Source organism: Candoia aspera, chromosome 13 (genome assembly GCF_035149785.1).
Source record: "Candoia aspera isolate rCanAsp1 chromosome 13, rCanAsp1.hap2, whole genome shotgun sequence".
Taxonomy (NCBI): domain Eukaryota; kingdom Metazoa; phylum Chordata; class Lepidosauria; order Squamata; family Boidae; genus Candoia; species Candoia aspera.
In genome coordinates, this window is record NC_086165.1 from 3996107 (window position 1) to 4284464 (window position 288358).

The window sequence follows — 288358 nt, forward strand, 5'->3', positions numbered from 1 at the left end:
GACAGGAGGCTAGCAGCATCTGCAAATTGTAGAGTTTATATACCAGGAACATCTGCATGGTCTGTGGAATTTTTCCTGACATACGGCATGCAGCAGAGAACACAGGGACGGGACAGTTCAATGCCTCCCTGGAGTCATCTGCGGATGCACCAAGAAGCAGGGATTTACTTTGTCGTTCTCAGGTGAGACTTCAGTCACCAGGTTTATTGAAGAGTCATCTGTTCTCACTTCTGGTTTTCATTTCAGGCCTCTAAACCAGTGCTTTTTAAAATTGGCAACTTTAAGATGTGTGGACTTCAACTCCCAGAATTCCCTATGGCTGGGTGGGGAATTCTGGGAGTTGAAGTCCACACATCTTAAAGTTTCCAGGTTTGAAAAATTCTGCTCTAAACTCTTCTACAGCCCATGGATGCAAGCCGGAGATTTAGGCAAGAGAAAGAATAGAAAATGCCCATCAGAGCTGAGCCTTGGGGAACCAAGAAGTAAAAATCAGTAATGTCTATTTTTGCCCAGAACCTCATGTGACTCCCACAAAACATTTTGAATGTAGACCCAAGAAACCTCCAAAATTTGTGTCTAAATACCATTTTTGCTGTGTCAGAAGGGGGAAATAATAACCTACATGGCTGGACCCTATCCATGTGGTTAATATTGTAGATAAATTAAATCTCTGTGTTTCAAGACTTCCAAATAGTGGGTCAAGAAGGCAAGGGGGTGTGGCCAATTCAGAAAATAGGAGAGTTAAGAGTAAAAAAAGAAGGCACGCCTGTCTTCTCTTTGACCACACTTTTGGGGGAGGGGGTAAACCCCCTTCTCTGAGAGTCATCTCATTTAGAAATCACTACTAGATCCAGCTTTTTTCTGAAACTATGTACAATGCTCCAATGCCCCAGTGAGGAATAGGGGCTGCACATGAAGACTTGTGAAAATTACAGAGAACCCCCTCCAAGCTTCAGATTATGGCTTTACTGGCTCATTGCAAGACAAATCTTGCAATGAGCCAGTAAAGGGTTCTGGAGACTTGATTTTACCTTCAGGAGGTTCACTATATAGATTCCACCGCTGTTTTCATTTGGGCAACTGCACCAATTGCAGGGCGATGTTGTTTTGCTGAGTGGCCATTTCCCCCTTAGAGCTGGAATGCACAGAAAACCTTGACTGCTTTTTTTTGGCCTCACAATCTGTTGATGGCAATTTGTGCAAATGGACGTGACTCCTGTGAACCCTTCAGATATCAGTCCTGGAGCCCGGTGTTTGATTTCACACGCTGCAGATGTTCTCTACCCGGGCCCTACCCTTCTGCTTGCAAAATAGAAGTCCATCATGAAATCTGAATTTCAAGTATCTAGAACTCCCAGGCTGGTTTTGGAGAACTTGCTTACAACATCATTTGTGTTCATGAGGTGCAGAGATGGTTCTGCTGACTGGCTGAATTAGAATTCTAACTAAACTGGTGGCTTGTTTTAATATGGCAATGATGGGGGCTACCTGTAGGATCTGATAGACCAGGGTTTCTCAACTAGGGTTCTATAGAACCCTAGGGTTCTGCAAGAGATCCCTAGGGGTTCCCTGGGAGATCACGATTTATTTAAAAAATTATTTCAAATTCGGGCAACTTCAGGTTAAAGAGGTAAGTTTCATTCTTTATTTTTAGTTGAAGAAAAGTGTTAATGAATATATATATATATACAGGCCTACCCATGAAATGAATATAACAATTTTGTACCTTCTGGCCTATATTTGAGCCTGAATGTGCAAGGGTTCTCCAAGGCCTGGAAAATATTTCAAGGGTTCCTCCAGGGTCAAAGGTTGAGAAAGGCTGTGCTAGACCTTTGAATAGTCACCTTCAGTTCCAGAGTATCCATGCACCAAAACAGAACATGTTTTAGATGGAAACAGAGGATCTAAAACCTCACTGCCGCATTGGGAGAGACCTAGTGAGTAGATGTGGGACAATCACAATAATGGCCATGTCTGCATTTGAGAAGAAAGATGCACAGAAACTACATTTGCTAAGAACACTTCTGGGGTGTGGTATGCTTAGGTGCAGAATATTAATCTTGCAGGTTGCAACATCAAGATCCTCAGGATCTTAAGTCTGGAGAAAAACATCTTTAGAAAAAGGTATCTGCTCAGTTATGGAACAGATGCTTAATGTTAGTACTGAAGGGAGATCTTTCCTTCTTTCCATACAGGATTTGCTTCTCCCTTTTCTATCCTCTTTCCTAGCTTCCTTCCTCCCTCCCTCCCTCTAGATTTGGTCTCCTTAGTTATTGGCACTGGATTTATTTATGTGCTGATATTAATCAGTTTTGTGGCTTGGATGGCATTTTTAGTGCGGTGTATACAAAGGACGCCATCAGCATTAAGCACTTATTCTTTCTCTATGAATAAGTGCGCCATTGATGCCAGGCGTGGGTGTATGGATGGCCAACTCTATCTTTGAATGAAATACCCTCCTTATGTCCCACCCCCCCAGCTACGCTTTCTCAGGTCTGAATGGGGTATGCGTTTGTGCAAAATCTTTCAACGATGGAAATAGGGTTTTTGGATTAAAGTGAGCCACTTGGAAGCAAAAAGACAGAATTCAGGGTGGTGGTGTGGGAACCACTAGCTTCTTTTGAAAATCTCATCTTCTGCCAAGATCTTTTCATTCATTTGGTTTAGCTTTCTCTTGCATTCTCCAGTCTCAGCATATCAGTATAGAAAATATAACTCAAAATAGCCCCATCAGATGAGAGGAGGCAAAACGGAGAGTGTTAATGCTGGCTGCCAAGTGCAAATTTGATTTTTTTAAGGACTTTAAAAAAATATTTGACCACAAAGCTTTAGAGCCTCAAGCACAGGGATGGCAAGTGGAAGTGGAAAATTCCACCATATGGAATTCTGCAGAACTCTTTGACCATTGATGCTTTTCCATTAAAGATAAACAGGTTCTCTATATTGAAGAGGGACAGACAACCCAGAAGTGTGGATACTGAACCTGGGTCCACACAGTAGTGGGGTTATTTGGAGCAAAGGCTAGAAAAGTCTCTATCTAGCCATCATCTACCCATTTATTGTCTACCAGCTATCCAGCTATCATCTACCATGGCTGGCTGGGGAATTATGGGAGTTGAAGTCCACACCTCTTCAAGTTCCCGTGGTTGAGAAACACTGCTCTAGACCAAGCTGGTATCCTCCACAAATGTTCAGATCACAATTCCCAGTTGCACCAAGGAATTCCAGGAGTGTGATTCCCACACTTCTGGAGGGCACCATCTTGGTCTAGGGGTCAAGATGGCAGATCACGGCCTGCACCAGCCTGCCTTTGGCACATGCCCCCCCCCAAGCCATGAGAATCAACACCAGTTTCATTGCCTGCCTGTGGCCTCAGAAGTGCTGTGGCAATGGTGCATTGTGCTCTTGAGTGGACTGTAGCCTGGGTCTGCTGGTGGTTTCCATAGCAATCAGGTGGCAAGGTGAAGACTTTGCCTTCTGCAGCCTTCCTCCAAGGCCCACTCCGGGCAACGTTGCATGTAAAGTTATTTTCTGACCTAATTCTCCGTTAGCCCCCATGCCTACACTTTCTTGTGCTGCCTTTCCTGCTGTTGCCATAGAAACTCCTCCACAGCCATTCTTGTCCAACCATAACTAGGAATGGCACCAGCTGTCTCCCCCTCAGAGAACGGCATACGGACACAATTTGGGCCGAACTGGGCCATGTGCTTCTTTCTCATCTCGATGTCTCTCAAAATGCTGAATGGAATATTATTCTAAGCAGAAGGAAGGGGAGAAGGAGGGAGGCAACAAATTAAATTAACCATGGGCTGGTTCATCTCTTCTTTGACCTCTCTTTTTACTCAAATCCTCACCTTCTCCTGGGTGTGAATTTCATCCCATTAGGGACCAGCTCATTTGCAGTCCAATGGAGAGCCCGAGAACCGAACAAGATAGCACAAAATTAAAGCACGCTCAGGGAGAGAGAAAGAAAGAAGCAGTGATTCCTTTCACAGCCCATCTTAAGCTCCTCCAGTCCTTGGGGGTTTCTTTTCAGAAAGGGCATGAAGCGATGGAGGGCTGAGCCATGATTATTGCATAAGCCACACTTGGCTGGCTATGTCAAAGCCAAACAACCCAGCTATGGCTTAATGTGATGTGTGAACTCAGTTTCAGTAAACCTTGAACTTCTTCTAAATTAGGCAACATTTTCTTCTCTTTCAGCTCTGCCACACCCCAAGAATACATGCACAATTCGCATACAAGAGTATGTTCCTCCCTTCGCTTTACCCAAAATATTTCCTTTTCAAGAACTTGAAACCAAGTCCTCCACTTCTCAGGTACAATAAGCTGCCTTCAGAGCAATGGAGGCACTGTTTTTCACATCAAAGAAACAGACTAGATTATTTTTCTCAGCAAATGTGTCTGTGACAAGGGACTTCTGGGAAAGAAATGGCAGACTGAAAACCGCTCCACTAAAAGTGGAGCTGACTACTGTGGTGGAACAAAGAGCTGGCAAGTAGACCGGCTCTTCGTAAATCCTCTCCAGACAAGAAGAAGACTTGAGATTGCCCACAAGTGCTGAATACAGTTGCTCCTTGTGAAGAGACAACAAGACAGCAGTCTCTGATGGGTTTAGAGCTCTAGGGGATGAGGGAATTGACAACTTTTTGCTCAAATCATGGTTGGTGCCTTTGAAAGGACATGGGTTCACATACTTCCTTTTCTAATCCCTTTCAGAAATTACTTGTTAACTGCTTTTCAGCTGTTAGGAACCTTTGGATCAACAAGACTGAAAACACCAGGTGAGTTTCCTTCAATCCTTAGCAAAAGAAGTTTTAAATACAAGTTTAAGGACTTAAATTGTTTTCTTCTGGAATAAACAGCAAAAGGGTGATTAAAACTCTGATTTTAGAAAGTTGCAAATGGACAAAGGGTCCAGATAAATTTGAAATAAGATTTTGGAATTAATTATAAAGAATCCTTCCCATGGGAAAGTGCTTTTGTTTTGAATTCTTTAAAAAAATCATAGGATGGAACTTTGAAGGTTAGACACTAGAGGGAACCAGAAGGAACTAAAGATTACAATTAGAGGAGGAGAACATTTAAATTTGACTTACTAATATAGAATGGAGCAAAATATTTTATCAAAATAGTTTTGAACAATGGACCCAGAAGTTAATTTTAAGAGTGCCTGCCTCTGTAGATAGACTGTGTTTAAAAGATGTTATGGAACAAGAACAAGTTTTACTGGACAAGACTGAGACTGAACTGAAAGTGGATTTAAAATGACAAGCTACAGGAATGACATGGAAAAAGATGCTACATTGGATATACAAATGAAACCAAATGATGTCTTAATAATTAAAAGGGATGTACAAATAACAAACCAAGAGAGTGATCTGGTTAATCTTCCTATATTGGATTTGCAAAAGAGGCTTGTTAAAGCTTTGAAGAATTTTGTGAGAAGGGACAAAGAAAAAATGAAAAGAAATCAAGTTTGAGGACATTATTTGAAGGCACTAAAGATCAAGATAGTTAAAAGTAAAAGGAGGGAATATAAAGTTGGTTTATTTGATCAAGGTTAAAATGGTTATGTTGTTATCTCTGGTAACCCTTAATGGACTTTTGTTGATTAGGACTGAAATGACAAGGTTTTTGAGGATTTGTTTATAGATAAGAGATGGGATATGGGAAGAAGAGGTCATTTGTGTGTTTTTTTAAGAGAAGGTGATAAGTTACTAAAATTATTTATAGTTGTGATGAAGGGGGAAGTCATTTATTCATATATTTCTTTTCTCGTTCTTCACCATGTTCTTGTTCTTTCTTTTCTCATTTTTCTTCTGCACCTTCTATTTTTTTTTTTGTAGTTCGTATTAGTTTTTATCATTATAGCTGTAATGCTTAATAAAATTACTATAAAAAAAACAAATGTGTCTGCGACAAGGATTAGAGGGAGCTTGCCATGTCTTCAAAAGGAAAACGGCTCGAGTTATTGAACAATGGCTGGTGTTTCTAGCTGCTGGGAGCCCACATCTCTTGATTGGCAAGCACCCTGACATCACCATGGGATGGTTATTCAGAGCCAATTGGATTAAGAAGCAGGAAGGCCAAATGAAAGCCAGAGATGGTGAGGGCAAAGCTGTGAGATGAATGAAGAGAACAACATGAGCAAGGACAAAAATAAATGCAGTAAGCTGAAGCAGCAGCCTGAAAAATGAGAAAGCATTCGATATTGTTGGAATCATGCAACTCATTTGCCCATGACATAATAAAGCAACGTATAACCGTGCGTTATGGGTGGTCAATCAAACACCAGAAGAGTGAGGAACGGCTCTTTTCTTCTCCTCCTTATGCTGATGATGAAACTGAGGAGATGCCTCACGTTTTCAGATGAAATGGACCACTGATGGTGGAGATCTCCAGCTTATATGGAAGTATTGTCACCTGCTGTCAGCCCTTCCATGTAAACCAGACAGGAAACATGATGAGATGAGCTAATTCTACTTTTTTGTAAGGCTACATTAACAGAAACTTGCAAATCTGAAAGTACAAATCTCCCACCCTCCCTATTTACGGCCTGAGTAATTAGAGTGGGACCTTCCTAAGTTTCTTTCCCTGCCCATTACTCTGTTGTGGGCTCCTTTCTCTTTATCTGATCGTTCCCTAGGCAGCATCTCTTCCCTCTGTTCTCCAAGGTCACCCTCACATTCCACAACACCTTCTTGTCCTCTGGCCATTATTTTAATACAAACAGCCCTCTAATTTGAATAATTTTTAAATTTCCTATTTCCTTGTCAGCCCCGCTAGGTAGACCAGACCAAGAATCAACTCCACCGGAAGGCTAAGACTACCTTGATTGAGAGTGGCTATAATAAGAGAATTTTGCAAGTCAGATTGTGCTGTGCCTCCTCCCCTTCTTATACCCATGTGAATTAGGGAGGTGTCTATCTGAGCCGCTTATGCATACTTTCTGCTTGTATTGGAGATAAGCCATGTTTTCTCCTCATCGCTTTAGTAATGGATCTGGCCTTTCTCTGTCAAGGTCATCTTTCTTACTTTCTACATTCCCCTCCTTTGCTTTTACCTGACTGTATTGGACAGTTTGTATTGGAAAGAGCCAGTTCAGTTGGAACCAGTTTGGACAAGTCCCTGCAGTTTTCTTGGCAAGGTTGTTCAGAAGTGGTTTGCCATTGCCTTCTTCCTAGGGCTGGGAGAGAGTGACTGGCCCAAGGTCACCCAGCTGGCTTCGTGCCCAAGGCGGGACTAGAACTCACAGCCTCCTGATTTCTCGCTTGATGCCTTCACCACAATGCCCAGCCGGCTCTCAAGTTGTTCTATACAGTATTTCAAAAACAGGAATGGCATTTGTGTGGCTGTTATTACTGCTGCTAATCTATTATGTTGATATTATCAGTCTTAAAAAAAAAGTTCAAAAAGCAAGCAAGTATAAAAACAAAATACCAGAGTGTCTTTTTCTATCACTCTGCCACAGGGCATAGTTGATGTCGGAACCCTTTTGGTCGCTTCTCCTGCATTATGAATGGAATCTCTTTAATTGCATTGTCTTTGGACCCATTATGGAGAAGTAACACCAACAAACTCACAAAATATACAGTGCCCAGAAGCGACAATGCTTTTTTTTATTTTTTATGAGTTCAGGTTATTTATTAAGCCATCCTCGGGTTAAAAGGAAACAATTGTTGCAAGTAAGGAACATCTCCTTGGGCCTCGAGAGAGTAAAATTCAAATTAATTATGGGCAAAGATACAAGTGTCTATTTCAACTTCTGCCTATCTGCCAGTTTCATTGAATGCAATAGTCAGAAAGGAAGAATTTTAGCTTTAGCTGTAAAGGATTTAGGTGATAGGGCACCCAAATCAGGGTTGTGGGCAAAGAAAGATGCTCCGAAGCCATTGGTCTTACTTCCTTATCTGAAAGTGACTTTGTCCAGAGAGGCAAATGCTGGAAATTGAGTTTGGTAGGCAGTCACAAGTCTGGTACAACAGGACTGAACATTTCCCAACTGGCCCTATCTATGACTTCTTTCAGGATTGTGCAATGATTGCACCAAGGGAATCCTTCTCTTGGCTAAAAGACTTAGATAAAGACTTAGCTCTAAAAATACAATCAATGCCTTGCAAAGAATGCACCTCATTTTAAAGGATTGCACTAATCCATAGTACCGTTCATTTAGTTTTGGTTTAGCAAATTAAGTGAACCTAGCACTGGGTTTTAGAAACCATGTTTTTTTTTTTTAGCTCTAGCATCTTTTGCAAACTCAGCCAATTGTTCAAAACAACACGATAGCTTGGCTTGATATACAACCAGATTGCAGGTTTTGTGCTTTATCAGTATGATTTGAGGTTCAGAATCACTGGAAATTATATTTCAATGTCATTCTTCATCAATCAAATCTCAGCCCAAGTCTTATATCCAGTTCTGAGCTTCACGTTTTAAGAAGGGTTCAAATGAAACTGAAACAAGTTCTGAAGAAGAACTTTAGGATTATAGTAGAATCTCAGTCCCATGGAAACAGATTGAAGGAGCTGGGCGTGCTTAGCCTTGAGAAAACAAGACCATTGTTTATTTGTGTGTGTGTAATATGATAGCGTTTTTCGAATATGCAAATGGTTGACAGACAGAGGAAGGCCATGACTTGTTCTCCATCATCTCCAGAGCTCATGACCCCAAATGAATGTTTTAAGTACCAGAAGGAAGAACCAGTTTGACTGTTAGGAAAGACTTCAGTTTGACAGTAGAGCCAACGATCTAGAGATGTCCATCAAAAGTGTGCAGACAGAAGCTGGGGAGCCATCTGTCACTGTGGTCTTAATGTGGATTCTTGCACTGATGGGATTGGACTCAGTAGCTTTACTACCACCTTCCAACATTGGGATTCTGTGATGAACTACCAATCTGGCACTGTGGACTGAGTAGGTAGACTAACGTTTGCCCATTATGAAAAACTCAAGTCTCCTTCAAGTTAAACTCAACCCCTGCTCCCTTCTTGGACAACACCCAGGCTTGGGTTTTCTTGCCAACAATGCAGAAGTGGTATGCTATTGTCTTCTGGCATTACGCTTATGGACTTCCCAGTCTAGCCTCTCCATTAAAATGATCAAGGTGACATAATGCACACACAAGTGTATACACGTGACAGTATTGATTGGATGCCAGTAGGAAGGGAGATTTTGATGCAGAAGGTGGGGGGAGCCCTTCTCTCTACCCTTCCCCCTAATTCTCAACTCACTGGATGAGAAAGAGAGAAGCAGCAGCAATTACTTTCTGAGATCCTAGACATGGGCAGATTCTGCGTTTACTGTAGGCTGCCGGATGCCAATCTCTATTTTATTGCAGTGACTGAAACGAGTCTTTAGCTTTCTCCAGTAGATAACCAACGTGGCAGTCCTGCTGGCTGGTGGTAGTAAAAAAAAAAAAAGTAGAAGTAACCTTTTTGCTACTAGCGACAACCCAGGACAAGTTTTCGACTCCTATAGTAGCTTTCCTGGCAGTAACAACGCAAATGGAGAGATATAAATTTCATTAGCAGCAGAGAAAATGGGATGAGGTGTTCTGGGGGACATTTCACTTAATGGTCCATGGGCCATCCCCTCCTCGTGATGGCTTTATTCTAGACTGCTCGTTTTACATTGTAAACTTTATGGCTGTTTTTATGTTTTCATTTGTATACTGTTTACTGGATTCTGAGGCTAAAAAAAATGTTTCCCCGTTTCATTTGCTCCCTGACCAATGGTAACAGGCAAAGAAACAATAACAGTGGGTTGTAATTTAATGTGTGCTTTTGGGAGGAGATGGGATGCACATTAATCATTCTGTAGATAATCCAGAAAAGGAGGTAGTAGCCAAACCAATCCCCACACCCCCAAATAAGAGGTTGTCTACACTGCATCTGTCTGCAATGCTAATCCTTTCATAATGGCATCATGGTGGGTGATATCTGGCCTTCCAGATGTTGCTAAGTTATCACTCCCAGCAGTCCAGTTAGCATCGCCTTTATGAAGGGATGCTGGGAATTGTGGTTTAGCAGCATCTGAAAGGTCACCCCAACAAGGTTGAATGGGTACTTAGAGAACAGACATGCAGACAGTCAATACACTGGCTTCCAATTTACTGCCGTACAGATGAATTGGGCAGCAACTTTCCTCTTGCCTCACATCCTTTCCCACCCCATCAAATGGGGCCACATGATAAAAGGCCTTTAAGAAAAGGGAAAAAAATAACGTTAGGCTACATCAATAGAAACATAGCTTTCCAACCATTAGAGTAACAATTCTATGCTATTCTTGGTTGATCAGTCCTCACCTGGTGCACTACATCCTGTTCCATGCATCACAACTGAAGGTGGATTCAGACCAAATGAAACGGATTGCAAGAAAGGCAGTAAGAATGATCAGGCAGGTTGGAAAGTCTTACTGTGTGGCTAAAGATTGAAGAAAGAAGACTGAAGATGAATAAGAAGATGGTGGGCTGTTTTCTATCACCGCAGATGCAGAAAAATGGATAAAAGTTACAGTGAGACAGATTCCAATTGAATATTAGAAAAGAATCCTACAGTAAGAGCTGGTTGACAATGGACCCAATGGCCCAGCGAGGTGGTGGGTTCTACATCACTAGACATGTTTGGGTAGAGTCTGGACAGCCACTTCCTGTTGAAATGTGGATTCCTGCAGTGAGCAGAAGGTTGGATCTGATGGCCCAAATGTCCCCTTCTGGCTATACCCCTCTATAATATCACGGCTTCCTCTGATGTGCTCATCCCTAGAATCTTTCTAAATTGCTTTGGGAACGTCAGCATGTTGTGGGCGAAAACCTCTATGCTGGCAATTACACACATTTTGCAGCTGAGTCAGAATCCAGGAGTAGCATCCTCGGTAGCATATTTAATTATGCCTTTTGTCTTGCATGATTTGTTCAGCCACAATCGGGGGGGGGGGGGATCGTAGCCTACTAGTGGCTTATTTGGGTCTGGAGCTTTGCAATAAAATAAAAGGCAAAATTAATCATCATCAATTAAGAGGCTGCCCAGAGAGGTCAATTTCCCAACTGCTTAGGAGAAGGGGCACATCAAGTCCTACTTCTTCTGGAAAATGGAAGCACTGGCAGAAAACTCCCATCGGCTTTATCCTCAGTGTTTGCATGTTGTATAATTCCTAATACGTACCTAGGGCGAAAAGTGCATTGTAGTGCTAAGCCTGAATGCTTACCACATACTAATTTCCCTAAGTGAGAAATTATAGTGGGTGGATTGTAATGATCATGAATGCTGTAGGAATAAGTCAAAGTCCTTAACAAAATGTTCACTGAGTTCCTGCATGGCATGAAGATGTCCAAAAGAGGTCTATCTCCCGTGGGGTACTTCTTGAGGGGTGGATGGGCAAGCTCTGTTGGAGGGTGTGGGGAAACCAAAACAGCTTATTGCCCATTGTTTTCCCCCAACTATGGCAGAAGATAAAGAACTCCTTCTGACACTGGGTTCTCCCATTATGTAAAGCCATGTTTTACCATGTTTTAAAGAACAGTAAACTGTGCTAACCCTTTTTCTTTCAACGGAATGCCTGCTATCATCTCAGCTGCCTTGAGCAAAGCCTTCTTAATCTAAGATGAGTGAGCTGTTCATCATTCCAGCATTTTCTAAGGCCTGTGTTCAAATCTTCTAAATGTAAGGGTGGTTGAGATAATTCCCATCAAGGTACAAAAGATGTGATGTTTCCTGTTTTCCTTCTACAGATTTCCCCCCAAATTCAAACTTCCAGGATCTGCTTCAGCCCACCATCGCTCAACAGTCGCCTGGTGCCTGGTGGTCCACCAGAGGAGACGATCTTTCAGCTCTGGTTAGGGGCAGAAAAGGAGCCCTCAGTCATCCCAACAGAACCCTTTGAAGTTCTGGGTGATGAACAACATGAGATGTTGTGTCTAAGACACCTCGTTTCTTATTTTTGCTTTGATTGGATAAAGCGTAATCAATTGGCAGGTTGTCCATCTTTTTGTTCATGGGATGAGCTGACAGCGAGTCAAACAAGATGCCTGCTTTCCACTTCTCCTTCACTGCCACCTGCCATCCTCCATTTGAGACTGTGAAAAATGCCAACAAATAACTGATGCCTTCCGGGACCGGAGTACAGCCATTGTACTTACTCCAGAGCAGTGGGTGGTATGCTTTGCAATTCCCCCACCCCCGCCCCCTTCTCCTAGAAGGAATGAAAGAAAATGAGGATTTATTCAGTGCAAAATTGTTTGGCCGTTGTTGGTAAGATGGATGAGCTGTGAAAATGGAAGGTAAGTGTTCTAACAAAAGGGGATGGCTGGTTATCAAGATATTTTGGACGACTTTCGGTACACAAAAAGCTGCCACCTTGCTTTATTTTGAGCCATTTTATTTACTCAAACATTCTCCGTGCGGTGCATTAAAAATGACACCAATACGGGAATGCAGGCTTTTGCAGATTAAAATCTTTTTGCAAGTACAATTTTATGCATGCCGACTCGAAAGTGAATCCTGCTGTGTTTGGGAAGCTGATTCCCTTTGGATCATCATCAACGGAAAAGAGCTTAAGATTTTAAAAATCAAAGTGTGGACTAAAGCAAAACTGAGTGTTGCCTACCCAGCCAGAGTGTGTTGAGAACCTTCCCCAGTTTGGTGTCCTCCAAATGGGTTGCGGTTGCCATTCCCAAAATTTCTACAGAGCACGTTGGCCATGAATGTAATCCAAAAACTCTGGAGGGCAACAATATTCATTAAACTCAAGTAATATGGAGATTTAGTGCTGCTGGCTCTCCCAGGTTTCAGATCCTCCTGGAGACTGGATCTTCCAGCAAACACCTTGCAGCTTTTCACCCACAAAGTATGGAAATGAAGCTTTTTCAGATGAACCCTGGATGTGCTGTCCATTGAATGTTGGCAGGTTTCTCCACAGCGCTTCCCATCTTCTGTTGGCAAGAGACTCAGACTTGAAGGTAGTCACTAAGCTCCACTGTAGGAGCTTCTCTCAGCCATCATCAAAAAACAAACCCACTTATTAAGACATTATCATTGATAGAAATATGTAAAAATGATGAGCAGAGAAATTATCTTGCATTTTTCCTACCCATTCTCATTCAAACTGATGAAAGAGAAGTTGCCTTTGAAATGTCCTTCAAAAGAGAAAAGAATATTGGAGAAAATGTCATGGGTGGAATAGGGCATCCTTGTGCTCACTTAGCAATAAGGTGGCCAAGGGGTGTGTTATGATGATCTTGCCTTTCAATGTAGCATCATCTCTGCAAACATTTGCAGTCATCCTGATTTCCCATGCTTCTATGAAGTTCCAAAGGGAAAGATCAAGAGGAAACTTCTCCCCTTGAATGCTTTTCTTAGGGGCAGAAGTCTATTTTGGGGGAAATGACTCTGTTGTGGAGTGTCCTTTCACTTCTTTATAGATTAGGTGGCCAAGAGGTGTCCATGAATGTCCAGCTCTTCATTATATCATCTCCTCCCCGTTGGTCTGCAGCAGGCTGGCTTCCTATACTTCCACTGAACTACAAGAGAATCCATCTTGGGGAATCTCCTCTTGGGGTATACTCAGCACGGTGCCACTGTCACCACTAAGGAAGAGTCCTGCCCTCGAGGAATTGTGGCAAAATGTCTCTTTCTTATGGAAGGATTGAGAGAAATCACCTTCTCATTTCCTTGGCCCACAAAAGAGTTGCAGAATTTTGAAAGACTGGCTGTGCCCAGAGCCAGGAAATTATGCCTCTACTTTCACCTGTGTGATCTCTGCCTTGCTATCACATTCTTTCAGCAAGCTCCCCCAAGTTTCTGGGTTAGCCTTGCCCCTAAAATAGGACCATGCATATAAGTGAGTAGAGTACAGTTCTGCTGACCCTAGAAAGAGGCATCAAGGTCAACTACAAAGCATTAGCAAGAAAAGGCCCATGGAGATGGCCTTCTTGTAGTTTCCTGAGCTAGACTAAGCCATTTGGCTTTCCCAGTGTTGAGGTGGGTGACAGCACCATTAGCACTTTTCCTGTGATTTGAGAATTCTTGCTGTCACCACCACTTTTTTCCAAGGTTACTTGGGAGAAGCCACCCTGGGCTAAATGAGAGTACTCCTGTTAGTGAAAATGTTAAGGGATGTATTGCTAATTAGGCGTCATGAATTACAACAAGCTATTGCAGATTGAAGCTGAGGCTGAACGGAACCTGTTGAAAGCTTTTGCAAACAGATGCAGAGTCAGCCTGGTGGAGAGAGGATATTTCGGATTCGTCGAGAGATTTAGATGAAAGGAAAGCTTTCTGATCCTGCTGGGAAAGCTTTCTGATCTGGATGCCTACCCTGTAGATAGGCATCAACCAGGCTTTAGTTCAAAAGCTCGGCTATTCCTTTCCTTTAAAATGCATTTTTATATATGCATATGATGTATATCTAATAGGTCTCCTGCATCACTTATCCCCTTCTTTTAAGGAGGGACACAGACCCAGTTTCCACCAGCAGCTAGGGATGGGAGACATCTTTTCATTTAAATATGAACCTATTTCCCCCATCTTTTTTTGAACGGATACTTGAGTTGCGTTTCATGTAGCATTCAAAACCCATCTATATCACCCAGCAGCATCTCAGGCTGCAGTTTGGATTTTTTTCAGCCTCTCTTGGGAATACCAAAAATTGAACCTTGCGGGCAGCACTATCTAACGTCGAAACAGGCGCATGGACCTGTATCATAGCACATTGGTTGAAGTTTCTGTTCTTGCCCACAGGTTGGAGGTCTTTTCTTACTGAGGACAATTACAAATCAGTATGGTTCAGGACAATCTTACAAAAACTTCAAAATCTTGGCTATTCCAGGGAGGCATTCCTAATGATGGGCTATCAGTGTGCACTCAGCAGATATAAACAACATGTCCAAGACCTGGAAGCCCAACAGGACCAGTCTGCTCTCCCTAAGAATATTTTTCTGAGCAGTCAAGCCCCTTTTTACCAACCAGCAAGACACTTACACCACATAACAGTTTCCAAATTATGAAGAGCACTAACTTTAGCACACTTCAATGCTCTCCCCACAGCAGTTTTGGGGAGCCGGTACAAAAAAGTCCCCTTGAGCCCATATGGACAAGAGGCTGTTGAAACTACAGCTCATGTCCTGCTATAATGTACCCTCTATAACAACCTTTCTCAACCTTCTGACCTTGGAGGAACCCTCAAAATATTTTCCAGGCCTTGGGGAACCCCTTCACATTCGGGGCTCAAAGATAGGCCAGAAGTTACAAAATTATTATGTGCTTCATGGGTAGGCCTGGATATATACATGAACAGTGCTCTTAAACTAAAAATAAAGAATGAAACTTACCTCTTTAATGTGAAGTTGCCTGAATTTGAAATAATGTTTTAAATAAATCTTGATCTCCCAGGGAACCCCTCGGGACCTCTTGCAAAACCCGAGGATACCACGGAACCCTGGTTGGGAAACCCTGGTCTATCAGGACTCAAGGATCCGCCTTATAACTCTTTACCTGGTAAAATAGCCAGGAAATTCTGATCTTTTTATGTACAGTTGTTTGTTTATTTTTATTTTATTTATTTAATTTGTCCCTGCCCATCTCCTCCCATTGGGGGACTCTGGGCGGTTTACAATAATTAATTAAAACAACAACCATACAATAAATAAAATATAGAAATATAAAATTACTCTAATAAATAAATATAAATAAAAGTAAAAAAGTAAAAACGTCCAAGTGGCAGGAGAATCTAAAACAGTCCAAGTGTGGGAGGAGCAGTCTATAGCAGCCATCCCCATGCAGCTGCCTATAAAATCAGGCGGACTTTGATCATCCACTGACAAACCCACCACTATTGTAATATTTTATCTTGGTTTGTTTTTACTTTATTTTTAATGTGTTTTGGTTTGCAATTCTGGTCGGTGACCACAGTTACATCTACAGGATATCTACATCTACATCTACTTTATTATTATTATTTATTTATTCAAGAGATATATATGGCCACCTGGAGTCACTCACGGTGACTCCAGGAGGCTTACAAAAATATCTGTTTCTATATAACTACATCCACATCCTCATCTATATCCCTTGGAACTTTTACAGGTAAAGCATTTTTGTTCTCGGGGATGTTTTTCACATTCTTTAGCTCTTCATAAAGTACAAAACAATATTAGGGAAACTCATTTTGCTGCCCTAGTCTACAGCACTGGATCACCCCATTTCTCATTAGAAGGAATGATTGAAGACATCCACTCTACTGTCTTCTGTTTCATAACTTGACTCATCCTTTTGGGGAGACCATAGAACATGTCACGTCCAATCAAAACATGTCAGCATGATTTCCCCATAACCAACCCCAGACTCTTTCCTGCCCAGAGATTAATCTGATGAAATAAGACCAACCCAAAATGAAAATGGCGGGGGAGGAGCAATCAGACAACTCACAAGCTGGAGAAGGAGGCGAAATTTGTTCTTAGGAAACCAGCACAGATGCTCAGCTTTGTGGATTGCCTCCCTTCCCCCAACAGATGAAGACTTTTTAACGTTCTTCTTGTTGCTAGCCTGTATCTTTCATTCCTAGAGGGATGAAGGAGATGCATTTTTAAAAATGTGGTCGAGCTCTTCTTTTCTTCCATTATTTAGCCATTAAATTCTTGCTTGTTTGGGAACTCATTCATCATGACCATATTTGGTTTTGTAACTTCCATTTATCTGAGAATGTTGACATCTTTTCCTTCCCCTTAAGAAGAGAAGAGGCAGAATTCTATCAAACTAGACCACTAAGAATTTTAGCTCTGTGTTAATGAACCTAATTTCCCCCAACTCAGTCTCCTCTGGATGTATTGGATTACAACATCCAGCATTCCCAGCCAGCACCCAAATATCATTGTGTTTACATTTTACCTACACACATGTACACACACAGTGGGGGTTGTGCAATACTCTAGGCTAGGCTACAGCCATTTTCTTAGATTAGCAAGTGATATAAACCAGGACATTATATTAAGCCATATACTGTATATTTCTTTATTGAGTGAAGCCATGTGTGAACACAGCAATTGTGTCTTGTGGACACAGATTTAAGATTGTGTGTGTGTGGGGGAGGATGGATGTATGGGTGTGGGTGTATTTCTGCAGTAAAACAATCTTTATTCCATATGGAAACACCTTGGAATAAGTATGGCTATTCCAAATGTTCCCCCATCAATTAAGAGTTAAAAATTAATTAGCTGTCTGACTAGCTCTGGTGTCATAGTTCAAATCTCATCTTATCTTTGCCTACCTAAAATCTCAGCTCCAAGCCTGCCAATGGAGCAAAACAAGAAAATGCTGCATCAAATACTGGGAACAAATTCAAGTGGAACATGGCATCTGCTGGATTGGACTATCAAGTCAGTTTTTAAAATGGCCTTGCATGTCCTCTTCTTCCTTTCTGATCTTCAGGAGATGTTTGAAGGCATGTTCTTTCCTCTGGCCTTCAGCAATATGCAGCCAGCATCAGCGTGCCAAATTCTGCTGTGGTGTGCAGCAAATAATTACACAGAAATGTCTGCCAATTCACACCCCAATGCTGTGTTTTCAGACAAAGGCACAAGGGAGGGTACATCTATGACCCAGCTGCCTTCTTTGGAATTATTTTAAAAACCTTTGCTTTCTTTCCCCTTCATAAATTAGCTTACATCTTGGAATCCTCATGTGAGTTTGGCAGTATATGCTTGGCCCTCCAGAGGGATCTCCAGAGCTAAAGAAAGGCAGCTTTTAGCAGATATATATATATATAATAGGTATGGAGCAAGCAGATAAACAGATAAGGCTGAGGAATTAACAGCAAAGCTTATGGTGACTTAAGATGTATGTGAGCTGTCCTAATTCTTTGAGGAAGCCTACTTCCTCATAAGGGAAAAAAAAAAAAAAGATAGGGGTGCATGACCGGAATAACCAGCACAAACAGAGCTGGTTTGTGTAGTTTGTAGGGCTGTGCAAACGATTCTGCTGGCTGTTTTGGAAAGCCACCAGAGTACTGGTCTGGACTCACTGCAGCGAATGTGGAAGCGCTGTCTCCTTGCAACACGCTTGGCACAGCTGCTTCACGAGTTTCTCCTTCTGTTGCCTGAACGTGCCTGTCCGCTGGGATGGTGCAGGGTATGTGGCATGCCTTAGCATGAGTGTGCTAAGCAGAGGCAGAGGACCATTCAAAGCTCTAAGAATTCAGCAAGCATAGCTGATACTCCCAACTGTATCTTTGCAGGCCAAAGGTTAAGTCCAAGCTTCCATATAGAAGCTGCATTATGTAGCAACCATCTCCCTTGCCATTGAAGGGTAACTTTCCTCTGCTCGCCATGAATTCTCACAAACATTTGAAGGACCGCCCCTCTCTGATAGTCGCTGCAGAGTGGGTGTGTCCCAAGTCCTCCTGATTAAATGATGCCACCTCTCAGGGCCTAGGAAACACACCTTCTCTCTCACAACTCCTCCCAGGGATCTGTATGGCTCCCATCCTGATGATGCAGATCATGCAACCAGTCGACTCATTTCCTCTTCACACCTTCAGACCTTCTTCTTCTTCTTCAGGACAGCAGAATAGAAGGTAGAGAAGGCCAGACTGGGGCCTTTGGGAAGGAGCCAAGCATGAGCAGCTCACCCCTAATTTGAACCATTCAAACATTTGGGTGAACATGGGAATATGGATTCTGTTTCTTGCTTCGGGCAACAATTTGTTAAAGTCTTATGCTGGCCAGATCCTGCATCTGAGGGACTTCTGAGTCCTGGTGGTTCTCTAAATACAGGTTGAGTAGATCTGTCAGGTGGCACGTGCTAGAGGTGGTCACTTCTATGGCTGGGTGAACTTCTGGATTTCCTTCTCCCCCTCCAACTCAAAGTTGCATATGGAGTCTTGGGTTGGGTTCCTAGGACATTTCCTAAGTTCTCACCAACTCTTAAGTAACAGAAGGGAAGAAACAGTGAACAGCAGAGATTAGTTTTATGAACTGTATTGAATAAGCCAAGATACATATGAAATTCATCCAGTGCCATTGGTCTGTAGTCAAGACAGCCTTCAGATCAGAAAGCAACTGGTTGGCCCTGAGAAAGGGATTCCCCAAAGAGGTGGGCTGTATGCTGAGGACTAGATTAATTTGCTTGACCAACCTTGAATTTCATCAAAAGCAGAATTGTTATTGCCCCTCCCCCCCAAGGGAATTTAGCTTCTCAGCCCAGATGAAAGATCTCAGGGAACCACAAAGAAGCAAAATTTTATTTATGTGATGAAAGGGTCTCATGGGAAGAGGGGTGGGGGAGGATCTGCCACAGATCACTAACTTGCTGCTCAATTTTCAGTTTGAGTGAAATGTCAAGGTGTATTTGGAAGGTTTCCGTGCAGTGACGCATTTTAAAGGCAGCCGATGCTCCTGAGGGAGGTCCAGAACCAGATCTTATTCCTGCAGCAAGGAAAAAAAAATCACGACAAAGAAGTGATTATATTAAGGGGGGGGGCACTTTTTATTCTCTGCAGAGGGTTCAGCAGTGATTTCCCTGGAGGGACTGGGACTGAAACCCTAACCCTAACCATTGGCTTTTTGGGGGGGGATGGGGAAGATGTTCAAAATAGGTGCCTTAAGCCATCTATTCTGAAGTTTAGTTTATTAAAGAGGAAAACCTCATTCTGCTAATGGGCTGTTGGTTGGCAGGCACACTTGGGGCAGCAGGTTCTTAAGGACTGTCCAAACAGTGCTGGGGAGAACAGAGGTAGTCCACGGACTACCCCAAAATATGGACATAAAGTCCCAAGTTGAGATTGATTGCTGGTGGTTTCATGGACATCCTCATGTAGTTTTCTTGCAACAATACAGAAGTGGTTTGCCTTCCCAGTCTAACCTACAACACCAGAATGTCCCTGTGGTCTCCTTGGTTCTAATCAGGTCTTACTTGGCTTAGCTTTTGAGATCAGCCTGGGGTAACTAGATGCTGCCACCTAGCTGGGCATTTAAAGCCACAATCCATCTTGATTCACTCCACGCATTTGACAAACTAAAGGGTGGGATTCACAAGTTCATCTCCAACCTCTCTATAAAATCAAAAGGATTCTGGTAGCCCCATTTCTGACTAACTGGCTCATGAAAGGCTATGCTTTTAAATAAAATGTGTTAGAAAAGGGGCTACCAGATTCCTCCTGATCTTTGGTTTCCATGGAGGAGCATAGCTCTCCTCCTAGAGTCTCTCTGTCTGAAGTTCTTGTCAGGCATCACAAAAACGCTACATGAAGATAGCAAAAAAGCACATTGTCTTCCCTCTCCACTGTATACCACTGCAATCACCATTTGGGTGAACACTATTGCAATCACTCTTGGTTGAGGGGGGACAGATCAACTGTGATTGCAGGAGCTCGACTCCACCAACAGCGTGCACTCTGATCTTCTCAAGAGCTGGACCACAGCAGCTTCCCTAAGCAGATGCTTCTCCAAATGCACTGGACCACCACTGCTATCACCTGCAGCCAATGCGGTCAACTGGGATGAATGTGCTGTAAATTTTAAGCTATTCCAATCACATCTGGAGGGTGCTTGGTGGGAACCACTGCTTTGAACTTGATAGGCATGGATGGGTCCTCTGACAAGGTTGCCACAATGACTCCCTCTGTATGTTTGTGTGTGAGAAAAAGCAATTTCACAATGTGCAGGAGAGCAAGGACCAGCTGTAATATAAAATTGGTGGGGCAATTTGGGGAACACTTATCAAGTTGCATACGTAGGGTCGAAATGGTCAAGAGAGCATGACTGATGGATGGTGCAGCAAAGACACCAGCGGCAAATGCCAGCTCGGGAGAAAGTTCCTCCAGACCTCCAAGGTTGTGTGTGTTCAGTGTGCAAATAATATTAAGAAGCTGAATTTACTTTGTTTGTCAAGGTAGGAAAAAAAACACCCCTTTATATTCTATTAATCAAGGCATCCTTAGATCAAGTAGTCATTTTTTACACAATGTGTTGAGAGGACCACATAAGAAAAAGGATTTATTAAAAGCGGCCAAGTTTGGCTCTTATGACTGAGTTGAAATGAATTTACTGTGAGAGCAGGGAGCTTTCAGAACTGATTACCCTTTTTTATCAGATGCTAGAGTGGGACCAGGGATGGAGAGCTGGAGAAATTTCATAGGGAATGTTTGCCCTTCACCTTATACACCAACCTTTCCCAACCTTTAGACCCTGGAGGAATCCTTGAAATATTTTTTAGGCCTCGGGGAAGCCCTGCACATTCAGGCTCCAATATAGGCCAGAGGTTACAAAATGATTACATTCGTTTCAGGGGTAGGCCTTCATATATGCATGAACAGAGTTCTTAAACTAAAAATAAAGAATGAAACTTACCTCTTTAATGTGAAGTTGCTGAATTTGAAATATTCTTTTAAATAAATTGTGATCTCCCAGGGGACCCCTCGTGACCTCTTGTGGAACCGGAGGGTGCCACAGAACCCTGGCTGAGAAACCCTGTTTTAGACATAGTTTTCTCCACCCTGAAACAGACCTTTGAATATATGGCAGACAAAACTGGGAATCTTTCTTTCCACTTTTAAAATGCAAGAAAACACAGTAGTTTGACTTTAATCCCTCACCAACTCAACTGAGTTTTTTTCTAAAAAATACATTCCTATTTGGCCGCCTCTTATGCTTGCAGGTGTGCCCAAGAGGTAATGGAGATTGTTAATCCCCAAACCCAAGGAGGAGGAGGAAGTGGAAATCAGGTGACCCACGTGACATCCCACAAGCACAATAGAGATGCGTTTACTAGAAAGACCCCCTTTTTATGCTTATGAGACAATGCTGAGTTGACCCCTGATAATTCCAACACAGACACCCTTTTGCCACAGGGGGAAAGAGATTTTTCAAGAAACTGCATCACAGATTTGGCCACAGCATTGTTGCACTTTTCCATAATTTTTATGCTGGGATTGTGTTGGAAGCCGCATCATCTCTTTGGATCCATGAGTTGTGTTGACCACTAGGGCCAATGGTCAGAGGTACTGTAGATGAGCGGAATGGTCTTTGCATGCTGTCCTGTGTCTGTCTCTCACTTTGCTGATGGTTGTCTCTGGAATTCTCCCCTCCCCTCCCCTCCCTTCCCACCTCTCTCTCTCATGCTTCTTCCCTTCAAGATGTAGTTCAGATACATCTTCTATCCCTGCATGGCTCCTAATCAATCAACTTTTGACTTCAAACCCAAAGAACGTCCTGTTAGCAATCACCGAGAGCTGGGTCCAGCCCATACAGACATCTAGAATAACCATATTATGATCATTTTAATCCTTTGTAATGGGTTGTTCTGCTGCTGCTTAATTATCTGGTATTTTTTTCAGCACACAGCTTATGCCCCAGAGCGCCTCCTGTATTAAGGGTTCCTGCTGAATCCGAATCTTTAACAGACAGCAGTTCAAATCCAAAAATGAACTGGGATTTGTAGAGACTGTAGGATTAATTCAGCAAAGGGAACAGTTACAGGCTTAGAAATTCAGGTGCTCTTTCCATGGCTGAAGAGCAAGATCTCAAGAAGGCTCTCTGATCTGCCTTTCTAACAAGTTCATTATTTCTTTTATTTTAAAAAAAGACTGTTGGGGCAGGGGAGCAAATCTTAAAGAGGTTTATTACATGAAGTTTCTCTCAGCAGACTCTTCAAGCAGATTGAAATATATTTCTCCATTGCACAATTCTGTCAGAAAGGCTCCTGTTCTCACTTCCTCCAAAAGGTGGAATAAATCCCACGTTTACCTACCGAGACGTGACTTCTGAAGACTATAATGGCACTTTTTAAAATATAAGACCCGCTGAACATTCTATACTAACCATGTAAAATAACAGATTGGCAAAGATTCCGTAACAGGAAGAGTTATTGACACAACACTGGTGAGTGAATTATCAAACACTTGAGTTGGGTGGATGTTGAGGGAAAAAGGACACCAAAGATTATAGCCTCTTCCTCCCCAGAAAACAACAATAATTTTAAAGAAGTTAAAGAAGAAAGAGCCCAGCATTACAATCAAATATCCTAGCCACTTACAATAACAGAATAAAGGTATGGGAAAAAAGTGTGAGTGGCAATAACATTAATATCCTAATTTTTCTTTGGGTTGAGCAAGAAGGAGGAGAAGAAGAAGGAGAAGGGGTGGTGGAGGAGGAGGAGAAGGAGAAGGGGTGGTGGTGGTGGAGGAGAAGGAGAAGAAGAAGGAGAAGGGGTGGTGGAGGAGGAGGAGAAGGAGAAGGAGAAGGAGAAGGGGTGATGGTGGAGGAGGAGAAGGAGGAGAAGGAGGAGAAGAAGAAGGAGAAGGGGTGGTGGAGGAGGAGGAGAAGGAGAAGGAGAAGAAGGAGAAGGGGTGGTGGTGGTGGAGGAGAAGGAGAAGAAGAAGGAGAAGGGGTGGTGGAGGAGGAGGAGAAGGAGAAGGAGGAGAAGGAGGAGAAGAAGAAGGAAAAGGGGTGGTGGAGGAGGAGGAGAAGGAGGAGGAGGAGAAGGAGAAGGGGTGGTGGTGGAGGAGGAGAAGGAGAAGGAGAAGGGGTGGTGGAGGAGGAGGAGAAGGAGAAGGAGAAGGAGAAGGGGTGGTGGTGGTGGAGGAGAAGGAGATGGAGGAGAAGAAGAAGGAGAAGGAGAAGGAGAAAGGGTGGTGGTGGAGGAGGAGAAGGAGAAGGAGGAGAAGGAGAAGGAGAAGGGGGGTGGTGGTGGATGAGAAGGAGAAGGAGGAGAAGGAGGAGAAGAAGAAGGAGAAGGGGTGGTGGAGGAGGAGGAGAAGGAGAAGGGGTGGTGGTGGTGGAGGAGAAGGAGAAGGGTGGTGGAGGAGGAGGAGGAGGAGAAGGGGTGGTGGTGGAGGAGAAGGAGAAGGAGAAGGGGTGGTGGTGGAGGAGAAGGAGAAGGAGAAGGGGTGGTGGTGGTGGAGGAGAAGGAGAAGGGGTGGTGGAGGAGGAGGAGAAGGAGAAGGGGTGGTGGTGGTGGAGGAGAAGGAGAAGGGTGGTGGAGGAGGAGGAGGAGGAGAAGGGGTGGTGGTGGAGGAGAAGGAGAAGGAGAAGGGGTGGTGGTGGAGGAGAAGGAGAAGGAGAAGGGGTGGTGGAGGAGGAGGAGAAGGAGAAGAAGGAGAAGGAGAGGTGGTGGTGGATGAGAAGGAGAAGGAGAAGGGGTGGTGGTGGAGGAGAAGGAGAAGGAGAAGGGGTGGTGGAGGAGGAGGAGGAGGAGAAGGGGTGGTGGTGGAGGAGAAGGAGAAGGAGAAGGGGTGGTGGTGGAGGAGAAGGAGAAGGAGAAGGGGTGGTGGAGGAGGAGGAGAAGGAGAAGAAGGAGAAGGAGAGGTGGTGGTGGATGAGAAGGAGAGGAGGAGAAGGAGGAGAAGAAGAAGGAGAAGGGTGGTGGAGGAGGAGGAGAAGGAGAAGGGGTGGTGGTGGTGGAGGAGAAGGAGAAGAAGAAGGAGAGGGGTGGTGGAGGAGGAGGAGAAGGAGAAGGAGAAGGAGAAGGGGTGATGGTGGAGGAGGAGAAGGAGAAGGAGAAGGGGTGGTGAGGAGGAGGAGAAGGAGGAGGAGGAGAAGGAGAAGGGGTGGTGGTGGAGGAGGAGAAGGAGAAGGAGAGGGGTGGTGGAGGAGGAGGAGAAGGAGAAGGGGTGGTGGTGGTGGAGGAGAAGGAGAAGGGGTGGTGGAGGAGGAGGAGGAGGAGAAGGGGGTGGTGGTGGAGGAGAAGGAGAAGGAGAAGGGGTGGTGGTGGAGGAGAAGGAGAAGGAGAAGGGGTGGTGGAGGAGGAGGAGAAGGAGAAGAAGGAGAAGGAGAGGTGGTGGTGGATGAGAAGGAGAAGGAGGAGAAGGAGGAGAAGAAGAAGGAGAAGGGGTGGTGGAGGAGGAGGAGAAGGAGAAGGGGTGGTGGTGGTGGAGGAGAAGGAGAAGAAGAAGGAGAAGGGGTGGTGGAGGAGGAGGAGAAGGAGAAGGAGAAGGAGAAGGGGTGATGGTGGAGGAGGAGAAGGAGAAGGAGAAGGGGTGGTGAAGGAGGAGGAGAAGGAGGAGGAGGAGAAGGAGAAGGGGTGGTGGTGGAGGAGGAGAAGGAGAAGGAGAAGGGGTGGTGGAGGTGGAGGAGAAGGAGAAGGAGAAGGAGAAGGGGTGGTGGTGGTGGAGGAGAAGGAGATGGAGGAGAAGAAGAAGGAGAAGGAGAAGGAGAAGGGTGGTGGTGGAGGAGGAGAGGAGAAGGAGGAGAAGGAGAAGGAGAAGGGGGTGGTGGTGGATGAGAAGGAGAAGGAGGAGAAGGAGGAGAAGAAGAAGGAGAAGGGGTGGTGGAGGAGGAGGAGAAGGAGAAGGGGTGGTGGTGGTGGAGGAGAAGGAGAAGGGGTGGTGGAGGAGGAGGAGGAGGAGAAGGGGTGGTGGTGGAGGAGAAGGAGAAGGTGAAGGGGTGGTGGTGGAGGAGAAGGAGAAGGAGAAGGGGTGGTGGAGGAGGAGGAGAAGGAGAAGAAGGAGAAGGAGAGGTGGTGGTGGATGAGAAGGAGAAGGAGGAGAAGGAGGAGAAGAAGAAGGAGAAGGGGTGGTGGAGGAGGAGGAGAAGGAGAAGGGGTGGTGGTGGTGGAGGAGAAGGAGAAGAAGAAGGAGAAGGGGTGGTGGAGGAGGAGGAGAAGGAGAAGGAGAAGGAGAAGGGGTGATGGTGGAGGAGGAGAAGGAGAAGGAGAAGGGGTGGTGAAGGAGGAGGAGAAGGAGGAGGAGGAGAAGGAGAAGGGGTGGTGGTGGAGGAGGAGAAGGAGAAGGAGGAGAAGGAGAAGGAGAAGGAGAGGGGTGGTGGTGGAGGAGAAGGAGAAGGAGAAGGAGAAGGGGTGGTGGAGGAGGAGGAGAAGGAGAAGGAGAAGGAGAAGGGGTGGTGGTGGTGGAGGAGAAGGAGATGGAGGAGAAGAAGAAGGAGAAGGAGAAGGAGAAAGGGTGGTGGTGGAGGAGGAGAAGGAGAAGGAGGAGAAGGAGAAGGAGAAGGGGGGGTGGTGGTGGATGAGAAGGAGAAGGAGGAGAAGGAGGAGAAGAAGAAGGAGAAGGGGTGGTGGAGGAGGAGGAGAAGGAGAAGGGGTGGTGGTGGTGGAGGAGAAGGAGAAGGGGTGGTGGAGGAGGAGGAGGAGGAGAAGGGGTGGTGGTGGAGGAGAAGGAGAAGGAGAAGGGGTGGTGGTGGAGGAGAAGGAGAAGGAGAAGGAGAAGGGGTGGTGGAGGAGGAGGAGAAGGAGAAGAAGGAGAAGGAGAAGGAGAAGGGGTGGTGGTGGTGGATGAGAAGGAGAAGGAGGAGAAGGAGGAGAAGAAGAAGGAGAAGGGGTGGTGGAGGAGGAGGAGAAGGAGAAGGGGTGGTGGTGGTGGAGGAGAAGGAGAAGAAGAAGGAGAAGGGGTGGTGGAGGAGGAGGAGAAGGAGAAGGAGAAGGGGTGATGGTGGAGGAGGAGAAGGAGAAGGGGTGGTGGTGGAGGAGAAGGAGAAGGAGAAGAAGGAGAAGGAGAAGGGGTGGTGGTGGTGGAGGAGAAGGAGGAGAAGGAGGAGAAGAAGAAGGAGAAGGGGTGGTGGAGGAGGAGGAGAAGGAGAAGAAGGAGAAGGGGTGGTGGTGGTGGAGGAGAAGGAGAAGAAGAAGGAGAAGGGGTGGTGGAGGAGGAGGAGAAGGAGAAGGAGGAGAAGGAGAAGGAGAAGAAGGAGAAGGGGTGGTGGTGGTGGAGGAGGAGGAGGAGAAGGGGTGGTGGAGGAGAAGGAGAAGGAGAAGGAGGAGAAGGAGAAGGGGTGGTGGTGGTGGAGAAGGAGAAGGAGAAGGGGTGGTGGAGGAGGAGGAGGAGGAGGAGGAGAAGGAGAAGGGGTGGTGGTGGAGGAGGAGAAGGAGAAGGAGGAGAAGGAGAAGGGGTGGTGGTGGAGGAGAAGGAGAAGGAGAAGGGGTGGTGGAGGAGGAGGAGAAGGAGAAGGAGAAGGAGAAGGGGTGGTGGTGGTGGAGGAGAAGGAGATGGAGGAGAAGAAGAAGGAGAAGGAGAAGGAGAAGGAGAAAGGGTGGTGGTGGAGGAGAAGGAGAAGGAGAAGAAGGAGAAGGAGAAGGAGAAGGGGTGGTGGTGGTGGATGAGAAGGAGAAGGAGAAGGAGGAGAAGGAGGAGAAGAAGAAGGAGAAGGGGTGGTGGTGGTGGATGAGAAGGAGAAGGAGAAGGAGAAGGAGGAGAAGGAGAAGGAGAAGAAGAAGGAGAAGGAGAAGGGGTGGTGGTGGAGGAGAAGGAGAAGGAGACATAACAACAGAGTTAATTAAGCTGATCTGCCCAAATATTTTCTGAGATTAAAAAAATAAAAATAAAATCAACTGGTTTGCATTCAGCAGAGATTAAGCTTCTAATCTGGGTGCATCTTGTTGGACATCAACATTGGACTGCAAAGTCCAAGAGCTCTGATTGGCTACTGTGAGATGCTGCACATAATCTTACTTGTGGTAAGGCTGCTATGCAAGATCTAGCTCAAGAGATATATTTTCATAGGCATGACACATGCTGGCATACTCTTACCCAAACCCTATGGCGCTGGCATTCTTAATTTCCACCCAGTCCTCCCCTCTAGAACCTTGCCGGCTGGTTTGCAGGAAATCTAAAAGGCCCTCGGGGTGTAGTTAACAGAAAAATATAACTCAGGCAGAGCTCTTGAGAGCCTAGTCTTTTCTATTCCTTTGCCCTGCCCATTTTTTGCCATCTTGCTGAGCTGATGGCACTCCAGGGAACAGCCACTGAAGCTACATCTTGCTGTGCTCATGCTCCCTGCCACTGCTGAGATTCCAAAAGGGAATTTGTGGATTGAAGATCCCTGGGTCAGGTTCTTTTTCCCAAAATAAGATTTTCTTTTTTTGCATGGTGAGAACATCTACCTTTTCTAAACCTAGAAATAGTATACAGTACAGCAGACTTGGGAATAAATCAAGATGGTTTTGCTTCTCTCCCCCCTTTCTAATTTTTAAAAAAATTCTTTCTCATTTCTTCATGGAGGGGAACATTGAAATGCAGAATCTGTTCATTCTGAGCGAGTGAGGGATGATCCAAGCCTGCTAAGCCTTTTTAAGGAAGAGGTCCTAGTGATCTATCTGCTGGAAGATACATCTGGGTAAACTTTAGGAGTGTTAAGTTTGCTTTGCTGTCTCTGGAGATGGTCAGGAGCTGGGCCGATGAAGCATCTTAATCTGCCTCTAGAGATATTTCTTTACATAGAGCAGGAAGTGTAGACCCATTGACTGGCAACACTTGGCTAGTTTCAAGTCATTTCTCCAGTTCTGTTTGGAGATTCTAGGACTTCAATCAAGATAATCTTCCTTACTCTCTACAGGAGATCAGTCCCAAAGTAGAGATCCAATTATTGGCAGATATTTCTCCCTGTGTCCCAGTAAGGCTTCCTCAGAGCAACAGTTCAGAAGAGTTGGGGTGGGGGGATTCCCTTGCAGTATTTAGACTGTGTGGAATTTGAATTCTGTGGAGTTGGGTGGTGATGGCGGCTTCTCAGGAAGTATCAGTTGATTGGTGGTTGGGAAGAGTGCCAGCTCTATTTTGATTGGCTGGCCTCATCAGTCCATTGTGTATTGTTTGAATCAGGCACTTGACTGGGTGGTATCTAGTTCCATTGATTAGTTGATGGCTCCTTTGAGTGCCATCAAGTTTTTTGCAGACACTTTGTCTTGTGTTCCACTGAGACCTTTTTCTCTTTGAAAACCTGAAGAGAACTAGAGGGACCAGCAGTCTATGCTGCTGTAAAACAAGTTGCCTCAGATGGAAAAGAGTGCATAGGATTTCTGCAATCGGTTACTACTGCTTAGCAGATGCTGAGGACTGTCACTGACCTGATATGTGATCCCACCAAGCTGGCCCTAGGGAAGCGGAAGTTACAGTAATCCAGAATAAGCCATGATGTCAGGCTCAAAAAAACACAAGGAAAGCCCAAACCAAGTCCTCTTTGATGCAATTATCTGGTGGGAGTACTGTCGGAAGGTTGGAGTGGAAGTTTGATGCTGTCCTGCATCAGAAGTGGAGTATGGGCCATAAATTTGAGAGATTGTGTGGAGGCTGGAATAAGAATGGAAGAAAGAGCAGGCATAACTAGTCAAGAGATAGAAGGGGAGTCCATCGGCAGCTCATCTCATAAATGGTCACTCAGCCCAGGTGATGCTTGGGACAACCATTCCAGATTCTTCAAAGAGACTCTGCCTTAATTAACTCACTATAAATGAGGCTGGGAAAATCCTCTTACAGCTTCCAAGATTCTGTATTTACTCCAGATTAGGACTAAAGATACATTACTGAAATATGTATAATTCTTACTCCGCTGTGTGGATTTGACAAAAACAAATATAAGTCAGTCCTAGAGAGGTAGCCCAAAGGGCCATAAGTAGATAGGAGAAGAGGACATATTCCAAAGGCTGTATAGGTTAAGCTTCATCCATGAACTAACTGGCCAGTTCTGAGTCCTTGGAGAGGCGAGGATCAGCCTTTAACCCATCTGGTAGAATGCCCAGGTAGGGGACAAGGCCCAAATACTGAGCTGGATCATCTAATGAGATGTTCCTCCTGAGCTCCTGAAACTGGCCAGAGATTTCAGAAATATTAGGGGATGCTGGTCCATCCATCCCTGCTCTAGATAGCAAAATGTTTTCAGATGGCCCTGGTTGAGGGGGTTCTGGGCAAGATCTCCTCTATGGAGCTCCACACATTCCCCTGGATGCTTCACTTGAAGTTAAACTTTCCTTGGGCCAACTTTCTGTCCACTTGATAAAGAATTTAGGTGCACAGCACAGCAAGTTTCAGTCCTGCCAGCATCTTCATTTATCCAACAGGCCTCTTGGATCAATCTGGGATAAAGAAGCCATTGGACATTTCTTGGAAAGCCACCTGCAATATTGAATTCTAGGAATCCCAGATTCCAGGGCCCTGGACCTGTGCCTGGCAGTTAGGTTCTATGGTGCCATTGTCTGCCAAGCTTGTAGCTGACATCGGGTACTGCTTTAAGATCTTTCCTGGTTCCCTATCACCCTGTTGTTCCATCCTATTTCTTGAACTGTCTCCCTGGTTGACTGTGGATACTTAAATGGGCTGTGAAGACCCTTTTGTGTTCAATTAACCACCGGCATGTTGGCCAGCAGGAGACAATCTAAATATTTTTCCAAGCAACAATGCAACCGGGTTGTTGTTGTTGTTATTCCCTATGCTACTGATGCTTTAATATTGATTGGATGCCCAGGTGTCGGGAGCAGCTGGCTGATACCAAAATTACCACTTGGGTTCCTTCCTTCCTTCCTTCCTTCCTTCCTTCCTTCCTTCCTTCCTTCCTTCCTTCCTTCCTTCCTTCCTTCCTTCCCAGTCAGGAAGTTGGGAGCAATTTCCCTCTGCTTTCTCCAGCCCTTTTCCCTTGCATATCATGTTCCATGCTGACACGAACATTTATAAACCAGCACTCTGCTTGGTGTTATTAATGATGGGATTCTTTAAAGAGGGAATTAATTATCCACCTGCCTCCAGATTGGTTTTCACAGCTTTTTAGAAAGGAAAAATAAGAAGATGGCAAAACTGCGTCAAGAAAATCCTCACCTCCCACCGTGAAAACATCCAAGGGAGCTGCTGATAAGTGAAGCCACCTGCAGCAGGACCATGAATCCTGGTAGAGTTGCTTTGGCTTGGCTACATGACCCTGTTACAAACTCCTCTGGAGCGTATCATGCCATGTATGTAGGCCCATTGCAAAAATGAAATGAAGGAGACTCTTTCTCATAAGGATTGTCTCCAGAAAGCAGACAGAAGGTTATCTTGACAACTTTTCTGCATTTCTGCTATCGTAACCAGGACATTTCACTGCACCCTGAAGCCTTCTGCAAACCCAGAATAACCTGATAGAAAGGGAGGGCATCTTTTAAAGACCTTATTCTACCTGTTTTAATTCTCAGAGAAGTTCATCATGACAAATAGTTTTTGGCTTTCCCCAAACGGAGATATCGATAGAATAACCGAGTATCATCTCAGCTTTAAAAATGAAGACAGAAGGCCCATTCTTCTCAACTGCCTCTAAATGATTCTCCTGATATCTAGAGCACACCCCATTACATTTGTCCTGGATACAATAGCTAATGTAGAGATTAGCCTATAGCAATCTTTGAAACCCTAGCAATAATTGCTTTCATTTTAAGTGCCTGCTGTTAGATCTTCCAGGAGCTGACAGTGGTTGTCAAACCATCAAAGACTAATTCCTGTATGTATGTATGTAAATGTGTGTATGTGTGTGTGTGAGACAGAGAGAGTGTATATACATATATATATACACATATACATATAGTGTGTGTGTGTGTGTGTATGTTTGGGTGTGTGTATATATACTGTATATGTATACAGTGTGTCTGTGTGTCTCTCTGTGTGTGTATATGTATATATATTGGGTATGTGTGTGTGTATACAATGTGTCTGTGCATACATATATATTATGTATTATCATATTGCCACTGAATTTTATCACCAATAAGATTTCCCTGTTGGCTTGCTTGCTTATGTCCTATCAAGTCGTTGTTGCAGCAACCCCAAAGATAGATTTTCCCCATGATGTTCTGTCCCCAACCTGGTCCTTCGGGTCTTCCAATGAAGATGTCCCTATCTAAGCAAAAACTGGATGATTCTATCTGACAAAGCAAGGAAGAAGGAATACCTTGGAAGAGCAGATCCATTTATTAAGGCCTTTTTACAGGGCCTTAATGCAAGCAAACTATTGTTTTATTTGTTGCGTCTCATTTCCAGTGTGCTTTACAATCTGTATTCCTTAAGCTGTTATCAGCAAGGGCCGTTTCATTTAATATAAAGTGTTGGATGCTATTTTAGGCAACCCAAAAACAAACATTCATAAGATATAATAACAGCTAACGAGCACGCACTTCAGCACCCTGTGAGGCAACTGGAATTCCTCGTTTCTCTAACAAAGTTAACTAGGCCTGGATTGAATGTTGTTCTGAAGCGGTTTGGGGCTGAAATATTTCCTCACCGGTCTTTAATGTTTGTCTATTAAAAGTATATTTGCTGCTGCTGATTCCTAATCGTTGGGGCCTTTGTTGTTAAGGTTTTTTTCTCCTCCTTTCTCCATCCTAGAGGGAGCCTAACCAATCGGGGGTCAGGTAGCACATGGAGCGAAGCCGTCATGGATGATCAGATAATCACGCTGACGGCAAGGAAGCCGAAAAACAGCGGGGGAGTTCTCAGGCTCTTTCACATGGGGGTTCCTGTCCTATGGGATCCATCACTGTCACCACTCTGCTGCCACATTTTGGGTATTTGAGTCACATCAATAATGGCAAAGCATGGGTTCTGTTAGCGACAAAACTCGAAACAAATTAGACTCCAACAGTCCTTGAGCTTTAGAAATAGAAAAAGACTTTATTTCGCTCTCTCTCTGAGCTGCTACGGTTTGCAAAGCGTGGTGGACTTTCCAGGAGCATGATGCAACGTGTCCAAAAGAAAAGCCACCCCATACAATATTTCAAGTTTATTTTTATGCATCTTCCTGTCCCGTCGCTCCTCTTTATCCGTTTCCCCATTGGCTGGGTACTCTCAGACTTACAATCTTCCGGCCGCCTTTGTTTTAAACCATTATCGCATTAGGTGATGTGTTTAGCCGTTGCCCTGATAAGTTTGGCCATTACCAGGTGACGAGTTGAGCCATTGCCCTGATAAGTGATGAGTTTAGCCCTTATCATTGGATGGGTTTTCCCCACTATCTCCTCCTGACTTGGTGTTGGTTTAAGTATCTAACATGGCGTCGCTTTTGCTCACTAGCTTGAACTTACTGACACATTGAAATCTTTACCTCTCACAATTCCACCAAGGTCCCACCTACCATGGGGTGGGATAGTGCATGGAAGGAGTCAGTCTGAAAAATCAGGGGGGACAACTTATTCCCTGGCTGGCCGAAAACAAAATCCAGATTGCGACCAGGTTATCTGGGTCAGAAACCAATCTGAAATCCAGGTCAAAGCCACTAAGGAGAAACAAGATGCAGAAATCTCTAAACCTGTGTTAGCTAAACCGAGGGAGCCTACAACTCCCCTTGGCCTTGGAGTAGCACGTCAGAAGCTGTGCCCCAAAACCAGAGATTGGCAGGACCAGAAGCAAATCACCACTTCAATTTAATTTCTTGGAAATACATAATCCTGTGATTAACAGTGTTCAGCTACGGCAGGTCCCCATTGCCTTTGCTACCGAAAGGCCACCCTAAAAACTGGTCATGACTTACAAGCAGAATATTTCTTCTCCAGCATTCCTGCCCCTGCTTTTTGCAACCTCCCTTGCTTTCTCTTTTTTTTTGGAAGGATGGGGAGAAACGCTTGGAACACAGTACATGAAAATAAAACAACCACTCTAATTTTAATGAAGCATTGAAAATGTATGTGCCTTTCACTCTTACAGATGTAACACACCTTCTGCTGACATGTACCAGGGTTTAATGCTATGCTTCTGTAGCTACCCTGGAAAGTAAGAAGGCTGTTCCTCTTTCCCCCCACCCCCCCAGGCAGCACACATGGGGCTAGATTAAAAGGCTGGGTTTTGTGTTTGTTTACTTGAGCAGAAATGATTCCTCCAACATTGTTCTTGCCTCACTTAAGGAACATTTCATTTGCAAAGCAATTACTGGAGCACTGGGGTAGGAAGTGCACAGAGGTACGGCTCTGCACTGAAGTCATGTGAAAACAGAAAAGATTCCCTGCTGAAATGAAACAGCATCTGGCCCTGACTTTTGATCAACCAGTCTAGTGTTTCTCAGTCTTGGCAACTTGAAGGTGGGTGGACTTCAACTCCCAGAATTCCCCAGCCAGCCAGCTGAAACTTAAGGCTTTCTTCCAGTGACTTGGGGTTTTTGTCACCTGATAATGGCAATCAGTTGATACTCTCCAATCTACGTCCCATATGAAAGGGAGGGAGAAAGTTTGCATTGCAGACCTGTGGCATTTGTGTAAGACATGCTTCATTTTCCAGACTGACATTTCAGTGGTTGGACTCCAGGGAAGTCCTCCAGAGCAGGCCTGCACAACCAAAATATTATCGAATAACACGTGGCTTTTACTTTCTGCAATTCTGGTGCATTTCACCCATGCTGAGATCCTCAGATAAACTCTAGCCATTACCTTCCATGGAGAAGTGACTTCCTAGGCATTACTTCCCATTGAGAAGACATCCCACCAGCCATATTTTGGTTGAATAACCGTTTACCAACGTAATAAAGGAAAGCCAGCTAGAAGCCAAAACAACTGTTGACAAAGCAAGTTTCTAATTAACGAAAATCACAAGGCCAGGTTTATCTTAAAGCCAGTTCAGATGTGCAACCTTTGTCATGAAGGGTCTTCTCCTAGCCATGTATATATTTTGGATGCAGACGAAGGGAAACATATCCAAAGAAATTTCCTATTAAAACTTTTCTTTGTCTGGAAATAAATATCTCTAGCACTGTAAAATTACCTGATGTCTTAAACTCATACCCAACAGGGGGTTAGGGTGTGGGGGCACTTTCTGTTATGTATATTCTGCTATGGAATAGTCCTTCTTAGGAATGGACTCTAGGTGGCCTCTCAGAAGCTGAGCCTTTCAACATGCTTGGACATTTCCCTAGTGCTGATGTTCCCCACATTCTAGTCATGTTCTCATCCTATGAGACAACTGAAAGCTTCCAGCTAAGATCGTTGAAGTCCAGACTGAAGAGAATAGACATAGAAACATTTGGAAAGCTGCAGATTTATGTAAACGCTACAGTGTTAGAGTGAGCAGTGGTATGACTAAGGCAACCTCTTGCATTCAAGGAAATTGGGGGTTAGGAAATCTCCTGGAGAGGCGAGCTGAAGAGTTCCTAACAAGGGACTGTGAAAGCTGAGTCACGCTGGCACTGGATCATATACCTTCAATGGTGCTTGGCTATTTATTCCTCACAGTCTTTTGGGATAATTTATGTGGCCTTTTTTGTTCCTTTGATCTCACTTATGCTTGTGCCTATGTCTTCCCCACTCCGTGATTGCAGAGTGGGTTCACTGCTTTGGCGTCTACCAATGAACAGAAAGACCCATGGGATGCTAATGGAGCTCTGATTGCAATCAGCAGGTGAAAAATACACCAGAGCAAAGCTGTCTCTCCCCAATTAATTCAGTTGCCAGAAGGGGTAGTTCTAACTCAGCTGTAGAGGGATGGGAGGGATGCAGAGATTCAGTGCAGAGATTCATGCTTAGCATTCACATTAGCATTGAAGGTTCTCAAAGGGGCTGAGGAGCAGGTTAAAGCTACATACTTACGGGTGGGATCGGGGGAGCTGCCTAGGGTCAGGTCACCCTGTTCCTTCCTCTGACTAATCTTGGCTTTTTGTCATCTCTAAAGACCAGGGATGTTCCACTGAGTCAAACCAAGCCACTGTCATCCCTGCCTGGAAGGAACTTCTACACCATTTCAGATGGTTTTCTGAGCCCCCTGGAGATGTCAGAGAGTAAACGTGGAGCCTTCTACCACATAAAACAAGTCTTTCACACTGAACCTTTTCTGACCATACAATTTCCTTCTCAACTAAGGATGGGCAACCTGTCACCCACAGGTAACAGGTGACCCTGGCCTAATTTTATGAAGACTTTAGCCTAATTTCAACCCCTTAACGCAAAGGATAGAGATTATAATCTATCCCTTCCTGCAGCTTGAGGATTGGGAGACAGGGAAGATGTTTGCTGGCAGGAAAAAGTGGTGGGGATATCAGACAACGGCTGTGTTCATACAACCTGAACTGGAACATGAACAGTTCCATTAAAGACTGAACAGATGCATTTGCTCAACATGCGTCTCTGCTTAGTTGATATTAGCTTCATTAGGTTTTGGGGGGTGCTTAGAACATTGTGCAACCCCACCTTGTATGATTAGTTTCTGGCCGAGTGCACTGGGCAAATACAGAAGATGGCTTAATTCCAGAAGTAGATTGAGCATGTTGTGTGAAGGCAGCCAGCAGGTGCATTTTTGGCCCTGTGCTCACCCACTCCTTGTTTAAGTCCCTCTCACCACGCAGATTCCCCTTGAGGTAATGCAGCCCTTGAGATAGAGTGTGTGTCATAACCTAAGCAGACATTGTGCATTTCGCTGCCATGAAACTCTATACCAGGCATAGACAATTTATGAGTCAAGGCCCACGTTCAGCTTCAGCGTCATTTCAAAAGCCCTCTGTGGGTAATCAGTTCAGACTTCTGGCAAAAGTTAGATGCTTCTCACCTGGCAGAATGGGGAGAAAGAGGAGAGAAGGAGGTGTTGTGTCCTGACATTAGCCCAGATCATACGTCTGGCTGTCTCTGCAGACCCAGAGGGCCAACCCTGCACACCTCAGCCAGCTTGGCTCCTGTCCCTTTGTTACTCTTTGCACACAGAACATTAAAATGGAATGAGGACATACCTCGAATGAATGTTAATGAGATAAATACCTTTTCTCCCAGTGCTGGGCTTTTCTGTGTTCTCATGCATAATGCCTTCGATCTCCTTTTACAAGCAAAGATGTCGTTTAATTAACTCATGGGCTGCTCATTTCATTTCAGATGGCAGAAGGAGGGGGGCACACAGCAGGGCTGGCTGAGGAAACAGTGGGAAGAACAATGCGTCCTTGATGCAGTGCTGTTGTGATGGTGGCACCATTGCAGGAGCAGAAGCAAAACAAAAAGCTACGTGCAGAAGGGGTGACGGAGTGTGGGGAAAGTGCCAGGAAGAATGATTGGAAATGAAACATTCGGGAGGGCTAGATCCAAGCGTGTGGTTTATTGAAAAGTGGTTGTGAAGGATGCCATGTGCAATCCAAAGGGATCCAACTCATTGTTCAGGACAACGGTTTTCCTGAAGGTTGAACAGCCAAGCCTGCAAGCTGTTCAAAGTTCTCTAGATCTTCAGGACACTTCTTGGAGATGATGTAGGCTACTTCTCAAAGAACAAGTTCTGTGATTGAAAAGAGTGGGCAGCTTTCCAATTGAACATAGTTGGGTTTGGCCTGCAACTTTCACTGCTTGGTTTCGGAACACGTCTTGAAGCCAGCAATATAAATTCTCTTGAGCTGCTGGCCATGTTTGAATTCCAAGTCTTTGGTGCTGATTTACTTGTTCTTTCTGAGCTTCAGTGCTGTGCCATCATTCTTACTCACTGTTGATGGGGAACTCCAAGGCAGAATAGCTGATATTGATCAAAGAGATAAATTCAGGAGAAAACATGGGACTGGTCTTAAAGAAAGTTACTTGGATATGTCAAGGATGTTCCCTGGCCTTTATTGGTCTTTATAGCCTTTTAGGTTAGAATGAGAGATGAAGCATGGGGCTTTAGACAGATACCTGCATACAACTGAGTTACTAAGCAAGATAATGAAATCTACAAGGCAACCATCCACACGGTGTAAAAGTTTATCTCCTTTTTGATAGGTACCTTAAGCCAAGAAAGGGGAAGGTAGTTCTTAAGGATGCAAAAACAAAACAACACACACACACACAAGAACACCCAACCAACATAATGCCCAGGGACTGTAAAAGCTTCTGCTTTTTAATGTCTCACACCTGATCTTGTCCTCAGCAGCATATTACTATTCCAGGTCAATTCTACTCTGTCTCTTTAATGGCAGATATTCTTGGCAATTAATGGTTAACTAGCCAGAGCAGGGTGTCCCTGAAGAGACTTGGTTAATTTTGCATTGCCATGGTGGCACCTGGATGCTACCAACCTGAGGACATAAGATGGAGATAACAAGTCTGTGTTTATTTAACCCTCAGAAATAAAAAAGGCAAAGGGGTTTACTCAAAGGTAGCTAGGAAGAAAAAAAAGACAGCCTGGAAACATCAGGAAAAGAAAGGGGGTAAAAATGGGGAAGGGTATTTTGAACAAAAAAAAGTAAAGTGTGGAGATGAAAGTATTTTGTTCTGAACTGTAGTCAAAACAACAGCATTCAATACGCATCTTTAATTTATTTCTATACCACAGAATCAAATAACTCCTTACTTATAATAAGAGCTTGGCTGGGGAATTCTGGGAGTTGAATTCCACTCATCTGAAAGCTGCCAAGGTTGAGAAACGCTGGGTTAATTAAGATAATGGACAGGTTCAAGTCCATCTGCATCTACAGAAGCAGTTTGAGTGATTTTGGGCTCAGTCATTCTTTCTCAGCCCAATTTACCTCATGGGGTAATTGGGATGAGGAAAAAATGGAGTGCAATGTAAACCACCTTGAAATCCAGGAGGAAAGGTCAGATGGATCTCTAACAAATAATTTGAAAACAAGTCCATGTAGTCCAGAACTCCTCAGGTAGGAAGTAAGGGAGGATCCAGAAACTTCCCTACTGATCCCTAATCTTAAGAACTGTTGCACTAATTGTCCCTGACAACATTTCAGGATAAACCAAGAAGCGGAAATGTGAAGGCAGAACTGCAGGAAGCACTCCAGGGATGATCAGCTGGGGAGCCTTGAGGGAAATCAGTGTGAAACAACAGAATCTTTATCTTTTGCATGGAAGGAAGCATAACAGCTGTAGCCAGTACAGCCGGAAAGGGGGAAAAACTTGATTATCAGGGGTCCAGCTGAGTTGGACCTAAATCGAGGTTCATCAAAGGAGAAGGCTTGCACCTCAGGAAAGGGGCCTCTTTCAGCTTTTCAACCTTGACAGGGTGATCACAGGGACCTGATAAATGGAGTTATGGATAACAGGAGCTGCAGGGCATTATCTCCTGCCTCCCAAATCCCTCTCTTGGTATCTGCTGGTCTCTGAGGACTCTCGCTGCTTCTGAGGAGCAGAAGAAGGTTTGAATGCTGTACCAAGGAAACCTCCCCAGATAGTCTCAGCCAGGTACTGTTTATTTACTCAATGATTCGCCATCTCCTTTTGTGTCAAGATTAAAAAGCAATGGTGAGGTGTTAAGGGCCGATAGACATCCATATTAATTGGCATGAATCCAGATAATTGTTGTGCTGCGATAGAAAGATATTGATTTTTGTTGTCGATTTACACGTGCCACCTACCGGCCAATGTCCTTGGAGATTGCATTTGCTGCTGAAATTTGCAGAACCTTATGTAGGATCACATGCTCATCAAGTCCCATCCCCTTAATTTTTGTTCTGAGGTGCTGCTGCGTAGCTGGACTGATTTTTATGGGATAACAAGGAATTCAGTATAGAGAAATTCCCTTTTTCCCCCAAAGGAAGGACATTTTAATATACAATTTGTGTTTCTACCTGCACTCCCCACAAAATAAATCCTCTGGCACTTTTGTTTCACCTGGGGAGCTGCTGTTTTGGTAGCAACACCTTCATCCCACCTCCACTTTCCCATTGCAGTCATTTTCCAACAATAATGATGGATGATCCCATCCCAAAATGACGTGGTAGCAGTCTACAAGTGACAGTAGGACATGTATGGGACATATCCCACTTGTATGTTTCTATCAGAACTACCAGGTTCACCATTATGGGTAAAATTTCTGTGCTGGACTGTTTCTGTTTTCCTAGAGCAGAGTTTCTTAACCTCAGCAACTTTAAGAATTTGGGAGTTGAAGTCCTCTGACCTCTGACCTACCCCAGCAAGAAATGTCTTACTGCTGGATGTAGAGCAACAATAATGGGAGACCACATCAAGCCGCAAATCAAGAATTGCACTGCTGTGTGCAAGTGTTCCCTAGCAACCACAGCGATGATGTTATGCATGCTTTCTTAGTTCTAGAAGTTTCTCATGAGGGGTGGTTGCTGTGCATTGTTACATCTGTAGGCCTACGGTTTGCTTTTCTGCAAGATCAGGAGCCTGGTTTGCTTAACACCAGTTCCTTTCAGTCAAATCCTCTAGATCTGATCTGTTGGTATTGTACTTTATTGATTCTTTTCAGCTTGTTTCTGTTAACACCTATGCCATCACTGAAGGCAAGTGAGGGAAGGGTAACAGAAGAAGTTAACACCTGATTGGCCAATCCATTTTCATTTTGCTGGCATGTCTATGCATTTCGGAGAAGACACTCCAGCTGAAATCTCCTTGTGAGTGTCATCATAGACTCATAGGATTGAGGTCTTCTAGTCCAACCCTATGCCCAAGGCAGGAGTCCTCATATCATCTCAGACAAACGGTTGTCCAATCTATTCTTGAAAACCTCCAGTGATGGAGCACCCACAAAGATGGGAGGCAAGCTGTCCCACTGCTTAATAGCTCTCACTGTCAGGAAATTCCTCCTTATTTCCAGGTTGGATCTCCCTCTGACAAGCTTCCACCCATTGCTTCTTGTCCTGCCCTCAGGTGCTACGGAGAATAAATCGATGCCTCTTCCCTGTCAAGAAGATCAAAACATCTTGTGTGTTTTGCCTTCATTGTTAAGAATCTAACTCTACCATCAAAGAGTTCAACTCACCTGTCTTAAAGCTGCTAAGGTTGAGAAACCCTGCTCTAGACAGATAGAAAGTGAGCCCCAGTAGAATATACACTGCAAGAAAGGAAGATTCTTCTATCCAAAGGAAAGGTGTGTATATGATGGGGAATCATCAACCTTGGTTGATCAGTGGCTGAGGAAATGAGGACTATGCCTAAGACTTGACCAAGGAAGGGTAGAGGAATATTCCGGTTTAGCAGACATACCTTCTTTGCTATTAACCCACAGCCTTGAGGTTGCCTGCAGTCAGATATGATGATGGCCACCAAATTGGGTGGCTTTACAAGGGAACTGGACAAAATCAGGGAAAATTGACCTATCAGTCATTAGTATCATTCATGGCTGTTTCCTGACTCCTGGATCACAGAGACATATCTCAAATACCAACTGGAAGAGAGGAATCACCTTTTTGGTCCAGGTTTGAGAATTTCCTGGTTGGCCAAAGATGCTGTGACCCAGAACGTTGATCTAGATCTGGTCTTAGGGTTCTTCTTCTGTTTTTTATGAAGGTATCAGAGGTTGCTCATTCACAGTCTACCTTAAATGAAGAATGTCTTGGCCTGAGTCTGGGACAGACCTAGACAAGTGAGGTTGCTTAATGCATACATTAACAGGCAGCTGCCTCAGTTAGAGCCAAAAAGAAGCTTTCAGTGGTCCAAATTACTCCTGTCTCTTTGAGTGCCGTCTTGCTCCTTACAGCCTTTCTCTGCTCATAGTTGTTTTTATCAGGGCACATTTTTAGGGCTGAATGGAAGATGCTTCCTTATTCCTGTCCTATTCAGGGATCTTCCTCCTTTACCAGCAGACCTAAAAAAGCCTGTACACCCCTACATTTTCTGACCATGGCATTTTGTTCTTGTGATTGGCCAGGCCATGATAGATGATGTCCCCAGGGGATCTGGACCAGATAAAGGTAATCTCTGGATTTCACAGAAGCTTAAGTCATCTTGACCTTCAGACATTGGCAGGGTATTCAGAAGACATGTGGGAGTTTGCCAGTTGGTGAAGGATGAATTTCTTTCATCCCACTGTTGAAGTTGGGGGTTAGAGTTCTACAGTGGTCCATCTAGGGTAGCGCAGGTTCAGACAGAATGAAAGCCCTCCACAATCTGTGCAGATCTTTCAAGAAAATTAGCTGGTTGACGGCCGTAGAAGTGGAGAGTGAGACAGAGGTAAAAATACTACAAGGTACCTTCTTTTTGAAGAAGCCCATTGGAGATGTTTTATGAGGACTCTGTAATATTATTGTAATGAGGTTTTATTTTTTGTAATCTATTGTAAATGGTTTATTATAGTGTTTCTTTATTAAAACAAGCTTTGGTGTGTTTGTTATTACCTATTGTCTGTACTCTATAATGGGTTACGATCCTTGGTTTTTTAAAATGAGTTTTGTGTTTTAGAAAACAATCCTATTTAGGAACGGCTGTAAAATTAAAAATCATTTTGAGCTGTTTTCTCTGGTTTTCAGTGAAAAGAACTGGCCATTTCTTTGTTATTTCTGAAGCCAGTTTGGTCTAGTGCTTAAGGTGCAAGGCTAGAAACCAGGAGTCTGTGAGTTCTAGTCCTGCCTTAGGCACGAAAGCCAGCTGGGTGACCTTGGGCCAGTCCCTCTCTCAGCCCAAGAGCCAATCAGGCGTGGTACGAAAGTTCTAGTCCCGCCTTAGGCACAAAAGCCAGGTGGGAGACTTGGGGCCAGTCACTCCCTCTCAGCCCAACTCACCTCACAGGGTTGTTGTTGTGGGGAAAATAAGAGGAGGAAGGAGTATTAGATATGTTTGCTTCCTTATTTATAAAAATAATAAAGGCGGGATAAAAATAAAAAAATAAATTTTAGGGACTAATATTCCTGATACATTTATCAGGGACTCTCAATAATTCCTTTGGATGACTGTCAACTTCATCCACTCCCTGACGTCTTTTGATCTTTTAAAACATGTTAGCAATGAGTTGTTTTAGCACAATCAGCGCCCACCTTTGATGTAAAAAAGACCCTTTTATCTCTTCTTCCTTTACATAGTCTATGGGCTTTTTACAGAATGCATTGCAGCACTTCCTTTTGTGAGGGAAAAGGGGCAGGAGAAAATTAGCTGGTAATAGAAATCGGATAGATTGGCGGCCTTACAAGCCTAATTAATAAATAAATAAAACTAAAAAAAAAATTTTTAGGTGACTCCCACGATATATTTCAAAGGGCAGGTAAAGTTGAATTCCATTTGCTTCATTTAAAACAAACTTTACAATGCTTTGACAGTGTCCTGACTCCCAGGAAACACTCTGAGACAGGGAACTATTCTCTAATGTTTATTTGCTAATACATAACAGTAATCCTAACAAACTGAACAAGCGTGGGAAAAACCCAGCCATATAAACCCCGCAGGTTAAGGCGGTCCCAATCTGTCTCTCTTTGAATGGCTGACCAATTCCTCAGTGCTACGCATGCGCTTGACAGTCTGGAAGGGAGCCCCCTGCTGGCCATCCTTACTCATGACAGACAGATTGAATTTAGGCAGACTTTGATTGCCCACTGATGATCCCACCGTTAATACTAACGTGTTTTGTTTTGTTTTATTTTAATGCATTTTTATCTGTATTTGTATAAATTTGTATTTTCTTTGTAATTCTGGTCTGTGACTGTGATAAAAGACTGATTGATTGACAGATTGAATTGTTTGGGCAATTGGAACGCCAAACTCTTGATTCAGAGGGGTGCTTTGATTTCATTGCCTTTGAACTGAAGCCTCCAGCTGAGCATGTGCACTAGTCCTGGTACTGGTCACAACTTTAATTTTGAACCTTCTTGACTTCACAGTCCCAGCAAATGAAGGAGGAAGGCCAGATTTCCTCTGAAACCTGAGCATGTCCAATCCAACATTCTTTATACTTCCACAAAAACACACATACTGTATATACTGTATCTTTCCGCCAACAACACTTTGCTCATTCAGAAAAGGCAATTTTTTTGTGGGGGGCGGTGTTATTAGTGAAGCCAATTCAGCAGCCTGCTAGAACCACTGAAACGGAGCAGAGCTTAACACAGCTTAAAAGCTGGGAGAGAAAAAGAAAATTATCTTAAATAGCTTCAGTGAGCATGCCAGAGAAATACAGGTTATGGATCTTACACACTCAGCCCTCCCAAGCATAAAGAATCACATGCTTAGACAGATTAGGTTAAGATAATTTCTTACTGACTTTATTGTTGCTTCTGTTACATCCATCTTGGTGGAAAAAGATGAATTTCCTTTGTTCTTCTTTTCGTACTAATTACATAGTTTGCCCTAAACTCTCAGCCCTACAGCTGCCAAGAGCTGCGTGGAAGAAAGGGGCAGAATCCCTCATCAGGGCCCAAGCACATGGCCCTGATGAAGGGAGCAGCATCCATGCTGCCTCCCCACCGTGGAGAAGAGGGGAAAGAGAGGAAGTGGGAGTGGCAACAAACAGCTTCCTCAGAGTTGCATTGTGGGGCAACTTAATTTACATGCTAATTCACATGCAAAATGAGGCATGCTGGATTTGCCAAGACTTCCAACAATTAGGAGCTGCATGGTCCTGTGGCTTTTCTTTTCTATTTTCTTGGCACACTAATTGATGCTTTCCCTCTATTTGTTCATCCCTTTGGAGACCCCGTGATTGTTTCCTAACAGAGGGAGACGGTCCCCTGCTGTCATGGGTTAGTTTATGAGGTTGAAGTTTACCTTAATTTGCAATAATGCAGGTAGGAATGTCCACAAGGTGCGGCCAAAAATGTCAAGAGGGTGACCGCAATAGTACAATCAAAGCTCGGCTTGATGTTTGCATGCATCTCACATACAGCACGATGCACATAAAAGCAGGTGGTGCTTTGATCACACCACTGAGCCGCCATCTTGACTTTTTTGATCATCCCCTGCAGAGACTCCTGAGTGTGCGGAAATAAAAGCAGCGATGGGACCAAATGAGGCCCAGAGAGTATGGTGAGGTGCTGGAGATCTAATGTGGAGGATGGAGGAACAGGATAAGCCTTGTTAAGAAAGCCATCTTCAAATATGGGAAGGGTCCTCCCTTGGAAGGAATTTGTTCTTGGTTGCTCCAGAAAATAGGACCCAGGCTGACAGGCTCAAATAACCAGAAATGTCACCTCGCTATGAAGAACGTTATGATGGTGCAAACGGTTTAGCCTCAAGACAGATTGCTAGAGTTTTCTAAAAGGCTGGAGGGTTCCAGCAAGGGAAATGAGCTCGATCAGCCTTTCTCAATCACAGCAACTCTGAGATGTGTGGACTTCAGCTCCCAGAATTCCCCAGCCATCTTGACTGTTGGGACGGCTGCCCCCTTCCCACGGATGCTCCTAAGCCAGGAATTGTGGCATCTAAACGTCTTGAGCAAGAAGGGTTCATGGGCCAAAGATGACATGTGATTTGCTTGGGGCTTAGCGTGGTGTGTGCAACCAGCTCATTTGGTTCCTAAGCCATGTTTTATGACTTGGCATGCCTGATCGCAGCTACAATACTTCAACAGTCATAGCTCAGAGAACCAGGCTTTAGCATAATATGTGAACCTAGCTAACATAATCGCTTGCAGCTTAACATTAGTGGTGATTAAACAAGGATATCCCAATAGATTAAGTTGCCTCTTACAACCAGGGTGGGGACCCTGTGCCCCTCCATATCTAATCTCTATCATACCTGACTCCAGTGGCTTATTCTTATCATCTCTGGTTGCCTTTTAGCTTGTTGCGTTGCATTCCCAGTCATCAGAGAGAAAATAGGATTTTCTACAAGGCTAGCCAATCCACTTAAACCTGACATGACGTCTTCTCCTTGGAGAAATGCATGAAGCCCTTTTGCTAATCCTTTGCCCCCGGCCCTTGGTGGTTTCCATTTCAGTTGATCCTGCCCTGTGTGACCAAGTGTGCAAGACAGAGTGGGTTACACTTCCTTCAAAATAATTCTAATATGGCTGAAAGTCTCCATATATTTAATCCCATTGTGCTCAGTGGAGGAGGAAATGGGAAGGGGATGAAAACCAGCAATGTTACAGTATGTTTCAGTTTCAAGCAGAAGCAGCTATAAACCAACTAATTAGCCATTTGACTTCTTCCCTAACCTTGCACAACTCCTACACACACGTTACACCATTTCGACTCTGCCAATTAGGACAGCCACCACGGGAAGCAGAAGGTGGAACTGGTACCCTATTTGCAGCAGGCTTACAAGCGTCAATAGCGTTGAACATCGAAGGATAGTACGTGCTGTTCTTTCCTCTCTGTCCCTAGATGTTAGACATAACTGGTTTTCCTAACATTCCCAATATTCTGGTTGAGCATTAGAAGGCTTTAGAATGGTAAGAACAGATCCAGAGGTATGTTCAAATGGAAGTAGATAATCGTCTATCAGGGATGCTTTCATCTAGATTCTAGCCAGAGGTTGGATTCTATGATCTCTATTGCTCTGTCCAACTCTGTTCCAGAGTGTGCTGCAGGAGTCACCTTAAGACACAAGATAGTGGAGGATGGGGCTTCAGCTGGCTGGTGGGACTGCCATTGTGACTTTTTGGACACCTCCCTGCAGTTACCCCAATTTCTGCTCCCCTCCACCCCTTCTTGCTGCATTTGACACTTCTCAACCCAGCGAGAATAAGTTGTTAACTGAGGACGTAGGACAGTGGTCTTAAAAATCACAAGAAGGCAGATTCTGGTTGAATGTCAGAAGAATGCTGGTAATGGTCAGAGCAGTGGACTGAGTGAAGCAGAGGCTGGGTAGACATTTGTGAGGGGTGTTTTAATACGAATTCCTGCACTAAGGGAGCAGGCTGTCGGATGTCATGGCCAAAATAGCCACTTCCCACTCTAAGATTCTATGGTTCTATAATTTTTACCATTTCTGTGGTACTGTATGTGGCTCCACAAAGTCAGCGATATCAACAGCAAATCAGTTCTAATCCAGTTCAAACAGCTAAACACTCTAGTTCCTTGTTCCCTTGGGAAAACAAGGACTTTCCCTTCCTTCCTTTGCTTCTGTGATGGCTAAGTCAGGCATTCAAGTTCTCACTCTGCATTCATTTTCTTCTTGAAGAGACTAATAGGCCCCTTGCCTCTCAGGTCTACTGTAACTGGTCCAGCTCAGAGGAAAAAATCCTTGACCATTGCATGGCACATTTCTCTGTGTTGTCAAATGACTGTGTTGTCAAATGACAACCAACCACCAGTTAGGAACTGGGAAAAGGATGGTCATCCAGATATTGTTTGACCCACAACTCCCAGCAACATCTGGAGGGCTAAAATGTTCCATTCCTAGCAGGGAGAAAGGTTCTCCAAGGATCTATTGCCTAAACAGCCCACACTGAAGTATTCAGACTATCATTATTAAGGCACCCCAAAAGTGAAATCAGGACTGGCAATTTACACAGGATGGGAAAGGGTGACCCACAATCTTCCTATTAAACAATGACAAGCCATGGATCTGTTGCCATGGAGTCTCAGCTTGGTCATCTGCCAAGGTGCTTCTACTGTATAATGGCAGGTTCCTTGGTCCCCATGAGGTATTTTTCTCTCCCCTGCCCAGCCTGGCTGTCACCCCCCCTTCCTGAAGTTTCTCGGCTGGCAGCATGACACATCTGTGCAGTGCACTCCTCTGGCATCCCCCTTTCCCCCAATTTGTTAAACCTTGGATTTAACATTGAAGGCGACTTATTGTTCTCTTTCAAGTTGACACAATCGTTCTGCTTCTCCGCTAGGCTGCTCTGACTCATCCTGTTTGCATATAAAGCAGGGAGTGAGAAAGAGAGACCAGCAGGAAAGAAAGGAAAAGGGGTGGGGGGGATGGAAGCAGGAGTTAACTTGCTTTAAACCAGATCCATGCGAGTAGCAAACGAAGGAGGAGGAGGAGGAGGAGGAGGAGGAGGGAAGGGAAGGAAGAGGAGAAGGGGAAGGGGAAGGGGAAAGAGGAGGAGGAGAAGGAGAAGGAGATACCCATTGTTTTTCAGAGTTCCCTTTAACACAGGAGCAAAGCCAGAACAGATGTATTTAGGTTGGACTCCATGCCTTGAAGACAAGCTCTCCTGGTATCAGTCTAGACCAGTGTTTCTCAACCTCAGCAACATTAAGATGGGAGGACTTCAACTCCCAGAATTCCCCAGCCAGCATGCTGGCTGGGGAATTCTGGGAGTTGAAGTCCACACATCTTCAAGTTGCCAAGGTTGAGAAACACTGGTCTATATTGATCAGCTGGTGAAGAACCACCACACAAGATCTGTTTCTACATTAGTCCACCTTGGAATTGTGATGCTTTGATTTTCAGTTCTTCTCTACTAGTTGTTAGGCCCCTAGCAACAGAGCATGACCAGAGAAGCAAGATCCACCCAGAGTTTCATTAATCGGGCTTAATGTCAAGAAAAACGGGGTTAGAATCTTGGAGACCGAATCAGCAAAACTCCTCCCCTAATTTCTGGGTGAATGCATTCAGGTGGGGTCTTTGAATCTATTTTTCCAAGAATGTGAAACAGAAGGACTAACTGCCCTTTTCCCAGATAAGCCTGCTCTCCATTAACAATGTTTTGAAATATCTCCTTTTCTTTCTCAGCCTCAGCAAATCCTCTCACTGTGCCCTATGTCTCATTTGCAGACCTGGTGAAAATACCAGGTTTGGTCTACAACTCTCCTGATGCCTTATTATTTGTTGTTCTAGAAAGTGAGTGGAGCTAGGATGACGTTAAGCAAATATGATTCTGGCTGGGGAATTCTGGGAGTTGAAATCCACACATCTTAAAGTTGCCAAGGTTGAGAAACATTGATCTACACTGTTTGATGCTCTGTGGGAACGACCATGGAAAATAGGAGGGAGAGCCGCAGACAGGACGACTGGTGTGTAAAAGATGCCTCAGCCCACAGACAGAGGGAGGGAGTGGGGAGCATTTCAGAAGGGACCCTCACTCATTTTCCAGAGAGTAAAAGGAAAGGAGGGGAGGGGAGAAAGACTTTCAGTCTTGCAAGATTCTGCTTTATTGTTTATTCGTTCAGTCGCTTCCGACTCTTTGTGACTTCATGGACCAGCCCATGCCAGAGCTTCCTGTCGGTCGTCAACACTCCCAGCTCCCCCAGGGACGAGTCCGTCACCTCTAGAATATCTTCCATCCACCTTGCCCTTGGTTGGCCCCTCTTCCTTTTGCCCTCCACTCTCCCTAGCATCAGCATCTTCTCCAGGGTGTCCTGTCTTCTCATTATGTGGCCAAAGTATTTCAGTTTTGCCTTTAATACCATTCCCTCAAGTGAGCAGTCTGGCTTTATTTCCTGGAGGATGGACTGGTTGGATCTTCTTGCAGTCCAAGGCACTCTCAGAATTTTCCTCCAACACCACAGTTCAAAAGCATCGATCTTCCTTCGCTCAGCCTTCCTTATGGTCCAGCTCTCGCAACCATATGTTACTACAGGGAACACCATTGCTTTAACTATGCGGACCTTTGTTGTCAGTGTGATGTCTCTGCTCTTAACTATTTTATCGAGATTTGTCATTGCTCTTCTCCCAAGGATTAAGCATCTTCTGATTTCCTGACTGCAGTCAGCATCTGCAGTAATCTTTGCACCTAGGAATACAAAGTCTTTCACTGCTTCTACGTTTTCTCCCTCTGTTTGCCAGTTATCAATCAAGCTGGTTGCCATAATCTTGGTTTTTTTGAGGTTGAGCTAGTACTCCTGGTTATATTTCTGCCTGGACTACCTTGCTGGGCTAACATTAGTTAAAGTACTCCAGATTTGTGCAAAGATTGTTAAATCACCTACTGTCTGATCTATGAATCAGGGAGAGATGCAGAATCTTCGTCTCCAACAGGAGGGAGCCTTGCTACCAAACTGATTTGGAATCCTCTGATTTGATTTGATTTTGTTTGGCAAATGACAAATCCCACGGGTTATTTTAAGTCAATACACACGGAGAGACTCCACTCTTCTGCGTAACAGCACAATTCATTACTTCTTCCTTTATTGCAATGATATCCCAGCTTTCCAGCAGTACATAAAGCATGAGGCAACACAAAATCACAAGGGTAAAAAAGCAATCACTGTTTCTTTATGCTGAGTGGTTGCGACAAATGAAAGAAATGCACAGAGACATAAGGAAAAAATAAGAAGGTGCTGAAGAGGTGACTTTGGATTCTCCCTCTGTTGAGTAGAACAGTTTTCTCCAGCTGTGTCCTTCCAGGAATGCAAGGGTTATCACTCTTCAAATTTCCCACCCATTCTCCTGCAGTTTGCAGAAGGAAGAATATTGATGGATGTTGTCAGCAGTGGACTACTAGCACCAGTCTAAGCCTGAACCAAGGACCAGGAATCAAGAAGCAAGCTGATAGGACTGATCATAATCCAGAACATCAGTGAAAGAGAGAGGGAGACGAAGACTTCTGGTCCCCATTCACTCCAAAATATGCGGTGTTTACACACAAGCTGAGTGGTTATACTCTGGGCATGCAATGCAAGTTGAACGAAAATGCATCGGAGTACCAGTCCATGTCGCTACACCAGCCTCTCTCAATCTTTTGACCCTGGAGAAACCCTTGAAATATTTTCCAGGCCTTGGGGAACCCCTGCCCATTCAGGCTCAAACATAGGCCAGAAATTGCAAAATTATTCTATTTGTTTCATGGGTAGGCCTGTCTAGATGCATTCACAGTGTGCTTCAACTAAAAATAAAGAATGAAACTTACCTCTTTAAGGTGAAGTTGCTGAATTTGAAATAATTTTTTAAGTAAATCGTGATCTCCCAGGGAACCCCTAGAGACCTCTCACAGAACCCTGGTTGAGAAACCCTGCGCTGGCTTGGAAGAGCAGCAGTGAATCAAGATCATCAGATTACCCTGAGCTTCTTATATTTTCAGATGCATCCACTCAGGAATGAAATGCCTTTTATTTAGGTCAAACTCTTGGAGATGGTGCTGAACTAATGAATTATTTCACCTCTCTCGGCGTTTTGCTTCCCATTGATGAAAAGATGGGCAGTTGTTAAAAAGGCAGGGCTGTGGTAGCACTTAATTATGGGATTCTCCCCAGAGACAATGCCCATCCTTGATGGTGTTTAGGTGGGCAGTCCACACACTTTTTAAAAAGTCCATAGTCTTGCTGCCCCTTGCTTCCATCAATCATATCTACATCAACAGTCTTATTCTACCTAGCTTTTCATGATTTTTGAAGTGGATCATGGATGTCCTTGTTTTATTTTTGCTGCAATTGTAAGTTCTCATGTTGTTGTTTTGTAAAGTGCTCTGGATTCTTTCATAGGTTTAAAAAGCAAGATAAATGCTTTCGTATATGTATGGAATGCATACATGTATGCATGGACGGATAGATTGTATGCAATCAAGTTGGTGTCAACTTTACGGACCACATAGGTAGACCTTCTCCAGGACAGTCTGTCTCCAACCTGGTCCTTCAGGTCTTCCAACAGGGCATCCATCACTTTCGTAACAGAGTCCATCCATCACTCGACCTCTTCTTCTCTTTCCTTCCACCTTTCCCAGGTGGATCTTCACACTGATGGATTGATCGATTAGGTTGGTGTCAACTCTTAATGACCACATAGCTAGACCTTCTCCAGAATGATCTGTCCCCAATCTGGCCCTTCAGGTCTCCCAGTGGAGAAGCTGTCACCACTGTAACCAAGTCCTTTCACCTTGCTGCTGGTCACTCTTCTTCCCTTTCCTTCCACCTTTCTGACCTCAAGGAAGCTAGATCCACATACATAGTTTTGGCATCCATATGAATGTAAAGTGTGTGTGTGTATGTATGTATAGAGGCATTGTATGCAGGGATAGCTATCTCTATCTCTGTATTTATATGAAAAGAAGCTACACAGGGCAATAAACAAGCATTTCCATTTTTCTTTCCCTCCTCCAGCAATTCCCTGGGACTCCAGAGATGCTGGCTGATGGTTGTGCTCTTTGAAAAGAAGTAAAGACATAAGGTGTGAATGGTTAAAATATGAAAGGCCAGGGCTAAACAATAGAAGATTAAATGACATGCCACTTTCATACATTATTTAACTGTGCATCATTTTCCCCCTTGAGCAATAGCACTGTTTGCCATCAGTTTTGGGTTGGCCAAGAAGACTGCAGATCAACAGGAAAGAGAGATGCCACATGGGATGTCACTCTTCCATCCTGGTGCATGCAGCTGCATTTCACTGTTGGACAATCTCGACAGCAGAAACAACCTGGAGCGTTAACCTGTCCCTTTACCTTTGCTTGTCAAACCTTGTGAATTTTCCAGGACACTTAATGCTTTGAAATGATGGCAGCAGTGGCCTTCAGAGACGAAGCTAGGAACCAATGTTGGCTTATTGTCATTCAAACGCATCCATGTACCCTTTGCATGCCTTCCCTAGAAAGGGGGAGTACTAACAAAACCAATTTGGTTCAGCTGGTGTTTGCATCTTTTTTTTCTTGAAGAAGAGTAAAGGTGGACAATCATTTCTATGCATCTCCTCCAGAATTATCATCTACTTTCCAGAATAACAAGAATAATATTAATACAATAGCACATGAATGGTCTTCTTCTTTCCTTTCCCTATTCACCGATAGTTTCTGAAGCTCAGCTGACAATCTTGTCCACGCGGACCTGGAATGGAAGAAAGTTGGTTGCATTCTATGGAACTTATTTCCAAGAAATTTGGGGGTGGCTAAGAAGGGCATGTAATATTTGGGTGGATGTCAAGAGCCACAGGAAGGCTATAAAACAAGCAGAGCCATGCTGAACCCACAGACAACTCAGGAATTTCATTCTTGTTCAGGTGCATTTTCTGTTTTAACAATGTTAACCCTAGTTTAAGACTCAAGTTGTCGTCAAGACAAGTTTAACTCCTGGTTGCTTCATGGATGTGTCCACACAGTTTCCTCAACAGTACAGAACCAGTCTGCTGTTGCCTTCCATTTTTTTTCAGCTTTCCAATCTAGCCTTCAGCTCTGAGATTCCCTGGAAGCTGCCTGTCCAAATAGTGACTTGACTTGACCTTGCTTAGCTTCAGAGCCAGCATCAGGCAGCTGCTGCTACCCGCTGAGCCAGTTTTGAATTTATACTTTTTTTTGTGTCCTCTTTCTCAGAGCAGGAAGAAAATGTGGTCATGTTGGGTAGCTCCAACCAGAAGCCAGTTCTGGTGGGAGGGATTAGATGTAGCATTACACAACTACCATGGAATCAGGATTCAGAAATGGTTCCATCCGTTTGTTGGCCCCATACTTTTCCACTGGAAAAACCAGTGCTTTCTAACACAGTGAATTCCAATGAGTTTTCAGGAACCTGGAAACTCACAGGACGTCAAAGACATCCTTCCTCTGAACTGCTCCCTTCAGAAGAAGCTACTGCTCAGCTCCTTTCCAAAACCGAAAACCACGGTTGAAATTAGCTAATTGACCTTGGATGTCTTTGGATATTTGCTCTGATGGCTAAAGACGCTCTTGTTAGCATCTGCACTTTGATAACGTTGACATCACCTTAATTGGCCCAGTTCGCCGAGAGTTTGACCAGTTCATTAAAAATCAAACTGAATTATTGGACTAATTGAATTGGCCCTGGGAAGGCAAATGAGTGTCTGTGTTACCTACTCTGTTCTGCCTGGAGCGGTGTAGTTCTTTCTGAACGATGCTTAACCTCTGCTAAGAGTACCTGCAAGCTGACAGCAGATGCCAGTGTTTCTGATCACATAAAGGGCAAAGGAATGGGGAAATACCTTTCCACTTCCTATAGGAAGGCTGTGCAAAAGTTCAGCATTGAGAGGGCAGGAATCAGGCAAATGCAGAGTTGCAAATATGTGGACATCAGCTATTTTTGACTTACGGTGTAAATCCTGTCCTTAATAAAGTCTGGTTTTACATCTGATGGGGGGGGGGGCAATATTCTTTGCTTAGAGTTTTTGATCCTCATCCTGCAGAAGGCTGGTGAAGGGGTGTCAGCCTGGCTACATTGGGATCTGAATGGGTTAATGCTGCAAGCTGAACATAAGGGGGTTTCCAGGTCTGGCCCAACTCTACTTGCTAAGGAGAAGGAGAAGGCCCAGCTGAAGCAACTCAGTCTGTGTATTTTAGAACCAGATAGATTAATTTTGTTCCTTTTTCCACTGATGGGAAAAGAACTGTGGACAGAAAAGATAATAACGATATCTTCTATCCCTAAACTTCCAAGATGGGCCTGGAGAGATCCCACTTTTCTAAGACAACTTGCTTAATTTGGTGCCCACTTAATAAACTGGAAGTACCATTCCCATCAGCTTGAACAAGCATGCCCAATAAACATGATGGTGGAGGATGGTGGGATCCATGGTCCTGCACATTTGGAGGCTCCTGGGTAGGGTGATCTGATTAACATTTAATGAAGCACCTCATTGTGTTGAGTGGGGATGGACTGGTTTGGATTGGCTTGGTTGGCTTGCCTTGGGTTGGGTTAGACACAACCACGACTACCAGCTCCCCTCCCCACCTTGAAGGAGTGAAACAAATATCTGAATCAAGATCTTCAAAATACCAAGGCTCCTGAACTCAAATAGCCTCCTCAGCGGCTTGCTTAGGCATTTGCAGATGCTGGCTCACAAGCGATCTTAAATCAGCACTTGTATTTTTAAACAGGAATTAGGAAGCAGCCAACCACAAAGCTGACTCATGCCATCCTCCATTTTATTAACTGTGTATTCTCACTATAAGCAGAAAATCTATCCCGTGTTATCAAAAATAAGATGACCAGCATTTGACATCATTACCGGTCAGCATCTATCATACTCCTATACACAGATTGTCTGAATCCTCCTTAGGTGGGCAGGACCTGTGGTCTGTCCCCAGGGCTGCTCAGATAAACTTGGCTCAAGCAGGTTGGTTGTTCTTGGGCTGGGCCTGACAATGACCTCACTAACTTGGAGGATGGATGATGATGTCACTGATGGCATGGATGGCATGGCACCAAGAGCCACTGTGCCCCCGAGCCTCCATCAATCTCTACCCCCCTCTCTGCTGTAATGGGTAGGGCAGGACTATTTTTTTAATAGTAGTTTTATTAAAGGTTGTAATTACAACCGTAAAAACGGAAACAAACTGAAAAAAAAATAGAAGAATAAAAAGAAAGAGTAGAAGATGCAGAAATTGTCTATACTTGTGATGAAGGTGAGAAGTCACTTCTTTATATATTTCTTTTCTTTTTTTCTTTAGTATATTCTTATTTTTTCCCCTTTCTTTTCTATTTGTCTTTCTATTCTCTCTCTCTCTCTTTTTCTTTTCTAGGACACAGCTAATTGTGAGGGTGGAGAAGACTATATACATTTTTATCAGCCTTATTTGACCACCACTTTAGTGAAGCATCATGTCTAATATTCTGTTGCATTCCCTTTCATCACCTTGTTTTTCATTTTTATCTTTATTTATCTTTGTTTTAATTGGCTTTCATATAATGTTTTAACTGTTGGTTTTTACTGTACCCCACCCAGAGTCACCTTGTGTGAGCGGGGCAGCCCTATAAATTTGATAAATAAAATGAAATAAAAAAGGAGGAGAATTTATTTTGCCCATGCGTGTTTTGAAAGAAAAAAAGAATGAAAACAATTTCCTTTCCCCACCCTAAATGGGTTTCCTTTCATTTTCTTTCAAGGTCACAACCCAGGAAGGTTATTTCAGCAGCCCCCTCCCTCCAAAGTAGCATTGGAGCACCTGAAAGGGTAAAAAAAAAAATCATTATAGCAAAATATAGTCAAAAACAAAAACAAAAACAGGAGGAGAATATGGCATAGGACTTGCTAGCCTCCAGGCATTCTCTCTGACTTTGGAATAGAATAATAAAACTCAATTCCAAGGGAGGACATGAAAAAGCTGACTCTTTAAAACTCACTGGAGTGTTCCAGCATTTCTTAAAATACCTCAAGAAAGTTCACAAGGAGCTTTCTAAAAAAAATTAATTTGCAGGAAAAGTCTGAGATTCCACCTCCCCCCCACCCTTCATTGTAACGTTCTAAATCTTGATACATTGCATTATTTCAATGCAGATTTCAATGCAATAATATTCATGGGATTAAAAATTCTGAACATTCTATTATTTAGAAAGCTTGAAGTGGTGAAGATACAAAAAGGAAAGTAAAAATTCGATTGGTATTAACTGGATGCCAACATTACAGACATAAATTGTTTGACTCTTTGACCAAAGTTAAGTAGAACATACAAAAAAATAATGGAATACCTATAGTGGAAGATTGGATCGTAAAATTAACTGAACTTGCAAATATGTTGAAGTTGACCAGTCTGGTCAGAGAAAAAATAACAAAGATTGCTTTGAAACACTGGAAACCTTATATGGACTTTTTGTTGAAAGAAGAAAAGAACAAATTGATGATTTGGGGATTTGGGGATTAAAAAGGGTCAAAGAGGTTGGGGAAAAGAATAAGATGACAGAAAGAAGGGCAGAAGGCATAACTATATGTTTTTTTTTTCCTTTTCCTTCCTTTCCCCCCGACCCCCCCTTTTTCTTACTTTTTAAAATTTGTATACTTTTACTGGATTGAAAAAATCACTTGGTGGTGAATTCACCAATGGTTGGTGAAATTGAAAGAACCTGCTGAGACGGCCAAAACAGCTTCTTTGATTAGAGAAAGGTCAATATTGACATTCACCAGTGACTGGAAAGCCCTTATGGAGTTTTTGCATAAAAAGAAAATGATTTTGTGACTTACGGTTTTGACGGTTAGAAAGAATAGGTTTACCAAAAGAAGGGAACCGTGATGTAATCTTAGAGAGAGAGATTTGATTAGGATTGTATGTAGAACTGCCAAGAGGAAGATCACAAGCCACTTTTTAATGTTTCTTTTCATGTTCTCTGTTCTTTTCTTTTTCTTTTTTCTATCTCCTTTTTTGTTTTTTCTTTTCTCTTTTTCTTTTTCACATTTAGTTTGCTATACTTTTTTCTTTTCTTTGAATGTATTTCTTATTGTGTACGTAAAATCTTTTAATAAAAACTATTTTTTAAAAAAAAATATCATATACAGGAGTCCTCGACTTACAACCATTTGTTTAGTGACCATTTGAAGTTACAACAGTGCTGGAAAAAGTGGCTTACGACTGATACTCATACTTATGACTGCGGCAGCATCCCTGCGGTCACGTGATCAAAATTCAGGTGCTTGGCAACTGGCATGTATTTACAACAGTTGCAGTGTCCTGGGGGGTCACACGATCGCCATTTATGACCTTCCCAACTGGCTTTCAACAAGCAAAGTCAATGAGGGAAGCTGGATTCACTTAATGACCATGTGATTCACTTAGCAACCATGGTGATTTGCTTAACAACCACAGCACAAAAGGTCGTAAAATCAGGCATGACTCACTTAATGACTGCCTTGCTTAGCTTTGTTCCCAATTGTGGTTGTAAGTCGAGGAATATATATATATATATAATATATCCCCTGCAATTCACATTAAAGTATGAAAAGTTTGAGATTTGACCATGCCCCATTCCAGCACTGGATGGGCAACATATGCCAATGTGTTACAACTTTATTTGAAAAAAGAACGTATGCATACAAGCGTAGCAGCTGTACGTGACCTGCAAAAGGGCAAATGTTGGGGTATAGAGCTAGTCCGCTCTCTTTTTCCAGCCCTGCAGAAGTTGTCACCTGGTGAGACAGATGTGGCTGTAGGAGACAGATTCCTCCTTCTACCTTTTTTAAATATTTGGCAGGTCTCCAGGTGGAGAGAATGAATAATAGGTGTCTCTCCGTGGTGGCAGGCAAGTAAATCACAGCATCGAAGAAGGGATCATTTAAGCTATCGAGTCTAACCTCCCTGTTCAGGAGAGGAATCCAAACTAAATCCGCCTTTGCAGGTAGCATTATTCCGGCTCACTCTTTGCTGTTTCTCATTACTGCAGACAGATCACAGACAACAGATGTTGTATTAAACACGCACAGAACCTTGGATGTTTGGCCTCAAAGAAACTATTGGAAAAGCCAGATCTAGCCATTAAGGGCGAAGGAGGTGACTCCACCAATGGCCCAAGATTTCTAGTGGGTCACTCATCCAAGGAGTAGCTGCAGCTGACCCCCCGTAATGGTCTGTGGGAATGGCCTTGGGAGACAGGAGGAAGAGACGTAGCCTGGTCAACCATCACACAGAAGGTATCTCAGCCCCCAGAAGGAGAGGGGGTGTGGGAAGCATTTCAGAAGGGACCCTCCTTAGTTTTCTGGAGAGTAAAAGGAGAGGAGGGGAGAAATACTTTCAGTCTTGCAAGGTTCTGTTAATGTAACCTTACTACAAAGATAGAGTTAGTACTCATAGTTATTCTTCTTCTCTGGACTACCTCGAAGGGCTAACCCTCTGCTTAGCTTCATCCAAGCAACTGCGACTGCAACTCCCAGAATTCTCAGCCAACAGACACAATAGCTAGGGCAGTGTGTCTCAACCTTTGGAACTTTAGGATGTGTGGACCAGCATGGCTGGCTGGGGAATTCTGGGAGTTGAAGTCCACATATCTAAAAGTTCCCAAGGTTGAGAAACACCGAGCTAGGGCATTCTGGGAGTTAGAGATTCAGGGGAGCTGGCAGCACATTCAAGACTAACTAAGGGTATTTGGGAATAAGGTTGGGTTGCTTCGTCTTGAAAACTCTACCAGATGTTGGGCCAATGTGGGAGATATGGTTTCCAGACATTACAGGGCACCAGGCAAAGGGGGGCTGGATAAGGGGATCCTACCCTGCCATTTCTTTGCAAGAGTTTATGTCCATATACCTGCAAAATGCTTAGAAGGTTGACCTGCAAGATGATGAGAACGGTGGCTGTTTGGGCTCAGCACTAAACTCATAAAATACATTTACAAACTAGACTAGCCCTTCTCTTGGTGATGGCCTGGATCTTTTCTCTTGCTCTGTGAAGTCATCCCCCCTGAAAGTTTTCCCACTCCCATACACAGTAATCAGGGTGGGCCCTTGGTCCTCTCTCCCAGGCTGAAGAAAAATCCAAACACCCGTTAATTAGCATAAAAGGCCCCATAATAATCCAGTCTGCTGTACTTTAGGCCGCCTTCTCGCAAGCTACAAAGAAGATCATTATCTTCCCAAGTGCTCCCTCTCAGAGGGACTGAAACAGGCAATTAAGAATAATCTAAACAGGAGTAGCCAGTCAACCCCACAGACAAGAGGCACGAATTGTGAGGTGCGGCTGGGAACAGCGGGGATTTGCAAGGAGAAACAAGGCTAGGAAGAGACCACGCTGGAGAGAATGAGTTCCGTGCTGGAACCCATCTTGCAATTTCTCAGACATTTTCTTTGGCCGCAAAATGGTTTTCTTGTTTATTCACGGGCTGCTTGAGAATTTCTTTCAGATTTCTCATGGTGGTGTTTGAAGCTGACTTGGTGAAGAATATCCCTTTTAGTGGTCCTTTGCTCCAGTTGGAAAAAGGTCTCCTTGGAAGAACAGATAGATAAATAATATGGGGAAAATGAATAATCCTGTGAACACCCACGATCTTCTGCTCGTATAACAGGCACGGGAGAATTTAGGCTTGTGAACCGAATGCAAACTCTGTTCAGCTCCATTTGTATATCCCAGCAATTTCACAATCCGGTTTCTTCCACATGTGTTTTTGGATCTCGGAGGTTGCGAAATTGTTAGCTGGGAATTCTGGGAAAGGAAGTTCAACCTACACGGAAGATACTAGATTGGGGAAGGCTAATATATTGAAATGGGTGAGGGGAATCACAGAAAAAAGTATTTTGGCATTTTCCAAATCACATATTTTTACACATATATTTTGTAGTCTGCACACTTCAGGCAGGCAAACTTTTAACAGCAAAATGCTGTATTTTTGTGACTGGTTTTTCTCCCTAACATGTGCACTTTGGGGCACATTAAATTCTAAAGGGGGTTGCCAAATTCTGAAAAGTACACATTTCAGCGGGCCTGTATTTGAGCTCCTCTTGTTTATTCAGGAGACTCAGAATAGGTTCAGTCATACAGACACAAAAATCTAATGCAATCAGATACAATCTCTGATCTCCTATGATGAAGGGGATGGAGGGAAAGAAGAGATTTCTCCAGGTTGCAACCTTGCAAGCTTATTTACAAATAAACCCGCTCTTCTCAAATGTGCAAAATGGAATCAAATGTATGTTTGCTTCAGCACAGCTTTACATTTGGAATTGCACCTGCATGAACTCATGAAATTCACCACCTCATAATGGCACTAAATCACAGGGTTTCAGCAAAAGAAGAGGCAACACGTCAAAAGCTCTTGGACTTAAAAGCAAGAAGAGTGGAAATCATTTTTATGCCAAAGCTTTTACTCCTGAGATCTGTTCTTCCTGAATACTGTTGTTGTTGTTGTTGTTTATTTGTTCAGTCACTTCCGACTCTTCGTGACTTCATGGACCAGCCCACGCCAGAGCTTCCTGTCAGTCGTCAACATCCCCAGCTCCCCCAGGGACGAGTCCGTCACCTCTAGAATATCATCCATCCACCTTGCCCTTGGTCGGCCCCTCTTCCTTTTGCCCTCCACTCTCCCCAGCATCAGCATCTTCTCCAGGGTGTCCTGTCTTCTCATTGTGTGGCCAAAGTATTTCAGTTTTGCCTTTCATATCATTCCCTCAAGCGAGCAGTCTGGCTTTATTTCCTGGAGGGTGGACTGGTTTGATCTTCTTGCAGTCCAAGGCACTCTCAGAATTTTCCTCCAACACCACAGTTCCAAAGCATCGATCTTCCTTCTCTCAGCCTTCCTTATGGTCCAGCTCTCGCAGCCATATGTTACTACGGGGAACACCATTGCTTTAACAATTCCTGAATACTGAGCCTCCTGATTCTGGCCAAGGTTGGAAGGCAGAGTCTACTCTCAGCAACTCAGTTTCCAGATGGAGATCAAGAATATCTCTTCTCCCTGCCTTCTCAAGAAGAGGGCATCTAAGCATTCTAAAAATTTTGGTAAATACCCTGCAGCCCTCAAAAGAGGGATAGGAAACAACTTTATTTCTTTAAAAAATTGAGTATTTTTATTAATCCATTTTCAGACAGACATACCTAAAATAAAAATGAACAACTCACCATACACAAAAAAAGGAAAAACAATTAAACAAGTAAACACATAAAAAACTCAACCTAAAAGAACTACAGCATAGCCCAAGTTCATGCAGCTTTATACGTCTTTAAAGGGGAAACTAAACTTTCAGTGTTGACCAAGCCTGTCCAATAATTTTTATCCAAAGGGAGAGAGAATGTGGCATTTTCTGATTACCAGAAAATATAACTTTCTCATAAATTGCTAAATAGCACATTTCGGAAATATCTGGAATTCTAGCATTTTTCCATCTCCCAGGGATTCTTCTTCTTGCTATTGTTAGAACACAGAAAGCCCATCTTTGTTCTGAAAGGAAATTAATTTCTGTTGATGGCCCTTGGAGGTCATTTGCAAAGAGAAAAGAAGACCATGTCCATGTTTATTTGCATCTCACCATCCTTCCATTTCCCTCCCTCCCTGCCCATATTTGCCACTCTGAAAAAAGCTGAGTTGGAAGCAAGAGAAAAAATTAGATAGTGAAAGATATGCTTTCTTTCTTACACACACACACAGATGCAAACACCCACCCAACCATCTTATAATTAAATACGGAGGCTCACATTCCCCCACCCCCATGGGAATTTCACAGGCTTTTTTTTTTTTTGGCAAAGATTTTGTTTGGTCTCAAAAAGCAGCCTTTTTTTCTCTGCTGCACAAGTTTCAATATGCCTTCGTGGCATCTAGAATCCCTTCAAAATACCTTGAACTAAGAATTATTTAAGTCACCTTACAGTACTAAAAGTGGACGACTAAATTGGGAAAAGATTTTTGGGGGTGACAGCTTGCATGCCTCTGTTGAGGATCTTATTTCCCACTATGTCTTAAGGAGCACCCAAGCAGCTTATCTGCCAGTGTCTGATACATACCGATAAATTTATTTAATAATTATTTAATAATTTATTTAATTGTTTAACTATTTAGGAATATTGTTTTTATTGTATTTTAATCCTTATTTATTCCAGTTTCACTGTAAACTGCCCAGAGTTGCTCTTTGAGTGAGATGGGCGGTGACAACATTTGAAATATAAATAAATAAAATAAAAACTAGTTATGTTTAGCTTAATGAAGAGAAGACTGAGGGGAGACATGATGGTGGTCTTCCCATACTTGAAGGGCTGCCACAGAGAAGAGGGCATCAACTTATTCTCCATGGCACCTGAGGGTGGGACAAGAAGCCGTGGGTGGAAGCTCGTCAGAGCAAAATCAAACCTGGACACAAGGAGGAATTTCCTGACAGTGAGAGCTGTTAAGCAGTGGGACAGCTGGCCTCCCGGAGTAGTGGATGCTCCATCGCTGGAGGTTTTCAAGAAAAGATTGGACAACCGTCTGTCTGAGATGGTATGAGGACTCCTGCCAAAGTTGGACTAGAAGACCTCAATCCTATGAGTCTATGATGACACTCACAAGGAGATTTCAGCTGGAGTGTCTTCTCCGAAATGCATAGACATGCCAGCAAAATGAAAATGGATTGGCCAATCAGGTGTTAGCGTCTTCTTCCGTTACCCTTCCCTCACGTGCCTTCAGTGATGGCATAGGTGTTAACAGAAACAAGCTGAAAAGAATCAATAAAGTACAATACCAACAGATCCCGGAGTGGTGGGTGCTCCATTGCTGGAGGTTTTCAAGAAAAGATTGGACAACCGTCTGTCTGAGATGGTATGAGGACTCCTGCCTTGGGCAGGGGTTGGGCTAGAAGACCTCCAAGGTCCCTTCCAACCCTATGAGTCTATGATTTGTGCCTTGCAGGTGGGAAAAGAGGTGGACAAAACTGAGACAGCTGTCCACTCCCTGGTTTGAATGCAGCTGCTGCCCCTCGAGATTCCTTCTGTAACTCCGGGAGGCCAGAAGAATTAATTTTCAATGGAAAGCTCATCATCCCAGACGGAGTCAATGGAAGAGAAGAAAATCTTATTGGAAGCTTCAAAAAGTAATTTGTTTTGGCACTTTCTTATAAGTATGAATTGATTTTTGCTGGGCTGTGTCAGGCGGAATTATGAATGGGAAAATGCGAGGCTGGGTCTCTCTGAAGCAAGGAAGCTTCCCTGAAGAATGGGAGAGGATGGGCAGGAGATGTAAATCATCTCCCATATGGATGCTGGCCTTGCTTTAATTCTACTCTGTACTAAGATGGGATTTCACAGATGCCCCAGGATTCTACCCAAGCTGTGTTTTACACACAGGAATCCATGGGCACATATAACAAAAGTCAAGGTACTGGATGCAATGAGGTGATGGAAGCCCCACACTTTTTTATTATTGTTATACACACCATATCTGTAAAAGAGGGGCAGGGCTTTCATTGTGTGGGTATAGACACCATCTTCCCTTTTTTTTGACCCTCCCATGGACACCCTTGCTTTTGAGTTAGGGTTGCATCACGCAATACACTATGCGATGTTAAGCTTAAACTTTGAGCAGCATCTGGCCCTGACCGTCGATCAACTACTCCACTGTTCCTCAACCTTGGCAACTTTAAGATGGGTGGACTTCAACTCCCAGAATTTCAGGAGTTGATGGGTGGACTTCAACTCCCAGAATTCTGGGAGTTGAAGTCCACGCATCTTAAAGTTGCCCAATCTGAGAAACACTGATGTAGACTATAGTAACAACATCTTGAAAACTTGATAGTGTTCCCCCCTCCCCTTCCTAGCAAGAAGAGTTAAGGCAGAGCTGATTTAAGTTTCTTTCTGATGTTTTCATCCTGTCTGCAGCTTAAACAATGTTTTGCTAACTGCCACATGCCTTCTCCAAAGTCATCTCTGTGGGTCTCTACAGCAGGGTTGTGGGAAAAGGGCTTAGAGGCCCCTTGAGGGAATCAGTGAGGCTCGAGATGCTGCATCTTGAGTATGCCCCATTACACCATGGTTATGCAAATCATGGATTGGTGCAGTGTGTGAACAAAGTCTAAGTAGATGAGATTCATTTTTAAAAAACGCTTTCTTGTTATACTTTGATATCTGATTCACCCACACATGAAACCACTGTTGCTTTATCAGTTAATTTTTTTTTCTTATAGCAGGACAATCATAGCTCAGCCTTAATGCCAAAGATAAAGCATTCTTTTATCTCCTCCAAGTTTTTCACATACATGGATTGACTTGCAGCATCCAGGGACGAAACAAGGATGTTCATGAGCATATTTTCTTTCAGAAATGCTTTTTGAAGCTTCAATGAAGAATGACTAAACGGGTTTGGAAAACTGAATGGGGAAAGTTCAAAATAAAACCCACCAGCTTTCCTCTTTCCTGTCTGGCACTTCAAATCTAGATTTCATAAAACCAGCCAGGCTCCTGCCGTTCTGGGTGGTTGGCTGTCAGCCTTCACACCCAGCCAGGGCAGGAAGAGATGACAACTGGAGAAGAGCATAAAGGAATGTCAAAACTAAGTGACCCAACTGATTCTTGGAATTTCTTAGGGATGGCTGAAAGAAAATAGAATGTGAGCTTTACCAATTGTGACAGAGAAGGAAAGGAAAGGAAAGGAAAGGAAAGGAAAGGAAAGGAAAGGAAAGGAAAGGAAAGGAAGGAGAAAGGGAGGGAGGGAGAGAGACAGAGAAGAAAGGGAGGGAGGGAGGGAGGGAAAGACAGAGAGAGAGAGGGAGAAAGAAAGAAAGAAAGAAAGAAAGAAAGAAAGAAAGAAAGGACAGAAGGAAGATTGCATTTCTGTCAAAGGGAGAAGAACAGAACAGGGCTTATAACAACCCATTAATAAAGGTAATATTGGCAACTGGGCCAGGCAGGATGAAACAATCTTGCGGTGAAGTCCACCATGGATTTGCCTAAGTGGCAAAGTGGTGGGGACGTTGACTAAGAATAAATATGGGTGGGTTAGTGGCCCCTGCTGCTCAAAACTTTAAATCATTCTCCCTTCTGGATCCTGGTGGACAGATTATAAGAGACTGAAGGCTTCCAGCTGTCTCTGATGTCAATTAGAAGGGAGGAAATGGAAGGTTTGGGTGGAAGTGTGTCCTGGAGAGAAGCTTTGGATCTCCATGCAAGTGCATCCTCCAGTAGTTGGGATGGCCGACTTAGATAATGGTAGCCTTCTTCATTCAAAGACATCAAAGAAGGCTGGAGATAATAGTAGAGGAATAGTATGGAGTGGCTAGGACGTTTGGCTAGAAGAATAAGCTCTAAAAGTTAACTTATGTTGTATTCCTCAATAAATCAAATCTTGCCAGATACTCTTAAAGTCAAGTCTATCTTCTAAAAGAGGGACATTGGTGGGCAGGAGGGTAAAAAACTCAAGATAGTGGCCAGTGCTGCATGGTTGAAGCCCCTCCCTTTTTTTCTGTGCATGGCAGGGGCCCCTGTTCTAAATGATGTTCTGGTGAAGCTACTTCTAAGGAGTACCAACCCGTATCCAAGCTGGACCATTCTCCTATCAACAGCAACCCATCCCACCTTATTCAATGTAGAGCCATGCCAACATCAGTTGAACAATAAATGTGATCTTTATTCTTGCTTCTAAACTTTACAGCAGTGTTTCTCAACCTTGGCAGCTTTCAGGTGTGTGGACTCCAACTCCCAGAATTCCCCAGCCAGCCAGCTGGCTGGGGAATTCTGGGAGTTGGAGTCCACACACCTGAAAGCTGCCAAGGTTGAGAAACACTGCTTTACAGCATCAACTGAGCCTATCAGTTATAGTCTCCCTTCTTTCTGCTAAGTCACATTGCAGTACCAAAAGTGGACTACTAAATGGGGAAAAGATTTGGGGGCGACATCTTACATGCCTCTATAGAGGATCTTATTTCCCACTACATCTTAAGGAGCACCCAAGCTGCTTGCCAATATCTGATACATGCCAATATTATCATTCTAGTGAGAACAAGGTTGTTAACCATGGTCAGTCAAATAAGCCATTATTGGGTAGGTCTGAACCAACAACCTTAGACTGCAAACTATATGATAGAGTTTGTGTTGATTGATTATGTGCTATCAAGTCAGTGTCAACTCTTGGTGACCACTTAGGTATTCTCCAGGAGGATCTGTCCCCAACCTGGTCCTTTGGATCTTCTAGTGGAGCACCCATCACCACTATACCTGAGTCCATCCACCTTGCTGCTGCTTGTCCTCTTCTTCTCTTTCCTTCCACCTTTCCCAGCAGGGTGGACTTTTCCAGAGAGCTGGGTCTTCTCATAACGTGTCCAAGATATGATCATTAGGGTTGGCATTGCCCTAGGCCAAAATCAAATCACATGGTTTATGGGGTTATGTGTGAATGTGGCCACTATATCAACATATAGATGGTAGGAGAAGGTTGAAATGAATTTGCTGCAAACTCAGAGTCTCTTTTAGGTTTCAGCAGGGAAAGCAGCATGGAATTCAAGACTTCTTAAGATCTACTGAATATATGGATGACTTTCCCGATCAATACTGATTTGCATTTTGATGAACTTTGTGGATTCCTAGAATGTATGAAGATGCAAAGATTGACCCAGTTGCTTGAGATGATGTAGAACTATTTAGTTACCATTAAAGGTGAAAATAAAAATGCTGAAAAATCAATAGAGCCAGCCTCTTCGTTGGAGAACTGGTTGAACAATGATTTTTTAAAAATCCAGAGACAAAATTAAGATACCGACAGGGACTAGAAGTAGTCACATGGCTGCAGAACTCACTGGATGGCTTGGATTGGGCTGCTCTCAGGTTGTTCTGAGAGTTAAATGGGGGTTGATCTCTAGGTATGTGGCTTTGAGTTCCTCAAGGAAAGGTCAATAAACATGATCTAAATGAAGAATAAGTAAGGAGAATAACTCCAGACGCAGAGCCATTGCTGGTTTGTTGGCAGCTTCAGTTCTCCAACCATTCCTTCTCCATCTTCATCTCTTCCCCTCCTGTTCTGCTGCTTCCCTGGCTATCCATCCCCTCCTGAACCCAGCCAAATGAGATTGCCTTTCCACTTTATTTTTATTTTGTACCTGATGGCCTGTGACACTCGCCTGCCCCATAAACCTCCTAGAATAAACCTCAGTCATGCAGCACAGACTTCCTTCTCATCATATTAAGGGCTATTTATGGCCACAACATCAGCCTTTGTTGCTATTTCAGCTCCTTTTCTGCTGGGCCCCTAAAATATGAGCTGGCATAATCTGTCTGCCCCTTCTCCTGACTATTTTGTTACAGCCAACCCTTTTCATTTGGCATTTGAAGGATAGCAGGATGCACTCTCCCCCCCCACCCCCCCGCCCCTGTCCATGCCTGTCAACTCTGCTTTGTCTGATGGCTTCCCCCCAAATTATATTTAGAGCCAAGTCGGGGGAGAGGGGGAGCAACAAGGCCATCAGCTTTTCCAGCCAAGTAAAATGTAGCAAAACACCTCTAGGGCCAGTATTTACATCAATATGAACACATGGATATAAATGCACGTTTCTGATGCAGCATAATATTTGCCTGTTTTGGAGGTGGTGGTGGGGAACCATCTCTTCCCTGCTTCCAAAGCATCATCCTTGATCTTTTAGCCCAGGCTGAAACTCAAAAGTCACCACATCCCTTTTGGAGCTGAACCAGATGGCCCTCCTCAAGGCATGGGGGACAGAGGACCCATTTCTGCAAATCTGGGGGAAGATGGACTATCCAGAAGTTTCCTCCCTCCCCTCTGAAAAGCCCACGCAGAAAAGGGAGGGGTCTGGGGGAACCATCAGCAGCCAGTCATACTATTTGGAAATTCATTCTGGACAGCAGTTAAGAAAGACAATCGGATGTTCAGGGATAACCTGGAGAGAGGGTAGGGTTGGATGACCTCAAAATGCCCCTTTTATGGAGTGGCGGACCCCTTCTGTTGGTCTAGGCTGCTGCTCAGTGAATGCCCCATTCTTTAGCCATATTGAGCTGCAGACAAATTTTCCATGAAATTGGGAAGCTGGTTATGACAGAAGGCTTTTTAAAGACGGGACGCTTTTTTCCCTGAATTGTGGTGATATGGAAACCAGGTAAAGTCCTTTGCCTTCTACGATAACAGCTCTGTATTTTAGCTAGAGTTGCAACATTTGGGCTTAAACAAAAAACCAGTAATTGTTTCAGCTATTCCTAGTTTTAAAAAACAGAAAGAAAAGAGCAACGGATGGATTTATTGAAAATCATCAATGTATATTTATATTTGAATAAGAATGTGCTCTGAGAGACAGAGTTGATTACATAATTTGCAGAGTAATTTTGTTTCTGAACACAGAAAACATTCAGGTGCCTTCAACTAGCTTTTCTTTGCTACAGTTTGACAAAATTAAGAGTTTGATTACTCAGCCAACCAGATTGGTTTGATTAGTGGAAAGCAATTCCCTTCTGCACCAATCACGTCTCCACCATGGTTCTGATAAGCCATGTTTACATGAATGTGAACGCATGCCTTCTTCTGACATGGAATTGGCTCCCATGAGCCCCAACCAGCTGAGTCAACGGCTATGGCAATGAAAAATGGGAGTTGTAGTGGGCATAATCTGGTGGCTTTACCCCTTCCTTTCCCTGGAATCAGGGGTGGGGTGGTCCAATGATTAAGCCAAGAAAGATGGCTTTGCAACAATGTGCCCCCGTTGCAGTCCCACCTTCTGAGATTTCTTGTGGACACAACTGCCTGGACTCGTTGGATGTGTTAAGTCATAAGCCATGGTTTACAAATTGGGCTAACTGGGCTGTTACAATTTGCTAAGCTTGCTAAAACCAACCCAGCCATAGAAAAGCTCTGTGCAATATGTGAATCAGGCCACCTCCTGGCACTGGGTCAATGTACCATGGTTATAATAAACCATGGCTTGACATGCTAGGAAGCCCCAAAAGATTCTCATGGAGGAGAAAAAGGAGGGAGGGAGGGAGGGAGGAAGGGAAGGAAAGAAAGGAGGGGAGAGGAGGGGAAAATGGATGGGAGGGAGGGAGGGAGGGAGGAGGGAAGGAAGGAGGGACGGAGGAGAGGGAAGGAAAGAAAGAAGGGAGAGAGAGAGGGAGGGAGGGAGGAGAGGGAAGGAAAGAAAGGAGGGAGGGAGGGAGGGGAGGAGAAAATGGAAGGGAGGGAAAGAGGGAGGGGGAAGGAAGGGGGAAGGAAGGGGGAAGAAGGAGAGGGGAGGAAGGAAGAAAAGAACGAATGAGAGGAAGGAAAGAAAGAAGGGAGGGAGAGAAAAAGAGGGAGGAAGAGAAGGAGGGGAAAAAAGGGAAAATATTTGACTCCTTATCTTAGGATGCAGAGAGCCCTATGCCAGCTGGCACCAAAGCTTGCCCCTATTTGCCCCACCAGAGTAATTTGAAGGTTCACTACCGCTGGAAATGAATATCCAGCTGCCTGCAACGGGTCTGCTTGACAAGAGGAAAGGTTCCACTGAATAATGAGCAGTAACTGGATTTGGGGGTGAAGCTGCTTGCAAGAGAAGGGGGTGGGTGTCGAAGAGGAGGCGGCCACTCGGATAGCTCGGACAGCTCAGCTCTGCTCGGGCTGATGAAACACTCGGGCTTTATCTGGGCTGAAAACAGAGCAGGAGAGCTAAAGTTATTAGCGACCATCCAAGCATGGAGGTGGTGCCACGTGGGCCCTCCCCTCCTCCTGGCATTGCGGAGCAGTGCAGGGGTGTCCTTGGCCAAGCCCCTTTCGGGCAGTGGGAGTGCGAACCCCCTTGTGGGAAGCTGGGGGGAGAAAGGGGGTGTTCAGAAGCAAGAGAGGAGGAGGCTGGCATCACTCCGTGGGAGGGGGGACTCTGCTGGAAAGCGCAACCAGAGAATCCCCCTCCCCAATATTTCCATCTTTCATGGCATTAAGGGGTGCTGCATCATTCAATCAAATGGCTCCCCCCTCCCCCACCCCCAGTTCAGGGAAATGCAATCTGAGAAGTCCTGTTTTGCATCACAATGGACCCAGGTTTTAAAATTCCTGGCAAATCCTGGATCAGGTCACAGAAGGTGGAGAAGGGTCCTCATGATTTAAGATCCATCTCTGCTTTTTGCATTCAGAACTAAGGGGAAAAAAAAGAATGCAACAGGGAATATCCCAAGTCTGTAAGAATGTACTTCAAAAAGCAAAGAAAAAAAATCACAGTTCACACAACCCCCCACCCCCAAAGCAAGCAGGTACCCCTAACACTAGCCTGTGTTGCACAGAGCACGAATGTGTGTGACGGGTGGTGTTCTAAAAGCAAGTGCGGGGTGCCTTCCCAGCGTGTGCGTTTCTACTCCCCAAATTCCCAGCCCACCAGGATTGGGGAGCAGCAAATATAAATCACTCTCCATCTCTCCCCAGTTGCTGCTTCTGCAAAGCCCCCAAAGGCTCTGTAGAGATTAGGGTCTGGCACTTGCAGGTACACTACTCCTGAATGTGGAGTGTCTGCCCCTAATGATCCAGGCTAACAAGAGCAAGCCCCTTTGGGATCTCATTACCTTTATGCAGGTGACCTCCTCCAGGGAAGCCTCAGAGGCCAGGCCCCGCAGCCCCCAGAATCCGCAGGTGCAGCACATTTACACCCCCAGATGGTGACAAGGAAGGAAGGAGGGAAGGAGGGAAGTTAGTTCTAGGAGAGAAACTTCTGCGAAGAAGCTCGCAGGCCTCTGAGGAGCAGGGGGTCCCGAGTTCAAACCCTCCAGGGTTTTGCTTTAAAAACAGGCAAAGTCGAAGGATGGATTTCAAGACCCCCTCGCCCGCCCCCCGGCAAAGCGCTTGGACATTGCCAGTTGCGCTGGGAGAAGTTAGAACCGTCCAGTTCTCGGCTGGGGAGGGGGAGATCTGCGCTCCCCGTTGCCCCCCCGGAGGCCCGGGCCACGTCCTCCCTCCTCCTCCTCCTCCTCCTCCTCCCGCCCCCGCGCAGCCCCCGCGGGCCGGCCGGCCGGGCCGAGGAGGAGCCGTGCCTGGCGGGGGGCGGGCGGCAGCAGCGGGGAGGCCCTGGGCGCGGGGAAGCGGCGCGGCGGCTCCTGCCACCCTCCCGCCGCGCCGGGCAGCCGGTGCAGCCCAACCCGGCGAGGGCCGCTCCGGCTGATGTCATCCGCAGCTGGCGCGCCTGTGCCTCGCGCGTCCGCCGAGCGGGGGAAGCGAGCAGCCAGACGCGGGCCGGCGGCGGCGGCGGCGGCAGGGAGAGGATGTGAGCGGCGGGAGCGGTCTCGTGCGCGGCCGCCGGATCGAGGCGAGGCGAGGCGGGCGGGCGGGCAGGCGAGCAGGCGCCGGGAGAATGCGCGCTCCTTCCCAGCCGCCGCCGCCGCCGCTGCCTCTCGCTCGCCGCCCGCGGAAGCCCGCGCCCGCCGAGTGAGCGCCGCTGGACGGACGGGCGGGCGGGCGAGCCGGCCGGCCGGCTGGGGGCTCTCCCGGAGCAGCGCTGAGAGTGGATGGTGGGGCTCCGGCGGAGGGCTCAGCGCAGCTCCAAGCCGGGCGCAGGCGGCGTCTCGCGCGCCCGTTGGAGGACGCTCCTGCCGGGGAGGACGCGGAGGGTGAGTCTCGCTCCGGAGGGCGCCCGAGCGGCGTTGCTGGTTCTTGCGGGGGGGGGGGCGGCGTCTCCCCGATGTCCTGATCCGGAAGGGTTGCCCCTTCCAGGTGGAGCTGGCGCTGGGGGTATGCCCCGGAACTCTCTTGGCTTCTTTGGCAATCGGGGTGTTGTTGTTGCTGTTTTTCTAAGAAATCTTTGGGGAGGGGGGTGGGGGGTGGATGAAAGCTCTCCCTTCTCTTGCTTGCTCGCTTTGGCTCGCCTCTCAGCCACCCCCGCCCCCGTCCCGCGCTTTTTCCTGCGGGGAAAGCGGGATTGGCAAGATCCCATTGTGGCGGCGTTCACACGAGGCGCCGCTGGCCCGGGTTGGACGCTGCCCGGAAGGGTCGAGTTGGCTCCGCGCGCTGAGCCAAGGTTAACCCAAGCCGAGGTTCGCTGCTGCGGCCGCCCATCTTGGCACTGGTGGGGTTCAGAGGGAGCCGGACAAGGCAAGCAATGCGACCCTGCGCTGGGGGGGGTGGGGAAAGGCGATTTTGACCCCCCAGGAACGGGGGGCTTGGTGAGGGGAAAACGCAAAACACCAAATGAACTCTTGATGTTATCCGATTCCCTTTGTCCTCCCGAACGAGAAGTATTGATGAATTTGATCCGTTTCAAATAGGGAGCCAGTAAGTTGCGCCTCCCTTCATGGATACGTCCTACGGCAATTGCCCTCCCCCAAGGATTGGTGGGCAGGTAAAAAGAGACGCCCTTAGCAAAGGCTTCTAGACTATTTTGCGATCCAAAATCAATATGCCTGGTCTTGTGCAACACAAACACACACACACACGCGCGCGCACCCCTCTCACAAGGTAAAGCGAGGAAAGGAGAAAAATGCAGGGTGTTTTTTTATCACTTGGATAAGGAACAGCGGTGTTCTGGGCGCAGGTCGGACATAGCACAGCTCTCTCTTAAATAGAAGGGCTTGATTTCATGATTAGGGTCCGGAGTTTTAAATTCTGCATTGCTCGTGCGCGGTGTTAAAAATGCAAGCTCCCTCGGAGACGGGGTCTGGAAGAGAAAGGCGGCGGGTAAACCAAGTCAATTATTATATCATAAAAATATGCTTCTGGGGTCGGTGCCGGGCGCGCAGGGTCGTTTAAAGGCAGGGGGAAACGGCTGGTTTGTGAGCTCTTAGATGGGAAGTCAGATCAAGGAATTGGTCAGGAATAGTGGCAATTCTTAAGGAATTTGGGCAGAAAATGCTGCCTTTCTTCTTCTTCCTACCCTCGGTCGCAGTATGTTGACAGCAGCCTACCTTACCGGACTCTCGTGAAGTCGGTTAGGAGCATTATTCTAAGGATTCGGAAACGCCCGAGCAAAGGTCCGGTAGTATCATTGTTTGAAAATGAGATATTTGGAGAAGGGGTGAGGGCTGGATCCCAACAGCAGCAGAGCTGGATGGAGCAAGAAAATAAGAGGGAAGTTGGAAACCCCTCCGATAGAATGGCGGGGTTAAGAAAGCCAGGAGACAGAAATTGGGACCAGGAACAGCCGCCGGAGAGGGAGAAATGAACGAAGAGGTGGGCCTGTGATCTGAGCCTTGAAAGAACAGACTCCAGACTCCAAAGGGTCCGGACTCTGCTGCCCTTGCTGGAATGAAAAGGAAGTCGTCCAGGAAAGGGGTGGTCTGCCTTTGCAGATGGGGCAAAATTCTTTGCACAGAGGCTGGCAAGGTCTGTATGGCTCACGTGGTTCTGTGACAGGCAGAAAACCATTAGGTCGAGCTTTCCCTGCCTCGCAGAGGCTCCTTGCTGGATTTTCCTGGTGCTATTCCTTAAAAAAAAAAAAAGGTTGACACCGCTACCTTCTTTTGTAGGATCGTCTCATTGCCACGAAACGCTGGAGGTATTTTAGCACTTTGCTCCCGGCTTCCTGCTCTGCCCTTGATAGATGCCTCAGTCTGAGCCAGAGCGAATGACCAGCCAAGTACCTTAATTTTCTAATTTCTTTTGGAGTGTTGGAGTAAGATGGCTATTTAGAAAGTCAAGTGTCAGACGGCACAAGGAGAAACGAAAAAGAATTCATCCATCTTTTACGCAGCTCGTTCTCCAGCTGTTGCAATTTCCAGCTTGGTTCCTTGGTGGTGGCTGGATTTGCTCCCTGCACGCTTTCCGAAGAATGACACTTCCCATTTGGCTGCCACTGATTCCCATAAAATGTAAAGTCCCCTCCAAGTTCAGCTTGCTTGCGGATGAGTTCACAGACCATGCAGTTTTCTTGGCACCATTGTGGAAGTGGCTTGTCCCTCTTGCATCCTGTAACTTTGGGATTTTCTGATGGTCTCCCATCCAAGGACAAACCAGCTCTGAACTTGCTTAGCTTCTGGGCCCAGACCGAAGGGGCAATATCTGGACCTTTTTGGGGGAATAAAGAAGAAGGGAAAAAATCTTCAGGTCTGAACTGAAGCAGTTCCTTCTTTAAGTCCATAAAGGCAGTTCTGAAGTAGGGCACTTTTAATGCGTCAAGTCGAGCTCCATGTTCACATTTCCCACAGAGAAGAAATCGTTATCTCCTAACAATTCAAGATAACAAGTTAAACAATTGTTATCTTCTAATCTGTGGCACCACATCCAGAAAGAATGAGTCTGTTGGCACATAGTAGGTCGCATCTCCTATGGGCCTTCCCCTGTGCCAGAATTTTCCAGGTGAAACCCCCCTCCCCCCATTGCTTAAAAACAAAGCAAACCACGTTAGACCCACCCAATCAGGGATGGGGGTGTTGAAAGCCACAAAGGAGTGCTGGCATGATACAATTTTCAGCATCCCTGGATGAAATGGGTGAAACCTGACTCTTTTCTTAGTGCCTGTTCCTATTCCTGTGGGTGCCGCCAGACTTTGACCATCAGATTGGCACATGTGCGTGCCTCTGGTGGCAATTCATAATGGAAAAGTCTTCTGAGAAATAATGATGAGTCTATCCAGCGTTTTGTCTTTTCAAAACCTAGCTATCAGGGTTTTAAAATCAGGACTGAGCACCGTTGGACTTGAATAGTGTAAGTGGGGGGAGCCATCCAAGAGCGGTGTGCTGAGATCTGTATCTTGACTACAGTTTGAATATCTTGACATCTTTCCTGCCTCCAGAGCGTGATAAGAATCAAATTGTGAAGTCTCTAACAGCAGCACACCACCAAGGATGCAAGATTCACACAGACTCTCGTGAACCAGGTTTAATGCAGGTGCAGAATCCTGGAAGCTGGCTAAGTGGACTTTATCTCCATAAAGAGAGCCAGTTGGTCTAGTGGTTAAGCTGCTGGGCTAGAAACCAGGAGGCTGTGAGTTCCAGTCCCGCCTTAGGCATAAAAGCTGGCTGGGTGCCCTTGGGCCAGTCCCTCTCTCAGCCCAAGAGCCAATCAGGCGTGGTACGAAAGTTCTAGTCCTGCCTTAGGCACAAAAGCCAGGTGGGAGACTTGGGGCCAGTCACTCCCTCTCAGCCCAAGAGCCAATCAGGAGTGGTATGAGAGTTCTAGTCCCGCCTTAGGCATGAAAGCTGGCTGGGTGCCCTTGGGCCAGCCCCTCTCTCAGCCCAAGAGCCAATCAGGCGTGGTATGAGAGTTCTAGTCCCGCCTTAGGCATGAAAGCTGGCTGGGTGACCTTGGGCGGGTCCCTCTCTCTCAGCCCAAGAGCCAATCAGGCGTGATATGAGAGTTCTAGTCCCGCCTTAGGCATGAAAGCTGGCTGGGTGACCTTGGGACAGCCCCTCTCTCTCAGCCCAACCTACCTCACAGGGTTGCTGTTGTGGGGAAAAGAGGAGGGAGGAGTATTAGGTTTGTTCTCTCCCTTGAGTTATTTATAAAAATAATAAAGGCGGGATAGAAAATAAATAAATAAAATAAAATAAATAAAACATTTTTTTATCCTTGAAGAAAGTATGCCACAGCCATTACAAAAACATCAGCTTAGCTCAGAAAGGCAGGAAGGGTGATGAAGAAACCCAAGATTGCTCCCCCTTGACTTTCTTTGCTGCAAGAGATGGGTGTGTCTTGGTTATTTGGTGCTGTCTGTGTACAGTAGTGAAATCCCATCTTGCCTTGGTTTGTACTGAATTTTTTTTATGGTAATATATTGTGACCCACCCGAGTCAGTTGGAGTTGGGTGATGCCTAAATTGAATTAAGTAAGTAAGAGGAAGGGAGGGAAGGAGAAATGTCAGGTTTTCACGATTCTGTTATTTATAAGAATAAAATGGAGTTCCAGTAGTTCCTCTGGGGCCTGTTTCCTGACCTGGCCTACCTCTAAGGGCTGGCAGTTTCCTGACCTGGCCCACCTCAAAGGGCTGACAGTATTCCAGCTGTCATTTTTTGGTGAATTTATTGGAGACATTTGATCCTCTTTGAGACTCCTTCATTGATCTGGTCCTTCTTTGGCCATATTTGGAAGGCTTCTTGTTTCTTTCTCAGACTGAGAATCCCCTTGCAGAAATAGGCTTGGGAAAACAGGTTGGCAATTGAGAAGAACGTCTGTTGGCCCCGGTTTGGACTCTCTGCAATTGGTCTGGTTTTTTTTCCCCTTCCTTGTTGTTGTTCAGTGCACCTTGTAATGGAGCCTTCTTGAAGCTGTTTTGGAGACAGCTGCCTGGGCAGAAGATGGATGCAATGTTGCCTCCCGTTCTGGAACTCTGCAATTGGAAACAAAAAGATTCATAAAGAGCTTTCCAGCTTGGTTCCGGGCAGGCAGTTGAACTGCAGGGAACATCTGTTTCTCCACCCGCTTCCTGCTGTGCCTCACTCAGCCAGTCTCTGGGATGGATCAGAAAAGGAAGTGGAAATACCCTGCAGGAATGATTGGCAAGGAAATCCCAGCTGGATATGCATCAAAAAGCCAAACAGTTTCCTTTAGTTGGCTTGGAACGGGCAAGAGACATATGTCGAGTGACGCAAAGGCCCCCTGCTTTGTTCTGCTGTTTCTCACCCTAGTATTGCCCTTGGCAAGGGTCTTCAATTGGCGTTTTGGGACTGGCCCCCAAATGTACGTGGGAATACAAGACATGGTCCTTCTACTCTGTTAAAGAAGGGTTCTGTGATGGAATGTGTCTCTGAAGGGGAGGTGATGTGATGGACTTCAGTGATGCCACTGATCCTCAGGAAGGAGGGAGCACATTCCAAGGAGCAGGGCCGCAACTGGGGTGGGGGGCAACTGGGCATGTGCCCTGGGCACCTCACTGGGGGGGGCACCAAAATGGGCACGGAATCCATGTTTGCCCTGGGTAACATGGTTGCAGGCCTGCCAAGGAGGGGAGCAAGATAAGAGAAAACACAGTCCAGGGATGGGGTGTAGGAAGACTAAGAGGTTTAGGATAGCCCCACCCTAGAGCCTTCCCAGGTTGTTTCCCCTGAGGTTAGGTTGAGCGACTTTAGTCTGGCAAGATTCTGTCCGTACGGTGTGAGCAAATAAAGGACTGAAGTTTGGCTGGACTGATTCTTTGGCGTTCTTGGGCTGGGCCTGACGGGTTCACATGGAACCCATCAACAACTGAAGGTGAGCCACTGGCCATGATGGGGATCCACCTTTAAAAGAGGAAGGAGGGGTGCTCAATTTTCCCTTTGGGTCACAGCTGGTCTTCGAGCTGTCATATCTCCAGGTTTATTTCTCCCCCGTCGGCCTACCTGGCGATGTGATCCTGTGCAAGGGTGTTTGAGGATTTTATTTGGGATACAGTCTGAATAAACTCCTGCCTCCTTTGTGTGATGCATTCCTACGAATTTTGTAACATGCTTCAAAGTTCTTGTTAAAAAAAAAACCTTACTGTTTTAGAACCATGGGTATTTTAGGACGAAGTGCTTTAGAGATATGTACTTTGAGAGAGCTCTTCAGATTTGTGTTTGTGAGCAAACAGATGCAGAAATAGGCGTGTCAATATAAAATATTCATGGAAATCATGGCAAGAAGTGAGGTCAGAGGGCAGCCCAGTGCAGGCAGTGATACTTGCCTTGCTGACAGTGACCTTTCACAAAACAGATGCTGGGTGAACACAGAAATCTTTGCACCAGAGATCGGATTAAAACATAAAGTAGAATAGGAGGCTACTGATAATTTGTTCAAGCAGCAATGGTACCTCCTGCTGGATTGCACTTTGATATTCCATATGGCAATCCTGCATCAGTTTTTTGGGCTTGAGGATGCCTGCTGTAAACTCAGTGGCGGAGGCTGGCGTTCACTCATTACAGTTAGCATAATGCGACTTGCTTGGGCTTCGTGTGTGTTCCTAGCCACTTCTGGGCCAATCAAACCATGGCTTAATGGATGTGTGAACCCAGTTGGGATGTCCTAGGAAATTGCAGCGTGGCCCCCTGTTTTCTGTTTGTTGTAATATCACCGTTTCTGATGCCACCTTCCTATTTTTCTGTAGGAAGTGATTTGTTAAAAGCAGAAGGCTTGGCTGGCAAATAACAGCAGCTCTTCTGCCGAAAGCTGAAATCCTCATTTTTCTGGGTGGAATTATTGCTGGGGCCTACAGGAATATTCGCTGTGGAGCTTTGATTCAAAGGAGTTCTAAATCAGATGGGCTCTGATGGAAGTAATTGATTCAGATACATTGGACTTGACTCTGACTGATTTGGATGGCTTTCGTGTGGTTTCAGCATCCAAATGGATTTGAATCTGCCCAGTTGGGATGCTGAGCTCTGCTCGAAACAACAATATGTTGTTGTTGTTGTTTTAAATCACAGCTGTGCCTTAAACAGACCATACAATCTGACTCAACCATTCTCATTGAATCAGAACCAAAAATGAATCAGGTCCTTTAGTCTGTGGACAGAACTGAGATTCAAGAATCTGTTTTTTTCCCAGGTCCCCCTGGACTGGATGTAACCTGAGAGATTTACATTACCTTGAAATCCTCTTCTGCATCTTGCTTTGAAGTGTGCAAAAACCCTCTCTTCTCCTTTGTGTGAAGAATTCACTAAAACAGCATTTTTCAAACTTGGCAAATTTAGGATATGTGGGCTTCCACTCCCAGAATTCCCCAGCCAGCATGCTTTAAGATGTGTGGCCTTCAACTCTCAGAAGTTGCTGGCTGGGGAATTCTGGGAGTTGAAGGCCACACATCTTACAGTTGCCAAGTTTGAAAAAGCCTGTTTTAGATGTTCAAAGGGCTGCTGAGATAAAACTCCCCTGTGATTAGAACAGGAGCAGAATTATACAGGAAAGCCTTAGGGAGGACATTCTGCTGAACTTGGGCTTTGTCAGCAGCACAATGCCATTTGCTTTAAAAGAAAAGAACTTCCAAATCAAAGGTTCTTTTTTATAACTGAAAGAGAAGAGCAAGGAGGTTTTCTGCCTTTGAACTGTCTGGGTGTTTTCAGACTGGCGTGGGTGCCTTTGAATGTCAGGTCTCCATCACTTGGCCCCCTCTTGGGCTGCTCATGTCTCCAGAGATGATGCCCCCAGGAAGATCTCTCATGGTTCTTCCTTCCCTTGGGATATAACTGAAGGGTGAGAAGCTGGGGGTCTGGGTAGCGGTGGGGGGCTGCAGGCTGAGCGATGATTGTACAGTGACAGCCAGAAGACTGAAGGCACCCTTCATTAAGATCAGACAGACCCTGGGTAACTTGATTTCTTTGATCAGAGAAATGACAATACCTGCGTTTATTGCTGGCTGGAAACCCCTGATGGACTTTTAGCAGAAAACAGAAAAAAAAATGAACTTGTGATCTATAGTTTTATGATTGGACAGGATAGATTATAGAGAGAAGAGAGTTATGTTGTAACCACAGAGTATAACTGTTGTAAAGAAGATCAGAAGCCATTTCTTTGTATCTTTTTTCTTTTTTTTCTATTTTTCTTTTACTTTTTTTCTTTCCTTTCTTGCACTTGTAGCTTTCTCTTTGATTTCTTTCTTTTCCTTTTCTTTTCCTTACTTTATATTAGTTTGTATTAGTTTCTCTCTTCCTTCTTTAAAATCCTTAATAAAAATTATATAGATGTAGATGATGTAGACGTAGATGTAGAGATAGAGATAGAGATGATCAGATGGACCTTGCAGATCCTTATGAATCTTCCCAGTAAACTCAGATGAGATAGAGAAAGGACCAATTAAAATCAGGAGATCCCAAATCCTGACCCAGATTCAATGAACATGGCTAAGGATCAACCCAAAGAATAAATGTGAGTTATGATGATCAGAGTGAAATGTTGCCAATATCTGAGATTTCATGAAAAGTGGCTTTCTTTTCAAACCAGGATTATGCTTCATACCTTCTTACAGAAATCTGCATTTCATCTTTTTTTTTAAGGGGGAGTATGGTTCAGCTTTATGGTTCCAGGACGGCCGCAGGCCACCACATGGGGAGGGCTGTCTTTTTCCATGTGGCTTTTTCACTGCCCCCGTTTGCCAGCTGGAAATAAGTCCATGGAAGTAATTCCTTCCCAGAGTCTCCCTTTCAGATCTGATGGATGCCACAAGCTGAAAAGGCTGGACAGGAAAAAAGAACTGGATTGTTCCCATTACAATGGAGATCTCCGACACCTCCAAGCAAAATTGGCTTCTCAGATGCCTTCTCTCTCTCTCGCTTCCTCACTCTAGGATCCATCTGAGTCTTTCAGCAGAATGCCTTAATGACCCGCAGGGTTCATCTGGTTGTAATGAGGGGTGTCCTCGGTGAATAGCTTCTCATCTTCACTTTATGACCATTTCTTCATCTACAGCCCTTTCGGCTTCTTGCTCATCAGTTAAATCTCAAGGCAAAGAAGTATCGCATGAGACCTTTTCCAGGGACGCTTTCGGTCTTGGAAACATGGGTGTGATGGAGGGCGCCATGTGATGGACAGAGTAGAAGGGAGTAATCTTGGCACCCCACAAAATCTGGAAGCAAAGATGGATGGACAGCTAAATTGGTAAATAGATGGAACCATACACCATCAGGTTTTATTTAGAAACAGCATCAAAGAAATGGGAATAAATGATAGGGAGAATAAAAGATAGCAGGAAAACAGCAATTACTGATTAAATAGCAATGCCTTAACTCAGCACAGTGTCATGGAAATGAATGGAGTAATTTTGCACCACCAACACGGTTAAGGGGAGTGAAATATACCGATCAAGAAAAGGGAATTCAGGATAAATCAAAGTTTCTGAAGCCTTGGCATACTGGGGTGCCCTCAGGAGGTCCACTGGGAGAGGATTCCATATGTTTTGGTGATGAGAAGGAAGTAGATACTCATTATCCCTGGAGGGCAAAAACTTTAGTTACTCCTGGGATAAATTTTCAGAACCAGCTTCCTGCCTTGGTGTGACCAGCAGAGCAAAGCATCTGGCCCAGGAAGCTTTGAACCAGCCCTCGCTTCTGCCTACCCTCCAGACTGGATCAGCAACGTTCCTTTTTTTGTTCAGTGCCCTGATCAAAGAGCATATGAGCCTGTGTGCATAAATAAACTGCAGCAGTGATAAAATAAGCCTTCCCAAAATGACAATGAATGGCACATCTACCCATTCCAAAGTGTAATTTTAGAGTCTCCAAATCAGAATACGGTAGGAGGGGGCCAAGCCAGTCGGTGGAACACAAATAATGCATTGCAAGAGATAGTAATTTCTTGCTTCCCCTGCTTGTTAACCCCAGTTTGCATCTTCTCTTGACTTCAGGAATGCCATGGGTTGGTCATGCTTGGGACCCAGTCCTATGAATGAGGAAATCTTATGGAGTTTTGTGGGATCCAAGGAGATGTGTATAAAACTGATCGCCTTTCCATACATCTTGCTTCTGATAACTGATTACAGCTGAAACCTGGTATCACACTGAGCAGACCTCCCTCTAAAATCCAGATAATCCAGATTGGTTTATCTTGGTGTTCTTAGTAATATGGGAATTGCTGCTGCATTGTCTTAGTTCTGTACCAAGAAGGTATGTGGAAAACCCTGGGCCAGGTGGGAAGAACCAGGGCTTTAGTGCCTTCCATTGAAGGAGGAGCTAGGCTGTGGGCTTCATATCCATGGTTCAAATGAGATTTTCAAAGTTGTCCCCCAAAGAATGGCAGAAAAAATGAATACTAGTGATTGTGTGGAAATAGCTACCTGAGGCCTATGGAGTTTCAGGTTGTCTACTCCTTAACACTTTGTCCAACTTCTCAAGAAGCAGAAAGTTGAAGATCATAACATCACAAGGAAGTCTCTTCTTTGAGTAATGCCATCATGGAAGAATTGCTCTAGAGTTTGTCTAACTTAAACTCTTTGATACATTCATGTATGGCCTTTTCTGGACCTTTTCTTATCCCTCCTGGGGACTGGCTCGTTTTTTAGAGCTGGCTTGACATGGTACTCTTCCTGTTTTACAAGGAGAAATATACGTTTTTTCACTGATTGCCTTGGTCTCCTGAGAGATTTCTTGTACGTCCTCCAAGGCAAGCTTATGCAAGTCACAGCTGAGAAGCCTCTCCTTCCACTGAAGCGCACAGTGATGGGAGCAATATAGAAACCGAATCTCAAAATTCATTGTTTTGTGATATCCAGGTTTCTAAATACTTCCCTTTTGCTAGTTTTTCATAGTCAGCAGGCAATGCCAAATGTTTATCAGGCAAGCTAGGGGTCTAAAAGCCAATTGCTTTTCATAACTCATAAATCCTATCCCTATAAATAGATTGGGATGTATTGTGGGTAGATAGTCTATTTTTCACATGAATGCAGTGGTGGCTAAAGAGTAGAAATCTTGGCTCGTTCTTGCTGCAATAAAAGTGGAACCATGAGTGGAAGACCAGCTAGTGGTCTCTGAAAAGCCATGAAGTAGAATACGAAGTCACTAGCCTTCTCCTGCTTCATCTTCACACACAGGCTTTTGCTGTGCAGCTATTTATGGTTTCATAGGAGTAAACTGAGCAGAAATACTGTGTAGATGGCACTTGATACACGCAGAGTCTTCCAAAATTGTCAGGAGCCCACAGAGATGACTCAGACAAGGGTGATCTTGTCACCTCTCCCTTTGGGTTCGTAATTCTGGTACGGTTTTCAGGTACCTACAAAAGAATGAACTTTGCCCGAAGGGAGTTTGATCAAGACAACTCCCCATGTTTCAGAATACTTGGACTTTAATGCAAGGGATGTTTGTCTATCTTTTTTTTTAATCCTTTGCCTTCTCTAGATATCTGCTTTTCAGTTCACTACAGGTAATCCTCGCTTAACAACCACAATTGGGACTGGAAATTTGGTCGCTAAGCAATGCAGTCATTAAGCAAATCTGATCTGATTTTATGACCATTTTTGTGGTGGTAGTTAAGCAAATCACTGCGGCCGTTAAGCAAATCACATTGTCGTTAATGTGATAGTGAATTTTGCTATTCACTATCCATACCAAACTTCAAATGGAGTGAATGCAGGTAGTCCTTGCTTAACGACCATTTGTTTAGCGATGGTTCGGACTTACGACAGCGCTGAAGAACCCGAGTTATGACCAGTCCTCGCATTTATGACTTTCACATGGTTCCCCATTGAATTTGCTTGCCAGAAGCTGGCTGGGAAGGTTGAAAATGGTGGTCATATGACTGAGGGATGCTGCGACAGTCATAAATGAGAGGACTGGTCATAAGGCAGGTTTTTCAGCATTGTTGTAAGTCCGAACCATCACTAAACAAATGGTCGATAAGTGAGGACTACTTCCATTTGATGGTTGGTATGGATGCTGTTGTTTATTCGTTCATTCGCTTCCGACTCTTCGTGACTTCATGGACCAGCCCATGCCAGAGCTGCCTGTCAGTCGTTGCCACCCCCAGCTCCCCCAGGGACGAGTCCGTCACCTCTAGGATATCATCCATCCACCTTGCCCTTGGTCGGCCCCTCTTCCTTTTGCCCTCCACTGGTATGGATAGTGAATAGCAAAAGTGCCACCTTTTCTTCTTGATTTCTTTCTATAGATTTGCTCTTCATTGCTAAAACCTGGTTTAACCCCAGGCCAGTGTAACACTGAACCTTCTGCTTAGCCCTGTTCTTCTTTGTGTAGTGATTATATGTCCAGTGATATGCTCAGATTTAGAGGAGAGTTCTGGTATAAATAGTGAGGATTGGGCAACACAGCAGTGTGGCCTTTGGTTGCTGAATATGTGCCTGGGTGACTTAATCATTACAGCATCAGACTGTGAACCTGGTGAGTCATCCCAAGAAAGACCTTTTATAACTCTGTCCTTTGTTAAATTAGCCTCCAAACTTACTAGAACACAACTTCTTTTTTTTATGTATATAGTTTTTATTAAAACTTTTTAAAAAAGAAGACGAAAACTAAGACCAACTAATATAAAGTTAAGAAGAAAAAAGAAAAAGAAAGAAATCAAAGAAAAAGCAAAAGGTGTAAGGAAAGAAAAAACGTTAAAGAAAAATAGAAAGGGAAGAAAAAAGGAACAAAGCAGGGGCTTCCAATGTTCTTCACAGCGGTTAAGTATATTTTAACCTCTCCCTCTAAAGTTACATCATATTACTCTTCCTTCTATAATCTATCCTGTCCAATCATCAAAACCAGTTCATTTTTTTTCATTTTACGCAAAAAATACAAACTTTCTGCCATGGTTGAGGGCTTAACTCATGCTCCTTTCTAATTCTCCTTTTAACTATTATTAAATAAACCCCAGCGGTGGGGATGCATAAACACTTAGCCATAAACCAAACTTGACAAACGGTGAGTCCACATAACACATTATTGCACATTAAAAAGTGGTTATGGCTTACACAGTGTATGAACTAATAGCGGAATGGCTTTCGTCACCGGGGCATGGAACGGAGACAGCTTCTGCCCCAATGGGACCTCCTTTTACTTCTTGTCCTACTGGCCATCAGAGGTCTTACGCTACCTCTAGTTTTAAGAGGATGTCTATGTGACCTCAGTGGAAAGATGGACCGGTCACCACCAGGCAGTATCTACTAAAGGTAGAGAGAAGGGAGATCACAAAGGAGAATGAACAGGTGTTCATTTGGCCCAATGCATGTTGAGTCTAGTAAGGGTTTCCAAGGAGCAATTGAGTTCTTGGCCTGATCAGGGATTTGCTGTGCTTTGGATCCTAACTTGAAAAGGTGCTTCAGAGCACACCTGGGCATGCATGCAGCTTAAAGAAGCTGCATCTTTGAGGGGCTTACATAATAGCTGTGTGTTCCCAGGAGTGCACATAGGGTTGGCACCTCCTTAACTCAAACCCACTTTTCCTGGGATTGTATAGCTATTGTGAGAGCTGAGGGAAACCTGCAGCTTTTTTAAGGAGGCACCAACGTGTGCATCTACATCTACTTCAAAGCCCCTTTTCCGTTTCACATCCCTAAACCGAATCCAATCCAGCGTCAATATGAACGGTCTTCTACCCAACTTAGACTAAGCTGTGCATGATCTCTGTAGCTGGCCTAATCCCCCTTTGCAAGTCTAAGTTGTGGCATTCTCTCCTCTTTCCTTTCATGGCAAAAAGCAGTTTCACATTCAGGGCTGTTTCCACACATCATATGGGCAATAAGCTCTATGTTCTGACCTGGTCACAGCCCACAAGCCTTTGCTGTGTTCGCTCAGTTGAAAGCAGATGCTTAAAAGGTCTGAAAAGATCTTACACAGAGACCTTAAAAAGTGAGATGGGGAGTGCAGTGTTTGTTCTGTAACTTTGATCTTGTTAAATACCCGCTTTTCACTCCATCTCTTTCTCTCATCTGTCACGCTCCATGATTTATGCTTGCAAGTGATTGCTGGGCAGATATCCCCTTTCTAAATGATGAATAATACAGTGTCAGATTTTGCTTGACAATGGGTAAAACCGGTTGAATAAATTATCCACAAATAATGGCCATCCTGAAGGGGGAAGAAAAACACACACCAGTGATGGGAAGAGAGAGGATTGGAAAGAAGAGGGAGGTGAGGACAGTAGATCTCTAGTTTGAAATATTTGGCTCTGGAGACAGAACTGGTCTATTTATTTGCTAACATTCTCGTTCCGGCAGTGAGACTGGGAGAGAACGAGGGGATGAGAAGTTGCAGGAGACAAGGACTGTGCAGGTTAGGAGAAAAAGGGAATGGAAGAGGGGAGAGAGGCTGGTGAGATGCTCAAGAGGAAAAGCTAAGATGCAGATAAGAACAGAAAATCTATGAAATGGACAACCTCAGTCACGCTCAGTGAGTGTTGCATGGCAAGCCAAGAACTGCTGCTGATTGTGTATAAATTGAGGTCCAAGTTCCACACCATACCAACATACTTATGAAAAGCCTTGGAGATACCTCCTATATGTTTCCCAACGGCCATCCATGTGAATGAGCCTTGATGATTGTTTTTGCTTGCACAGAGGGTTTCCCGCTATACTTCAAGGGTCTTGCATCTCCCAGGGGGAGAAATGTGAAGATGTGAAGCCTTATGGGCAGCATAGGATTCTAGCTATGCAGGGTGGACTGGCAGGTGGTTTCCATGAATCTCTCAGGGCTCTGAGATGAGGAGAATCACTGAACGGCGAAGGCTGTTAGAAAAGGCTACAAGAAGGAATGTGGCCTTCAAGATTCCTTGATTCACGGTCCTTTAGTCCACATTCATTTAACACATTTTCCTTTCTTCCTCCTTATGCTTCTAACTCATTAAGGGAATGAACTGCCCTTCACTCTGATGCACTGAAAGTTGTTGAATTTCCCAGATGGGAGCAGCATATAAATTTGGCTAGGGAGAGCTGAGTTCTCAAGTCCTTGACCAACAGGTTCTGAGACAAGGGAGTTGGGGCTTGGCTTCTTCTGGGTCCAAGAGAGTCATGATCAGGAGTGGTTTTTTGCAATGCAGAAAACCATGGTTTGGAAGGCAGAGCAGGTAGGATTTGGTCTCTGCCTTGCAGCTAACCAAGGTTTGGGGTTTACCCCACATGGCTGATGTGAGTCACAGTTGGCCTATAGAATTTTGGGTGAAAATTGCCCCTCTCTTCTTAAGCAAGCTCTAACTGGGTTGGTCATATGGTGTTCTGGGCCCTAAATTGATTTGGTTTAGTGTGCAAGGAGAATTCAACTGATGCATTGCTTTCTAAGCATGTAGTGATGCTCTGTATTTTCACCTTCATTTGGGCTGTTCAGCACTAACAGCTGAAGAAAGAAATGGCCAGTCCAAAGCTGTAACAATGGGCTTGTATTACAAAATTACAGTATTATCCATTTTCACCCCCTCTCTGAAATAGTTAATGCACACAACTTGTAAAAATTAAACACAGCTGAACCAACCACACTTATGTGCAAAGTACGTGTAGTGCAAAGCCCAGCATGAGAATGCACACATGCACCCTAGTGGGAGATGCTAATCCAATTCTGGCTCTGGTAAATATAAATAATTGAGGGCCATCCTCTGGATTCTCAACGCTTGCAAAAGTGAGTCTCAGAATCCTTTTTGAAAGTCACTGATGGAACCATTTGGGGAGGGAGGGAGAAAGCTGCTTAATGGTTTTTCCCACCAGTTTCGATCAGTGCCTGTTTTTGAATGCTGTCCATCATGGGTGAGAGCTTGCAATAAACCCCAGCTTTATCTCCACCTAAAGTATTAAGTTCCATTGCTTTGGCTACCTAAAATTCTTGGGCTTCATTGCTGGACCTACTATAAGTAGGAGTGATCCCTACTGGACTCCCAAGGGGTATCTCTGACCGCTCCCCAGGAGAAGAAAACCACTGCCAAAATCTTTTGAGACCAGAAAGTCTTGAAGTTCAGGGGAACTCAGTGTCTCATAAGACTGAGACGCTCAACAGAGAATCTGATGCTCAGTTTGCTGTTATTCATGAATCCAAATTGGCAAGGCCAATGCCCTAAGCTTGGAAGACTCTCCTAGTAGCACAGGGGTGTACCTTTGGGAGAAGGGAATAATACAGCTTTTGATGGCCTCAGTTAATCACATTCTACCCACAGTAACAGAAAGGAGCAGTTAGAAGATGAAGGGAAAGCTACTCCACTTAGAATATATAGGTAAAGGTAAAGGTTTCCCTTGACGTAAAGTCCAGTCGAATCCGACTCTAGGGGGCGGTGCTCATCTCCGTTTCTAAGCCTTGGAGCCGGCGTTGTCATAGACACTTCCGGGTCATGTGGCCGGCATGACAACACGGAACGCCGTTACCTTCCCGCCGAAGCGGTACCTATTGATCTACTCACATTTGCATGTTTTCGAACTGCTAGGTGAGCAGGAGCTGGGACTAGCAACGGGAGCTCACCCCGCCGCGCGGTTTCGAACTGCCGACCTTCCGATCGACAGCTCAGCGGTTTAACCCGCAGCGCCACCGCGTCCCTTATTGGAATATATAGGAGGACAAATATTTAGGGTCAGTTCATATATAGTCAAGTATCTTGCAGTTTTTTTGTTTGGCCATACAAGCATTTTGGAAAAAAAGAATCTGTTCTATTCTTTTCCCTTAAAAGATGGAACTGCCATCCTCTTACATTTGAAAGTTTCATCTTTAAACAGAAGGACCTTTTGGCTGCATCGGGGGAAAAAACGAGAATATGTATCAAAAATCACAGCAGATGTCTAAGGAATTCATCCCAAAGACTCACAAGGTCCAAAATTCAGAGAGAAATTTGAAGGAAAAGACTTTGGGGAGCCTCTACGGGAGATAGACAGCTATACAAATGTAATAAATAAGTAAATCTCTAAAATGGGTGACTGTTCTGCCTGCAGCCTTTGATGAGACTCTTTACTGAAGTGACTTTGTCTTCTCCGTTTCCGGAACAAAAGGAAAACGGAGCAACCGTCCCCAGTTCAGGAGAAGGAGAAGCATGGAGCCAGCCTGATCGCTTCGTCTGCGCAGTATAACTTTTGCTGATCAATAAAATTAATCCCATTTATCCTGGCGTTGTTAAGAGGGGCACTTGAAGGTCCCTAACCAGTGGAAAGAAATGGGGATGATTAGTGTCAATTCTCCTTGTGCTTTGTGATGGATTTTTAGTGTCGCTTCTACTGATTCTTGGCGGTTGCCTTTTGTTTTGCCCTAAATAGCTTGTCTAATAAAGGTTATTATCTAGGGCACAAATCTACTTCATGCTTCAATTTCACTTTGTAGGAGTCAATAATAATAGCAGGACAATGATTGTTTTAAAGCGGGATCCTTCACGAGTCGTGTTTGGTCTTTGCCTTTCTCCAGCACTGTCTGAAGAAATTAGGTGGTGTGAATACTTAGAAGAGGCTTCAGGGCTGATAAATGGGATGTCCAGGTTGATATTAGCAGCAAAATCAATGGAACATCTTTGGCAATGTCAATAAAGAAACCAGAATGCTGATGAATCTTTGGTAATTAAAGCAAGTCAACTCACAGACTGAGTCTGCCTGCTGAAGCCAGAGATGAAGAAAGCTGGCAAGGCATTGCTTCCTTATACTGTGGATGGGACCAATATCATTGTTAATAAGCCATATCTTATTGAGTTGACCTGGTTTGTGTAACCTGAGGCCATAGGGCTGTGTCTGGCTGCCATGAAAGTCTGGGATGGCTTGTGAAATCTTCCAAACAATTTTCATTGGAGATGGAAAAGGGTGTTCTGAAGACAACACAAGGAGAGAACCATGGACTTGCTTAGATTTTTTTCCTGTCACTGTAATCAAATGCTAAGGTAAAAGAAGCAAAAACAATTTTCGTTTGTGTCTTGGCCCTTTTTGGAATATACTCCAGGTCATAACTGAAAGGCCAAATTCAGCTCTTGCACCACTCTTACAAAAAGAAAAAGAAAAAAAATAGTTGAGTACTTCCAACCATGCCTCTGAGATCTACCTGGAGCTGACAGGCATACTTTGAAAGGCATATTTTCTAATAGCCATGGAAACCCAGTGCTTGATTTAGATGGGTGTCCATGTTGATCCCCAGGAAAAAAAGAAAGGACAGAAGACTGTTGGGGTACTACAGAACATCTAAGGACTAGAGGGGATGGTGAGGAGGAAACTTATGCTAACTAGGTATTGGCTAATTGGCCATCCTCAAGATGGCCACCATTTTGTTAGAGAACCGGCCAAATGTGCCCGTCAGTCTTAAAAGTCAGAGGCCCCTATATTGGTGTGTGATGTGCACATCGAGAAACATGGGTGCCCATGGAATGGCAGATGATGATGTGTGATGTGTGATCCTGTAACTAATATGACCAATGAGCTCCTATGGAGCATTGTGACAGTGTGGCACAATCACATCTTCATCGGGTTGATGTTATTGTGCCTTGTTTCAGATGCTGCTGTCAAGACACTCTTGCTTATAAGCCATGAATTTATGGCTTAGACTTTGTACAAACCAAGCTACTGTGGCTTGTTCCACAAAGCCACTGTTAAAGCCAACGATAGCTTTGTTTTTGTTAACACAAATGAACAAGACGAATCCCAAAGTTAATCCAGAAGGCTTCAGAGAACAGGTGCCACAGGGTGGGGAGGAGGGAAGAAGTCCAGCCTTGATGATATTGGTAACCCTTTGCCCCACCTTGGTCAGGGCAGAGATGCTAACAGGATCCTGTTGCCAATAAAACTGTTTAGCAATACTGTCCAGTTACCAGCACAAGCCATCCCTCTTGTAAGAAGTAAATATTTAATACTCACAATGTCTGGTACCTGAAATTGCTGCTTTTAGAGGCATTTTCTGCTATTACTTGGTTTCCACATTAACAGCAAGAAAAAAAAAATATATGCACAGCACTCAGGTATTCTGTCTCGGCTTCACAGTATTCCCCATAACTGTAATTGCTTTGGAACTGCCAGATAGTTGGTAAAAAGCAATTTTCTTCACATTATGGGGAAAATCTATCCCATCATATTATTTGCTGTAACCTTTTAGAGTTTGAGGTAAAGGAGCAGAGCCTCAGCTTGGTTGTATGTGTCAGATCTGTGCCTTCTCTCCCTCCCTCCCTCCCTCCTCAACTTTTCTCCATTGAGTCACACTAAACCAGCATTTTTCAACCTTGGCAACTTTAAGATGTATGGGCTTCAACTCCCACACTAGCTGGGAAATTCTGGGAGTTGAAGTCCGCACTTCTTTAAATTGCCAAGGTTGGAAAATCACTGCAGTAAACAATATGGGCAAGATGTGGTGGTGGAACACCCTACTTGTCCAGGCCAATGCTTTGAAGATTCTCAGCTCTGGTGAGTCTCCTTAATATTCTGGAGTCTCTGGTGTCATCTCCTTAATAGGAATGCCTATTCATGAGGACATGTTGACCCTGAACGTATGCTCAGCAGTGCAGTTTAATGGAAATTCTATTGTTAATCTCTGTGTGAGTGCGTGCTTGGGTAACTGTATTTCTCAATGTCTGACATTTGAATCTCTCTTGCTCATTTGCTCTCTGTTCTCAGAGAATGTAAGGATGCTTCTGGACCTGCTTAAAGGTCTTCATCAGCCTTCATCAACCCAGAACCCTCTGGATTTGCTGGAGGTCTGTTCCCGTAATTCTTCTGTGGTCTTTGGCCAGGCTGGCTGGGGCTCTGGGTGTTCAGTCCAACATACCTGGAAGACATCCAGGTTGGGAAAGGCCAGCTTCTCCATTACTTGGCCAGAGTGACTGAGAAGATGTTGATAGGAAGCCTAAAAACAAGGGATGAATTCAATGATGGGCTCTTTTCTTCAGTTTTCCAAATAACCCAGCAGCTTTTCTTATCCTGGACACCTTCCAGATATGTGTGTGGAATTCAGCTGCCCATGTTCTCCAGTCAACATGGGATCTGGGGGGCTTAAAGTCTATATATTTCCAGGGAACTGGATCTCTCTCCAGCAACAGCGTGCCCTGTGCCAGAAATGAGGAGATTCCTTCCCTCCTTTGCATTGTGTGAACCCAGCCATTGTGGCTTGTTCTATAAATAATGGTTAGTAATGACCATTGTTTAGCAAATAATGATTAGTGTGATGTAGGAATACCATCTTTTTTCAAGATGGTGGTGAGACAAGCAAAGGGACATTCGGGTGCTGGAGAAAGCATGGTGTTGCAATCAAAGCCTGAGGCTCATCAGGTTTCCTTAAATGTTCATCAGGACCTTGTCAGTGAGAAGGTCAGTACCATGTGGTAGATGGGTCTCCCAAGAAGTCTTGCTTCTGTTTCTGATCTTCTCTTGCAATGGAGCAATCACTGGACAACATTGAATACACTGTACAGATAGTCCTCACTTAACAACCATTCATTTAGTGATGGTTCAGACTTCTGACAGTGCTGAAAAAAAACAACTTACAACAGGTCCTCACACTTATGACCATTGCAGAGTCACTGCAGTCACATGATCATGAGTTGGGCGCTTGGCAACCAGTTGCATTTATGACCATTGCAGCGTCCCTGTGGTCACATGATCGCCATTTTCGACCCTTCATTGGGGGACCACATGATTCATGTAATGACCAAATGGTCTATTTAATGCCCACGGTGATTCACTTAACGACTGCTGCAAGAAAGGTCATAAAACTGGGTGAGATTTGCTTAATGACCACTTCACTAAACAACCAAAATTCTGGCCCCAATTCTGGTCATTAAGCAAGGACTACCTATATGAAGTATTCCCACAAAAATGCCAGTAGCTGTTGGACTGCTTCTCATATCTAGTCCAATATGATGTCTTCCAACTGATGGTGACTTTCCAAAGTTTCAGCTCGTGATTTTTCAACCCAATCGGGAGATATGAAAGATTGAACTAGGGACTTTCCACACACAAAGCATCCATTCCGCCAGGGAATTCTGGATTCGTAAAGGGCTGGGCAGACCTCACCTGTGACGTGAGTGTGAATTCTGAAACGGGATCTAGACTCCTCCATCGTGCCTGAGAATCTCGAGCATCCTGGGTCTCTAGCCAAAAGTCAGCTTGGCTGTGTCTCACTCAGACAGGAAGGTTGCACTCCCCCAGGACCGGTAAGTTCCTGTATGACTTCTTTCCAATTGGAACTTGAGCCTTGTTGTCTACCTGGCTAATGAGATTACAGGCAAGCCCAGCAGTCCTCTTTGGATGTGCTTTTTGCTCCTAGGAGAGGCTCAGCTTTCACAAGCATTAATAATGGGAAATAAATTGGAATTGGAGTGAAATATTCTCCAGGCCTTCTCTGCAAAGCTTTCCTGTGTTCTTCCCAGCCATGCTGAAGGCTGGACCAGAATACAAATGAGACTCGAGCCAGCATCTTTCTTAATTTATACTGATGCCTTCCTCTAGCTGTGTGACTCCGACCCAGGGAAAGGCTGTTTTAGACAGACATCTGCAGTAACGAGGAGTAATAAAACATTAGAAAAATGGTTTAGAGATGAAGCCTGAGTCAATGAGGTAATGCTGGAGATCTTCTCTCCTGGGGGAGGGATGAAGCATGATTACATGTTCATCTGTTATGGCCCAGAGTCCCAGCTTCAACTCCTCCCCTCTTCAGGTGGACTTTGGAAAAGACTCCAATTCGAAATACAATATTCAGTGAACGGTTTGGTCTACAGTTCCCCTGATCCCTGATCATTTGTCATGCCGGAAGTGGCTGAGGGGGACCTGTATCTGGAACATGGAATGTAGGAGAGGGCCTGCCCCGATGCAGAATTGTCTGTGTGTGTGTGTGTGTTACTCTGATTCAGTATAAATATATTCCTTTGATTCTATCCATTCGTTTTGTTGTTGTTTATTCATTCGGTCACTTCCGACTCTTCATGACTTCATGGACCAGCCCACGCTAGAGCTTCCTGTCGGTTGTCACCACCCCCAGCTCCCCCAGGGACAAGTCTGTCACCTCTAGAATGTCATCCATCCATCTTGCCTTTGGTCGGCCCCTCTTCCTTTTGCCTTCCACTCTCCCCAGCATCATCATCTTCTCCAGGGTGTCCTGTCTTCTCATTATGTGGCCAACATATTTCAGTTTTGCCTTTAATATCATTCCCTCAAGTGAGCAGTCTGGCTTGATTTCCTGGAGGATGGACTGGTTTGATCTTCTTGCGGTCCAAGGCACTCTCAGAATTTTCCTCCAACACCACAGCTCAAAAGCATCGATCTTCCTTCGCTCAGCCTTCCTTATGGTCCAGCTCTCGCAGCCATATGTTACTACAGGGAACACCATTGCTTTGACTATGCGGACCTTTGTTGTCAGTGTGATGTCTCTGCTCTTAGCTATTTTACTGAGCTTTTACCAATCCTGATCGTTATGTATAACCATACTGTCAGTCCAGTAAGGTGGACCTGACTAAGAAGCCAATGCCAGGTAGGTCAGGACTATTTTTACTGCTAGGGTAATAGTAACAGTACCATGCGAGTCTGAATGTACTTCCCCTTCCCTCCCTTTATCTTTGTGTGAACCAGGGAGCAGCTTTTTTTGTCTTGGACTCAAGCAACCCTTATCTGACTGTTGCCTTGGTAGAGACTCTTCCTCCTGTCCTTCAAGGCCATTCCCTATGCCCACCGCACATCCTGTCAGCCCTCCCAGGTAGACCAGACCGGAAACACGACCAGAAGAGCTAATTCTACATTATTGTAAAGCTACATTAACAGAATCTTGCAAGTCTGAAGGTACAGATCTCCAGCTGCCTCTTTTTACAGACTGATCAGTTAGGGTGGATCCTTCCTAAGTTTCTTTCTCTGACGGTTAATCAGCTTGAGGCTCCTCCATCCTTTATCTGATTGTTCCCTAGGCAGCATCTCTTCCCCTCATCCCTCAAGGTCATTCCCACATCCCATTATACATACTGATATGGCTGAACTACAACTCCTGGAAGCATCCCACAGCAAAAATGGTGGTGAGGGATGATGCCATTGTGGTTGGAGAACCATGATTCTCCATCTCTGCTGCAGATCGCCAGAGAGCCACCACATTTTCTCATCAGTTCCAGACTGTTCCTACAGATTAGATGACTTTTGAAAAGTATGAAGAAAGCTGTTGGGGATGAGATTGGGTTCTTGTGGAAAATGGTGAGATTTCCTGATGCTTAAGGGAGAAGTTGATGGGGCAGGAAATTGTCTCTACAAAATATCTAAAGACAGACATCATTAGCCAACTTCAAGCAAGAAGCTTAGGCATAATATTTTGTATTAACTTGAAGGCAGCCTATTATCAACTATTAAGGGACTGATTAATCTGTATGCTTCACTTTATTTATTTACGTTTACTTGTGTTAAATCTAAAGTTCATTTCATTTTGACTATGAGGAACTTTAGTAAATCTTTTAGGAAGGGCTTACACAGGAGAAGAGTGGACTTACTCTTTATTGTCCCAGAGGGTAGGATGAGAAGCAGTGAGTTAAAATTACAAAGCAGGAGGTTCAGACTCAACACCAGGAGGAACTTTGTGATGATACAAGCTGTCAGCCAGTGGAACAGGCTACCACATGCTGTGGTGATTTCTTCTCCATAGGTCTTCTAACAGAGCCTGGATGTTCATCTTCCAAGATGCTCCAGTGGCTTCTGCATTGAGCAGGAGATTGGACGAGATGACCTGTAAGGTGCCCTCCAACTCTTTGATTCTACTTCAGTCAGCCTGGAGATGGAGAGAAAAACCTACAATAGCAACAGGAGAGCTGAACGTACAGTATCTAAACAAACTCAAATTACAACCTCTTGATAGAGACAGTCTGGAAATTGGAGCTATCATTTTGAAGATTTGTGAAGGATGCTGATAGATGAGAAAAGAGGGGAGATGCCTGAAAACAACCCAGACATAATGGGTAGCCTGAATAGATTTGATGAAAAGCAATGTTAAGTTTTACAGTAGGGTTGAGCTAAATTGCATTTCCAGCCAAAGTGCTTTTGTTTCCATAAAATCATCCTCTTTTCCAGGGATGCATAGTTGTGCCTTCTCAAGATGGGCGAGGCCATTGTTCTGAACAGACATGGTGACCTAACATCGTTTAGTTCCATCAGTGTGACATAATTAGGAAGCCAAGTCAGATTGAGGATAATGCTTGCTACTGTGGTTTTGATTTGGCGACGGCTTTGTAATGTTGAAAGAAAATAATCATTTGGCACCTGGGTGATTTCTACCTGGTTGGTTTGACTCAGAAAGATGATAAGAAAATGTTGAAGCTACATCAGGTAAAGAAGCAGATAGGAACTGGAGGTGAATGGCACAGAAACACGAAATTTTTCTCAGTTTTTCCCTTGAAATATGGCAGAGCCCTAGTTTTCAACATCTTACGTATAAGTCTAGGGAGTGTGAATCCAGCTGAAGTATTTAAAACTCTGAGTACTCCGAGTTCTACATATCTATGAATAGGAGATTCTGTGTTTTGTTTAACCATTTGCTTTGAAATGTGAGAACATTTTTTCACTTCTTCTCTTATTCCTTTCCAGATGGATCTTCTGTTTTAATTTGCATAACTGTTAAGCCCAACCTTGTCATGAATAGCCTTTCAACATCCTTCAACAAAATTTGTGGGCAGTGATATCACATGAGTGGGGTGGCTGCATAAAACTTCTAAGTAAGTGAGTAAGTAAGTGAGTAAGTAAGTAAGTAAGTAAGGTGGATAACCCATTCTCTAGAGTTGTCCTGAAGGATGAAACGTTCTCCAGAAGGTTCCTCAAGGGCAGGTTACCACACCTGGAGCTCTAGCAGTAGCATCACAATTGAAAAAGTTCTCTGGCAGGATTTCCTTCCTGAACTTTTCCTTTGGGACTGAGAGAAACCAGGGAAGCTCTTGGAGAAAGATTGGGACAATGAAAGAGGAAGCATCCTCGTTCATCTCTTGGTGGCCTTGTTGCTGAAGAAGTTCAAGAACGTCACAATCCATCTAGGAGAATTGCCCCTTCTCTCCAACTGTCTGCCCCTCTGAGACTGTGTAAAGCAAATTCTCCCTCACCAGACCGAATGAGAACCAGTCAAACAAACAAACAAACAAACAAAAAAAACTCAAGATCCGCCCCCCCGTATTAGCCAACTCAGTTTGAGAAAAGAATGCTGAGAGCTGATAAACAAAACATGAGTAGAAATTTGCATCCATCCAATTTACCTGACCCATGATTGCAAGTAGGAAATGGAAGAATAATCTGCATTCTTCTCCGTTATGGAGATTAAATTATGCCTTGCCTTGAGAACAATGGCTCATATTCGGCCAGGATAAATGCCAGCTAATGGTATTGTTTGATATTGCAGCTTTGTTCTCTTTCTGGATGCAGATGGTGTCTGTTAATGAAATCAGCATGTTGACTGTTGCTGACTATTGGTTTTAATGCTTGGGGAAATCCTATTTCTGTGGAAATTAGAATGCATGCAAAGTATTTAGCTAATGGCATGTCCTCTATCGAGACCAATCTATAGCAGGTGATAAAGGAAATCTATATTAGTTATGCTTCGCTTCTGTATTGCACGACTATGTGGCCCTGGAGATCAGCTAACGGCCACCATGCTTCTCTTCTCTTCTCCCCCTCTTTTGGGGGTTTCTTTTCTTGTTTTGTATCATCTCCATAGTAACAGACGATTCACATTTCCTTGAGAGGAGAAGGTAGTCTGCAAGAAGTTGGATTAACAAAGGGAGTGGTTGACTCAAGATGGGCTGTTCTGGAAAGATGTCAGATTGGGGTGTGTGTGTGTGTGTGTGTGATGGAATGTGAGGGTGACCTTGGAAGATGGGGGGAAGAGGGGCTGCCTAGGGAACGATCAGAGAAAAGAGAGAGGAGCCCACAACAGACTAATGGGCAGGGAAAGAAGCTTAGGAAGGACCTGCCCTAATTACTCAGGTGGTAAAGAGGGAGGGTGGGAGATTTGTACTTTCAGACTTGCAAGATTCTGCTAACGTAGCCCAGTGTTTCTCAGCCTTGGCCACTTTAAGCTGGGTGGACTTCAACTCCCAGAATTCCCCATGCTGGCTACATAGCTGGCTAGGGAATTCTGGGAGTTGAAGTCCACCCAGCTTAAAGTGGCCAAGGTTGAGAAACACTGATGTAGCCTTACAATAAATTAGAAATAGCTCACCTGGTCGTGTTTCCTGTCTGGCTTAACTGGGAGGGCTAACTGAGTGTGTGTGTGTGTGTGTGAGAGAGAGAGAGAGAGAGAGAACAAGGACAGTGTTGTGGATTCATGCTGAAAGGTTGTAAAGGACAGCCTGTTTTTTTAACGTCCATTTTGCACCTTCCTGACTCTATGAAGAAAAATAAAAGGAGGCTGGAGAGTCATCTCCAAGGATCCATATGGTCTCCAAGTTGGGGACTCAACAGGTACCCTGCTGTGTCTTTGCCAATCACATTAGCAAAGTATGGAAGACTGCTAGACATACCTGGCTATACGTTGGGTTCATGGCAGAAGGTCTTCTCCACGGTGGCTCCCTTGATTATGGAATTCTCTCCTCCAGTGGGTCAAACAAGCTCCTCCTTTGCTTGGCTTTAGGTAGGATTTTCAAACCTTTGGGATTGTGCTCCACCTTTGACTAATTTTAATGGTGTCTACACTGCCTTCTGTCTCTGGAACTCTTTTTCACTTGCTCTAAGTTCTGCTGATTGCAGTGCTTGAAAATATGAAAATTGTTTAATGTCAGCCAGTTTGAGATGAAACAACCTCCGTTGGCATTTAGAGGGACCATTCAGGACTGGGAAGTGACTTCCAAAGAAATAGTTAAATAAAACCCAACGATTTTGGCTGCGGCGACATCCCATCGATTGATCCACTGTGCTTGGTTCTTCCCCATGTTGCTGAACGTTTCTGGGAAAGTGCAGACAGTCTTCTTGGCAGCGTAAAACCCATTTCGGGTTATTTACATCTTCCAGAACAAAACTCTGATTCTTGAAGGCTTTTAAAAAAGCCTTTTGTTAATTGCATGCTTAACATGTAACCCTCAGCAGTCTTTTCTCAAACAGTGTTTGCAGATTGCATTGAGGAACACCAGACTCTGTTTTCGCATCATCTCAGCTTAATGACAGAAGAAGGGAAGTGAATAATTGAAGGATCATGCCCCCATAGCCCAGCTTCTGGGAAGAACACTTTCTCTGATCTCCTACTTCTGTTTGGGAGTGCGCAACACTTCACAAATAGGAAGCAACAATGTAGAGTTATCAGGTTAATTAAATGCAATGATGCCCTGAAGATGCCAGAGCACTGGAATGTGTCAAGGCTAAACTTGACAGTCTTCAACTAGTGAATCTTTAAAGAGGGTGTGAAATTAGCACTTGTCATGTCAGGAATAGAGGTGGCTCAAAGGAGGTCTTCCCGAAGGGGTGGGCCTCCCAGCTTCCCCAACACGGGAGCTGCCAGTTATGGTGCTTGCATGTGAGATGGAAGCTGCCTGTGAGGGCCATAAGTTGCTGAATGTCAACGCCCAGCATTCCTCAGCATTGGCCATTCTGATGGGAGCTGATGGGGGTTGTAGTCCCGTGACATCTGGAGGGCCACAGGGTGTCCATTCCTGTGGGAGGAGAAAAGTTATTACTGGTGGCCATTCGGCGTATAAGAGCTGAAATGACAAGGGAGGAAGTCAGGAAAAAATTAAATGGAGCAGCTAAGAAATCCAGATGCTGTTCCATCACCATACAGCCAGCAACAGAAGATTCTCTACTAGGCATCATACCTGGAAATACCTGTCTTTTCCAAGGACATTGTAATGGAATGTGAGAATGACCTTGGGAGATGGGGGGAAGAGATGAACAATCAGGTAAAAGGGGGAGGAGCCCACAACTGAGTAATAGGCAGAGAAAGTAACTTAGAAAGGACTCACCCTAACTTGTTAGGCAGTAAATAGGGATGGTGGGAGATCTGTACTTTCAGACTTGCAAGATTCTGTTAATTAATTAATTAACTAATTATCCCACCGTTATTATTTTTTTATAAATAACTCAAGGCAGCGAACATACCTAATACTCCTTCCTCCTCCTATTTTCCCCACAACAGCAACCCTGTGATGTAGCCTAACAATAAAGTACAGGTAGTCCTTGACTTATGACCACAATTGGGTCTGGAACTTCTGTTGCTAAGCGAGGTGGTCATTAAGTGGCTGATTTTATGACCTTTTTTGCTGCGGTTATTAAGCAAATCACTGTGGTCATTAAGTGAATCATGTGGTTAAGCGAATCCAGCTTCCCCCATTGACTTTGTTTGTCAGAAACCAGCTGGGAAGGTCGCAAATGGCAATCATGTGACCCTGGGATGCTGCAACCATTGTAAATACATGCCAGTTGCCAAGTGCCTGAATTCTGATCATGTGACTGCAGGGACACTGCAGTGATTGTAAGTGTGAGGACTGGTCGCAAGTCACATTTTCAGCACTGTCATAACTTCAAACGTTTGCTAAACGAATGGTCATAAATTGAGGACTACCTGCAGAAGTAGCTAATCTGGTCGTGTTTCCTGTCTGGTCTACCTGGGAGGGCAGACAGACACACCCCATCCCATGACTGAGAACCCAGCCCAGAGAATGATGATGTCCTGATGCAGCATCACACGCAAGAAGTCCATCCTTCCTCTCCCCCGCAAGGTCCTTTGCTTATAGTGTGAGATCTCATCAATTATGGAGCAAGACAGGGGGGGGGAGTAGCCAAATGCGCCAACCCTTGGATTGATTCCAGCTTCTTCTTGCCCCCTGTGGTTGCAAACTTAAACTCCAGTTGAGCCTTTGTTCCCTTCAGAGACAAGTAAAAGGGCTAGGAGTCCTGTGGACATCCTTCACAATGAGCGAAGTCTTATATTGGCCTAGGTTAAATGCTGTTGCTTCATTAATATCACACGTGCTGAAGCCTGAGCCACTGTGCGGGTACAAGGCAATTAGAAAAGGATTGCACCAGATGGAACACCACCACTAAAAAAAAGGCAAATCGAAGCGTAGAGGCTGAAATCCAACGGTGGGCAGACCTAACAGTGCAAGCAGATCCCACTTCCGGGGCATAATATTATCAGATGTCATCATCTACATTAGCTTCTCTCAAACTGATTCCTCCCCCCACCCAATTTTTCAGGGTTCTTTTTATATCTGTGTTGATTTGCCTGTACCCTTCTTCAGCTTCCCAGATGCATCTCTTCGCTCCTTCGTTGTGGATCTCCATCTGCCGATTCTCAACGCTTGGCAATGCAGGTAGTCCTCGCTTAACGGCCACAATTGGGACTGGAAATTTGGTTGCTAAGCAAAATGATCATTAAGTAAATCCGACCTGATTTTATGACCTTGTTTGCAGCGTCATTAAGCAAATCATCATGGCCATTAAGCAATTCACGCGGTTCCCCATTGATTTTCCTTGCCAGAAGCTGGCACGAAAGGTTGAAAATGGCGATCATGTGACTGCAGGATGCTGTGATGGTTGTGAAAGTGAACAGGTCGCCAAGTGCCCAAATTGTGATCATGTGACCGCAGGAGCACTGTGATGGTCGTAAGTGTGAGGACCAGTTGCAATTCGGTTTCTTCAGCAACATCATAAGTCTGAACCATTGCTACATGAATGGTCATTAAGCGAGGACTATCTATGCAACGAAACTGAACACAGCATTCTACTAAGCAAATGCATAAAATCATGTTCTATTTTCACATGTTCTTGCATCCCATCAAACTTATCTATTTATGAACCGTGCGCTTCATACAAGTGGAATACTTAAGGTTGAGCGTTTTCCATTCTGGGAAGTTCTGAAAGGCCTTGTAAGCCGTGCACATTTTCCAAAAGTGCCTCCCTGCCTTTCCATCTGCAAAAGTCTTGACTGTCATGCCGAGTTGTCATTGGAAGTGAAGGATTTCGGATTGCTAGCGAGGGAACCAGCTTCTTGGCAGCAAGCAGGCAGAGAGAGGGCGGGGACGAGAGAAGTGATGTCTTGCAAAATGATTATAAATGGCCTCATTCCCCACACAATGGTGGCAGGGTGCCAGGGGTTTGATTTCAGACAAAGCAAGGTTTGGGAGCTCACGGCTAGAGCGATCCAGCCCATTAGCACAAACCAAGCATTGTACATACCTGTTGCAATGAGGGGGAAAAAAAAACCAAGGCAGCGGAGCAATCCTCATCCGGTGACTCGCTTGTCGGTATCTAGGGCACTAAGAAGCAACCCAAATGGTGTGCTTGCCCTGGAGACTGGATTGCAATAATAAGAGAGTCCTTGCAGCCTGCCAAGACCATGGCAGACATGGAAATAAAGGTGATGCAGGTGCAGATCTGGCATTTCTGTTGACTTCCAAGGCTTGGCAACATTTGTCAGCTAGGGTGTGCTGTCCAGTAAACCGGACTGGCCTCTGATCCTTCGGGATGGCCAAAGGTAGGCAACTCACAGCGTTCGCGCTGAAATGCTTTGCTGATGGACTCTCCTCACAGGATGAGTTGTAAAAGGGAGGAAAAATTTTATTGGGCAGAAGAAGTCTACCTGGGCATGTTAGCCACAACAGCCTGATGAAGTCTGCATTGAAAGCAGTGCCTCAGATCTGGTTCTTCTGCCAAACTGGTTCCAACACTGAGCCACCTTGAAAAATGGAGCTAGGCTTTCCAACGATCAAGCCCAGAGGCTACAAAAACACTGACGTAAGTTGTTGAATCCATCCTTCGTTGCTCCATCTCACTTTTTGCCTGAATTGGGTTTTTTCCCCCAAACCCACATTCAGCAAAAATACCTGTGGTATGCTGAAATTGTTGATGACTCATTTGGCAAATATCTGCCTACTTATCACCACTGAGACCTGGAATCAAATGACATAGCAAGACATCTCCTAAAATACTACAGGCAATCAGAGGCCTTTCCTTGTTTCTGTTTTCCTTCCGCAATTCCCTTTTTCTTGTTCTCCTGTTGCAATATCTCACTATCTTTTCGAAACTATAGTAAGTGACATTGCACTCACGTGGGCTGAAAAATAACTTTAGGTCCTGGAAAATGTGGCCACTGATGAGCACCCCATAAGTTTTGACCAACAATAATATTTTGCCCTTGGAAAACAAGATAATGCGTTTCTTTCCTCTCCGTTGGAACCTGTTTTGCCCTTTTAATTAGTTACAGTCTCAGCCTAGATGTTTGCATTCGGTATAAACGGCTAGTTCTCCTTTCATTTGCATTCATTTGCTTCTAACATCCCAGGTTCTTTCCTTTTATGAAGAATTTTGCAAGTACACACCCACACACCCCTAAATTATACACATTCACAAACTCACACACGCAAATATACAAAGATACGCAGCAAACTAATTTCACCCATCTGCACCAGGCAAAGCCATACGTCTAGCTATTTCTAGCGCAGAGGAAATCACATCCATCTTAGCAACTTGGCTGTTCAACACAATGCTGGAGAGAGAAATGCTTCTGTATTTTTCATTCTCATTCAGTTGGCTTTTGAGATTCTTTAGGGAGAAACAGAAATAGTGGCATAGTTATTCCTGGGTGGAATGCAATGTTCTTGCACTTCTTTCTTTAGGAAGTGGCCAAGAATATCTCATCTTTTCAGAGCTTGGTTCTCTCCCCAAATGATCTTCAGCTACCATGCCTTCCATCCAATACATGAGGAAACGTCAGGAGAAAACACCGTTGTCATCAGTGATGCCCTCCTAGGAATCCTGCTTTTGGGAAACTGGGAGAACCATTCCTTCCCTTGAGGAAATTCAGAGAAATGGTCCACCCAGTTTCTCTACCCCAAAGCCACCTCGGCTGAGCAACTTTTAAAAACAAGGGTAGCCCATGCTCAGGCTGACAGGCCTTGGTAGACTATTTGGGGATTCACGTCCAGATTTTGAGAAGCTGAGCCCACAAAGCCCTTGATCTGGGACGTTGTGGTTGGTGATATTTTCTCTTGCTGGTGTATTTGTTGAAGCTGAAGCTCTGTCAGGCCAGATTTATGGAGAAATTAGCTGATGCTGATAAGCTTTTATTTAACAAAAAAGAAAGACAACTGGCGCCAAATGAATTTCTCATCCTTTCATAGCACTAGGGATAATTCAACAGAGACAAAGTATTGGGAGAAAAATCTTTCTGAGACTCCTTTAGAAATTCTCTGCTCCCATTATAAGCTCTTTCCTTTCCTTTCCTTTCCTTTCCTTTCCTTTCCTTTCCTTTCCTTTCCTTTCCTTTCCTTTCCTTTCCTTTCCTTTCCTTTCCTTCCCTTCCCTTCCCTTCCCTTCCCTTCCCTTCCCTTCCCTTCCCTTCCCTTCCCTTCCCTTCCCCTCTCTTCTGCTTGCCAGCGGAGGACAACAAGCTCTCCTTAACCATGGCCGTTTCTTCTTTTCTTGACCCAGCAAGTAGAAAAAGATTGGAGCAATTAGATGGTGAAAAGTTAATCTGGAATTTGAGGTTGGTTATGGTCCCTTGGTCCATCTCTGGAAAGAGTAGGTTGAACTCTGAGGCTGGGTTTGTGCAATCTGGGAAGCCAGCATGTACGTTGAGTGGTCTTGGTTTGGCACATCATGCTAGCCCAATCAGTTGTGGTTTATTTCAGAAACCACAGTTAAGAAAAGCCAGCTTTGTGCAATGGATGAACCCAGTCTAAATCTCTTCCTGGATTCAGAAACACTCCTCTTGATCATCTTTATCTGCTCTGGTGTCATCAGTGATGGGTCAAATTCTTCATTTGACCATTCTGTTGCAATGCATTCATTTCCTCTGTTGTTCTGGCAACTGGTGATTTGGATGCCCAGGGAAACAATCTGCATCTTATCTCTCATTCAGTTGGATGTCCAAGGCTGACCTTTTGAAACAAAGATGTCCAGTAATGTTATCTCCCAGACCTCTAGCTGGTAGAGTTTTATCTACTAAACACCCTTTTCTGAGAGGTACAGCGAAATGACCCCTCCATCATGGGAGTCACAACCTGTGCTCTGTTTCTGTATATTTTGCTTGGCCATTCTCCAACTGGAGCATTTTTGTCTTAGCTGTTTAGCTCCTTGGCTGATAAACTTACATTCAGTTTCACATTGCCTGCACCCATTGTCACTGTCAACAGAGTGAAGTTGGTGTGCAGGCCTTGGGCTGTCTGCATCCTGCATCCTGCCTCCTCCCTAAGACCTAAACAGAAGATCTGTGATTTGGGCCTGGTCTTTTCTGCCAATGGGAGAAAGCTGTGGGGTGTTCAGTCAAAATGCATTGGGCCTCTTCTCAAAACTCTGGGATTTTTCCCCCCTCAAGTGCAGAGCTGGCTGGATTCTCGAATCAACTACATCCAGCTATTTTCTGTCCATCTACGTAACTGCATGTTCTCACCAATTCTGGCAATTTCGTTGCATTTTTTAAAAAAGCTGGACATTTTGCATTTGCTATCACTTGGAATGTTTTCTTATACATAGAGAGGTATGTATAGAACGTATATTTCATATACTGAGCAAAGCTTCATCTTACATGGAGCTGTCTATGCAACTCTGGATGTTTATAAACACGTGTGTGTGTGTGTGTGTGTGTGTGTGAGAGAGAGAGAGAGAGAGATGCATTTAAAACAGCACAGCTAACGTGAAACAGCAAATCCCTCCAATTCATTTCTATTGAAATCTTTAGAGGATCTCTTTTATACCCTTATTAACAATGGCTATAATTAACAACATGGAGATGTGTCCTGTTTTTTATAAGCCAAAGTAAACTTCAACCGTTATTTTATTTACAAGATTTAAAGGGAAGGTAAAAGCAGGTTGCAGCCCCTAAGTTTTGACCTAAGCAGGATCAGACCTGGTTAGTACTTGGGAGGGCAGTAGACAATTACAGGAATGAAGCTTAACTTGAGGCAGAACTTGCTCCATATGGTGGGGAGACATGACCAGAATTTTAAGGTCCTTAACCAAACTTGCCTTCAACTGGAAGTTTCCTCCCCTCCTCCTCCTCCTCCTGGGAGAACCAATTTATGTCCTTTCCCTTATTGTGGCTGAAATACCATCATTCATACCGTATGTAAGAAAGCATGGAGAATGCCTTCTCTCAGATGCTGATGATGGAAATCAGTCTGGGCAATATTTTGGTATCTCAGGGCCACAATTAATATTTTTATAGAGATCCACAGTGGGTGATTGAAACACAAAGTAGGCAGGACATATAATGTGGGCAAAGTCCAGATTTTTGGGGGGGGGGATTTTGGAGGGGAGTTTACAGCAACAGAGGAAGATCTTTTTTTTTATTATTATTTTTATTATGCTAATCCACCCTGATGATGTTCAGGAATTCTTGAAAACCGCCTGTTCTCTCAGACCTTGCATAAGGTTGGATGTTGGACCCCAGTAGGATTTCATTTGTTTGAAGGATTGTCTTTTCCAGACATACATGGTTTGGTTTTTTTATTATTACTTCACTGCATGTTGTTGTTAATTACTTTTTAATTGTGTGTGCTGCTCAGGATCTTATGGAGTTGGGCGGCTTTCTAAATCCAATCAATCAATCAGTCAATCAATCAATCAATCAATCAATCAATCCATGAAACGAACTTTACAGTTTCTTGTCATTTTCAAGCTGGTGGGAAACTGGGCCATCAGCTTTCAGGGCGTGGGACTGGAAGGGCTGCAGAAGTGGGCTGAATGTATCACTGGGGCTTCAGGTCGCCAACATCAGAGGTAATGTTGGGAAATGTCTGCGCCAGCTGCAAAGCCAGAATGACCTTTTCCCTGTCCAAATAATGTTTTCTCCATATGCGTCCTTCTCTTCAGACTGAATTGATTCTCTTTTATCAGTTGATTGATCAGCTATCATTTCTGTAACTGCCTGAGAGATCTAATTATCTTAGTTATTATGAGATATAAAAAAGCAATGCAACACAGGCTTGCAAACACCGCTTTTTCATTGTTTATTTGCAATTTAATCTTGATTAGATTTAAGAATGCCTCGTCGTCGTCGTCCTCCTCCTCCTCCAGGTATCTTAGTCATGCTTCCTTATTTGCTCACATTTGAGGACATTGTACGGCATGTATCTCTTTTCCAGAGCTGGGAAAGAACATTTTGTGTATGTGGTTTTGATTCTGATTTTTGTTAGATCTACAGCAGTTGATTAGCAACTTCTTGGTTCCCCTTTTACACTGTTGCCCCTCTTTTTCTCTCTTTTCAGTGCCTTGCTCCTGGAGCAGCCAAGCAAGTCCTGGTGACTTGCATCACAAGGGAATAGATTTGCCTTTTCTCATACTCAGCCCTTCTACTGGACCTAGATTCTCATGAGAGGTCTTATTCATCTCCATCAATTCGGCGTCTTGTGCGTGGGGAAGTCTGTAATTTCTGGCAACTCCAAGTTCCTGGGATTATATTAAGGTAGGCGTTTACTCGCTTAGGTTACATTCAATAACAACTTAGGGCCAATGTAATTCCTTAGGAGCCTAGTAATTGTTTAAAATAAAGGCCGTTGGCTTCCGTTTCCTGAGATCTTCCTTTAAGAAAACAAAAACGAAGGACTTCAAGCTGTTCATGATGCAATACCATGCTGGAAAAAGGATGAGTAGTGATGCCAGCCAAAATCTGAGAAGCTCAGAAGTAGTCAAGTAAAATTTGGGGCAAGTGTGAAGATCTGGTTAGTTCACCAAAGCCAAGTGTGCACCCCCCCCCCCAAAAAGAGAGTTTAGAAATGGAAAATGCACACTTTAGAAAGAAAAATGGCAAATCTGTATAATGTGTATCAGTTGTATCATCGGCCTTTCTTTGAATGAAGAGATTATTGGGGATTAGAAGTGTCCTTAATGCGATGGGTGTCCATTGGTCCTTACTAGGTTGTTGGTTGCTGTTCTTGCAAATGTGTCTTCAGTTGGGTCTTATTGGTGAGAAGTGGATGGTGTTAGTGGTTTGGTACAATCCTAGAGGATGAAAGAAGGATTTCAGTTGTGCACTCAGCTGGGAAGCACTCAAGACGAAAGCTGCAGGCCTGTATGCAGCCAGGTGAGTATGAAATGGACACGACATGGTGAAGAATTCCATTAAGCCAAATCGAAGCCTCCAGCAATATCGGATATAAATTTTGTCCAAGAGGTGGGACAAAATGGGCAGGATGCAGAGGATACTAGACCACCAAGTCCAACATTCTAAATTTCCCACCGTGCTCCAGAGAATTGCTGTGATGATTTCTGGGGCATTAAAATGGCAGAAGGTTTCCCAAGCAAAATCAATACCCCGTAGTAGCATAGATACCTGTAGGAGGACAAATGATGCTGGGGGAAATATGGGCAACACCAACATTGGATGGAATCAATACAGAAAGGAGAGCCGCTATGGATAAGTTTGCAAACAGCTCCTTCTAATGTGCAAGGGGTACTCTGTTGTACCACCAAAGGGCATGTGATTCAGTGACCCATTAAAAATGGTTTGAGTGACTCAGTTGCTGATCCAATGTTGGCTTGATATTATTAAATAATGTTAGAGTCTTTCTAAAAAGGCAAATTGGATGATTTAAAAAAAAGAGCAAAGTTGGTTTCCCCAACTCTTTGTGGCCAGGTGGAGCAGAGAAGATAGAAATTGTAGGTTGACATAACCAGAAGGCATCAAGTTAGGAAGAGCTGGTTGAAATGATACCTAGACATTTGGACTGTGTTGCTGTGTGAACGTTCAGTACAGGTTAAAATGCGCCTACAGGTAGTCCTCGACTTATGACCGTCGCAGCGTCCCTGCAGTCACGTGATCAAAATTCAGGCGCTTGGCAACCAGCTCGCACTTACGAGGGTTGCAGCATTCCGGAGTCATGTGATCACCATTTGCAGCCTTTCCAGCTGGCTTCCGACATGCAATTATTTATTTATTTATCGCATTTCCTTGCCGCCCATCTCGGTAAGTGACTCTGGGCAGTTTACAAGCGAATTAAAACAATAAAAAAATTAGGTACCATTAAAAGAGATGCATAAATATACCAATATACAACAAACTCTAAGATATAAAATATGAGATATAAAATCCAGGATGGTGAGACCACAGTCTTGAGAAAATATTCCCAGGGCCGCATCAAGGTGCCAACCACCCCCATGGCAGACTATCCCCCTTCCCACTCTAAGCAAGGCGGCACAGCCAGGGCTTGAGCCCCTTTTGGAAGGCCGGGAGAGTGGGGGCCTGCCTAATCTCTGGGGGTAACTTATTCCAGAGGGCGGGGGCTGTGGCAGAGAAGGCCCTCCTCCTGGACCCTGCCAATCGACAATCTCTCATGGATGGGGTCCGTAACATTCCCTCTTTGCCTGACCAGGTGGGACGGGTCGATGTAATGGGGGTGAGGCCATTAATTTATGCCCTCCTCCCTGCTTCAGACAAATGGAACATTTTCATTAGGAACTGAAACGTCCTTTTCTCGGAGAAGTCATCCTGGATTGCCTTCCTGTTTGCTGAGTACATAAATTTATTTCGTCCTGCAGCCTTTACCAAGTATGTTTTAATTAAATCTGCACACACGCAGATAAAACCAACATGTGGATGTGTATTTCGGAATGCATTTCCTTCCTCGAAATGCCCATTTTTAAATGCATTTGAATTTCATTTATTTCTGAGCTGCCATGTGAGAGTGGTTTCTTCAGAAGTCGAAAAGCCAGCACGATCCACTCCTAACATGGGATGGAGGAAGCTGAGGGAGCCCTGCTCAGTGACGTTGCAGGCCTCTTTCGTCCTTTGTGCGAACCAGAGCTGGCTGACTCTTTCGAGCCTGGTCAGAGGCAATGCTGCAACAATTTCTAGGGAGGGTGATAAACTTGCTTCGCTTAGCGTCCCCCCCTCCCCTGAACACGTCCTGTCTCTCTTTTTGCAAGGCAAGCACTGCCTTTGCCAAGCCAACATCTCTCCCCCTGGTTGGAGTCTTAACAAGGCTTAAATGAGCATGGCTGCCTGGGGAATTCTGGGAGTTGAAGTCCACACATCTTAAAGTTGCTGAGGTTGAGAAGCACTACCTTGGAGAGTTCCCAAAATCCCCCCCCCCCTATTTCCCCCCTGCAGCCAGAAACTGGAAGTTGGCAAAGGGGGCAAAGATGGGGAAGGGGTTGCCATATTGGCATCTTCTGGATGAGACGCATATCATTTGCAAGGTGTTATTTGAAAGCAACAACTCTGAACACCAACTCCTGTTCGTGCTTTGCTGCTCTTAATGGTTGATTTTTCTGTTCTGCTCCCCTATTATTATTATTTTCTGGTCATAGGGTTTATGTGCTACCCCAAATGCTGAGAGTCATGTTATTGTCTGTTGTTATACAAGTAGTCCTCGACTTACGACCACAATTGGGACCAGAATTTCCATTGTAAGTTGTTGTGGTCATAAGTCGGCTCACCACATGACCGGACTCAATTTTATGTCCATTTTTACCGTGGTTATTAAGCAAATTGTGGGTCATTAAGTGAATCACCATGGTTGTTAAGCAAATCCAGCTTCCCCAATGGGCATTTTTTGCTGGAAAACGGCAAAAAAAGTCGCAAAACATGATCACGTGACTGCAGGAAGCTGCAACTGGTCATAAATGCGAGTGGGTTGCCAAGCGCCCAAAATGTGATCATGTGACCATGGGGGCGGGGTGAGGCAGTTTGCGATATTCAGAAGTGCTTTGCAGGCATAAAACACTCATTCCAAGGCCATCATAACTTTGGACTGCCATTAAACAAACAGTCGTAAGTCGAGGGCTACCTGTATTTCGTTTTTGCAGAAGGGATTGTGAGAAGAACTAACAGGATCAATCTAAATTCTGCCTTTATTAATACTGAGGGGCGTGCATGTGTATGTCATTCTTCCATTTGCTTAAGGTGTTGCTTTAATTTTGTTTCTCTTTCCAACCAATGCGTTAATTTATTCCTTTTACAATTACTGTCGAAGAAAAAAAAAAAAACTAGGAAGGCAAAGGAATAAAACTAGGAAGGCAAAGGAATAAAAAGAGCAAAAATGAGATGGGGTAGAATGTATAAGCTTTATAAGGCATTTCTTAAAAAAAAAGTAGAAAAAACCCACATCTATTGTGGGCAGAAACTTTCCCTAATAGATGGGGTCCAGGGGGTCTGGGATGTGTGTAAAAAGTCAAGGTGGCAGCTGTGACTGTGTGATCTAAGCCCCTCCCCCTCTTAATGCATTGCAGATAAAAAGAGGCGGTGTTGGATCACATGGTTGTGGCTGCCATCTTGAATTTTTTACACCCGCAACTGTACGGAGGGTCTTTTCATTTGCCAGAATTTTTCTTATTTCTATTTTGTATAAAGTTGCATTTGATTTGCTTCACTTGGTTCTATACAAATGTTGCTAAATTTTAAAGAAAAATGCATCATGCCTGGGATCCTTTGCAGCCTTCCATCAGAGATGGAGCTGTTTGTACACAGCTTTGTAGTTCCCTTCCCCCAAATATAGCGCTGATTCCCCAGAAAATCTGAAACATAAGGAAGGCTCCGTGCAGCTTCTCTCCAACAAGCAGATCTCTCTGTGTAGCCCTATTATTTGGAGCCAGTGGATTCCCTGAGCCCGGATACGGAGTTTTGCATGCAAATAAGTTCCAGTCTCAACATAGCTTTTGCAAAGGAAATTAAAGTTGACCTTAGAGAAGGTATGAGAGAGCCCTTAAATGGGGTTTGGACCAGAGATTACACCATCCAGAGATGAAAGGGAGGGTGAAAAAGAAACTTGAAGAGGCTTTCAAGATTGATGTTAGCCCTTCAAGGTAAACCAGATCCAGAAACGGAGACTGAGGGACTCCAGGGTGCTACTTTACTGTTGTAGGTTATCAGCCGAATCTTGAAAGCCCATCCAAGTTTCTCTCAGTCCCATCTGATACTAAACAACATCAAGGCAGGGTTATCTTGAGTTTCTTTCTCACACGTCCTTCTATCTCTGGACTATAATGTCTTCTTCAAGTCCCTCTTTCATCGTTCATCCCTTCTTCTCATCTGAATGGCACTTTCATCTCTTCTCCAAGTCAGCTCTAAATTCCTTTACAGCTTTCCCCCACAAATAGGAATCTCTGTTTGTGGCTTTCCTCCCATTCGTGAAGCTCTGTACAAACATTTTTCCCACTCACCCAGCCCTTGAGACCCACTAGCTTAATTTACAGTGCGGATGCCTGCTGATGTCAACTGATACAGAAGAAACCAGTCCTTTGCATCAACGCGGTCCTGATGACAGTCCCCTACATACACAAGACAGGCAGGATGCTGCTAGATATTCTCCACCTCACCCACCCTGTGAGCTGCTCATCTCTGGTTGCAGATAATCCAATAATTGCCACTTATTGCTACAAGACCACCTGTTCTTGGAAACAGACTGAAATCAGGGGATGAGCAGCAGAGATCTCGTTGCAGCTTTTAAACTTGCAAAAATTCACTGCCTCATTAGAAATCCATTGCCGCCCCAGACTGGGTTTTCCTCCCAAGCCCCGTCTCCCCCCAACAATTTCCCTTTGAGTGCATTAGAGTTGGACTCTCCATCCAGTCTTGTCTCTTCATTTCTGAAGCCTCCTGTGCAGTGATTTTTCACTTCAGCTAAAGAGGCAATTTCTTGATTTGGTTCACTACAGCTCCTGGAGAGACAGTAAGTGCCTATCATTTCCCCACAGAAGTTTAAATGCTTCTCTGCGGCACATGAGTTGGAGTGAGTAGAGGACCAGTGTTTCAGAGGTTTTGACCCGGGCCTCACAGACAATAAATTGGCATCTGCTATGACAGGGGGTGTGGCAATGCTCCCATCTGGACTGCGACCATGCCCTATTTCATGAAGATTCATCCCCTTTTCATCCCCATCCTGGAAATCAGCATTTGGTATTCCCTAAATCTGCTTAGTTTCCTGTTTTCCTTCTCTTACACCCAAGGGTTAGCTTCACTGCCTGAAACATATGTTCAACTTCTTTCCCCTTATAAATGTTTAGATGCTTCTTTTGCTTAATGGATGGGACAGTTGGGGTCCCCTAAGGTTCCAGCCTCTGAGAATGATTTTGCCATTCATGCAGAGAACGTGGTTGATTGTCTGATACCCTATGTAGAAGGACACTTGTCTAGGTCCATCCCAGACTCAGGCCAGCATATTCCACTGTTAAGGTGTGCTTTGAATGTACAATCTCAGACGTCTTCATAAGAACCCAAGAAAGGTCCTAAGGCTGTATTTAGGCTAAGGGCCTTTCTAATCCAGCATTCTGGGTCACACCATTTTGTAGTGGATATTCCTAAGCAGGGATAGAAAGGGTTAGGGTTTTTCAACTGTTGCTCCCTAGAAGTTGTTCGGCTCCCTGGGATTCCAGAGGTGGTGAACCACCATCATGTCTACTAGCCATGGACCACTTGATCCTCTGTGCATTGGTCCAATCTAAAACTGTTGAAATTGGTGGCCTCAATTTCTCTGATGGCCTCTGATTCCACAGTTTAGCAATGCATGGTGTAAAATGGTACTGTACTTTGTGGAGCAGGTGCCTTGATGCAATTTACTCTTGTCCAGGCCTTGATCTCCAGAAACACCCAGATCTTGACCATTCCTCTTTCAAGCAGGACTGTTTTCCCCAAGAATTATCACTGGGCCTTCCAGACAAATGGTTTTTAAATAAATTCCATGGCGACCTTGTTAAACCCTCTGCAGGAGTCACCTCTTGGGTGCTGTGATTTATAGAGACTAACTGTTAACAAATCAACTTCTAAATCACTTTGCCTGGTCCTTTAGAATCTTTTGCTTTAGTTGCTGAATCTGGCAGCAGGAATCTTTTTTTTAGGGTCCCCCATTCTTTTCCTCTGTTGCAAAGCAGGCAGAAATGAGTTTCAATTAGTCAGTCGCAGATCCAGGAATACCTGCTGGGCTACATTTGGAAAAACGGGCAGGTGTGGGAGAAGCTGGCAAGTGTAGGAAGGTCAAAGAAAGAGGGATCTTTAAAGGGGGAAAACAAGGAGGGGAGGCATGCAGAACAGAGATTAATGAAGCAAAATCCAGGGAGGTATTTTTAGGGTGTGCCAATAACCTTGGTCTTAACTTCAGTCTTAAAGTGAAATGGCTGCAAAGGAGCAGCTGTTACGTTTGTTGAACTGAGCTCTTTTCAAGGGGGCAGAAGTGTAACATATGTGTTAGGGTGCAGTTGTAATATTTTCTGGCCAGCTACAGCGCCATGATAATGGGTCAAAGGTCTCTAGTTTGATCCCCAGGATTCCTAGGGAAGTCTCTTGGAAATCTTGGGCAACTGCTGTTAAAAAGCTGGCAAGATAGAGCTGCATTTCTTCCGGGCTTTGGGGTGCTGGGAGGTCAACCTGTGATTTGCTGCAGGCCAAGTTGGTGGCCATCAGCGAGCGACCTTCAAAGAGGGTGGGTCAGGCATGGGTGTACCTTTCAAATCGCTGTAGAAAGCCTTGAGGTTCTGCGAATTCTGGAATGCTTGCAGAATTCTGCATTTGAGACAGCCAAGCACTCCTCCCGTCTCTCCCTGAGAACAGCAGCCTGAAAACTACTGAGTTAAGAAGAGAATGGAGTCTGTTTATTTTTTAAAGGCTTATTAAGTGCCACCATGAGGACCAACTCTTATCAGGACTCATGTGATCATGCTATACTTGCCAAAGAAGAGGTTTAGAGGTTCCTTTGGGTGGGATCTGCTTTGGGGGACTGTATGAATAAAAAGGTGAAGATCATGACAGTGTTTTCAGGTAGTCCTCGCTTAAGGACCACAATTGAGACCGGAATTTCAATTGCTAAATGAAGCAGTCATTAAGCGAATCTGATCCAATTTTACAACCTGTTCATGGTGGTTGTTAAGTGAATCTCCACAGGTGTTAAGTGAACCACATGGTTGTTAAGCAAATCACATGGTTCTCCATTGATTTTGCTTGCCAGAAGCAGGCTGGGAAGGTAGAAAATGGCAATCAAGTGACCATGGGATGCTGCGATGGTCGTAAATGCGAACCGGTTGCCAAGTGCCCAAATTGTGATCATGTGGCGGTGGGGATGCTGTGACGGCCATAAGCATGAAGACCAGTTTTTTCAGCATCGTCTTAAGTCCGAACCATCACTGAATGAATGGTTAAGTGAGGACTACCTGTACAAGGGATGTTCAGGACAGTAAATGATTTGGTCTGGGAGTTTCAACCCTCTGCAGGAGTGTCCCTTGAAAGCCTGCTTCTGAATGCGTGCAAAGGATTGCTTCAACATTCATTTAAGTCTCAACTTTGGTGTATGTTTTTCTGATGAGCCAGTGTCGGTCTTGGTATTTCTGAGATATTTTCTTCTGAGACAGCAGCACCAGATTTGCACCTCTTTTGACTGATGGTAGGGGGCATTAAGCCTGGTCGGGCTTTAATTTTCTTGATGGTGGGAATTTGAAACAGCTCTGACAAATCTCTTTAGTTGTTTTGCTGGGTTTAGAGTGCTTTCATTTCAACTAATTATACCTACCGTGGGAGCCTGCAGCTTTTCTTACATTAATGCGGCCCCTGTGAGAAAGCTACAAATCTTCCATGCCTTCCTCTTCCTTCTGATGCAAGAAACTCGCTCTGCGCACGGTTCTTCTGCTTAATTCCACAGTGGTTTCATAGTTCTGAACTGGAAAAACAGTCCTGTTACCACATGAAACAAAACTAAACTAAATTCAAAGCAAACTCCTGCAGTTGTTTATACCATCATAAAACATCCCATCTTTTCTCCTGGCAGCTGAAAACTCAAGCCACAGTACTTAGATTAAAGCACACGAATTATGGTTTCTGTTTAAAAACTGAATTAAAATGGGGTGGTGGTGTTAGTGGTTCCCACCCTTCCTCTGGGAGAGAATTTGAAAAAAGCTGTGGTCTCCTCTCGGACTTGGCCACCGAAAGGTCTTAGGAAGAAAGCCCAGGATGATAAGTACCAGGTGAGTTTGTGTGACTCCCCAACCCACTGTTGTGCTACCCCAGCTGTGAATCTAAGCAATAACACCCATCATCCACCTATCCATACTTCTATCCAGGGACCTCTAAAACTCCAAAGAGCGCCACATTCTTTCCCCAACTTTTTCACAAGGAGGAACACGGTATTCACATGGTGGGACAAAGAGAATGAATGAGCTGTTCATGTAGTAGCTTTCTAGATGTTCCTAGAGGGGAAGATGGGGAGGGAGGGGAAAGTTGCTCAAAACATATTAGATATTTAGAGAGAAATTTCACTCTGGCCAGTCTGCCTTCTCGTGTTCCCTGAGCCTGGGATTTTATGCGAAGCGTTTTGATGGCTGCCAGCGTCCCTGAATGGACCGTTCCCATGGCCAGTTTGGTTAAACCTGTGTCGTGTTCCGTTTTACAGTCTAGAGGAGGATAAGCAACCCAAGATCTTCTTTGAATTGCTGTATTTCCAGCTTGAGAGGCATGTCCAGTTTGTAAGAACTGCTCGGATTTGTATCTATAGGTTGCCTAATCCTTTTGTGGTGCGTGGAGAAGGACTGATGTCACTCCATTTCGTGCTACATTTTGTACGTATCACTCAGTCCAATGAAATCCATGGTCCTTTATGACTTTCCTTAAGTATACGCAGGATTCCCCAGAGTTTTGTAAACAACCTAAAAGATTTTCTAAAAAAACACAACCACCCTACAACCTACTTTTTGTGTTCAGCTTTCCCACTAATGTGCTATTTCGTATGTCTCTAAAGTGGATGGAGTTTTGCAGGCAGAACGATCAGGGAATTGTCAGAAAGAGGGAGGGGGGGGAACAGCCAAGCTGTAAACCAGGACTGAAACCTGGGAAGAGACACTGAGATTCTAGGAGTTGAGTTACCAGGATTATGAAGAGGAAGGAGGGATGGCTTGCTGAATTCTATCAATGCAACCAGATCCTTGGGGTATATTTTATCTGCATTTTAAATTTTGCATTTTGGGGAGATGGGCGGTGATATAAATTTAAATAATAAATGAATGAATGAATGAATGAATGAATAAATGTATTTATAACTAGCACCTCATCTACCCTTTGTTTGGATCTTAAAACGAAACCTCTGATTGTTAAAATATAAACCTACTGTATTTGTCTTGTGGACTTCAGGCATTCCAGATTCTTCTAGTTTTGGGTCCTGCCCAACTGTTCTTAAATTAGATTTGTCCTCTCAATATGACACCTTTGGCCAGGGCTAGAAATTCAACTTATCTTTAGATACACTTTGAAATTCCTTGTTTTTGTTCAGTTGGGTAAATCAGACTGATTCATGACAGGTAAATGCTAGCTGCTACATTTATAGTCACTTGTCCGTGTCTCTTTTGTCGGAACATGCCCCTTTTTTGCCCATTAAAATCTGCTGCAGATCTCTTTTTCATCCCTACTGACAACTTGGTAATGCGCCCAGAATTGGTTGCGTTGGGCAACATATGTGTCTTGCAAGTATGAATAAAATGCCTATCCATCTTAGTTGGCCCTTTCTAACCACCCTGAGAAGGGCATGACAGAGAAGAGGTTAAAATAAAATGCTTCAGTGTTTATTGCTGTTGAATATGCAGCTCAGATAAAGGCTCACTAAAGCTGATGGCATGAAGAAACTAGATCGAGGGAGAAAGGCAAAATGCTGCCGTTGTAACTTGGTGACTGTCAGTGGAATTAATTTAGCTGGAAAAACATAAATATGTGAACAAAAATGAGAAGGAAGAAAAGGTGTTGCTGTTTCACAGATATAGGAGAAAAGACGCTTTCCGAGTGGTAAAAAGGTAGATGTGAGCTGAAGTTATTTAATGCAAAGGAAAAAAGGATTCCATCTGTTATCATCTGCAGAGGTACCTCTAGGCACATCCTTTGTCTTGTGTTTAAGGGTTTCCTTTAACAAGTCTCATGTAAACCTGCTCCTTGTCTCCTGGGTGTAAGTCCTGAAACAGAAAATCTAATGAAACTCAGTGCTTTCCATCCATTTATTAAATAATTTTGGCAATTTTGCAGTAGTGCAGTTTTCATTGAACTGTTCGTAACTTTTGGTCCTGCAACCAGTGGTTGTTACATGAAGACACTGTAGGTGGCCTTTTGTTGATTGATTATGTCCCATCAAGTCATTTTTGACTCTTAGTGATCACACAGATAGATTTTCTCCAGGAGGATCTGTTCCCCACCAGGTCCTTCAGGTCTTCTAATGGTGCACCCATCGCTGCTGTAACTGAGTCCATCCACCTTGCTGCCAGTTGTCCTCTTCTTCTCTTTCTTCCCATTGATTAATTGATTGATTACATGCCATCAAATTGTTGTTGACTCTTAGCAACCACATAGATAGATTTTCTTCATGGTGGTCTGTCCCCAACCTGGTCCTGCAGGTCTTCCAATGATGCCCCCATTGCCACTCTAACTGAACCCATCCACCTTGCTGCATTAAAATAAAATGCAGTTACTCTGTGAATAAGCAAATCTGGCACTGAACTTCTTTGTCCATGCACATTTTAAATTGTGTCCATTGGTTTTTCCACCGAGTAGACTAACTCAATGATGGCCATAGCTCATATTTACTCAAGGGATAATCAGTGGCTAACAGTGCAGGTAAATTCTTCATGGAGCAGCTGAAATGCAAATCTGATGGGAATTAGAACCTAAAGGACCAGCAATTTAATTTATAACAAACATTTAGCTAATAAACAAATACCTGCTAAACTCTATATTAATTTAAGCTAATGAGGTCCTGCTATAATCCTTGATGAATGGATGAACTTCATAGAATCTCAGTAGGACAAAAAAGGCAGAGTTAGGTATCATAATAATTTATTTACAAAGATATAATTCAAAACACACATGAACAATGAAGGGAAAAAGTAACATTACAGATTCTTTGTTTAATAAGCTGATTGATAGCCAAGGCTTCATGCATCTTAATTCCAGCTGGATTTAAGATGCATGTGTGAATTTCCCACAACGAGTGGGAGTTTTGGGGAGTAATGAGATCCATTAATATGTGCTTCCTTTGCTGTTTATGGAAAAAAGATTTATTCTTGCCTAATCAGGTTTCCTTAACACTTCACTTGACTGCACAGATCTAAATAGGGGGAGCAAAACCTTTTTTTCATTTCCACAAACACTGAGTGGTTTCTCAGGGCACCAAGCCCAAGGAAAATGGGGAAGCCAGGCAAAAACTAAATTTGATTCAGTTTAATTTACATGAATATATTGAATGAAAGTGAAATTAAATTAGTTGCCTATATTGCTGTGGGCAGAAAGGTGAGGATCTAAATTGAGGAGGAGGATGGAAAAGTACAATGTGTTGCCGATTTTTGAAGTGGGTTTTGGTGTAACAGCAAGAGATGTACAGTATATCCTTCAAACATTAGGATGTTCACTTCATCGTAAATAATGGAAAGTTCTCCAGCTTCTTGAAATTAGATTCTTGGAGTTCAGATATGTCCATGTCAAGGGTCCAGGCCTCCTTAGGAATAGATGTAGGAGGCCTCATTATCTCCCCCACAAATTAGGCATTTTGTGATTGTCTTCTTAGGCCATCTTTCCATGTTAGTTGTACTACTCATGTTATCTGCACTTACACAATGCTGTATGTGTTTGAGGCAAAGTAAATCTTGGGCCTTCAAGATGCAAGACACGTCCTACAGTATGTTGCTTAAGGGTACAGTATATGTACAAGTTTACAAAAACAGGTAAGGACTCCTGGTCCTTAATGGAGCCTGAAACATCTCCCAGTTCAGATCAGACCAAGACATTTTGCTCAGCACCAAAAATCAATTTCCTAAGTGTGGAGCTATATATTACAATGTTTTGGACACATAATGAAAGACCTAGCCCTCCTCAGAAGTGCATAATGCTGGGAAGGTGGAAGAGAAGAAGAGGACAACCAACAGCAAGATGAATGGAATCCATTATAGTGGTGATAGGTTGTCAGCTTTCCCAGGTAGACCAGACAGGAAGCATGGCCAGATGAGCTAATTCTACTTTACTGTAAGGCTACATTAGTAGAAATCTTGCCAGTCTGAAAGTACAAATCTCCTGCCATCTCCTTTATAGCCTGAGAAGTTAGGGAGGGTCTCTTCTGAGCCTCTTTCTCCTCCCATTATGCAGCTGTGGGCTAAGTCCTCTCTTATCTGATTGTTCCCTAGGGAGCATCTCTTCACCCCGTTTCTCAAGGTCTTTCTCATATACCTTACATGGGTGCACTGTTGGAAGATCTGAAGGACCAGGTTGGGGACAGATGGAACTGACCAATAGATTGAAAACCGATAGGAGAAAACATTTCTTCATGCAACAGTAATCAACCTGTGAAATATGATACCACAAGATATGATATTGGCTGCTAGTTTAGATGGCTTCAAAAGGAGAAGTTCCTGGAGGAGAGGCACAGAGGCAGCCCACCCCTACACACTAGGTGGTCAGGAGCAACAATTGGAGAGGAAGCCCACCCTGAATTCTGATTTATGGGCTTCCTTGATGTGCCTGGTGGGCCAAGTGGAATAGGTTTGATGCAGCAGGACGGTTCACATGTCCTTATGACTTGATTTCAATCAGGTCCTCGTTTTCTTCACCTTGAATTTGTTTAAGCCCATTTGTGGTAGGGTGGCCCATGAAAATATTCTGAATTTCCAGAAAGCCCCATCCAGCTGTGAAAAAATGCCTAGGACTGCCTATCTGAAAGAGAGAGAGGGGAAAAGGTGTCTTTGGTTCAGATTTATGCTTCTAATAACACCATTAATTCTCTCTTCTGTAATAACATTAAATCTTCCTATTTGTGACTGGCTTAATCATAAAGCCTCCAAGTAATTTATAGGCCAGGTTTGCGATTAAACAGCAGATGATGCTATGAAAACCTCAACCTGCTGTTGTTAGTCACAGGTGAATTCCCTTTTTTTGCTACATAATATTATAAAATGGAGCTGACCCACTTGGAGCAGCTCTGGACAAGTTGGGTCTTTAGTTGGCTTGAGTCACAAGGGGGACAGAGCTGAGGATAAAATCCAATTTTGCACTCTAAATTAGAGCTCGGTTCTTAAGTTTATTATCAGCCCCTGCAAATATGGGGAGAGGCAAATTTGCATTTTCTGTCTGGATATTATAATCAGGAAGGGGACATTGTTCAGCAAAAGATCTTCTGGATTCCCATACAAAAGACCCTAGACCAGTGTTTCCCAACCTCAGCAACTTTAGGATGAGTGGACCAACTCCCAGAATCCCCCAGGCAGCTCTATTTTGCTATAGTTTGGGGTGGTGTTCCCATAGCAAAATATTGACCTGGCCAAACATTTTGACTACATTGTGTATGAAGATTCCTGCTCTTTGGTTGGCTTGGTCTTAGCAGCAACCCATCGTTGGAGGGATAGGAGAAGCGTACTATATTTTTCCTGTCTTAGACCTAGGTCCTGATCTGTCTCCCCAACTTCTTGCTTTCTTTGGCTGAGCCTCAGTTTCTCTCCCCAAAGCCAGATGTAACAGCCTTGTTGCAATTCAATCATCATGAGATTTCCCAGCTGCCTGTTCACATGGAGAAAAAAGTAGACCATTTTCATCTTTTCAGCATGAAGCAGAGCTTTACGGTGCATGGGGGATTTTGTCATTAATTACTGTGTGCTATGTGGGATTATGTCAATATTGTGCACTGGAGTTTCTTGCACTGTAAGTTAAACCTCCCCATCTGTGCCTAGAATTAGCCGCAATATAAAGCTATCTGAGAAGCCTGTGTGAATCGGGCAACATCTGATCTGAGTCACTGATGTGATTCAGAAAATCGGTCTCTTTTGATCTGGATGGTCAAATCAGATGTTGAAACTGGAGAAGTTCACCTTGGATTTCCAGACTGATGTCAGAAACAGCACATGGAGAAGTGTCAATTCAGGCTGTCTAATTTGGTCTGATGCTTTGAATTGACTTCCTCATTTGATTTTGGGCATGGATCAATCACATTTGAATCAAATCATCAAATCCCATCTTGGCAGGGTCCTCCTATCTGGTTGTGACTTGTTTCTTTACCCCAAGCTTCATCTGTTTTGTTTCAATAAGTTTTGTATTTGGTTGGCATAAATAGTGATAATTCTGAAAATTGTTTTTAATTGTGTGTTTGGAGAGGAAATTGGACCAATGGGGGGCGGGCTGTAGTGCCCCTCTCCTTTCCCTTCCAGATTCTTTTCTGGATAACATGTCTCTGTTTCTTTTTTATTGTAACATTAGTATATGATGATTCCATATGAATAAAACAATAAAACTATAAAATACAACAATCTATTTATTTGAAACAATAATCCCCTTTACGCCCATCCACCCACCTCCCAGTGGTGGAAAACAGTGACAAGATGGCTAACCTTTTGGTGGTTGGGAGGCCATTGTGGATGAAAAAATAATATGGCCCCCAGTTATGCACATGTGCAGGATGATGTTCGTCAGGATTAATATTTCCCAGTTTTGGGGGGAGGAGGTGCACTGTTAAACTTATTTCAAGAACTTCACAACTGTGTTCATGTATTTCCTGTTTGAATGTGATGGGAAGTCTCACTACCAGGCTTTGGTGTCACAGTGACATTGAAGGTCATGGTAGCATCATGTTTTGTTCTAGACATGGCACCTTTCTGAATGCTGCCTGATTGGCACAGAAACGGTGTTTAGCATCAGCTTTCACACCTGGTCCTCCGTGACTCCTAAAGGGGCATCTTCACCAAGGACCTAAGTTCTGCTTCTACCCAGACACAGGAAATACTTATCACACTTTGGTGGGGGAAGATTCTTAGGATCCAGCTAAACTCCATCATGCATAGACCACCTTTGTCTACCAGTTTTGGGTCAATTTTATAAAATACCACTTGCTTTAGATAGACTTTCAAATGGGGACATTCTTCTGGGTGGAAGAGGGTATTCTTGTACTTACTTAGGTAGGATCTGGCCAAGGAATATAAGGATGTACACAACTCTCTCTCCAGAAGTCCACTACCTCATTAGCTTCTAATAGTTCTACTTAATCCCAAATGAAGAACTGAGCAGGGACCACCTCCTGGGGGCCTTTTCAAATGGGAATTTTGAGAATTCTGTGAGGATGCAGTCCCGCTTATGGACAGGGAGTCGACCAAGCCTGCTGTAGCCCTCCCACACCAACATATTTTAGTTTTATGACCATAGTGAAGCTTACAAGCCACCTGGCAGGGCATTTATGCACTAGAAGAGTGGGGTAGAAATTCCCACAGAAGTGAAATCTATATTATAAACTTTGCCACCTGTGAATAAGGTGGGAACACTTGGGTGTCGGGGAAGAGGGAGACTTTTGTTCATGCTTATAATTTGACCAGAGAGAGAGATAGGTCTGTTGATTTTGGAACAACCAGCAGCACAATCGTTCCACCCACTGGCTTAAACAAAATCCATTTTTTCTTGCTGTTTCAATATATCATTTCTCATTGCCTCCCCAGTGACAAAAGAGAGATGATTGTTTTCCATCTTTTGTGTGGCAGACTTTCTCAATATTTAGACTGCTATTGTGAGCTTATTAAATAGATTTCTCTCCCAGCTTGGTGAGTATCGAGTTGTACCCTTTCCTGATAAAACTTGAAGTCTGAAAGTTGTAGGCATGGATGGGTTTCAGGTTGTTTGAGAGGATCAGGTACTTGCCCATTCGTAGCCCGTTTGTGCAACTAGAAGTTAATAAAGAGCAAGATGTGATTCAGAAATAGCAGGAGCAAAGAAACCCTTTTTGAAATAGTAGAGTAGAAATGTGGGTTGGGATGGCTGTCCCACCTCAGTACATGTTCATCTTTTTCTTGTGAGACATCAGAGACATCTTACAAGAAAACTAATTCCTTTTCTGGAAGACCATGGTTCATCTAGATCAGTGTTTCTCAACCTTGGCCACTTTAAGATGTGTGGACTTCAACTCCCAGAATTCCCCAGCCATCATGCAACTTTAAGAAGTCCACACATCTTAAAGTTGCATGATGGCTGGGGAATTCTGGGAGTTGAAGTCCACACATCTTAAAGTGGCCAAGGTTGAGAAGCACTGATCTAGATCCATAAATACATGAGACAGTTTGTTTTGACTCAAACCATGGTTTATCTATCCTTGGATAAGTGAGAGTGGCTCTTTTGGATTTCAGGCTTTTCCATCTCTGGGGCTCAATTCTTTTAATTGGAAATGCTTAGCTTCATCATGAGACCATCTGAATGCGTAAACATAGTATCTCTCCCCCCCCCCCCCAAAAAAAAATAACCAAAAAGTTTTGGCTTCTCACAAAGAGTTCATGACAGTTATGGCCTTCATTTCTTATCAATTTATGTTATTGCATATACCAACAATCTTAAGTTTTAGTCCATTCAAATAATGACGTAGAATTTGATGTTATCTTTTCATTTTTTCTTTTTCCCTTCTCATGAGACTCTTCAAAACTTTAAGAAGCCTCTTGTAAATACAATATAGGAAAATTATCTGGGTCACTCTTATTGCTTGTAAATCCTTTTAATTATTGAGACATCAGCTGGTTTCTTTTGTATGTCCAGTATAACATCTTTTTCCATATCATTCTTGTAGCTTGTCATTTTTAAATCCACTTTCAACTCAGTCTCGATCTTGTCAAGTAAAACTTGTTTCTCCTCCATAACATCTTTTAGGCCCAGTCTCTCCATAGAGGCAGATGTCTCTGTTGATGCTATTAAAATTAACTTCTGAGTCCAAAAATATCCTTCAATATGTCCAATGTTAGAATATTTGCTTCATTCTGTAAGTGTAAATTGAGATTGTGTGTTCTTCTCCTTTAATTGTAATCTTTGGTTCCCTCTAGTTCCCTCTAGTGTCCATTTTTTAAAGTCTTTTTTTTTTTAAAGAATTCAAAACAAACCATTTTCCCATGGGAAGGATTCTTTATAACTAATTCCAAAATCTTATTTCAAATTTATCTGGACCCTTCGTCTATTTGGAACTTTCTAAAATCAAAGGTTTAATTACCCTTTTGCTGTTTATTAAAAAAAGTTTTTTTTAAAGTTCTTAAACTTGTAGTTAAAGCTTTCTTTCACTAAGGATTGAAGGAAAGTCACCCGGTGCTGTCAAACTTGTTGATCCAAAGGTTTCTCACAGTTTAAAATCAGTTAATTAGCAATTTCCTAAAGTGATTAGAAAAGGAAGTATGCAAACCTAGTTTCCTTTTAAGGGGTTGACTGCAGTTTGAACAAATTTGCTCAAATTCCCAAAGCTCTAAACCACCGGAGACCACTGTTGTGCAGTCTCTTCACAAGGAGCAGCTGTCTGGAGCACTTGTGGGTCATCTCAAGTCCTCTCCTTGTCCAGAGAGGAATTATCAAAGAGCTGGTCTACTCATTGGCTCTTCTTTCCACCATGGTCGTGAGCTCTGCTTTTCATGGAGCCACCTTCAGTCCACCATTTCTTCCTCCAGAAGTGTAAATTTGTCACTGTCCTCATTTCTGACCCTAGTTGATCGAAAGCCTTTTTTCCTTCAAAAACATGGACCTCACTGGCACAACACAACAACATGGAAGCATGGTTGATCTGGTCCATTCTTTGTAAAGTACTCATTCTTTAAAATAACATTCACTTCCTTGTACACTTCCCAGTGATTTCATTCGGCACTTTCCCTTCACCGTGTTGTAATTTCTATGGAATTTGGATGATGCTGAGAATTTATTTCTCCCCAACCCTATTTTCCCAACCTTCTGTCCACTGTGTCCATCACTCTATATCAATCGTGTCCAGAAATATAGCCATGGTGGACTGTCTATCGAATTACAACCCATCCATTTACCCAAACAATCTCACATTTGCAACCAACCATTCCATATTGTTTATTCCTACAACTGTCAAACTACATACTCCATATCTGTTCTGAGACATAAAAACCACATGTGTATTTACAATATTAATGGCAAACACTCGCTGTTCCTCCTCCTCCTTGCTTCCTCTGGCTTGTCTTTATGAGGATTGATAGATTGCCTTTAAATGTTTAGAACTTCATCTGTAGATCCTATCTTTGTTCATGAATATTTCCTTTTTCTCAGTAACAGATGCTTTGCTCTGTTGATCTCTGTGTTTCCTCCCTCCTTTGGGGGTGGGGGGTGGGGGGAGAGAATTAATTCTTTCATCTTCATGTATGCCAGATTTGAAACAAGGCTGAATGAAGCAGGAGAATTTGACTCTGCAAATGTGCAGAACCCAAATGCAAATCACTGCTGTAGATGATTGGAGGGCACAGATTGAAAACATGAATCAATGGCTTATTGACTGTTTCAGCAATATGAAGAGGAGATTTAATTGATTGATTGATTGATTGACTAACCCCCATCCCTGTATCACACTTCTAGTTAGAGGTTAGAACCACTACGAGGCATTGGGAATTTCCTCTGCTGTCATCCTGAAATTGTTTTCTGGAAAGCATTGTCGGAGCATATTCCAGTCAAGGAAACATTACCCACGCCTAAACTTCTAGTTTTTGAAACGACAAAAGCCCAGGAGATTTTTTATGTATCTTGCAAATAGGCCTGGTTCATCCTTGCTGGTTCAGTTCATACATATCTATCTCCTAGAGAAAACTCCTGGTCTGCTGCACCTCATATGCCCATCTTTTGGGGTCCTTAAACAAGGGGAGAAAGGCTGCCCGCCCTCTGGGAGGAGAAAGAAAAATTGAGTTTCTCATCCTGGTGGTTTGCATTTTCTGAGAATGAGCAGGATCTTCTTTTGTGAATTTGAGAAAAATGAGCTACGGGATGGGATTTTGCTCTCCCATTTTCATTTCCATAATGAACGATTAGAGCTCTGCATTCACTTAAACACTCTCCATTATGAACAAGGGAACGCTTCTCTTTGCATTAAAAAGATATTTTCATCTTCTGCACCACTGACTCTTGAATCTTATAAACTTGCCTGAAGTGTGTCCTAAAGTTCAGTGAAATGTGCAGAAAATAAGCTATGCCACTACTTTGTTCTGCTTCTCCTATGGAATAATAATAATAATAATAATAATAATAATAATAATAATAATAATAATAATAAAGTTTAGTTCATTATGGTCAGTGACCAGAAAACAACAGCTACGAAGCACATCAGCCAACCCATAAGCAATTCAGAACAGGAATCCTCCTTCTCCTCCAGTTATATTCTATGGTTTTTCAATGTCTGAAAAATATTGCTTAATATTTTGAAAGTCAGCTAAAATTTGATATGACCAGATACAGTGTGTGGTATGTCTGTGCGTTTCTTTTTTCTTCCAGGCAATATAATACTAGGATCAGGACTGAATAGGGACTCCTCATATTTTTAAACAGTGTTTGAAAAATGGTGCCCCATTTGGCAGATGTATAGATTGGTACCTGCACTTTGAGGAATGCTCTGAAAGGAAATTCACTGGCTTTAATTCAGCTGAATTATTCAGAGATATTGTTGTTACTTTATGACTCATAATTAGCCTTGGAAGGGGGTGGGTTCTTAGATATAAATAAATAATGTCTGTGTCTGCAGCTTCTTTATTTAGAATATTATTGAGAGGTCTGGAAACAATGCAGAGTTCTTATCTAAACTGCAAGGGTATTCATTGAGCATTGCAAGCTGGATGCTCAGAAATCATCCCTTGCCATGGATTGGTGGGACTCTGTCTGGATGGCCTTGCTCACCCCAAATTGATAGATTACTCCAGGCACCCAAAGATTGTGGTCAATGTATTGCTACTCCCATCTATTTAAAAAAAGAGGTAGAGTGGAATAGAAGGAAGTCTTAACAGTTGAGATGTTGGATTTAGGTTGGGCTGATTGATAATGGTCCAATATTGCATTTCACAACATCTGGTGTGGAAATGCTCCAGTATGTCCTTAGCGAGCATTATCAGAAGTGGTTGACTTGATCCCCAGAGAGAGCTTTTAGAAGAAGCTAGAACTGTTAATAAACAGATGGCATGATAATACCAAAACCATAGATGGGTACTTAGGTCATAGATCTGTTCAAATCCTTTTATGGAAAGGGGTCAAGTCAGGCTGTGTCTTAGCCCACCCCTATTTGATTTCTATATCAATTTACAGATCCCTTCAGTTATTAAAAAATGAGTGTCCCCACCTTAGTTGCAATGCTTCCTTATGCTGCTCAGTTCAATCAGCAGCATCCATTAACTGAGAGCTTCGAGCTTCCTACTGCATAGAGAAAGGATTAATCATGAAAGGGGTTTTTTTTGTTGTTAAAAAAAATAGACATTATGGCTTTAACAAAGAGACTTGCAAGCCGCAGGTGTAGATAGCAAATTAATAGGAACATCATAGAACAGATCATGTCCTTCTGGTATCTACACATTGTCTTTCCTATCAATGGCTCCTGGAAAGCTGACAAAGATCTATTCTAGAGAATACCTAGAGGAGGACACTGATGGTTGCTGGATGGAAATTACATTATTGCAATGGAGAACGTTTTTGAAGGTAAGGTAATATCTCAGTTACTAAATCCCTATAACATCAACCCGTCCCACCTGATCATGCAGAGAGGGCATGCTGCGGACCCCATCAGTAAGAGAATTCCATCTGGCAGGGTCCAGGAGGCGGGCCTTCTCTGCAGTGGTGACCACCCTGTGGAACATTCTACCCCCCGAGGTGAGGCAGGCCCCTTCACTCCCAGCCTTCCGGAGGGACTTGAAGACCTGGTTTTGCTGCCTTGCCTGGGATGGGAAGGGCAATAGCTTTTCCTGGGGGTGGCTGGTGATGTAGAGTTCTCCCGACGGAATGGAAATCTCCCACTTGGATTTTATATTTATATTTTTATTATTTTAACATTGGTGATTTTATGATGTCAGGTTTTAAGGTGAATTTTATTGTAAACCACCCAGAGCCCCCCTTTTAGGGGGAGATGGGTGGTGATAGAAATGTGAATAATAAATAAATAAATGGGGCCTAGGTTGTTCCATTCAAGGATGTTTAACCCTGGACGCCATTCAACTTCCATTTCTCAGAGCCATCTTTATGGTCTCTTGCTGAATATCTAATTCTTCTCTCTCAAAGCTGGGCCTTAACTATTGGCCTAAGTTAGGTTTTCCCTCTTAACCTAGCTTAACCCTTGAGGTAGGTGTGGCACCACTGACCTTACAGGACCACTCCCAGGTCTTCTAAAGATCTTCAGCTGAAGCTGGATGTATCGTTGTGGTTGTGCCTCTCAATCCATAATATCCTTTGGCTTAGAGAGGGCTGATTTATCCCTTCGGCAAAATGCTGACAAGACTGAGCTCCAAAAGAGACTGGAGTGTGACTTCTGCTTGACCTGTTCCCACCTGGTATACTTACCTGGCAGGGGAGATACCTTGATCACTACTGTTCCCACCTGGTACTTGTGAGGCTTTGCCCAGGTGAATCCTGAAAGATCATTTGTTCGAGCTCACCTGAGTGCCTTCCCACTGGTGCTGTAGGAGAGAAAGTATTGTGACAGTCCCATGGCAGAATGGGCTTGCGTGGAGCAGGTGACATGGCATGTGTGGGCTATACTCTATTTCATGGCCAGATCCATTTGGTAGACAGTTCTGTTCTACTTTTATAATACCCTTACGAGCTGTAAAACTGAGGAAGGTGAAGCAAACTCTCATTAAACCCACAAGATGTGGTTTCTGATACCAAGTTATGCAGTGTGCCCATGTCAGTTCATTAGTTGCTCTTCCAGAAAAGCTAGTTGTATTTTAAGGTATTCAATGTAAACACTGCTTAATGTTTTTCTTGTACATTTATGCTGTGTTCCTTACCTTCCTGAGTGGAAGATATCTAACCTGGTATTTGGATTTAACAGGGCTACACCCCCTTATTTTAGTGGGTGACTTAGAACTGTTGTGCAGCTACAATGGGTTGAAAAAACCATGCTTGCTTTTCAGAACTCTGAGTAGGTACAGGTAATGAAGCTTTCCCTAAACCAGTATATCTAGCTTGGCTGAGTTAAACTCCAACTATCACCACCTCCCATCCTTGCTGTCTTCAATTCCCATCTATTCCACCCATCCATAATACATCTGAGTTTATACCCTTCTGGTAGATGAGTTGAGGCTGATGTTTTCAGTCACAGGAAGATACTTGGAGCCTCAGAGAATGTCTGAAGTACGTTTTTGACATTCTGGAATGCAGGCAGGATGGATGGATGGTTGGGGCAGACAAGTCATGTCAAAAAAAATGTGATTTCAGGGAAATCAAAGTTTCATTCTGTCAAATCCCATTTCATACATTTTCTGATTAGGCAAGAGCTGTCTCTCTCTCTGTTAGTGGGTTCATCCCACCAACTTCAGAAAATATATACATATATTTTCTTTAATGGATCTGAATATGACACTCATCAAGTCTCACAGAAGAATTTCCCTGTGAAGAAAACATGCAATGAAACCTCTTTAAGAGACTGGCAACATATTCCTCTCAGCTAATGTACTTGTCCAGGAGAAAAAGCTGCTCCTTCCCACTTCTTTGAAACACTTCTGTGTTGAACCAGTAATCCTGACCTCATTATGAGAATGGGAGTTCAGAAGACAAGCCTTGTTCAAGGAAGATCAAAGATTCTTGCTACCCAGGGTTGTATTACCTTCAGCTAAGTACCTCCAGGAGAACTCCCCAACATAGTTTGAAGGTATCACTTCCTTCCAACTTGCCTGCTGTAGGTGACCTGCACTCTATGGAGAGGACTTTAAGCTCTCTCTTTTTCCTTTTATTTAATGGCCAAGAAGATTCCTATTCTCCATAAATGAGCTGAGTGATGATAAGTATAAGTTCTTCCAGATATTGTTGAAGCGTAACTTCCAGTTGCAACCAGTGGGGAGCAATGCCGGGAGCTGAAGTTCAGCAATTTTTGAGGGCCACAAGGTCTCAATCCTCATTTTGTGTCATCTTCTTCCTTCCCAGCAGAGATCATTTCTAAAAGTCACTTTTAAAGAATCAGCGTATTTTTGCCAAGGGTGATGGCTGCTGTTCTCTGGGCCATGTCATGCTAACAGCTGCAGATGGGCTGAACTCCTTCTCCTGTCCTGATTTCCATTTTTCTTCTGTTATCAGTGGCTCCTTGGTCCTGATTTCTGCCTTCTGCATCAAGATTCAGGCCAAACTATGCTCATAACTCAACCTTAAAGGTTCTGTAGTTCAATTTCTACAGGATGTACCTATAACCTGAGGTTGCACCCTAAGCTAATGTTTTTCTAAGTGTGTGTCGCAACACTGGAGGGGTTGTGATACAATAATTGGAGGGCTGCCAGTGACTGCCTTAGTAATACAACAACTCCAGAGCCCAGGATGAAGCCCAGGTATTAATTTTTTTTTAACAAAAAGTGCTTTGCCTTTCAAAAGAGGAGTAATTGGCCACAGCAGGCTTCTATGAAAGATTTAAAAGGTTTGGGGGGGGGGGTACTTCTTTCAGATCAAATCAGCAAGTTCCTACAACTGTTCTTCCTTAATATATAGACTCAAATGTAACTAGAAATGTGGCGGTCACACAAATTCACTTTGTGGTGGGCATGGCACGGCAAGGTTTGAAAAACTCTGCCCTAAGCCATAATGTGGTTTGCTTGATTATGGCCTAGTATGTGATAGGAACATATCCATTGTGATTTATAAACTATGGTTTCACATGTTCTGTGAACCCAACCAATTGTGGCTTATTTAATAAACTGATTAAACAAACCATTGTTTAGCATAAGTTGAACCAAAAATAAAGTTAGCTTCCATGTCAGCTTGTTCCTGCCTCTATCCCCCAGCAGTCATGGAATTAGGGGTCACCGAGTTCCAAGCCACTGGGCATGCTGGCTGTGAATTCTGGGGCCTATAATCCTAACTGTTGAGAGGACACCAAGTTGAGAAGGCAGATTAATCTGAATCTAAGCTTGCTTGTTCTTGTTTGCTATTAGATGCTGCTCAGATTGTATCAAAGATACGGGAGAAAAACACCGTAAGAGTGTCATTTTTGAGAGACTGCAAGCAAATGAGTTTGTAACAGGCAAATGAATTGCATAAACCAGCAGTGCGATATGAGATATTTTCCATCTGGAGATGGCTTATCATAACTTGCTCAATATTTGGCTGTGCCTAAATTGGTCAGGAGAAAGCTTTGTCATATCTTGATGCCCGATCCTCTCTCTTTGTGTTTTACATAAGCAGAGTCTTATTTTATTATTGTGTTTTACATAAGCAAATTAGCATCTACTTGGGCAGTGCTGTATTTCTTATAATGGCCCAGGGTAATCTAGAGCATCTCTGTCAAACTCTCTTGGAGCAGGAGAGGCTGGAATTGTTGCAATGTGATTGACTATTTATTTGAAGAGAGTGTCCCGCTTTTCTGCCATGCACATACAGGTAGTCCTCAACTTACGACCATTCGTTTAGCGACCGTTCGAAGTTACGATGCCCCTGAAAAAAGTGACTTATGACCAGTCCTCACACTTACAACCATCACCACGTCCCCGAGGTCACATGATCAAAATTCAGGCACTTGGCAACTGGCATGTATTTATGACAGTTGCAGCACCCCGGGGTCACATGATTGTCATTTGCGACCTTCCCAGTTGGCTTCCAACACGCAATGTCAATGGGGAAGCTGGATTTCCTTAACGACCATGAGATTCACTTAATTACCGTGGTGATTCACTTAAGACTGCAGCAAAAAAGGTTGAAAAGTTGGGTGTGGCTCACTTAATGACTGCCTTGCTTAGCAATGGAAGTTCTGATCTCAATTGTCATAAATCGAGGACTACCTGTCTGAGACTACAGCACCATCCTCACAACTTTTGGTGTTTGGAGAATAAGCAGAGGTTGGTGCTTCTCGATGAAGGCGGCTAGTCATTCTCATGGTCATGAGATCCAGGAGGAGATGCAGATGGGGAAACCTTCACAAGCACCCCTAATTTGAACAGATTATCTTGCACTAATCCCTCTCCTAGGCTTCGTCTTCCGTTGCACCATCCCTGCTCTTCCCACAAAGCTCTTTGAAGCAGCTTATCTTAAACAATGCTGTTTTGGGGGTTTGCGTTTATTAGTAACTTTCATCACACAATGGTGTCTATAAATGTAGGTTTCCTTAGTTACTGTGCTTAAGAACAGGAGAAGAAATCAACACATTTTAAAAAAAAAGACCACGGACACATGCAGAGACATAAAAAGAGTCAAGCTGCTTTTAAGTTGAGCTTGATAGCTGGTGACTTTGCGGACGCATCCACACAGTTTTCTTGACAGGATACCAACGTGATTTAGCGATGCCTTCTTCTGGGGTGTGCTTTCAGCTACTCTAGGCAGTTTAGAATCATCCAATTTTTAACCCTGGTTTGCAGGAGGACCCCTGTCCAGATAGTAATGAAGGATAATCCAGTTTCACTTTCTAGATCAGCCAAGATGGGCTTGGTGTGACCACCTACTGACATATCCAAAGATATACAGTGATCGACATCAGCCTTCCTACTTGTTAAAGGATCAGCCTACCAAACTTCAGGAGCTCACAGCGGCTGTGGCTTTGCGCTGTTATGCACTTTGGAACCCATGCTGAACCGTGTCTCTGATTTTATTTACGATGGACGGGGGGATGCGAAACTATCAGTCTAGGAATTAGGACAGCAAGTCCAGTTGGTGGGTTGGTAGGATTGTCCCAATAGAAACAGGAGATGTAAGAAACAGACAACCAAGACTTCTGCCTCCCAGCTTCTCCTGAAAAAGGACAAGGTAAGGCTCTCCTTGGTTCTTTTAGAGTGAAATGCTGTGATTTGTCCATATGGGATGTCACGGCAGAGCCGTTTGGAAAGAGCTGCTGGTGGTCGTTCTCAGATCTACAATCTACACAACACACAGTATATTTGGGGAAACCTAAAGCAGCTGCCAGTACGTTTGCAAATAGGCCGTGAGTTTAGGGGAAAAACTGCAGGCAGCACCCGAGGCAGACTTCATTATTATTTTTTTTAAATCACAAACAATTGTATTGGATGGGATAATAAACCAACAGAAGAGAGACAATGTCAGGGATTGGATTTTGACCCTCTGTGCATCCTCTGCTCTGGGGATCCGATGGGAGATTTCCAAGAAATCCATCTGTAGAATGTGATTTCCAGGGTAGATAAGAAAGATGGAAATAGGTTGACTGAATGAGTTGCTTGTTCTCAGGCAAACTTTTGGTAGCTGCTTTTCTGCTTCCTGTTTCATGACCCAATATGCCCTCGAGCATCTCCTCCCTGTGATGTTTAAGCCATAAGTGTGCATCTTTCTAGGGCAGATATACTGTATAATCAGAGGCCTTACAACCACTTGTGGCCTCTGCAAACCCCCTGAGATGCCTCCAAAACTGGTTCCCAAATGGGAGTGTTTAATGCGACAGATTGGGACATCACATATCCATCCAGCCAACTTACATTCAGGCTTCACCTTGGTCCTGCCCATTACTTTTCGCAGTATGTGCGCACATTGACATGCCAAGTGCAGCACTTGAATAGGAGAAATTATGTCCCATTGTTCTAAGAGGATCATCAATAAATATCCCTGAATCGTGCAAGAAGGATGAGTGGTGATGTGTATAGGCTTATACCTTAAAAATGCATTTGCGCTGAAAGGTGTGATTTGCATTTATTTACTGAGCATCCATCTTTCTTGTTTCTTGATGCTGGCTCCCCACCCCCCACCCCCAAATGCAGGCTAATTTGTAACTGGAAGGAAAAAAAGATGGTTCTTACAGAAAAGAAGGGGATATTTATTTTCTCCACTGTAATGGTGGAGCAAGGAAGGTGTGTTTGTGTGTGTAAAGAAAATCTTCCTACCCTATGCTGAGTGGACTCTTGAGAAGTTCTGGTGGTGGACTTTCACAGCATCACTAGGTAGAAATATCATGGGTGGAATATGGAACTTTTTGCCATCTGCCAAATTGTACAGAATTCTGTTCTTATAGAATTGTAGAGTTGGGAGGGACACAAGAATCATCCATTCTAACTTGCTGCAAGGTGAGAGTTGAGATGGTCAACTGCAGTTTGTGGCTTGTCCCCCATCCACGTGATTGTAGAGGGCATCTGAGACACCATCCCTCTTGTCTCCTCTTGCTTGGCCTGATCAATTACTGCAATGCCTCTGACTTCCGCGGCTGCATTGTGCTGATTTGACAAAAATAAAAAAAACACAATAGCCTCCATCCAGTATTATGTTGTTGGAGGGACAGGGAGAGTGACAAAGGACCGCTTTTGAGTAATTTGTCAACCTGCAGGCATATTCACAGCCAAGGTCTGGTGAAGGAAATGCTAGGAGTAGGGGTCCTTCCCATTAGATGGAGGGGTGTGCTCCAAAAAATAAGTTGTGATGCAACCTTACTGAAGGCTGAAACTGAGGAGGAGGGAGCAGCCCACTGAGCAAGATCAAGGACAATGAAAAAATGGACCAAAGGAGAGATTTCTGCAGTTCAGCACTGAGAAAGTGTTTCAGTTCCTGAGCAAAGGTTTTAAACACAGCTGAAGCAGTTTCCTGCATTCTTATGCATGGCCCTTTTGGCTTGTTGCCAGTTCAGCTGGCTCTGGTCTACAAGATTTGGGTTCTCTACAAGTATATATTATCTAACCTATGCTCATCACTTGGGTAAGAATTGTAATCTGAGTCCTCTTGCTGATGCATCAGACTTGCTCTTCAGCTGTATCCCTATTCTATCCAGAGCGGGAATGGGCAATGCATAGCCTACATGTGCTCCTTAGACTGCACATGGACAGTTCAGACATCCAGTGAAAGCTCTCTGCCCATTCCTGGGCTAATTAGAAGAAAGGAAAGAGGGTGTCATGAGGAGAAGGATGGTGGAGAAAGAGTGTTGTGGACAGAAGAAAGGGAGAAGCACCATCTAGACATTGTCAACTGTTACAGAGCAGAATCTGCATCTACTCCAAGGAAGGGTTTATGTGTTAGTCCAGAAGGTTGCACCTAGTCCACAGATGGTCCTGGTGGAGAGGAGCACCTGGAGATGAAACTCAAGAAGCCAGGGACTGAGGAGAGCATGCATTAAACATCAGTTAAGCATGGAGGAGCATCCCCTGAAGACAGCAGGAGGAACTCTCAGAAAAGTCATGTGAGGTTGCTTTTAATGGTCAGGCCATCTTGAGTGACCTTTGTGTTGTGGAAAGCACACTCTCCCTGCTCCGCTCGCTTTTGTACATAGAAATGTAGGGCTGGAAAATGCAAAGTCCAATTTGGATCCTTCTGGATGGGTCTAAGTGGGCAAGCAGAATACTGCTCCAGATCCAGCAGGTGTCTTGTGGACCTCTACCTCCAGGAGATCAGACCATCAATAATAGCAACTTTCAAGCCAGGGCAACTTGAGTGAAAGTAATGTCTGTAGAATCCATAATCTCCCAAAGAAAGGAAGAACCATGTGGCAGACAAAGTATATTAGGCACGTCTTCTCACTGACTGACTGTTCCTGGCTCTTGAAGTTATGTGCCATGTGTTGCTTTGGGGAGGCAGCACGTGTACCATATGCAACTGGAAAGAAAGTGGGTGGGTGAAGCCAGCAGGAGAGACATCTTTCCTCAAGTTCTTTTCTGCCGGTAGAGGATGCAAAGAGATTTGCACAAAAGAATCTTGAATAGAACCAGCATCTCACAGCATCCTGAGGTAAAGGAAGGGAGAATGGGTGCAGGACTAACAATGGAGAAAAACCTGGGTATTGTGGGAGAAGGGAGGAGAAGACAAGTTTGGAGGTAGGGTGATGAAAAACCATTTGGCAGATTTTAGGTGCCAGGTTAAAAAAGAAAAGCTGGTGTCAAAGAAGCAAAGATAATATGTCAGTATTGTGCAATTGTGGATGTCCCTGATGGTTCTAAATTGACCTCTGCAGATCAGACGTGGGTTAAGGAAGAGTAACAGGTAGTACCACCAGAGGCTTTCCCATAGTTACTCATGATGTTGTGGTCACTAAATGATGGAGTGATGGGAGCCAGATTATCATCTTGTGCTATGTAAAGGTGTCATCCTAGATTGGAGAGGAATGTGATCCTCTTCCTTTACTTCGGGACTAGCTCCCAGATGGCTTTTCTACTCCTGAATTATCTGTTTAACTCCATCTGATAAGGTGGAGTAGGGAAGCTGTAGCTTTCATGGGGGTGGGTTGCTGAACTCCAACTCCTAGCAGCCCTTGCAGCATGGACAATGCTGGAGGATGCTGAGAGTTGAAGTTTAGCAGCATCTGGTCATATTTTGACCACGGCTTCCCATTGAAAGTATCCTCATTCACAGATCTGGGCGTAGAAAGCCTTTCAGAGTAACAGCAAGTGGACTTTTATTCCCAGTATGAAAAATGTAAAGGAGGAGAAGCTGAGATTTGGGCAGCTTCTCTGTGTTGTGCTCCTAAACAGGATTACCAGCCCCTCTTCCCACCTCTGTTGTTGCTTGGGGAGGGTTAAATTTATTAGGAGGGGCTACAACTTAATGCATGAGCCTCTATTTAGCAGAGAGACTTAAGTTTCATCAGTTGCCTCTTTAGTTGCAAAGATCAGCTAGGAAATGATGAGAAAGAGTCTTCTCTCCACCAGAATGGATGAAGCTGGAATAGACAAACAACGATCAAGCAAACATCTTGATCTTTTATAGGGCAGCATCTTTTATCCCTGCTTAAAGGAAAGAAGAATCTCAAAGTTGGATTCAGAGACTTTCCACTTCATAGATGGTGTGAGGTCTAAGTGCCACTTGGAGGTCAAGGAGCTTGGATTTGCCATGATGCATCAGATGTAATCATATGGGAATCTGTGAGTTGAGTGTGTACTTCTGCAAGAAAGAGGCCCTTTCCTCCAGACAGTATGGAGATCTTGGTGGGTTGTGCTGGACTTGAGGTGGCCTTTCTTCTGCAGATCGTAGAGCTTCAAGGCAAAGAGATAAATTGTAATGATTGGGGTTGATGCTCTTTGTCAGTGACTCAACTGCAGAGATCCCAGCTTCAGGTATGTTGACATTTCCTGAAGAATAACCCCCAAATAAGGCTTTGTTCTGACCTTCATCCATCCCACACAAAATGAAAATGGTGGCCTACAAGCTTGATTGAACACAAAGAAGAAGTTTCTTCTTTGCAAACATGAGGGCTAGACACTTGCCCTGTGCCCATCTTTCTTCTGCCAGTTTTCTTCTCCCTTTCATCAGCAGCTGGGATTCGCACTGCCGTTGTCTGCAACCCTTTGTCGTCTTCTGTTTGCAGCTGTTCCTGGTGCAGGAACCCTGCAGTTCCCCAGTGAAAAGTAGGTGAAGCAGAATGTGCAGCAGGCATAGATCAAAGAAGGGAGTGCTTTTAGACGGGACAGTTGCGGTGCTGCGATTGGGCTCGGCAGCTGAACCCTCAACTTGCGAGGCAGGCTTTGCATGCATCAGAGGGAGACAGTCATTTGGGACACTTACAAAGTGCACTGTAAGGAACATTTAATTATGAGCGTGTGATAACGTTTCTAACAATACATGGGAATTAAAGTCCTCATTTCTCTTTCTGAAAATGCTTTTGGCTTTGAGTACTTTGAAAGGACAAGACAATTACTGAGTTTAACAGCAATTAAACTAAGACTGTTGTCTTAGGCATAATTTGTTGGGAGTAAGTGCATGAAAATCAATAGGGTTTACATCAGGCTTGAATATCTATCTATCTATCTCTATCATCTATTTATGCATCTCTATTATCCATCCTATCTATCTATCTATCTATCTATCTATCTATCTATCTATCTATCTATCATCTATCTCTATCATCTATTTATGCATCTCTATTATCATCCATCCATCCATCCATCCATCCATCCATCCATCCATCCATCCATCCATCCATCCATCCATCCATCCATCCATCCATCCATCCATCTATCTATCTATCTATCTATCTATCTATCTATCTATCTATCTATCTATCTATCTATCTATCACTATCATCTATTTATGCATCTCTATTATCATCCATCCATCCATCCATCCATCCATCCATCCATCCATCCATCCATCTATCGCTATCATCTATTTATGCATCTCTATTATCGTCCGTCCGTCTGTCTGTCTGTTTGTCTGTCATCTCCCTACTGCAATTTGACATTTTACAAATATATAATATAACAAAGTTAAAATATCCACGGTGTGGTTAAAAAATTCAGCCACTGTTCTAATCCCTAATTATAACATTAATCTATGATGGGGGGGCTTGGAGTGTAGCCTGTAAATCCTGGTTTATGATGTAATGTTTGCGAACCACGTTATCATGGCTCATTCAACTATTCTATGGTTAAAACAAGCTGTGGTTTAAGACACGCCATTCTTCTGATGTCTATCCTGCTTTTCCACCAGAGGTTTAACGGATTGGGGCGGGACATTCCACAGTGCTGCTAGTGCCACCACTAAAAGCTGCCCTGTCCTTGAGAAATGGAGATTTTTTCCCCCCTTTCCTTGTAGAAATCCAATGAAATGGTCCACCCAATTTCTCTGCCTGCAGATTGGGTGGAGGTGGGAGTTCATTCTCTCACAGTCCAGGAAAAACAGCACGGCAGCAACTGGGGGGGTTATAAAAAGAAAGGACAGATGGAGATTAACCAGACTGTCCCCCCACCAAAAAAATGGGGGGTTAAAAATACTCATTAAGAATGAGTTGTGACTTGTGACCGGTTATCACACAACCGTTGCAGCATCCCCGTGGTCACATGATCATGATTTGGGCACTTGGCAACTAGTTCACATTTATGACTGTCACGGCGTTCTGTGGTCACATGATTGCCATTTTCAACCTTCCCGGCCAGCTTCTGGCAAGCAAAATCAATGGGGAACCGTGTGATTTCCTTAACAACCACATGGTTCACTTGACACCCACAGTGATTCACTTAACGACCATTGCAAAAAAGGTCATAAAATCAGGTCAGATTCGCTTAATGACTGCTTCACTTAGCAACTGAAATTCTGGTCCCAATTGTGGTCATTAAGCAAGGACTACCTGTAAAGTCGAACCCGCCCTTTCATGAGGCAGTTTGTACCTTGGCTCACAGTTTGTGTGTTTAAAAAAAGAACCTCTCAATTAGAAGGAAATTGGGGGGGGGGGGTGGGAGAGCAAGAGATAGCTCCGAGTCACTTTCTTCCCGTCCTCCAGACTCCCTCATCGTCCAGCTGATACTTCTCTTGCTTTTGAAGCTCAGCGTTAAAAACCACGCAACAGTTTTACATCTCAGCCCTGTGATGCAGCTCAGCATTCTTACTGTTAAACACATACAGATTCTCAAATTATAGGGGTTGGACCGCGCACTGCGTAGCCCACAGCTAATAATGCGCGGAAAGGAGGCCACTTACGCTGCTGCTGAGGCAGGAGGGTGTCTCTTAGCACAGCCTGCATTTTCAAAAGTGTGATTTTCCTCCCGTATGCATTTGGGAGGGGGAGGAGAAAAACAATGGGCGATAACATTTAAAGTGATATTTTAAACATGCCACTTTTTTTTTAAGTTCTCCAGTAAGGGGAGGGGGAGGAAACTTTTGGAAGCCCTTATGTGATCCTTGGAAGGTCTTCGCCGGATCTTTTGGGCCTTGATGTAGGAAAATCAGCAATGAAGAGCCTGGGATTTGCTAGGCAGTCAGGGCTGTGTGCGACTGAAAAGGGCCATTTAAGGCTCCAAATGTAACATGGAATGGTTGAGTTGGGAGGGGGCATTTAGGTCAAATCCCACTCTCTGCTCAGTGCAACTTAAAGCATCAGAGGGCTGTCCAGCTTCTGCCTGAACACATCCAGGGAGGGAGAGCCCACCATTTCGTTGATTCTATTGTTGAACTAAATTTACAGTTAGGAAGGATTTAAAAAAAAAAGAAAAAAAGCAGTCCAATGGAATCTGCCTTCCTGCCAAAACAAAAACAATACAGGCAGCCCTTGCTTAACGACCGTTCATTTAGTGACTCTCCAGATTTACGACGGCACTGGAAAAAAAGACTTACGACTGTTCCTCGCACTTACAACCGTCACAGCGTCCCCGCGGTCACGTGATCACAATTCGGGCACTTGGCAACTGTTGCACATTTACGACTGTTGCAGCATCCCACAGTCATGGGATCATCATTTGTGACCTTCCCAGTCGGCTTCCGATAAACAAAATCAATAAGGAACTGCATGATTCACTTAACAACTACGTGGTTCACTTAACGACCTCAGCAAAAACGGTGTCAAATCGGGTTGGATTTGCTTAATGACCGCATCACTAGTGACCAAAATTCTGGTCCCAATTGTGGTCATTAAGCGAGGACTACCTGTAGTAGCACAACACTTTGCATCATCTTTCTAGGTGAACCTTTGCTTATCCTCATAAGCCCTCTGTGAGTTGGTCAAGCAATGCAGGACAAAGCAGGATTCTTGATGGAGTGGTAGCTTATGCCAAGGTTCCTCAACCTTGGCAACTCTAAGCTGTGCGGACGTCAACTCCCAGAATTCCCCAGCCAGCAATTGCTGGCTGGGGAATTCTGGGAGTTGACGTCCGCACAGCTTAGAGTTGCCAAGGTAGCTGGCTGGGGAACTCTGGGAGTTGAAGTCTGCACAGCTTAGAGTTGCCAAGGTTGAGGAACCCTGGCTTATGCAGCAGATCAAGCTGAGACTGCCCGCTACCTCTTTTTGCCCAGGGGTTGAATCTGAAAGGAAAACCAGGACGTTTTACAGACAGGAAATGTTTCTTAAACAAACAAACCACACATACACACTGAAAACAAGAGAGGTGTCAAGTTGTCTAGCCGAGACTTTGTTTTGTGTGCTCTGAAGTATTGATCAGCACCAGAAAATGGATGTCTCAATCTTGAAGATGACACACATGATGAAGGAGAAGATGACAGAGCAAAGTGACACTTCCTTCCCTGCCTCATTCTTCAGTTATTGATTCCTGGTGGATTCAGAAGCTGTCTCGCCCCTTAAAATAATTTTTTTTTTGAAGTCTTGTTCTCATCTACCGACCCTTTTTCCTTCCTGAAGTACAGCGTTTCCTCAAGTCAGATGTGAAGGTTCGGGGCGTGGGAGTTGGGCCGGAACCTTCTCCAGGTCTCATTTGGGGACGTTGCGGGTCAAGAATCCCGTTGGATTCGTTCAGGGGAGGGGAATAGTCACCCTGCTCTAACCCCATGCTATTTTGGGGCTGATATTTTATATTCAATATAAATTGAATATAATGTGTGTCAGAAAATCTGTCTGGATGCACTGGCAGTTTTTAGAGACACGAGGCCTCGCGCTTCCTTCTGACGAACAGAGGGAATCGGCTCTTCAGCTCTGCCTTGGCCGTTTACGAAACGTGTGGTTGTCGTTTCAAATAGTGAGAGGGCCTCAGTCCCCAGGGCTGAGATTCCTCAGAGCTGGGGTTGAGAAAGTGTGATCCTTGACTGAAGTCCAAGTGACCTTCCACCTAATTTCTGAAAATGATGGATTTAGATTTCTGAGAAAAGCAGATGATTTGGGGAGGGGGCTGGGGGGAGAGAAGGGGGTCATAAAGGCCACTGCTGTCAACCCTACCTGTGAAAATTACTTGGTCCAAACAAACACAAACACACAATTTTTGCTTCTTGTGGTACTGGTGATCTAATGTAGCAGATTGGTGGAGATGAGGACTTGGTCAGTTCCTTTCGAATGAAGGTGATACAGACTTTGGGTTATCTACCCCAAGCAGCACTCCACCAAGTACAGGCAGTCCTCGACTTATGACCACAATTGGGACCTGAACTTCCATCACTAAGTGATGTGATTGTTCACATCCATGGTCCTTGAACGAATCACATGGTTGTTAAGTGAATCTGGCTTCCCCCATTGATTTTGCTTGCCAGAAGCCCCCTGGGAAGGCTGCAAATACCGATCATGTGACCCTGGGATGCTGCAACCATCATAAAAGCATGCTGGTTGCCAAGCACCTGGATTTTGAGCACATGACTGTGGGAATGCTGCAACGGTTGTAAGTGTGAGGACCAGTCACAAGTCACTTTTTTCAGCGCTGTCATAACCTTGAACAGTCCTTAAACAAATGGTCGTAAGTTGAGGATTACCTGTAGACAGCCCAAGACAAAGCTACCTTGAAATGAAATGTAACATTGATACAGTTAATTCTGTGCCACCGATAAAGTGATTTTCTACTTGTTAAAACCCTTTTTCCCCTTTTGTCATAGTACAAATTATAGCTTGGTGTTAACTTCTGAAAGCCATCAAAGTGTCCAGTGGCTGTATGGATCTAAACAGATTCTGCTCTCTGCCATTCCATTCAGATCCATGAATGTCTAATTCTATTGTGTTTCAAAGGGTTTATTGCTTATTGGATTTTCCCCCTTCTTGCTTTGGAGGAAGTATAATGTAACTGTGAATCAATGTCAGCAATAAATTCCTGCAATGGGAAGAGGTGGATTGCCAAGGTCAAGCTACTCTCTGTCCGTGCTTTCTTAACATACACCAGTATTGGGACTTCAGGGTGACTGCTCTGTCGGTGGAGCATCTAAGCATCTTCAGCGTGCCAGGCTCAAGAGTGGAATGACGTGTGTTCATCATACATGACTATTGGTTTTTTGCACATGGTTATTGTGAGTTAGCTAAAGCTCTGGAGAACTTTCTGAGAAAGAGTGGGAAAGTCAGAAGTTCCTCAAGTCCTTACCAGCATCTTGTGGTTGTTGACAGTCTGGGTGCCATTAGCGCATCTTGGAACTTGGAAGGACCTTCATTAGCTTGGAACAGCATCTCTGAATTTGAACTAGTGCCCACAGGGGAAAAAAAGGACTTTAGCCCTGCCCATTTGCTTGTTTTTCTCTCCTTTAATGGAAAAATAAATGCAGCCTGCTAATTGGCCCAAATGCCTGAGAGTTTTGGTTTTCCTGGGTCCCCTATTTTTTTCGTCCGATGAAGTCAAGGAGGAAAGACGCATATTTTGTTTCAATTTGCACCTTTAAGATGGCTTTGGTTCCATTTTCTCCTTTTAATTAAGCTTATTCCTACAAAGCCAGCTGCTATTGTGGAAAGGAAGAGGGAGAAACTCAGGAGAAGACCCTGAGTGTAGGAAGGTGGGTTTTTCAGTGATGAGCAAGGCCACTAAGGATAGGAATGGAGAGAGAATTTGCTAAGGTCGGTTTCCAAAGCTGGGTGAACGCCTTTGTGCCTATTCCATGATAGGTGGCCCATGAGTCACATGTTCATCCTCAAAGAGTGAGTTGAGCCGGTTTGTGTAAACATGAAGAGCAACACCATGTTGGGAGCAAGATGGCATTCTTGAACCCAGAAAGTGAGGAAGTGGGGAATATCGTTTTCCCCAGGCAAAAGTGGACCTCATTTCTGTCGTTTGCTTAAGCACAATGTGCATTTTCTCCTCTACTGTGCATTCTCAGTTCTGATCCCGACCTTTAGCTTAAGAGCCCTAGGCCCATGGGGTATCAATGCTCTTCTTGAGCCTCACACCCATAGCAGGTATTTCTCTAGCCTCATTCATCTCCCTCTGCTTTGAAGCAAACACTTAAATCATTTATCTGATTTTTCCGTGGGAGGAATATCACGGCAAGCATCACAATGGAGTTTGACAGTTCCCTGGAGACGTGGCTGATATGTTCCCAGGCCATTGGGAAGGCGGGGGGTTATTTTAGATGGCTGCCAGTTTAAATTAGTTCAGACTGTCAGAAGGTGGAGTTCTGGATGTTTAGCTAAGCCTGGCTCGTGTGCCTATGGAGAGATGAGAGAGCCAGGGCACCCTCTTCTTTATATAGTGTTAGCATTTTGAAGGTATTTCATAAGAAGGAATATGGGGAGGGGGTTGATGGCTAAATTTAGCTTCTTTGGGGTTGTGGAATGGCCATCAGGGACAGATGAGGTGGGACTGCTATCAATATGGTAGCAAGGAGTTCCACAATAGAATCTGTGACCAACGATCAGTGATCAGTTTACCACATAGTTGATGCTCAATCCCATGGACATGTTCTGGAAGTTCACGTTGGTTCTTCTTTGATTCTGAGAAAACATTCATGCATAGGCTGCAGCTGTATGTCCAAAACTGTAGTAGTTGGGTTTAAGAATGAATGTATCCTAATTCTATGCTTATGTACAGAGAAATAAATCTTCATGGTGACCAGTGGGATCTTACTGCCAGGAAACTATACAAAACACCGCAGCCATTTTTTTTCTCCAGATGGCACCCTGGGTGTTAAATCGATGGTTGTATTCCCCGGGAATCTGAAGCAACTCTAGTGAGTTTACACTGCTCTTTCCAGTAATTGAGCTTCTCTCCCAGTGTGGCTACTAATTTAATTAGAGGTGGTGAATTAAGAACTCAATGAGCAGAGTGTGAATCTAACTGATTTATTCAGTAAAATAAATGAATGGTTCAACAATGACAAAATATAATACAGAATCCTATCAAGTCTCAGGCAACTCTGAGAGATGAAAGAAAGGGGCGGGGGGAAGGAAAGCAGATTCTGTGAGGTCTGGTTGAGACCTTGGAGTCCGAAGGTTCCATAAAATAATGTATAGTTCCATTAGAGATCTAATGGATTAGGTTGCTTGGAAGCAGTGGGAGAATATGTAGTCAAGCCAGAGAATGGGGGGAGGGATTTATTTATTATTTTATTTATTTGTTATTCAAATTTAATTACCACCCATCTCCCCCAAGAGAGGGACTCTGGGCGGTAAATTTAAGAATTTAGCCTAAGGTTGGAAGGCTAAAGTCATAATGAGGTGCACCTTGGTAAACTGTTTGAGTTATGAATTTTCTACCCTTTTTTTATTTTCATATCATCTTGGACAGACCATTAGCCTATCTAGTACTGTCTCTTTGTGCAGAAGAAAAACCTCTTTAGGGAGGTTAACGAAATCCCTCTGCTTCAGTTCGTTGTTCTTTTCCAGCAAAGTTTATTTATTTTTTAAAAAAAAACTTGTTTGGAAAAGCTTCCTATGAAATCAGTGTATCTGGGGGAAAATTTAGGGCTCATTGGGTTTAAATAAAGCATGTGATAATGGGACATGCACAGAGAAAAGGTTATGCATAATGGGGAAGTTACTTACATTGCATTCTATGATGTGTGGACTGAGGAAGCCTGGATCCAAAATCCGAATCAACGCTGGAGTTTTATGTGCACTTTTAAACAATTTGCAGATGGTACTTGACGGAATGGTGTAATATGTCCACATGTCCACCTGTAGAGGTGGACTAGATTTGCATGGATCCACTTCCTGAGCTTTGCCATCTGAAAAAGCATCTTGGAGCAGCAAGGATTTGGAGGGTAGGAAGTACAAAGCAGATTCTTCATTGTTGGGCGAAGGGCCTTCTCTCTTCTGCCACAGCATTACTTGGAATGTTTACTGCACTGTTCCTCAACCTTGGCAACTTGAAGATGTGTGGACTCCCCCACCATGCTGGCTGGGGAATTCTGGGAGTTGAAGTCCACACACCTTCAAGTTGCCAAGGTTGAGAAACACAGTTTAGTGCTTTCTTTGAGATTTCTTTGCACTTCTGTCTCTTACCTGCCCATATTGCCCCTCCTCCTTGGGTTAGGATAGGCCTCCAGAGGATGGATCTGTGGCCGATGATGTAGCAAGAGGTGGATTCTCCTCCCTGTCCTCCTACCAGCTGGGCAAGATCAAGAAGCAAGAACTACACACACTTCAGAAGGGTGTCTTGAGGTCAATTCACTATCTTGGAAACTGCAAGGGGAATTTCTCACCCTCATTATCAGTGAATTTATTAAGGCAGAGTGTCTTTGAATGCTCACAAATGCTTCTTCCTGAGTTTCTTGCCACCTGGGCAGAGTTGCCATTTATGATGCAAGATGCCAACCGACCTGCCTTCTGCCTGCCCTCTCCATTCCTTTGCCAGCCTCCCCACAGCTCTGACTGCTCTTTATGTTCAGCGCTTACATTCTCCTCTCCCCACCCTCCTTGCTTTGTCACAGACCCAATTATAATAAGTTAGGATGCCCTCTGTACATTCTCTTGCAAGGTTTGGTCATTGCTTTGTTTTGCTTCAGTAACTGTACAGCAATTATCTCTCTCGAACATCCCGGGGTTACAAAGTACAAATTGATACTCTCCACCACGGATGTTCTTTAAACAATTAGTGTGTATGTCTCTTCCTTCTGTTTCACTACTTTATGTTCAGCTTGAAGAGTTGTCTGTGGTGGAAGAGAAATCCAAAGTGGAAGAGCGGGAGACTTCAAGAAAATTCTCAGTGGTCTTTCACGTTGAATGCAGTGTGCTTAACTTGGTGGTTGAATTTTGGGTTTGCACAAGATTTGACTGACTATGTGCCATCAGTTGGTAGCAACTCTTAGCAACCACATAGATAGACCTTCTCCAGGATGATCTATCTCCATGCTGGCTCTTTAGGTCCTCAAACAGTGCATCCATTACTTGTACAATTGAATCCACCCACCTTGCTGCTGGCCATGCTCTTTTCCTTCTACCTTTCCCACCATTATGGACTTTTCAAGAGAGCTGGGTCTTTGCATAACGTCTCCAAAATATGATTGTTTGGATCTGATCGTTTGTGACTCAAATGGATTAATTTGTTCTATGATCCATTTGTTTGATGGCTATCCATGATATGTTCTGGAGTCTTCTCCAACACCACAGTTCAAAAGCGTCGGTGGCTTTCAAGACTATCTTGTGAAGGAATGGGTTCAGAGCAGACCACGAGGCTGAAGAACAGCATTCCAGACATTAGCTACAGTGATTAAGGTGTTGAATTAGGAGTGTGGGGAATTTCAGGTCAAGTCCATCCTTGCTGGCAAAACTCACTGGGTGACTGTATGCTTACTATCTCTCTGCCTCCTTCACTGGGTTGTTGATGTAGGAAAAGATTAGAGAAGGGAGTGAGGAGGTGCTATGAGCTTCTGAAGGAAGGCAAGATACCTATCTAGTGAATAAACAAAGAAGCCCTGCATTTTTCATTTAATGTGCAGGAGATACTCCAGCAAAAGTTGGGATATCATGTGTGCCTGCAGCTACATTGTGAAGTATAGATTTTACATTGAGCAAAGGGGCTGGGCTGAATGACCTCTGAAGATTTATCCTCTTCTAAAATTCTATTTGTCTTTATATGATCCTGACCGTGCATCCCTTCCCTTAGTGAACAGTTGCTCTGCTTTATCCATACAGCTCCTGGGATTTCTTCCAGGCTGGAAAAACCTTCACACTCATGTTATTTCATTTTCATGCATGGTCTCCAAACCAGCATTTCAAAAGCAGAGGGAGAGCTCACCTGTGTCTGGTGTCCTGCCATTTTTGTAATTAAGGTTGATTTGGAAGTTGAGGGAAAGGACTATTGTCCTACGTGCTCTCTGAGTAATTTCCAGCTCAAACCAATCACAGCGAGAGGACCCTTCAGGGCTCGGGGCTGTGAGCAATCAAATGGCGCACACAGCACTTAATTGGTTGCATTAAAAAGCAGCAACAACAATAACCACAGCAGCCACAGCGGAGAGATGCTGTCCTGTAGATACATGGAAACGTTTTGGCATGCAGCTCAAGTTAAGCTATGATTTGATTGATTCTTGTCCCCTTTCACTCCCAGATGCATAGACCTGCAACAGAAAGAAAGACGTAAAGCATTTTCTGAGCATTACTCTTCCAACCTGCAATGGAGGGTTTAAAATCTTCATAGAGGACACCTCCAGAATTTCCCCCATGATATTTTTTTTCTGAAATGGAAAGTGTGCATTAATAATGTACATCTTAGGACGTTATTATGAAAATGGTCATATTCATGTGTCCTTTCCAATTTAATCACCACCAAATGCATGTCTCATTCTATTTGTCTATCTTGTTGTTTAGTTGGTTGACTAATAAAGATGTGCCTAGTTTTGGAAGTATGAATTAAGTTGGTTCCTGCTAACCTGGGGATTGAATTCATAGATTCTCTTTACCCAGCTGTTGCCTTCTGCATTTAAGGTCCAGGATAGAGACTCCACTGCTGTGGAGAATCTTAAGTTGGTTGCACATTAGCTGATCAAAGTGTGCATTCTTTTTGCTGGCTTTAATCCATATCCAGGGCATGGCGCATCAATCCATGATAGCTATCCCCATCTATCATAATCCAGTACCAAATCATGGTCCAAGACAGGCAAAGGGAGAGGGGCTTGGGAATCCTCCTGGCCAGCTATTTTCCCCTCAAAGACGGTGGGACCTTGAATAGGCCTCCATTTTTCTCTGTCTGCCCACCTTTTATCACAGAATTCCAGCTAGTATTAGTCACAGAGAAAGATGACTGATAAATTCATCTCCTGCTAGAGATGTGCTTTGAATGTTTTCCCCCTTGCTCCATTAAGGGAGGTGTATATGTGCAGGGGAGGAAGGGGTAAATAATTGATTGTTCCAACATGCTTACTATCCTGCTCTGTGTTCCTTGATATTCTGCATCCTCACTTCTCCACCCAGCTGCAAGCCTGCAGCATCTTTCGTTTTCCTTCTCGGGCAGAAGTTGGGAGGGGGGAGGGACTTGTGTCTGGGTCTGGGTGTCTGGGTGTGGTGGGGGGTGAACCAGAAACCAAACCTCAGCCCAAAGACATTTGTAAGGAGCCCCATGCAGATGCTGCCACCACTGCGGTGCCTTATAATGGCTTCAGCAATAGAGAAAGTAGGTCACTCTGCTTTGCAGAGCTCAAGGAGAATGCAAACACGGAGTGCTGCAGGAAGCTTTTGGGCTGCTTGTCACACTGGGGAGCACCTCTCTTGCTGCCCCCTCCACGTCACCAGGACGAGGAGACGAGTGTTTATTTCGCAAGGGGGTTGGGGGCCTGAGAAAGGGTTTATCTAGCAGTCGGCTCATCACACTGTTGAAGGATGACTTTCACTGCATCAGCTGAAGGCACTCCAGGCTCTGTATGCGATCCAAGGAATTGTTGATGTGGTTGTCGTAACTGTCCCTGGTAATCCACAGCAGAGGGAGTGTATTGGGAAAGAAAGACTTTAGATGGAGGGAGGGAGGCAAATATGTTTCAGCTCTAGTGCATGTGGATGCAAATCAGCGAGCATATGAAGGGGATGTGGTGGGGAAGGAGACACAGCTTGATTTGAGGGAGACATAGCTTGATAGCTTCACTCCATAAGCACATGGACTAAGTGTGCAGCTGGGGATGGATGGCCAGATCCTTCTTTAATTTTCTTGCATTGTAGCTTTTGAGCCTAGCCTTCTGTTCCTTCCCAGAGGAGCCTTGTTCAGGGACTCATCCTCAACGTATTTCTCACTGTATGATGGGAGAGCAAAGTTGTGCATGGGGCTGTCATGGTTCCAGGGGGCTTCATTCTGTCGAGGCCAATGTTGGCTTTACAATGGCTGCTCCATACCTGCTGGTACATTGGAGCTTCTCATTGGCATAGGAAGATTACCCAGAGGGAAGATTTCTCTGCTTGCTGAGGTTTCCTCTCAGTATTTGAATGGAGTGGAACTGAACCCTAGCAAACAGGTCACTGAAGACACAACCTGGAAGGACCTCTGTTCTCCCCACTCACAGGCCAGAAGCACCCGGAGAGAGAATCTCTGGCTAAGCTTCCGAGAACCATCTACACTTCATCTTCCCCATTATCATTTTTACATCACGTCCTTGCTGGCCCACTTTGCTAAAGAGCAAAGAGAAACCAAAATTGTAGCAGCAAAACATTTCAGTTTAATGACAGCTGCTCATAAAAATAGCTGATCGTTAAATCATTGGTGCATTGAGAAAATCAGTACAAGGAAGGGGTGGTGTTGGTGCTGGTGCTGGTGCTGGTGCTGGTGCTGGTGCTGGTGCTGGAGGAAATGCTTCCTTGATGCATTTAGAGTTTGATTCCGTTGGGGTCTGTCTTGTGCAGTGAAGGAGCCATGTGTCGATCTCTTCCTGTGTATTTGTAAAACATGAAGACAGGAAATGCAGAGAGGTTCAAGCAGTATTAAAAGTCTCTCTGCCCCAGGCACCATGGGGCAAAGAAATTATTTCAGTCTTGATGGAGGTGGATCAACTGTTGGAAGATGAGTGGGTGAATAGCAGTGGTCTCAGGGCTCACGTGTTAGAGTCGCCGTAAACGAGATGGGTGGCAGAGAAATTTAATAATAAATAAGATATTGAGAAGTCAGCTGGACACCATGGAAGCTGTGGAAGTATCTCGGAGCTGCAGAAGAACATGAAGTTGGACAGTTGTGGTCCACTTGGTTTTAGCTTGTGTTTCCGTTGGAGGCAAGGAGGAAGTCGTCGGCTGGAGAGGGGTTTCCCACTATGCTGGTGCAGCAGGTGAATTATAACCATTTGACAAGATCGTAATTCATGAATCAAACGGCATTTCCTCTGGACAACTCTTCTCTTGCTCAGAGAAGGTAATAAGAGACTTTTGGGCGTGCACAGTCAGTGTCAGAGAATTCGTACCTTCAGATTCAAGGACTTTGCACGTGCATACACCCCCCACACAGTTATCTAAGGCTAAACGTTGAATTTGTTTTCAGTGCTTTTCTTAATCTACTTCATTGATCCAAGGGATATGCATTGGATAAATTCACCCTTGATTACAAACTCAGCCATTTTTCCTCCCTTCCCTAGACTCTAGTACCTTATCAGACATAGAGCAAGCTTTGCCAGGAATAAATTGCATGTGTATATCACACTCCAGTGTATTTTTATTGATTTCTCCTGAAAGGCTGTCTCATGAATTTTTCCTTTGCCCTGAATGGCACTGCAGAGTTATACGTCAGTTCTGAGCATTAACCATAAATGTGGGAACTCATTTCTCCCCTCTGTTTACACAAAAATAAATAAGAGGCAATGGTGACTTCCCCCACCAACAGAGCCTGATGTATGTACCACGGCTTTGCTGATACAACACCCAACAGTCGGTAAGTGTAAAAAGCTTTGCATGCAATATTCTGACAAACATGGCAGCCATTCATTTCAGCTGGACCCACTCAGGATTATTGGTCAGGCCGGTGTTTCTCAACCTCGGCAACTTTAAGATGTGTGGACTTCAGCTCCCAGAATTCCCCCAGCCAGCCCTGGTTGAGAAACAGTGGCTTAGGGTCTCTCACACCAAAAGGAAAGATGGAAGAGAGAAGATTTTAGATCTTTGGAACTCCTTTCTGTTAGATAATCCGGTCTGACCCCGAATCAGGTTTCTGCCTACAGGTGGTTTTATGAGGTTGATGGGTGAAATGGGTACATCTCAGCTTCCCATTTTTGCTTTAAAAAAGAAATGTAAAAGCAGAGGATTCCCACCCATCCCCCATGAGGCAAATTGGGTCAAAGAGAATGTATGTATGTTTTCCTTAGAATCTAGGTTAAGATCCTGTGAAATGGAGAACAGAGAAAAAGAAGGTGACCAGCAGCAAGGTGGATGGACTCAGTTATGGTGGCAATGGGTGCACACCATTGGGAGACCTGAAGGACCAGGTTGGGGACAGATCTTCCTGGAGAAAATCTATTTGGTCCCTGAGAATTGACACCGACTTGATGGCACATACTCAGCCTAGTCTCTGTCTAGCTTGCAGAAGTACCCCTGCTGTTCTGACGCTCAGGAAGAGACGGTGAAGAGGACAAATACAAGGAGAACAAACTGGGAGCTGCCTACCGAAGAAGTTCTAATCACCTTTCTCCATTGTAGGGTTCCAGAATCCATACCAGCAAAGGAGGTGAAAGGAATTAGGGCAAAGGTTTAGAAGGGGGCCTTTGTGAAATGCCCCTCGGGCAGCCAGGCCCTCTTGAAGACTCTGCAGGACTGCTTGGAAGTCTTCTCCAGATCTCTGTGTAAGTGTGGACATGGACAGACACTTCCTCTGGAACTGACAGTAAAGAGCTTGTGTTTGCCCACAGATGTGGAGGTGGCCTGAAATGGCCCTCAAAGCAGCTGTACCATGCCGTCAAGAAGACATGCCTGCCTCAGTGTTGCTGGTGAGGGGGGCTTTTTCAGGCTGATGTTCTTCAGTGAACACCTATTGAAATACTCTGCACAGCCCTGGAAAACAACAGCAGCAACAACAACATGGATTTCATTGGGTGCAAATTAGTACAGGTAGTCCTCACTTAACAACCATTCATTTAGTGATGGTTGAGACTTACGGCAGTGCTAAAAAAAACAACTTACAAGCGGTGTTCACACTTACGACCATTGCAGCATCCCCATGGTCACGTGAACACGATTTGGGCACTTGGTAACTGGTTCACATTTATGACCGTTGCAACATCTTGTCACGTGATCGCCATTTTCAACTTTCCTGGCTGGCTTCAGGCAAGCAAAATCAATGGGGAACTGTGTGATTCGCTTAACGACCACATGGTTCATTTAACAACTGCGGTGATTCGCAGGTCATAAAATTGGGTTGGATTTACTTAATGACCGCTTTGCTCAGCGACCAAAATTCCGGTCTCAATTGTGGTCATTCAATGAGGACTGCCTGTGCAATCTAGCAAAAGGGGCTTCACCCCTGTACTGACTGGCCTCAGTAAACAGTGATCGCTGTCCATCCTTCTCTACTCAAAACTCCACGTGCAAAACCTGCATTTTCCAGAAAAACTGAACCCCAAGAACAGTTTACGACTGAAAAAAAAGAGAACTTCTAGTCTCCCTCAAATGATACATCAAATTTATCTGTTAATTTTTCCTCCTCAGTCTTTCCTTCCTGCTGAGACTAGTTCCGTCCAGCTGTTTTCCCTCAGCTGGACACCAGGCTGCATCGAGAGTAGACGGGGAGGGGTTGAAGAGAAAACTGGTGCAGGTAGGAAGAGCTAAGTTCACCTCCGTCACTAGGTCTCTGCTGCAAATCTTGGCATTTTGAAATAAATAAATAAATAAATGAGTCCTAAAAAAAATTTAGGAGTTAGCACCGAGCAGCGTTTGTATCTTGTTTAAGTCATCTGGATTTTATATTGTATTTATGTTTATCTATGGTATTTTAATGCTTTTACCTTTGTTGTAAACCACCCAGAGTCCCCCCTTTGGGGGGAGATGGGTGGTGGCTAAATTTAATAAACAATAATAATAAACACCCCTTTGTCTGAGTGGCATGCCTACGTTCCCCCTAAGACGCCTACCTGGCAGAGCGATCGCCCACCTTCGAGATCCAAGTGATGGATGGGTACCTTACCCCCCAGCAGAAAAGGGTTAATCCTCATGCCTAAACACAGCTGTATCCACCGAAGCTGAAGAGGAGCAACGCGTGAGATGTAACAACAAAGCCTCTCCACTTTCATAAGCTGCTTAATTAGGTGAATGTTAATGAGACGTTAATTACTGTTGTGCCAGCGAATCCCTCCGAACAGAGATTGTGTTTCCTTCAAACACCCTGTCTTAATTACAAGGTGCATTTAATTTTGCCTGCTTCACTTGCAATGCTATCAGGTGGCCTGGAGGCCTTCCCTTTTCAGAAGGAGTCTTGGACGGTTACCTGCCGAAGAAGTCATGTCTGCAGAGATGGCTCTCAAAGGACGGCAGGGTTTTCTCTCTGTCGGAGCCATGGTCTCATTGCACCCTGCCTATGTCTTATGAATGTAACTGCTGCTGCTGTTGTTACTTCATTTTACGCTAGTACACCTTGGAGAACAGGCATGGCAATCTTTGAAAATTCGCTTGTGCTTGATTTTCAATGCCTTTCCTGAATATCTCCCTTTCTTTCTCTCTCTTCATCCTGCCCCCACTTACAATGTTTATTGTAAACTGCCCAGAGTCCCCTGTCGGGGGAGATGGGTGGTGATAATGAATGAATGAATGAACGAACGAACGAACGAACGAATGAACGAATGAATGTTGTGTGCTTAGTGTAACCTTTTATCTCCATTAGCCAAGTTCCTTCTGTTTCCAGATGGATATCTTGCCATATCTCTGAAAATTCACAGAGCCACCATATGTGGCCTGCGTGGCCAGATCTTTACCTTGTCATCCACTGTTAGCGAAACGAAGATTGGGGTTTAAAGGGAGAAGCCCCTGTTTTTGAGTCATTCCTCCTGTAACTGTTTAGCTGGCTACTCTTCCACTCTTACTGGAAGCATTCAGTTGCAGGAGTGGAACATACTTTTTTCCCTCTCCCTTGCTCGCTCTCTTGGTTTTTAGATCCTTGCGCAGCTAATTTGGCTGATAAGCTCAGAGACCTTTACCATCTCACGAACACAGAAGGATAGCGAAATTGGTTCTCTGTGCCCCCCACATGTATGAAATTCCTCTTGTGCTGAGAGAGAATATATTAGGACGCAGGAAATTAAAATACTCAACCCACACTGTTTTTATTTTTATTTTTTTCTATTACTGCATGCAGGAAATCAAAATGCACAGCTCACACCCCTGCTTAAAGTGAGACCTTGAGCCTTGCAGTAAACCATGAAGACTTAGGAGGTTGCAAAATCGTCCCCTCTCAAATTCCATTAAATTTCCTAGGAATTAACAGTCCTGGTAAATACTTTAGAGTGAAACCATACAATATTTGTTCTCTACAATATAAAGTGCAATTTGCAAATGAAACAACAGTGGCTTGATGTCATTTGGAGTGGCATTAGAAATGCAGTTGTTGGGGTTGGGGATATGCATGTAGTTTGGTATGCAGATAATGCTGCATTGGGGGCTGAAAATGCATATGATTTGCAACAAATGTTAGAGAGATTGTATGATGCAACAAGGAATATGGATCTTGAAATTATGGCATCAAAGACCAAGGTTGTTGTTTTGGGCTGGGAAATGAAGCTGAATGATCATAAGCTATACAAGTCATGGCAAAAAAAAACTAGAGTAAGAAAATTAATCCGCATACCTTGATAGAATATTTACTAAAGGTAGATAATAGATGGAAAAAAATTAAGATACGCAATTGCAGTCATTCTGTATATGCTATTCTATTTTATGCCATACCATTATAGTTCTTATAGTTACAATATTAAGATCAATATATTCTACCTGCAGATTTTAGTGATATTGTGATTTTATTTTCCATGCTAGCTATTTCTATTTATCACCAGTGATTATTCTACAGTTTTCTCCGAATTATATACACATCTACTATATTCATTTGTCTCTCTCAAATCTTAAAGTTAGCATCTCTGGGGTGCTTGCAAGCAGGAGATGGTGACATACCCCTCTTTCACCATTGTTCCCCTAAACCTGGTATTTGGGGGCATGCTGACCCCCAGCCGATGGTAATGTTAAATCTCAGGCTTCATAGCCTTGCTAATCCTGTCCTCCATGAATGTATCCAGTCCCTTTTTGGAGGCAACCTAAAGCCATCATCATGTCTTGTAAGAATGAATTCCACAGGGTATTTATTCCATGCAGACCTTGGGGGTAGGCAGGAAGCGCTCCAGGCAGACCAAGGAAACACCTTTAATATGGATCATTGTTAAGGCATGGTCTCTGGAATTGCTTGCTTGGTGGTGCTGCTGTTTCAAAGCACTGCAGCCATTACCCACTGATTTCAGAATGAGGGAGAGAAAGGTGGCCACCGAAGGGAAGAGGCCTCAGTCACATAAATTAGCCTCATTGTGTTGGAAGCCTCCCATCAGGATAAATCCTCCATATAGCGCCGTATATCTTTAGCATGCAAGAAAGCCAGAGAGTAAATGAGCGCTGCTCATATATTATTATGGCCCGGCACCAGGGAGACAGACAGAGGTGACACAAAGGTGATTGATGGGAAGGGTTGTGTTCACAAAATGGAGTCATCTCTCATTAGGGGAGAACGCAAGGCTTCCCTTTTCACCACCAGCCAAACGGGCCTGTGAAGTCAAAAGCAGTCTCCATTTGTTCTCCCTTCTCTGGAGCTTTTGTGATCATTGTTTTCCAGCTTTTCCCATGCTGAAGGTGAAACTGTTGTTCTTTTTCATCCACCTCTACTTTGGGTAAGTGCTGTACATTCCTGGTGGGACTGGCCATATTTCTGGAGGAAGGGAGAACGTTAGGTGAAATGTTTTCTTCAGGTCCTATTCTGGAGCAAGCTTATTTACTTTTATTCACGTATTCATTTGTTCGATCGATTATCCAGCCTTTTGTACAGAAGCTCAAGGTGGCACTTGTAATGTTCCCTCCTCTTATTTTTTCAGACTGCGGGTCTCTACGGTAGGTTGGTCTGAGAGCAAGGAGCGGGCCCCAGATCACCTTGGGAGTTTCTGTGGCAGAAGGTGGACTTCTTCAACCTAGGTCTTCTCAGTTCCACTCAAAGAGCAGACACTTGTCCTTCTTCCTGTCCTCCTGTAAAGAAATTTAGAACGGACCTTGAGGAAGGTAGAAGTGAGCTGTTAAGGAGGGACTTGGAGAAGTCACTACACAGCCCAGAGATAGAAGGAAATATGAGAAGGAAAGTCAAAATAACTTGATATTGTTTAGTAGGAGGCAGAGAGAAACCTCGGCAGGGCTTTCAAGAGTCAGTTGTTATACCCTACTACCAGAAAGTAACATTCCTGGAATCTCTTCAGGGTCTGTTTTCTGACCTTGTAGGGCTGGCACCTCCTGAATTCCTAACTGTAAAGTTACCCCAGCATTAAGAGGGCAACATGAGTGAAGGATGGTAGCTCATCTCATCTTCAGAGAAGACAAGAGAGGCAAAACAGCTGGGCTAGGCAGTGATCCCCCGGCCATCTGTAGAGAGCCATGGAGATGCTGTTCCTAGCCTATCTCAATAAAGTATAGCTCTGGTCTTCTGGTGGAGGCAGTTTCCGGTGGACATCTGGTGGAGTCAGGTCTCCTGCGTAGGGCTGATATCAATCTTGCAAGTCTGCTTGAGTTTGACCTTCCCTCCTCCTTATGCCCCATTGAGTCAGGGAGGAGCCAGCCTGAGACTCTTCTTAAGATTATCGCCTTTCCTAGGGCTTAAGGACACTTCTGCCCTGGTTGTATCTATAACGGCTTCTGAATATTCCCTTCAGGGCCATCTCCATGGCTCTCTACACCATGTTATGGGCCACGGCAAGTGCCCAACAGGGCCAGCTCTGGTACCATACCTGCACAGTGTTCTAGGAATGATGTCTGTCTTTCTCTCCTTGTCATTAAGCACACCAAAAATTGTTACCCTCATGGGTAGCTGGGAACATCAGGGAAAGAACAATGAACAATCCTGTCCCTTCTGCTGGAGGCTGATGTCAGCCCTTCGAGGTAGTTGAGAGAAGAAGCACCAACCATGAGTACTAACACTACTTTTATTGTAGGGTTACAGTAACAGCATCTTGCAAGATTTCTCCCCTCCTTCCCTTTTACTTTCCAGAAAACTAGGGAGGGTCCCTTCTGAAATGCTTCCCATGCCCCTTTTCCTTCTGTGGGCTGAGATACCTTTTGCATGACCATTGTCTAGGCTGCGCCTCTTCCTCCTGTCTCCCAAGGTCATTCCCACAGACCATTACAGCTGCTGTGTTTGCATTCTGGTGGACGGCTGTGACTTCTTCCCTTTAGCCAAAGGCTTGCAGTGTTGTGCGGGGTGCAGCAGAGGAATCAAATGACCTCTTCCTCCCACGCCTGCCCACTTGTGGCTATGCAATTTCCTGTTGCCAGGTGAATGCTTTAATATAAGGTGCATTAAGGAAAATCCAGCCTGAATGAAATGAATTCTGAATCTGCTTTTTCCTGGAAGAAGTCTAAGCCAAGGCTTCAGTCTCTGTTGTTGGAATTGGTGGGGTTGAAAGAGCCCAGACCACTGACTGGATCGCACCCTTCTCGTGCTGAAAGAGTTACAGGTAGAACAATAATATTTTCCTTGCGCAGCTCTGCCGGTCTCCTTAAGTGTTTAGCAAACTGTCTATTGCTCTCCTCACAATCGTTGGCAAGAGAGGCAGTTCAGAGCAGAAGTTTAGCTGCTGTTCCTTCCCTTCCACTGATGACACTCTGGGTGAAACGAGAACAAGACAAGCAATGGGCAATTGAGGATATTGGCAGGCATGGAGCAATTTTCTTGATCGCCCACAGCTGCGTCACCGGCTTGGCTCGGACGGTGCCGTCTCTCATCTGAATGGAGAATGGTAGCATTTTGCACGATGGGACATTTGCAAGCAGCAGGCCAATCTGCTTTCTTTTGCAGGCATGTCAAAGCTGGAATCCCTCCAGGTATATTTGGTGCATGTATTACAGCAAGCACAATCATTAAGGGATGATGGGCAAAAAAAATCTTCAGGGCTGGGAACCTCCAGGGTGTAAACCTGTAGCACCCAGAAAGCAACTGGTTCTGTTCACCTCCAGGCCTGAGGTTGATGGGACTATCCAAGGGATTGATGTTGTTGTTGTTGTTGTTATGCATAGAATGATTAGTTAAAGTAGTGTTTATTAAATTATTTTCATATAATAAAAGTTTGGGGGTTGATGAACAATCTGAAACTTCATGAAGGGGTCAATGAGCTGAAGAGTTTGGGAACCCCTGGAGTAGATGCCCTGGGAAGTTCACAATCAGCGTTAGGTTGGTAAGAACTACATTGACTGGAGTGACCAGGTTTTCAGAAGTCTTCCTAACTGGCAACGCTTGTATTTCAGGGAAAGAGCGTTCCGGAGGCATTTCTTCAAAACATGGTTCAAATTCAAAGCTATGAAATTAGGGACTAGATATCTTTGAGACCTTCCCCCATTAGTGTCTGCCTGCCCATTAAGAACTGAATCCCATTCCTAAGGAATGTTTCCATCAAGGATCAAGGGGGAAAGTCTTTTCCATCATGGCCCCTACCTCTGAAATGGCTTCTGCCCAGGATCAAGCTATCCCCAATCCTGTTAGGTTCTTGAAAAACCAGGAAAACCTGGATTTTTAAGAAAGCCTTTGGGATTTGATTTGAGTTCATTCTCTCCTACTGTGGGAATGTCCAATTGCAATTGAGCGTTGTTCTTTGGTGCTTTGATATCATTGCTTCCTTGTTTGACTGGTTTACATTTGTTACTCGACCAGGGAATGTCAGTCTTGTACAATTGGAGCTCCATCTAAAATCCTAGGAAATAATAAAGAATATATATATATTAATTATAATAAAGAAACCCTGGGCTTAAGCTCTTGAGAAGGGGGAGATATAAACCAGAGAGATTTGCTTGGAAGAGAAATCAAAATGCAAGGAGTATATCTGCAGAGTGCAAGAAGATCATGTTAAAAGGGCTATCTCATAAATTTCTACCATCATCTTTTCTTTCCCACACCTCTCCACTGTTCTCTGTTCACTGTGAGCTAGACAGGGGTGTTACTGTTGTTTGAAACAGACATGGCAACTGAGATTCCACGTAGGGCATCCGTTTCCTCCTTCTCCCAAAGGCATCTTGGAGCAAGTTTCTTTTTCTTTTTTAATGAGAATTCAGCAGATGCTGAGGTTGTTTCATGCACTGTGTCAGCTGATTCATGGATTGTTTGTTTTTTTTGAAAGCATAGCCTAATGCAGAGATAACAGATAACTTGGTTATTTATTGAAGTGGCTGTTATTATTCACACCAGTCTTGGGAATGGTTTTGCACCGTGTCCCAGCTATGCTTTTCGTATAATTAAAAACAATATCTATGCCATGGTTTCTTACTCTGTTAATGAGGATTAATGGGTTTTGCTCCCAGACTTCGTTTGCTCTTTGGTGCCTCAGAGGCACAGGGCAAGATGAAAAAAAGATGCAAAACATTGGTGCTTCGGCAGAGATAGGGAATAATTATAGCCTGCTGCCCTGAGATTGGGTGGATTTAAATTTGTGAATTCAAAATGAGAGGCATCCATTGCCAACCAGAGATACTTGCTCTCTTGTCTGAAACCCAAGCAGTGGATGGCTATAGAAGATCTTCCTGCCAATTTGAATTTTTAGCCTCATAAAAAATGCTTTGCTTTTCCAGTTTCTAGCTTCAGTTCATCTGTCTCTCTCCAAGAAAAGCTGTAATCTTAAAGTGGTGTAAAAGCATCGTTGTGCACAGTTATAGCATGGGTACGTCCCATTCTGTGATCACATGGGCTTTACACTCTTAAAACCGTATTTCTGTTTTACCCATTCTGATGCTGAGGTCTTTTGGGATTGTAGCAAAGTAGAGAGATTGCAGCAAAGACTGATCAGCCCACCCATTCCACCCAACCAGGAAATGGCTGTTACTTTCTGAATTAACCTCTGGCTGGGTTCACACAATATATTAGACTAGTTTTGAATAGATTGAGGTAATTTGTAGTTGAGTGTGTGGTGGGAATCCAGCCATTATCTGCTTGGAACTCTCCAGGGTCCTGACACTTGACTGCATTCCCTGGATATAAATTAAATGTGTGGGATAATCTGCACTGAAGAAGGAACAATTTCCACAACACCTCCTGGACTCAAACATGTATTTTTCTGGGACTGTGTGGCCGCTGTATGAGACTAGGAAAAGTCCTGGCTTTTTAAAGATGCCACTGAGAGGTATTGTGAGCACCCTCACCTGGATTTAGAGAACCTTTCCTGCTTCAATACCTACACTTTCCTAAAATTTGGTATTGAATAAACATGTACATCAGCCTTTCCCCAGCATGACTAAAATGGGCCTTCTCTGCAGTGGCCCCTGCCCTTTGGAACATTCTGCCCCCAGAGGTGAGGCAGGCCCCTTCACTCCTGACCTTCCGGAAGGCCCTGAACACTTGGTTCTGCTGTCTTGCTTGGGGCGGGAAGGTGGGTAGCCATTCTTGGGAGTGGCTCACACCCTAGAGGCCCTCCCACCAGCTCGAAATTTTATACCCTCTTGGATTTTATATGTATTTATTGCATTTTATAATAATTGTTATGTGTTTGGTTTTATGAGATTTTAACGTTTAGGATTATAGTTGGATTTTATTGCAAACTGCCCCAACTCTTTTGGGGGAGATGGGCGGTAATTAAATTTGAATAATAAAATGATCCGAGGTCAACAAAGCCTCAGGCTGAGCTTGGCGAGGTCATTCCATAACTGGACCCCATTTTATAGCTATCAACCTAGCTTTGCATATCAGTCATGACCCTTTGGTTGAAAGTCGCTTTGCTGTTAATTCCCACTCAGCTGGAGCTCAGTGTCTTAGTTCCAGAAGACTTTCTGGAAAGGGTCTCCTCAGCTGTGGTGCATGGCATTTCAAGGTATTTCATTTGTGCAGAGACTATTGTAGACCACAGCCTGTCCAAGCAAGGGCTTGTTGTTGGCACTTTTTCTCCTTTTTTCTCTCCTTCTCTCCTTCTCTCCTTTTGACTCTGCTTACAAAATTCCATTCTACTATGTGAGTCAAATGCCTGTCCTTGAAGCTGCAGTCCCACCATAACTCCCCATGGTCTCCCAAATCTCTCCTTTCTCTTCCTAATTCTCCAGTTTCTGAGGAATGGTCTTGGAAGCAGAGAGCAGATTTTTAAATGTGAACAGATGTCTCAACACAATATTTAGGAAAGAAAGGAGGCATGGCAACGTTTCTCTTAGCAGCCAAGTAGCCAGGATGTATTGATCTAGTGGGGAGTTGGGGATTTGTGTTAATAACAAGAGAAAAATATGCTGCCACAAAGAGGACCATTGAGTAAGCAAGAGCCAAACTGATTGAGAAATACTCCTGGACAATTCCCATTGGGGGGGAAAAATGCATTTCCAAATAAATGAATCCTCATGTGGGCAGGGTGAAAATGTTGATGGTTTAAATTTTTAGCAATAGAAAGAATGCCATGTCCTTACCAGAATAAAACAAGAGAAATAATTAATGTGGGAGGAAGTAGAATGCACAGATTTGTTTACCAAAACACAAGACTGGGGAGTACTGAGCTTTAAGAAGCTGGATATTGAATCCCCACATATACGACCATCTCGGTGAGGATGAATTTGTTCAATCTCTATTTTTTTCCTCCCTCCCTCCCCCCCCCCCCACTTTCTTTCTCTCTCCTCCTCCTCCTCCCTTCCCTTCCCTCTGCCCATCTGGTAAATACTGTAGATCCCACCTGCTGTTCTCAACGCTTATTTATTTATTGCTGTACCTGTTGAATCTGGTTGGTGCACGGAGGGTTTTTTTAAAAAAAATCTGTTTCTGATAAAAAGCTCTTCTACTTTTGAAATTTCTTCAGGATGTCAATAAGTTGTTATTCTTACTAAAGAGTGCACCAAATGAAATTCTCACCTGATCCAACAATCATACCTTAACATTACTCTTCCCTAGCAATACGCGCAGCCCCAGCTCACTCACTGATCTCTGTGGCTGTGGAGATTAGACCCTAGAACTGTAGGGTCCTTCTTGCATGCAGGACATGTAATAATGGAAGGCAGGTTCTAATGAGATCTCAGGAGAAGTTTCCTAACAGTAACAGCAGCTCAGTAGTGGATCAATTACGAAGACAGGCAGAAAGTTTATTTTTGTATTAAAGCTTGATGGTGAATTCCCCTTTTTCTCTTCTCCATTCCTGTTTGCTATTTCACATCAATATTTCTCTCTTCTACTTCTTGTGCCCCATCATTCCCTCTTCCTTTTCTTCTTGCATATGCACTTCAGAACTGGAGCTTTCCCACTCCGTGTGTCACTCCCTTTCTTGTAATAGTGTGTTCCCAAGGACAGTGTCATTACATATTTTGAATTGGAATGCAAGTTATACACTTGCCTGTATTGTGGTTTCTTTATCACTGTGAATGAGGCAGGAATAATCTTAGTATTTAATTGTATTTTGACGGAATGCTTCTTCCCTGGGGAGAGGGTAAATGCTTCTGAAGCGCAAAGAATCAAGAGGATACACGATTAGAACATTTCCCTCTTTCCCTCTGCATTTCTTCTCTGTAAATGCTCTGCTCCTCTTTCCTTTATCTGACCTCTCCCCAGTTGATCTCACTGCCAAGATACTTTGATAAATCAGATATTCTAACCAAAATGCCACCAATGTTCATACTGCATACTTGGGCAACCTCTGACCCAGTGTTCCTCAAGCTTGTCAACTTTAAGATGTGTGGACTTCAACTCCCAGAATTCCCCATGCAAGGATGCAAGGAAGTAGAGCAAAAAATAGACACTGTGATGTTCTTGTGAACAGATGAGAACAAATCCTTCATTTTAGGTGGACATTTTTGCTAGTCCTGATAGCAATTTACAGTATATACAGTACAATTCATGTCTGGGAGCTCCACACAGGAAATGAAGTTCTTAACATACCCAATGGGGCCCTTTCCACAAACTGGCTTCTTCCCTTTCTGTTCCTTTCATTCATGAGTTACTTGCTTCCCTTCTCAAGAAACATGTTTTTCTCAAGAAATGTACAGGAAGGATTGGCTAGAGGTTGACTGCACTATCTTCTACAAGGAGAGATCAAAGAAACTGGGTTTTTTTACCCTGAGAAGACAAGGCTGATGGGAGATATGATAGCCTTTTTGGAATATTTAATGTGAGATTGCATGGATGAAGGTCATGGCTTGTCTTTCATCCCAGAATGACATGGGCTAATAATGGACTAAGTTACAGAAAGGCAGACTCCAGCTGAACATTAGAAGAAATGTCTTAATAGTGAGAGCAGGTTGATGGTGGGATCAATTTCTGAAGGAAGGGAGGACCTCTCTCTCACTGGATGTGTTCAAACAGAGCCTGGTATGAGATTATCCTGAATGCTTTAGCTTAGACACCTTAACGGAGCAGAAGACTGGAGTTAGTGACCTAAAAGCTTCCTTCCAGCTCTGTGATTCTATAGCTAGGTTCACACAACAAACCCCAAACTTAGTTTCATGAAATCCAGAAACATTCTGTGCCAGATAAAACCATGTTATGGTTTAATGCAATGACCTCGTCTATACCATATGCTAAGACGTAGGATTCCTATTATACCTGGAACCACAATAATTCATTTTTGCTTGAGTATAATACTAGTGGAAGACAGGCAAAATCAGAGTGGTCTAGAGTTTACTCATATAAAGCTTGCCAGATTGGGTGAATAGTCTGCTAGTTTGGCTCAGCTTCTAATCACCCATCATTATTTCTGTATCAAGGGTATCATAATTGCTGAGAACAACAAGGGCTGAATCTGGTGAGGCAGGAACTAATTGTACAGAAAGTTGTTATGTGAGCCATCTCATCAGCTGCCTCCCAAGAGCATAAATGACCAGCCAAGGCTCTGTTAATCTGGAATGATGGGAGGAAAAACCCAGGACTCTAAACTCTGCAACATTGATACATCAGTTTGTGATCTCTCTGCCCAAAATTGGAGAATTGGTTATTGTGTCTGAGGTTGCATTATTGGAATCAGCCTCCATTCCTGTGATTGTAACCTAGCTGAGATGTCTGGGAGCTTCTACCAAAGCTAGCTGAGAGCTGAGTAAGAGGACAGGTGTTTGGAGAGCTGTGATTTGCTGCTGAGCTCAGGTGTGAAGACTGACAGGTGTGCTCTTGACAGCCAGTATTTACTATGAACCCATGTTGGCTTAACTTGTCATAGTTTCTCAGAGAGAATCCTGGGAAATGTGAGAAACCTTTGAGTTGCAGGTGCCAAACAGCCTTCATAGAGCTGTCATTCTCAAAGATTCCTGTGGAGAAAGGATGATGCTGAAATCTTTGATTTCATAATGTGTCTATGTCATATATCTAGCATTGGCATAGTAACCCTGATGGAAAAAAATAATCCTTAGTTACAGTCCTTAGTTCCTCAGGCTGTATCCTAAATACATTTATGGTGTGTTTGTGCATTGTTATAAAGCAAGAATCCAAGATGGATTAAACACAGGGAACAGAAAAATTTAGCATTTCCTGCTAAATTATGATCTTCATGACAATGGGGAAGAGAAGAGAAAATACCAGGTAGACATTTCTCCAGGGATATGACTTGGGTGTACCAGAAGACCTAAAAGGGTTTAGAAAAACTTCAGTGGGTTGAGGTATCCCTGATGACCTGGAATGTTTAGATGGATGGATGGATGGATGGATGGATGGATGGAAGGAAGGAAGGAAGGAAGGAAGGAAGGAAGGAAGGAAGGAAGGAAGGAAGGAAGGAGAACAGTTTAGGAAGGCATCCTGGGGAGACTCATTCATCACTTAACTTGGCTTGTTCTCCATGATTAAGCAAGAAACAAGATACTTGCTCTGTCATGACTGCACCGCTTTGGAGTGGGGGGTTCAAGCTGTAGTGCTCTTTGAGATTTGCAGAATGATGACCAGCCTAAAAATAAGTGACTGTGGAATGCTGGATGTCAGCTGGGAAAAAGTTGAGCCTGGCGGGGATCTGGGTAGGAATGGAACCTTCTGCTTTTCTTTTTGGCTGCACTGAGACACTCTCTGGCTATTGGTTTTGGAGAACTGGACCCATTTCCAGTAGATTTTTGACTGACATTCTTTGATCCTTGGTTCCTTGGGCAGGGATACAAAGACAGAAAAACTCACTTGGCTTCAAAATGAGAAGCATCAAAGCTCTCTGTGTGATTTCATTCAGCATTAGACCTGGCTTTGTCAATCAGCCCCCACTAAATTTCAGTTCAGTTACTGCCTCTATTATGTGTCTCCCCCAACTCTGGAATCAGTGCTTTGGTGACAATTGCCAAAGGGGTGACATGCTCCCTTGTCTCACCTCTAATTTCCATAGTACTGACAAAGTATTCAATCGTCCCCCAACCCAGAGCCATCAAGAAGAGACTTTCTCGGACAGTGATAGCCTTTGAGGGTTCAGCTGGTAGCACAAGGAAACTGGGATGGTATCAGGAGCCTTTTTTTAGGGTGTGGCAGCTGACGTGGAGGGAATAGAAACCGGTGGCCTGCACAGTCCTGGCAAAGTACGCCATGTCTAACAGCTGGTTATGCAAGCTGGGCTGCTGTTAGGACAACTGAATGGTTACCAGTGTTCAGCCCAGGACTACAGATTACATTCTGTTACCTGTCCTTCATTGTCTGATCCACAGGGGCAAAGCATCGGTGTCCTTGTGGCCCATGTTGCTCCCACCTCTCTCAGAAGGGATGGTTTCATATTTTTTCCCATCGCAGTAGAGGAGGCAATGGTTGTTTTTCCAAAATAGGCATACAACTGCCTATTTATTATAGCAAAAGGGTCAATGCAACTCGAAGGAACACCCTTTCCCAGATGTGGCGTGAGCATGAGAAGACGATAGGACAGGTCTGCTAGAGCAGTGTTTCCCAACCTTGGCCTCTGGAAGGTGTGTGGACTTCAACTCCCAGAGTTCCCCAGCCAGCCAAGTCCACACACCTTCCAGAGGCCAAGGTTGGGAAACACTGTGCTAAGGGTGTGCAATATTTAGATCTCATTTGTGGGCTGCTCCTTAGAGGAGGCCTGCTTTTGGGCTCATGTGGCCCTTGTAGGCTCAGGAAACATGCGTTTAAATTAAGGAGGTGTTATGAAAGCAGCAATGGGGCAGTACCATAAGGTGTCCAAACTGGATCCAAAGCATGCTTGCTTGCTTCAGAGGGTTATTATATGTGGATCTCCCTTTTGCTAACCAGGAGAGATCCCCTGACTGACCTTAACTGTTTTGAAAAAGTAACAGGACTGATTAGTACCTGATTAGTCCTCACAACAGAGACATCAGAAAAATCCAAATAATCTCAACTGAGATTTTATAAATGGTCAAGTAGCAGTGTCATCACCAGAAGTAATCCAAGGTGGATTACATGGGTGTGTCCCTCAAGTCACCAGAAGCTGAACTGTACATGAAGAAGACTTTATTTGTATTTCAGTTCCATTCTGGGTGATTCAAGGTGGCAGCAATTATTTCTTGAGACAGCCACCCACCCAGAAAGAGTCCAGGCTGAAACCTGCTTAGCTTTAGAAACATTGCTTCAGACCATCTGTCTATAATCCACAGCTCAGTTCCTGGTTTGCTGACGCTCCTGTTTCATTGCTGGTCTCTGTGAAGACTCTGGCTTTCGGCATTAGCCTTTCCACGCCTCATTGCTGTTCTGTGGTCCCTTCCAACCACAACCATTTACTGGAGCTGAGTATTTTGCACTTTGGAGCGGGTGACATTTAATGCAGAGCATTTGTGCATTAAAAGAGCTGGCATTTCACACCATGAGGACGGTGGTATTTGCAGACTGGGATGTTGGCATTTTATGCATTGTTACCATCCAGCAATTTGAACAAGGCCACCAAGCTGGAAAGATCAAAATGGTCATTTTACAAAGAGGGGGAGGGGACTTGGAGAAGATATCAGGAGAAGAAATGCTACCCAGATACCCATAATAGGTTTTCATACCTAGCTCTTAAAATGTTTGTCTTCTTTGTTATTTGTTTTCCTTTGAACTTTGTGCAAATAGACATTTGAAATTGTGCAATCGTGAGGCTGAATGCATTGAGGAAAGGTAAACAGGAAGCAAAACCAAAGCTTCAAAAAAAAATCAAGTGAGTTCGATTTTTTAAAAAATGGGCCCCTTTATATTAAATGACCTCCTGAAATGATGGGTGTCAGTTGTGTTACAAACTAGGTGAGTTTTGCATCTGTTTAACCATGATGGCTTCTTTTCAAAAAGACTGGACGAGATTCATTCTCCAGATACTTGATCTCCAAGCCTCAGCGGAATGACGGTTCCCCAATTCCTTAGGAACAGGACATGGTTGTGTATAGGGGTGTCTGAAGAGGACCCAGAATTCAAGATGGTGGACACATCTGCACAGTCAGAACTCATCCCTTCCTAATGTTATAAGGTCATGGCCGTCACCTTGGCTGTCTTGAACACCCACTCCCTCCAATGCTGCTGTTTGCATGTGCAATTTAAGTTTGTACTATAGAAACAGATTTTAAACCAACCAGTAGAATATGTCAGTAGCAAATTCCTTTCCTACTGTTGCCAAGAAAACACAGCCATGACAATCAAATCACTAAGAAGTCAAGCTTGACATGAAGGAGATGTTCCTTTTATAGAATCATCTTACTTGCTATGTTTGTTTGATCTTTGGGCTTCTGAACTAAGTTTTCCAACTGTTGGTTATAAATGATATTATTAGTCATGCGAGCTTTCCGGCAGGAAACCATTACGGTATATAGCAAAAACTCAGCTGTGACAGACTCAGTCTGATGAAAGTATTGCTCTAATGGTCCTGCCTTGTCAATCCCCCCTTTTAAAAAAAAAAATCAAACTGAAAGCCAATTTTTCTGGCTAAAATATTGGTTAAAAGGGGCATCTTTAATGGAATAATCAGTCTGGCTTTAGGCAGGAATTTCAGAGAATAGAAGAACTGAAAAAATATACAGTGGTTTCTTCTGAGGATCTGATTCTTTTCAATTATTGGATAGGTGAACATTGGATAACCTGCAATGCTTTTTCCCCCTTATTAGTGTAGGATGGATGTGCTTTTGAGTGTCACTTTAAAGAGAATCCCATCATCACTCAAATATTTTGGTTTCTTGTAAACATTATAAACCCTGTTTCATCACTAAGGGATTTCAAAATGATGCATCCTTACAACTTATCAAGAGCTTCAGTGCTAAAAACCCAATTTTAATACTATCGTATTTTAGTACTGACATAAAACATCAAATTGATATAAGATAGTCTAATGTGCAGATGCAGATTAATGTCCTTTTGGCAATCTGAAGGTGCTTTTCTAATAGTTGTACATTTCTTTTTTATCCCCCTTTTGCTCTTTCTCCCATTTCCTCTTTTTATTGGCCTTTGTAAAATTAATACATCAATACGTCCCTTGTGGGAAGAGGGGAAATCACCAATGACGCGGTTCAGTTTTACTAGCCATCCCAGGTTTATTGATTTGCCAGGGCAAGGACCCTTTGGCCATATCCATCAACTGACCTCTGACTTTTTTCCCCTTGACCCTCTGCTTTACAATCACTTCCTCCAGCAATGAAAAACGCCTCCATGCGCCTGTCATGTTCACTGTTTCAATGTAGTTCATACATCGTAACGTTTCACATGCCATGGCGCTGACGCGCGTTTCTGTTTGGGAGGAGGGAGCTGCTGTGAAACCTTGTGCCAAGCTCTGTATCTGAATTCATTACAATGGAATGTGGTTGGGTTATTTTCTCTGCTCAAGGCCTTTTCCCGCAGACCATCAGAAGCCATTAGGAGCACCTGGGATTGTGAGCCTGGGAAGATTCTACGGGGGGGAGGGATTTCATTTGCACCGAGGGTTTTTAGTTTGAATTTGGTGCGCTTTCATCATTCTCAGCTTTCTCTGTGATCCTGCATACTATTCTTCAATAAATCAGATATCTTTGAATTCCTACTTATGAGTCTGATGGTGTTTTAGAATAGGCAACCATTACAGTGCCTGTCTCTGCCTGACAGTCCCTGTTTTTGAGGAATTGAATTCTACGACTGCAGAGTCCTTCATGCATTGGTTGTACTTCCAGGCAGTGCTCAACGCTGTCTTGCTTTCCCCACAACAGACTAACAGGGCTGTGGATCTGATATCTGCAATTGTGGTTAGTGTAGCTCCTTTGGATGTGGGTGCAGACCCACGTCTTCCGCCCTCTTAGCATCCTGGGGAAGCCTGCTGCTCTCCGTGTTCTGTTTTCCGTGCCAGCTCTTTCTCATTGCTTCCTGCCATCCCATTAGAGGCCTGCCTGTACTTGCCAAGCCAAGCTGAGGCCATTGTCTAAACAAAGCCAAGGAGCAGCTTTTAAGTTTTCCCTGCATTTCCTAGAAAAGCAGACTGTGGGGTTCTATTTATTGCCGCTCCTATTTATTGCCGCTCCACATGCCGTCACACATTTATCATGTATCTTTGAGGAGGCTACACCATCCCTCCCCGCCCCCTCCCCTGTTTAGCACCGTGGAATTTACCTCCTTCCCAACTGTGCCATCAATCACTGCCAGTGACAACAGTGCCTTGGCTCTGGGTATTGTGTAAACCTTGCTAGGTGCACGAACAACTACGGAGGCGCCTGGCTCAGGCGGAGGTGTAAATCATTCCCACTGTCCATTGGGATGGTTAGGGCAACAGTTTTGCCGCTTTCAAGGGCTTCCTCTGAGCTCTTTGGCAGGCAGGGAGAAAACAGGAAAAGGGTAGAAGGTGTCCTTGTGCAAGCAACGCAAGCCCGAGATGAAAAATTGGGGGACCAAGGCGCTACGTCCCACATTTGCTGATCCTAGAAGGTCAGGGTTCAATGACTTTAAGAAGCCATCTTCTTAACCATTGTCTAATGGTGGCTGTAGTTAGTTTGGTGTTCCCCTGATCAAGTGACAGAGCAGTGAGTCAATATGTGCAGAAACACCCCTGGGGGTGGTGGTGGGGGGCTTCCAGAAGTCAGCCAACAAACCCCACCCTTCCACTGTAAATTAGAAAAATTGCTATGGACCCTTCTGACTGCGTTCAAGCAAACTTCTTTTTCTCTGCCCTTATTCTCAAATGGAACCCCATCAAGTACTTGTTGACTGCTGCAGAACACCGTTGGAAAACCCCTTGTCTTTGAAGCCAATTCAGTGGCCTGCTAGAACCACTGAAATGGAGCAGAGCTCCTAACACAGCTGAGAAGCTGGCACAGAAAAAGGAGTTATCTAAAAATAGCTTCAGTGGGCATGCCAGAGAAATACAGGTTATGGATCTTACACACTCAGCCCTCCCAAGCATAAAGAATCACATGCTTAGACACATTAGGTTAAGATAAGTAAAAGAATTCTTACTGACTTTATTCTTTGTTGCTTCTGTTACATCCATCTTGGTGGAAAAGGTGAAGTTCCCTACAGCTGCCAAGAGCTGCGTGGAAGAAAGGGGAATTCCAGGCCCACCACATGGTCCCCAGAATGGAGGAGAGCAGCACACATCCCTGTGCTGGCTTCTGGTGGAGAAGAAGGAAGAGAGAAAGAGGAAGTGGGAGTGGCAACAAACAGCTTCCTCAGAGTTGCATTGTGGGACAACTCAATTTACATGTTAATTCACATGCAAATGGGGCATGCTGAATTTGCCAGGACTTCCAACGGTCTTGGCACATTTCAAAACCAGCATGAAATTGATTGTTTAATAGGGAGTGGCTGCATGTCAGGTAAATGGCATTCCTGCCCAAGACTGTATCGCATCTATGCTACAACGGGTTTTCTAGGGTGATGGGAGAGATGATGTTCAGTTCTGCCAGTGTCCTCCCATTGATGAGATCTCCATCCAGGCCTCCTGAAGAAGGGCGTGACTCTTAAGACTACTCTGTTGCCCTTGGTTAATCTTCAGCCAAGGGACTGGGATAAAAGAACACATTCTTGCTAGAATAAAATGCACTCCAAATAGCTTGCTGACCTGGCAAAAAGCTTTGGTTCAGCTAGAGAGAAGCTGTTTAGCTATGAAATTGAAAGTCGGGCCAACACGCTCAGCATTACAGTAATGTCAAGGAAGAGGGGAGGAGGGAAGCATGGGTTTTAGGAAGGAAGCCAAGCCAGGCCTTTATCTCATTGCCTCTGGATTCCAGCTGGATATCTTCCACCTTTTCAAAGGATGGTACATAAATTCCTTCCCTTTATGTCTCCTTCTCCTCCTTTATGTTCTGCTGTCCTCGGAGTGCTCAAACAGCATAAATGGGGGCTTCTAATGCTATTTCCACAACATCCATCCTAAGAGTTAGGATGGGATGCAAGGCTTTGGACCTGGTGGACCTTAACTCTAACCTTGTATTAGGTTAGGCAAGGGAGTGATTTTTTCCCCCCCAATCAAAATCTAAGTCAGATAAGAACTTAGGGGAGGCTGTGCTAATGCTTCAAACTGATTCTGAATCAATTCTTGTAACGGAGGGGACCGTGTATTCCTTGACTGCGTGTTTTCCCCAGGTGTGTGTCAGACTTCCGTATCCCAAGTATTCTAGGTATTGAGCTGGCCAGGAGCCCACTTGCTAGCCTGGAGCCATTGTTTATCTGTTGCAGTATCCTTTGGCGTTTCGGGGCCTAAGTGAATAAATATCTGTCTTACAACAGTAATCCAGTTTGCCTCTGATGTAACGCTAATCAATCCCGCTGCCACGAAGCTAACTGGGCAGAAATCAGTCGATGTCCAATGCTCACCTTAAGAAGCTCAGAGAAGGAAAGGGGAGAGAACGCAGGAGGCTTACTATCCACGGACTGTCAGACAAGGTCAACTGTTCAGCATGCCACTGACGTTGACTCGCTATTCAGTTGCTTTCCCCTGCCGAACTGTAATGGAGTGCGCCATTTTGAAGAGGCACCCGTCAGCCAGCTTCTTTTGCTAGGTGGAGCAAAGGGAGGCGCAAAATTCTACTTTGTATCTAGGATGATACAAACCAATCCTAGCCAAGAAGTGGCTATGTAATGGTATGTGGGGATGACCTTGGGAAACCGGGCGAAGAGACAGTGCCTAGGGAATGGTCAGATAAGAGGGAGCATAGCCCACAGCTGCACAGTGGGTGGAGCAAGAGGCTCGGGAAGGATCCTCCCTAAGTTATCGAGCTGTAAAGGTGACAGCAGGAGAATTGTACTTTCAGACTTGCAAGATTCTGTCAATGTAGCCTTACAATAAAGTAGAATTAGCTCATCTGGTCGTGTTTCCTGTCTGGTCTACCCGGTAGGGCTGACATCAATCTTGCAAGTCGGAAAGTACAACTCTCCCGCCGTCTCCTTCACAGCCCACAAACTCAGGCAGGGTCCCTTCTGAGCCTCTTTCTCCACCCACTGTGCAGCGGTGGCCTATGCCCCCTCTTATCTGACCATTCCCTAGGCAGCATCTCTTCACCTGGTCTCCCAAGGTCATTCCCACATACCATCACACCTCCAAATGGCTGGATTTCTCCTAGCATTCTGGGAGATAAAGAGAAAATTCCAGGGCCTGGGATATTTTGTTCCTTGGATGCAGGGCTTAGCATATAGCTAGTCATGCCCAACCCGCTCCCAGTCCTGTGACTCTCCCACCTGGACTTCTCCCAAGATCACAACTCCTTATACTCTTCCCTCCCCCCAGTATTCAGAATGCAACCCTTCCCTATCTATCGGCTGATACATACTGTCTGATTAATGTTTGTCTTTACTCCTTTCTGATCCATAGGTGGTTTTAGCTCTGTGCAGAATCCGTTCCCTTTTTTATTTCTGGTGGTGTAGCAGTTAACCCCTACACTGCCTTGCGTGGGATTTCCACTGAGGCAGGATCTGATTCAGCTTGTGTTTCTTCCCATTTTCTCCTTAGTGTCTCTTCCCCTCTTGATCAGCTCAAGCGCCCACTGATTATCCCGTTAAGAGGCAAAATAAAGACTTGTCGACTCTTCTTAGGCAGCTTGAAAGGGAAAATAGCTTCCCTAACCTTTTTGTAAAGGCTTTATTTTCTGCTTCCTTTGTTGCGTCTCAGTATAACTGTGATGGTCTTGAGGATCTTCCAGTGATGCAAGGAAAGGAAAGGAAAAAGGAAAGAATGAACACTATAATGCTGTTTTTGGTTAAATGATCAAAGCCTGAGGTGTAGCTTTTCCCTAAAAAGAGAAATGGAGAGCAAGATCTTCTATACAGGTAGTCCTCGACTTACGACCACAATTGGGACCAGCACTTCTGTCGCTAAGCGAGGCGTTCGTTAAGTGAGTCACGCCCAATTTTGCCATGGTTGTTAAGCGAACAGCCATTAAGTGAATCACATAGTTGTTAAGAGAGTCTGGCTTCCCCCATCGACTTTTCTTGTCGGAAGTGGGCTGGGAAGGTCGCGAATGGTGATCACATGACCTGGGGACACTGCAATCATTGTAGATACAGGCTGGCTGCCAAGTGCCTGAATTTTGATCACGTGACCACAGGGAAGCTGCAACGGTCCTAAGTGTGAGGACTGGTCATAAGTCCCTTTGTTCAGTGCCATCATAACTTGGATCACTGAGCGAATGGCTGTAAATCGAGGACTACCTGTAGATGTGGCCATATCATCACTCACAATTTTCCACCACATTTGAGTCAGAGAAATTGGGGGAGAAGTTCTCCCACTGTGCCTTGGGTTCACCATTAACCGGAATGCTTATCTCATCTATCATCCTCCCTATGACACACCCTGATACAAGGCAGGGTTCAGGAGATTCCACGTGGGTTTTCAGTGGCGTTCAGTTCCCGTTGTTTGCCTGCAAACTTTATCGAGACGTCAATATCCTGCCGGTCCACACCTTCTCCAGAAGCAGGTTCTGCAAAGTGGCCATGAAGGAACGTTATTATTGCAGACTCGTGATTCCCTTCAGAGGCACAAAGGAGCTAAACTCCATCAGTAAGTAACTTTTGTTAGGCAGTTTCCCCCCAGCTGAGGGACGCGGTGGCGCTGCGGGTTAAACCGCTGAGCTGTCGATCGGAAGGTCGGCGGTTTGAAACCGCGCGGCGGGGTGAGCTCCCATTGCTCGTCCCAGCTTCTGCACACCAAGCAGTTCGAAAACATGCAAATGTGAGTAGATCAATAGGTACCGCTTCGGCGGGAAGGTAACCGCGTTCCGTGAGTCATGCTGGCCACATGACCCGGAAGTGTCCTATGGACAACACCGGCTCCAAGGCTTTGAAACGGAGATGAGCACCGCCCCCTAGAGTCGGACACGACTGGACTTTACGTCAAGGGAAACCTTTACCTTTACCTTCCCCCCAGCTAGAAAACAACTTGTACCACCTTTTTCAGCCTCAAAGGCGGAGAAGCAAGATGGTTATTAGAAATTTTTATTTATTTATTTATCACATTTTACCACCGCCCATCTCCCCCCACAAAGGAGGGACTCTGGGCGGTTAGAGAAACAGAAGTTGTCCATCACTGGTTCTAGCACATGCAGTGAAAACACGGTGGTGCTTGAGAATTTGGAGTGATGGAGTGACGGGGTGGCAGCACAAGTGTAACAGTGGCTGTTATTCCCTTTTGCATCATCCTCAGTGACCAAAATCTGATGGCGCTATGGGGAAGAGATGAGGATTCCCAGAAAAAAAAAATCATAAGGGCTATTTGGAGGGGAAAAAATGAAAAATGCCTCCCCCCCATGGGTGTCCAATTAAGGCAGGGATGAGAGATCAAAGCTCAGACATTTTGTCAGAAAACGAAAGGCCTCTAAGAAACTGTAGCACCACTCTGTGCATTTGTTCTCACTGTTCACTAGCAGCCCATATTTTCCATTTTTGCCTCGTTTCTGCCTTTAGGGGAAAAAAGGAAAAAAGGAAAACAATTTTCTGTGGGTTGGCGAGGAGAGGGCAGAATAGCTGGTGGTTTGTGATATAAAAATCACTGCCAAAATGTGAATGAACAATGGTGTCAAAGAGTGTTGGAAGCCATCCAGAGCTGTTTTAAGAGGGGCGGCTGTGTAACTCTTTAAATAAATAAATAAGTGAAGCAGCCCAGAAGGCCAGGCAAAGTGAGACTTTTCCAAAGGCCGGCCAGCCTTAAAAAAACCTGCCATCTTTTTGGTTCATTTGCTTTATTTGTTCTTAAGCTGCTTGGGGACAGGTCCTGTAAATGGGTGAATATATTGATTTGGTTCACCCACATTCAATTAAAAAAAATCTCAAGTTCATTGCAACTTGTTTATAAAGAAATCCATTGAACTTCTTCATGCATCTATTAAAAAAAAAACCAACCAAAGAAATGATATTCTCCCTGATTGGTGCCACCCACAAGCAGTAGACGCAACATTTTCTTGCTTCAAGAGGCCCATATTCTAACTGAAAGCTTGAGAGGTGCAACAGTCAATTCATTTGTTACAGAAACCCATGATTTCTTCCAAGGGTCTAGCACAGCGTTTCTCAACCTTGACGACTTGAGGGTGTGTGGACTTCAACTCCCAGAATTCCCCAGCCAGCCATGCTGTCCTGAATGCTTTGTTATGGACATTTGCTGAAGAATGATGCCTCCTAGTGATCCTCAGATCTGGAGTTACAGAAGACAAAATCCTCATAAGTGTCCAAATCCTGGGCTCTCAGATAATGGGGGAGGAATTGTCGGGAGCCCTGAAGATAATCAAAACATGCATCGGAAAAGGCGAGCTTATTCTCTCACCGTAGATAATCTGTGTCATAAAGGTGGGACGCAGCCTGCATTTCTTCTCTGAGAAAAATCTCTGCCTCAGTCCTGGCCTAGATTTCAATATTGCTTCTCTGTTTTCAGTCTAATTAGAGAAACTGCTGACTCAGGACAACATTTTCTTGCTTGCAAGCTATCTCTTTCACTGGGGCTCCAAAATGCTCTTGGCGTGGGAAATATAGAAGCCAAAGCACCCTGTATTTTGCCAAGACACCTTCTCTGTCCTGCTCCCCCAGTCATTAAAATTGCAGTCATGGTGCTTTGCATCCCAACTCGCTGGCCGGAGTTATTAATCCTTTTTTTTTTGCTTCAAAGTTCATTGAATTTTATACAACCTGACAGTAAATTGAGTGTGCTAAAGCTCACGTGGGGTCTTCATTTGCAATCAGACATGTTAATGGCCATTGGGTATCTTCTGATATAGTGAGGATGTTTGTCCTCCATATATTTTAGTAGGCCTGCTCTCCCCAGGCTGGAAAAAGACTGGATGTTTATGAGATAGCAAGAAAAAGAAGCTTTGGTATTTCTCTGCCGTCATCTAGTGGCTCTCTGGATTTAGCTTTACAGGTGCAAAATTTGGATTTGCATTTCGTGAAAGCAAGAGAATCATTTCTTTGGTAATTATCTAGCTACTTATGGAGGGATTCATATAAACCAGCAAATTCAAATCCAACCCCCTACTTAGTACAGCATCCAGAGCAGGTAGGTCTCCAGACTTTTCCTGAGGTCATCTAGAAAAGGGGAAATCACAGTCACAAGTTCACTGTTGTGTCACTCCGACTGTCCAGGAAGTTACATGCAGAGCACATAAAGAAAGCAGATGGGATTTGATTATTAATTCAATTTAGGCACTGCCTATCTCCAAACTGACTCTGGACAGTTTGCAATATAATAAACCATAAAAGCACTGTACAAAACTAGGTTTAGGCCTTTTTTCTAATTAAACTACAGCCATGAGATGAAGCAGAGCCAGGGTATAACAACGAGCCCAAGGGCCAGTCAAATCAGCAACTCAAGTTCCAGATAGCAAAGGGTTCAAGGAAAATGCTTGGTCAGGGTCTAAGCTTACTCCAGAACTCAAACCTACCCTACAGTGCAAGGGTCCAAGCAACCAATCAGAGCAACACTTAAGGTGGGGTTAGCATCCCTGGACTGCAAAAATCTAGACAAATGTGAGATGGTGGCAGAGAGGTAGAGTTTTATGCATCTTTTTGCTGCCATCCACTGATCATCCAATGTTTTGCAGCCCAGGTATGGTAGTCCTAAGCAAGAAGAAGTTTCAGTATTGGGTTACCTTCAGATAATGATGCTGATCCTGGAAGTTGCACATCTTCACTTTCTATATAGATGGGTTTCATCTACTCTACTCAGGATTTCCGAGAAGTTCTTCCTGGCAATGTTTACTTCAATGACTTTCAGTCTTCTGATTGTCCATCCAGTGGTGCCATCACTACTGCTGGCTTACCAGTGGTTTAAAGGCTCCTAAGTCAGGGTTTGGGAACACAAGGCCCATGCTTAAGAGAGATGGCCCATGCAAAGAGGCCATCTCTTTCTTGTCTTCTGTGGTGGACCTGAGCTCTGGACGTTCTTTGGCTTTGAAGCTTCCTGAGAATCATCTTTAGAAAGTGAGTCCCTGTGGGGGCCATGACACTACATGCTTCCTGATTGGCTAGACTCAGTGAAAAAGAAATCTGAACAGGACAAAAAGGATTCTGAAGCAATGACAGAGAATAAGTAGGAAACCATGAGAATTCTCAACTATTGGAAGTTTCCAGGAATGTTTTAGCTGCCTGGAAAGCATCTCTTTTGTCTCAAAACATTTGCTTTCAAATACTGTCTGACATTGCTTGTTGCTGCTTGCTAGCTGCCAGCTGTTGAGTTCAGTACTGGATAATGTTACATTCTGAGTGTTACTGAAGTCCAGCTGTCAGAAGCTCCCATACATTAGCCCATCCATAGAATGTCCTGAGGACTTAAATCAAAATTTGGAAGGCAAAGACGTGGGGAGAAGGTTTTCAAGCTATCTTCACCATAGAAGAACCAGGTGCAAAAGTGGACAACTGTGGAAGATGGGAACATTGCTCACTCTATTGTCCCCACCACGTCTCCTCTCTCAAGACGGTGGAAGGAACTTTTCTCCCCTCTCAATTTAGACTTTAGCAAAACTTGACCTTTTAAAAATAACCCTAAAACTGTCATTGACTTTGTCACAGAGAGACAGAAGCTTTCTTTTGTCACTTGGAGAGCTCACTTGGTAGCAGTGTGGTGACAGCTTCAACCCTTTTCTCCTTCCAACATGTCATCATCTCAGCTGTCCAGACAGCAAGGCTGATGTGAAGCAAGGCTGCTGTATGGCACAACTGGGCCAGTGTCACAGGGAATGAAAAGCAAAGACATAGTAAGGAGAAATTTAAGAGAAAGATGGAGAAGGTGCTTCTAAATTCTGAAGAGCCGATCTTTGATATAAGTATGTAGGCAAAGAAATTGATTCTTTCATTGAGTAGACTTGTACTGAGTTTGTCCATTCACTCTATCTCATTACTCAGTTGATGCTTCTATTAATTAATACTCTCCATCCTTTATTGCTCCTTTTGTTATCAGATCATGCATTGATTTGCTGTCCTTCCAGTCAAGGACATTCCACCCATTGGTGCATCTAATATACTGCCCTTCCTTGCTTTCCGTGGACAAATGCATTAGCTTCTGATATTCAGAGAATTCTTAATCAAAGATAAAACTGAACTGAGTTTGCCAAGACTAGTCCAGTGACGGTATTCATTGATCTACACTGGGTCTTCTCCTGTTCACTCCGAGGCCTCCAACTTAATCAAGGGACAAAAACAGCTGGAGAGACCACACTTACGTCTCTTTGCCCTGGCTAGACTATAGAATCCATTCTGGATTATGTATTCAGTGCAGAGTATCAGCAACCTGGAAGTAATTCATTGGGAGCAGAATCCTGCCACCCAAGCTGAGAAATAGAAAAGATGTTGTGTGAATTAATGAGCCACTGCTCTGATGCCGTGGGGAACTGTTGTTACCATTTAGTCAGGAGCTTCTTATAACCTCTTGTGGTAAGAGAGAAAGGAGGAGGAGGAGGAGGAGGAGGAGGAGGAGGAGGAGGAGGAGGAAGAGGAGGAAAGCATACATTTCCAAGGCCCTCCACAGCTCATTCAGATCTGCAGAACCACATTTTCTACTGTATTCCCTCTAAACGGAAGCTTATGCTAAATTTGTCTTTCAGCTTCTCAAAAAGTCTTCTCTTTTCCTACCCTCTTCAGAGGAGTTATGAGAATCTCTCTGGGGGTTTTGTGGCTGATATTTTTGATCCTATTTTATTGTTGAAGGTGACAGGAGGAATCACTGCTTCTTGGTGCTGGTGAGACACATCTCTCCAGCACTCTGCGGTCTTCTTGGCTGCCAAACTTCCCAGTCTGTGAAGTGCTCAATAAGAAGAGTTCCTTCTTGAAGTCTTCCCTTGGGATTTAATGAAAAGGGGAAAACTGGGAAGATTGCAAGTTACTGGAAAGAGGATAGTACAATGAAAGATATTCATCCCCCCTTGGCCCTTCATAACAGTTGAAGGATGCCATGAGCCCCCAAAGACTTTCACCAATTCCTTTGAAAGGCATTTGAAAAGATTATTCTTTTTCACCAGCTGAATGAAAATGGATGTCTTTTAAAAGGCAGGATAAATCTTGTGTATGGCACTAATTCAAATCAGATTTTAAAACATACTCAGTTGTGATTATGCTTTGCTTTCAGCTTACATTCATGCTGTTTGCCTAGCAATTAACTCATCTTACAGCAAGGAAAGAGGTAATGTTCTTAACAATCTGGAAAGGACTTGCAGTGCATATTTTTAAAAGAAAGGAACTGCATTCTCTCAGGGACAAACACCAGAAAACCGGAACTAGAACATGTACCCCTCTTTGAGCATTGGTAGGTTAGAAATTGCAGGAAACGTTGAAATCTGAAGTGACAACATTTTCATTGCCTTAAATAAGGCAGTATTTTATTCAGTGTCTGAATAAAAATGATTTTGCAGACCCAAATCCTCTAATCCATGGCATGCTTAACTGTATTAGCCAGATTACAGGGGTTACACACAACAGCCCACAACTTCTTCTTTAACTTTTTTTCTTTAAAAAAAAAGTTCCTAGTTCATTCTAGAATCCATGGCCATTCCAACACATAAAACGGACTTCAGCGTAGCTACATGTGGAAAAGGTAGAGATAGGAACAAAGAGATGATAGATAGGTGTATTTGGGTGTGTGTGTATGGGCAAAATATAAAAGAGATCCTGCCGTAACTCCACCACAGATAGAACTCAGGGGATCTCATGTGAGAGTCGAAATAAAGTGAAACCCCAGAAGATACCATCTTCTATGGATATTCTGGGATGTAGCCCAGCGAGAGAGTAATGGTATGTGGGAATGACCTTGGGAGACAGAAGGAAGAGGCACAGTCTAGACAACCATCATATAAAAGGTATCTCAGCCTACAGGAGGGAGGGCATGGGAAGTGTCTCAGAAGGGACCCTCCCTAGTTTTCTGGACGATAAAAGGAAAGGAGGGTAGAAATCCTTTCAGACTTGCAAGGTTCTGTTGTTGTAACCTTAGAATAAAGATAATGTGAGTACTCATGGTCTGTGCTGTTGGAGAAAGGTTCTTTTATAGTCTTCCAGGGTAAGCCAATGGGGCTACAGACTATGCCCCAGATACGAATTGATTAATTAAGTATTTATGCATTTATTTATTTATCAAATTTGTCACCGCCCATCTCCTCCCACCAGAGGGATTCTGGGCAGTTAATTTTGCAACAGAAAGATTGGGCTTGATTATCCACCATGCTGGTTCTATCTCCTCCATAGACCCTACTCAAGGAGTTGGTCTTGCTGTTCGTTTTCATAGTTAATTTGGCTGTGAGAAATTCATTGATCACTAGCTACCTCTTGAAAGTGTAAAGAAAAGAAAAGAAAAGAAAAGAAAAGAAAAGAAAAGAAAAGAAAAAACAACAGGAAAATGTGTTGCCCTTAAGGTGGGGACGTGTGACATGTAACTCTGCAGATAGGGATTTCCAACTCTTATTGGCCCAAACCAGTGCAAATACTGGGAGTTGGTGGGAGTTGTGGTCCCTCGGTATCTGCAGGGTGAAATGCTGAAGGCGTGCAACTTCAGAAGAACTTCTGTCACTGCTGATCTGGGGAGACAGCAACCAGGGGCAGCTTTTTCCAAAACATAATTTTATTTAGAAAAGAAGCTGTCCTGAGCAGCTTCTCTTTGAGTTAGGTTAGGGTGAAGATCTAAGCATCGTATTTCTTTGACTCTCTGGCAGCCAGTCTTTGGAGCTCCCCTATTCTCTTGCTTTGTCCTCTCCCTCCAAGCATGGCTCCTCTCGCACTGAAGATGTTGTCTAGTCTGGCAATGAAATGTCTGCAAGAAAACAACAAGGCTCAGAGAGCACCCAGGACTCCACATGGCTCCTCTTGTTCACAGACAGGCAACACAACAGCCAAGGGCCTCAGTTCAGCTGGGGGCTTGATGGTCTTGGCAACCCCTTATCTAATGACTGTTATTGGGCCAAGTTGTGGTTCTCCTACTGTTCAGCCAATATCTTTGCTACCTGCCCCTTTCAAATTGCTTTATGTCCTTGGGTCCTGGGGGAACAATTTTGAGAATGCATACCTTGTTCCTCTGTTTCTCAACCTTAGTATTTTCTGATTTCTGTTTACTTCTGGTCTCTCTGCTCACCACCTGTTCTTTGCTCAGGAATCACTGAACATTGGTGTCAGTTGTGACATTAAACTACCAGAGCGTAACCCACTGCAGTTTTTCCAAACTCAGTAAGCTTCCTACGTGCTGACCTTCATCTGCCGTAATCCCCAGTCAGCGTGGCTGGGGATCATGGGAGTCATAGTTGAACACATCCACAGAATGCCAGGTTGGGGAAAGTAGATGGTTGGGAACGATGGGAATTGAAATGCAACAGATGGAAAGGACATCTGTTTGGGGAAGATTGCGACAGGTTCAGATGAGCAAATAATGTGATTCTCATTTCGGTTCTATTAGTTTGACCTTTAGCTTGTTAAATAGGCCACTTATGGTACGATTGCCAGGTAACATAGAAGAACAGGGGTGAATTTGGTGTTTGCCAGTTTAGTTCTGTCTCCATGACAAAGAACCTTATTTGCCCAGAAGGACATGCTTAATTTTTTATTGCTTTCCAGACATTAGACTTAGTTTATTTCAAAGATTTCTCACAATTCACAGTCCCTCAGCAATGAGAGCCAGCTAACAGAAGAAAGGGCAGTGTCTGAAATTAAGATGGGACAAGCCTTTGTTGATTCTGCTCTTTTCTTCAAGATGTTTGTACTAAAAATGTAAACAGCAGTGTTGTGGCTGCACCAGTACCAGCAACCAACCATTTCCTTGAGGATGCCCAGAAACTAATCTTAGATACTTTTAAAAGGTTCTGTTCTTTGGCAAGCAATCCATTCTTTCGAAGTTAAATTAATTGCTTCTACCACCCAGTTTTCAGTTTGCATCTGGGCAGCTTTGTTTAGAGAATTGCTGGGATGATTGTGCTTCTAGGATCAGATAGTCCATTTTTGGCAACCAAGGCCAAAAATGAGCAAATCAGCAAGATGCTTTCAGAACCCTTTGGCTACGTTCATACAGTATTTTTCATCAGGGCAGGCCAAGATCTAACAGACGCATTTCTACAGCAAGCTAAGGTCGGTTCTTGTTAATTTTGGTCGGATTTTAGTTGCCTTTCTGTAGGGCCATTTGGTTAGTTTGAACCTGGTTTCTAACCAAATGGCCCTACAGAAAGGCAACTAAAAGCACAGCTCAGTGCATAGTATGAACCCAGAAAATGCGCTGATTCAGAAACCAGGTTCAATAGGTTTTGGGAATCCAGCCTTTTTGCATTCTATATTGAGCCTCTGAGTTTGAGGGAACAAGAAGAACAACAGGTTAAAGTTCAGGAGAGTAGAAAGGACCAAGGCATTTTTATTTATTTATTTATTTATTATTTAAATTTATATCACCGCCCATCTCCCCCAATGGGGGACTCTGGGTGGTTTACAATAAAAATGATAATAAAAACATCTAAGCCTAAGTTACAGTCTGAAAATATAAATACGATAATAAATATAAAATCCAAGTGAAGATGGAATCGCGATCAATAAGGGGTGCTATGGTGCCAACCACCCCCAGGTGGAGCTGTTACCCTCTCCATTCCAAGCGAGGTGGCAGAACCAGGTCTTTCATTTCTTCTGGAAGTCCGGGAGCGAGGAGACCCATCTCAACTCCAGGGGCAAGATGTTCCAAAGGGCGGGTGCCACTGCAGAGAAGGCCCGCCTCCTGGACCCCATTAGGTGAAATTCCTTTGAAGAAGGGGTCAGAAACATGCCCTCCCTGCCTGGCCGGGTGGGGCAGGTCGATGTTATGGGGATGAGGCAGTCCCTCAAGTAGCCTGGTCCCATGCCATGTAGGGCTTTAAAGGCGATGACCAACACCTTGAATTGGACCTGGAAGCAAACTGGCACCCAATGCAGCTCACATAACAGGGGTGTCACATGGGCTTATTTTACAGCACCAGTAACTGTCCACGCAGCCTCATTCTGGACCAGCTGAAGCTTCTGGATACTCTTCAAGGGTAGCCCCATGTAGAACGCATTGCAGTAGTCAATGTTTTACTGTCCCATTCCTTTGGAGGTGTTTAATCTATAGTCTGGTGTGGAAAATCCTTGTCCATCATTCTGACTGGTAGGTTCTGCTTGGGTGCTCTTCATAATGGTTTAGCAGAGACTGCTGAAACTTCATGGCTCACAGCTGATCTCTCCATTATTCTGGCTAAATTGTACTAACAATGATCTTGCCATTACTGTCATCTGATAAACCTTGGAGAACCCTATTTCAGATGTCAAGAGGACACAGAGCAAGATTCTCAGTGGGTGAAAGTGTGTTCAAAGATAATGGTTCTCCAATAAATCACCTAAGGTCTGGGCGGTACAAAATACTTCCGTGCGTTTCCCCAGCTCACTTGAGTAAATACTTTTTTAGAAAATGACTCTTAATAATGCATGTCCAACTGACCAAGCTTGTTGCTACTAAAACCACGAAGAGGTACAAAAATATTCTGAATTGATTCTTTGGTCAACTGATTGGCTGAATGCACCTTGCCCATGGCTGTCTTTGTGTGGGTACGTTGGCAGCCAATTTTGCAATGGTGCAGATTGCTTTATATTTGGACACAAATGAGTATCATAGTTTAACAGGAGACACCTACAAGGGCCTCCCCAGAAGTGCTATGAATTTCACTTCACGTTATGTATGGCAGAGGAGGAGGAGGAGGTTTTACTGATATTTATAATTCTCCAGATGCTTTGTTGCTCCTTTGCATAGATTAGCATACAGAGTTATGTAAGTTGACACCTTGGAAGCAGGAGGGGAAAGAGGTGAGAATGGTTTGTTCTTTTGCCTTCCAGTACAGTCATTATTATTATTATTTTTAAAAAAGTTGCTTTCTTCAAATTGTAATATGAGATTCTCTGCCAAGAGATGCATCTCAACCAGATCATGCTTTTGCTAGAGAAACCCTTGGTGTCTGCTTCCACTGTCTGCTGGATAACTTTTCCCTGGGCTTAGAGGTTGCTCAAGTAATGGCATGTGGGAAAGACCTTGGGAGACTGGGCAAAGAGATGCTGCCAAGGGAACAGTCAGATAAGAGGGGGCATAGCCCACAGCTGCATAATGGGTGAAGAAAGAGGCTCAGAAGGGGCCTCCCCTAGTTTCTCGGGCTGCAAAGAGACAGGGGAGACTTGTACTTTCAGACCTGCAAGATTTCTACTAATGTAGCCTTACAATAAAGTAGAATTAGCTCATCTGGTCATGTTTCCTGTCTGATCTACCTGGCAATGTGGTGGATTTTGGTAGTGCTGCTGGTTCTCAGGAAGGAGGGAGAGCATTCCAAGGAGGACGACAAGATAAGAGGAGACACAGTCCAGAAAGTGAATGTGGGAGAACTAAGAGGTTCAGAATAGCCCCACCCTAGAGCCTTCCCACAATATTTCCCCTGAGGTTAGGTAGTTGCCTTAGTCTGGCAAGATTCTGTCTACACGGTGTGAGCAAATAAAGAACTGAAGTTTGGCTGGACTGATTCCTTGTCACTCGGGCTGGGCCTGACATATAAGGCTGACTGCTCACTAGGGTTCAGTAGCAACCCATCTGAACATTCTATATGAGGATCATCTGACTACAACCTATATAAAATGCTTGCATCCATGCTTGGTTCTGAGATGTTTAAGCTCATCTCTGGAGTTTTCTCCTCTTTGCTACCTTGGGTCTTGATCCAATAATGGTTTTAAAGGCTATTTGGGGGTTTTAGAATATGACTCTCAAAATCCCTTACCATTGACCAGGCTGCTTGGACCATCAGGAAGATAACATCCAAAACATCTGGAGGACATCAGGATGCCTAGCTCTGTCTCAGAGCCTGCTTAGGTGGCTCTCTAGATCAGTGTTTCTCAACCTTGGCAACTTTAAGATGTGTGGACTTCAGCTCCCAGAATTCCACAGCTGGCATGGTGGGTGGGGAATTTTGGGAGTCGAAGTCCACACATCTTGAAGTTGCCAAGGTTGAGAAACACTGCTCTAGATATTGTGAAGATATATCTCCCAGCATTCCTCACTTTTGATCCTATTGGCTACAGCTGCTAGGAATTCTATGCCTATATCCTACACAGTCCTGCAGATGTACCTCAGGACCTTACTTAAATATGGGGTTGGCTGGGATATTGGGTGGCCCCAAGCTGGAGAGGATGTAGAGGACATGCACCATATGCTCAGACACGTGCACCATGCCCAGCAGTATCTAACGCCTTGCCCTTATTTGGCAGACGAGGCTACCTTTCTTTCACTGAGAGCTGGATCCATCGAAGAGGTATTTCTCAACAGTGTTTCAACCCTGACATAAAATGGCTTTGGCATCTATTGAAATTCCTAAAGAAGATTAAGCGCTTCACTTAATTAATGAATTTTAATATTTATGTGGAGAAGAGCATGAGGTAGTGGCACCATCCAATATGTTGAAGGTCTACTTAATTCTCACACAGGGGGCAAGCATGGGAAGACGGTGAATGCCGGATTCTCTTACAGAAACTGTGCTGATATCATTTCCAACCAGAATGTCTGATCCAGACCCAGTAGAGACCACAAGCTCCAGAAGTAAGGAATTATCCAGGATCCCTCCAGATTTCTCCACCTGATAGAAGAGAGAGAGAAAAGTATTATGAATCCACTGTCGCTCCCCGATAAAATGGAAGCCTCTGCATTTAGATGCTGAAGAGGGAATGCTTCAAGACTATACCTCCTATCATCCACCTGGTCAAGAATGATGAGATCTGTAGTCCAGCAGGACCTGGATAAGGCATCCCCAATATATTTTGGCCAGTAGTCATACCAGAATTGTGAGGGAAATGGGGTGAGTGCTCTCACAAACACGCAAAGTCAGTGGGGGACTTCCTCAATGTTTGCCATGGTGGACATGGGAAGCCTTCAGCATCTGATTATCCAGAAGCTTCTGGGCAAAGTGGCTGCATGAACCTCCTTCCTCCCTTTCAGGGATGTTTTCTACTACCCCAACTTACTTTTTCAGTGCTCTCAGCAGGTGGACCCACTTCCAAACAAAGCCACAATTTGCAATTGCCTGCAATTTGTATTTGATAAGCATGCTTCATGCCACTGGGGACATGGAGTACAAGGGGGTATCTGCCAACATTGAGGCCACTGGTACCAGAGTGGCAGGGATGCTGGATCTCCATCAGCTCAAAGGCCACAGTGGGCTCGCTGTGGAATGCTAAGGGCTGGACTCCAAAAGTAAGAGGTGATGTGGATTCCCTGAGATTCTGCAAGCACTTTCTCCCTAAGAGCAAAGGATCAAATTTCTGGCTCCAAATATTCTGGGGTCATAAAACAGCCTGTATGCAATCTACATGCTGAAAGGTTTTGTGCCTCTGATAAGATGCCCCAAACCTTGAAGATCACAACAAGGGTAGTCTTGATGTAGGAAACCTCAACCCTTGTAGTAAACACAGTTCTCAGGTTTTCAACACTGAGAAAGACCCAGATCTTTTAAGCAGGTCAAGCATCAGTGGGCAGTCCTTCTTACAGTTGAACCAGGACAGCTAAAGGTCTCCCTTTTCTAACCTCTGTTGATCTCCCGCTGTGCAAATTTGGGAAGGGGCAGGTTTTACAGGTCCATTTTTCTTCTGAAGGTTCTGCATTTTACCAGATAGCTGTCATGTTCATCGTTTCAATGTTTTTGTACATCGTAATGGTTTGCATGCCAGAGCGTTGATGCGTGTTCCTGGCTGGGAGGGAGCTGCTGATAAACCTTGTACCGAAAGCTGTATCTCACTGTGCCAAGCAGGAATGTGTTTGGGTTATCTTTCTAATGTCAAGGTCTTTTTGCCCGTTGATCAGCAGAACTCGTTAGGAGCACCTGGGAATGTGGATTTGATCTGATTGAAGGGGGTGGGTGGGACTCTGTTTGTAACGGGGCTATTTAGTTGGATTTTAGGCGCGCTTTTCTCATTCTCAGCTTTCTTTCTGTTTGCACTCTAATCTTAATAAAATCAGAACTTAAACTTTGGTTTTGAGTCTGAGTACTTTATTGGGAGAGGCACTCATTACAATAGCTGGAAATCAGAGCAGCAGGGACAGGGGAGACAAAGGCTCATGTGGAGCAACTGAGATCCACCAGCCTGCGAGAGTGAGGTGGTGCAAATGGGTTTCTCCTTCCGTGGAAAAGAGAAGGGTTGTCAAAGGCTCAGAACAGCTTTATTTTCCCTCTTTTGCGTTCCTTTCTTCAAAAAAAATCCTCCCTCCCAGCAAGAGGAAAGGCTGAGTTAATTATATTGAGTTTATCTCTTCTGTTTTGGTAGGAGATCAATCTTAACAAATTGTATAGCTCCCAGTGTTAGTAGAAAGCGAAAGGGCAAGTGACTTGGGTAGGAAAAGAGAACAAAGCAGAAAACAGTTCGGTTCTCTAGTGCTCAGATGATGGCACTGCTTTCCCTTGGCATTTCTCTCCTGGGGTGGACTTGTTTTTCCTCTTGGGTTCCATACTGGGAAGGGGTAAGAGAAGTCAAAGATGGAAAAGGAAGTTGTAGCAAACTGTTGGTAGAGCAGATCGATAGCCCTTCTAGGGCTGCTGAGAATTGGTTTTTTAAAATAAAGGACTGAGCAAACTTCACAGATTTCTTCAGAACCGTTGTGGAAATAACTTGTAGTTAAAAATGAGGGGAGGAGGATGCAAGTGAATCTGACTGACTTGTTCATCCAGGGTTTGGTGACTGTTGCAAAGAAGCCGATGATCTAGACCAGTGTTTCTCAACCTTGGCAACCTGAAGATGTGTGGACTTCAGCTCCCAGAATTCTGGTGGCTGGGGAATTCTGGGAGTTGAAGTCCACACATTTTCAAGCTGCCAAGGTTGAGAAACGCTGATCTAGACATTTGGGTGTGTGTGTGTTAAGGTTTTAGTCTTACTGGCCTCCAAATCCCCATTACTAGCTGGCTGAGGGTAACAAGGGTAGGGGTAAAATGCCCCTCACCAGTGGAGAAGAGCTTCTGTTCCAGTAATTGGCAGTTTTCTGGCCAGGAGAAAGAACTCAAATGGAATATTCCAGTGGTGGTGGTGCTCAAGTAATAAGCTCCCTTGCTGCTTCACACAGATCATGACTCAGACCATTAATTACCAGGGGAAAACACAATGGGGAAGCAAAGAATAAATGCAGCAAAAATTTGGAAGAAGTGGATTGTCCACCATATAATCCTCCCCTTCCCTTAGGATGGCTCTTCCAGTTTTGTCCTTGGGTACTAATAGAGATTGTAAGCAACATCAGCTGGTGTTGATGATGATGTTTGGATCAGAGAGGCTCAAGGCAGAATAATCCAATTGATACATGATTGTGGAATGAGACCCAGTTAGGAGGGAGGGAGGGATGGAAAGACCAACCAACCAACCAACCTACAATGATTGGACAAGGAAGTTGCCAAGCAGACATTTTGGGTTGTAGGACTGCTGTATTGCTGCTCCTCAGGAATCCCTCTTAGGTGGCATGTTGCATCTGGAACTTGGCATTTTCATATAGCCATCAAGACATTGATAGGTCTGTCTTCCATAAATTATGTGCATCTTGTCAAGCATGACTCCTTAGCCAATTGTTTTGGCTGGTTGGCTTCAAGTTATACTGTGAGAAGAAGTAGCTTTGTCCACTTCCTCTGCACTAATCTGAAAGACCCTTATGAGGTCTGTCTTTAAAAGCACAGTTCTAAGTAGGGCTATTGAGAAGTAAGGCTCTTCCCTGCCAGTGTATTTATGATTGCAATTTAAGTCTCCCTCCTTCCTTTAGCTAGCCACACACATATATTCAGAGGGAGGAGGGAGAGAGAAAATGCTTTAGCTGTCACAGAGGCATTTCTCAAGGTGACACATTTTCCCTGCTTGAGCTTCAGAAGAAACTCACATTTCTACACTTTAGAGAGAGTCTTTCTCACTTGCTTCCCCTATCCTTTAGCTCAAAGTGGAAAACAGAAGCATTTGGCTTTTGTTTTATTTTGTTTTTTGAAGACAAGCCCCAGTTTTTGATTATGGATGCTGCCATTCATAAAATCAGTATCTTCTCAGGTGACCTTCTGAGATATCTTTTCACTTTTCTGGATTACAACCCATGCCTCTTACAATGGACTTGGTAAATTGTTGAGATGTGCAAATTTCCTAAAAAGTTGAATTCAGCTGAGTGATTTTGCCATTCTGTAAACTTATTTATTTATTCTTGCATCTCTTTGTTCTTTCACAGGAATCTTGTCTACTCAAAAGACCCTAGCCAGACTGCGGTTCCTGGTAAGTGCTGTGAGGTCTCTCCATTTCGTAAGATAGAGTGTTGTCCTTATATTGTACCCCTGTGGAGCTTAATTGCTTATTTTAGTAAAACAGCAGGTAGATTAAAACAAACATTCATGGTAGTGTAGCTCTGAGCTCAGCTCCACAAAAACAGGAGCTCCCCAGGCCAATTGTGGCTCATCAGATATATATGGTGGCCCACAAGGGTCTTAAGAAATCGCCTGTTACTAAGTAAAGGCAATGAACTAAACAGGACTAACAAAAATATAATAAAATAAGTCGGACTTTTCTCATGCAGGCAATACTGGTAGACCAAATCTGGCTTGTTATGAATTACACAGTGTGTGGTGATCCCGTAGTGATTACACAAAGTAATGGTTGTTGGTGGTAAACATTGCCAATATTAAAGAATTTAGAATGGAGAAGTAACTCCTGAGCCATTGGCTAGTTTGGACTGGACCTGTTTCCACTGCATTGCCCTGAAAAAGACACAGGAACTCTTATAAAAAGTAAAGGCATTAACTTTGTAGAGGAAGATCAACTGGAAATTGACTTTCTATCTCGCTTAAAGTGGCCTTGGGTTTCTGCTGCCATAGGATTACCCTGTAGAATTGCCAGCAGGACTCAGTAGGGAGCTGTCTATGGTCCTGAAGTGCTAATTGTCCAATTATTTTCACTCAGATGGACGGTTCAGTTGCCCATGGGGGACCCGTGGAATTCTGGACTTTGGCCATGAGGTTGGGGGGCCCATAAAGAAACCTTGCAATTTATTGTAGCCCCTATTGCCAACTATTCTATCATCTGGGGCTCCCGTGGCTAAAGAGTAGAAAGCCCAAATCGACTGGGACTCAGGTGCTTTATTGTTTAAAAATGGGGCTGGCAGCCTCTTTACCACAACCAGGGCAGAATGTAGCCAGCACCCTCCTCAACCACAACCCTGCAGCAGAACCTGCGGCACAGCCCGACATTCCACCCAAGTATACAGACTTTCTTGATGTGTTCAATGAGAAGGAGTGTGACCAATTGCCTCCTCACAGAAAAACTGACTGTGCCATTGAAATTGACCCAAAGACTAAACTGCCCAAGCTGAAAATGTATGCTATGTCAGAAACTGAGAAACAAGTTCTCAGAGAATTCATTGACAAAAACTTAGAGAGGGGGTTCATAGAGCCTGCCAATTCACCTTTGGCAGCTCTGGTGCTCTTCCGGGCGAAAAAGGATGGCTCTCTGAGACTCTGCACAGATTACCGTGGAATAAATGCCATCACAATAAACCATCAATACCCTCTCCCCTTAATGAAAGACATGCTATCACACCTATCGAAGGGACAAGTATTCACCAAACTTGACCTCAGAGAAGCCTACTTTAGAATTCAAATTTGGGAGGGGGATGAATGGAAAACAGCATTTAACTGCCCTCTGGGTTCCTATCAATACAAAGTCCTCCCATTTGGGTTAGCAGTTAGACCTGTTGCGTTAGGTCTGCTTGTCCCAGAATTAATGCCTCCAGCAAGGTAGAAATGCTAAACCACTGAGAAACAGTGTAATAGAAAAATCAGTGATGTGTGATGAGGTGGAGCAGAGGTTGCCCAAATCTTTAATTTCCTGGCCTGGAATACAAACTCACCCACCCCACGGGGCTCAGATAGCCTACAAGTTAAATGCTTGTTCTTTAAAAAAAAAAACCTAATAAATAACAAAACCGACTATGTTGATTTGGAAGATAGGAGAAGATTCTTATTCTCTGCATAGAATACTTCTGAAATGTTCTTGTTGGTCCAGCTGCTTCCAGAAAATCATTTTAAGATTTTAGGAACCAGTGTGTGTTTGGGAGGAGAAGAAAGAACAAAAAGGAGGTGAAATTTTAAACCAGTCTAATCAATTCATCACAACAAGTAAAAACAATTTTAGTAACATATCACCTTCTCTTAAAATACAACAAATGATATCTTCTTCCCATATCCCATCTCGTATCTCTAAACAAATCCTTAAAGCCTCGTTGTTCAGTCCTGATGTCAGCAAAAGTCCATTAAGGGTTACCAGAAATAACAGCATGTCAATTTTAACCTTGATCAAATAAACCAACTCTATATTCCTTCCTTTTACTTCTAACAATCCTGATCTTTAGTCCCTTCAAATAATGGCCTCAGACTTGATTTCTTTTCATTTTTTCATTTGTTCTTTCTCACAAAATTCTTCAAAGCTTTAACAAGCTTTGTTGTATGCTGCCCAGAGTCACCTTGTGAGAGATGGGCTACCATATAAATGTAAGCAACAAACAAACAAACAAACAAACAACCCTCTTTTGTAAATCCAATATAAGAAAATTACCCAAGCCACTCTCTTGGTTTGTTATTTGTATATCCCTTTTAATTATTAAGACATCAGCCTTTTGTATGTCCAGTGTTGCATCTTTTTCCATGTCATTCTTGTAGCCTGTCATTTGTAATTCCACTTCCAAATCAGTCTCAATCTTGTCAGGTAAAACTTGTTCCTCTTCTATAACATATTTTAAACACAGTCTATCTATAGAGGCAGACACTCTTAAAATTAACTTCTGGGTCCATTATTCAAAAATATCCTTCAATATGTCTAATGTTAAAATATTTTGCTTCATTCTGTATTTGTAAATTGAGTTTGAGTGTTGTTCTCCTTTAATTGTAATCTTTAGTTCCTTCTAGTTCCCTCTAGTGTCCAATTTTTAGTCTTATTTTCTAGTTTTTTTTAAAGAATTCAAAACAAAAGTAATTTCCCACTGGAAGGATTCTTTATAATTAATTCCAAAATCTTATTTCAAATTTATCTGGACCCTTTGTCCATTTGCAACTTTCTAAAATCAGAGTTTTAATCACCCTTTTGCTGTTTATTCCAGAAGAAAACAATTTAAGTCCTTAAACTTGTGTTTAAAACTTCTTTTGCTAAGGATTGAAGGAAACTCACCTGGTGTTTTCAGTCTTGTTGATCCAAAGGTTCCTAACAGCTGAAAAGCAGTTAACAAGTAATTTCTGAAAGGGATTAGAAAAGGAAGTATGCGAACCCATGTCCTTTCAAAGGCACCAACCATGATTTGAGCAAAAAGATGTCAATTCCCTCATCCCCCAGAGCTCTAAACCCATCAGAGACTGCTGTCTTGTTGTCTCTTCACAAGGAGCAACTGTATTCAGCACTTGTGGGCAATCTCAAGTCTTCTCCTTGTCTGGAGAGGAATTACGAAGAGCCGGTCTACTTGCCAGCTCTTTGTTCCACCACAGTAGTCAGCTCCACTTTTAGTGGAGCGGTTTTCAGTCTGCCATTTCTTTCCCAGAAGTCCCTTGTCACAGACACATTTGAATGTATGCTGAGAAAAATAATCCAGTCTGTTTCTTTGATGTGAAAAACAGTGCCTCCATTGCTCTGAAGGCAGCTTATTGTACCTGAGAAGTGGAGGACTTGGTTTCAAGTTCTTGAAAAGGAAATATTTTGGGTAAAGTGAAGGGAGGAACATACTCTTGTATGCGAATTGTAGTCTTGTGGTCTCTCTAGAGCACTTGTGGGCAATCTCGGGTCTTCTCCTTGTCTGGAGAGGAATTTTGAAGAGCTGGTCTACTTGCCGGCCTTTCCTTCCACCCCAGTTCATCAGTCCACCATTTCTTCCCGGGATGAAATATTTTTAATAGTTTTCCAATAGGACTGCAAATGTTGCTACGAGTGGGATTTGTTGAACAGTGGGAGGGAGAACAAGGAGTTGGCATTTAGTATTTTCATCCTGCCTGCATAAGTAATTTGCATTTGTCAGAGGGCAGAGAAAGAAAACAGGTGCACTTCTTTTTCCTTTCTCGCCAATAATCTATTTGATGTGACTTGTCTGACCTTCAGTGAACATTCCCTCCCCTCTCTCTGTAGTTGATTCCTCCACTGGTTTTGTGCAGATTATTTTCACTGTGGTCTTTTGCTCATTCACAGACTTCCAATATTATAGAAGACATTTGGGCATGACATGTATTCAATTATTTTCCTGGCTTGCTGTCACAAAGCAACATCTGTGGTGGACATCCACAAAACCCCCAAGCCTTCTGAATTGCAAGGTTCCTTTTGGTGAAAAGACTTTCACAGGCGAGGCCGAGAAGAATGTGTCTCTTCGGGCACTTGTACTAGAAGAAATGCCCTAGGGCAGTGTTCCTCAGCCTGGGTTGAAGTCCACCCATCTGAAAGTGGCCAAGGGTGAGAAACACTGGACTAAACATTCAGCCACCTAAAAGTAAATGTCCACAATGTGCAAATGTAAACATGGGATGGGAATCCTTGTTATTTGCCACCCTGGTCCCAGGAGGAGGAGGAGAAACAAGGCTGCCACAGCTGGCAACAGAAAGATCTTCTTGCTCCTGCCTGTTGGCACCAAGCCCAGATGGAAACGATCATGAGACTCATGTCCACCTCCCTCTCGGGCAGCAGCCTAGCCTCCATCTGATCTTTTAAGTGGATCCAGAGCTTATCTGTCAGTGAGCCTTATGCCGAAAGCCTGTTAGAAGCAGATGGGAGATTTGCTTGTTAGGAGCCCCCATCTTCTTCCATGTTGATTACAAGCTCTTTTTAAAATGAAAAGGAGCTGGTTGACCTCCTGCTTGGGGTGGCAGTCTTCCCTTTTGGCCTCCTGGGCTCTCTGTGAACTTGGCTACAGCACTTTCTTGCAGGAATGAAGATCTAAGGGACTTGTAGCATCACTGGGCATAAAGAAGCTTGAGCTGGGGAATTCTGGGCGTTGAAGTCCACACTTCTTAAAGTTGACACGGTTGAGGAACACTGCTCTACAGGACCCTTGTCCCCCAGTGGGGGCCATGTTAAAATAGTGTCTACTACATTGCTGGCCCTGAGAATATCAGGTAGCAGACTAAGAACCTGCTCCCCCCACCCCCGAAAGGAATATTCCTATGCCAGTCTCTTCCGCATCCCCTAAAACGAGTGAGGCCCTAACTCAGGCGATTTACCTGAGCTTTGTGTCGTCATTTGCCATTTCTGGAGCTCCACAGATAGGCATCCATTCATCTTTCAGCATTAAGGAAGTTGCTTCTATTATGAATTGTCACGGTGAGATTAAACACCTAAATTCCAATTACAGGACCAGCTGTTCAGATACATCACAGCCCCCCAGCTAAATGATCCCTGACAGAGGAAGCATCTAAAATGCTTGGTTGAGGAGCTGTGGAAGAAGCAAAGCTGAACAGTTATGGATGGCACCATCTTTCTCATGATTATAGTTCCTCCTGGGGCCAAACTAAGTGTGATGGGACCATCCCTCACATTTTGCCTCTGTATATATAAAACGGAGGGAAGTCTTTAACACAGGGAAAACAGACAGGAGAAGGGTGGTGACCCCTCCTGTAGCTGGCTGCTCTGTGCAGCTTCCTCTGTTCTTGCAATAATCCAGGGAAAGTGCCCAGAATAATTGATCAAGAGGAGGTGTGGCGGGCAAAAATAAATGGAGAAGAGGCATGACGCAGCAGTAATAATTTGAAAGGAGCAGGTTGGGTGAGGACAGATTCAAACGTATGTTTGTGCAAGGCAATTTCCAGAGGAGGCAGAGTGCAGCTAGGTGGATTAAGAGGTGGCATGGTGGAAGATCAGGAGAGTTTGGGACCATCGCTTGCTTGCTCCTTTGAAGCTCTGGTCCATCCACTGGAGCATCATGGAAAGCGCCAAGAGGACGTATTTAGCACCTTGCTACAAAGGAATTAGCCTGCCCATTTTCCACTTTTACATTTCAATTTCGTTCCCATACCTGGCTTAAATGCATGACGCGGCATGCATCCAAAGGCAATACAGGTAGTCCTCAACTTACAACCAAAATTGGGACTGGAACTTCTGTTGCTAAGTGAGGCAGTTGTTAAGTGAGTCACACCCAATTTTACAACCTTTTTGCGGTGGTCATTAAGCGAATCACCACAGTCATTAAGCTACAGTCATTAAGACCACCACCATGGTCGTTAAACAAATATGGCTTCCTCCATTGACTTTGCTTGTCAGAAGCCAGCTGGGAAGGTCGCAGATGGCGATCATGTGATCCCAGAATGCTGCAACCATCATAAGTGCAAGCCGTTTGCCAAGCGCCTAAATTCGTAAGTTGAGGACTAATTTTTCATCCAATCCCTATCATCAGCCACCCTCTTTGGCTCCCTAGGTGTAGCTCTTCGAATGCACCCAAGGCCTGAGCATTCAATCTGGTGGCTGAGAACCTGTTCTCCATGCTGAAGGTTTTACAGGTTCAGTCTCGGCCTTCACCTCGAAACCTGTGGAACAGGACATTTTTCTACGCCATTTCTAAGCTGCCAGTTCTTTGATGTACCTTGCCTGTGTCCAAGGAAGTAGGTTCATGCTGCCTTTTTAATTGCCACTTTTAATTGAGATACTTAATACTTTACACATCTTATCCCAGAGAAGATTTGAGGATAAGCAGCTATGGAAAAGTTATAAATCCAAATCAGACAGGATGCTCTGAGCCACATTCAGGAACTCTCTGTAGGTCCTTTTTTGGAAATGGCTCCTTGTTGTGTTACCTCTGGCCCGAGTCCATCGTCCTGCAATAAACTGGGAAAGGGAGGAGAATGTTAGAAATCTTTCTTTCTTTCTTAATTCATCTCTGACTGCAGGGCAGATTTGTTTGACCTCACTGTTGCCAGAAGTGTACAGTAAAAGCATTCTGTGGCTGCTACATTTTCTGTAAGTAGGCGGTGAGAGCCAGAAGTTCAATTCCACATTAAGACACCTAACAGAAAGAACTCAGCCCCTTGAGTGCATTGCACACCTGTAGATCTGACCTCCAGTGGAACTTTTCCAGGCCAGGAGATGAAGGACAATCATTGGAGTGCCTGGGGACGAATATGCTTCTCCCTGCTGAAAAATCCTTTACTGCATATCTGTCTGTAAAGTCCCCTGTAAAATCATGGAATCATGGAATCAGGAGGGATCCAAGAGGTCATTAAGTTCAGCTCCCTGCAGACTGCAGGATTCCCTACACCATCCCCAATAAATGGCTATCTAGACTCTGTCTGAAAACCTCCAGTGAAGGGGAAGAAACCATGGAGTAAGTTGTTCCACTGGTCGACAGCTCTTCTTGTCAAGAAGTTCTTCCTAATGTCTAATCTGTATCTGTGGCCTTGAAGTTTCATCACATTAGTTCTAGTCTTGCCCTCCGGAGCAAGTGAAAAGTCTTTTCACCCTTCCTCATAGGACTTGACTTCCAGTCCTTTCACCCACCTGGTAGCCTTCTCTGGATCTGCTCCAGTTCATCAAGGTCTTTTTAAAACTGGGGCATGGAAACGATGAATTCTGGAACGCAAGACGAGTGGATTTTCTCCCATCAAAATCCACTGTTATCCCTTCTATTTCTTTTGAGAGTTTTTCAAAGCCATGTTAATCGACTGCAACATCAACCACAGGGTCTTGTGGTATCAGAAGACTCAATTTTTAGAGGCTACATTTCCACAAAATACAGCCCACTCTCTTCAAGGTGCCACAAGACCCTTTGTTGCTTTTGCTGTGTGCTTCTGTTGTTATATTTGCTCTGGCTTAACTAAGAGTGTGTGGCATTCATTCTGACTTTGATGTGGCTTTCAGCTTTGTGAGGGTATTCCTCTCTCCTCCAATCCACAAGTGGTCCTACGTTGATGAAGTGCTATCCAAAGGTAATCTCCAACTAAGATAGTTACAATTAAGATGCAATGAAGGTAGTTTCATTGAGGTTCCCTTTGGTGTAGTTTCATTGAGGTTCCCTTTCATTTGCACAAGTAAAACACTACACCACTCATAAAGAATCTCCATACAGTATATCCAGTCATGTGATGAATTCTTAGCGCACACTTGTGCATGGAAGGAAGGAAGACTCAAGGCGACAGCAACTTTCCCGGGTTTACTGGGAAATATAAAATATAGGAATAAGACACTGTCTTTCAAAAACCAGGCCAGATAATTAATATAACATTCAAATGCCAGAAATTACAGTTTTGGAGGCCAGCCAAGCTAGATGATGATGACGATTCCTCCACCTGATTCGCTTTCAAAACTAGAAAATAGATCCAGTGCTCTTCCTCACTGGTGGTGACAATTAATGAACTATGGGGGAACCTTATTTGTGTATTTGTTAGAGTGACATCCCACCATGCCACCCAGGAGCTTAAGCACATACCTGGTACCCCTTCCTTTAATTTTCACCCATAACAGCAACCCAGTGAGGTAGGTTGGACTGCGAAAAGGTCACCCAGTGGCTTTCCATGGCTGGGAGTGGACTTGAACTCTTGCTTCCCTGCTCCTGGTCCAGCATCTTAACCACTGTGCCACACTAATCCCCATATAAATCCACTCCATAACTCTTGAAAGACTGATCTCTTTTAACTTAGTAAAGCTGATTTATTCAGAGGAATTGCCTTAAGGTATTTGGCATGTCTTGCCTGGAAAACCGTGTCTGAAATCTTAGCATGGTGCTCTTAGCTTTCTCTCTGCCTTGCAGAATAGCTTGACACAAGCTAGACACTGGTTTCCCCCCACTGGGATCTTGTTCACCCTTTTCTAAGCAAAATATACAATTATAGAGCAGGCTATGAGCAAATAAGTCATCATCGGCAAGCGAAGCCCAGGATCTCGTCCTTGCGAATGACAGCAAAAAGAGCTGAGCTTTTAGCAGCACGCTTTATTAAAAGATTACATTTTGGAATTTAATCCAGGAGTTTGATGGAGAGATTTTAGCATTATTGTTAAAAGAAACCAAAGGTGTGTTCTTTCAGATGGGAAACTGTGCGAGCAGGTAACTGAGGAAGGCAGAAAAAGATGAAAGAGGAATTAGAAAAAAGAGCAGGTAAACAATAATAACAAAAACATAAAACCATTGTGCCATCTCTCTGCCCAGAGTTCACTGGAGTTGGGTGGCCAATAAATTATTCTCCTTCTCCTTCATCATCATCATCATCATCATCATCATCATCATCATCATCATCATCATCTTGATTTTGGGGACCTTATCCTGGGGACTTCCCTGGTACAAGATCTGCATCAGGAACTAGGAGGTGGAAAATACCATCTTCTGGTCTTCAAGTATGGAAGGACAAACTCTGCCCTTTCATACATACATCCTGACATCTAACACTAGAATATAGGTCATAGTTTTTGCATCAGGATGCCATGATACATGTCCACCCCCAGTGGACATCCCTGTGAATTCACTTGTGGCTTTGCTTTCCTTTGTGGCTCACAGCAACCCATTATGGCTTAGTAAAGAGCAGGCAATGGCATGTCCTCCCACCCCACTACCATTTTTTCACACTCCAGAGACCTTGAGATTGTGCTGCTGAAATCCTCCCCCTCTTTTGTTTTAGGCTTAGCACACCCATTCTATTTAAAGTCGCCCCACCAACCTCTCTAAAAGTCAGGTCCAACTTTTGAACACGTCCCATTTTAGTTGCATCACCAGATCAACTGTCACACCTCCAGTGGCCCTCAGAGAAATCACCAACACAATGATCATCATCTGCTCTCCTTGTGGTTCCAGCCAGCTTCCTTGGCCTTAGCTTATTTTAGGCTTGAGCCTAGGGCTCGCCCCACAAATCCTACTGAAAAATATCCTGGCTTGGCATTTGATGTGAATGCAACCATTGACTATAGATGCTTAAAGTGGTATCCTGGTTTCTCTGAAAAAAAGAAGGAGGAAAGAAAAAAAAAACCTTTAGCAATGGTGGGTGTGAAATCTTCCTCGGGCATGGTTCCCACCAAGAATTGCTTGGGTGGGATGTGGACCAATCTACAGCTCCTTTCACGCTGGGAAAAGAGGATTTCTCCTGCCAAACAGATGGCTGTACTGTCAATCTTGACAGCTCAGATTACCTTCGGAGGGAAAACAGGAAAAGGACTGGGGGGTTCCTCCAGATCTTCTCTCCCTGCAAACAGGCTGTGATTGCTGCTAGGACTGAAAATACCATGCCGTTCTGAGCTGCTTCGCCAGCCCCCACGTTTCCGTAGAATTTCTTTCCCCCATCAGCATTGCATGCTGTGAAAACGAGGTGGGAAGCAGACAGTTAATACAGCCAGAAAAACTCTCCTGCGTTTACTTCTTCAATTTGCAGGAAGGGAATTGGCTTGCAGATTTGCTGGAGAAGGAGAAGAGAAATTTGGTGAAAGAGTCGGGGATCAAGCATGGTATCCATGCACTTGCTTAGAGATAAAGAGGCAAGGTTGCATGCAGGGGTGTGCGTGTGGGCATCCTGGCTGTCGTTGCTAACCCTCTTTCTAATGATTGCAGCCACGTGGCACCCTGCTTGTCCATGTAATCCCAAGGACCTTGCCCCAGGGGTCTTGGGAAATGTGGGAACCCGGGAGGCTTTTAAGGGATGGAAAGATGGATCAGGGAAAATAACAGCAGGAACACTTCGTGCTGCTCCTAGCATCAGCCAGCTAGCTCCAAAGCACCACCCAGAGAAATTCGGAAGAAATTTTCAAGCAACCTGAGAATTTGGTGGAAAAACAGAAGCCTTTTTTTCATACGGAAAGAAATTGCAAGACAAATCGTGTCACCGCCTTAAGGCTCTGTATCTAATCTGAAGCAAGGCAGTGGCAAACACTCACTCTTTCACCCCCACCCCACCACCCCCAGTATTCTCAGAAGGGACAGTATAACAGTCCCCAGACCTAGTTCTAAAATGGTGAGAATCTTCATGCATGGCTGCTATTTTCAATTTTGGTGCCCCCCCCCTTTTTTCTTGTTTACTTCCTTGAGACTAAAGACCCACAAGGAAGCACATTCCTTAATTTATTTGCAATTTGCAGATTGCATCCTTCATCTCCCAGCAAAGTGGATGATTAGGGATATTTGACAAATAATATATGTGTCTGCTTGTCTGTGTGTCTGCAGGTTTGAATTCTGGTCCTCCCTTAGCTACAGAAGCCAGCTGGACGACTTTGGGCCAGTCTCTCTCTCTCTCTCTCTCTCTCTCCCAACCTATACTGGACCAGAATGATAGATTATAGTCCCTAACCTTGAATGAACAGTCACAACACATCTGCAGAAGGGTGTGTGTGTGTGTGTGTGTGTGTGTGTGAGAGAGAGAGAGAGAGAGAGAGAGAGAGAGAGAGAGAGAGAGAGAGAAAATCTCCAGATTCTGATAACTTGCTAGGCTAAAATAAAGTTGGTTACTTGAGGTTCAGATGTCTTGAGCACACTTTGATTTAAATTTCCTTGCCACCTCCCCTTCTTGCTAAATGGGTGAAGACCTTTGCAATCAGCTAAGGGCATAAGATGTTGAAGGGGCAAGATGCCCCCTTCTCCTTTCCAGTAGATTTTCACTCCTTTGCAAAAAAAACCACTCCACAACTCTATAGCTATAAAGCTGACATATGATGCTAAATATGTCACATTAAGTTGCTTTAAATGCCAACAGCAGACACATGTTGGGGAAGGAGAGAATCAGGATAAAGGGAGGTGGGAGGAGAATTTAACTCTTCGCAGTCCTGATCAGAACAATTACTTCTGCTGAATCTGCTCTCTGTCTTGGGAGGAAACTGTCCACTGATCCCACCAAAACTTTTCTTTTGGATTCAGATTGCTTTGCGAGAGGAGGATGGCGTAAGGTTCTTTCCAGAGGGAAAACACTGAGAATCTCCTTTCAGCCTACCATCCCAAGCCTTATTTATTTTTCTGCCCTTTTCATATCAATTTGTAGCAAGATTACAAAGAAGGAGGGTTTCACCTAAATGTAAGGAGATTGGAAGCCATTGATCTGCTGAAAGAGGACTCGGTGCTATTATTAATTACATCAGTTGAATAGCTAATGTAGTTATTACAGACAATGAATAGGGGAGAAAGGAAAGACGATTTTAAAAAAAGTAGCTGTAATAAACGAAGTCTCTTGGCTAAAGCTGGGTTGGGTTTCTCAGTAATTATTTTGCTACTTCATCAAGTAGGCCATGAATTAATTGATGAAGGGCAACGTAATTATTTTTGCATTGCTTGGCAGTCTTTTGAAGATCTTGGAAGACAATAGAAGAATGAGGGTTCCTGCACTTTTAATCCATGATACATAAACTCCATCTGTTCCTGTTTCCTAAGCATGCTCCCTGTTTTTAAATGCCTCTCTGGATTAAAACAACAGTGCTGTTGTCCATGATTCAACCCGATTTAGCTTTTAGACTAAATTTTTTGGAAAGCCTTTTTCCAATATTTGCTAGCATTCTAGGTAGAGGTGGGTGATTCCCATCTGCTCCATGTTGGATTTGCACAGAAGATGAACCTAGTCCTAGCACGCATAGGAAGGGTTTCCTTTTGCATGGCTGTTTTCCAAAATAAAATGTGTTGACCTGGCTTGTTTAGCAACTTGGAAGAATTCTTTGGAAAAAGACATTTCCCAGAGACTCCTAAGTCACGTGGAGTCCTCCTCCATTGGGAGCCTCATTCAAGAGCTGCGAGTTACATCTAGGTAAGCCATGTGGATTTCATCCCACGTGCATCTCTTAGCTGACATAAATCAGGGATTTCTACCAGTATGACTTTCTCCAGTGAGTAACAGACGTAGAGCGTGATCCATACAAGTTGGTCTCTTAGGCCAATGGTGTCTAAGTTATATCAGGGCAGTGAGTGTGTTGCTTCTAACAGTCTAGTGAGTGAGATAAGGGGCTAACTCAAAGCACCCTTCACTAGGTAAGGGAAGTCCAGCAGGAGGTGGTTCATCTTAAGGAAAATGAGATGTTTCATCAAGTCAGCACCAGGCATGAGCGATGGGGGTGTCAGCAGATCACCCATCCTGGAAAACACCCTCTCACTTGAGATGTTGGCTGGTAGGCAAGATAGCTTCTTGTTACCCAAGTCATTGGATAACTGTTGCCATCCCTCTTATGGTTACCTGAAACTAGAGTGGGTCCACCTCCTCGCCTTCTTCTGGCTTACTCATGCAATGCACACCCAAGCATTCTGCACTGCTGGCCAACAGGAAAGAGAGAAGTAGAATAAGTAGGTAGAAATAGGGTGGCCAGTAGCCAAGGCAATTTTTCATCCATCCAGACTGGATTTTGAGATACTCCTAATGTTTGTCCTTTTTTTAAGACCTCTGTCCCCTGAGTTTGGATCTATAACATCTCATTGCCAAAGGGGCTGTTCTCCCGTTGCAGCTATTTAATTTTTGGAGGGCAAGAGAAGGCAGTTGAAATTGTCCCTTCTAGTTCTTTGGGAGGTATATTCAAGAATGGCCCTCCGGTCGTGAGATCTTTCATGCAGTTGGCGTCCATTATATAAATGAATTCCTAGAACCGCAGGGCTTCTGATTTCCACTGGTCAGCACATTATGTCATTCCCCTCCACCTCCCTTTCCTTTTACAAATTGATGGTTGCAAACAAGTTCTTGAATTAATGAATAGAAAGGAGCCTGAAGTCTTGGATGTACTGGAATGCTTTTAAGAGAGACTCACAGGCATGGAGGGTACAATATATTACTATGCTTTCTGGAACGGTTTTGTAGCTCTGAACTCTCTGAACACACACACACACACACACACACACACACTTGCTGTCTCTCTGTCTCTCTCTCTTGCCAGAAGAAGCTTGTAGGAAACAACCTATGATGCTTCTGGAAGAATGGAATGGAAAGTCAGCACAAATGAATGGAGGAGGAGAACAGGAAAGAAGGGGAAGAGGAATGGAAGGTGGATGGGGTAGAAAAAGAAGGGAAACTGCTTAGCCTGAAACAGGGTTCCTCAACCAGGGTACCATGGCACCCTAGGGTTCCACAAGAGATCACTAGGGGTTCCCTGGAAGATCACGATTTATTTAAAAAATTATTTCAAATTCAGGCAACTTCACATTAAAGAGGTAAGTTTCATTCTTTAATTTAAGAACACTGTTAATGCATATAGACAGGCATATACATGAAACAAATATAATCATTTTGTAACTTCTGGCCTAGATCGGAGCCTGAATGTGCAGGGGTTCCCCGAGGCCTGGAAAATATTTCAAGGGTTCCTCCAGGGTCCAAAAGTTGAGAAAGGCTGCCTAAAATATTCCATCTGGGGGGGTCCAGGAAGCGGGCCTTCTCTGCAGTTGCCCCCGCCCTTTGGAACATCTTGGCCTCAGAGGTGAGGCAGGCGCCTTCACTTCCGACCTTCAGAAGGGCCCTGAAAACCTGGTTTTGCCATCTTGCATGGGGTGGGCAGGTGGGCAACCATCCATGGGGTTGGCTCGCACCTTAGAGCCCCTCCCACCTGATCAGAATTTTTAACCTCTTGGATTTTATACTTATTCATTGCATTTTATATTTGTAATCATTTTTATAGATTTTAATTGTCGTTATTATAGTTTTAATTTTATTGTAAACCGCCCAGAGTCCCCCTTTTGGGGGAGATGGGCGGTAGCAAAAGTTGAATAATAAATAAATAAATAAATAAATAAATAAATAAATAAAATATATCATTTCCAACAGGTTCTGGATTGATGCATTCTAGATCAGGGATAGGAACACAGGGCCATTTCATTTCATTTCATCGATTAGTCGAATTGACCTTATCAATACAGCAAGATAAAATTAAAATATAAACAAAGCATAATCAAATAATAAAAAGGGATACAATAATAAAACGAAATACCTATGTATGTGATCACAGTACAAGGAGGCAGTAATCAGATGAGAGAGTTGCCTTTACAAGGTACCCCAACTTGTTCAATATATCGGGATCTTAAATTTATATAAAATAAAATAAAATTACCCTGGAGAAAATGAGACAATCTAAAGTTCAGGTCCCAGTGCACAGGGTCTTTCCTTTAATTTTCTTGTTTAATCAGGTGGGGCAGATAACTGATTTATGGGACAAATTATTTATTTACAAATAAATTATACATGTTTTTAGCTGTTTTTAATGGGGGTTTTACGTTATGTACATGGTCCAGAGTTGATAGAATAATAAATAACCATAAATACAAATAAATAAATAATAACTGCAGATACAATGCATTAGTGAAACAGCTAGAGATCTATTTGACGGTATGTTGGTGTCCACCAGAAATCTGTACCACCTAAACATGGTTTTAATTTCAATGGATGCTGTGTGTGTGCGTGTGTGTGTGTGCACGCACGCATGCCCCTTCGAGTCAGTCTTGACTCCTGGTGACTGCCTGGACTGGTCCCTGCAGGTATCTTGGCAAATTTTTTGGAAGTGCTTTGTCCTTCTTCCTAGGATTGAGAGAGGCCTAAGATGACTGGCCCAAGATCACCCAGCTGGCTTCATGCCTAGGGTGGGACTAGAATTCACGGTCTCCCAATTTCTATTCTGAAAATGCCCCCCTCCAGTAACTCATCATTTCTAACAGCCTTGGGCCCTAAAGATACTCTAGAAACATTCCCAGATAGTAAAATACGTGCATGGTTACAGCCCCAATTTATTTTACAATAAGAACATTGATCTCTCCATCATGCACAGAGGAAGTACATTCCAAAACACCACATCAAGATTCAAAAGAAATCTGAATATGTCCTGACAGGGCTGGGGAGGAAGGAGCTAGAACACTTGCATGGATCCCTTGGCCAACTCAAAACTCCAGAAAGAATAAGAATGTGGATTCTGCTGACGTTCTCCAGTGAGGAAAAAAATGCACCAGAATCCTCTTAATCAAAGCATACGAACAGACTGAAGAAGGAGAAGTCAACCCCACATCATTGTAGCATACCAGGAAGTTCCCCTACATCTGAAGTGGGGGCTGTGACTGAGTCCAACCTCCAGTTGAGTGCAGGAATCTAAATTCCAGCCTTGTCATGCGCTGCCTCCCCCTGAATAACAATCAGACACTGGTTTGCGAATCAGGCTCTGGTTTATTGCAGGGCAGGTACAGCGTTGGTAGAAAAAAGCTGAGAGTGACAGGAGCGCGCCGGTGCGGGGTTTAAATACCCCGCGCCGGTCAGCGCCCCCTCGCTCACGGTCACGTCACCCCCCTTTGTCCCATGCGTTGCCCTGCCGGTGGGTGAGGGTTTCCGGGATCGCCCATCGGCAGGTTTCCATTCTTCTGCTGATTGCTTTCAGCTGGGCGATCCCCGTTGTATTGCCGCTGATGGTTTGGGTGGCTCCGTGATTCCTTTGGCTATTGTTTGTTGGCCGTTAGTCGTTGTAGGTTGATGGCTACTTAACTTGTACCCCTTCACCTATTTCCTTGTCATTGTCATGAGTGCCATTGCGCTGATGACTTTAGCTCAACGGCACTCATGACATACTGCCCCCTTTCCGAATAGTGTTCTCCCTCGGGTTTCTGGGTTTTCCCCGTGGAGCTGTCAAAACGCCACATTTTTTTTTTTTTTTTTTTTTCAAAGTTCCCGCCGGAGTAGTTGTCGCCCCTCCCTTTGCTCCTCCCTCTACCACGTGCCTTCCCAGGGTGTGTCCATGGTGCGCATGCTCGGGTTCTGACCTGGCGTGCGCATGCTCCAACCACACCCTGTTTGTTTGGCTCAGTTCGGCGAGGCGAGAGGCGTGGCTGGTCGGGTGCTTCTCAGCTCCAGGTAGGGCCCTTTCTTTTCTTATTTAGAGTGCGTCGCCTTTGTTGTGTCTCCTGGGCGTTGCCCCCAGGTTGCCCTGTTGACTTGCTTGCCACTCCCCCGCGGCCGGGCGGGGGGAGGGTGCTGGCGATCGTTTGTCACCACCCCGTGGGCCCGGGGCGGGGGGAGTGAGTCCCGGGGGGGGGAAGGTCCACCCAAGTCGCGGGCTTGGGGGGGGCCCTTTCCCTTGGGGCACGGGAGGCGGGGGGAGGCCTGCGGGGGGGGGGGTTTGGTTTTGCTGACCTTGGTTGCGGTTTGTCGGGGTATGCCCGGTGAAATGCTCTGGTCAGGTCAGGCGCGTTAACGTTGTGCGCCGCCACCCATTCCGGGTGGGGGAAGTGTTTCCACCTGACCAGATAGTGTAGAGTTCCTCGTTGCTTGCGGGAGTCGAGGATGTCCCTTATCTCGAAGTGGTGTTGCCCGTCGATCATAAGTGGTGCGGGCTGTGGCGTGCTTGGGTGCCATCGGGAGGTGGTTGCCGGTTTTAGGAGGCTGGTGTGGAACACCGGGTGGAGCCTCCGGAGGTTGTGTGGCAGGTCCAGGCGTATTGCTACCGGGTTCACTATTTGCGTGACTCGGAACGGCCCGATGTACTTAGGCCCCAGTTTTTTCGAGGGTTGGGTTGACTTTAGGAACTTGGTGGATAGATAGGCCATATCCCCCGCCTGGAACGTCGGTTGTTGGCGCCGGTGCTTGTCGGCCTGCTCTTTGTAAGCAGCCTGTGCCTCCTTCAGCGCCGCCGTGATTACTGGCCATGCTTCCGCGATCTTCCGTCCCCAGTCGCTGGCGTCCACCTGTGGTTCCGGGGGTTGAGGTAGCTCCGGTATGGGGACGAAGTCGCGCCCCGAGACTACTTCGAACGGAGTTTTCCCCGTGCTCGTGTGGACGGCGTTGTTGTATGCGACTTCGGCGAACGGGAGCAGTTCAGCCCAGTCGTCTTGGTGGTAGTTCGTATATGATCGTATAAATTGCTCTAAGGTGGCATTAAGAACCTCAGTGGCTCCGTCCGTCTGCGGATGCCAAGCCGTAGATAGGGCCTGTTGGGTCCCCGTCAGCTTCAGGAAGGCCCGCCAGAATTTGGAGGTGAACTGTGTGCCCCTGTCGGTCACCACACATGCGGGACATCCGTGTAGCCTGTACACGTGGATGAGGAAGAGTTTGGCTAGTTGTTGTGAGGATGGGACCGACGTGCAGGGGATGAAGTGGGCCTGCTTTGAGAAGTAGTCCTTCACCACCCAAATGGCCGTTTTCTTCTGGCTGGGTGGGAGGTCCACTATAAAATCCATAGAGATTTCCTCCCATGGGCGGGAGGGTTCTGCCACCCGTTGCAATAGCCCCGCGGGTTTGCCTGGTGCCCGTTTGGCCCTAGCGCACGTTGGGCAGGACGCCACGTAGGTTTTTACGTCTCGCCTGAGCGCGGGCCACCAGAATTGGCGCCGTGTTAGGTGTAGGGTCTTGAGGAACCCAAAGTGTCCCGCTTGCTTGGTGTCGTGTGACCTATGCAAGATCGCCTGGCGTTGCGAGTCCGGGACGTAGATTCTGCCTTCCCCCCATGCCAGGTCTTGCGCCATTGTTACCTTGTCGGGGTTCGCCAGGAACCAGGGGTCGGTTTTGAGGGCGGCGGCGAGGTCCGTGCGCATTCCCCCTGGTAGTTGCGGTTGGCTTCTTTCCGTCGCCGGTTGTCCCGCCGTCGGCTGCGCCGTAGCGTCGAGCTGCCTCCGTGCGCCGCTTCGGGTGGTCACGGCCATCCCCAGTTGCGAGGCGGATAGGACCGTTCCAATGGTGTCTGGGGCGGGCTCTTCGTCTTGGGGCAGTCGGGAGAGGGCGTCGGCCAGGAAGTTCTTCTTGCCCAGCATGAACTTCAGCTGGAAATCAAAGCGGCTGAAGAATTGGGCCCATCGGACCTGTTTTGGGCTAAGGCGTCTAGGCGTTCGTAGGGCCTCGAGGTTCCGGTGGTCCGTCCAGACCTCGAATGGTTGGGTGGCTCCCTCGAGTAGGTGTCGCCATGTCTCTAGTGCCGATTTCACCGCGAAGGCTTCTTTCTCCCAGACGTGCCATCGCCTCTCTGTCTCGGAGAACTTCCTTGACAGGTAGGCGCATGTTTCAGGAGCCCCGTGGAGTCTTTCTGTAGTAGGATGGCTCCCAGGGAGAAGTCTGAGGCGTCGGCTTGGACCACGAACGGCCGTTCTGGGTCCGGGTGCGCGAGGATTGGCTCCGTAGTGAACAGCGCTTTCAGCTTGTCGAATGCGGTCTGGCACGCGGGAGTCCAATTCAGCACTGTGCCTGGGTTCTTGGCGCGTCGGGTGTCCCCCACCCCTTTGGTTTTGAGGAGGTCCGTTAAGGGGAGGGCTATCTCAGCGAACCCCCGGGCGAATGACCTGTAGAAATTCGCGAATCCCAGGAAGCTCTGTAGTTGCCGTCTGTTGCGGGGCCGCTCCCAGTTTAGCACCGCTTCGACTTTTGCGGGGTCCATTTCGATGCCGTCCCCGGAGATTCGATACCCCAAATAGTCTAGGCGCTCTTTGTGAAACTCGCACTTTGTAGGCTTCGCATAGAGCTGCGCCCTTCTGAGCTTGTCGAGGACTTGCCTGACTAAGGTTACGTGTTCCTCGTGTGTTTTTGTGTAAATAAGGACGTCGTCGATGTAGACCAGGACCCCTTTGAACAGATGTTCATGCAGTACCTCATTGATGAGCTGCATGAACACCCCAGGGGCCCCCGCGAGTCCGAAGGGCAGTACCTTGTACTGGAAAGCGCCTAGGGGGCAGTTAAACGCCGTCTTCCATTCGTCCCCCTCCCTGATTCGGATGCGATAGTACGCCTCGCGAAGGTCCAATTTGGAAAAGACTTTGCCCGTGGACAGGTGGGCGAGCATGTCCTTCACCAGGGGTAAGGGATATTTGTTGGACAGGGAAGCCGCGTTTAGGCCCCGGTAGTCGGTACAGAGCCGTAGGGTCCCGTCTTTCTTCTCCCGGAATAAGACGGGGGCTCCGACCGGTGAGCATGCTGGCTCTATGAATCCCCTGTCTAGGTTTTTATCGATGAACTCCCGGAGGGTTGCCATCTCCTTCGGGGTCATCGAATAGATTTTTGGTCGAGGTAAGGGGACGTCGGGCAGTAGGTCGATCCGGCAATCCGTCTTGCGGTGGGGGGGTAGTTGGTCAGCCTCTGCCTCTCCGAAGACCTCGGAGAAGTCGGCGTATTGTTCTGGTAGGTCTGCTGGGTTAGCGGCGTTGTCTTGTGTGGTCGCCTCCGCTCGTCCTACCGTGGGGTTGCTTTTGCCGGCTGGAACTGGTGCTCGATACTCGCCGTCGCCGAATGTGAAGGTGCGGGTCGCCCAGTTGATCCGCGGGTTGTTTTTCGCGAGCCATGGCATCCCCAGGACTGCAATGGGCCGTCCGATGTGCGTGACTACGAACGATGTGCGCTCAGTGTGAGTGCCCATTTGCAGGGTGACCGGCTCGGTTTGTAGCGTGGCTGGTTTCCCTCCCGCTGTAGAGCCGTCCAGCTGGTGGAATGCCAGCGGCGTGGGGAGGGGGAAGCAGCGGAGGTCGAGTTTGGCGACTAGGTCGGGGTGGATGAGGTTTTTTGAGCACCCCGAGTCCACTAGTGCCGCGGCCGTGGTGGCTCCGTTTCCGGTAGAGAGTTGAATTGCTGCCAATATTACGGAGCTTTTGTCGTTTCGTTGAGGTGGTCCGCGTTGCTGTCCCACCGCCTGCCTCGCCACGCGTCTCAGAGCAGGCGGGGAGCATTTCCCGCCGGCTGGTCGGGGTCGGTATTGTCCTCTTCCCCCCAGTAAGCATCCCAGCTCTCTTTCGGTGTCGCTGTGGCCACGGTCATTCGGCGGTGAGGCGGCGGCCCCGGGTTGGGTGGTTTGGGGCTAATTTTCGGGGTGGGCTTGGGCGCGCTGGTCGGCGGTCGGTTGGCGAAGCAATCCGCCGTCTTGTGCCCTAATTTGCCACACCTCCCGCAGGGCTCCCGGTTGAACTTCTTTTTAGGGTATATGGGGCCGGCCATCCCCCCGTGTGGTGCGGGTACCTTTTTCCCGGCATCGTTTGTGTCTTCCGTGGTTGTCATGAGGAAGGTGCGGTGCGCGTGTTCGGCTTTCCCCGCGAGGTGGATCCACCCGTGTAACGTTTCTGGGTCGTCGCGGTAGAGGGCCCATTGGAGAACGTCGCGGTTGAGCCCCCTTTTGAAGATTTCCAGCAGGGTGGTCTCGGACCAGTCGCTGACCTTCCCCGCGAGGGCTTTGAACTCCAGGGCGTAGTCAGGGACCGTGCGGGTGCCCTGTTTAAGTCTTTGGAGTGCGCTTTTCGCCCGCACTTTGGCTAGGGGGTCTTCGAAGTAGTCTTTCATCTCTTTGATGAAAGCAGGGAAGGTGGCGAGGGCGGGGGAGCTGGACTCGTACAGTTGGACGTACCAGTCCGCCGCCCTGTCTTGGAGTTTGATCGCCACGGCGGCGATCTTGTCGGCCTCGGAGTCATAGGAGTGTCCGTGCCTCCCCATGAACTCCCTAGCGTTGGTCACAAAAAACGAGAGTTTTGTGGGGGTCCCATCGAAGAAGATGGGGAAGTCCTTTGGGGCCCGGGCGTTTTGTGCGGCCCCGCCTCTCGCTTCTCGGGGTGTGGTGTCGGCCGCCTGTGCCGTCTGCTGGCCCTCCGCTGGCCCGTGTGGGTTCGATGCTTCGCTCGGGGTGTGGGCTTGTGCGGGGACGTCGTTGGGTGGCGCGGGGGGCATAAGCGCCTGGAGCATGGTCCGGAGTTCCGTCAGCTGAGCCCGCATGGCCGCGAGTTCAGCTCGTGCCTCCTCGTCCACAGCCCGCGCCGCCGCTGGGGCCGGTTCCGTCGGCGCGTCCTCGGGGGTGGGTTGCCGGCGGGGTTCATCGTCCCTCTGCCGTGGGTCCGCTTCCTCCGCCGTCTGATGGGTGTCTCCGTCGTCCTCCTCCGTGTCGAGCGCCGTGGGGCTGTCGCTCCACGCCCGTTGCTGGGGTGCGATGTGGGGCGCGGGGTCCTCCGCTGGTTTCGGAAGTCGTGCTGCTCCCTCCCGCGGTCGGGTTGCCTCCGTCGCCATCTCCCCTTGGGGTTGGAGCTGAGGCTCGGGTCGGGTTGGGTGGGCGTCCATGGCTCCGGGAGTCCGCGGTGCCTCTGGCCTTGGTCGGTCCTCCTCTGTCTCTTGCCGCGCGGCTCGTCCTCCTTGCCCGCGCCGTTCCGGCCTCATCTTGCTGGTCTTCTCGCCGTCTACTCCTCCCGCGGCTCGTTGTCGTCCGGTGGGGCTCGGCGAGGCTGAGTTTATGACTCTCAGCTTTATGTCATGCGCTGCCTCCCCCTGAATAACAATCAGACACTGGTTTGCGAATCAGGCTCTGGTTTATTGCAGGGCAGGTACAGCGTTGGTAGAAAAAAGCTGAGAGTGACAGGAGCGCGCCGGTGCGGGGTTTAAATACCCCGCGCCGGTCAGCGCCCCCTCGCTCACGGTCACGTCACCCCCCTTTGTCCCATGCGTTGCCCTGCCGGTGGGTGAGGGTTTCCGGGATCGCCCATCGGCAGGTTTCCATTCTTCTGCTGATTGCTTTCAGCTGGGCGATCCCCGTTGTATTGCCGCTGATGGTTTGGGTGGCTCCGTGATTCCTTTGGCTATTGTTTGTTGGCCGTTAGTCGTTGTAGGTTGATGGCTACTTAACTTGTACCCCTTCACCTATTTCCTTGTCATTGTCATGAGTGCCATTGCGCTGATGACTTTAGCTCAACGGCACTCATGACAAGCCTCCCCAACAGATGGTCCTTATTTCCCACCTCCTTAACACAATCAGTGGCCAGCAACCATGCGCACACACTCCTCTTGAGTTTAGCTCGCTTCTCGTCTGCTAACCCCCCAGCCCCCGTTTTGTTCTCTGCCATCTTCCCTCCTTCCCTTTCTCCCTGTCTCGTTGCCTTCCCATCCTGCGGGCTACAGCAGTCACGTGGCAGTGATAAATGAGCTTAATCGGCAGAGAAAATTAATCACATTGTCATACTGGCAGAGGAAAAGCAGCTGCATGAAATGCCTGAATCCCCTGGCTAATTTATCACCAGGTCTAGAGACTGGGCTTCTCCCCAATTAATGCTTCTTTGGCCAATCTTTTGGGGTCTGAGCATGCTCTGTGGCAGTGCAGGCAGAGCCTGGGAGGAAAAAGAGGCAGAACCATGGTTGTCCTCCCTCTGTCACAGTGGAGCGTGGCTGCAAAATTGAGCACAGCAGCATCAGCGGGCAGGCAATGCAGTGCAGGAGAGGTGTGCCCCCTCTTTCAGCGCAAAGGCACTCCAGGGGGCTTACAAAAGGGTCCAGTCCTACAATAGCAAAGCCTAAGCTAAGTTGAGAAACGATTCCCTTTCCTTTGTAACAACAAAACAAGGATTAGACGCTATGGTCTACCTTCTGACTCTCACAGGTCCACATGACTGCACTCATGTTTACGCATGAGAAGCTCCTTCAGTGGTCATGTATGTGTCATAATAATGAAGCCAGACCTGAGAATGTTTGGACAGAAGGCTGCTGGAATCAGACGGAGAAGAACTTCAGTTCTGGGCAGAGAACAGCTTTCTCCATTGTTATGAATGGGCAGGAGGTCCTAACAGCTGCTTCAAGCTTCCAGGTGGCTCCGTGAGGTGAACTGCAGGGAGTCATTTTCAGAGAAGTGTCTCCCAGGGGTTGGAGCAAGCTTGCTGTCCCAGGCTGGCTGCTGGATCGCCCTGGATTTTCTAGCATAGGTGAGCCTCTCTTAAGCAAAATGGTGACATAGCCCTGCATCCTGAGTTTCTTGTAACTCCTGGGTCAAATCCTCTGTTGATTCATGACTTCATTTGGACTTCCGCTTTGATCTTGTCTCTATGCTCTGTGCTCCTCTGGCTTCCTGGCTGCTACTTCTGACTCGCTCCAGACAGTTGATTATGCCCCCCCCCCGACACACCAGCACACATGTGTATCCCAAGACAAGGGAGCTAGAGTTCTAGTATCTCTTGATGATGGACAACTTGTTGAGGACCACAAGGTCCCATTGGGGGGATGCAGATTTTTGGCAGCCTGACATCTGTCATGAGTAGAGGGGAAATCCAACGACATCATACAAGTAGAGATTTTCTAGGTGGGGAGAGAATGTTCCTTTGCTTATCTTCGAAGCTGTTCAGAGCAGAGCTATCAAGCACACCTTGTGAAGAGGGACAGAGAATGCATTTCAGAAACATTCAGCCCAAGCGGTGGCCTCGTTGAAGGACAGAATCAAGGGTCAAGGAATTCTTAGGCTTGTCCATGCCTCCACTAAATATTAAAAGGGTCGATGGGCACATATCCCTTGAATCCGAGCTACCCTTTTGCAGACAACAGCTGCTCAACCTCCCAACCTTTGTATCCTGCTATTTACTGCCCCTCCGTGGCCCAAGGTCCTTGGAAAGGAACCATTGATGGATAGCATCAGAGGTCAAGATATTTAAAATGCCCCCCCCCCCATTCCTCATTCAGAAAGCCACATTGCATGTGACCCATCTGCTCTTTGCAATTAAGACTGGCTGCAGTCAATCTTGAGTGCATGGAACCAAGGTTCATAAGAATCAAGATTTATTGACAGCTTAGAAGCCTCCCACTTGTTACAATTTATACAGGTAATTATGCATTCGCTAGTATGCATGGTCCTTGCTGTGAAGGTTACAGAAAAATCCTGACGTGGCTTATTTATCGATTCTCCATCCAAGATTGCTTGAAGAAGCTGTCCTGCTCACGTCAAGACCTCCTGCTTCTACATGTTCCAAAGGTTGTTAGCACAGATTTCATAATGTTTTATTATTAGGACTTAGCCAAACTGAAGAAAACACAAGAGACTGCTTGCCACAAGCTTTTTTTTTTTTTTCCATTGCCTCTGAAAAGTCGTGCTTTTTAATTTTCTTCCAAGGAGAAACTCAGAAAAATGTTCCCAGGCCTCTATAGAAGCCACTGATCTAGCACTTGTTTTCCCTTGGAAAAGTGGCATATCTTACCGTTGGCAGGATATGCTGGGGTGCATTGATTGTTGGATGTAAAGATTAGCTTCGGTGCTTCCAGTAATAGTGATGTGGCTAACTCTGATTAGCCATGTGGCATCATGAAGATATCATGCACGCCATGTGATCCCTGGTTGATTGGGATCACTGAAAGAAGCCCAAAATGCTGGACAGATAAGAAATGGCCTTGACATGGACGTTGGGGAGTAAATAGTAGCTGCAAATTGCTGTGAAAAAGTGCTGGGGAGGTACTATCAATAAGTTTTGAAAAAAAAACATTTCATCTCTCCTCAGAAATCTCCCCTGTAAAGCTCTGTTGGCGTTGAATAAAAATTGAGCATCCACAGCAAAATATATGATAAATGTGAGTTGAAGTCCACACGTCTTAAAATTGCCCAGGTTGAGAAACGCTGGTCCAGATGGTCAGGAGATCATGTTTCAAGTACATCAGAGGCAGAAAATGAGTGAAAGGTGAAGGAGATGAAAGGGGAAGAGGAAATGAATAGACCGGGGAAAGACATCAATGCCCACAATGCTTGGCATACACCAGCTGCAAACCCTCCATGCAGGGACATCCACAGAGGGGTCAAAAGCCAAGATGGCACTGCCATCATGCAGTTGAAGACCTGCCTTCTACTCTGTGCATTGTTTGCACAGTGCATGCAAAATAAGAAGGGGAGGGGGTAAACTGGGAGGTTGTTGTAGCAATGTCCCTGTTTCGTTCATGCACTGAGAAATTCCACAACCCTCAGAAAGAGAAGCACGCATGTGTTTATATGGGGGCATGCAGTGTGAGGAGCATCTCTGCTGAGCCTTGGGAGCACATTAATTAAAATAGGAGAATGGGGACCACCAGATTAATTTTTGCAGAGGTCTCCATGGGCCACGTTCTGTGTTGATTCTTGTTAAATAAATTCCTCTTACATTCCCTCTGAGTTGCGCCTTTCAAACTGGATGCAGGTGCTTCTGAGCACCTGACGGTAAAACCTGAGCTGAGTGGAGAAAGCCTTCCATAATAGGTAGGGGTGGAATTGCTGTTTCGTGTCAAACTGTCTGGGGTCTTCGTGCCAGATATCTGACTGTTCACTCACTCCAAACACTGCTGGAGGTAGGATTTGATCTTCAGAGGGGTTGACAATCCAACTGGCCCCAAATGCCAGGGCATCTCCTACGTGGCACCCACAACTGTCCAAAATGAAATACGTTTTTTTTTTAAAAAATAGAGTAATCATGCTGGATGTCGGCATTTTGGCACGCTGCTAATAGTCAGCAAGGTTTTTTGCACATTTCTACTGTCCGGGCAGTCTCCGAGAATCAGACACGATTGAACAGGAAAAAAAAAATAGAATGAAGGGTAAACTGGGTCCAAGAGGGGATGGATAAATCTGGTGGCTTTTGCTATGCTCAGTTTCTCAGCTCATTTCAACAACTTTCATCCAAGTCCCTTTCTGTCCGGACTTTTTCTTTTGGTTTAGAAAGAAAACAAAATTACAAAAATGTCTCCACGTTTTTTTCTTACTAAAGACAGTTTTGCTCACAATATTCCTAGCATAGGTATTTTGGCCACAACAAAAATCCCTGACTGTATTGCATTTTTAATGATTGCTTTAGAGAACGTATGCACGGGGTGTATGTGAATCCATGGGTGTGCATGCACATTCCTCTCCCCACTCCCAACATGCTCATCTGGGGCATGCATTTTTTATTGGAGAACTCCAGTGCAGGTTTGAGGAACGCTGTATGTATTTGGGACATGGATTTCTTCCGCTTTTGGCTCAGGAATGGCAAAGTAGGTAGGCTTTGATTAAAATGAGAAATGAACTAATTCCTTCATCACCACCAATTCTTAGTATAACACCCCATCCCTCTCTCTCTTTCCCACACACACACACACACACACACTTGAACATACATAGACAAACAAAATCTACTACAGGGGTGAGGCATGTCACTGATACTGTATATAATTTATGTACTGTATATCAGTGTTTCTCAACTTTGGCAACTTCTTGGCTGGCTGGGGAATTCTGGGAGTCAAAGTCCACACTGCTTGAAGTTGCCAAGGTTGAGAAACACTGCTGAATATGGTAGATATATTCACTCTAAAATAGTTGCAGCTTGCTCTGTTCCGAAGTCCTCTGGAAGTTGCATCCTTTCTCTACTCCAAGCACATACTCCTGTTCCTAAAGGAAGGGCTGATTTGTGCAAATGTTTGCCCCTGCTATCTCCTCCCCAGAAATCCTTCCATCTTTCCATCAATCCCAGAGGTAGCTGGAGAAACAAAATTCTGAGCTTCTAGCAAATGTGGCTTCCTGGGGGAATCGAGTCTTGGTCCCTCTACCTTCCTGCAAGGTAATTACCCAGGATTCCTGATTTCCCCCCCCCCCTCATTGGAGCTTCTTTCAACCTTCTTGAAGGAATATCTAGGATCTTCCTGGCACCCTGAACTTCCCTCTGGCAATCAGAATTTCTTCTCAACTCAGCACCCCCTGCCTCCTTCTTTCTTACTACTCTGAACAACTGAAGAGCTTTGTCGATATGCACACGCATTATCAACATGCGTAATGCTACTGGCAGTCAACCTCGCCTACTCAAGGAGGGAGAATCAAAAAACATGGTTATCTCTCTGCCTGCCAGACAGCTCTTTTCATGCACACCAATTCTCCCAGGGATTCAAGTGGGGAGGGCACATTCAGAAGTGCAGCTATAATTGCAGCCAAAACTAGCTGGCACTCAGATTTCCAGTCATGCAAAGGATCACATCTTATCCTATGGGCAGTTTCTTGGCTATGAGAGTAGCTTCCCCATCTAGAAATCATGTGCTCCACCTCTTGCTGAGGCTAAAATCCAACACCACCTCTTGGGCTCCTCTCGTGATGTTACTTATTCATTTATTTTCTGGGAAGAAAGGGGGAGACCTATCCATTTTCGGGTCTGCTTGGTTTCCCATTTATCCAGCCTTTGGGGCTGTCTGCAGTTGTCATTTCATTTTAAGCTCGGTGTGGCAGCCGATGCACATGTTTATTGTTTGTTGGGAAAATAGGCATCTTTGTACCCCCTTTCTACCAAAAAAAAAAAGGAATTTACTCTTTTCCACTCGTATTTTATTTTATTTTATTTTTGGTATTTTAAAAAGCGCGCGCGCACACACACACACACGATCTGTTTGGAACCATGGTGTATGAGCGCTTTAAAGTGTTTTTTAAAAGCTTGCATTAGAAATTGGACATTAAGCTGAAAGTATATCCTAGAGAAAGTCATGCCCAAAATTCTGTAGATGCGGAAGAATTGCATATAAAACTGTTTATTAGGAAATATCGCAAGCCCAGGCTTGGAACTGCCATTTCTAGGTAAGCTCTCTTCCGGGGAAACAATTGGAGAATTTCTTCTTGCTTCCTCTTGGTCTCCCTTAAATAGGGTGAAACATTCCAAGAATCTATTTGCTAGCAAGCTGGTCCAAAGGAGCTTTTTCAGATATTTCCCACCTATCTCTGGTGCACCTTGTTATCATCTTCACGAAAATAATAAGATTTAATGGCAGTGTTTATATCCCTCCAGTAAGGAATACTGATGTATCCCCAATGCACTGCTCTCTCCCGCATCCTCTTCCTCTGGCAGCCAAGCTTTGGTTGCGCAGCATACTGTACGTTTTTGTCCTTTCAGAACCAACCACTGGCCTGGGCGTCGTAGCTGCCCACAGGTGCTTGCTTTGATGGCTCATCCTGGCCACGGCAGCCCTGCAAAGTTTCCCAGAAATCTGTGGGTGCGCATAAAGATGGGATGGAATCTTTAAGCCCCCCCAGATATCCACAGAGGAACAGTCTTCCATTCCTCAGTCTTGGTCTCTTCTTAGCGGACTGGGAAACCGCCCAGAGTCCCCTTTTCGGGAGAGATGGGCGGTGATAGAAATTTGAAAAATAAATAAACAAACAGCTTCTCTCATCTGCCTGTGCATATTTGGATCGCAGAAACCCATCTGTGCTGGAGGCCACAGAAGACGTAACTTTCTTTCAACTTCCAGAAGAAAAACAAGCATGAGGAGCAGCTATGAGGTATGCGTAGGGTAGGCATATCTGAGATGGTGTGAGGATGCCACTAGGATGTTCCTACACATATAAAAAGCTTTGATCTCACTGTCATGGCTGGTATTTTGACTTTGAAATCATGCTCTGTGGACACCTCTGGTATTAGCACAGAGGAAATCCCAGATAAAGCCTCTGGAGAAACATCACCAGGTCTGGAAGAGGTGTCCCAAGATGGGGTTTGGCTCCAAATGAACCTTTTGGGGAATTAAAATGGTGGCCTTCCTCTAGGCCTGCAGAGAGTGGGGGAAAAGAAGATCAGACATCCTGACCCCATTTCTGTTTATCACAAATCTCACGCTGAAGGAAGTCGGCTGCTGCGGATCTCGTAGTGGTCTTTCAAGATCAACAAGCAGCAAAACCCCTCCTCCAGGGTACTTTAAAGTTACTAGGAAAGGAAGTTTAGCTACTCTCTATTCTCACAGGAAGAAGAGGGTAGATAGTCATAATAAAGGAAAGAATCCACATCATTGGATTCTACTATCTACAGGTAAATAGATACCTGATACACACTGCTGGCAATGGATGGATGGATGGATGGATGGATGGATGGATGGATGGATGGATGGATGGATGGAGCTATTCCACAGAAGTATAAAAAATAGAGATAGATAGATAGATGATAGATAGATAGATAGATAGATAGATAGATAGATAGATAGATAGGTAGGTAGGTAGGTAGGTAGGTAGGTAGATAGATAGATAGATAGATAGATAGATAGATAGATAGATAGATAGATAGATAGATAGATAGAGATAGATAGGTATTCTACAGAAGCATAAAAAATCAGATGTCCAGCAAAGAATGGGATCCCGACACAAACTAAGAGCTGTGTGTGTGTGTGTGTGTGTGTGAGAGAGAGAGAGAGAGAGGCATATTTATGCAACCTGCATCACAGTGCATAAACCAAGCCTTTCCCCATCTCCAGCCATTTTGATGTGTAATTATGATCATGAAGTGTGACATTGGAAAAGGGGGGGGACTCCTTTGTTGCTGCAGGCAGCCTGATTCCCTTGCTGAGGCCCACGCGGATGATTATTTACTTTTCTCTAGCCATCTCTGCCAGCTAAATAAAAGCCCATTTCTGACACAGGGCTGTTCTTAGAAGGTCTTCTGAGCTAGGAGTCTGGTTTGATTCTTCCTAGCTCACTTGATGCACAAAATAATTGGCTAAAACAATCCTGAATGTGTCAGCTTTGTGGTGGGAACTTCAAAGAAAGCAGGGAATGCCTTTTTTTCTTTTTCTTTTCTTTTTCTTTTGCATTTGCTCCTTCCCAAAATTATTTCCATCAATTTTCAAGGGAAAAATCTTCTTCCTGTCTTGCAGTTTTCCAAAACCTCTCTGCCCTTGTAAAATCTGCTATTCTTCAGCCTCAAGACATTTTAGAATTTCTTTAGCATTTCTTGTATGAGTTGTCATTAAGACTGCAAGTTACTCGAGAATGGAGGTGTTTGTTTTCTGTGATGCCTCTTCCTATAATGTTGTGAGCCACCCAGAGTCGCTTAGATGAGATCAGCAGCCATACAAATTGAAATTATTATTAGTATTAGTATTAGTATTAATCTACAATTAGATTCAGGGAAAGTGGAAGGCAAAAGGAAGAGGGGCCGACCAAGGGCAAGGTGGATGGATGATATCCTAGAGGTGACGGACTTGTCCCTGGGGGAGCTGGGGGTGTTGACGACCGACAGGAAGCTCTGGCGTGGGCTGGTCCATGAAGTCACAAAGAGTTGGAAGCGACTGGATAAATAAACAACAACAATTAGATTCACAAAGACTGGTGGAAACTTAATTCAACTCCTAACCAAGCACCTAAGAATTATTAAGGTAGTGTCTGAGGATATAGGCAGTTCCAAGCAAGGTGTTTCGTTTCGTTTTGTTTTTGTAAAATTAGGGTGTTCAGGTCTGATAGATTCAAAATTTCCAAATATCGAGGGAGTCCTTTAGGTATTGCTCCAAGGGCTCCAATCACAATTGACATAACAGTGGATTCCTTTTTTCATAAGCATTCGACTTCCATCTGCAAGTTGTGATACTTGGCCATTTTTTTTCCTGATTGATTGCTTTTCCTCCATCCTAGCTTCACTCTGTATAGCAACATCAATGAACAAGACTTGCTTCTTTTCAATGACTGTTATGGCAGGCATGTTATGAACAAGGGGCCTGTTGGTTTGGATTTTAAAGTCCCATAAGATCTTAACCCACTCACTTTCCAAAACCATCTCAACTTGATGGTCCCAGTGGATGATGATCATCATCATCATCATCATCAGCTACAATTAGATTCACAGTCAAAAACTGGTGAAAAATTAGTAATTCAAGTCCTAACTAAGACCTAAGAATTATTAAGGTAGCATCTGAGGATATAAGCAGTTCCAAGCAGGGTACTTTTTTTGTAAAATTAGGATATTCAGGTCCAATAAATTCAAAATTTCTGAATATTGAGGGAGTCCTTTAGGGATTGCTCCAAGGGCTCTAATCACGATTGCATGATGATGATGAGTCCCTCTTTGGTGGAGATGGGTGGTAATTAAATTTGAATAATAAATAAATAAAATAATGATGATGATGATGATGATGATGATGGAGGAGGAGGAGGAGCAGGAGGAGGAGGAGGAGGAGGAGAAGGAGGAGGAGGAGGAGGAGGAGAATGGCTTTGCCACTCAGAGGGCTTCTCTTAGGCTTAGGTGAAATGGGGGAAGTTTGAGAGGCTGCAGACCCCTGGAGAGAACATTGTGCAAGAGAAAGTCAGATCTGCACATGCACACAACCCCCAATTATGAGAGACTCAAAACAATTGGCTCCTTGTTTGAAAAGCGTTTGCTTTTCCATCCAGTGAGAGAGAACGGTTGAGAAGGACATACCAAAGAACATTTTGGCACTACATTAGAAATTGCACACATTAGTTGTAAACATTGGGAAAGTCTTTCTCACATCCTCAAGTTGCTCCACCTTCCAATGGAAGAGCAGATCTATAGCTTGAACTGTGGAGTCCTTGGTGCTCTCTGAGTTTGGGTGTTTGTCTTCAGATGTTTCATGACCCAACTAGGGACCATCATCAGTGCGAGTCATCAGAACATCAGTGGATTATCCAACTACGGAACATCACTCACACTGATGATGGTCCCTAGTTGGGTCACGAAATGTCTGCAAGCAAACAAGCAAGCTCAGAGACCACCAAGGACTCCACATTGCTCTATACATGTCAAGATCCAGTTTGCATATCTGAAGGTTCCCCATCCCACTAGTTAAACTTTTGTCCTGGTATAGACACAGCTCCATCATTGGCTCCCATGTCTTCTTCCCACCCACCCTCCTCTTTCTCTCAGCCATTTGCCTGATGATGATTCTTGAGACATGAAAGCTTGCAGCAATTTTATACAACATTAGTTGGCCTGATGAAGTATTGCTGCTTTGGATTTTGGACGTAGGCATGTTCGCACGTAAGACTGAAGCAGCTGGCTGCCAGGGAGACATAACCTCGGTGTTGTGGCTAGCTGGTTGCCTGAAAAAGTTGTTGTTGTTTTCACCACCCCACCCCTTTTTTTAAAATTGTCATGAAATAACACTTGGCAAAGCAAAAGTTTCAGCTATGTTCTCTTCTGTGCTCTCTACAAAAGAAACTGAGAGAGTCCATTTGAGAAGTCAACTCTTCATCATGCTTTGGTTCATAAGAATGGCCAAGTTCCTGAGTAGGAGCTGTTCTTAGGGGCGCCACCAGATGTGAGTGTTGCCCTGCTTCAGAACTACTCCAGGTTGCCATCTTCCCCCAATATTGACTGGCTTGGAGAGCTAAATTCTTGGTTTTTTTTTGTCTTGGCTGGAATTTATTTGCAACCAGGACAAAGCTGTTTCTTTTTTCTTTGCAATGTTGCTGTGGGTGATCTGTTTCTTTTCCCCCATTGACAGGAACAATTGTCTACCTCCAAGCTCTCAAATTCTGCTAACAGGTAGTCCTCACTTAACAACCATTCATTTAGTGACTGGACTTACGATGGTGCTAGAAAAACTGACTTGCAGGCACTCCTCTCACTTATGACTGTCACAGCGTCCCCATGTCATGTGATCACAATTTGAGCACTTGGCAACCGGTTCGCATTTATGACCATCACAGCATCCCATGGTCACATGATTGCCATTTTCGACCTTCCCGGCCAGCTTCTGGAAGCAATGGGGAACTGCGTGATTCACTTAACAACCATGTGGTTTGCTTAATGACCGCTGCAAGAAAGGTTGTAAAGTTGGGTCAGATTCGCTTAATGACCACTTCACTTAGCAACCGAAATTCCGGTCTCAATTGGGTCATTAAGCAAGGACTACCTGTACTGTTTCTCTCGCTTCCCATTTAGAGTTCCTAGGTCTTTTCCTGGTGCCTGTCTGTAGGCACTGTTTAGAAAGGATCTCTGCCCCCTCCCTTCCCCTTACACCATTCCAACCACCACAGTAAAACCATGCTTACAACTCCTGCAGAAAACACTTGGCTACAAAAATAACATCCCATTATCCTTTCCCCATCACAGCTCACAGGCCCATTGAATACAGTGGACAAATTGTGGCTGGTCAACTTTGCATCTCTCCTCTTTAGCAACTGGCCAGATTTTCCCGCAGATCAACTGACACATGCACCCAACATGTACTGAAAATGTAGGTGGGAGGCTAGCAATTTGTTTCAATTCCTTTTTGTGTGAAGTGAGGAGAGGGGATTGCAGTGGTTTCACTGAATGCTGTTTTTCTGCAGCCGTTAGTGGATTGGGAGGACTATGGCGTGTGATTTCTGGGTGTTCCCAGGGTTATCAAGTGGGTAGAAGTGAAGATGATTTCAGGTCAGCTTCTAACTGCTTTGAAGTGATAGGAGGATGGAAATTACGCTTAAGTGAAAATGCCCCGAGGTTTTACAAGTTCCATTTCACATTATTATCTACCTGACAGATCCATTGCGGACAATTTGCAAACTGGTAAATCAGTTCTGAACTTTCTGCTGGGCTAAGTTCCCTTCTGTTCAGATGTCTTCCCCTCATCGGCAGAGAAAAAGGTAATCCTTGCAGGTTTTAGTGGCAGATGCTCAGCTCCAAGATAACTGATGTAGCAGAAATTAATTGAACTTGACAGAGTACTGAAAGTTTTGTTTTTCTTTTTAATTGAAGTTGGAGCAGTTGCAAGCTTGGGCAGCTCCCCAGCGAGATTTCATGCAGAATCTCCCTTTATGAATTGGTTACTTTCAGAACCTATTTTTGGGAGATCAACAATTCAACCAATGTCTTCCTTCCTTTGTTATATTTTACAGCCTGCCTTGGTTCAGTTCAAGGTAGCATCTAGCGGGCATCCCTAGGGGAATTTTGGCCCAGGCACTGAATGGACATCAGCTCTGTTCTTGCATTGTGGTGCACCTTCAGGCTGGAATCAGAACCAGAATCAAGAGTTAACAAGTCCAGGTGACCACAAGCGAGTTCTTAATTAAGGAAAGCTATGGGGTAGCTTGGTGCAGTGTGAGATTAGACAGAATCAAATATTCGTTGCATAGGAAATGAGAGTTGCAAATTCTCATTTAGCCTTCCATTCACGTTATGTTCCTGGCAACTGAAGAGCTCACTAATTATCTTTAGAGCCGCAACCATCAGAAACACTTCAACCCACTGTGATAGTGATCCCGTTCTTCTGCACCCCAGAATCTTAAGCTCCACTTCTTCTCATTCTGCTCTGAGGACAATGGCTCCTTAATAAATCTTAAAGTAAATGAGCCTTATGATGAAGGTGAAAGAAGAAGGTGCAAAAGCTGGCTTGCAGCTAAACCTCAAAAAAACCAAGATTATGGCAACCAGCTTGATTGATAACTGGCAAATAGAGGGAGAAAATGTAGAAGCAGTGAAAGACTTTGTATTCCTAGGTGCAAAGATTACTGCAGATGCTGACTGCAGTCAGGAAATCAGAAGACGCTTAATCCTTGGGAGAAGAGCAATGACAAATCTCGATAAAATAGTTAAGAGCAGAGACATCACACTGACAACAAAGGCCCGCATAGTTAAAGCAATGGTGTTCCCTGTAGTAACATATGGCTGCGAGAGCTGGACCATAAGGAAGGCTGAGCGAAGGAAGATCGATGCTTTTGAACTGTGGTGTTGGAGGAAGATTCTGAGAGTGTCTTGGACTTCAAGAAGATCCAACCAGTTCATCCTCCAGGAAATAAAGCCAGACTGCTCACTGGAGGGAATGATATTAAAGGCAAAACTGAAGTACTTTGGCCACATAATGAGAAGACAGGACACCCTGGAGAAGATGCTGATGCTGGGGAGAGTGGAGGGCAAAAGGAAGAGGGGCCGACCAAGGGCAAGGTGGATGGATGATATTCTAGAGGTGAGGGACTCGTCCCTGGGGGAGCTGGGGGTGTTGATGACCGACAGGAAGCTCTGGCGTGGGCTGGTCCATGAAGTCACGAAGAGTCGGAAGCGACTGGATAAATAAACAACAAATATGAGCCAATGGTGGCTTGCCAACCAGGAATCATCTTTGGATTTGTGCTCATGTGGACTGTAAAGAACACCAAAAGCTGCTTGTGAGACTCAGAGAAGTAAACACTTTATGACTCAAGAACAGACCTGCCCTCCCCTCAGCTTTTAGCAAAGAGTGGAATAATTCAATTCCATCATTGTGAAAACTCTAAAACTAGACTGTAGATATTTCAAGGTGCTGTCCTGATTGGTTCTAAGACATCTGTTCTAGAGTAATGCCAGTCCATGTTACTCCCTCACCCAGTGAGAAGTCCTAGATTTCTCCAATTTTTCAAACCTATGCCAAAGTCATGCAGAGTGTATTGGACTTAAATAAGCTGTAGGATTATAGAAATTGCATCTGACATGTCTTGAGGATTTCGCTTTGAAGAGGGCCCCTCATATGCTTTTCTAGGTCAGCCTTCTCCAGTCTGGGTTCCCACCAGATAGGTGGACTTCAGCTCCTAGAAATCTCAGCATGTAACTTGTCTAGCAAATTCTGCGAGGAAGCCCATTCATCTGGGTGATGAGATTGGAAAAGGCTGTCCTAGACAGATATGGAACAGGACAGGGTAGATTTATAAATGAACTGATAGGGATAAAAAAAAAATACTCTAGTCCATCCATAAGCAGGTCTGAAAAACTGTGGGCTTTCCTGACCGGTCAATAAGTTTTTTGGAGTACATATAGCTGCATTCTTCTCTGATGGGCTTCAAGAAAGACCATCTGGAATGAATACCATACACTTATTTGCATGTATGGATGCATATCATAAATGCTCACTAGTTCATCTCTATGTGGTGGGCAGATGTAAAGAAGACTGCTGATGGTCCATCACAAGAAAATTAGAACAGTTCGTTCCAAACAGTGTTGGGTGCTTTCTAGTGACTTGCATACCAAAGCAATTAGAAAACCTTTCAGCAACTCCATTATTCATTATATGGTACTTGTTACAGACATTATTGCTGTGATTATACACTATGCTTGTAATTACAATAGTTACGTGGACATTGGAAGCTGGCTTGGATTCATCAGTATCTATCCTAAGATTGTCTTCCATAGATAGCTTTGGACAACTGGGTCATCTAAAGTGTTTTCCCCCACCATGCCAACCACCCCCAGGTATATGTTCACAATAATGCAAGCTGTGAATTGGCCAGTTAGGGGGCTGAGCAAGTAGAACACGGCAACATTATTTTTTTTTTCTTCCCCAACAGCCACAATTGCAGAAATTGTATGGCTGATTATTTCCATGATTGCTGTATTCATTCAAGGCTTGGGGTCCTTTTGAAGATCACTTATTAAGCTGGGAACACCAACCTGAATGCAGGGAGACCATGGGAAGTTTGTTTAGGTTTGGGATGGAAGAGAAGCAGTTTAGTTACGGGAACTCTTGCCTGCATGTTGAATTTTGTTTGAAATCTGGACAGTGTGATCAAAAATAGGAGGGTGGTTCAAGCTGATCTGATCTCAGATCAAATTCCATTTAAAAGACAAGCTGATTTATTTATTTTATTTTATTTATTTATCTATCACATTTGTCCCTGCCCATCTCCTCCCACTGGAGGGACTCTGGGCAGTTTCACTGGAGAGAGAAAGAAAGAGAAAGAGAAAGAGAAAGAGCTACACCCAAACTGTGATGTCAGAATGTGGTGAAAAAGAATGCAGATGCATAGAGAAACATGGAGGTCATGGAAACCTGAAATGGTTTACACTTCCATGTTGCAGATATTCTCAGAGTCCCTCCTTTTAGGATTTCTCGTATTAGAGCTTATGTGGATCTCAGTTCCAAAGCTCATGCACAGGACTGACAGAGTAATCCTTCAGGTTTCATGTTTCTCTGAATTTTGGCAGTGTGCATCTCAGCTCAGGAAATGAAGAAGCACAGTTGCTTAAAATGCATCTTTTGAGATAAAGTGCATTTGATTGATTATGTGTCACCAAGTCGGTGTCAAGTCTTAGAGTGACCGCTTAGACAGGCCTTCTCCAGCATGAAAAATACAGTTAGAAATGAGTGTTTTGTATGAAGATGCTCTGAGAAATGCATGAAGTTTTGCGCTGATTTGTGTTTTATTTTTTCTAAAAAAATCAGAAGACTAAGAAATGGGGGTCTGTGATTTAGTGATAATGCCCCTACCTTATTGGTGGTTATGCAAGGCTGTATACAACTAGACCATGTTGAATTCAAACGTGCTTATTCCCCAGTAGATGGGGATAGGGTTGGACTCTTAATCCTGGTGCTCACATGCTTCCATCTTTATCCTGGGTTGTACTGATGGAGGCTGGGCTGCTCTTCCCCAGGATAACTGTGCCCATGTTTTCCATAGAGCAGCACTGATTAGTAAGAAGATTCTTGTGCTTCCTTTAAATGGTGGGACCTTCTGCTGCATGGGGAAAATTATGACTTCTCCAAGCAGTTATTCCTCCACAACGGAGAAAGATGTGTACGGCTTATCAGAAGCAAAAGTAAACGGGAAATAGAAAGCAAAGGCGGAGGGGCTCTGTACTTTTGAGTGTGAATCCAGTAACACAAATAGATACAGATAATTTGAATGCCAAGAAGATATGAATCTTGCATATGCCTGCCTGCCTGCCTGCCTGCCTGCCTGCCTGCCTGCCTTCCTTCCTTCCTTCCTTCCTTCCCAGAGTTTTCTTTCCTCTACAGAGTATTAAGACAATTAGCAAAACCCTAATTAAGAAAATAAAATTATACACAGGGAAAACAAGTAGCCGAGCCAAGCAAATTTATGCTACAGCAAGGCAGGTGGGTAGGAAGGACCATCTGGAAGAAGAATTTCAGTAGCCCCCACCTATCCAATAGTAATCGGGGATTTTTTTCCTGGAAAAGGGAACACTGAATGGGTCAGGGGGGTGCTAATGTTCTTCCTCTGACTGAAAACTCTTCCTCTTTTCTTCTCCTTTGCTACCGATGTAACCAAAGGGGGATCATATGAAGGACATAATGTCATTGTAAAGAAGAACAGAAAAGGCAGGTGATGGGATCATGATTGTTCCATGAAGCCAGCCAGATTTGGCTTGATGACTGAATGCAAATAAAGACTCATTGGTTCACCTGAGGAGACAAGGTGTCCGCAGGATGTGGTCAAAAAAAGTCAAGATAGTGTGATGGCTGTGATGGTGTGATGGAAGCTCCACCTTTGGGGTCGATGCACGTAAAAAGCAGGTGGAGCTTTGATCACACCATCATAGCTGCCATCTTGACTTTTTTTGACCACACCCTGTGGACACCCCTGTGAGGAGATCTGTGTCCCACCTTTTCAGGGCACAATTACATTCTACTGCCTCTGAAAACAAGTCTCAAAGCAGCTTCATACGTTTTATGTCGCAGAGTTCCCCAACTGCTGGATGGAACTTGGACTAATAAATCCATGTTATTGGTTTATTAAATCAGATGACATTTGTGTTTTTATTTGTTCCACATTCCAGTGCAGTGAAGTGGTTAAGTTATGGGCCAAGGCCTGGGGAGACCCAGGCTGAAGTCCACCTCAAGTCTGCAAGCTCACAGGGGTGATTTGGGGCCAATACCTCACTCAACTTATCTCACAGAGTTGCCTTGTGGGGAAAAATTGGGGGAGGAAATATCTGGCTTGCCACCTTCTGTTCCTGGAGGAAAGAGGGAATCTAAATCTGACAAAACAAATTCTGATTTTCCTGGCAGTTGAATTTGATTTTAAAAATATGACATAGTTTGATGAGCACTGTCTTCATTCTTTTTGCTAACTGAATGGCTTTGAACACTAGGATTATGGATTTTTTGAGAACTGGTTCATATTTTTCTGTGCACGGTGAGTAACCATGCAGGCACAAACCCTTCTATTGTGCTGCTGCGCCGTGAGAATTCCAGATTTGGGATAAAATGGCCACTGCTCAGCCCAAATTTAGGGTGGGCCAGAATGAAAGAGGCAGTGCAACTGTCCCACTTTCATTTTCTGAAAAACATTTCAACAATTCCCAATTTCACTTCCCGTTTCTTCTTCCCACCCACTCCCACCATCTATTGCAGCTCGCTCCATCCTGCCCGAATTCCACTTGTCTCTTTTTGCTTTCTAACCCCTGGGAAAGTAGAATATAACTCAGGCAGAGGCCGACACCGGCAATTTATCTCTCTACTGGATAGACACCAACACAAATAGACACCCGTGCGAAAGCAACTTTGCCAAAGGGCAGGAACAAAGTGCTTTGCTGGTTGGGTTGTGATAAAAATACGATTGCCGGCCGTATGTCCCCAGACGCTTCTTCCCTGCAAGATGTAATGAAAAGACGGTACAAAACATCTACTATCTCCTGTTTTCCTCTGGACACAATAGAAGCCTCTTTCTCTCTTCATTGCTCAGGGGTTTCAACCAAGTCTTTGTTGGAAAGCTACATGACCATGAGGATCTTCACCCCATTCTGTCTAGAGACCCAGTGGGATTGATCTCAAAGGACCTTTGGGGAAAAAAAATACCTTAGGATGGCTGGGACTTTTGGCAACCCCTTGTCCTGGGTTTTGTAGGCTGGCCCAACTCTAGCTACCAAACAGAGTGAGTGAGTGAGTGAGTGAGTGAGTGAGAATCCTCTGCAACCAGAATTTCCAAAAACCAGCAGTATGGTTTCCCATCACTTGGAGGCACCGTGGATTTCAGTCCCGACAATTTATAGCACCGTCCAGACATCACTGTGGCAATGAATCACTACTGCAGAAAAGCTTCCTGTTGGCACTGTGATGACTGGATAAGCAATAAATTCTTATTACAGAAAGGCCCAGGAAATGTTAATGTTAAAACAGTTATTAAAAAGCAAAAAAAAAAAAAAAAATCCTACCTTCCTCCATATTAGGGAAACCCATGAAATCCAGATTGCAACCAAACGTGTATCAACACACACACACACACACACACACACATCACTTTGCAGCACCTTTCCGCTCTCTGTGGCTCTTAGCTTCCAAAAGCCATTAAGAAGGGTCCTAGCCAACCGAGGGCTGCCTCCCTGGTTTATGGGATGGGACTTGAAGTGTAGTAGAAAGCATCCTTTGCATGCAAAAAGTCCTTCCTTTGGTCTCCTCTGAAAGGAGAAGAAGCTGTGCAGGGTAACAACAACAACAACAACAACAACAGTAATTTATGAAATATGTATGCCATCCAACTCTCCATGATCTGGGCAGCTCATAACAATCAAACAAAGGATTTGCAATAACATCAATAAAACCCAGGAGGTTCAAAAGAAAAATTGCCAGTTGAGTGGATGCTATGAAGCTTGATGGACCAGCCTGTGGGGCTGAGCTGCAGAGGGTTTCCCTCTGTCCTTCCCCATATCTATCTCCATGAGATCTTCTAGCTTAGAACAACTGTGAAGTCTCTAAACTGACACAGAATTGCTGGGATTGGCTGGCTGCCTGCCTGCCTCACTCACCCCGTTTACCTCCACTATATTTACATGTCTATTTTATGATTTCAATTTTTAATGCTCCTGCTCTTTTGAAAATGCTTAATGCTTTGGAGTGGAACATTTTCTTCCAAGTCCTGAATGCAGATCGAGGACAGGGCAATAAATCAACCAATAACTGGAATCTCATTTTCTGCTCCCACGGCCAAGAGTTAACCCCCCCTCCAGCTGCCTTTGATCCTCTAGCTGCACAGACAGAACCTAATCACTGGAACAGGCCCAGGAGTCAGACAGGCTGACTGGGAATCCTGGGACTTGTAGTCCCAACACCCGATTGTATAAGGGTGGAATAAATGGCCTGTGGACTCTTCCATCAGACTTGTGGGCGGACACATTCAGAGCATTATTTCTGCAGACTTCTACACGGAAGGAGAACATCTCCAAGCATTTCTTAATGGCAGGACTCTTCTCTATAGGTGGTAGAAACGTGGCCAGTACAGAAGACCCAGGGAGGGTTCCCCTTGGGATCTTCCCTTGGTTGGCACAGAAGTGTGGGAAGCCCGGGAGATGGTAGACCCACAAAGAGACAATGGTACAACAGAAGGCAGGATGTTTGCGCCCTCTCCTCGGCCATCTTGTTACAAAACCAGAGCAGGAATACCACAATCCACCAGGAGAACTTCTCCAAAATTCTCTTCTCCTTTGGAAGAAATTTCAAAAGTAATTTCTCTTCCATCAGACTGAACGAGGGAGATGACGGTAGAGTTCCTTTTGTCTGGATGTGTTTGGGAGTCTTCCAAGGGCCTTCTCAGATTACTGAGACCTTCAGATACAAAAGCTGGGAGAAACATTCCTTGTTTGATAGGATGCGGTTGGTTTGGCATTGCTTCCCTTGCTTGGAAACAGCTGTATTTTCAGTGCTAACCAAAGTGGCTCTTTAAAAAAATATTGCAGGATGCTTCTGTGATAGCCAAAGTTTGTTGAACCACCTGCCTGGGTTTGCATTTCAAAGCCTGCCACGGAGCGGAACAGAGGAGATACGTGAAGGCCAGTGGAAGAGGGTGGGGCAAAGATGGGGAGGTCATTTTATTGCATATGCATCCATTAATCAGTTAGTGTTCCCTGGAGGAGAGCAGTAAGAAGCTGAGATGGGCAAGTTAGCCACTCCGAAATGCACTCTTTCATATATGGATGGGAGTCCCTTGGAATCTTTTAATGGAGTAAATGTACGGCCGCCTTTAAGATCTGCATCCTTTTTCTAGCACCTGCATTCTCAAAGGCTGTCTGCATTTCAGAGTGTGTAACAGAAAGTTATCCTGTAAATTTTTTAGTTCAAATAGAGTGTTTTTAGAAGAGGCCATACAGGCCCTCTCCCACAATTAGACAGACTGTCTTAGCATGTTGCTTGAACTCATACTGCATTACGTTAAACCTGAAATCCCACTTACATTTGTTTTGGCACATTATGTGAATGCAGCACTTGTGAGTTTTTTGATAAATCCAAGTTGAGGGTTTAATGCAATGTTTTTCAAAGTTGGCTCCTCTTCCTGTCTCCCAAGGTCATTTTCACATACATCTAACCTCTGCAGGGGAGCAGAAGTACCTCCAAAATGCGATGCTTTCATCAAAACAACTAAAGCAGATTGCACAACGTGATGCCTGGCTTTTTGTCTGTGACTGGAGTCCTGGGTGTGGGATGGAGCCCATCTCCTGGTTGTGTGGATGATTGGTTATGCCCAGCTGCTATGCCTTTTATTTTTATTTGCTTCTTTGTACAGTGTATTTTATGTATTTTATTTGTTTTATTGTAAGCCACCTAGAGTCACGTAAAAGTGAGGTGGGTGGCTATATAAATTGAATCAATCAATCAGTCAATTTGCTCCCCATAACATGAAAAAAATGAACTTGTGATTTATGGTTTTGATGATGAGACAGGATAGATTATAGAAAGAAGAGAGTCGTGATGAAGCTTCAGAGAGAGAGGTTAAAATATAATTGTACTTATAACTGCTGTGAAGAAGATGGGAAGCCACTTTTTATATCTTTATATCTTTCTTTTACATCTTTTCCTTTTTTTTCTACTTTCTTCTACTTTCTTCTTATTGCACTTCAGCTTTTTCTTTTATTTCTTTCTTTCCTTTTCCTTTTCTCTGTTCTAGTTTAGTTTGTATTAGTTCTTATTGTCACTGTTAAACTCTCAATAAATATGATAAATAAAATAAACTAAATTTGTTCCTGATGACACCTCCCTCCGCATCCCTCAACCAGGGTTAGAATTAGTCCTAAGCAGATATACTCATGCAGACAGCCAGTCTGATGTGGTGGTTAAGGCACTGGGCTAGAAACCGGGAGACTGGGAGTTCTAGTCCCACCTTAGGCACGAAGCCAGCTGGGTGACCTTGGGCCAGTCCCTCTCTCTCAGCCCTAGGAAGGAGGCAATGGCAAACCACTTCTGAAAAACCTTGCCAGAAAACTGCAGGGACTTGTCCAGGCAGTCTCTGAGAATCGGAAAGATTGAACAGATTGAAAGAGAAAAAAGATAAGAGTGATGCATATGGTTAAACTGAGTGTTGGTGGGGTTGTGGAAAGAGCTGAATGTGGGGTCACATAACCCTTCGTGCTTTGAGGAACGGGAGTTTTGGGGGTCCTGTGAATCATCAACCCCTTGGCAGGAATTTGCATTCCTCCGCTCCACACTCAGAGCACTGGTTCCCGGAGATGCACAATGACAAGGACTTCTAGTCAGCAAGGCTCTTCCTGCCAGCCTGAGCAAGCCCATCTCGCTTATTAATGCCAAGTGGCTAATTCCAGTGGAATCGTAGCTGGCTGGGCCTATTTGCATTCTGCCGATGTTATGGCTTTGAACTGGGTGAGTTATGTGTTCAATCTCGGGCATGAATCTTTAATTTGGGGTTTGGAAATCCCAATAATAACAATAACAGGGAGGAAGAGAATAAAAAGAAAGAGTGGGAGACAGACGGGACTGAAAACAAAGGTGTGCTGGAGCTGAGTCACCTTGACTTGACAGCGAGCGCAGCTGGTGACATGCTTTGCACATATTTCCTGGCCAGGGGATAAAATGTATAATTCCTGCTGACCTCTGGGCACCAAATGAAATTGACAGCAACTCTCGCCTTTTACTCGCTCCAGCAGGCAAGATGGGTGGGAAGATGTCCCTGCCATCAAAAGCCCATCATCCTAGCTCAAGGGAGGAGACGCTCTCCTGCTTTGCTCCCAAGCTGCAGAAGACACTCACGTGGGAACTGTGTTTGTTTTCCACTCTGTTGGTGTTTAGCCAAGCTACAAGATGCATCTCTTCCTCCAGGCTGCGGGCTCCTAATTGTTAAATGATTTTAGCATCTCTTTTATTGTCAATTTTAATCTGCATTTTTAATGTTTTATATCCTGGTTTGGGGAGCTGCCCTTGCAGAAGGCCTAATTCTACAAGGGCGTAATTCTTCCTCCTCCTCCTCCTTTACCTTTGTCCGTACACCAAGCTTGGCAGATAATGATGGGGATGGGGGCAAAGATGATCCACCATGAGGGTGCACCGGGTTCCTCTTCTTCTTTCCTTCTAAGGGATGGAAAGAGTCAGAGGCCATTCCAGCCTCAAGAAGGGCTCCATCAGTAGATGGGGCGGAGGTCAAAAAAGTCAACATGGCAGCCACAACCATGCAGTCAAAGCCCTGCCCCTTTTTACATGCTTGGGCTTCGATTACATGGTGTGACAGACATCCTGACTTCCTGGATCCCCTTGAGAGATTTTGCATTCTGTACTTTGAAATGGCCTAATGGCTAATCAATAATAATAAATTAAACCCTTGTGGACATGCCTGCCGGTAGACTTCTTAAGTCAGAGGTGATGGTTAAGACATTTTCACCTCACCCATTTGGTCTTCAAATGTGGCCTTCGACGTGCTGATCAAACCCTCCTACAGACAGTCCTCACTTTATGGCGTTAATTGGGACTGGAATTTCCATCACTAAGTGACATGGTCGTAAAGCACAGCATCACATGACCGTACCACTTAGTAATGGCAGTTCTGGCAATCCCTGGTTACCAGTGTTAAGTGGATCATCAAGGTCATTAAGTGAGGATCTCATGTGATTACGACTTCTGACTTCCTGCCAGACTCGCTATTGACTTTGCTTGTGGGAAGCCAGCAGGGAAGGTCACAAATTGCAATCATGTGACTGTGGGGTGCTGTGACAGCTGAAAATCCGGGCTGGTTGCCAAGACCCTGGATTGCAATTACATGACCGTGGAGGAGCTGCGATGGCCGGAACTTTGAGGACTGGTGTAAGTCCCACTTGTTCAGCCCCATCATAAGTTTGAACAGTTGCTGAACAAGTGGTCGTTAAACGAGGACTTTCTGTATGGCCTTCAAGCCAGCCAACATTGCATTGTCTCAAGCCAGATAGTTCGACAGTCTGGCTGGGTCATGTACTGCATGTCCTCTGCTCCTACTGTCTTCCCATGACAATGATATCAAATTGAAGATTGCATAGTTAAACTTTTGCTGCCATCCACATTCATGGAGGACTGGATCTATCAGTGGCTACTGGTCTCCGGAACAGCTTGCTGTCTCCAAAACCAGAGGCAGTACATTTTATAGAGCAACTGCCAGGAAGCAACAACAGGAAATGTCCACCACGACAGATCCTGTCCTGTGATCTTCCTCAATGCATCTGCTTGGCCATTGCAGGACACAGAATGCTGAACTAGAGGCACCCTTGACTTGGTCCAGGAGAGAGAAACAAATTCATTGGGGCTCATATCTTCTGCCTTAGCTGTGAAATGGTCGACCTGTAGAACTTTTATAGCCCACATTTTCTATAACTCTTGTTCCAGTGTTTCCTGGAATGAATCCCAGACCCTTGGTGTCTGTCTTTCTGCAAAGACCAGAAAACAAGCAAGCAAAACTCCACATTTTGGAGACTAATCTGGATGCTGCAGGATGCAGATCAGCCATAAAACCCAGGGCATTTTTCTCTACCAAAGTATCTAGTAAGTAGATAGTTTAGAAGATTTATAATTTCACAAAGCTACAGCATCTCCTTCATTCCTTCAGGAGGCAAGCCAGAAAAATGTTTATTATCAGAGGAAAGCAGAAGCTGGAAGGCTGTAAAAAGCTATAATATAGTGGAGCCATCTGTTTATGTGCTTAGGTTGTTGGACGGCTGGGGAAGAAGGCTCTGCCTATCAAGGTGCAAACCCAGAATTGCTTTGTGTGGTCTTTGTTGCTTCATCTGGGGGTTGTGCCCCAGCATTTGTGGATCACTGGAGGTAACAGCAAGATTAGAGACTTCTAGTCCAAGTGATTTGATCTGGAACACAAATTCCCTGGACCTGCATTTACAATCAATAGCATTAATTGCATCTAAAGACACCTTTTGCAGCATTCTTGAATGCAGATTGTTTCGTCTTTAGGTAAGGGGAGGTGTTATTGATCAAAGGTTGAATTTATGCAGAAGGTCCTCGATTCAGCTCAGGATATCTCTTGTTTTTTTAAAAAAAATCAGTGAACAGGTGGTAGAAAAGACCTCTGCTTAAATCTAGAGAGCTGCTCCCACTCAGGACCTGCACTGGTAGAAGACATCATGCTGGGCTCCTAATGGATAAGCTATGAGACCGATCTATGCTGTCCAGAACCTTATTCCAATTAGCCAGATCAAGCTATCTTTTCCTTGTCTTCCATATTCAGAATAGGGGCACCCTTAAAATGGCCAGATTGCAAAGGCAGTGGATTGGCAACCTTCCCACGTAATCTGTACACACCCATGCCAGGCATAAACATCCTCAATTATTTTCCCCTTACCAAATCTCATTCAATTTGACGCAAGGGAATTTGCTGTTGATGATGCTTTCAATGAAAAAGAGAAGCTTGGAGAAATTCTTGCGCTTGCCCTGTTCTTGCCCTTATTTTGTGGCTCAGGATGATGGGGGGGGGGTCTTTTTCCACAGTGACCAAATGACTGTGGAAGGTATCCGTTGTCATCTGTAATGGAGTCATCAAGTTGCAAGGGACACTCTAAAACCGGTGGCCTGTTGTGTTCAGGATTGTTTCTCCAGATTGACCATCTGCATTCTCAGTGGCTGGCAAGCATTTATCATAACTCAGTGCGATTGTGCATTACGGCCTCTGCATTCCAAGGATGGGAGTCCCACCTGGCAGCTGGTTCAGCGCAAGGGAAACAACAGAGGCAGCTTTTAAACTTTTTAACTTGAGATGAATCTTGACCTCCAAAAGTGTTTTCCCATGTCAAGAGTTAACTTGAGAACATGCAATACAATGAAGTGCCTTCCATAGTATCCAGAATCCCTTTCCTTCAGGACCAGAGAACTATGATGTGCTTTCATATAAACACAGGGAGTGAGAAATGTGTCCTAGGCAGAGAATCAGGGCCTTAGACATTAAACCATTGCCAAAACAGTGAGCACGTGTATCTTCACAATGGAAACAGGTTTCTGGCCCTTGACGTTAAAAAAAAAAGTAGGAAGAAACAGAAAACAGTTTTTGCTGCCATGAATCGCCTCTATGTCAACATTCCAGCAACTGAAGGTAGTTTCTGGAATTCTGTGTTGTGACCTTAATCCTTTTCCTAATAAGTAATATTAATCAGAACCCCTAGATCAGTGTTTTTCAAACTTGGCAACGTTAAGATGTGTGGACTTCAACTCCCAGAATTCCCCAGCCAACTTGCTGGCTGAGACATTCTGGGAGTTAGTCCACACATCTTAACGTTGTCAAGTTTGAAAAACACTGTCCTAAATTCTTGGATTAACTGTTTCTGGCCCAGACTGCAAGAAGGAGGACTGCTTTTTCTAAAAATTCCCCTTTTTCTTTTTTTTGACTAGGTTGGCAAATTCATTTCAGGAGCACGATGAGCTGGATGTGTTTTCTGGATCGTGATCACTCCTGACACACAGCTAAGACAGGTATGGGATACCCACCATTCCAAGGTATACCCTCCCAATTCACCCTTCTGTTATCAGCAGACCAATCAATGATCAAACATGAATTGCCCTTTTCAGTATTTTAATCGTAGCTTCATTATTACTAGCAATATTTTATGCAATTTTTAACTTCTGGTGGTCAGCAGGGCTTTGGAGAGGAAATCTGTATATAGATTTGGCAAAAGGTGTCAGCTTGTTATTATATACTGAAGTCTGACTCTATTAGTATTTCTGCAACTAAGTAGCCTTTTATCACTGCACATTTATTGCCAATGTCATCGCGACAAGTCTCTTATGGTTGCTTACCAGTAAGTCTTCCAACCTGGAAGACAAAGATGTCCATGTTTCCTCCAGGAACTGGGGAAATTTCATGACAACTAGTGGTCTGATGATAGCACATCATGTATAGGGCAATGGGACCCATTAGTCTATTGTGTCTGGATAGTAGGATGGGATTTCTCCATTAGTACTGAAATAAATATGTGGGTCATAAATGACTGTTTGCTCAGGTGAGAAAAAAGGATGTCAAGATATGTATGAAAATTGTCTTTCCTGTTGGAGAGAGAATTCCACTAAGTGTCGTGTCCCTGGGGTTAAAAAATATCAGTCCTTGTGGTGCACTATCTACCCGTTTATTTACAGGAAAATGTGCAAAGAACAATAACACGCATAGCACTCTAGAAGTTGTTGGTATATAAAGGATACAAAGTCCATAGAGAAACCAACGTCCATAATCCAATCAACATAGTCCAGTGTCCAGTAAATCCAATATCCAAATACAGCAGTTACATTGTCAAACAAACCGGCAGAGTAACAGGAAGACTTTTCACAAATGAGAGAGAGAATGCCTATGCTTTGCTTCCATATTTATGTGGCTGCTAGCCAATCCAATGTCACCTTGCATCAGCCTGCTCTGTCATTGTCTTGTGACTGTCTTGTGCTGGACATTGCATCAGACCGTTAGACCGCACTTTTTCTCTGCCTCGCGTTCATACATTTCCCAAACTGCTTTGCCATGGAAATAACATCCCTGACATTTCCTAAGCCGAGTTTAAAATAACCTAGTTACTAATAAATAAAAAGGCCTAGATGGAGATCATCTGAAACCAGCTGATGGTGGTGGTGGGACAGGAATACAACATTCATGTTGCCAAAGAAAGAGAAGATGCAGTGCAAAAGCAGACCATGAAGAAGGAGGCCTCAAGGGCCATAGATTAGTATAAAAGATGTGTTAGATGCAGTGTTAAATATAATGACCTGAATCTGAATAGGAACACAAGATGTCCCCCCAGTATAGGAATCTGTCTCTCCAGTTCTTCTGAACCAAGAAATCCCAAAATCTATCAAAACTGACCATATTGGTTGGGCATACTAGGAGCTGTAGTGCAGCAACATCTAGGGGAGGCCAGGTTCGCCACTCACGGAAGAGGCCTTCAACAAGAAGACTGCTCTCTATAAAAATAGGACACCTGGACTACCCTGTGCTGAGATTTGGACTTGGCATCCTGAGCTCCTGAGATTTTTGGATGCCCACATCTGATCCTCGTTGCTAGATTCTGCAAGCAGCACAGATAGAGTCAAGCAACTGTCAGCCTCTTGGGCAGCTGCCTAGAACTGAAAGTAATTCTGTCTGAGAACAGATTTTCCAGCGTCTCTTTAGCAAGATTGATTGAGAAGAGAAGGATCTGGTTACAAGAAGCTCAGCAACTGAGCTACTTCCCATCTAGAACCAATATATTCCCATGTTCTGTTGGGGCAGAGACTTTCTGACTTCCTTCCTGTGATCTGACAAGGAAGCAGATCTTTTCACTGAAAATGAAGGGGTTTGCAGCTGGCTGTTGAAAAAACAGTCTCCTGAATCTTTACCAGCGTGGGAATAAATGTTCCACCGGTCTTGGACCCTGTCAGTGCAAAGCAGGCCGCAATCCTGAATTTAATGGTACCTAAATCTGAGTAGGCCTGCATACGATGGCACAGGCCATGCGGTGTTTAGATCTCCCCTTTCCCGCATCCTTTTCCATCTGCTTTTCTCGAGATTATCTGCACTGGTTGGGCTGCCCATGAGTACAAACATGTCCACAGGCAATGTCTGTGCCTAGAGATGTCTCAGCTGCTGCCAGTCAAGCCCCATCACTTACGTTTGCAGAAAGGCAAACAGGCGGATCTGAGCGCTTAGAGAAAGTTGCGTGGAGCTGTCAGGATGGGACTTGTGATGTGATGTCCCTGGGTCTGATTACTTATTCATTATAAGTCAGGCAAACATCTTCAGGGATGTTCCTGCTATAGCCAGAAGGCAACAGCTTGCTTCAGAGGCCAGTCTCGGAGAGGCGAAATAAATTAATAAATAAATAAAGCTCACATTAAAGATGGAAGGCCTACCGATAAAGGATATTCTCTCTGTAAAGCATCATAGTGTGTGGAAGATCTCTGCGTGGGTGGTGACTCTGGCGAGGAAACTGCACTCTGCTGGAGCATAGCATGGATGTTAAAGATGGGCAAATGTGGTTCTTCGAAGTTCTCAATCCAAGTTGTGGACCAAAAAATTGAATGGATGGTATCGCCGGTGGAAGGAGAAATGCTTTCAAGGGGTCCTACTTAGTGGTGAGACACCAGTGCTGAAGAGGAACCTTGGCCTCCTCCCAACAGAAGTGTGGGAAGTTGAGGAGGCTTCAGACAAGGAGAGGGAACTGGGCAAAAAAAGAACGTTCAAACTCAGCCTGTAGCCACCTCACCAGTGGAGATGAGCAGAAACATCAGACTCCGCTGAAACGTTCTTCTTGATGCTCCTGCTCTTCTCCAGTGGTGAGGTGGCTACAGGCTGAGTCTGAATGTTCTGCCAACAAGAATTGGCAGAAAATGTTCAGGAGAATCTCTCTGCCTGGCTGTAATAGAGGCATGATATGTGTGCGTGTGATAAAGAGGGTCTGGCACTGTTTACATAGGAGCCACTCCTCCAGAGTAAACACTCCTTCCACGTGCTAGCAGCACAATCGACAAAGTCCTGTTCAAACAAGGGAGAGCCATCTTTGACCTCCACCCCATCACTGCAAGTAGGGCTATTATTTATGCACTGTTCTTGGATAAATAGATCTTTATAGATCTTTGTTGGCTTGATTATGGTTGGTACACCTGGAGATAATCCAGGTAGGACTTGATGCCCCTTGATGCTTTCTCCCCCTTGTCCTCCCTGCAAGCAGCTGCTGGGGTTCTAAAATGGAGATGAAGACAGAGGTGGCAGGCCTAGATAAGCCTCATCATTGCAGAGCTAGTCTAGGATGTTGTCTTTGTGTCCAACAGCTGGAATTCTGGATCAATTGCCCACTACCCTTCTCAGCCCTGTTTGTGCAACAAGAGATGAGCCCCATAGCATAGGACTATTTGGGTCTAAAAAGCTACACAAACACACACACACACACACTGCTAACTGAAATGATTTCCCCTACCTGAGTTAAGAGCCCCGTATAAAATAGGGCCCAAAAGTAATATACAATATATAACTAGGAAATGATTAACTCAGGAGAGTTTATCATTCTCAATAAATATCAATTAACACAAATTATACACATGGATCATTTGCAATAAATATCATCAATTAATCCTGTACAATAAGTTAACACCATACATTATCTCGTATGAAATTCTTGAAAACAGCAATTAAGAAGGAAGTATAAAATACACCTTCATTAATTCACACAAATTAATTTACCGCACAGCCCTGTGTGCATCTCCTCTGAGGTAGGCCTTCCCAGGGAAGCTTACCGAACAAGACAAAAAATGCTACTGCACTATTAAAATACAAGATAAAAATTACAAAAAAAAAAAAAAAAACAGCCACAGCATCCAACAACGCCCCCCACCCCCACCCCAAACTTCCAAAAGACTAAAATGAAACATTTTCCAAAAGCTCATTTCTGATGGCAGAAAGTAGACTCGATTAACAGTTCAAGGCTGGAATTTGTTTTTTTTTAAAGAAGGAATGAATGTCACAGGAATGCCGATTTCATTGCCTAAAAGGCCTGCGTGGATAAAAAAAAGGAGCTGAAAGTTTTTTGCCTCCTGCAGAAAAGGACACCGGGCACTTGGCATCTAGCAAAATCAGCAGAGAATTCAATGAGAATAAAGAAATATATATTGCAGGATTGATGTCAGCCCTTCGTGGTAGTCCAGACGAGAAGCACAACTGTGAACACTCGCTCTGTCTTTATGGTAAGGTTACATTGACAGAATCTTGCAAGTCTGAAAGTCTTTCTCCCTTTTTTTTTACTTTCCAGAAAACTAGGGAGGGCCCCTTCTGAGATGCTTCCCATGCCCCTTTCCTTCTGGGGGCTGAGATACCTTTTGCACAATGATTGACTAGGCTGCATCTCTTCCTCCTGTCTCCCCAGGTCATTCCCACAGACTATTAGACAACCTTTTGAGACCCTTTGCACCATTACGTGCCGGTGAGCAATAGTTGGGGTGCAAACCAATTCAATTTTGATTCAATCTTGAGAGAGATTGTGGCATTTTGGTGAGACACAACCTCCTTCGATTATTTATTCATTTCCAGGCCAAAGGAACACCACTGAGGACATCAAAAAGGGGCCCTTGGTCATCAGCCTCCATGGCGGAGGGAAGTCAAATCCACTAGCTTCTCTTAAAAGCAATGAACGATTGAAATCTTTAAGTTCTTGACATGATCCTTCACCAAAACTCATACCTCTGAGTCTCCTGCAATTCCCACAAGAAATCAGGCCAACAGAAAGCCTTGATAGCATGATCCCTGTTCTTCATGAAACTAATAAACAATAGTCAACTCTCCTTTAAGAACGGCTTCTTTCGATGGTCTTCTTTCTCTCCGCTGAATTCGCTGCATCATTTCTGACATTTCAGCAGAATCTCAGACCTCAGATAGCTTTTGCAAACACCCAGAGGTGCATTGCTTTCTCTCAATTGAGATGCAGTAGAGGTATGAGCTGCAGCCAACACGTTCTGAACTGTTTTGTAGGGTATCATTCTTACTGTGGCTTTCAAATATTACTATAATGGTTTCCCTTTCCAGATCATTCGGAGGACATGTCCTAATTTTGGCCATGTTTGTTGCAATGGGATTTAGCGTCCAAAATTTCTGTAGTGCCCCAGATAGGGAAAAGTGTCCTATAGTTCAAATACTGGGGAGAAAAATTCATACACCGAGTAAGTAAATTAATTGTGCTTTCAATATTTGTTCTTAGAACATAGTAATTTGTATACCCCATGGGTCTCATACACATCACCTGAGCTATAAGAGTCCGAGCAGATCAGGAATTAAACACTAATCGTGGATTTTATAAAGTGATGTTTTATTTTTATTTTGATGTTTCTGTATGTAGATCATCAACAGTGTCAGTAAATTGCCACATTTGTTCCTGGTAACACTTTTCCCAGCTCTGGTTTTCTGCAAGATTCTAAAATTATGGCTCAGATCTTCCTCTGTGTCGCACAGTGTAAATATAGTCTAGTCGATAATCCTTCCCAATGGGTAGTCATAAAGCTATGTTTGCATTGTAGATACAGTGGTGTTCATTCCACCCAAATTAATAATCTTTATTAGATAAGGAGATGTTGTAAGGAGAAAACAGTTGCAGCAAATTATGCTTTAATTTAGTGCCAAGATCAATTCTACTCAAAACATAAGCCTTCATGTCCAATATCATGAAATATATCAAAATGTCATTCCCATTTCCAATTATCAGTACTTTCATCTATTTTAAATTGATTTATTGTGACCCTAATGGTAGAAGTGAAACTTCTAGGTTGATAGTTCTTACATTCATCCTATACTTCAACAGTAGACCAGCACAATACCACACAGACATGAATGTCAGGATCCGTAGCTTGGTTCTTTTGAATCAATGGACCAAGGAGAAGCTAAATGGGGTTCTTAGCTACTTAGCTACTTAGAATTATTCTTGGGTACTTAGAATAACTGACCGTAGCACGTTGCCTAATTTTGCCAAAACTTGTGGTTCTCCATCTACAATGCCCTCACCACCACTTGCATAAGTATTCCTTTATTTTACAATGTAGCATCATTCTGGGGCATGGCAGTTTGCAACCTACTGCTGTTCAGAATGTTGACATTGCCATCTTGGACAGTCTTTGGGGATTGACATGATTGGACACCTGCAAAGGATCACATTCTGGTAGGACAGCTGATGGTCAGTCCTTGGAATCTGTTGCTTCTCCTCCTGCTTGGTCCTTTCATTTGCCCTTTCTCAGTGCATAGAAGAGAGAGAGTCCAATTCTTGGTTCAAGAAGAAGCAAGAGAAAGTGCTGTCCTCATCACACAACTTCATCTCTCTTTAGGAAGTGGTGCTTTTTGGGTCCAGGGGCAAACACCATTGCACAACTGGATGGTAGAGACAGGACTCAGAGGACAAGGATGGATGGATGGATGGATGGATGGAAGATGCTTTGTAGAGGAGATAGATAGATAGATAGATAGATAGATAGATAGATAGATAGATAGATAGATAGATAATAGAAGCTTTGTAGAGGATAGATAGACAGACAGACAGACAGACAGATGATAGGCCAGTCAGTTCACCTTCTGCTTCTGGAATTAGGCTAAGACATGGTTTCTACTTGTGGAAGGGCATAGCTCAGTGGTAATACATCAACTTTGTATGCTGAAAACTCAAGGTTCAATCTCCCCATCTCCAGATAGGGCTGTGAGAAAGACTCACAACTAAAATACTGGGAATCTGCTTCCGGTCAATGTACATAAAAATCTAGATGGACCAGTAAACCGATTTGGATGCCTCCTTCAGTTAGCTCCCCCACAAAGCTACCAACTTTTTGACAGCTATCAGTTTCTGTGCCAACCAACTTAAGTGGCGGGGAGAGGACCATCTGGATATGCTCGTCTCTGTCCCTGTCTCTCTCTCCTGTTCTGCCAATCATTTCCGCCTTCTTTCTAGATGATACTGGAGGAATCCCTGTAACAAATCCTCCAAAAAGAGCCCACCAGTGCAGAGAGCTATGCAAAGGGTTTCATCACCATCTGCAGATGGTTTGCCACATTGCAGTAAACACGTGAATATTTTGAGCAGAAACAATTAGACCCAAGTCATAAGGAAGTACAAGTGCACCAAGGTAGGATATTTGAGTGCAGATGTGTGCAGGCATGCATGGTGTGCATGAGTGTGTTTCCTCTTTAAATTAAATGAAAGGAAAAGATGGGTGCTGGCTGAAGGCACTTTGTGGTTGTGTCTCTGTCTTCAGTTTTAACTGAACTGTTTGTAACTTTTGGTCCTGCAACCAGTGGTTGTTACATGAAGACACTGTAGGTGGCCTTTTGTTGATTGATTATGTCCCATCAAGTCATTTTTGACGCTTAGTGATCACATAGATAGATTTTCTCCAGGAGGATCTGTCCCCAACCAGGTCCTTCAGGTCTTCTAATGGTGCACCCATTGCTGCTGTAACTGAGTCCATCCACCTTGCTGCTGGTTGTCCTCTTCTTCTTTTTCTTCCTATTGATTAGTTGACTGATTATGTGCTATCAAGTCATTGTTGACTCTTAGCGACCACATAGAGAGATGTTCTCCATGATGATCTGTCCCCAACATGGTCCTTCAGATCTTCCAAGGGTGCCCCCATCACCACTGCAACTGAGTCCATCCATCTTGCTGCTGGTTGTCCTCTTCTTCTCTTTCCTGTTCTTCTCTTTCCACCTTTCCCAGCATTAGAGCACTTTCTAGAAAGCTGGGTCTTCGCATAATGTGTCCAAAAATCATTTGAGCCTGGTCATTTGTGCCTCAGGTGAGAACTCTGATGCATTGCTTTCTTTTCTTGGTCCATGGTATTCTCAGGAGTCTCTGCTAATATTTTAATCCCCACTCCTCAGAAATGGAACCGAGACCTCTAGGAATTTTCTCCCAAAAGGTGCTTCCTCAATCAAGAAAGTGGGGTACATGGACTAATATGTTGTCCTTGGGACATTAAAACGTTCATGGAAAGGCAGCTTCCATAGCCACAGTGTACCACAAGCGGCATCAAAACTCAAGTAGTTCAGCTTGCCTCCAGCCAGACCATCATAATCCACACATGCATTTCTGTTTCAACGATCCAGTTTTACAAGAGAGGGAAAGATCAATCATGCAGGGTCCGATTTCTCTGAGGTTTGTCAAGTTATTCCCTGTGGAAGCCATCAACAAGTAAACCTAAGTCATAAGGAAATACAAATGCCAAAAACTCTCGTGCAAAAGATAACTGGCAAATTCTCATTGTGGTTGCTTCAAATAATCTTCAAATCTCAATTAAATTAAGGCCAGTTACTCTGTGAGGCAAGCACATGGGATGAAGAGTTGAGTTACAACTGGAAATAAAAATGCAAATAAGTTGTTTTCCTGGTCACAGGATTTGAGATGCAAAGAAGAAAGTGATTTCATTTTGGGGCATTGAGAGAGAGAGAGAGAATGAGACGGAACATTGACATTGTTGCGGAGAACATTCAAACCCCTAGTCTTTAACCAAACGGTTCACCTCCCTGTCAATGGATTTATTTTTTTCCTCTTCCTTTGTCTCCAATAATACTTCTCCTGCTGCTCTGTCCGTCACAGAAAATAACACTTGTCATTCTGTGCCGTATGAATTTTAACAGCGAAAAGGGTACACAGATGCACGATACTGCAGACTGTTCAAGGACAGTGAAAATGAAGCTTCTTGGCATCCAGATTGTGACAAGCACCCCGTCTCTTCAGAAACCTAAAGCCATTTTTCCTTCCTGTGTCCTTTACTGCAGGAGTCCTCTGAGCCTCCTTTGCCGGTTTCACGGAGATGTGTGAACAGGCTCAGAGAAATACAACGTTCCCAGGAATACTCTATGACTCTATATTCCATATTTATTGTCCTATTTATATTTTTAACGATAACTTAGGTGGATATGTTTTTATCATGATTTTATTGTAAACTGCCCAGAGTCCCCTGTTGGGGGGAGATGGGTGGTGATGTAAATTTAGTTAAATAAATAAATACGGTTTGAAATAAACCCCAAAGTTGCAGGGCCCAAAACTGCCCACTGAAACTCAGCAGGATCAGTTGGCATTGAACATGGATTGAAGGGAAGGGAAGGGGAGGGAACGAAAGCACGGTGAGGTTTTCATTGTTCCCAAATAGCTGCTGCTCTTAGACATCATGTTAATTTTGTGGAAGTGGTTACAAGCCCCCCTTATTTCCTCTGCATGGTTCACATCAGCCCATTTCAGGGCTGTCCAGAGGAGAATCAGAATTTCCTGCCTTTGTCCCAACTGTGCTGGGCTGATGGCCACTGTTTTAGATCTCCCAGAATGCCTTGTTCTGATGGGCATTCTGAGAGGTAGAAATGGGTGGCTGTCAGGCTGAACCTCAAAATCCTGCACCCTAGAAGGAAAAGGTGGGGTTACACCATCACTTTCTCCAGCAATATCATCCTTCCATCCCTCTGCCACCACCTGTTGGTGTGATCTTTGGGCACTTTGTAAAGGCAAGCCATCTCTAGTTTTATTGTTAGTGTTGGGACAGTATCTAATGAGGAAAAGGAAGACTCTTTGGGCACTGTGCAGAGATTCATCATGGTGGCCTGGCAATAGCCCAAGGGCCACTATAGCATAGGAGGATCCTGGAGATCCAGACTCATGTCCTTACTCAACAGTGGAACCCACTGGATAACTGGGATCATGATAATATGATCTCTCAGGCCAACCTATCATGCATGATAGCTATGGTGAGGATAAAACCTTCCCATGGCTAGGAAAGTTATTTTCTAACAGTAAGGGTAGTTTGAGAATGGAACCTCATTGCCTGGAGAGCTGGTGGTCTAAATGGCCCTTATAGGATTTTATGGGTTGTGTCTTCAACATCCGGACAAAAGGAAGAACAAAAAGGTAATATCAATAAAAATACAATTATGCATAGGTCTTTTCCATTGCCTGTTACTTGATTCAGAGATGTCAATGACTAGACTTGGGCTCTAATCATTTTCCATTTCGTGGTGAATAAATGGATTTTCTCTCACCCTCTATCAAGTATAAATCCTCCCACCCCATACCACGGGAGAGTCTAAAGCTATTGGACTGAGGCAAATGTGAAAAGCACTTTTGCTGTTATCTTAAAAGACCTTTAGGCACCTTGAGATGCTGTGAATTATCACCATGGACAGAGACACATTTTGCAGAGTGTTGTTGGTGAAGTCATCTCTACTTGAATACACCTTCAAAATGAGATAAGACAGGCCCATAAACTTCTCTGGCAACAGCAGATGGTGGCATTTGCTCAAGAGCTGGTATCCCAAGCCCCTTTTTTATGTGAAACGTGTTTCAACGTTCTTTAAAATACAAGGTGGGAAGAGATGGATTAGCAGTTCTCCGTCTCCCTTAGAAATGTAAGGATGGCTCAAGACATCTCTTTGTGTAAGGAAAAACTCATGCAGCTCAGCAGAGGAAACACAGGGTGGGTAGTCCCAAATTTTCTAAAACATTAGAAAAACATCTGGATCACCCCAAATGCTGATAGGTTGGGCCAAACACTTTCAAGAAATCTAATAAGAACATGTAGAACTTGCATGGAAAAAGTAAGGCAGCAGGGTTGCCTTGCTGTTTATCCATACAGGTAGTCCTCACTTAACGACCACAATTGGAACTGGAGTTTTGGTTGCTAAGTGAAGCAGTCATTAAGTGAATCTGACCTGATTTTACAATTTTGCATGGTGGTTGTTAAGTGAATCACTGTGGACATTAAGCAAACCACATGGTTGTTAAGTGAATCACTCAGTTCCTCATTGATTTTGCTTGCCAGAAGCCAGCTGGGAAGGTTAAAAATGGTGACCATGGGACACTGTGATGGTCATAAATGCAAACCAGTTGCCAAGCTCCCAAATTGTGATCACATGACCATGGGGACTCTGCAGTGGTTGGAAGTGTGAGAATTGGTCATAAGTCTCTTTTTTCAGCACCGTTGTAAGTCCAAACCATCACTATACAATTGGTTGTTAAGCGAGGACTTCCTGTAGTGGTCCTTTGTTGTCTGTCCTAGAGAAATATGTTGTATTTCAATGCTGGCATTCACTCTGGTTGTGATCTTGAATTTCAAGCCTGTAAACTAGTGCCTGCGTCACACTTCGCGGCAGCATGCTGCAGAATTTTCTGTTTCCTGAACAAAACATACAGTTCTTCATAGGTGGGGCAGACAGAATGTACACTGTTTTTTTCTTCTTTTTTAAAAATAGAATATGGAAGAAACTGAAATGTATGGATTAACCCAAAACCCAAAAGGGTTTTGACTCTTGGGTATTCAGCCTCATCTGTGGAGATGAACCGTGTCTGCCACCACCAGAAAGGTCTTCTGCCTCTCCCCAGTTAGCCAAGGCACTTAGGGGAAAATCTTTGTTGATGACGGTAGTGCTTGAGCAACCTAATGGCTGACCTCGGCTTATAAAATCATCCTTTGCCATGAATGAATGATGAACTGACCCTTGTTTAAACTTAGGATCAAAGAGTATCATTTGTGCCAGACAGCTTTCTTGCTAATACTACTTGAATAGTAGAATTATTCTACTACCCAATGCCTTTTTCCCCCTGAGGGCCCAATATCTGGGTAAAAATATGATACTCCCAAATAGAGCTTTGGAATATCCACTTTCAAGATCCAATGCAGCTATAACGGGGTAAGTAAACTAAATAATTTACTTACTTATTGAAATCATTTATCACCCCAAGAAGCACAGAAAAGAAACGGTAGCAGACTTTTATGGGGTTCTTGTATTTACAGTCATTTTATATATTGAGAGTGCTTTGATGCGGAACTTTCCCTGTTCTTGCCAAGCATTGATATCTTGATAAGAATGTATCTACCTACCTACCTACCTACCTACCTATCTCCTTCGATATAAAGAACAGCCAAATTCAGACAATTCGGAGAGCTTTCTGTAATTAAAAAGGCAGAATAATGAAAGAGAAACAGATGATATGCATCCAGAAAAAACAAAAATAACAGAATAAAAGAATAACCAAACAGAATCTTATAGGGGTTTGCCCATCACCGTCTCCCAAGGCCTGAGAGATTAACCAGGTTTTCAATCCTTTATGAACATCATCAGGGTGGGAGGCATACCAGCATTTAGTATTCCTTGGTGATTCCTGGAATCATACCTTATGGGGGAAGGGGGTGATACTTTTGAATCAGTACTGTCTCTAATACAGCCTTTCTCCACCTTTTCACCCTGGAGGAACCCTTGAAATATTTTCCAGGCCTCGGGGAACCCCTGCACATTCAGGCTCAAAAACAGGCCAGAAGTTACAAAATTATTACTTTTGTTTCATGGGTAGGCCTGTCTAGATGCATGAACAGGGTTCTTAAACTGAAAATGAAGAATGAAACCTACCTCCTTTATGTGAAGTTGCCCAAATTTGAAATAATTTTTTAAATAAATCGTGATCTCCCAGGGAATTCCTAGTGACCTCTCGCGGAACCCGAGGGTGCCATGGAACCCAGTTTGAGAAACCCTGCTCTAATATAAACGCTAGTTAGCACATGCAGACATATCATGCACCTTTGGTACTTGTTTTGAGACATCACCTGCATGCCTAGAGGAGCAGAGCTCGCAACCCATGAGTGTCTGCAGACACCGCTGAGCACATGACTATCCCGTCTTAATTGGCACCCGACGGGCAGAAATGATTTGGGTATGACATACATCCAAATCTGCTATCCAAGAGGGCTGATGGACATAAATGAGCATGTGTGCATGTGATCACATTTTTCTGACTTAGTAGAGTAAGATTAGAGACCTAGTTTGGTGTCGTGGTTAAGCACCAGGCTAGAAAGAGGGAAACCATGAGTTCTAGTCCTGCTTTAGGCCTGAAACCAGCTAGGTGATCTTGGGTCAGTCCCTCTCTCTCAGCCTGGGAAAGAAGAAGGCTGCTTCTGAAAATCTTTCCTAGAAAACTGCAGGGACCAGTCTAAGCAATCACTGAGAGTCAACTTTGACTTGAAGGCGCGCGCGCACACACACACACACACACACACAGACTAAGATTAGTAAGGCACCAAGCTGCCATAAACATCTCCCTAGAGTCATATTTCAATTATATGCATTTATCCCTCTTTCTGAACGTGATGGAATATTTACAGTAGCTGTTATTACTTAGAGAAGAGTCCTGTCCCACTTACCATTATCATCCTTTAGTATTATTATTATTATTGGTGTGTGGAGGTAATAGTAGTGATGATGATATAGGATCAGGGAGTCCTTCAGAACTAACAGAGGAGGGTAGAGGAAGTGAGGCTGTGCCTTAAGGAGCGAGCAGTGTCCCACTTCCTCAAACCTTGGTTAGATACAACCATGTTCCACCATCATCATGACGAGAGGAGAGGAGAGTGAGAATCAAGGGATCCAGGAACGTAATCTGGCTGTGCAGACTGGATTAGTGCTTAACTTGGACTTTCTCAGAGCTTTGGATGCTCATAAGCAAATCCATCATTAGCAGGAGGAAGTCACCCAGTGCCAAAAGCAGGCTTGAAAAATCAGCTGAAAAGGATCAGCAGGATTGACTGCAATCGCATGAAATATTTAATTCTTTCTCTCTGGAGGAAGACAGACCTCATTGTCTGGGGGTGGGGTGGGGGATGAAAGATTTATGCCACCCAGTGGAGGATTGGGAGGGGGTACCTGACTGAGTCAGTCTCATCACCAGCCCCTAGAAAGATTGGCCCTTTGATCTACCTGCCTATTACTCATCCCCGGCAAGGTGAGGTGTTGCTTCATTATCTTCCTCTCATTTATTTCTGTTGGCATATTTTCTCTGCCTGATGCATTTATATCTACCTGAAGATCTATCACACTGTTCTTCCCTATCTATGTTTCAGCAAGGTTTAACATAGGTATTCCATCTTGGATGCAATTTAGGTCACTGTGTCTCCTTTTACTGATTAGATAGCCTGAACATCTTGGGGGCTGTGGGCACGAACATTTATATTCCGAATACCACACGGAGTGCCCTTGTGTTACCACCTAAGTAATACAAATGGCAAATACTCGCACCCATAGATCACTTAGAGTCCTCCTCCCTGCAATTTTGTTTGAAAATAAAATCAAACTTTTTTTTTTCCTGGTACGAGAGGGGAGAACTGTTAGAAGTAAACATATGAAGGGCATCAATTGATTGTTCCTCAACCACATGGATTAGAATTGTGTTTTAAATGGTACTCAAATTGCTAGGTTGAACTCCAGAATGTTCCTTATATTTTTAGGTCTTCTGCTCAGTTGGTACAGGGAAGGCGGTCAAGAATTACTTTCCACAGCTACAAAAACTAGCATCAGAAATAACAGGTCTAAGTTGCACTACTTACTGTAGATTTCATTTAAATATCAGAAAAATCTCCCAAATGCTACGAGTTGTATTACAGGGGAACAATCTATAAGTGGAAATTGTGGGGTCTCCATCTCTGGAGGTTTTTAAGCAGCGACTGGACAGTTACTTCTTGCAGATGGTTTTACAGGCAGTCCTTACTTAATGACCACAACTGGGACTGGAATTTTGGTTGCTAAGCAAAGCAGTCATTAAGCAAATCCAACCTAATTTTACGACCTTTTTGTGGTGGTCGTTAAGCAAATCACCATGGGTGTTAAGCAAACTATGTGGTTATTAAGCGAATTACACAGTTCCCCATTGGTTTTGCTTGCCAGAAGCTGGCTGGGAAGGTCGAAAATGGTGATCACATAGCCACGAGACTCCAACGGTCGTAAATGCGAAGTGGTTGCCAAGCCAAACCATGATCACATGACCACAGGGATGCCGCGACGGACAACTTGATGAAATAGGTGTAGAGCCTTCCCAAAAGAATCAAGCAGAAGCTGGCTGGTTTGATAGAACAGCTTCTTGTCTTTCCCCTAAGAGTAAGAGAGATTTGCTCAGGACAACCTCAAGAAAGTTGAACTGACGACATCGTGACCTGTGTTTTGCAGTTCAGTCAAGTGTTGGAGTGGCAGTCAGGAGTGCTTGCCTGCTGACATTGGATTACTACATAGTGAGTACTTAAATTATTTTAATAACATTGCACACAACGTCCAAAATCAAGTTTTTCCTTGTCGCCGTTCAGCCGGGGCCATATTGCTCCATTTTGTTAATTTGGCCAACCCCCTCTTCTGAGCTTACTCCTCCTACTTTCTGTAAATTTCATGCCAGGCGATTGTCCCAGTATTTTAGCCATGATGGGGAAGGATAGTGAGAATCGCAGCTGAAGGGGAAGCATCAAAACAAGAGTCACAGCTGGAAAACACACCAAGAGCCAGTCTGAGATGGAGAAATCACCCCCCACCAACTTTGGGGTCACTCCACTTCTTTGTATATCCATTTTGCCCCAGACTCTGCCAGTCTGCTTTTTTTAAGTCCGCCACAAAGATACCTATGCCTTCCTTGTCTATTTCTCCTAAAACACATTAGGACAATGTGCTTCCCCCCTTCCCCCCCTCCAATAATCATGTTTTTGATTGGGAAACAATCCTGCAGTATTGGGATCGCTGATTGGCTCAGGCATTGTGAATTAGGAAAGTCTGTCCTGCACTGCAGCAATGATTTTTTGCCCTTTCCCTGGAGCCCTGACTGATGATCACTACCTAGCTAAGTCCCAGCCTGAACAAGAACTCACCTTATTACTTCCTATTGTGGAGAGCAAATAGCATTCTCATAGGTCGAATCATTCCAGTTCAGGGGAACTGAGTACCCTTCCTCCAACTTGACCTCTAGATCTGTGGTGGTGCCATAATCCCCAGCATGCATGGTCATTGGGGAAGGCTGGGCTGCCGAGGAGAATTCTGAAGGCTGGGCTGCGGAGGAGAATCCTTGCCCCGGGGGCAAACAACATGGAGCACTTTGGTGTGTAGCCATGGGACTCCAGCCTCAGCTGTGCTCTACAGTAATGGCCTACTTGCTCATTGGATCCCATAAAAAGGCCACTGAGTGACACTAATAACTGAAAACTATCATCTGCATTCCAGAACTGGCCCCAACTAAAACTGTACTGGGAGCTATGCTCAGGGATGAAAACAGCTTGTCCTTCCTCCACAATGACATTTGAAACTCTTGCCTTGGGCTGACAATGTCCCATTTCCTGATCCCTTGAGCTGCCTTTCATTCAGTGAGATGGCTGATGCGGGTGCACATCTAGCAAAGAAATGCACTGCAACCCACAGATGTGTCAGTCTACCTGGTATCTCTTCTCCTTTCAAAACCATCCTCATTAGCTTCCCTGGCATCTTAGCCTATTCCCTGACTGCGTGAAGCTCTGAGCAATAAAATATACATTGATATATTCCTCTGATCTATTTTGGTAGCGTGTGTTAAAAAATAAGCAGGGATAAGAGGACTTCTTTCGTCTGGCCAAAGTCAATTGATGTAGCTTGGCTTCCTACAGCATTCTAGAAATGGGACTTTGAAATCCAGCTGTCCACCAGGGCACTGCCTTTTAACGTGTTTTAAGGGGGTTTGATTCTTCGATTCATGGCCTTGGAAGCATGAAAAATGGGGAACATAATGATCTATTGTGGGCAGATGTGCAACGTTTTCATTGCAAGGCAATAATCCAACATTCTGCAAGGAAAATTGATGGCTGTCCAGATATTGTTGAAGTACAGCTCCCAGCATGTTCACCCTTGGCCATGGTGCCTGGGCTGCTGAGCCATTTGAGAGGACCATAGGTTCCCCACCACTCACACAACACACATTTACTTGAAAGTAAGTCCCATGAAATCCATCGTGACAATGCTGCATGGATTTCAGATATTAACTTGAAATAATCCACCAGCTGTTTGGATGAGCCTCAGCCAGTGACAACATACCAAGGTTGATATCTGGAGTCTAATTAGGCAGGGTTAGACCTGATGGATGGAAGACCTGCAAGGAATCCCAAGGCTGTAGGGCGAGAGGGCAGAAGTTGGAAAACGTTCCAGAAGCTAAAAGCAAAATACATCCATAGGGTTGCCATGAAAGCTACTTGGATATGATCAGGAGCTGCAATGGTATGTGGAAAAGACCTTAGGAGATGGGGCGAAGTGATGCTGGCTAGGGAATGGTCAGATAAGAGAGGGCATAGCCCGAAGCTGGATAGTGGGTGGAGAAAGAGGCTCAGAAGGGACCCTCCCCTGTTTCTCAGGTGGTTAATGTAGCTGCACAATAAAGTAGAATTATCTCATCTGGTTGTGTTTCCTGTCTGGTCCACTGGGTAAGCCTGACAGGAGCCAAGATCAACTTAAGGACTCGTTTATCTTGGATGAGTTCTAGCAGGGCAAGACCTTTCCATCAAATTGCTTGCATGAGTAATCTTTTGCACTGTAGAGATAGAAAAACTTTATAGAGATACAAAGCTGAACTGGTGGAAAGTTATCTTCCTGGACCAGTTTGCAGGCAATGAGGACAATCTATTGCAATAACATCTTGTGTTGCAGATTATGCATCCTTTGAATGGTCTGTGTGCGCCTGGAGAGGATAGGAACCATAGGCTGGTTGTTGTTGTCATCTCTTATTATTTACTAAGAAACTCTAAGCTGTGGTTTGCTTTCTCCTTATTGATTAAAGGGTTGTTGGTCTTCAATCAACTAAATATACTATTTGTTTGCCTTCTTCAGATCTTACATAGTGAGAATTTCGCTGGAAGAACACATTCTTTCTTACATTTTCTTTCCTTCTTTTTTGGTCTCAGCTATTACAAATGCGTATTTTTTTAAAAAATCATCTATTTGGAGGAACAAATTCGCTCATGGTATGCAGTTAGATCTCTTGATAAGATCTAATTACATTCTTTGTATGGGTGTTAATAATAGTAATTACATATTGTAAGGAATAAATACACAGGGAAAATAAATATTTGGGATTCTATCAATTATAGCTGCACCCAGACCCTGGTATCAAGAGAGTGGGCATGTGGAATTGTGGTTAACCAAGGACGGTTAATATTATTAACCTGCATTGTCCCATTGAACTCTCAATGGAAGCTTCACCATGACACTGTTCCATAGGACGAGCTCTGAGTGAACTGGACTCACCTGGGACACTTTTCCTCTCCCTGCTTCTTCTCATAGCCTTGAGGAGCCATCCAGATGTTCTCCTTTGCTCTTTAGAAATGCCTGGGCACAGCCCTTCCATGCTTATGGGGAGAAGCTGAAACTCCATGTTTAGAGCAGGTACGAGCACCCTTCAGTCTCTAGCGACTCTGTTTAAAAGGACTGCAGATAATCTATGGGAAACATCATGAAATAGATAGGCAAAGAGTCTGCTCTTGTAGGAAGTCATTTGACCTTTGCAACTGCAGACCATGGGGAAGGATGGAAGATCCTCTAAAGCTTTAGGATCCTAAATAAGCTAATGGTGGATTCCAGTGTGTCCTCTTTTGGAAGCACCTGGCCAACCTTGTTTGGGCACTGAAACTAAGCAGGATTAAGCTCGGTTAATACCTAGATGGGAGACTTCCAGAAAATCCCAAGAACATAGATTGGAGAGTAAAAACCATCCTGAAAGAAGACAGTGGACAAAATAAAGGTGGGATGTAAATCAAATGAAGAAATGTATGCGTGCGTGCATACATACTTCCATACTTTGGCCAAGAAAATAACATGGACTTGCTCATGAATTTCCCAGAAGCTGAATTCAGCTTAAAGGAGATTTTGCTTTTATTAGGCAGCTTCAAGAAGATTTAAAAACATCTAAAAACTAGAGCCTTGCCTAGAGCCATTTTTGTAATGGCATCTAATAAAGTTCTTAATTAAGCTGGCTTAACCTTTGTTAAAAAAAAGCCCTTTTATCTCTCTTTCTGCTAGAACTAGGCTTTTTAAGTGATTATAGCTGAGATGGTCCACGTGTGTATTAAAAGAAGAGTGAGCAACCCCTCACTGTAGTAGAGGCCTTTGGCTTGTAGGAACACACCAGGTAGTGAAAAACAACAACTTTACGTTCTCCCGTTTCTTATACCGCACCTGATCTGATCTATTTAAAAGGCTGGATCTCAACTGCTCAACAGCCAATTCCATGCAGCTGATCCCACCATAGGGCAAGGTAGGGCGTTTATGGAAAAGTGTGCTCATGGCCATTCAGAAAATTTTCCTATGAGCTCATAAACTATGCTCATATTGGCTGAGTGGGTGACAGATAGCATGGATTTGGCCTAAGAATTTGGAGGCATTCACCTTTCTGTTGGCACAAAGTTAATTTAGCCACCTTTATAGTTTGACCTCTTCAGTTGCAGACCTCCCTTGAAGGCACCATCCAGCCATTAAGCAAAGAGAAGGAATGGAGTATAGCCATATTGTGAAAATTAGTACAGGTAGTCCTTGCTTAATGACCATTCATTTAGTGATGGTTCAGACTTACGACAGTGCTGAAAAAACCGACTTGCAACTGGTGCTCACACGGCTGTCGTAGCGTCCCTGCGGTCACATGGATGCTTGGCAACCAGTTCATATTTATGACGGTCATAGCATCCTGTGGTCACATGATCACCATTTTTGACCTTCCTGGCCGGCTTCTGACAAGTGAAATAAATGCGGAACCACATGATTTGCTTAACAACCATGTGGTTCACGTAACAACCATGGTGTAATGGTTGCCTACCCCAAACACTCAGACTCACAAGAGGTTACTTAAATGAAATCTGGTTTATTAGGGAAATTATGGCAGATACAGAGAAAGCTGAGAATGACTAAAAGCGCGCCAAATACAAACTAAAAACCCTCAGCTCCAAACGTAATCCCTCCCCCCTACCGGCCATAGCAACCACCCCCCTCCCAGGTGCTGGTAACCATTTTCCACACACCCTGGGAAAGCAACCTTGAACACACGAGATAACCCAAACACATTCCAACCCAGCAGCCAACAGATAACAACTGCCCGAAGAGGAATCTTCCTCCCTCCCGAGATCAAACACGTATCAGGCAAATGACATGCGAAACGTTATGATGTACCAAGCACATTGAAACGGTGAACATGACACATGGTGATTCGCTTAATGACTGCTGTAAAAAAGGTCATAAAATTGGGCTGGTTTCACTTAATGACCAAAATTCCAGTCTCAGTTTTGGTCATTAAGTGAAGACTACCTGTAGTTCTGTGGATCTGGACAGGTCCACCATAAATGGACAGAAGGTCCTACTTTTCTTACCTTCAGCCTTTTGATCCTTGATTGTTATGGCTTCTTACAATTTGAGGGAAGGTTTTAGTATACTCCTTTGACATGATTTTAGAGCAACATTGTCTCAGAATTGATACATATTTTAATACTTCCCTCTTTGATCTCTCAGAATTGCTTGCAGCATTCAGAATGATTGTCTTTAAGAAACATTGTCTCCTTTCCAAGCGCCCCTAACCATTGGGAACCTCTCACTTGAGGCTCATTGCCAAAAGGCTGAAACCTTTAAAGTGAACATGTTGTCAAGCAGAGTGCCAATTATTTTTGTTCTGTCATCCACTGAGCCTTTTCCTTGATTTATCTTAAACCAACCTTCTCAATTCGATGTTCTTCAGAGATGTTGAAACCAGTTCTGGGAATTTAAGTCCAACACATTTGAGGGTGTGAGGTTAGGGAATACTGCCTGACTCTACTTAACCCAGAGTATGTGAAACTTACGGTTCTCCTTCCCCAATGCATAGATATATGGCGAGGTATGCCTTTTGGGGGATAAGCAACACTAAAAAGTGCGCTGCAAAAGTATCACCCCTTCTCCAGTGTCGAATTATGGGTTGTTAAAGGCTCTGATATGCTGCCAGTCTCCATGAATATTGATCATCATGATCTATTATTAGCATTTTATATTAGCGTTATTAACATTGCAAGCCACTGCTTAAAGCTGTGGACCATGTTGAGTGCTCTGGCAGAGAAGTGCCAGTATAGAGGCAGCTCATACACGAATCTATCATCTGCTTGAAACTGGCTGGAAGGTTTACAGGATCCTCTTTTACTGCTAATGAGATTTGGCAACGGGGAGGCTGGAACGGAAACATGGGTGACATTGAAAGGCAACATCCTTTTTTCAAATCTTTCCCTCTCTGCAAATCAATGGCGAGTGTTTGTGTGTGTGTAATATATATAAAGAGATGGTGATATTGCAGAATGATTCACAGCTGCATCTCTCTTTTTTTCCACGTTCATTGAAATTTTAATTGCAGACGTTTAGAATGGTCTCAATTTAAACCATTTAGAGTGAGAAGTTAATTTGGGGGCAGTTGTGACTGTTTAGCAGGTGATTCAATTAGCAGAGCCAAGGGAGGCAGGAGGGCAGGCCCCACCCTTGGTGAACCAAAGAGCTGGTTGGGAAGCAAATTGTCTCCTCCGTGGTTTGCCAACAAGATCTCCTCCCTCCATTTCGCAAGATCAGATGGGAACCCCTTTCCCACCGCAGAAAGAGCTGGTCTAAGAATGCCAGGTAGATCACACCAGCCTTTCGAAAGGAGATGCTTCTCGTCATCTCCAGGTGAAAGACTTGGATAATTCAATTACAGTGTTTCACAGACCCAGGTTTTCCTGCAGAAACGTTGAGGCTTTTCACATCTCCCTTTTGCAGTCTCCTCCTCCTTTCCCACAATCTGTCCAAGTGAGTCACTGCCAAGTTGGGGGTGGAGTGTTGCCTCTAGAAATAAAATCTGGGCCTCATTCACATCTCCTGCCAGCAAACCTGGAGGCATCAGAGATGTTCATTAGAATAACGCTTCCTCCCAAGCTGGGTGCTCGAGCAATCTTCTGGTGTGAATTCAGTGGCCCTCGTTCCGAGGTTAGTGGAGATCCTGGAATGCTGGAGGGTCACCAAATGTCTCAGGGTGCCAGAGGCTTGTCTGCAGCCAACGGAGCCTCTGTTTGGCTGAATATAGAAGGGACCAAGCCAGCACCCCACCTCTCTCTGCTTCTGGAATAGAATTGGCACTGCAACTTGACAAGGAGTATTTGCACTCCCATTATCAGCTCTTGCACCTACATTCCCAGGCAAAGCCCAGATGAATTAAATTGGCGTAATAGCATTTATTCTTCTTTTCATAAAAGACACTGAAATGTCTCCTGCCTTGACGATCCCCAGAGTTTTCCAAGCTGCTGTTTTTATTAAATCCTCAGAGAAGAGATGTACATGTCAGGCTTTACGATGGGCGAAAGGACTGTCCCCTTTGTGAAGAGACCTCCGTTCTGGGCGGGTGAGCATCCTAGGAGAGAATTATTGGCACGCTGGCTGTACCTGCCATTCCCATGATCCTTTGGGTGAGCTGAGCAAATAGCCGCTTCTGCAGAGTTTGCTCATCCGTTGGGAATCGGCGAAGGAACCTCAATGCAGCTTTGGGGCCCGGACCATGCAGAGGCTCAGGATTAGTGTCTGCCTATCTCTTGCGTAGTGTTGAATTCCTCTCCATGACTTCGGATTTCATGTCCCCCAAAGGAAATGTCAGACAGAAGCCACCAGGATCAGTGACACTGCAATGTTTGAAGCCCCATCCCAGAGACCAGCAGCATCTGCAAGGGGGCATCAAAATATGCTGGACGGCAGACGCAGAGTTGCAAAGCCCCACCCCTTTTGTGCAGCTGGGACTTGCCTTGCAAAATCTACCATCTTGCCTCTTTTGGCCCCTCCCTCCACCCCCCAATGCCACCTCTGCAAGGAAGCACACTTCCCCCAGAGTCTGATGCTAAGGGTTACCTTGGCCTATCTTGCATTTTTAAGTCAACCTTTACCAAATCCTTTAGGTTGCACACATCTCCAGATCTGCAGCTGTTGGGGCAAAGCCATTTCCAAAAAGGCTGGAGCTGAGCTGGCTGCCTCTCCACATCTATGCATTAGGAAAAGATGCCTCCAAAACATAGATTGCTATGACACGAAGATGCATCCCCAAGACGCATGCTGGAGAAAATGTATGCGGGATGGGTGGCTCTTATAAAAGAAAACAAAACATTGATTCAAAAAACTGAGAGCCGGTTTGGTCTAGTGGTTAAGGCTGCAGGCTAGGAACGAGGAGACCATGAGTTCTGGCCTTAGGCATGAAAGCCGGCTGGGTGACTTTGGGCCAGTCCTTCTCTCTCAGCCGACGATGTCAGGCTCAGGAGACAATAGATCCACATTTGGTTGATCAAAAAAAAAAAAAAGTGGACTCTGCACCAGTGGGAATAATGCTAGAAAGAAACAAAAAAATGATTCACAAATTTACCTCTTTTTCTGGATTTGTTTAAAATAAAAAAAATGCAGACATTGGAGAGAACTGGCATACATTGAATAAAGACTGGCTTGAGCACCAGTGAGAACTGTTTGGGAAAGGCCTTGGAAACAACTTCCTTCTGATACGGCTTCAAGGGCCTCAGGAAATTTCCGGCGGCTCCTCTCCTCTTTCCTATTTTCCCTTCGTTTTCCTTCAGTTTCCCTAAAGGAAGGGAAGTGAGAACCTCACATTCGGAAGCTGGCGAGTTTCTGTCTGATTCACGCAGCCCTCTATCCTTCAGGATGCTCCTTCCTGGATCCGACCAATTACCAGCTCCCTTGATGTATAACACCATAAAACCCTTAACCTCATTATAGAAAATTTCTTTTGAATGGCCTTTAAAAACCATCTCATTATACAGGAAGAACTGTAATTACCTTTAACAAGGCAGAGATATTGTACAAGCCAGTGAATTGGGACTGTCAAAACAGCCTCGGCAGGAGACAGGTTTTCTATCACAAGGGCAAATGCTGCTTTACTTTTCTCCCGCCAGCTCCTGGCCGCAGACTTTGAAATCTGCACCCCTGGAATAGGCTTGGCCTAAGTTGGAGGATGCTCTTTTTCATCCCATTTTCTCAACAGGCATTTTGTTCATATGACAATGCCATCCTCCAATTTCTAGTCTTCCTGCTGGAAAGTATGCAGCAAAGCCTTGCAGTTCTGTTCATTCCAAGCAGATGGAGCCTCCCAGGTCACAGGCAATGGACTGGACACTGTGTGCTATTTGGGGGAGGAAAAAGCAGGAACCAATGAAGTGATCCAGCAGATACCACAGACCTCCTGTCTGTGGAAGAACACAGGAGATCAAAATATGGAACAAGCAAAAATTCTGAAAGCGTAGAGCAGGCAGAAAGAACACCACTTCAATCTGGCCCTTTAAAACCTGAGTTGGAATGTATCTCCTTCTGCTGGCTGTAATGGCTCATCGATTGAATTGATTGTAGTATTAATTTTAATACCTGTTAATTGGGGCTCTTTTTTCCCCCCAATGTTGTTAGATGCCTTCAGCGGAAAGGTGGAATAATTAGAACGTTGGGGCATTTCTGGCCACCAGCGGTGGTCCTTCCCAGAGTTTGCGTTTTGGGGTCCCACCATCCTGCACCACAAGGTCTTCTTAGAGCAGCGTTTCTCAACCTTGGCAACTTTAGGATGTGTGGCCTTCAACTCCCAGAATTCCCCAGCCAGCATGGAATTGAGGTCTACACATCCTGAACTTGCCAAGGTTGAGAAACGCTGTCTTAGAGTGAAGCCAAGAGGCCTTTGTTTCACTGTGATGGGGCAGCATCAAGTAGTAGCACCGTAGGACCATTTTGAGTAAGAGAAGAGCTTCCTGGCTTCACTCCCATCCAGACCTCAAGACATGTTCCTTCTGAGCAATTTGTTCCTGCCATGCTGATCAGGCATGGAAAGAAGCAGTCCTATGGGCAAATAAATAAAGGGATAAGGGGCTAAGTGGGGCCTTCCCCAGCTTTTCAAAAAATGCCTACCACCTTAGTTCATATTTATCACTGCTCCAGCAATCCAGTTTTGGTTAGAACTCTGTGGCAGAGGTTAAATCAGCATGATTTTTTTTTAAAGTGTGACTGGTGCATTGTTGTTATTGTTCTTATTGTTGTGGTTGGGTGAAATCAGCATGAGCAACTGAGGAGTGGAGCCTAGGAGGAAGGAAATCTAAATAAAGGAATTGCCAATCCAATTTCCTCCCTCGTTCCCATCCTTCTCGGCTCTTTCACTACTTTCCTCCCCAGATTTCGTTTCACTCAGATCAATACCAAGCTAACTGAATACCGTTAACCTGCTCTGCTACACAATGGCATGCTCATCCTTTTAAATTAGTTTATTTTCCTTTCAGTAAAGAATGATAAACACTTCAAACTATAGGGAAAATTCAACAGCCTGATGCCCATTTCTGTTATAGCAGAATATTGTCATCCTGGCATGACACAACAGAGGTATGAAATTAAAAGCTGGCTGGGGTCTTAAACTCAAGAAATGGGGAGGAATTGCTTAGCCAGGTGGGTAAAAATTGGGACATGGCCACTTTATGGTGTCCTCAAAACAATTATCATTTGGCAAGCATAAGCTCTGATTGAGTCAATATAATATCTCTCTCTTTATAGGGTTCTGCATTCTTCAGATTTAGGAAATCTTGTCAAATTTTAAAGATTTAATTTTTTAAAAAAGATGAAATAAAACCTGTTTCCCATCATAGTGTGCCTGTGTATGTGTGTTTGTATCCATCCATATATATGCCAACTTCCTTAATAGATTGTGGGAAGGCTGTAAACATAATATATCTTGACTTCAGAATAGCATTTGACAAAACATCTCATGACATTTGGATATCCAGCTGACAATTATGGATACATAACTGGCTCAAAAAAGAAAGCGTAATTGTGGTTATCTCAAAGAATGTGTGATTTCCAAGTCATGGAAATAAATTGTTCCACTTCTTGCTGTGTAGGTCAGACCTCACTTCAAGTACCTGTCCAATTCTGTGTATCATTCTTTAAGGCTTTAGAATAATTGGAACGGTTCAGGGAAAGGCACCAAGGATGATAAGGAGATAAGAAACTGATTCCTATGAAGAGAGACTGAAAGAGCTGAGTATATTTAATTTTGAGAAAAGATGTCTGAAAGGAGATTGATAGCACTTTTAAATATCTCAAAGGAGGTCATGTAGGGAAAAAAAAATCAAGACCTTTTCTCTCTCATTTGAGGGTGTAGGATACTAAATAAAGAATGTAACTTGCAGGAAACAGCTTCATGTGGCACAGAGTGGCAGGTGGCAGCGTTGCAGCCGAAACTCTCCCCACAACCCAAGTTCAATCCCAGCAGAAGATGGATTCTCTCTTGGGCAGCCAGCTCAGGTCGACTCAGCCTTCCATCCTTCTGAGGTCGGTAAAAGGAGCACCCAGCTTGCTGGGGAAGGTGACGACTGGGGAAGGCAATGGCAAACCACCCCGCTCTATAGTCTGCCAAGAAAACGTCACGAAAGCGGCCTCCCCCCAAAGGATCAGACATGACTCGGTGCTTGCACAGGGGACCTTTCACCTTTCAACTTGCAGGAAGGCAGATGTCAGTGGGATGTTAGAAAAAGTTTCTTACCAGTAGGAACAGTTTGACAGTGGGTTCCAAGACCCTGGGGGATGCCCTTCCTTTGATCTATTCAAGTAGAGGTTGGACAGCCAACTCTCTGGGATGTCTTGACTTGGATTCCTGCACAGTGGTTGGGATTTGAAAGCCTAAGATTCCCTTCCATGATATCCAGGAGATAGAGATAGAGGTATACTGAGAAACAAACTGAGCAGTAGGACCAGTTGGCGAAGGTCTCTCACAACCGTATCTTCTTGAGCTAGTTTGATGGATGAACAAAGAGGGTTAACTCAACCCAGTACATGATCAGCTCTCCTTTTTATGGATCACTATTTTAAGGGATTTTGTTTTCTGCCCTAAATATACATAATTTCAGTACATAATATCAACAGAAAATGATGCAGGTGATCCATCTCACATTGTTGTCCAGGTACAGACACCTTGAAGTAAAGCAGTCGAGTTTCAAGAAATGTTATCATCACTTGCTACCCAAAATATTCCTGATCTCAATTTCCAGTAAAACTATTGTTTCTTTCCAGAAATAAGACTGTTCAGTTAAAATGGGTTTCTGGGGAAGATGGGTGGCATCAAACCAAGCTGAACCACGTGAGAGGCTGGCCATGGGTTCATAACTCCTGCCCAAGCCATATTGTGATGTCTGACTTTCAATTCCCCATATAAGTAGGTTCTTCCTACTTAGGCATCCCCATGTGAACCCAATTCCACTGTAAAAGCAGTTTTTGTTTCTCTGTCCCATTTTACTGTCAATTTCAGATTTCTTGGGTGGAGTCTACCTGCCCTTCTCTTTGTGATTTTTTTTTTCAGTGAATCATCTCTTCAGCCTTCTGCAGATTCTGTCTACTTTTACATCCTAATTTGAAAACTGGCCCTATGCCATCCTTTACTTGTAATCTTCCCTCGGAAAGGTGAGAAGCCCAAATGGTTGCAGATTCTAGAGAGCGGATAGTGCAATGACAGAGGGGAGAGAACAGAATGTGGTTCTCTTTTGAACAACAAGAGATCAACACCAATTTCTTTCCCACCCAACTGAAAGAGGTCAGCGGGGATGAGTGTTTTAAATTATTCTGATTGTAGAATAGGCCACATCCCACCTTCAGTGCCAGCTAGGACGCAAAGGCTGTTTGACCAGGTGTACTTGGATTCTACTTCCTTGCTGCTCATCTGTGAGAATGTCATTCTCAGCATCAATTCTACTACAGGAGTGAAGGGAAAAGAGTGCAAATGCAGGAAAACATACTTTGAGAACCAATTTGCATATCTACCTAAGCTGTTGCTTACTTAATCATGGTTTGCAGACTGAAGAAGAATTGACCAGGGTCTTCCTGTATCCAAAATCACAAACCCAGCTTTACAGACCACAATGGGTAGGACCACATAATATGCTAAGCCAAAATCAAGCAAATCACCACATTAAGACTTATGCAATATCTGAGCCCAGCTAAACAGTCTGCTTATATCTATAGTCTCTAACTGCTTATTTGCAAATGAACAGGTACTTTCCATAATTAGCTAGCTACATTTTAAGGCTGGAAGCTTTGAACATTTTAGTACTCTGTGACATGTAGTAAGCTTGTAGTAGCCCTGTTCTACACACCTGACATTTTCTCCAGTAGAGCTATTAGAAATTATCCTGTATATGCATATAATTTTCAATAGAAACTTTGTGCTGAGTTTTATTTTTCCTAATCTGGCAAAGAGAATAATAGCTGCCACTGGAAATATTATGTCCCGATGTCTCAAGAACTGGATGAATTATAGTGCCATATCGCTTAGGCTGACCTTTTCAATATTCTATATTTTGATTGGCTGTACATTCCCCCCAGTCCCCACAGGCTAATTAGATGGTGAGTGGTCCTGAAGCTGGCCTGGCCAGCCAATCCAATTGCAGAACACTGAAAAGGTCAAAGACATTCATGCCTAATGAAGCATGGTCAGGGGAAATGTTATTACAAGATGGGAAATTGTATTAAACTTCTCCAGGAGAGAGGCAGGAAACACCTTTGAACTCCTGATGCTTAATTTGGAATGGCATTAACTCCTTGGCTTTTAGGAACTAGGAATGATCTCTCCTTTCATGCTCTGCTAAGAGTCTTAAAGACTTAAGCCCCCTTCACATGACTGCTCACATCAACCGCTAGCCTTAAGGATAATTTTGGAGCCACAGTGCAGCAAATAATAACTGTTCCCAGCTTACGCCTTGTGTTCCATTGGCTGCTGGAGGCAAAGCAATTCATCTTTGTCTGTTGCCTTTCATCTCTATGGAGTCAGCCCTTCTCTCTGATGCCCAGGCCTTTGCGAAGGATCCTGGTGGCAAAGGAACACTGTTATAACCTTGGCACCCTCTATGAAACTGGAAGGTCTCCAGTTGTTTGGTGAGGCTGGTCACTGGGAGCCAACATTCATTGATTATCTTAGCCTGTGATGCCCACACCAGTGGTAGGTCTTGACAATATGATGGAGGACCCGGAAGTCATGGAGACCGTATCTAGAATAACTAAAGCCAGAATTGGCAGTGAGAGAGAGAGGTGTGTGAGAGTGAATGCTTAATTGTGTCTCGTGTAAAGGTGAGCGAGAGAGAACTAAATGTTATTACTTTATAATGATTTATTGGACTCAGAAGCCTGGACTCCTGTGCTTTACCGAATAAGCATTCTAAGAAGAAAAAGTGCAAGAAAAAAAAATGAAGTGGCCGGCATTTGCCAGCCGGAAACAGCATGATGTATTTTCTTACACTGAAAGATTGGGTGGTATATAATCTCACATCTGCCTGGGCACTGCTTATCAGCCCAGAAAGAAAAAGGAGGGTGCCAAAGAAGAGAGATAGGAACCAGATACTGATTGCTTTAAGAGTCTGTAAAACCAGACAAATCAAGATTGGGGGCAACCGGCATGATGCAAGATATGTATTATACAACTGTTCTTCTGTGTTCTTATCTTCCCAGGTCTAAGAGAATAGTGACTTAGTGATCAAGACCACTGCATGTTGGAAAAGTCAAATCTAGTCCTTCCCCATATCAGCTTCCTTCAGTGGGAGGGGAAATTACTTTAGCCCAGTGTGCCTCAGCCTTGGCAACTTTAAGAAGGGTGGACTGCAGCTCCCAGAATTCCCCAGTCAGCATGTGAGGACTTCAACTCCCAGAAGTCTGAGGGGAGTTGAAGTCTGCCCATCTTAAAGTTGCCGAGGTTAAGAAACACTGCCCTAGAACAGCAAGGCCTTGGACTAGCTGACCTCTAACATCCCACCCAACTTTGATTCTAATGTCTTCCTTGTGTTCTTCCCCCTCCTCCCAGCTGCTCCTTCAGAAATATCTGTAAAATTAAAGGTTTGTGCTGTAAAGACTGAGTAATCCCCCAATCAATAAATTAGATCCTTGGAGAAGGTTAAGACAATATTTGATCCTGCATGGTGAGTTGCAAATGGACAACAGTCAGCACATTAATGAGCTGGATTTCAGAGGGAAAAAAACTCTGGATGTTTTTGGCTCATAATTCAGATCTGCTATATGCATGTATGTGACACTGCAAACATGCTTAACTCTGCTTAGCAAAGCAGCAAATTGCAAAACTTTTTCTGTTTTCTTTCCTCAGGCAAGCTCCTTGTAATGGAGATGCTGGACTCCTCAGGGCATCAGGAGAACTTCTCCCAAATTATATTTCAGTCCAGTGAACTGATCACAGGAAATTGTAATTATTTGGGGAGAATGGGAGTTTTAAGAACTTACAGTATAACCGTCGTTTTTCCACCTTTTTATAAAAGCTTCTAGTCCTCTTGTTCTGTACCAAAACCCTGATCTTCTCTTGCTGCTATGAAAGTTTTCCCAAGCATGCTTTAAAGCCAATGTGTTAAAAAAAACAAAAACCTTGCTGGGCCAATCAGAATCTAGAGAACTTGTAAAATGCAAACCGTTTCTCTTCTTTTCCTCTGTTAAGCATCATTCCCTAGCTATCATCTATGATTAAGCAGGCTAACAATTAGCTCAGTCTGCCATTTGCCGGGCGGCATAGCATCTTAAGAGTAGGGTTGCAAAGGAATTGATCCGTGAACCCCAAACATTGGGCCCTGAATTTGGAAAAGTTGGAAATGCGTGATTCTTGTGATTGGTTGGTTTGGGGTGTGTTTGAGGTAGAAACCCCAAAGGAAAATGTGTGTGTTATAGGTTTTGATCAGAGGCAGGACTAAGAGATAGAGGAGGAATGTGAGGCCCTGCCATTTGCAGAGCCACGTGCCGATTTCAGCCTGTTGAATAGATAAAGAGAATCCAGAAAATAAATCTGTGTGTATGTGTGTGTATACATACACATACACATTTATTTTTTGGATTCTCTTATGTGTACACACACATTCATTTTCTGGATTTTCGTATGTATTCAACAAATAAATGTGTACATACACACATTTATTTTCTGGATTCTCTTATGTACACACACACACACATATTTCCTGGGTTCCATTACCCACACACAGGTGTGCATCTGGTGCATCCACAACAGACAGGCTAAAGGGACCAACGCCCTCCCCTTTGTAGGTGCAGATGATGACATTGCAAGTCGAAAGGGGTAGGGCTTCACTATGGGGTGGTGCCCACCATTTTGACCCTGTTGCAGTTGCCTCACACACACTTGCACTCCCTGCAACTGGCAGTTTTCAAACTTGGGAAATGCACACACACACAATCAAAGAAAAGCATACTGGGGAGCTGGTCAACAAAATCAAGATGGGGTCCATGACTGCATGGCATAAGTCATCTAGGAGATCCAAGCTCTAGAGAATGGTGTCAATGCCCAGGAAGCCAACATAAATGTCTCCAGTTGCAACTCCCTTCACACTTACATTTGTGGCTTGTGCATTCGTGTGGAAGATGCGATCTCTGGTCATTAAGGAGACCAGTGGCCTAAGAGCTGGATTTTGCCACTGTTTGCGTAGGCTTCTCCCCGTCGGCTTTCAAACCCTGTGTTTTATGGCGTTCCTCTTTAAGCCAAAAAAAGGGGGGGTTAGAAAACCCCCCCAAAGCAGACTAAAAGAACCATAAGTCATTGCAAGAAGAAAATGCCATCTCATGCAACTAGAATGTGGGGTTTCTAATGCAACAACAATAAAAAAAAATCAGGAGAAAATATCAGGAATATATGCTTTTTACTGGCACCAGCTGTTCTTGAGACAATGTCAGACAGCACTGGAGACATCCAGGGTAATATTTACTTGGTTTACAAATGAGTAAACAGAGCAGATGCCTAGGCAAACAGCAAGCCTGAAGTCAACTGCTCTGTATTATAGCAGCCCTGCTCACCCTATCTCTGAAGCTTCTCGGAACATGGCTGCATTTTTAAGGGGACGGAAGGGGAAAATGATGCACTACATCAAAAATTGTTGCCTTTGAACAGAATTGCCAAGCGTGATCCCCAGTCTATAGCAGTGTTTCTCCACCTCGGCAACTTTAAGACACGTGGACTTCAACTTCTGGGAATTGAAGTCCATGCATCTTAAAGTTGCCAAGGTTGAGAAACACTGGTCTGTAAGAAGGTGTGCATCTCTTAGCTATCTGGTGCACCCAGTTCTTTTCTACAGAGTCCAAGGTCAAGTGCCTGGAAATTCTACAAGCCAGACTTAAAGTTGAAGCCCTGCTCGCATTATTCCAAAGAATCCTACTTCTGTTAGGGGAAGTCATCTATGACTAGCATAATTAGTAACTGCTGACCTCCAGGACTTCTGTAAAGTTAACAAATCACCTTCTGGAGTTATCTAAATTTGAAGCGGTTGGCAGAAATTGCATGCTTTGACTACATGGTACACAACTGTCTTTTGGGTAGGCATCTCCATCCCAGGATTGTGTGTCAAGCCAGCTCATGGTCTCTCTAATCCCATCACACTGACACTGGGAGAGAGCTTTGCTACTTTATTTCTGATTTAGCTGCAGAGGAGTTGAAACATCAAGTCCTTCCTTCCTTCCTTCCTTCCTTCCTTCCTTCCTTCCTTCCTTCCTTCCTTCCTTCCTTCCTGAGATACTAAAGCTTTAGAGAGCACCATTCTCCTATTTTGTTGCCCAATCCTTCCCCAATTCCTGGGTTTCAGGTCCAGTAAGGAGCATGCTGGTTGCACAGCTTTGCAGCTTCCCCTTAGCACCGTGGGGAAGGATGGCTGATTCAAAAAAGCCTATAGTCCTGGCATTTCCTGGTGATGTCCCATCTCAGGATTAACCAGGCTGACCCTCTTAATTTTGAAGATTAGCCAAGTTCTAAATGCCGCCCTCTAGTTGGGTGGGCAGCAGATGACCTCATAATAAATCCCTCCTCCCCAATCTGAGGCTCCTGGGTCTCCTGGAACTTCCAGAATTCCTACACTACTCTGGCCAAAAGAATTGCAGCCCCAACACTTTGGAGGAGCATCAAGTGAGGGTTGCAGCAGCAGACGATGCTGAGACAGGTGGATGATTGGAAGACTTCAGTGGAAAGGCACTGAGAACCCCCTCGGTATCACAAGTGGATGCAAGTTGGGTAACAACAAGGAGACTGAAAAGCTAACAGAACCATCCCCTATTCTCCCAATCTTTTACCTACTAGCTGGAGTACCTGAAGAGGAAACCATTTCTGGATGGGTTGAGTGGTTTGGAAAAGAAAGTCTCCGAGTTGTTGCCATTGGATTGTCTGAATCCCTTTAATCCTATTCAAACTTCTGAATTGATCTGAACAGGCCAATCGATCCAATCCAACTGGAACTTTCAAAGCCATGTGGGAAATTGATACCGTCCAAGGGGGTCTTTCAAAGCGATGGAGAAAATCAGACCGATTCCAGTCAGATTTCTGGGTGTTTCAACTACTCTACAGTTTAACAGAAAACGCTTCTTTAAATCCCCGCCAGAAGGAATTTTAAGCGAAGCTCTTAGGAATTGAGTGCATGGTTCTTGCTGTTATCTCAGTTACGCATACCCAAAGGGAGTGAGCAGTTCTCACATGTCTTCCCTGTGTTGCAGCCTCCGTGGCTTTGCACATTTCAGCCAAATCCCAAAGGAATTCCTCTTTGCGAGAAAAGAGGCAGCAGAATATCACAGAGGTGTGTACCAAAAGAAATAAGCAGAATAACAAGACTCCACCACTTTGCTATGATAAGGTGACCTTAAAAATGTCACCAAAGCAGTGAGGTCACACTCTGGAATTGAGGAAGAAAAACAGAAGCAGAAGTCCTTTTTTGCAAGAGAAAAGAACGTTCCAGGATTTTGCAGGATTCATTTAAGCCCAGCACCAACAAAGAAAAAATGGGGGAGAAAGGGGAAAAGAATGAAGTTGAAGGCAAGAAGCAATCTAGAAATATCAAATCAGAGCTCATTAGAAGTCCTGGTTGAGAGCTGGAGTTCATCATGCATTCGTGTCCTCAGGACATAGATGTGATGTCTGTGGGGATAAAGCATCTCCTGAGCAGTCTAGACATTAATCAATTTTGGTGATCAATCCTTTTGTCCCTGAATGTGGAGAGAAGCGCATATTCCCAGGAAAAAAATGTCAAAAGCTTCATCCAAAGCCATTCCTATACCTATGCTCCAGAAAGACCTTCTGGCCCAGTTTAAGAACGTCCATGCTGAGATCTGGAGATGTTTCATGTAGTCGGTGTCTATTTTCTCAGATGGCATGCCAACCATTGCACGAAGAAGTGAAGGATACATGGGGTTGGGTCCAGACTGAGTCATCACATTAGTAGACCCCTGGCAGTTTGTGAGGATTAAGTTAGTTGTGTCTTATTTAAGTCCTTTTGGGTTCAGAAGATCTATTTTAAGTAAGCCTAGATCCCATCTTTGGTCTTGTGATGACCTCATCTGTCTCTCTATTTTGTTCATCATCTGGGGTGCAGTTTATCTTGTCCCTTCTCCCCCCACACCAAGGCTATTTTTCATTTACAAGGTCACTAAGAAACATGTGTATCAAAAAAAATATGTAAATCTAACTCCCTATTAGGCAGAGAAGGTGAGCAGACCATTTGGGGAAAATAGTAGCACCAACTTTTCCATTCCAAACTGTTTAGCTTTCTTAGGCTAGACTTTACAAAGCTTTGCCCTCCTCCCTTTTTAATAGAAGAGAATTATAGCTTTGACCTTGACTAGATACATTTTTCTCCCTTTTTTCTTCCCAAAATATTCAAGTGAGAAATATCTTTGCTTAAACAATTTCGGCTCCTGGGCAGATTTATTCTATTTAGCTGCCAGGCACAAGAAATGCCTGCTATTCTCTATAGTATACTTTTTTCCCCAGCTGTAGTAAATCCACCATGATGAATTTGGTGAGATTTATAACCGTTCACAAATAAAGTTGCCCGCCATCCATTATTTTACTGAATCCAGTCGCATTCTAGCAAGTGATTATAATTGGGGTCTAGAAAATGGTAGACCGCAGAGCCTGCTTGACAAAGATTATTTTGGATATTGTATACTCTGAAATCTGCCAGGGTCATGCTGTAAATCGCTAGATTTTATAGCGACTATATTCTGAATTCACAAAGAAGCATGCTAGCTCTTTGGGGAAACTCCAAAGTTGAGTTTTCTAAAATTGCTCTGTTTATCTTGCAGCATGGAACTTAATGCATTGGAAAACCTCCATGTTTTGAACTGGTTAGGAGGTCTAACAGCTCCACGCTTAAGGCAGTTCTGGAGTTGAAACCATGCGCATGCACAGACAAAAGTATGTGAATGCAAATACTAAAGGGCATTAAACAACTCTCTTCATTTATTAAAATACGTATAGTCTGCCCAGATCCAACAAAGGCATTATTATTATTATTATTATTATTAATTTATATGCTGCCCAACTCCCAGCGACTCTGGGCAATTATGCATCACTTTCTATAAAATGCTTATATGATAAATGCATATAAATACCCGATTAGATTCTTACTCGTTCCCTAGATCCTTGGAGGAGAACCTCAGTAGGAGATCCTAACCCTGGCTGGGAATTATGGGAGCTGCTGGAGGGGAGAAGGTTGTCTAACAATATAGGTAGTCCTCACTTAATGACCACACTTAGGACCGGAATTTCAGTTGCTAAGCAAAGTGGTCATGAAGCAAATCTGACCCGATTTTACAGCCCTTTTTGGGGTGGTCGTTAAGTGAACCACCACAGCCATTAAGTGAACCACATGGTCATTAAGTGAATCACGCAGTTCCCTATTGATTTTGCTTGCCAGAAGCAGGACAAAAATGGTGATCACATGACCATGGCACTCTGCAACAGTCATAAATGCAAACTGGTTGCCAAGCACCCAAATTGTGATCACGTGACTGCGGAGATGCTGCAATGGTCATAAGTGCCAGGACTGGTCATAAGTCATTTTTTTTCAGTACCATTGTAAGTCCAAACCATCACTAAACGAATGGTTGTTAAGTGAGGACTACCTGTAGTACCTGACATCATGTTCCCCCATTTCTTAGTAACTCAGTGGACGCTAATACCCAAAGTATCCTTCCTATCCACTCCCCAGACCTTTTAAAATGTAATGTTTATTTGTCTTTGGGGTTTTGTTTTTTATTGTATGTTGTGCTGTTGCGTTAATCAGCCTACTCTGGTCCCTGTAACGAGAAGTAACCTTGAAAATGTAAAAGCAACACTTGTGCTTGTTATCCCCAGATGGGCACTTAAGTTATTTTCAGCAGGGATCTAAACAAGGGGAAAAGAAAGGGAAATGAGGGGGGAGGAAGGGAGGAGGATAAAAATCACAGCTGATATTGAGCACTTTAATATGATTTTTATTCTCATTTTTATTTTATGGAAGATTGTGGCTTTTACAGCAGGCCTGACCTGCAGCCCTGGAATTCGATGTGACCTCAGACAGCCTTAGTAATGGTCCCCAGAGGCTTCTCAAAGTTACTTCCAATTTTTTAATGTAATTTTTAATGCGACAGGCAGAGAAAATTGTTAAAGGCATGTCTGGTAAGCAGTCACATTAATGACTTTAATTTAAAATTAAACACGCCAGGGTGTCTGCAGGAGGCTGCATGAAGTCAAAATGGCAGCTGCAACTGCGTGACCAAAGCCACGCCCCTTTTCCCCATGGAAACCCCGTACAAAAGGGGCAGGGCTTCCATTGCATGGTGACAGCCACCATCTTGACTTTTTGGGCCTTCTTGGCAGTGGATGACCCTGTAAATATTCAGGAAGGAAAACACATTTGCTTTTTGTCCTAGCCCCATTTGCTACTTTTGGGGCATGGGAAAAAAATGGTGCATGCATGTTTCACAGAGCAAAAAATAAAGAATAATAGAGCTGATATAATCCCAAACTTTACCCATTAGGACAACTAGCTATTCTTTCCTACACTTGAGAGAAAGGAAGGGGGTCTGTTTTGAGAGCAGCTGGATGGTTCTTTTAAGCATTAAGCATTACATCTTGCTAAAGGTGGCAACACCACTCTGGCTGGTCTCAAGAAGATAAGATGGGTCAGACTTGACTGGTATATGGATGGGAAACTACCAGGAGAACCCAGAGCTGTGGGATAGGTGGATGGATGGTAGATAGATAGACAAAAGATAGATAGATAGATAGATAGATAGATAGATAGATAGATAGATATGTGAAAAAAGTTGAAAGGTCCCCTGTGCAAGCACTGAGTCATGTCTGACCCTTAGATAGTTGTTTTTCACTCCTAGCTACCACATACTTGTAGATAGATTTTCTCCATGATGATCTATCCCCAACTGGTCCTTCAGGTCTTCCAAGGGTGTCCCCAATGCCACTGTAGCTGAGTCCATCCACCTTGCTGCTGGTTTTCCTCTTCTCCTCTTTCTTCCCATTGATTAATTGATTGATTACATTGTTGTTGACTCTTAGTGACCACATAGATTTTCTCCATTATGATCTATCCCCAACTGGTCCTTCAAGTCCTCCAAGGGTGTCCCCATTGCCACTATAACTGAGTCCATCCACCTTGTCTCTTTCTTCCCATTGATTAATTGATTGATTACATACCATCACATTGTTGTCAACTCTTAATGACCACATAGATCTTCTCCATGATGGTCTGTCCCCAGACTGGTCCTTCAGGTCTTCCAATGGTGCACCCATCACTGTGGTAACTGAGTCCATCCCCCTTGCTGCTGGCCATCCTCTTCTTCTCTTTCCTTCCACCTTTCCCAGCATTACAGCCTTCTCCAGAGAGCTGAGTCTTTGCATAACGGTAGACTGGGAAGATTTTAAAAAGTGGCAAAGCCCCAGGAACTGAGTTCAACTCAAGGGAGAGTTGAGTATATTAACATGTCTGCCACTCAGTTCTTGATGAAGCCTCGTCAGTTAATGTAAAGATTCTAAAAACCTCTTAATCCAACCATTTTACATCAGATCTCTCTTTCTGAACAAGCTGGCTTCAAACGATGACTAGGCAGTGCTCATGATTTTCTGGGGTCATAGAATAAAAGTGAAGTCTGCTTTAAGTCAATTCAGCTGTTTTTTCCGCCTTAACTCTGCAGTCTATCCTGCCAGTTTGGGATTTTCTGGCAGTCTCCCATCCAGGTACAAACCAGGAAATAAATGAACAAACAAATAATGAAATCATACAGTCAACATGCAAGGACATATTCCAGGATGGTTTATGACTATCTGAATAAAGCAAATCTGTGCTGGGTGGGTGAGGGGGAATTCTGTGATCAGAATGAAAATGTCTTTATTTGCATAAATGGATGACATTTGAATAAGACCCCACATGCGCACGTGCACACGCACACACACACACACACGTACACACACACACAGACCCTTTTTAAACTGATTTTAGTCAGTTTTTGCTTACTTTTTCTGCTTCCTACTCAGACCAGCAGGTCTGACCTCTGGCTCTGAGTTCCTTATCAGCAAAGGAATTAACAAAACAATTGACTCACTCTTAAGTCTATGCAAACTTTTCTCTGCAAGTTAATTGCTTTGTAACCCTATGAGAAAGGAACATTTATTTTGCAAATGATCAGCCTCTGCGAAGAGGAAGGGATTGTTCAGAAATGCAATGTAATATGCAACTTTCTAGCCCAGAATTGCTTTGCCTGTCAGAATATTCGTTACAAGCTGAGCACAGCTGTGCCTTTATCCAGTGACAAGGGAGCTCCCCACCCATCTGCCCCTGAAAGATGGAATTTTTTTTTCCAATCAGTTATAAGTCTCCAAATGCTTGAGTCCTTTGTTGAAGCACCTACAAAGTGTGCCATTCCTAAAAAATGAAAGTAGGAGATTTAAATGCAGGCTTGGAAAGTTTAGATCAGCCTGTCTCAACCTTTGACCCTGGAGGAACCCTTGAAATATTTTCCAGGCCTCGGGGAACCCCTGCACGCTCAGGCTCAGATATAGGGAAGAAGATACAAAATCATGATGTTCGTTTCATGCGTAGGCCTGTAGAGATGCATGAACAGTGTTCTTAAGCAAAAAATAAAGAATGAAACTGACCTCCTTCATGTGAAGTTGCCCAAATTGGAAATAATTCTTTAAATAAATCGTGATCTCCTCGGGAACCGCTAATGACCTCTTGTGGAACCCTAGGGTGCCACGGAACCCTGGCTGAGAAACCCTGGATTAGATCATGCTTGGTAATCATTTCTGGCTTCAGCACTGTACCAGATTCCTGCCTTCTTCCACAATGGTGAACTTTTTAAAGCAGTTTGGCACAAGGATGCAAGAGGACTGCAATTTCAGTGGGATCTCACAAGATTTCAATGTCTTGCATGTGGTCTTGCAGAAGTTCAACATTTCTTGTGCAAGATTTTCTGCTTTGGGGTAGGGATGTAGAACATCACAGCATCTCCAGAAGCCATGCCGTCAATACCTGGATTAAAGAGACAGGACCCTTGAACTTTGTGGACCACTCCAAAATCAAACCATTGACCAAGTATTTTTCAGCTATTTCATTAAAAAAAAAAGTAATCACAAACAGAAGGATGCAGAGCAAACCAAGCAAGTAGAACAGAAAGAAATGTGTTGCATAAGTAAAGTAAAGGTAAAGGTTTCCCTTGACATGAAGTCCAGCTGTGTCTGACTCTAGGGGGCGGTGCTTATCTCCATTTCAAAGCCGAAGAGCCGGCGTTTGTCCATAGACACTTCCATGGTCATGTGGCCGGCATGACTAAATAGAACGCCGTTACCTGCCCACCAAAGTGGTACCTATTCATCTACTCACATTTGCATGTTTTCAAATGCTAGATTGGCAGGAGCTGGGACTAGCAACGGGAGCTCACCCCGTCACATAGATTCGAACCGCCGACCTTCTGATCAGCAGCTCAGCGGTTTAACCCGAAGCGCCACCGCATCCCTGCCAACCTAGCAGTTCGAAAACATGCAAATGTGAGTAGATTAATAGGTACTGCTTTGGCGGACAGGTAACGGAGTTCCATTTAGTCATGCCGCCACATGACCACGGAGGAAGTGTCTACGGACAAACGCCGGCTCTTCGGCTTTGAAACGGAGATGAGCACCGCCCCCTAGAGTTGGACACGACTGGACCTAATGTCAAGGGAAACCTTTACCTTTACCTATTTAGTACTTGATAAGTACTTGATTCTAAAATCCACTTGATTCTAAAATCCACTAGATATTAGAAGAAACATTTATTTATTTATTTATCATATTTTTATCAATATTAGAAGAAACAGATAAGAAACATTTCCCTGTTTTTAAAATCTTGGTTTTCATTCTGTTGTGAGTTGCCTTGAACATCCTTGCTCAGGGTATAAGTATATAAATCAAATTTAAAAATAATAACAGAACCATATTCACTGGCCATGAAATGCTTTCTGGCTGTTGCGAGGCTGAAATGGCAGATTGTTAATTCCAAGGCATCCTGGGGTCACGCAGGACAAGCTATTTTGTCATGGTTTCTTCTTCTTTGAAAAGAACTGCCCACTTTCTCTCTGCCTGAAGAGATTTCTCCAGTCCTAATCTCAGCAAGCCTTTGTAACCAGAATCACACCCCATTGTGAGTCCCGCTTGGCTTTATCCAAGCAAGCTTTTTATCCGCCAAGAGGAGCCCAGCCATCAGAGAGCAAAGCGAGATTGCATAGAAGAGATTAACGCTTGGTTTTCTCTACCCCGAAACTTCATGCACAGAAAAAAGGAAAGGTCTCTAGGGGTGCATGCATGCAGATGTGTGGAAGAAGGTCAGACCAAAGCCAAACTGATTTGGAAACTCAAAGAAGTAGAAAATGCTTCAATAATTCTGAAATGGACTTGAGGGAAAGGAGGAGAAGCTTCTGAAGACTCAGCAGTGGCATGGGGCAGGTGGCTGCTTATAATTTTATGTGTGTGCCTACAAATCAGCCTTGAATCCTTGCAAGTGCCTGGACAACTCCCTGCAGTTTTCTTGGCAAGATTTTTGGAAGTGGTTTGCCCTGGCCTTCTTATTCTTAAAGCTGGGAGAGAAGGACTGGCCAAATGCCACCCAGTTGGCTTCATGTGTAAGGTGAGACTAGAACTCATGATCTCCCAGTTTCTAGCCTGGTGGTTTTAATCACTACAGCAGACTTGCTCTCTTTGTAAAGTCTACTCCTGTCCAAAGGAAAGTGGGAGTGGGGAGAAAGAAAGCTATGGAGTCCTTGGTGCTCTCTGAGCTTGGTTGTGTGCTTGCAGATGTTTCATTACCCAACTAGGCAACATCATCAGTGCCTTCATAGCACTGATATCACTGAAGATGTGACCTAGTTGGGTGATGAAATGTCTGCAAGCCAACAACCAAGCTCAGAGAGCACCAAGGACTCCATAGTTCAACCCTGAACTATGTATATTCTCTTCTATTGCAAGAAAGCTATTGCACCAGTCTGTTGGAGCACACCACAACAGCTTCAGGACAGGTATACAGAAGACAAGGAAAGAACTAGAGAAAGTTTCCTTCATGTCAAACAGAGCTTCTGGTGATTTCAGGAACACACCTATGTGGTTTTCTTGGCAGCCATTTCAAAGCTTTTTGGAACAGGGCATGTTGTAGCTTTGTTGGGCTTCCCAGTTGAGCTTCTAGCCCTAGAATTTCTGGTGCCCTCGTCCAAGTACTGACCGGGTCTGACCCTGCATTGTTTTTTGAGATCAGCCATGTTTGGCTTGGCGATTGCACTCGCTTTAAACATGAACAGCCATAAATGTCTGCTCAAGGAACAAAACTTGACAGGCGGATTATTTTTTTAATGACAACCAATGGATCCCTCCAGCATCACATCTGAAAAGCCTGGAGGAGCAAATGCAGGTTGGGAGGATGACATCATCGTGAAGTTCAGAAGACCTGAGCTTTAGTCACATGGAACATTTATCCCTTGATCCCTTGGCTTCTGAGGCGCACGTTCCTCCTCCTATCACTTTCTCCAACTTCAGCAACCTGGGAACCTTGCTGTAACCTTCCATCAATCATACTCCGCTTGCATCTTTCCCCCATCGTTATTTTCTCTGCCTCCTCGTCGCCCCTCTCATCCCAGTCTTGATCTAATGATACAAGGGGGAGAGGCCCAAGCCATGAAGTAATTAAATTGGCTTAATGGGAATCCTCCTCAAGTAATGTGAAGTTTAATGCAACAATTAGCTCCTCCATTCATTAATTAACAACAGAACAATGGCAGAGCAGAGGAGGGGCTGAGTGGATAGGGCAGTTCTTTTGCCCCACCTTTGCTCTCTAGCTGTTGCCTGATTGACCCTGGTGGGATTCTTCCTTGCAGCATTGCCACCCTGTCTGATTCCTTTCTAAAACTTTGCTTCCTCCCATGGGCACTTGAAGCAGGAGGGTAAACTGCATCAGACAACCCTGGTTCCTCACTAGTTAAGCATAGCAGAAGCCAAGGACAGCAGAGAAAGAGCTAGAAGGAATCAGAGGCCGGTTCCCTCATTCGAGTGGGTTGACCATCCTCCTTCCATCATGCAGGCAGGGTCCGGACGGCCATCTCACACTGAATAGCTTTCTCCCATATAGCTCTCTGAAGTCCATTTCAGCTTCTACTGCCGTTTGAAGTCCCATCTCCAGAGGTTCACAAGGGAAATGCAGTTTTCCAGGACCCTGAAGAAGTTAGAATAACTCTTTTTCAGCTGCAGTACCAGATCTTGGTTTAAATTATGGCATTGTTGGGGTGAGATAACATTTGTAAAATTTATATATACGTTGATTGGTTGATTATGTGCCATCAAGTGGTTGTTGACTCTTAGTGACCACATAGGTTTTCATAGAGACATCGACACAGACATAGAGACATACACACACACACACACAAATATAAATGGACAAATACATACATGCCGTGTTGTGATTTGTATTGCACTTATGTCCATTAAGCCCATGCCAAATAAGATTTATTTATTTATTTATCCAATTTGATCACCGCCCATCTCCCCCTACTACTCAGCTTCCTGATGTCTGGATAGAATCAGCATTACGATTAGATTGTCCATATTATTTTTATTTTAAAGAAAATCTCATTCGGCAGCAGCCTTCTCAGATGTATTGCAAGTGAAATTCCTAGAGGGCACCTGGTTGGGGAACGATTGCAGGCATCCATGAGAGGCCATGATGACATCGCTTGCATCATGATGTCAAAGCACAAGGACATGGATGATGTCCCTCTCCCGTGTCCAACAGACAACCAATGGGAGCCAGCTTATTTGCATTTCAAACCCTCCTGAGTAATGCCATACTTGGATCCTGCTTGTGTTTGGGAAGATTTGTGATTTGTGGAACACTGTTGGGCAATTTCGGGTTGAATAAAACACAAGCTTCAACTCGGTCTGTGTAATTAGAAGCTACTGGCTTTAGCTTGGTTGCCAAAAGGATAGTAAATATTTTACAAGTATTTGGTAATCTTACAGGGCCTGGTGTAAAAAGGCAGTGGAGGAAACCTTATTTGTTTCAGCTGTCGCTAGGATACTGTCTCCTTTCCAGAATTTTGGGCTGCTTCCTAGTATATAAGCATTAATTCATTACCTCGGCTAGTGGCTTGGCTCTGTTATAAAATATTAACAGCCATTCTGTCTGGGATCAGGTGCTTTATGCATGTTTCACTTTCAGCCGCGGTTGTTCCTCATAGTTTTAACCAGGGTTGTTATCCTGTCACTTCCCAATAATAACATCAGGGCAAAAGCTTTAATCATAAAGCTCTCCCGTTCTTTGCCAGAAAATTTCAGGGTGTCCATGGTGATCTAGTGCAGCTGTGAAGGGGCAGTAGGTCACCAAATGATCCATAGAACATTGGGGAGGCTTTCTGCATCCCCAGTTGCAAGTAGATTGCAAGCAACCCCTCCCCCCCAAAATTTTTTGGTATAGATGGTCTTGTGCTGATTGCTTTGCTCCTGTTTTAAAGTAAGATGCTGGGCTATTTTATTTTAATTTAATTTTATGCAACCGACATTAAAACAGGGTGTGACTTCACACACACACGCACACACATACCCTATAAACAGTCCCAGTTGGGTTCACATATTGCACTAAGCCATCAAGCCATTGGGTGAGGTGGAAGGGAGTACACTGTGTTCATCTATCTATTATGATTTGGAAATCATGGTTTATGGACCTAGGTAGTATTCAAACTGAACCCAGTAAAGTTTATTCGGCCAGCCATGGCTAAACAAATCTTGGCTTAGCATGGTCTACAAACCTAGTTTTGAAGGTTTTTTTTAAATTGCTAATCAGCCAAAATGGTGGCGTTATTTTACATATGTATCTGTGTCTGTGTGATTGTGTATGTATAAATAATAAATCCAGGGAAAACAGTTTATTCTGCCTAAAAACACAGGCAATTTCCAGTTAGAAAAAGGAGGCTTGTGCTGTTCTCAGAAAGATTCTCTTTGGATCCCCTACGATCCTGGACCTTCTTAACCCCAGTTTCTCTTCTCAGCTCTGTTCCTCCCAAACATGCTTCTCTTAACTCCACTTAGTTTGCACCTGCCTTGTCAGGCAACAGCATCTTCCTTTTCCTCTTCGTTTCGCTTCTCAAAGAATTTGGGAACTCTCCGGAGGCCTCCAGAGATGGGGAGAACAGCAAAAGACCGATAGAACCCAATTGGGATTGCAAAAATTCAAGTGACCAACAGATGGCAGCAAAGGGATGCCAAAAAAAAAAAAATCAAGCTCCTTCCTGCCATCTGGTGGGTGGGTGTTTGGTGGCTGTATCACAGGGCCCTTGCTGATTGCTTTCCAAAGACGTTTGTGGGGCGAGATTTGGGGATCCTGTGGGCTGTACAGGCACTGGTACAAGATGTGGCTCTGGAGAGAATGCAGCATCAATTATGAGCAGTGACTTCCTTCGTGCACCCCTCTTGCTGGGGAACGCTGACGCCTGACAGCCCTCCCTTGCCAATTCTGTTTAATGCGAGGGCTCATTTCTCTGATGAGGAAAGTCATCCGGGATGCCAATCATGGCTCTCGCAGGAAGATTGATATAAAACATTGCCGTCCTACCTCTCCATCAGACGGATTGTCAGGGCAGCTAAACACAGAGAGCCAGATGCTGCTGTACGGAGTCTGTCTCCCAGTTTCCCGAGAAACTGACTGTTCTACAGAAAAGGTTTCTGTTTTTCCACTTCGTTCTCTTTTTTTATTCTTATTACAGCTTTGTTAATTTTTTTCCCAAGTATAATTAAAATACACAATACAGAATACCGAACAGACAGAATACAAAACTAAAAGAAACAAGAAAAAACTAAAACAGTGCAAGAATAGATAGAAAATGTAAAGCCCAGACGACTTCCAACCTTCTTCAACACAAATATAAAAGCCCATTATACAACGTGAATCTCTTACTGTTAATTAAACGTGTAATCACCTTGTTTCTCTAAAATCAAACCATCTAATTGTCAAAGCCCAAAATCAAAAGATTGTTGTTGTTTTTTCAGTTACAAGCAAATTCAATGCTGTCAGTTTAGCCATTTGAGCCAGTTCGATTAACTGTTTTTCCACTTCATTCTCAAGATGCTTTGGAATGTCTTACAAATTTCTTTGGGGGATGTTTCTAGCCGTAGAAGAAGCAACTTTCCTGCCTCCAGGCGGTGGGAAATTGTCCCACCAAGGGTGATTGCAGGAGACAGAAAAACAGAAAGAGACACTTAGGAGATTCACAAGGCCTGGGACTTCACTTGCCCTCTGTTATTTAAGCTAACTTGGAAAAGGAAGTTGAACTCAGAACTGCTTCACAAGACTTTGCCCAATTTAAGAATATTCTGAAGCAAAGAAAATAGGATTTACTAGCATAAGGGATTGGAAAATACTACAAATAGATCCAGATGTACCCCATTTGCCCTCCCCAAATATTTACAAAAGTTGGAACATGCTCCTTTTCTGAACTTCTTATTTTCCCCGGCTTACAGCCTTAATGACTTTTTTTAAAATGCATATGCTAAGGGGAAAGGCTGACAAAAACACATTGTGCTAGAGAGAATGGCTTTAAAAATGTGGATGTTAGGAAAAATACATGAGAGATGGCTACATTATGGGGCAAAGAAAGCGCCATAATGTGTGCATTGGAGAAAATGCTCATGAAACAACATGTTAACGTTGGTGCTAACTTTTTTTAAAAAGAGAGTAAGAATCAGAAATGGATTCCCATGGGAATTTGAGCCAAAGCCAACATAAATGGGGAAAAAATGGGAATTCAAGAGAATTTGTGATGGTTTCTCCTATCTCTGTGAAACATGAGTCCTTGCTACTTAAAGAAACATAGAATCCTGGCGGGGAAGGGACCTTGGAGGTCGTCTGGTCCAACCTGCTGCCCAGGGCAGGAGTCTTCATTCCATCCTAGACAAATGGCTGTTCAATCATTCCTTGAAAACTTCCAGAGGTGGCTTCTGAGTGAAGACCTACAGTGGAATGTTTTTTCTTTTTTATTGTGTTTTATGCTCTAGGCCACCCAGAGTCACGCTGTTTGAGTTGGGCAGCCTTATAAATCTTGAAAATTAAATAAACAAATAAATAAACAAATAAAATCCGTACCCTTTGCCCTGTGATATCCCTTCATGTATTGGAAGATTGCTGTCACGTCTTCCCTTCGCCTTTTCATCTTTAGGCTGAACATTCCAAGTTCCTTCCACTGGTCTTCATTAGGTTTAGCCTCCAAGCCCCTTACCATCTGGGTTACACTTCTTTGCACTCTTCCCAGTCCTTCGCAACCTTTTTGTATTGGGACAACCAGAACTCAACACAGTGTTCCAGGTGTGGTCTGACCAGTGAAGCATAGAGTGGGTAATTCTCACTTCCCATAATCGTGACACTCTACCTCTGGGGATGCAGCCCCAAACTGCACAAGTTATAGTACCCTCTTTTTTTTTAATTTGCTCAATCGTGTCCAATTCTCACAGACTGCCTGGACCAGTCCCTGCAGTTTTCTTGGCAAGGTTTTTCAGAAGTGGTTTGCCATTGCCTGCTTCCTAGGGCTGAGAGAGAGTGACTGGCCCAAGGTCACCCTGCTGGCTTCTTGCCTAAGGCGGGACTAGAACTCATGGCCTCCCAGTTTCTAGCCTGGTGCCTTAACCTCTACACCAAACTGACTCCACAGTACCCTCTTACTTGGATGTAAATTCCACCAAACTCAGTGAAATTCACATTCGAGTAGATGCATATAGAACTGCACTGACGGAGTGCACAAGAAGAACTTCCCTTTTCTCTGTGGGTCAGAAGAAGACTTCCCAACTGAGGAACACAACATCTCTTTGAAGTTGTCTTGGTTTAGTTTCTCCATGGGCAGGGCTCTAGCTGAGAGAAATCTAAAAGAAAATGCTGAGATATCCATAGAGGTGAACAGTCCATAGTCTGTAGCCATGAGTGTCCCCAGCACATCATTTGACATCTTCCTTAATACTGCAATGCCAAACCATCAGAAATGGTTGAACACCAACAGTGTGTTTTGGTCCATTTTGAAAAAGTCTGAGAAAGGGTCAAGGTGGTCCTGGGAGTGAGTCTCCAATTCAAGCCCCCACAATTAGTCCCACTCCAAAGCCAAAACCAGGCTGACAGCTTTGGCCAGCTGCCGCTGGTGTTATCATAACATCAGCAGATGGTTTTCCGCAGACCGATTCAACCTTCCCTAGCCCTCTTTACTGTTTGGCCTCGTGCCATAGATTTTTGACGGCAACAAATTGCTCATCCTTGTTCCCACCTTGACCCTCCCCCTTGACAAATGATTATACTACTCGGCAAATGATTATGTAATTCCCATCAGAATTCCCTCTCAAAAATGGCACATTATAAAACCAAGTAAAACCCCAGCTCAGGCAGACAGCAAGCAAGCAACGAACTTGGTCAATGGCATGAGGTGAGTCTCTTGCCATCTTTTCTCCACCATCTTACGGTCATCTTTCAGCTGTAAAGGGAAGGTATTTTGAGGGGCCTTGCTCAATTCTCTGCAATCAGAGAATCAGTGAGAAGCTGGGATTCATCAAGAGTGTCTTGATCAGTCCTTCTGCCTGCGGCAGCTCACCCCCCCCCCCCAAAAGAGTCCCTCCACTCATTTTGACACCCCACTCTTTGGATCTGGAAGACAAGTTCTCCAACAGAAGGGATGCACAACCCCCAACCAGCTGCTAAACTGGGACCCTCCCCCAGGAAGACAAAACGAGTGGAAGGTGAGAAAGATTGGGAGCAGACCTACGTCAGGAAGAGAAAGAAGGTGGGAGTCCTCTATCCTGCAAGCACACACACACATGCACAAACACAGGGAGACATCCTGACAAAACATTCCAGATGTTTGCCCATCATTTCGAGCACCTTGGGATAGAAAACCCAGGACAGAAGGTCTCTGAGGCATATGAATAAACTCTGTCTGTTGTTTTATAGAGAAACGACCCTCCATCGTTTATTTTTTATCTTTCCGTGGCTCTCCTTTGTAAATCCTCCACAGATCCTGAGCGGAAAGGGAGGCCACGGTGGGATAAGGCAAGGGGTCCCTCCTCCTCCAGGGTTTATCTCCCAGCCTTTTCAGACAGCTGGGCAGTAGGTGGTGCAAACAGCCAGGGCCTGTGATACCACTTAAATACAGAGAGTGGAGGGGATTCTAAAATTAAGATATTTTGTGTCTAGTGTTAAAATTAGCACACCATTCTTTTTTTTCCTTTTTTCTTTTCTGGCCTATGAATCAAAGCCCTTGTAGGTTAATGGATTGTCAGCCTTATTAGGTAGACCAGACAGGAAACACAACCAGATGAGCTAATTCTACTTTATTGTAAGGCTACATTAATAGAATCTTGCAAGTCTGAAAGTACAATTCTCCCCCTGTCTCCTTTACAGCCCGAGAAATTAGGGAGGGTCTCTTCTGAGCCTCTTGCCCCTTCCATTATCCAGCAGTGGGCTAAGCTGTCTCTTACCTGATTGGTCCTTTGACAGCGTCTTTTGGCCCAGTCTCCCACGGTCATTCCCACATACCAGTACATGGATTAATTGATAATGAAACCCATCCCACTGAAGATGGGCAGCTTTGGGAACTAGATGACCATGAGGAACAAGTTCTTTATTCCTGGAGACCTTAAAGATGACCAGAGACTTCTAAATCTTGGGGGAAATATTCCTGAAGTACCTTCTCAAGGTGCAGGGAATTCCCCTCTCTGATTCAAACTGAGACTCAGACCATGATCTTGCCTTAAGGAATGCAGATGGCAGAATTCCTAGTTTCACTAGTGATCAAACCCTCATGAGGAAAGGGTTTACTCATGACTAAGGCCGTCTTTGACACTTCAGCTGACACTGGCTGATCTCTGAAGCTAAAGAGGACTGGGCCAGGTTAGTCCATAAATGGGAGATCCCCTGAGAATCTCAGGCCAATGGGATGGACCAGAACATTGAGAAGCATCATGGACCTTTTTTTGAAGGCAATGGCAAACCACTTCCATATGGTTTCCAGGAAGTCACCAAGAATCATGCTTAAATCATTGACCTTGTAACAGCTTCCTGATATTTATGCAGGGAAGTAACAGGGGAGATGTCAACTCTGCCCTAGCTACCCCTGCGTTCAGATCAGCTTTAGCTTCACTTGAGATGCGTTGCTGGCTTGCTTTCACTCCAGCTCTGCATCTGGGCTGTGAAACTTGGTTCATTAATGCATTGTGAAGCAGGCAGCAATTGCTGAATGGGAATGAGATGAGAGGGCAGGAGGATGTACCTATCAGTGTGAGCAGGAATTCATCTCCGTCTTTTTAGTTTATCGGAAAAGAAAGAGAGGCGATGACTTAATGATGCTGCATAAGTGCCTTCCTTAAGAAAAGACGGCTGGGAATTAAAGTGCCCTCTTACCCCCATGTGGGGAGCTGACGAGAAGCCAAGAGTTGGCTTCATGCTGTCACTTTCCTGCCAATTCAAACAAGGAAGGGAGCATCCAGAAGGGGCCGGTGCCTTGGATCCCTCACATCCTCCTAGTGCTGCTACACCAACCCAACATTGATCTCAGGCGTTCAGACTTTGTGAATGGGATTGAGGCAGAATGAAGTGATAGCCATTTGATGGATGGCTAGGAGGTGCTTCCACAGGGCAATTTTCTTGACCTCAACTTCTGGAGAACCTTCTGGAGAACTTTGGGATTTGAGCTTCCAAGAGGTTGACCCAAGTCTCTGTCCTCAGAGGCAAAGCAAGCAAACCAGGGCTTTGCAGAAGAAAAAGTACCTGCATATTTTTTTTTCCTACCAATTCTCTTTCAACTGCATGAAAGATTGATGGCTTCTGAAATGTCCTTCCAAGAAAAAAGTGTTTCTGTCAGAAATGGGTGCAGAGACTCTACCTCCCTTGTCCAGGTGGGTCTTTTTTAGGTTATGAGGTACGAGCACCCAGTTACTGGCTGCACATATTCCACTGAGCTAAGGTGGGCTCAAACTGAGGCGCGGGGGTGGGGGTGGGGGGAGGGTGTTACGGGTTTTGAATAAGGCACATTTGGCAGGTCCACGGCTAAGGCCAAACCGAAAGTTACATAAACCATCTTGTGGCTTAGTGCAAGGGGTGAATTTTGCTCATGATCTGCACTCTCCAAATCCAGAGATGAGGTGGCCTTCCACAAAGGAAGTCCTGGGATAACCAGGGCTTTGGATTAAGTATCTGTCGGAATTGGCTCAGTTTCTAGTCTCAGATTATAGTAAGGAACAGATATAGCTCAAAGCAAGTGAACCCAGATCCAGCCGTTGTTGTGTTCTCAGCTGGAGGCAAGCTTGGTCGGAGAGGGGAAATGACGGAATTTCTTTGGCCCTCATGCTTGACACCCAACATCTGGAGTCTCCAGGGAATCATGCCAAGCCTTGCCTGAGATCTAGGCAACTATGATTCTATTTCATTCCTTGTCAGGAGGGAACTAGGCTTGGATGATCTTTTGAAAACCTTGGCCCTCTGCCCAAAACTGAAATATGCCAATGGAAACGTTAGCTGCTACTGTAGGTCTGGAACTTTTTGTCACCTGGGTATGAAATCTCCAAGCTGGTGCCATCTGTCTGGGGACGGGAGTTGGCATGTTGTTCCACGTGCCGGCAAGTTTTTCACAAGCTGTGTTTCCAATTATATTCCTCCTCAACTGTTCTCTGCATCCTTTTCTATAGGATTATATACAGGCGTTGGTTGATGTTGGCTTAAGGGCCTTGCAAGGGAGGGATTCAATTATTCTTGCAGTCAGTGTGACAACGGAAGCTGGTTTGACCTGGCAGCTGATGCCCTGCTGTCCATTCCCTGTCTAAAAGTTAACAAAGGCTAACGCCTCACTACCGTTCTCAATTTCTGTTTGTTCTCTGCTAAGTCATAGCCCTGGTTTATCTGGCAGAGTACTGTTTTTGCGTCAGCCTTCCCCAACCTAGTGCTCACCAGTTGAGTAGGGACTATAGCTCCCAGAATTCCTGCCTGACCGAGCCATCTCGACTGGGAAGCCAGATGCCACCTTGCTTAATAGTCACCAGCCTGCCTGCCTGCCTGCCAGCCCTGTGAGGTAGTGCAGACAAGAAGCACAACCAGGAAGACTAGCTCTATATTTATTGTAAGGTTACATTAACACAGTGTTTCTCAACCTTGGCAGCTTTAAGATGCGTGGACCTCAACTCCCAGAATTCCCCAGCTCAGCCAGCATCTTAAAGCTGCCAAGGCTGAGAAACACTGCATTAACAGAACCTTGCAAGTCTGAAAATATTTCTCCTGTCCTTTACTCTCTGGAAAACTAGGGAGGGTCCCTTCTGAGACATTTCCCATGCCCTCTCCTTTTCAGTCGGCCGAGACACATTTTGCATGCCAATTGTCCCATTTGCAGCCCTCCCTCCTGTCTCCCAAGGTCATTCCCACAGACCATTACATTGCCTGATTTATTCCATACATTGTTAGCTTGCCTGTTTCTTTGGGCAGTCAAGGTGGTAAACATGAGGAGTTATCCCACAACCACAGACTTGGGAGGTAGGTTGGGCTGAATGAGTGATGGGCCCAAAGTCTCTCCTGGGGGTATAATTTCCTATGAGGCAGCACGGACTCAAAATATCATATTATTTTCTTTTCAGTGCATGACTGGACAGGCAAGGAAGATAAGCACTGCATCTCTGGAAACCAGTCATTCTACACTTACTTGGGTAAGTGGGAAGTCTCCCGCTAAGAAATGGGAATGCATTTTGCTATGTGCTATGGTGGAAAATACAACTGAGCGTGTCACTAGCCCACAGTGGGGGCTTGCCTATATTTCTCCTCATCAGCAACATGAAATCTGTTGGGGGTACTTGAAATATGAAAATAGATAACCCAGTTTGACAGCCATGTGGGAATTTTATATTGTACATTTGAGCATGTGTACAGGTAGTCCTCACTTAATGACCATTCATTTAGTGATGGTTCAGACTTAAGACAGTGCTGAAAAAACAGACTTACAACCAATGCTCACACTTACAACCATCACAGCATCTCTGCAGTCATGTGA

General features: G+C 44.3%; 1 protein-coding gene and 1 long non-coding RNA gene across 2 annotated transcripts in view; both read left to right on the top strand.

Moving 5' to 3' along the window:
* The first annotated feature begins 105534 nt into the window (after positions 1-105534).
* Positions 105535-236187, top strand: LOC134504849 (uncharacterized). The gene is made up of 3 exons (XR_010068686.1): positions 105535-105722; positions 188724-188767; positions 236113-236187. It is a non-coding gene; the product is annotated as an uncharacterized LOC134504849 (long non-coding RNA).
* A 51761-nt stretch (positions 236188-287948) lies between these two features.
* LINGO1 (leucine rich repeat and Ig domain containing 1) overlaps positions 287949-288358 on the top strand; it is a 128452-nt gene continuing 128042 nt past the window's right edge. Inside the window, exon 1 of the mRNA XM_063314260.1 lies at positions 287949-288017. Coding sequence (XP_063170330.1) covers positions 287952-288017 — 66 coding nt within the window. The 5' untranslated portion in view covers positions 287949-287951. The remainder of the gene's footprint in view (positions 288018-288358) is intronic.